Source organism: Petromyzon marinus, chromosome 18 (assembly GCF_048934315.1).
Source record: "Petromyzon marinus isolate PM22_M1 ecotype Great Lakes invasive population chromosome 18, UKy_Petmar_22M1.pri1.0, whole genome shotgun sequence".
In the NCBI taxonomy this organism is placed as follows: Eukaryota; Metazoa; Chordata; class Hyperoartia; order Petromyzontiformes; family Petromyzontidae; genus Petromyzon; species Petromyzon marinus.
Window position 1 is genome coordinate 9,209,821 of NC_133684.1, and position 235,180 is coordinate 9,445,000.

The 235,180-nt window shown below is 54.6% G+C and overlaps 8 protein-coding genes and 1 long non-coding RNA gene across 27 annotated transcripts in view; 3 read left to right on the forward strand and 6 right to left on the reverse strand.

Annotated features, from left to right (window-relative positions):
- The first annotated feature begins 1,622 nt into the window (after positions 1-1,622).
- TTC29 (tetratricopeptide repeat domain 29) lies at positions 1,623-24,198 on the forward strand. Its single transcript, XM_032956346.2, has 11 exons — positions 1,623-1,752; positions 2,275-2,444; positions 3,333-3,425; positions 5,326-5,549; positions 5,962-6,144; positions 7,524-7,736; positions 8,225-8,310; positions 10,306-10,397; positions 22,096-22,222; positions 22,667-22,976; positions 23,484-24,198. Exons 2-11 carry the CDS (start codon positions 2,275-2,277, stop codon positions 23,594-23,596), a joined length of 1,611 nt encoding a protein of 536 aa, XP_032812237.2. The 5' UTR covers positions 1,623-1,752; the 3' UTR covers positions 23,597-24,198.
- Positions 24,199-43,859: 19,661 nt separating this feature from the next.
- Positions 43,860-54,116, reverse strand: POU4F2 (POU class 4 homeobox 2). The gene is made up of 2 exons (XM_032956353.2): positions 53,951-54,116; positions 43,860-46,584 (listed from the first exon to the last, which is right to left on the reverse strand). The coding sequence occupies exons 1-2, from the start codon at positions 54,056-54,058 to the stop codon at positions 45,535-45,537; spliced, it is 1,158 nt and encodes a 385-aa protein (XP_032812244.2). The 5' UTR covers positions 54,059-54,116; the 3' UTR covers positions 43,860-45,534.
- Positions 54,117-56,010: 1,894 nt separating this feature from the next.
- OBI1 (ORC ubiquitin ligase 1) lies at positions 56,011-65,121 on the reverse strand. Of its 2 annotated transcripts, XR_012942189.1 has the most exons (7): positions 64,990-65,121; positions 63,723-63,858; positions 61,798-61,889; positions 60,200-60,427; positions 58,825-58,913; positions 56,379-58,168; positions 56,011-56,306 (listed from the first exon to the last, which is right to left on the reverse strand). XR_012942189.1 is itself a non-coding variant. In XM_032956252.2 (6 exons), exons 1-6 carry the CDS (start codon positions 65,119-65,121, stop codon positions 57,697-57,699), a joined length of 1,149 nt encoding a protein of 382 aa, XP_032812143.2. In that variant the 3' UTR covers positions 56,011-57,696. The 2 variants fall into 2 exon arrangements, 1 of the variants encoding a protein (XP_032812143.2); XM_032956252.2 differs by having other exon boundaries at positions 56,011-58,168.
- A 76-nt stretch (positions 65,122-65,197) lies between these two features.
- SLC10A7 (solute carrier family 10 member 7) lies at positions 65,198-102,652 on the forward strand. The gene is made up of 12 exons (XM_032956364.2): positions 65,198-66,126; positions 67,631-67,713; positions 68,084-68,220; positions 69,065-69,140; positions 70,494-70,532; positions 78,058-78,093; positions 80,414-80,497; positions 83,848-84,013; positions 86,067-86,118; positions 87,292-87,365; positions 88,649-88,794; positions 102,162-102,652. Exons 1-12 carry the CDS (start codon positions 66,027-66,029, stop codon positions 102,195-102,197), a joined length of 1,029 nt encoding a protein of 342 aa, XP_032812255.1. The 5' UTR covers positions 65,198-66,026; the 3' UTR covers positions 102,198-102,652.
- A 1,088-nt stretch (positions 102,653-103,740) lies between these two features.
- On the reverse strand, positions 103,741-127,254 carry RBM26 (RNA binding motif protein 26). Of its 6 annotated transcripts, none has more exons than XM_076067858.1 (22): positions 126,734-127,254; positions 125,419-125,537; positions 123,259-123,431; positions 122,751-122,854; positions 119,185-119,468; positions 116,355-116,624; positions 115,467-115,760; positions 114,869-115,012; positions 113,923-114,072; positions 113,436-113,568; positions 112,632-112,788; positions 111,895-112,095; positions 111,665-111,796; positions 111,125-111,202; positions 109,965-110,096; positions 109,349-109,423; positions 108,466-108,651; positions 107,697-107,795; positions 106,397-106,627; positions 105,845-105,931; positions 105,063-105,176; positions 103,741-104,705 (listed from the first exon to the last, which is right to left on the reverse strand). In XM_076067858.1, exons 1-22 carry the CDS (start codon positions 126,790-126,792, stop codon positions 104,622-104,624), a joined length of 3,306 nt encoding a protein of 1,101 aa, XP_075923973.1. In that variant the 5' UTR covers positions 126,793-127,254; the 3' UTR covers positions 103,741-104,621. The 6 variants fall into 6 exon arrangements, with proteins under 6 accessions (XP_075923973.1, XP_075923971.1, XP_075923972.1 ...); XM_076067856.1 differs by having other exon boundaries at positions 107,697-107,801; XM_076067857.1 differs by having other exon boundaries at positions 109,349-109,426; positions 126,734-127,253.
- On the reverse strand, positions 117,298-119,178 carry LOC142925087 (uncharacterized). Its single transcript, XR_012942190.1, has 2 exons — positions 118,179-119,178; positions 117,298-117,724 (listed from the first exon to the last, which is right to left on the reverse strand). It is a non-coding gene; the product is annotated as an uncharacterized LOC142925087 (long non-coding RNA).
- Positions 127,255-134,091: 6,837 nt separating the features above from the next.
- Positions 134,092-148,539, reverse strand: LOC116943503 (uncharacterized). Of its 5 annotated transcripts, none has more exons than XM_076067861.1 (3): positions 147,681-148,539; positions 138,632-138,782; positions 134,092-136,073 (listed from the first exon to the last, which is right to left on the reverse strand). In XM_076067861.1, exon 3 carries the CDS (start codon positions 136,042-136,044, stop codon positions 134,926-134,928), a length of 1,119 nt encoding a protein of 372 aa, XP_075923976.1. In that variant the 5' UTR covers positions 136,045-136,073; positions 138,632-138,782; positions 147,681-148,539; the 3' UTR covers positions 134,092-134,925. The 5 variants fall into 5 exon arrangements, with proteins under 5 accessions (XP_075923976.1, XP_075923975.1, XP_032812252.2 ...); XM_076067860.1 differs by having other exon boundaries at positions 138,632-138,789; XM_032956361.2 differs by lacking the exon at positions 138,632-138,782 and adding an exon at positions 139,013-139,089.
- A 28,307-nt stretch (positions 148,540-176,846) lies between these two features.
- Positions 176,847-235,180, reverse strand: part of LOC116943505 (uncharacterized protein C8orf48 homolog) — a 67,026-nt gene continuing 8,692 nt past the window's right edge. Inside the window, exons 1-5 of one of the 7 annotated variants that reach the window (XM_032956366.2) lie at positions 192,304-192,389; positions 189,015-189,071; positions 188,066-188,268; positions 187,492-187,644; positions 176,847-177,624 (exon numbers count right to left, since the gene is read on the reverse strand). In XM_032956366.2, the coding sequence (XP_032812257.2) occupies positions 177,448-177,624; positions 187,492-187,644; positions 188,066-188,268; positions 189,015-189,071; positions 192,304-192,349 (636 nt within the window). In that variant the 5' untranslated portion in view covers positions 192,350-192,389 and the 3' untranslated portion in view covers positions 176,847-177,447. The other 6 variants (XM_032956365.2, XR_004402980.2, XM_032956368.2 and 3 more) reach the window with 6 other exon arrangements.
- LOC116943494 (mast/stem cell growth factor receptor Kit-like) lies at positions 199,789-232,201 on the forward strand. 3 transcript variants are annotated; one of them, XM_076067863.1, is made up of 16 exons: positions 199,789-199,941; positions 200,135-200,289; positions 201,816-201,961; positions 202,680-202,851; positions 204,931-205,126; positions 205,902-206,020; positions 207,362-207,492; positions 211,248-211,383; positions 216,171-216,278; positions 221,680-221,790; positions 222,038-222,172; positions 222,499-222,587; positions 223,077-223,199; positions 225,724-225,835; positions 226,298-226,397; positions 227,206-232,201. In XM_076067863.1, exons 1-16 carry the CDS (start codon positions 199,859-199,861, stop codon positions 227,354-227,356), a joined length of 2,067 nt encoding a protein of 688 aa, XP_075923978.1. In that variant the 5' UTR covers positions 199,789-199,858; the 3' UTR covers positions 227,357-232,201. The 3 variants fall into 3 exon arrangements, with proteins under 3 accessions (XP_075923978.1, XP_032812236.2, XP_075923979.1); XM_032956345.2 differs by having other exon boundaries at positions 199,790-199,941; positions 202,677-202,851; XM_076067864.1 differs by having other exon boundaries at positions 199,790-199,941; positions 200,198-200,289; positions 202,677-202,851.

The window sequence follows — 235,180 nt, forward strand, 5'->3', positions numbered from 1 at the left end:
TGCCGTGTCACTGACCCTGCCCTTTGACCACTCGCCATGTCACTGACCCTGCCCTTTGACCACTCGCCATGTCACTGACCTTGCCCTTTAACCACTCACCATGTCACTGACCCTGCCCTTTGATCACTCGCCATGTCACTGACCCTGCCCTTTGATCACTCACCATGTCACTGACCTTGCCCTTTAACCACTCGCCATGTCACTGACCCTGCCCTTTAACCACTCGCCATGTCACTGACCCTGCCCTTTGATCACTCGCCATGTCACTGACCCTGCCCTTTGACCGCTCGCCATGTCACTGACCCTGCCCTTTGACCGCTCGCCATGTCACTGACCCTGCCCTTTGACCGCTCGCCGTGTCACTGACGCTGCCCTTTGACCGCTCGCCATGTCACTGACCCTGCCCTTTAACCACTCGCCATGTCACTGACCCTGCCCTTTGATCACTCGCCATGTCACTGACCCTGCCCGTTGACCACTCGCCATGTCACTGACCCTGCCCTTTGACCACTCGCCATGTCACTGACCCTGCCCTTTGACCACTCGCCATGTCACTGACCCTGCCCTTTGACCACTCGCCATGTCACTGACCCTGCCCTTTGACCACTCGCCATGTCACTGACCCTGCCCTTTGACCACTCGCCATGTCACTGACCCTGCCCTTTGACCACTCGCCATGTCACTGACCCTGCCCTTTGACCACTCGCCATGTCACTGACCCTGCCCTTTGACCACTCGCCATGTCACTGACCTTGCCCTTTGCGCGGTGCTCTGCTTTGAAGTCGTTTTTATTTCCCGCGCTCGTGACGTCACCGCCACGTGACTCGGCGTTGCCTGGAGACGCGAGGGACGCGAGGCAGCCGCCTTCCTGCTGCTGCCGCCGCTGTTGGAGACGCGGGGATAGAGGGGGACAGTGGGACAGGAGGACAGGGACCCCGAGGGGGACACGGGGACAGGGGGACAGGGGGACACGGACCCCGAGTGGGACAGGGGGACAGGGACCCCGAGAGGGACAGGGGAACAGGGACCCCGAGTTGGACAGGGGGACAGAGACCCCGAGTGGGACAGGGGGACAGGGACCCCGAGTGGGACAGGGGAACAGGGACCCCGAGTGGGACAGGGGGACAGGGGGACACGGACCCCGAGTGGGACAGGGGGACAGGGGACAGGGACCCCGAGTGGGACACGGGGACAGGGGGACAGGGGGACACGGACCCCGAGTGGGACAGGGGGACAGGGACCCCGAGAGAGACAGGGGGACAGGGACCCCGAGAGGGACAGGGGGACAGGGGACACGGACCCCGAGTGGGACAGGGGGACACGGGGACACGGGGACAGGGACCCCGAGTGGGACAGGGGGACAGGGGGACAGGGGGACAGGGACCCCGAGAGGGACAGGAGGACACGGGGACACGGACCCCGAGAGGGACAGGGGGACACGGGGACAGGGGGACAGGGACCCCGAGTGGGACAGGGGGACAGGGGGACAGGGACCCCGAGTGGGACAGGGACCCCGAGTGGGACAGGGGGACAGGGACCCCGAGAGGGACAGGGGGACAGAGACCCCGAGTGGGACAGGGGGACAGGGGGACAGGGACCCCGAGTGGGACAGGGGGACAGGGGGACAGGGACCCCGAGAGGGACAGGGGGACAGGGACCCCGAGAGGGACAGGGGGACACGGACCCCGAGTGGGACAGGGACCCCGAGAGTGACAGGGACCTCGAGAGGGACAGCGAACCGAAAGAGACAAGGTACACTCATCATCATCAGTAGCTACATCATCACCTGTGGGTACATCATCATCATTTCCCTTATCGCCATCATAATCACCATCATCATTTACCGTCATCATAATCATCATCATCATTATCGTCATCATTGCCATCATCATAATCATCATTATCGTCATCATAATCACCATCATCATCACCGTCATCATAATCATCATCATTATCGTCATCATTACCATCATCATAATCATCATTATCGTCATCATAATCACCATCATCATTACCGTCATCATAATCATCATTATCGTCATCGTAATCTTATTCATAATCATCATTATCGTCATCGTAATCATCATCATTTTCGTCATCATTACCATCATAATCATCATTATCGTCATCACAATCACCATCATCATTATCGTCATCATCATAATCACCATCATCATTATCGTCATCATAATAATCACCATCATAATCATTATTTACCGTCGTCATCAACAGAAACATCGACATCATCGTCGTCGTCTTTCTGATGCTCTTCAGATGCTGACCCTGCCGCCCATCGTCAAGGGCTCTGAGGCCCGATCGGGGGCCCAAGGTGGGAAGCCGCAGGGATCAGGGACGACCCCCACCAAGGGGACCTCCCAGCACAGGAGGGGTCCCGCGAGTCTGGGGGCCCGGGAGCCTGAGGCCGGGGGTCGCACCACTCACAGGTGAGAGGGGCTACAGGTGAAGGGGGTTAATGTAAAGGGGGGGGGGGTGCAGGTGAAGGGGCTTCAGGTGAGAGGGGCTACAGGTGAAGGGGGTTAATGTAAAGGGGCGGGGGTGGTGCAGGTGAAGGGGCTTCAGGTGAGAGGGGGTTCAGGTGAAGGGGGTTAATGTAAAGGGGGGGGGGGTGCAGGTGAAGGGGCTACAGGTGAGAGGCTGTTCAGGTGAAGGGGCTGCAGTTAAGGGGGTGCAGGTTAAGGGGGTGCAGGTTAAGGGGGTTCAGGTTAAGGGGGTGCAGGTTAAGGGAGTTCAGGTGAAGGGACTTAAGGTGAAGGGTGTTAATGTAAAGGGGCTTCAGGTGAGAGAGGGTTCAGGTGAGGGGGGTTCATGCGAGGAAGGGGGTTAATGTGGTGTATGTATGTATGTTGAGCGTCTTTCGCACCGTACGTAGCCAACCGTGCTAATCGGAAGTGCGCGGGAAGGACAAGGTTAAGGGGGTTCAGGTGAAGGGGCTTCAGATGAAAGAGGGTTCAGTTGCGAGGGGGTTCAGGTAAGGGGTGGGGGGTGGTTTAGTCAGGGGGTTCAGGTAAGGAGGGGTTCGTGTGAGAGAGGTTCAGGTGAGAGGAGTTCAGACGAGGAGGGGTTCAGGGGAGGGGAGTTCAGGTGAGAGCGGTTCAGGTGAGAGCGGTTCAGGTGAGAGCGGTTCAGGTGAGCAGCGGCCGTGTGAGGGGGGTTCAGGTAAGAAGAGGTTCAGGTGCGAGGGGGTTCAGCTTCGGGTGGGGGGGAGGGGGGGTTCAGGTGAGAGGGGTTCAGGCAAGGGGGTCTCGACCCCTCGCACAGTGGTTTCTCGTGTTCTCCAGGGCGCCCGTCACCCCTCTTCTCTGACCCCGCAGGGCGGCGCGGAGACAGAACGGGGGTCTGGCGCTGGATTCGCCCCCCGCTGAAGTTGAGAGCGAGCGGCGCCCCCCCCGCACGGAGACAGTGGCGTACGCACAAATTAGGGTTACACACACACACACACACCTGTACCGCACAAAGAACCCCCGTAATAGCCTTTAACAGGCTGTAGGAGCAAGTGCTGTTAGCGAGCACCTATGAAGGCCGGCTCGGCACACGAGGGGGTGGGTGGCCAGCACCACGCCCGGCCGCCTTTGTCCCCCCGGCCGCAATGTTTACTACACACCGCACCGGGTACTCATTTGAGGTTGAGACGACCTAGGGTAGGCCCAGGACCGGTTCAGATAATCGTCACCGGTGTTGTTCGTGAGCGCAGTGCGTTAACCGCTACACTCCTCAGCCAGCCGTGCTACAATCGGAGGTGCGCGCACACACCTGTACACCAACCACCAACAACCGCCGTGACGTCACCACGGCGCTTGTGCCAGGCTACGTGCACGTTGAGGTCACGTGAAGTGTCGAACGCCCGCCGGCAGGAGGGCACGTGCCTGTGCTGTGTGCCTTCCCGTGCCTGTGCTGGATCTCGACCCGTGCCTGTGCTGGATCTCGACCCGTGCCTGTGCTGTGTGTCTTCCCGTGCCTGTGCTGGATCTCGACCCGTGCCTGTGCTGGGTGTCGACCCGTGCCTGCGCTGTGTGTCGACCCATGCCTGTGCTGTGTGTCGACCCGTGCCTGTGCTGTGTCGACCCGTGCCTGTGCTGTGTGTCTTCCCGTGCCTGTGCTGGGTGTCGACCCGTGCCTGTGCTGTGTGTCGACCCGTGCCTGTGCTGTGTTGCGACCCGTGCCTGTGCTGTGTGTCGACCCGTTCCTGTGCTGTGTATCGACCCGTGCCTGTGCTGTGTGTCGACCCGTTCCTGTGCTGTGTATCGACCCGTGCCTGTGCTGTGTGTCGACCCGTGCCTGTGCTGTGTGTCGACCCGTGCCTGTGCTGGGTGTCGACCCGTGCCTGTGCTGTGTTGCGACCCGTGCCTGTGCTGTGTGTCGACCCGTTCCTGTGCTGGGTGTCGACCCGTGCCTGTGCTGTGTGTCGACCCGTTCCTGTGCTGTGTGGCGACCCGTGCCTGTGCTGGATGTCGACCCGTGCCTGTGCTGTGTGACGACCCGTGCCTGTGCTGGGTGTCGACCCGTGCCTGTGCTGTGTGTCGACCCGTGCCTGTGCTGTGTTGCGACCCGTGCCTGTGCTGTGTGTCGACCCGTTCCTGTGCTGTGTATCGACCCGTGCCTGTGCTGTGTGTCGACCCGTTCCTGTGCTGTGTATCGACCCGTGCCTGTGCTGTGTGTCGACCCGTGCCTGTGCTGTGTGTCGACCCGTGCCTGTGCTGGGTGTCGACCCGTGCCTGTGCTGTGTTGCGACCCGTGCCTGTGCTGTGTGTCGACCCGTTCCTGTGCTGGGTGTCGACCCGTGCCTGTGCTGTGTGTCGACCCGTTCCTGTGCTGTGTGCCGACCCGTGCCTGTGCTGGGTGTCGACCCGTGCCTGTGCTGTGTGACGACCCGTGCCTGTGCTGGGTGTCGACCCGTGCCTGTGCTGTGTGTCGACCCGTGCCTGTGCTGTGTTGCGACCCGTGCCTGTGCTGTGTGTCGACCCGTTCCTGTGCTGTGTATCGACCCGTGCCTGTGCTGTGTGTCGACCCGTTCCTGTGCTGTGTATCGACCCGTGCCTGTGCTGTGTGTCGACCCGTGCCTGTGCTGTGTGTCGACCCGTGCCTGTGCTGGGTGTCGACCCGTGCCTGTGCTGTGTTGCGACCCGTGCCTGTGCTGTGTGTCGACCCGTTCCTGTGCTGGGTGTCGACCCGTGCCTGTGCTGTGTGTCGACCCGTTCCTGTGCTGTGTGCCGACCCGTGCCTGTGCTGGGTGTCGACCCGTGCCTGTGCTGTGTGACGACCCGTGCCTGTGCTGTGTGCCGACCCGTGCCTGTGCTGTGTGCGCAGGCTGCGCGTGGACCCGCTGCGTGATGTGTGCACCTCCCTGCTCCGTGACGGCCACGTGGGCGCCTTCGCGGAGCTGTTCCGCGCTGTGCGGGAGCGGCGCGCCGCGCGCCTCGCCGCTGACCCCGGCTCCGCGCTCGCCCTGGAGCCGCCTCTGGAGCAGCAGCCGCGGGAGCTGTGCGACCTGGCGGCCCTGCTCAGCCGCGCGGAGGACGCGGCGAGGGCCGGTAGTGCACGCGGGGGCAATTGGGGGGGGGGGCACGGTAGCGTCGATTTGGTTGGGAGATGCGGGCACAATTCGTTTGGTAGTCCATGGGGGGCGCGGATGGGTTGGTGCTGAAAGGGGGGGGGCACAGCTGGGTTGGGTTGGTGGTGCAGGAAGGCGGGCGTAGCTGGTGAGGGTGGTGGTGGTGTTTGTTGTTGCCAATGCTGTTGTTGATGATGTCCATGTTAGTGGTGTTGACGGTCATGGTCGTGTTGAAGGTGATGGTAGCCTAGGTGGTGATATCAGTGGTGATGATTATCGTGGTATTGATATCGACTATGGTGATGGGTAGCTTTGATGGTTAATGATGATGATGGCAGTGTCGATGGTGGCGATGTTAAAGATGTGCGTGCGCACGCTGCCCGCGATGCCAGGAGACGCAGACGCACAGTGCCAGACGCTGCTCTCCATGGCCGAGCGCTTCAGGGGCAGTGACGTGGCCCCGTGGCTGGAGGGCCGCGCCCTGCGCCTGTGCCTGGAGGCGGCGCGCGAGGCAGGCGGGGGGCCACGCGAGGCCGAGGCCCTGGCACGGCTTGGGGAGGCGCGACACGGCCACGGTGAGTGCCCTCACCGACTCGGAGAACTTGCCAAGGGGCCGGTATGGGGAATTTGTCCAGGGCTTAAGACTCCAGAGGGGCCCACACGCTAAAACGACACGCACGTGGTTTTTATGAAGTGTATTCTCATTCAGCTTTTTATTGTGCGTGACATAAACGTGCACTTTATTCGCGTGGCAAAGTGGCTCGCGCAGTGCACCGTGGACCCAGCGAGCCGAGTGCGATTCCCGGTCACTGCTAATATCAGTGGTGAGTGACATCTGAACCGGTGCCGACACGGATTCCAAAATCAGCATCTGTATTTAGGCTAGAAGAATCCGATGAGCTATGAAGCTCGCTTTCACCGATGTCCGGTATCTTTCCTTGGCACGTCCGATTCGGCATCCCTGGAAGTAACTGTGACTCTGGCCGGTGATTGGCAGCTCGCGCGTGATTTCGAAAGTTCCTCTTCGGTGTGAATTCATTGGCAAAAAAAAAACAAATGGCTCTTTTTTGCATGCCCCGTCCGAGAGTGCAAATGCGTGCTACCCCTGCTGAAAACCCACTGGGAAAATCCCAAGACACCGAGAGGGAACACCAGGAAACTGAGGCACAGAAACATTGGTCTGTAGTGAACAAGGACTAACGCAGCGGGCAAGGAAGGGCGAGCCTACTCGTGCAGAAACGAAGATGGGGGTTACGACATGAGTATGCATTGTCGCAATGGACTGTCCACCACTTAGTAAACAACGCCTCCCCTCCCTTAGTAATTAAAATAATAATGCCCTGGGATAGTTGTGATTAGTTCCTAGTGTTTATCATAGAAAGACAAAACTTTTGGAGCTGACTCCTTCCATTAGACCTGAGCCATCGGCAGCATCAGTAGCTGCTGGAGAGAAACTACAGTGAATAGAGATGAATTATGTACAACATGGGAATCCAATGCATGGCCGTGAGACACTCAAAATCTCGTACGACTGTGATTCCCAGGGGTAACGACCCGCGAGACGTGATGCGTTTACTTTTGGCGTCTTCAAGTGTGACCCCCATCCCAAGACGCCGGAGAGAAACAGTGTGCATGTTTGTTTTATAGACAGAAGAGGCAGTCATAGGCAGAGGAGGAACAAACGAACTCTCGCTGAGCGACGCTTGACTGAGAGCTTCCACGGACAGCATTGTCTGCTGGGGCGGAGAGTGCATCGAGAGGGGAGCAGGGTGAGATGAGAGGGGTGAGATAGGAGAGTGTGCGGAGGGGAGTAGAGTGAGGTGACCTACGTGTGGTTTTGTGGGAGTAAGTCTGGGGGGGCATGAAATAATAGTGCCCTGGGATAGCTGTGATTAGTTCCCGGTGTTTATCACAGAAAGACAACACTTTTAGAGTTGACTCCTGTATCACGCAGGGGACCTGGAGGGGGCCCTGCCGATTCTGCGGGATTACCACGCGCTGGTGCGGGCCCAGGGTTGGCGGGACGCGTCGGGACGGGAGCACGAGGCGCGCTCCTCCACCCTGCTCAGCCGCCTCCTCACGGAGCTCGGCCGCCGGGCCCTGGATAGAGGAGAGGCCCATGAGTCGCTGGGGCCCCTGCAGGAGGCCCTGAGCCTCGCCTGTCACGGTGAGGGACCCTACGGCCGCGGAGGGGCGGCCCAGACAGTTCTTATCGAGCAGCCACGCACACCCCCTGGGCTTTTGAGTGTTCGGGCGGTGGGGGGGGCTGCGAAGAGCCCATCTCTTTAAAAGCTGAAGTCGCTGACACGAACCTCGGTCAGCCACTAGGCGTCGCTCGATAGACCGTCTGACGCCGTGGCCAGTGCCGCGGGACAAGTTACCGAGTTCACTCCGCAGAGTCAAAAAAAAGCGCCGATAGCGGAGCCGCAACGCAGGTGTGGGATCGCTCGTGAATCTGCACCGCCGCCCTAGTAGAGTCGCTAGGATGTTGTCGCTCGTCGCTTTGAACTTTCCCTTTCAAGTTGCGTCGGTCTCAGATGGGGAACTATGAAGCGTGGCTCAGACTCTCGAGACGGAATCTGAACGTTGACCCCCGGCCCCGCCCCTCCACCTCCCCCCTCCCGGGGGGGTCGTGAACTCTGCGTGGGGGCGCAGGGCAGGAGAGCCGCGCACAGCAGGAGGCCTCCTACTGGCTCGGCCTGGCGCTGCTGGACACGGGTGACACCGACTCGGCACTGCAGGTACCATCCTCGCCTACCCGGGGCCGCGGAGGATCGAGAAACTTCCCGGGGGGGGGGGGGGCACGGGCAGGTGGTGGGGAGGGCGATCCCGAAATGTTAAGGTTTTTTATAGGGCTCTAGGTGGGAGGAGGGGGGGTGGTGATTGCTCTCATCGTACCCCCCCCCCCCGATCCTCCACTGCCCCAGGGCCGATTTGTAAGGACACGCGAACTCTCCCCATTCTTGTTTCGTGTGGTGGCCAGGACTCGCTGAGTCCCGCTTCTGTGCCCACGTGGAGGTTGGTGAGTCAGAATCAGAATATTGATTTACACCGGAGGAGTCCGAGGAACTGTAAAGCGCTTTTTTTTGTCTCAGATGTCAGTAGACGGCTTTGGCAGCAGCCTCATGATGAACAGGTGGAACCATGCAGCTGCGCGAAAATGCGAAAATTGCGCAGTGACGTCTCCACGTGGTGCATGTTTTGAGATACAGACTCACGCGAGGCCCCCAACCCTGCTTAGCTTGTGAGGTGTGATGGGATGGGGCACTGCGCTCGGGGTGATTTATGGTGTTAATATATATATAGTTCCCTGTTTTGTGTCCAAGCGGTTTTGCTCCCGATGCGGAGACGTTGCATCAACGTTGCGGCGCGGTCATCGTGAGGGGCGGCGCGGGGGGAAGCGCCAGCCGGGACGGCGGGCGCGAGCCGTGCCCAGCGCCGCCGCGCCCCCCCCCCCGATCTGCCCGACCCGTTGCGTTCGCGTTATGCATTATTGATGTTTCGTTGCGTCGAATTAAGTCTGTGCCGTGTCTTCGGCCGCGTTTAATCTTTGTTGCGACGCGAGGTGCTAAGCGCGGCGCCCGGATTTCTGCGCGCCGCGTGCGTGGAAGCTCCGACGACGCAGACGCCGCTTTGTTCGTAAGCACAGCTGAGGGCCCAAATTCAGACTCAAATTGAAGGGAGACCTGGGCTCAACGAGCACAGGCATGAGAGATGAAAGTGAGATGACAGTTCCACGGTGCGTGAGACCTGGAGGTACACAACAGGGGCCTGGGCGAGAGACAAGAGACACCTCCGAACTCATTTGCCTGGACAGGCGCACGAGAATTGGACGGGTCTAAGTCGAACTCTGCGAACCATGGGGTTTTATGCCTTGGGATTGGTTCGTGGGAACTCGTGTCTGAGTTAGAGTCTGGATCTGAGTTAGAGACCGGCTCTGGGTTCATGGGGACGAGAGACTGGGTTAGGGTCTGGGTCCGGTGGGACAGCGGGAGCCACGCAGCGTCCACGAGTGAGAAGTTGCGTGCCTGAGTGCCCGTGTGGCCCCTACGGGCCGGCTGATAATGCCCCCATCTGAAACGGAATTAATCATTTATTCTGCGCATTCCATTACTTGAAGGCACAAGAAAAATGTGAGTTTAGTTTTAATCTTTAATCACGCTCGCTCCTACAGAAGCCGCTGCGCTACTGCTTACGGCGATCGCGCCTCTACATTAATCATGAGCCACGGTGTCGGCGTGCGGGGGGGGGGGCGATGAAGGGCGGGAATGAGGGGGGCTGAAAGGTGAGGAAGGTGAGGGGGACGGGTGTCTGCGCTGCAAGGCGCACAACTCTGAGAGACGCTCACCTGCGCTCACCTGTGTTGAGCTTCTTCTACTACCACCGACACGACCGCGCCTGTATTGAGAGGTTACCACCTGCGCTCACCTCCACCGGGAACCCCGAGTGTACCTATGCTGAGATGCTCTCCTGCACTACGGGACGCTCACCTGCGCTCACCTGCGCGGAGGCACGCGCGTGAAAGCGCCCGCGCCGAGACACTGACCCCAGCCGCTAATGGCGTGCCGCCTCCTCCTCCTCCTCCTGCATCCCCGCGTCTCCCCCCCCCCCCCGCCGCCGCCCTGCAATCCCCGTCCCCTCTTGCCCCGCTGCCCCTCTGCTCCCTGCCCCGGTGACCCGTGACCCCGCTGCCCGTGACCCCGCTGCCCACGACCCCTGCCCTGCGCGCCCCGCAGCGCCTGCTCGCCGCCGAGGAGTTGTCGGCGGCGCTGAAGGACGCGGCCGCGAGGGCCCGCGCCGCACGCTCCGTGGCGGAGGCGCTGCTCAGGTACCGGTGGGGGCCCCGGTGGCGAGGGTCGAGCTGGGAAAGGGGTCCGAGGGGGGTAGTGGTCGTGGGGGTGTGACCAGTGCCGGATTAAGCTCGTGCGGGGCCTGTAGCATATGCTATAAAGGGGGCCCTAAATAAATAAAAAACATTAAAACGCAAATTTTTACTTGCACAGTAAAGTAATTGTATTTTTTCATTTGCTCTACAGCCAGATAATACGACAAATCCCTAACCTTAAACACCCAGTCGTTCATAAAAGTTGAAGGCGGTATAGTACTATAGTGATAGAGCAAGTGTAGAATCACTTGAACCGGAATTGATAGCTTGAAATCGTTTAGCCCGGTGCCCTTGAAAGTACGGGGGCCGTAGCTACTACATGTGGTAGCTACTACATACTGTATGTGTAGTAGCTACTACATGTGTAGGAGATACTACATGTGTAGCAGCTACATATGTGTAGTAGCACATGTATTAGCTACTACACATGTAGTAGCTACTACATGTGAAGTAACTACTACATGTGTAGCAGCTACTACTACATGTGTAGTAGTAGCTGCTACACATGTAGTAGCTACTACTACACATGTAGTCGCTACTACAGATGTGTAGTAGCACATGTAGTAGCTACTACACATATGTAGTAGCTGCTACATGTGTAGTAGCTACTACATGTGAAGTAACTACTACATGTGTAGTAGCTGCTACATGTGAAGTAACTGCTACATGTAGTAGCTACTACATGTGTAGTAGCTGCTACATGTGAAGTAACTACTACATAAGTAGTAGCTGCTACATGTGTGTAGTAGCTGCTACATGTGTGTAGCAGCTACTACATGTGCGTAGCTACTACACACATGTAGTAGCTACTACATGTGTGTAGTAGCTGCTACATGATGATGATGTTGCTGCTGCTGATGATGATGATGTTGATGATGATGTTGCTGATTATGTTAATGATGATGATGTTGATGATGATGATGTTGATGATGATGTTGATGATGATGTCGATGATGATGTTGATGATGATGTTGATGATGATTTTGCTGATGATGTTTATGATGATGTTGATGATGATGTTGATAATGATGTTGATGTTGATGTCGCTGATGATGTTGATGATGACGTTGATGATGATGTTGCTGATGATGTTGATGATGATGTTGCTGATGATGTTGCTGATGATGTTGATGATGATGATGTTGATGTTGATGATGATGTTGATGATGTTGATGTTGATGATGATGTTGATGTTGCTGATGATGTCGCTGATGATGTTGATAATGATGTTGATGATGATTTTGCTGATGATGTTGATGATGATGTTGATGATGATGTCGCTGATGATGTTGATGGTGATGTTGATGATGATGATGTTGATGATGTTGACGATGATGTTGATGTTGCTGATGATGTCGCTGCTGATGTTGATAATGATGTTGATGATTTTGCTGATGATGTTGATGATGATGTTGATGATGATGTCGCTGATGATGTTGATGATGATGTTGATGATGATGTTGATGATGATGTTGATGATGAATGCTGCGAATGGTAATGATCCGGAGCATGGTGATGATGGTGATGATTGTGATGATTGCTGATAATGCTGCTCACGATGGTGATTCTGCTGCTGCTCTTGATATTTGTTCGTCTGCTACGGCTCATATTGCATATGCTTCGAGTATTTACGCTGCTGCTGATGATGAATCAGCTACTGTTGCTGATAATACTCATGGTACTACTGCTGATGTTCATGGTACTACTGCTGATGTTCATGGTACTACTGCTGATGTTCATGGTACTACTGCTGATGCTCATGGTGCTGCTACTGCTTCCGACTGGTAGAGGCCCCTGCTGGTTGTGGCGGTGGTGGTGGTTGTTGTTGTTTAGTGGGGGGTGGGGTTGGGGGTAGACGCCGTGTCAGGTCAGGAGGTGGCCCCCGTTGTTTAATCCCGCGGCCCTCGGACGTCTTTAGATCGCGGCGGCGATGCGATCGATGTGGAGGCGCATGGGCAAACAGGGCCACGATGTTATTGCTCTTAACCCCTCGGCCCGCGCCGCGACGCACGCGTTATTACTCGGCCGATCCTCGCCGTGCCCACGGGACGGGACGGAGCGCTCATATCTCAGCTGGCGCAGAGACGGGGGGGAGACGGCGTGATGGGGGTGCGTGGCGGGTTTGGGGGGGGTGGTCGTGTTTGTTTTCCCGGCTCAGGTAATAAGCGCTGCCGGTCCCACCTGGGCGATCACTGCCGGAACGGAACGCGCGTACCGTGTATGTGAGTGTTTGAGTATGTGAGTTGTGTTTGTTTGATTATGTGAGTGCGTGTGTGAGTGTTGGAGTATGTGAGTATATGTGAGTGTTTGAGTGAGTGTGTTTGTTTTATTATGTGAGTGCGTGTGTGAGTGTTGGAGTATGTGAGTGTGTGTGAGTGTTGGAGTATGTGAGTGAGTTTGTTTGATTATTACGTGGGTGTTTGAGTATGTGAGTGTGAGTGAGTGTTGGAGTATGTGAGTGTGCGTGAGTGTTGGAGTATGTGAGTGCGAGTGAGTGTTGGAGTATGTGAGTGTGAGTGAGTGTTGGAGTATCTAAGTGTGAGTGAGTGTTGGAGTATGTGAGTGTGTTTGTTTGATTATGTGAGTGCGTGTATGAGTGTTGGAGTATGTGAATGTGTGTGTGAGTGTTGGAGTATGCGAGTGTGAGTGAGTGTTGGGATATGTGAGTGTGTGTGAGTGTTGGAGTATGTGAGTGGTGAAGTATGTGAGTGTGTGTGTGAGTGTTGGAGTATGTGAGTGGTTGTGAGTGTTGGAGTATGTGAGTGTGTGTGTGAGTGGTGGAGTATGTGAGTGTGTGTGAGTGTTGTAGTATGTGAGTGTGAGTAAGTGTTGGAGTATGTAAGTGTGAGTGAGTGTTGGAGTATGCGAGTGTGTTTGAGTGTGAGAGTATGTGAGTGTGTTTGTTTGATTATGTGAGTGCGTGTGTGAGTGTTGGAGTATGTGAATGTGTGTGTGTGTTGGAGTATGTGAGTGAGTTTGTTTGATTATTACGTGAGTGTTTGAGTATGTGAGTGTGAGTGAGTGTTGGAGTATGTGAGTGTGTGTGAGTGTTGGAGTATGTGAGTGTGTGTGAGTGTTGGAGTATGTGAGTGTGCGTGAGTGTTGGAGTATTTGAGTGCGAGTGAGTGTTGGAGTATGTGAGTGTGAGTGAGTGTTGGAGTATGTAAGTGTGAGTGAGTGTTGGAGTATGTGAGTGTGTTTGTTTTATTATGTGAGTGCGTGTGTGAGTGTTGGAGTATGTGAATGTGTGTGTGAGTGTTGAAGTATGTGAGTGTGAGTGAGTGTTGGAGTATGTGAGTGTGTGTGAGTGTTGGAGTATGAGTGAGTGGTGGAGTATGTGAGTGTGTGTGTGAGTGTTGGAGTATGTGAGTGTTGGAGTATGTGAGTGTGTGTGTGAGTGGTGGAGTATGTGAGTGTGTGTGAGTGTTGTAGTATGTGAGTGTGAGTGAGTGTTGGAGTATGTAAGTGTGAGTGAGTGTTGGAGTATGTGAGTGTGTTTGAGTGTGAGAGTATGTGAGTGTGTTTGTTTGATTATGTGAGTGCGTGTGTGAGTGTTGGAGTATGTGAATGTGTGTGTGAGTGTTGGAGTATGTGAATGTGAGTGAGTGTTGGAGTATGTGAGTGTGTGTGAGTGTTGGAGTATGTGAGTGAGTGGTGGAGTATGTGAGTGTGTGTGTGAGTGTTGGAGTATGTGAGTGTGTGTGAGTGTTGGAGTATGTGAGTGTGTGTGAGTGTTGTAGTATGTGAGTGTGTGATGGAGTATGTGAGTGTGTGTGAGTGTTGGAGTATGTGAGTGTGTGTGTGAGTGTTGGAGGATGTGAGTGTGCGTGAGTGTTGGAGTATGTGAGTGTGTGTGAGTGTTGGAGTATGTGAGTGTGTGTGAGTGTTGGAGTATGTGAGTGTGTGTGAGTATTGGAGTATGTGAGTATGTGTGAGTGTTGGAGTATGTGAGTGTGTGTGAGTGTTGGAGTATGTGAGTGAGTGTTGGAGTATGTGAGTGAGTTTGTTTGATTATTACGTGAGTGTTTGAGTATGTGAGTGTGTTTTCTGAGTACGTGAGTGCGTGTGAGTGTTGGAGTATGTGAGTGTTTTTTTATTATGTGAGTGCGTGTGTGAGTGTTGGAGTATGTGAGTGTGTGTGAGTGTTGGAGTATGTGAGTGTGTGTTGGAGTATGTGAGTGTGTGTGGGTATTGGAGTATGTGAGTATGTGTGAGTGTTGGAGTATGTGAGTGTGTGTGAGTGTTGGAGTATGTGAGTGAGTGTTGGAGTATGTGAGTGAGTTTGTTTGATTATTACGTGAGTGTTTGAGTATGTGAGTGTGTTTTCTGAGTACGTGAGTGCGTGTGAGTGTTGGAGTATGTGCGTGTTTGTTTGATTATGTGAATGCGTGTGTGAGTGTTGGAGTATGTGAGTGTGTGTGAGTGTTGGAGTATGTGAGTGTGTGTGAGTGTTGGAGTATGTGAGTGCGTGAGTGTTGGAGTATGTGAGTGTGTGTTGGAGTATGTGAGTCTGCTACAGCAGAGGTGTAGGGAATTCCAACAAGACCTACATCTCTGCTTTATTGACCTGGTCAAGGCCTATGATACCATCAGTAGGCCTGGGCTCTGGGTTGTTCTTCGTGCTTTTGGAGTACCTGACCCTCTGCTCACGATCATTAAGGACCTTCATGATGGTGAGCGGGCCCGGGTAAAACTACGTGGCCGGGAGTCAGAGCCATTCCCTGTACACCTTGGGGTGCGACAGGAATGTCCTCTGGCTCCCACATTATTTAACATCTACTTTGACCACGTAGTTCGTGAAGCCTTCAATAGCTGTACCGGGGGAATCTCCATATTGTACAGATATAATGGGAGGCTGATCGATGCCCGGGTGCGGTCAAGGGATGGCTCCCTATTGCTCAACCACGTTATGTATGCCGATGATTTGGTAATAGCTGCTCATTCAGAGGAGGAGTTGGAGACGCTGCTGCTGAGACTGGAGCGTGCCACTAAGAGGTGGGGCCTTACCATCAGCCCCACCAAAACTAAGCACCTGCCTGGGTATTTTGTACCATCGAACACTCCACCTCCACAACTCCCAATCGGTGATGGAGCAGTTGTGGAGCGAGTGGAGAGTTTCCCATACCTGGGCAGTGTGCTTATGACCGGCTCCAGTTTAACAGCAGAGGTCTCACTCCGAATCAGTCGAGCGGTAATATATTTTCATCGGTTGCGTAACGCTGTGTGGAAGCTACCTGGTCTGTCGCTCTGCACTAAGCTTCAGGTCTTCTCGGCCACGGTCATTCCCTCCCTTCTCTAGGCTTGTGAAACGTGGACCCCCCTAATGGAACATCTTCGCCGGTTAAAAACATGTAGGCTGGCCTGCCTACGATCCATCTTGGGTTTAACCAGACTGGATTGTGTGAGGAGCTCACAAATCCTTGAAAGATCTGGGCAAGGTCCCATCGGTGAGCTCCTCCGGCGGGCAAGGCTGCGATGGCTTGGTCATGTAGCCCGCATGCCCAGTCACCGCATGCCAAAACAGCTTTTGTTCGGCCGGATCGAGGGGGCTAAACGGGCGTGGCACGGGCTAGAGAAGAGATGGAGTGATGTGGTGCAGGAGGACGTGGAGTTGAGTGGACTTGCCGATGACTGGACCAGCGGTGTCAAGATCGGCCTCTGTGGAGGAGGCTCGTGAAGGACGCTACTGGGCAGTTGGAGGTAGTCGCCCTCCAACAACAACGGAGGGCGGAGGAGCGACGCTCACAACAACGAGCGGAGCGCCGGGTGGCTAAAGCACAGCAGGTTGGCACACTAGGGGGCACAGGTGGTGCATCAGCCAGTCATCTCAGTCAGTCGACCCGTGGCACCTGGGTCTGCCCCGTGACCTCCTGCCAGCGGGCGTTCGACACTTCACGTGGCCTCAGGGTGCACATAGCCTGGCACAAGCGTCGTGGTGACGTCACCGCCACTTAGTGGTGAATGGCGGTTGTTGTTGTTGTGTTGGAGTATGTGAGTGTGTGTGAGTGTTGGAGTATGTGAGTGTCAGTGAGTGTTGGAGTATGTAAGTGTGTGTGAGTGTTGGAGTATGTGAGTGTTGGAGTATGTGAGTGTAAGTGTTGGAGTATGTGAGTGTGTTTGAGTATGTGAGTGTGTTTGTTGGTGAGCGGGCCCGGATAAAACTACGTGGCCGGGAGTCGATGCCATTCCCTGTGCACCTTGGGGTGCGACAGAGATGTCCTCTGGCTCCCACATTGTTTAACATCTATTTCGATCACGTAGTTCGTGAAGCCTTCAACAGCTGTACTGGAGGAATTTCCATCTGGAACAGATACAATGGGAGGCTGATCGATGCCCGGGTGCGGTCAAGGGGTGGCTCCCTATTGTTCAACCATGTTATGTATGCCGATGATCTGGTAATTGCTGCTCATGCAGAGGAGGAGTTGGAGGCGCTGCTGCTGAACCTGGAGCTTCTCACTAAGAGGTGGGAACTTCCATCAGTTCCACCAAAACTAAGCACCTGCCTGGGTATTTTGTACCATCGGACACTCCACCCCCACAACTCCCAATTGGTGATAGGGCAGTTGTGGAGAGAGTGGAGTGTTTCCCATACGTTGGCAGTGTGTTCATGACCGGCTCCGGTTTAACAGCAGAGGTCTCACTCCGAATGACTCGAGCGGCATTATCTTTTCATCGGTTGCGGAAGCTACCTGGTCTGTCGCTCCGCACGAAGCTTCAGGTCTTCTCCGCCACAGTCATTTCTTCCCTTCTCTACAGTTGCGAAACGTGGGCCCCCCTAATGGAATATCTTTGCCGGTTAGAAACATTTAGGCTGGCCTGCCTACGATCCATCCTGGGTTTAACCAGGCTGGATTGTGTGAGGAGCTCACAAATCCTTGAAAGATCTGGACAAAGTCCCATTGGTGAGCTCCTCCGGCAAACAAGGCTGCGTTGGTTGGGCCGTGTAGCCTGCATGCCCAATCACCGCATGCCTGAACAGCTTTTGTTCAGCCGAATCGATGGGGCGAAATGGGCGCGGCACGGGCTAGAGAAGAGATGGAGTGATGTGGTACAGGAGGACGTGGAGCTGAGTGGACTTGCCTATGACTGGTACCAGCGGTGTCAAGATCGGCCTCTGTGGAGGCGGCTCGTGAAGGACGCTGCTGGGCAGTTGGAGGCAATCGCTCTACAACAACAACGGAGGGCAGAGGAGCGATGCTCACAACAACGAGCGGAGCGCCGGGTGGCTAAAGCGTAGCAAGTTGGCGCAGGAGGGGGCACAGGTGGTGCATCAGCCACTCATCTCAGTCAGTCGACCCGTGGCACCTGGGTCTGCCCCGTGACCTGCCAGCGGGCGTTCAACACTTCACGTGGCCTCAAGGTGCACATAGCCTGGCACAAGCGTCGTGGTGATGTCACCGCCACTTAGTGGCGAATGGCGGTTGTTGTGTTTGTTTGAGTATGTGAGTGTATGTGTGTTTGTTTGAATATGTGAGTGTGTGAGTGAGTATTGGAGTATGTGAGTTTGCTTGTTTGATTGTGTGTGTGAGTGTTGGAGTATGTCAGTGTGTGTGTGAGTGTTGGAGTATGTGAGTGTGTTTGTTTGATTATGTGAGTGCGTGTGTGAGTGTTGGAGCATGTGAGTGTGTTGAGTATGTGAGTGTTGCAGTATGTGTGAGTGTGTGTGTGTGGTTAGCGCGCTGCGCTATGAACCCGGCGACAATAATTCGAATCCCACTCACGGCCACCATCAGTGACGATTATCTCTTCCGATTCTGGGCCTCCCCTAGGCTGACTCAGCCTCAAATGAGTACAGTACTTGTGCGGTGTGTAGTAAACATCGCCACTGAGGAGACAAAGGCGGTGGGACATGGTGCTGGGCACCTATCTCATCGTGTGCCGTCCCGGGCTTTATAGGTGCTCGCTAACAGCACTTGCCCCAACGGTCTGTTAATGCTATACGGGGGATCTTTGTCTTTATGTGCGTGAAAATCCCCGTCCAGTATTGAGGAATGACGCTTGGGGACACGGGGACACGGGGACACAGGGAACACGTGGGAAAGAGACACGGGGACACATGGGACAGAGACACGGGGACACAGGGACAGAGACACGGGGACACATGGGACAGAGACACGGGGACACAGGGACAGAGACACGGGGACACATGGGACAGAGACACGGGGACACAGGGACAGAGACACGGGGACACATGGGACAGAGACACGGGGACACATGGGACAGACACACGGGGACACAGGGACAGAGACACAAGGACAGAGACACGGGGACACATGGGACAGACACACGGGGACACAGGGACAGAGACACGGGGACACAGGGACAGAGACACGGGGACACAGGGACAGAGACACGGGGACATAGGGACAGAGACACAAGGACAGAGACACGGGGACACATGGGACAGAGACACGGGGACACAGGGACAGAGACACGGGGACACAGGGACAGAGACACGGGGACACAGGGACAGAGACACGGGGACACAGGGACAGAGACACGGGGACATAGGGGCAGAGACACAGGGACAGAGACACGGGGACAGAGACACAGTGACAGAGACACATGGTACAGACACACGGGGACACAGGGACAGAGGCACGGGGACACAGGGACAGAGACACGGGGACACATGGGACAGAGACACGGGGACACAGGGACAGAGGCACGGGGACACAGGGACAGAGACACGGGGACACAGGGAACACGTGGGACACAGAGAACACGTGGGACAGAGAGACACGGGGACACGTGGGACAGAGAGACACGGGAACACGTGGGACAGAGAGACACGGGGACACAGGAACACGTGGGACAGAGACACAAGGAACACATGGGACCGAGAGACACGGGGACAGTGGACACAGGTAACGCAATGACCACAAGGAGACACGTGGGGGGGGGGGGGGGGGCACGGGGTACGCCTTTCGCCCTGCATGCGTCCCTGCGGGCAGAGCCGCCTCCTGTCGAGAGGTCGGGCAGCCCGGACCACGCGTTCATCCCGCGGGGAGCCGCTCGAGACGGCATTGATCGCGACGAGGAAGCGCGGGCGAGGGGGGGAGGGGTAGCGGGAGGGGGGGCGATGGAAGCTCCACAGATGCTCTCAAGTCGGCGTGCGTGACTAGATGGCGTAAGAGTTGCTGTGAGGGTCGGGTGTGTGTGGGAGTGTGCGTGGGTGAGTTGCTGTGAGGGTCGGGGTGTGTGGGAGTGTGTGTGTGGGTGAGTTGCTGTGAGGGTCGGGGTGTGTGGGTGAGTTGCTGTGAGGGTCGGGGTGTGTGTGGGAGTGTGTGTGGGTGAGTTGCTGTGAGGGTCGGGGTGTGTGTGGGAGTGTGCGTGGGAGTGTGTGTGGGTGAGTTGCTGTGAGGGTCGGGGTGTGCGTGAGTGAGTTGCTGTGAGGGTCGGGCTGTGTGGGTGAGTTGCTGTGAGGGTCGGGGTGTGTGTGGGAGTGTGTGCGTGGGTGAGTTGCTGTGAGGGTCGGGGTGTGTGGGGGTGAGTTGCTGTGAGGGTCGGGGTGTGTGGGAGTGTGCGTGGGTGAGTTGCTGTGAGGGTCGGGGTGTGTGTGGGAGTGTGTGCGTGGGTGAGTTGCTGTGAGGGTCGGGGTGTGTGGGTGAGTTGCTGTGAGTGCAGGGTGTGCCACACGAGTTCGATTCCCTCTCACGGCCAACACCCGTGACGGTTACCTGAACCGGTTCGGGGCGTCCCCTAGGTCGACGCAGCCTCAAAATAGTACAGTACCTGGTGCGGTGTATAAACATCGCCACTGGAGACACAAAGGCGGCCGGGCGTGGTGGTGGCCACCCACCCCCTCGTGTACTGTTCCGGCCTTGATAGGTGTTCGCTAACAGCCTGTTAAGGCTATACGGGGAACTTTGTACGTATTTTAAACATATTTTGTACCGTACGTAGCCAACTGTGCTAATCGGAGGTGGGTGACTTGGTGCGAGGGTAGGGGCGTACCCAAACAGATTATGTTTGATCTTGATTTGAAGCTTTCGTGACTGCAGTAATCCATAATTTTTGGTTCTTTCGGTAAAGTCACGTAGGTATAAAATAAAATAAAGCACGACGTTTCGGGCGCAACACAAGCGTCCAGCAGACCATGCTTTCCCACCTGATAATGGACGCTTGTGTTGTGATTTATTTTATTTTATACCTACGTGACTTTACCGAAAGAACCAAATGTTATGTTTGGCCAGATAAAGGGTGATAAACGAGCGTGGTAGGGTGTGTGTGACAGAAGGTATGGACTCATGTTTATCTGGGAGGGTGATTGGATGAGTAGGGTGCATGGGCTAGAGGAGAGGTGGGCTGATGTAGTACAGGGGGGATGTGGAGCTGAGTGGACTTGCCGATGACCGGTACCAGCAGTGTCAAGATATGGCCTCTGTGCAGGAGGCTCGTGAAGGACGCTGCTGGGCAATTGGGAGGAAGTTTCCCTCCAACAACAACGGAGAGCAGAGCTTGCAGAGTGGGGAGCACAGGTGGTGCATCTGCCAATCATATCAGTCAGTCAACCAATGGCACCTGGGTCTGTCCCATGGCCTGCCAGCAAGCGTCCCACACTCTACGTAGCCTCAAGGTGCACCTAGCCTGGCACAAGTTCCGTGGTGACATCACCGACAGGTAGTGGCGGGTGGCGACTGTCCTTGTTGATGAGTGAGTGAGGGGTGTCTGAATGAGTGAGGTGAGCATGAGTGAGGGGTGTGTGCGTAATGAATGAGTGGCGTAGGAATGAGTGAGTGAGGGATGCATGAGTGAGTCAGGTGTCTGAGTGAGCGAGGTGTGTGTAGGAGTGAGTGAGGTGTGTGTACGAGTGAGTGAGGTGTGTACGAGTGAGTGAGATGTGTACGAGTGAGTGAGTGAGCGAGTGAGTGAGTGAGCGAGGTGTCTATGAGTGAGTGAGCGAGTGAGGTGTGTACGAGTGAGTGAGGTGTGTACGAGTGAATGAGTGAGTGAGCGAGTGAGCGAGTGAGTGAGGTGTGTACGAGTGAGTGAGTGAGGTGTGTACGAGTGAGTGAGCGAGCGAGCAAGTGAGTGAGGTGTGTACGAGTGAGTGAGTGAGTGAGCGAGTGAGTGAGAGAGCGAGCGAGTGAGGTGTGTACGAGTGAGTGAGTGAGGTGTGTACGAGTGAGTGAGTGAGGTGTGTACGAGTGAGTGAGGTGTGTACGAGTGAGTGAGTGAGGTGTGTACGAGTGAGTGAGTGAGTGAGGTGTGTACGAGTGAGTGAGTGAGTGAGCGAGGTGTGTATGAGTGAGTGAGTGAGGTGTGTATGAGTGAGTGAGTGAGGTGTGTACGAGTGAGTTAACGAGTGAGTGAGGTGTGTACGAGTGAGTGAGTGAGGTGTGTACGAGTGAGTGAGTGAGGTGTGTACGGGTGAGTGAGTGAGTGAGCGAGGTGTGTACGAGTGAGTCAGTGAGGTGTGTACGAGTGAGTTAACGAGTGAGTGAGGTGTGTACGAGTGAGTGAGTGAGGTGTGTACGAGTGAGTGAGTGAGGTGTGTACGGGTGAGTGAGTGAGTGAGCGAGGTGTGTATGAGTGAGTGAGTGAGGTGTGTACGAGTGAGTTAACGAGTGAGTGAGGTGTGTACGAGTGAGTGAGTGAGGTGTGTACGAGTGAGTTAACGAGTGCGTGCGCGCTCCAGGCTGGGCCGCGTCTCCGAGGCGCAGCGTTCCCTGGAGCGGCTGCTGGAGGCATCGCGGCAGTCGAGGGGGCAGGAGGCGGAGCTGCTGGACGCGAGCTGTCGCCTCGCGGACATTCACCTCGCCAAGGTGCGCCGCCCTCTGCCCCCCACCCCCCCGCCAAGCGGCCTCCAGTGAGCTCGCTTCCCCTCTCGCAGAGGAGCAGAGCTCACGGGGGACACTTCGACTGAGTTTGGGTCAGGGTCATGCGTATTGGTCGTGCCAGGGTATAGTTAGGGTCAGGTTTAGGAGTGTTAGGGGTACAGGACTGGGTCGTGTTAGGGGCAGTATTTAGGAGCAGTGCCGCTGCCATCGCGCGCGTGATGAATTATCCGCGCTGGTTACATCCTCCGCTGTATAATTAGAGACTCACGCGCTCTCGTTCATTACCGCACTTTATTAGCTCCTGTCACGCATCGCGCCTCGCGCGGGATCACATCCCAGGCTGGTGGTGGTGGGCGGGGGGGGGGGCAGTTAGTCACAAGCCCCGGCGTGGCGAGACCCCGCTCTGAGCGCGCGTCGCCTTTGCCGCAGGGGTCCGCGCGGACCGCGTGCCGCCTGCTGGACGCGGCGCTGGAGCGTGCCCGAGCGGGGGCCGCGGGGCCCGCCGAGGGGGCCTCGTCATCCTCGGCTCCCCGAGGGCCCTCCGAGTCGCTGCTGACGGAGGTCCGCGCGCGCTGCGGCGTGGCCCGCGCCGCGCTGCTCTTCCCGGCCCTCGCCGCCGACCTCGCCCTCCTCGGCCTGGCGCGGCCCGGCTCCGCCTCGGGCCCCGCTCGCGGTGCCCTCGAGCGCCTCCTCTCGTGGAAGGACTCGCGCCTCGGATACTCCCTGGAGGCCGAGCTGGGTGAGCGGGCGGCCGGTCACTAACATCTCACCCGCGGGGCGCGCGCCACTCGTGCGGCGGACGCATCGGACCGAGGTGCAGTTGCACCGGGGCCCGCACGCTCGATGGGCCCGGCGCCGTCGCGCGTGACTCGGGGCCCCGGTGGCCGGCGGCGCGTTACCTCTTCTGGGCCGCGCGGAATGAGAGGGGCCGCTGAGAGAAGGAGGGCGGCTGGGGAAGGGAGGGAGGGGGGGGCGGTGGGGTCAGCGCTTGCGTCGCCGTGCGAGGCGCGGTGGACGCAGCCGCGTGACGGTGAAAGGGCGAGGGGGCGACGCGGTGAGGGGCGGGGGGGGGGGGGCGCTGAGGCGTGAGACCGGCGCGGAGGGTTGTGGAGGGGCCACCCGACCAACCCGCCCCCCCCCTCCCTCCCCTCCGCTCGCCGGGACCCCCCCTCACTTGTTTCACTCCGAGGGTTGAGACACACGGAGCCCCCCCCCCCCCCCTTACCGCCCGCCCCGTGTTTTACAGGAGCCGAGGGGGACGAGGACAAGGAGGAGGAGAGCGATGACGGCTCCGAGACCCACCGGGGGGACGTGAGCCCGAGCGAAGCTGAGGGGGGAGGGGCCGTGACCTCGGCATGAGCGTGGTCAAGGGGCTCGTGGGACCCCTTTACGGGGGTCGCGTGGTGTTACTCGTTTATGTTTAGCCTCCTCGCTTGGTGCCTCGATTACAAAGCGTGGGGGACCTCTTTACTGAAGGCCACATCGGACTTTCAAATTCACAGGGCCCCCCCCCCCGCCCCACACACACGAACGCACGCACAGCTAAGCGAGACGCCTCCTTGCATTGGCACAAGTGGCCCGGGCGTTGCGCTAACATGAGACGCGTTTCGCTGTTGCCAAGACGAACGTACCCTCCCCCCCCCCCCCTAGTATCCGGTTAGTGCGGCTAAGACGCTTGCAGTGACGGACAGACGGGGCGGAGTAAATGAAGTTGGACCCGCGGGCCGTGGGGGATCCTCCACCTCTGCCGATTCGTGTGGCTCCTCTCCCGGCCGTTCCGTTGGTTCCGCTTCTCGCGGTCTCCGCGCTGTGCGGGTCCCGCGGAGGGCCCCTGGTTCCGTAACCTCCACGCGCCCTCCCGCCCACCCCCGCTCCCCCTGCCCCCTCCATCCCCCGCTCCCCCTCCCCTCCATCCCTCCCCTCCATCCCTCCCCACTAATAAAGCATCTCTTTAACGCTAATTTGCCGACGCCCATTAATTATTGACGTGGAGCCGCGCACCCCGAGGGGTAATGAGTTAGAGCACTCCCCCCCCCACTCCCTCACTCCCCGCTCCCTCTCTCCCCTCTCTCTCTCTCTCCCTCCCCGTCGCGGACCCGGCCTCCCCGTGGATCCGCTCCGTGAGAAGCTCGCGGGCGCATGCGCGGCCGCGGGCACAGCCTGAGGCGCAGCCCGAGCGGGGACCGGCGGGCACCCCCCCCCCTCCCCCACTGCTCCCCCACCCCCTGCTTCCGCCCCCCCCCCAATCCAACGCTCCTCTCCCTCATCCACTCCCCCGCAGCTCTCCCTTCTGCGAGGCTCCCTCACTCGGATGCACGGATGGGAGATCCGGTGGGGTGGGGTGGGGGGGTAACGGGTGGGGTGGAGGTGCAGGAGAATTGAAGCCCACGTGGGGGAGGCGATGTGGGGTAAATGTATTGGAGGCGGGAAGGGGTACAGGAACATCTCGGTGTGCTCACGAGGCCCTGGACCTCGCCGCACCTGCGTGGGCTCGGTCACGTGGCCCCGTGCGCGTGAGCCGCACCTGCTGGGCCACGCGCAGGATGGAGGGAGAGGCGGAATGGATCCGCGGTGTGCGCGGAGCGGGCTGGCGGGGGGCGGGACGCGCTCCCGATATGCGTCTCCGCTCGTGCGCATTTAGAGTGGGGAGCGGTAGTGTAGGGGTGAGCGCGCTGCGCTACGAATCCGGCGACCCAAGTTCGATGACCGCTCAAGGCCAACACCGGTGACAATTATCTCAACCGGTTCTGGGCCTCACCTAGGTCGACTCGTGGTGGTGGTCGTGGTGGTGATGATGATGATCGTGTTGGTGGTGATGATGATGGTGATCGTGGTGATGGTGATCGTGTTGGTGGTGATGATGATGGTGATCGTGTTGGTGGTGATGACGATGGTGATCGTGGTGGTGTTTGGGAGCAGTGCCGCATTGCGCTTTCAACCCGACGAGCTGATATCAATCCCGGGCCGCGGCCAACGTCTGAGGCGAGTGACATCTGCCACCCCCCCCCCCACGCTTCCGTTCACCAACCCGCACTGACCAGCGTGTGTGTGGCTGTGTGTGTGTGGCTGTGTGTGTGTATCTGTGTGTGTGGCTGTGTGTGTGTGTGTGGCTGTTACATATTTCAGTCGTAGTTTAGTGGTAATTAATTGAAGGTGGAGGGGTTACCAGCCCCTTGCACCCGTCCAGAGCCTCGTTTAGCCACTGTGGTGGACACAGACGCCATGAGGGGAGTAGCTAATCGGAATTGGCCCTCCCCCCATAGCACTGTCCATGACAGAGTTGCCCGTCCGGCACCGCGAGGAGGTAGGGGGTTTCGATTTAAAGCTTTCGTGACTGCAAGGATTCATCTTCTTTGGTTCTTTCGGTAAAGTCACGTAGAATGAGAATAAAATAATAAATTAATAAAATAAAATAACACAATAAAATTCTCACGACGTTTCGGCCACAACATTCTACGTGACTTTACCGAAAGAGCCAAAGAAGAGGTAGGGGGTTGTTTTGGGCAGTGTGCTTATGACCGGATCCAGTTTAACAGCAGAGGTCTCACTCCGAATCAGTCGAGCGGCAATACTTTCATCGGTTGCGTAACGCTGTGTAGAAGCTACCTGGTCTGTCGTTCAGCACTAAGCTTCAGGTCTTCTCGGCCACGGTCATTCCCTCCCTTCTCTATGCTTGCGAAACGTGGACCCCCCTAATGGAACATCTTCGCCGGTTAGAAACATTAGGCTAGCCTGCCTACGATCCATCTTGGGTTTAACCAGGCTGGATTGTGTGAGGCGCTCACAAATCCTTGAAAGACCTGGACAAGGTCCCATCGGTGAGCTCCTCCGGCAGGCAAGGCTGCGTTGGCTGGGTCATGTAGCCCGCATGCCCAGCCACCGCATGCCGAAACAGCTTTTGTTCGGCCGGATCGAGGGGGTTAAACGGGTGCGGCACGGGCTAGAGAAGAGATGGAGTGATGTGGTTACAGGAGGACGTGGAACTGAGTGGACTTGCCGATGACTGGTACCAGCGGTGTCAAGATCGGCCTCTGTGGAGGAGGCTCATGAAGGACGCTACTGGGCAGTTGGAGGCAGTCGCCCTCCAACAACAACGGAGGGCGGAGGAGCGACGCTCACAACAACGAGCGGAGCACCGGGTGGCTAAAGCACAGCAGGTTGGCACAGTAGGGGGCACAGGTGGTGCATCAGCCAGTCATCTCAGTCGACCCGTGGCACCTGAGTCAGCCCTGTGACCTCCTGCCAGCGGGCGTTCGACACTTCACGTGGCCTCAAGGTGCACATGGCCTGGCACAAGCGTCGTGGTGACGTTACCGCCACTTAGTGGCGAATGGCGGTTGTTGTTGTTGTTGTGTGGCTGTGTGTGTGTGTGGCTGTGTGTGTGTGGCAAAACAACCCCCTACCTCCTCGCGGTGCCGGACGGGCAACCCTGTTGTGGGGAGAGGGCCAATTCCGATTGGCCCCTCCCCTCATGGCGTCTGTGACCACCACAGTGGCTAAACGGGGGCTCTGGACGGGTGCGAGGGGCTGGTAACGCTTCCACCTTCATAAAATTACCATGAAACCACGATTTAAATATGTAACTAATAAACTTGTGCCGGAGGCCCCGGGGGGGAAAGGCGTCTATGACGTCTCCTGGCCAAACCCCAATTGGCGGAGCCAGCAGATTGAATCTCTACCCTCGGGGCTCCTCCAGAAACAACGAAAAGCCACTTTGTGTGGCCACATGGAATGTTCGAACGCTCACTGCGGAGGAGAGGCTGTCTCTCCTCTGTCGGGAGCTGGACCGGTACCACCTGGATCTCTGTGGCATTCAGGAGGTCCGGTGGACTGGTTCTGGCTCCTGCCACCATGAGGGGTGGACAGTCCTCTACTCGGGGCAGCAGACTGCCAAACAACAGGGTGTGGCTCTTCCTTTGAACAAAAGAATGAAGGGTGCGTGGAAGCGTGGCGGTGAGGTGTGGGAAGCTGTAAGCCCCAGGCTACTTTGGGCTCGCCTTCCCATCAACCGGAGGCGAGGAGTGGTGGTCGTGGTTATTTATGCCCCCACCGAAGACGAACATCCGTGGAGGGATGCAGGCAAAGCCGATGAGTCAGATGCCTTCTATGACCTCCTGTCACATGTACTGGCTAAAGTGGCCCCTCGGGATAGTCATCTTGTTGGGTGACTTCATTGCTCAAGTTGGTCAAGATGCTAGCACCTGGTCTGGAGTGATTGGAGGGCATGGGCCAGATCAGCTCAATAACAACGGTAGGAGGCTGCTAGATTTTTGTGTAGCCCATGGGCTTGTAATTACCAACACGCTGTTCCGGCATTGGCGCATCCACACAACATCATGGATGCATGCCGGGTCCAAGCAAGAACATCTGCTGGACTACATACAGTGAGGGGAAAAGTATTTGATCCCCTGCTGATTTTGTACGTTTGCCCACTGACAAAGAAATGATCAGTCTATAATTTTAATGGTCGGTTTATAAGAACAGTGAGAGACAGAATAACAACAACAAAATCCAGAAAAACTCATGTAAAAAATGTTATAAATTTATTTGCATTTTAATGAAGGAAATAAGTATTTGACCCTCTCTCAATCAGAAAGATTTCTGGCTCCCAGGTGTCTTTTATACAGCTTGTTTTCTGTATAAAAGACACCTGTCCACAAAAGCATTCAATCAATCAGATTCCAAACTCTCCACCATGGCCAAGACCAAAGAGCTCTCCAAGGATGTCCGGGACAAGATTGTAGACCTACACAAGGCTGGAATGGGCTACAAGACCATTGCCAAGCAGCTTGGTGAGAAGGTAACAACAGTTGGTGCGATTATTCGCAAATGGAAGAAACACAAAAGAACTGTCACTCTCCTTCGGCCTGGGGCTCCATGCAATATCTCACCTCGTGGAGTTGCAATGATCATGAGAACGGTGAGGAATCAGCCCAGAACTACACGGGAGGATCTTGTCAATGATCTCAAGGCAGCTGGGACCATAGTCACCAAGAAAACAATTGGTAACACACTACGCCGTGAAGGGCTGAAATCCTGCAGCGCCTGCAAGGTCCCCCTGCTCAAGAAAGCACATATACATGCCCGTCTGAAGTTTGCCAATGAACATCTGAATTATTCAGAGGACAACTGGGTGAAAGTGTTGTGGTCAGATGAGACCAAAATGGAGCTCTTGGGCATCAACTCAACTCGCCGTGTTTGGAGGAGGAGGAATGCTGCCTATGACTCCAAGAACACCATCCCCACCGTCAAACGTGGAGGTGGAAGCATTATGCTTTGTGGGTGTTTTTCTGCTAAGGGGACAGGACAACTTCACCGCATCAAAGGGACGATGGACGGGGCCATGTACCGTCAAATCTTGCGTGAGAACCTCCTTCCCTCAGCCAGGGCATTGAAAATGGGTCGTGGATGGTTATTCCAGCATGACAATGACCCAAAACACACGGCCAAGGCAACAAATGAGTGGCTCAAGAAGAAGCACATTAAGGTCCTGGAGTGGCCTAGCCAGTCTCCAGACCTTAATCCCACAGAAAATCTATGGAGGGAGCTGAAGGTTCGAGTTGCCAAACGTCAACCTCGAAACCTTAATGACTTGGAGAAGATCTGCAAAGAGGAGTGGGACAAAATCCCTCCTGAGATGTGTGCAAACCTGGTGGCCAACTACAAGAAACGTCTGACCTCTGTGATTGCCAACAAGGGTTTTGCCACCAAGTACTAAGTCATGTTTTGCAGAGGGGTCAAATACTTATTTACCTCATTAAAATGCAAATTAATTTATAACATTTTTGACATGCGTTTTTCCGGATTTTTTTGTTGTTATTCTGTCTCTCACTGTTCAAATAAACCTAACATTAAAATTATAGACTGATCATTTCTTTGTCAGTGGGCAAACGTACAAAATCAGCAGGGGATCAAATACTTTTTCCCTCACTGTAGTGACGGACCAGCGGATGCGAGCCCATGTCCTTGACACCAGGACCTACCGTGGAGCTGATCTGCCCTCTCACCATCCTTCCACTCCGGTGGTGGGTGTACACCCAGGACCCCATTCCAACCTAAAGTGGCCTGGTCTCAGTTATCTGATGAAAGTTGCAAGTGAGAATTTAATCATCGCGTGCAGCTGGGGTTGGCATCGTCCCCCACTCCTCCTGATGTCGAGGTTAAATGGGCGAGGTTTAGGACTGTGACTCATGCAGCTGCAATGGCTGCTTTGGGTACGCGGTCCAGACCTCCCCAGAGACCCTGGTTGACAGAGGATGTGTTTAGGATGGTTGAGAAAAAGCGACAGGCCCACTGTCATCGGCTACAGAATCCCACGTCAGAGAATGAGGAGGCTTAGCGCAGCCTTCGCTCGGAGGTTCGGAGAGCCGTGAGGCGCTGCAAGGATGGGTGGTGGTCGCGGGTTGCTGAGGAGATGGAGTCTGCCTCAGTGGCCCGCGATCAGAAATCTCTATTTATCTCCATCAAAAAAGTAACCAGCAGCGCCACACCTATTACCATCATTAGGGGAAAAAACGGTGATCCAATCTCCGACCCCCAGGAACAGGTTTGCAGATTTGCTGAGCATTTCTGTGAGGTCCTGGAGGAGAGGAAATCCTTCAGCCAGGAAAACATCGTGGCACAAAGTGGGAATGACCCTCCTGAGGCTGAAGTGCCTCAAATATTGGAAGAAGTCACCCCCTGTGAGTGGCTGGCTGAGGTGCCATCTGTTAAGGAAGTACTGAAGGCGATCCGGAGTCTGAGACCAGGAAAGGCGCCGGGCAGAGACGATCTCCCAAGCGAAATGCTGATGGAGGGTGGCGTTTGTGCACAGACTGCCCTATATGACATCATAACAGTCTGGACCACTGGACGGGTTCCGCAGGATTGCAAGGATTTCCTGGTGGTCCCCCTCTTTGAGAAGGGGGACCGCACAGACTGTAACAACTACAGGGGCATCTCACTCCTCAGTGTGCCGAGAAAGGTCCTGGCAAGGATTATTCAACATCGCCTTGCCAGGCACGCTGAGGAGAGGCTTGCGGAGCCCCAATGCGGTTTCAGAAAAGGGCGGTCCTGCACAGATGCCATATTTTCTGTCCGTCTGCTACAGCAGAGGTGTAGGAATTCTAACAAGACCTACAGTACATCTCTGCTTTATGGACCTGGTCAAGGCCTATGATACCATCAGTAGGCCTGGGCTCTGGGTTGTTCTTCGTGCTATTTGGAGGCCCTGACCCTCTGCTCACGATCATTAAGGACCTTCATGATGGTGAGCGGGCCCGGGTAAAACTACGTGGCCGGGAGTCAGAGCCATTCCCTGTACACCTTGGGGTGCGACAGGGATGTCCTCTGGGTCCCACATTATTTAACATCTATTTTGACCACATCGTTCATGAAGCTTTCAATAGCTGTACCGGGGGGAATCTCCATTTGGTACAGATATAATGGGAGGCTGATCGATGCCTGGGTGCAGTCAAGGTATGGCTCCCTATTGCTCAACCACGTTATGTATGTCGATGATTTGGTAATAGCTACTCATTCAGAGGAGGAGTTGGAGACGCTGCTGCTGAGACTGGAGCGTGCCACTAAGAGATGGGTCCTTACCATCAGCCCCACCAAAACTAAGTACCTGTCTGGGTATTTTGTACCATCGGACACTCCATCCCCACAACTCCCAATCGGTAATGGGGCAGTTGTGGAGAGAGTGGAGAGTTTCCCATACCTGGGCAGTGTGCTTATGACCGGCTCCAGTTTAACAGCAGAGGTCTCACTCCGAATCAGTCGAGCGGCAATATATTTTCATCGGTTGCGTAACGCTGTGTGGAAGCTACCTGGTCTGTCGCTCCGCACTAAGCTTCAGGTCTTCTCGGCCACGGTCATTCCCTCCCTTCTCGACGCTTGCGAAACGTGGACCCCCTAATGGAACATCTTCGCCGGTTAGAAACATTTAGACTAGCCTGCCTACGATCCATCCTGGGTTTAACCAGGCTGGATTGTGTGAGGAGCTCACAAATCTTTGAAAGATCTGGGCAAGGTCCCATCGGTGAGTTCCTCCGGCAGGCAAGGCTGCATTGGCTGGGCCATGTAGCCCGCATGCCCAGCCACCGCATGCCGAAACAGCTTTTGTTCGGCCGGATCGAGGGGGCTAAACGGGCGCGGCACGGGCTAGAGGAGAGATGGAGTGATGTGGTACAGGAGGACGTGGAGCTGAGTGGACTTGCCGATGACTGGTACGAGCGGTGTCAAGATCGGCCTCTGTGGAGGAGGCTCGTGAAGGACGCTACTGGGCAGTTGGAGGCAGTCGCCCTCCAACAACAACGGAGGGCGGAGGAGCGACGCTCACAGCAACGAGCGGAGCACCGGGTGGCTAAAGCACAGCAGGTTGGCACAGTAGGGGGCACAGGTGGTGCATCAGCCAGTCATCTTAGTCAATCGACCCGTGGCACCTGGGTCTGCCCCGTGACCTCCTGTCAGCGGGCGTTTGACACTTCACATGGCCTCAAGGTGCACATGGTCGGGCACAAGCGTCGTGGTGACGTCACCGCCACTTAGTGGCGAATGGCGGTTGTTGTTGTGTGTCTGTGTGTGTGTGGCTGTGTGTGTGTGTGGCTGTGTGTGTGGGGAGCGGTGGTGTAGCGGTTAGCGCTACGCTGCGCTATGATCCTGGCGACCCTTGTTCGATTCTCGCTCACGGACAACACCAGTGACGATTATCTGAACCGGTCATGGGCCCTCCCCTTAGTTCGACTCAGCCTCAAATGAGTACCTGGTGCGATGTTTAAACATCGCCACTGGGGAGACAAAGGCGGCCGGGCGTGGTGTTGGCCACCCACCCCCTCGTGTGCCGTGCCGGCCTTTATCGGTGCTCGCTAACAGCACTTGCCCGGCACGGCACACGAGGCCAGCACCACGCCCGGCCGCCTTTGTCTCCCCAGTGGCTATGTTTACACACCACACTTGGTACTCGTTTGAGGCTGAGTCGACCCAGGCGCGGCACAGTACCCAGCCGAGATGTTCGTAAATGATGTCGGACGCGAGTGGGAGTCACGTACCGAAGATTTAAAAAACGACACACTCAGTCGCACGTATACAACTAAGTGGCACCGACGTCACCACGGCGCCTGTGCCAGGCTAGGTGCATCTCGAGGCCATCACGTGAAGTGTCGACGGACGCGCTGACAGGTTACATGACAAACCCAGGTGCTGTGGGTCGATTGAGATGTGTGACAGATGCACCACCTCTAGTCCCCACTGTGACCAACTCGCTGCCTTTTAGCCGCCCGGCGCACCGCTCGTTGTTGTGAGCGTCGCTCATCTACCCTCCGTTGTTGTTGGAGGGTAACTGCCTCCCACACGTGCGCACAAACGAATACAAAGATCCCCCGGATAGCCTTAACAGACTGTTGGGGCAAGTGCTGTTATCGAGCACCTAATGAAGGCCGGCACGGCACACGAGGGGGTGGGTGGCCAGCACCACACGCGGGTTGGTGACGTGGGGGATGGAGGTTTGCGTATCACTCGCCGCCGACATCGGCCGTGGAATCGAACTCGGGGCAGCCCGGGTTGATGATAGTGCGGCGCACTGTTAACCACCACGCCACCATAACCTCGTTGACGGCGGGGAGATACAAAGACGGCCGGGTGGGGGGTGCGTAACGGTGCTCTGTTCCGTCCGATTGTTGGCGGAGAGGGACGTGGGTCGAGCGGAGGACGCTGAGCGCACGGGCCCCGCGCTCCGCGTGGAGAATGTTGAGCACGTGACGCGTTTGCGCGTCACAAAGCGAATCCGCCATGGGTCGCAGCGAAAACAACGTCACCGTTAACCCGTTTAGCGCTCGAACCATTGAGAGGCGTGTTGTGTACGTTGAGTTTCTTGTTGTGTACGTTGAGCTTCGTGTTGTGTACGTTGAGTTTCTTGTTGTGTACGTTGAGTTTCTTGTTGTGTACGTTGAGTTTCGTGTTGTGTACGTTGAGTTTCGTGTTGTGTGCGTTGAGTTTCTTGTTGTGTACGTTGAGTTTCTTGTTGTGTACGTTGAGTTTCGTGTTGTGTACGTTGAGTTTCGTGTTGTGTACGTTGAGTTTCTTGTTGTGTACGTTGAGTTTCGTGTTGTGTACGTTGAGTTTCTTGTTGTGTACGTTGAGCTTCGTGTTATGTACGTTGAGTTTCGTGTTGTGTACGTTGAGTTTCTTGTTGTGTACGTTGAGTTTCGTGTTGTGTACGTTGAGTTTCGTGTTGTGTGCGTTGAGTTTCTTGTTGTGTACGTTGAGTTTCCTGTTGTGTACGTTGAGTTTCGTGTTGTGTACGTTGAGTTTCTTGTTGTGTACGTTGAGTTTCTTGTTGTGTACGTTGAGTTTCTTGTTGTGTACGTTGAGTTTCGTGTTGTGTACTTTGAGTTTCTTGTTGTGTACGTTGAGTTTCTTGTTGTGTACGTTGAGTTTCTTGTTGTGTACGTTGAGTTTCTTGTTGTGTACGTTGAGTTTCGTGTTGTGTACGTTGAGTTTCGTGTTGTGTACGTTGAGTTTCGTGTTGTGTACGTTGAGTTTCGTGTTGTGTACGTTAAGTTTCTTGTTGTGTACGTTGAGTTTCGTGTTGTGTACGTTGAGTTTCTTGTTGTGTACGTTGAGTTTCTTATTGTGTACGTTGAGTTTCGTGTTGTGTACGTTAAGTTTCTTGTTGTGTACGTTGAGTTTCGTGTTGTGTACGTTGAGTTTCTTATTGTGTACGTTGAGTTTCGTGTTGTGTGCGTTGATTTTCTTGTTGTGTACGTTGAGTTTCGTGTTGTGTACGTTGAGTTTCCTGTTGTGTACGTTGAGTTTCGTGTTGTGTACGTTGAGTTTCTTGTTGTGTACGTTGAGTTTCGTGTTGTGTACGTTGAGTTTCTTATTGTGTACGTTGAGTTTCGTGTTGTGTGCGTTGATTTTCTTGTTGTGTACGTTGAGTTTCGTGTTGTGTACGTTGAGTTTCGTGTTGTTTACGTTGAGTTTTGTGTTGTGTACGTTGAGTTTCTTGTTGTGTACGTTGAGCTTCGTGTTGTGTACGTTGAGTTTCGTGTTGTGTACGTTGAGCTTCGTGTTGTGTACGTTGAGTTTCGTGTTGTGTACGTTGAGTTTCTTGTTGTGTACGTTGAGTTTCTTGTTGTGTACGTTGAGTTTCTTGTTGTGTACGTTGAGTTTCGTGTTGTGTACGTTGAGTTTCCTGTTGTGTACGTTGAGTTTCTTATTGTGTACGTTGAGTTTCGTGTTGTGTACGTTGAGTTTCGTGTTGTGTACGTTGAGTTTCTTGTTGTGTACGTTGAGTTTCTTATTGTGTACGTTGAGTTTCGTGTTGTGTACGTTGAGTTTCTTGTTGTGTGCGTTGAGTTTCATGTTGTGTACGTTGAGTTTCTTGTTGTGTGCGTTGAGTTTCTTGTTGTGTACGTTGAGTTTCTTATTGTGTACGTTGAGTTTCTTATTGTGTACGTTGAGTTTCTTGTTGTGTACGTTGAGTTTCGTGTTGTGTACGTTGAGTTTCGTGTTGTGTACGTTGAGTTTCTTGTTGTGTACGTTGAGTTTCTTGTTGTGTACGTTGAGCTTCGTGTTGTGTACGTTGAGTTTCGTGTTGTGTACGTTGAGTTTCTTGTTGTGTACGTTGAGTTTCGTGTTGTATGCGTTGAGTTTCTTGTTGTGTACGTTGAGTTTCTTGTTGTGTACGTTGAGTTTCTTGTTGTGTACGTTGAGTTTCGTGTTGTGTACGTTGAGTTTCTTGTTGTGTACGTTGAGTTTCGTGTTGTGTACGTTGAACTTACTTCGTGTTGTGTACGTTGAGTTTCTTGTTGTGTACGTTGAGTTTCGTGTTGTGTACGTTGAGTTTCTTATTGTGTACGTTGAGTTTCGTGTTGTGTGCGTTGATTTTCTTGTTGTGTACGTGAGTTTCGTGTTGTGTACGTTGAGTTTCGTGTTGTTTACGTTGAGTTTTGTGTTGTGTACGTTGAGTTTCTTGTTGTGTACGTTGAGCTTACTTCGTGTTGTGTACGTTGAGTTTCTTGTTGTGTACGTTGAGTTTCGTGTTGTGTACGTTGAGTTTCTTATTGTGTACGTTGAGTTTCGTGTTGTATGCGTTGAGTTTCTTGTTGTGTACGTTGAGTTTCTTGTTGTGTACGTTGAGTTTCTTGTTGTGTACGTTGAGTTTCGTGTTGTGTACGTTGAGTTTCTTGTTGTGTACGTTGAGTTTCGTGTTGTGTACGTTGAACTTACTTCGTGTTGTGTACGTTGAGTTTCTTGTTGTGTACGTTGAGTTTCGTGTTGTGTACGTTGAGTTTCTTATTGTGTACGTTGAGTTTCGTGTTGTGTGCGTTGATTTTCTTGTTGTGTACGTGAGTTTCGTGTTGTGTACGTTGAGTTTCGTGTTGTTTACGTTGAGTTTTGTGTTGTGTACGTTGAGTTTCTTGTTGTGTACGTTGAGCTTACTTCGTGTTGTGTACGTTGAGTTTCTTGTTGTGTACGTTGAGTTTCGTGTTGTGTACGTTGAGTTTCTTATTGTGTACGTTGAGTTTCGTGTTGTGTGCGTTGATTTTCTTGTTGTGTACGTTGAGTTTCGTGTTGTGTACGTTGAGTTTCGTGTTGTTTACGTTGAGTTTTGTGTTGTGTACGTTGAGTTTCTTGTTGTGTACGTTGAGCTTCGTGTTGTGTACGTTGAGTTTCGTGTTGTGTACGTTGAGCTTCGTGTTGTGTACGTTGAGTTTCGTGTTGTGTACGTTGAGTTTCTTGTTGTGTACGTTGAGTTTCTTGTTGTGTACGTTGAGTTTCGTGTTGTGTACGTTGAGTTTCTTGTTGTGTACGTTGAGTTTCCTGTTGTGTACGTTGAGTTTCTTATTGTGTACGTTGAGTTTCGTGTTGTGTACGTTGAGTTTCGTGTTGTGTACGTTGAGTTTCTTGTTGTGTACGTTGAGTTTCTTATTGTGTACGTTGAGTTTCGTGTTGTGTACGATGAGTTTCTTGTTGTGTGCGTTGAGTTTCATGTTGTGTACGTTGAGTTTCTTGTTGTGTGCGTTGAGTTTCTTGTTGTGTACGTTGAGTTTCTTATTGTGTACGTTGAGTTTCTTATTGTGTACGTTGAGTTTCTTGTTGTGTACGTTGAGTTTCGTGTTGTGTACGTTGAGTTTCGTGTTGTGTACGTTGAGTTTCTTGTTGTGTACGTTGAGTTTCTTGTTGTGTACGTTGAGCTTCGTGTTGTGTACGTTGAGTTTCGTGTTGTGTACGTTGAGTTTCTTGTTGTGTACGTTGAGTTTCATGTTGTGTGCGTTGAGTTTCTTGTTGTGTACGTTGAGTTTCTTGTTGTGTACGTTGAGTTTCTTGTTGTGTACGTTGAGTTTCGTGTTGTGTACGTTGAACTTACTTCGTGTTGTGTACGTTGAGTTTCTTGTTATGTACGTTGAGTTTCGTGTTGTGTGCGTTGAGTTTCTTGTTGTGTACGTTGAGTTTCTTGTTGTGTACGTTGAGTTTCTTGTTGTGTACGTTGAGTTTCGTGTTGTGTACGTTGAACTTACTTCGTGTTGTGTACGTTGAGTTTCTTGTTGTGTACGTTGAGTTTCGTGTTGTGTGCGTTGAGTTTCTTGTTGTGTACGTCAAACTTCTTGTTGTGTACGTTGAATTTCTTTCGCAAGTGTATGTAGCCAAACGTGATCATCCGAGGTGCATGCACTGCTTGAGGAAGCCATACTTCACCACGCCAGTCAGCGCGGGTGGGGTGAACGTGAGTCGAGCGGAGGAAAAGACAAAATTGGTTGGACAGGAGACACGAGGAAGACGACGGTGAATGTGGAGTTGGAATAACTGGTTCAGAAAACCACGATTTTGGTCAGGAACTGCACTCATTAGTTATGAACACGGCCTTGCATCAGAAACACACAGTGCTCAACTTACCAAACTGCTCACCAACATCGGCACTAAACTCGCCACACAGATCACCAATACCAGAGTTAAACTCACCACACAGCTCACCAATACCAGAACCAAACTCACCACAGAACTCACCAACACCGGCACTAAACTCGCCACACAGATTACTAATACCAGAATTAAACTTACCACACAGCTCACCAACACCGGAACTAAACTCACCACACAGCTCACCAACACCGGAACTAAACTCACCACACAGCTCACCAACGCCGTCACTAAACTCACCACACAGCTCACCAACACCTGAACTAAACTCACCACACAGCTCACCAACACCGGCACTAAACTCACCACACAGCTCACCAACGCCAGCACTAAACTCACCACACAGCTCACCAATACCAGAAATAAACTCACCACACAGCTCACCAACACCGGAGCTAAACTCACCACACAGCTCACGCACACCAGTACTAAACTCACCACACAGCTCACCAACACCGGCACTAAACTCACTACAGAGCTCACCAACACAGATAGTAAACTCACCACACAGCTCACCAATACCGGAACTAAACTCACCACACAACTCACCAACACAGATAGTAAACTCACCACACAGCTCACCAACACCGGAACTAAACTCACCACACAGCTCACCAACACTAAACTCACCACACAGCTCACCAACACCGGTACTAAACTCACCACACAGCTCACCAATACTGGAACCAAACTCACCGCAGCTCTCCAACACCGAAACTAAACTCACCACACAGCTCACCAACACTAAACTTACCACACAGCTCACCAACGCCGTCACTAAACTCACCACACAGCTCACCAAAACTAAGCTCACCACACAGCTCACCAACACCGGTACTAAACTCACCACAGCTCACATACACCGGTACTAAACTCACCACACAGCTCACCAAAACTAAACTCACCACACAGCTCACCAACACTAAACTCACCACAGCTCACCAACACTAAACTCACCACACAGCTCACCAACACCAGCACTAAACTCACCACACAGCTCACCAACACCGGCACTAAACTCACCACACAGCTCACCAACACGAAACTCACCAAACAGCTCACCAACACCGGCACTAAACTCACCACACAACTCACCAACACAGATAGTAAACTCACCACACAGCTCACCAACAGCGGAGCTAAACTCACCACACAGCTCACCAACACAGATAGTAAACTCACCACACAGCTCACCAACAGCGGAGCTAAACTCACCACAGCTCATCAACACTAAACTCACCACACAGCTAACCACCGGAACTAAACTCACCACACAGCTCACCAACACTAAACTCACCACACAGCTCACCAACACCGGTACTAAACTCACCACACAGCTCACCAATACCGGAACTAAACTCACCACAGCTCACCAACACCGAAACTAAACTCACCACACAGCTCACCAACGCCGTCACTAAACTCACCGCACAGCTCACCAAAACTAAACTCACCACACAGCTCACCAACACCGGTACTAAACTCACCACACAGCTCACCAAACTAAACTCACCACACAGCTCACCAACACCGGTACTAAACTCACCACACAGCTCACCAAAACTAAACTCACCACACAGCTCACCAACGCCGGCCCTAAACTCACCACACAACTCACCAACACCGGTACTAAACTCACCACACAGCTCACCAACACCGGCACTAAACTCACCACACAGCTCACCAACACCGGCACTAAACTCACCACACAGCTCACCAACACCGGCACTAAACTCACCACACAGCTCACCAACACCGGCACTAAACTCACCACACAGCTCACCAACACCGGAACTAAACTCACCACACAGCTCACCAAAACTAAACTCACCACACAGCTCACCAACACCGGTACTAAACTCACCACACAGCTCACCAACACCGGAACTAAACTCACCACACAGCTCACCAACACAGATAGTAAACTCACCACACAGCTCACCAATATGGAACTAACTTACCACACAGCTCACCAATACCGGAACTAAACTCACCAGACAGCTCACCAACACTAAACTCACCACACAGCTCACCAACACCGGCACTAAACTCACCACACAGCTCACCAACACTAAACTCACCACACAGCTCACCAACACTGAAATCACCACACAGCTCACCAATACCGGAACTAAACTCACCACACAGCTCACCAACACCGGCACTAAACTCACCACACAACTCACCAACACCGGTACTAAACTCACCGCACAGCTCACCAACACTGGCACTAAACTCACCATACAGCTCACCAATACCGGAACTAAACTCACCACACAACTCACCAACACCGTCACTAAACTCACCACACAGCTCACCAACACAGATAGTAAACTCACCACACAGCTCACCAACACCGGAACTAAACTCACCACACAGCTCACCAAAACTAAACTCACCACACAGCTCACCAACACCAGCACTAAACCCACCACACAGCTCACCAACACTGAACTCACCACACAGCTCACCAACATCGGAACTAAACTCACCACACAGCTCACCAACACCGACACTAAACTCACCACACAGCTCACCAACACTAAACTCACCACACAGCTCACCAACACCGGCACTAAACTCACCATACAGCTCACCAAAACTAAACTCACCACACAGCTCACCAACACTAAAGCCACCACAGAGCTCACCAGCACAACAAGTGTTCAGTTAACAGTGTGGGAAAGCTCACGCGTCAGCTGCTGGGAGCAGAGCGCGTTGGTAATTGTTGCTAATTCTACAAACCATATTGAGGAATCGGGTTCTACCCTTTCTGCCAATAAGAGATGCCTTTTGTAAGGAATCCTGTCTGCAGTGGCGAACATGATGAACACAAAACACATGCTCTGATAATTCACTATGTAGCACGGTTCTTGTTCCTGGGTAGTAAGTGTTATTTTATAATTGCTTATGGCTCAAAAGTATAGGAAATGGCAATTATTCCCCACACACTTCGCTTTTGTGACCAGCACTTGAAGGAATGACAACAAATGTACACGACGTTTTCTCAGTGAAAATAGGTAAATTTCCAAATATCACTGTCCTGGTCACAAAAGCCACGTTTGTGGGGAATAATAGCCATTTTCTGTACTTATAAGGCATCAGCAATTATAAAATAACACTTACTAGCCAGGAACATTTTTTTGTTACACAGTGATATAATGATGATGATACAGTATGTGCATTGTCCTTGAAACTGATTGATTCACGCTAGATCTTAACACCGGCCTCCCCGCCAGAAAGGGTAAAACGTATTTCTTACATAGCGTGAAAAGCGCCAAAGAAAGGTCCCACAATCTTGATTTGAAGCTTTCGTGACTGCAGGAATCCATACTCGTTTGGTTCTTTCGGTAAAGTCGCGTAGGTAGAAACATTAAAAATTAAAAAATCACGACGCTTCGATCGCAACACAAGCAATCGTCATCAGGTGGGACAACCACAGCAAGAACAAACTGCTGAAGTAGCAAATGAACCAAAGAGTCGAGGTCCCACGATTCGTCATCCCGCAAACCGTCGGCGTGGCTCAGCGCGCCCGGCGTCTCCCTTCTTCACCACCCACGATGCAGCGCCGCCTCGTCCCGCACGCCGACACCCCCCAGGGCCGCCTTCGACTCGTGAAGACCCCGTGGGGCCGCCTGTGAAGCGACGCGCTGCACGACAGAGGCGGCGACGTTGCCGGCAGCGGGCTCCCGATTCAGAGCACGCTGAAACTTTAAGGGGCATTGTCCGCACAAGGACTATTACCAGAAACGTCGCCTACTACATACTTGTCCTTTTTAAGGCCGCAACACAGCGGCGTTGTTGTTGTTGTCGTCGTCGTCGTCTTCGTCTATGATTGTGTACCGCTACGAGAGCAGCAGCAGCAGCACCGGGTACGATCTGTGTGACATCTCACTCGTTCCCTTCGTATCTGACCGCGCCCTGACAGACACGCACAGTCGGAAGGCCTCGCGGCCCCACGGCCTCGCGGCCCCGCGGCCCCACGGCCCCGCGGCCCCACGGCCCCGCGGCCCCACGGCACCTACGGCCAAGCTCCGGGTTTGGCCGCGCGTCCTGCGACGCCCCGCGCGGCCTCCTCGCACAGCTCCTTCGTTGGACGGGACGTTGAAGACACGAGCCACGGCGGTGCGATTGTGGCCGTGCGGCTTGAAACGACACTGACCGTGTCCGTCGAAGCCACAGAGACACACGGAGACTCGAAGCGATACGTAAGCCTATCACGAAAACTCAACCCTATAAACTGGACTTTACCACCGCGAGTTCTGGCCGCTTACCCTGCAGCTTCTGTTTATTCCTCGCTTTCCATACACGGCTCGTATTGGGATCTACGGATGAAATGCGCCTTACAAATGTAAGTTTTCATGATAAGACCTTTCGTTGAATGGGACATTGAAGACACAAGCCACGTCAGTGCCATTGTGGCCATGCAGCCCACACGAGTGGACGACGGTGAACCACGGTAGCCTGGGGCTCCTGCAACGGAGCAAGAGGAACGGAACAACGGCACGGGAACTCTCTCTCTCTCTCTGCTCAAGTTCCCTCTCGACGTCGTCGGCGTGGCCAGGAGACCTCGACATTGGCATCGAGCTCCTGAACGTATTGACGAATAGCATGGTCCAAGCTGAATTTAAACATGTACATCTAAATTTGCTCTCTGATAATAAAAAAGGCCATTGGCCTGAAACATCGCCTCCTATGCGCGTGCGGCGCTGTCTGTGTATTCATTTATGTGGGGAGCGGTGGTGCAGCGGTTAGCGCGCGCGCTATGAACCCGCGATCCGGGTTCGATTCCCGCTCAGGGTCAACACCAATAACGATTATCTGAACCGGTGCTGGGCCTCCTCTAGGTCGACTCAGCCTCAAACGAGTACCCGGTGCGGTGTGTAAACATCGCCACTGGGGAGACAAAGGCGGTCGGGCGTGGTGCTGGCCACCCACCCCCTCTTGTACCGTTCGGGCCTTCATAGGTGCTCGCTACCAGCACTTACTCCTACAGTCTGTTAAGGCATTGCGGGGGATCTTTGTTTTCTCTCTATTTATTTATATGGGGAGCGGTAGTGCAGCGGTTAGCGCGCTGCGCTGCGAACCCGAGTCCGATTCCCGCTTACGGCCAACCCCAGTGATGAATTATCTGGTACGGTCCTGGGGCTCCCCTAGGTCGACTCGGCCTCGAATGAGCACCTGGTGCGGTGTGCAAACCAACGTCGCCACTCGCGACACGAAAGCGGCCCACGAGCAGCAGCACTTTGCCCCTTACAGCCCGCTCTAGGCTGCGGCGGGCGATCTTTGTATAGATGCCCGTGGTGGTGGCGGAGTGGATCTTGTTCCGTATTGTGCATCACCCCGGCCGTATACTCATACCAGGTCGCTTGCTTCGGGCGCACGTGGTTAATGTGAGAAGTTAGGCACCAGTTCTAACGTTCACATCTCTCTCTCTCTGTTGTGTCACTCGTCACCCGCGGCGTGTTCACAAAGAATCACGGAGATAAAACAATAGTAACGCTATAATCATCTATACACGCGCACACACACACACACGCGCGCGCGTGTTTATATCAACATGTTTAGAATGAACGGGACGCGTACGGGAGGAGACGGAGCGATGGAATCGCTCCGCGTGCCGGTGGCTGGGTGGATTGTTACTATCGCGGGGTCGTGAAAGGCGGCACATTGGGTGAGGCATTCATCCAGCAGTTGATTGACCATGGCGATGATGATTTTATATTACGAAGTACTGTACACACGACCATACTGATAATTACAGGGACAGGGTTCAAATTCCGGGTTAAGCGATCGACTGCCCATCATCTCTCTCAGGTCGATAAATAGTACCGATAAATAGCACTCATAAATAGTACCGATTTGTGGGATGTCAACAGTGCGTGTTCCATGGATAGATTCGCCCTAACCATATGGAATGTGGAATTTCCACCACGCTTAGTTTGAAAGGGAGTTTTCGGAGTGTGATAGTGATGGCGATGATGGCGATGACGGTGGTAATGGTGGTGGTAATAACGGTGGTGATGGTGATAGTGGTGGTGAAGGTCGGTGCTGAGAGTGAACATTGACGGAGAGTGGTACACGACAATCTGTGTGTGTGTGTGTGGGGGGGTTAAGTGCACACTCTGCAGGTGAGTACACGTCACACAGGTGTGTGTGCACACGTATACAGGCGTGTGAACACGTGACTACAGGTGTGCACGCGTACACACACGTATACGTGTGAGCACTCGATCATACAAGGTGTTTCCATGGACACGTGGCCATATACAGGTGCGAGTACACGTGGCACAGGCGTGAGCGCACGTGACCACGTGCCTACGACCGTTCGCGTCTTCGCGCGCGGGGGTCGCGAACAGACGCGCCTAGGAGCCCTCCCCCCACTCCCACGTGCTCCAAGGGCCCCCCTCCCTCGTCTCGACCCCCCCCCTCGCCCGTGAGTCCCTTGGGCTCCCCCGTACCCCTCCTCGCTCTCTCCCTTTTCTCTCTGACCCCGAACCCTCGCTGCTGTCGCGACATTTCGTTCAGCGTTCGCGACGTGCCGAACGCTGCGCAGCCGCGTCGCGTTCCGTTCGCGACACCCCTCCCCCCACCCGCCCCCGCTATCATCGCATCTAACCATGCCCCCCCTCTCTCCACGGAGATGGAGCGAGGGGGGGGCACTAACCCCCCCCGTACCCCCTCTGCCCCCACCCACCACAGACTTGCCACACTCGTGTTCAATATAGATCTCGTATATTTAGAAAACGGCCGCGGTAAATTACAGGATTATTATTAGTCAGTGGGTTCCACTTATTGCACAAAACATCCGGACAGAGAACAGTGGAGCATGCAGAAAGGAGGGGGAAAGGGGGGGGGGGGTACGGGCCGGTTTGGGGGGCTTCGGGGGGCCCGGCATGCAGTGAGGGGGGGGGAGGAGGGAATGGGTGGGGGTTCGTTCACGGCCGCTACCATCAACTCCACCATCACCACGAACCTTATGAGCGAGTCTCACCGATAGCAACGTCAACCTCACCGAGTCGACTGCTTCCAGCGACCTCCGGTGCCATCCTCCTCGTCCTCCAGTGCCGTCAGCTGGCAAGGCCATTGCCACGTCAAGCCGTCAGCGTGGACCCCGTCAGCCTCATCGTCACCACCGCAAACATCGCAGTCACCACCGCCACGGCCACCAGCATCACCACCGCTGCTGTCATTTTCCCCCATCGTCACCTCTCATCGTCCACGTCGCCGCCGAGAACAGACACGACCATCAACGCAATCACCAGCATCGTGAACCTATTCACCGCCACCATCACCACCACCATCATCATCAGTAAGCCCAACGCACGAGAGACGGCATCAACTTGACAATTAACACCGCCGCCAACAGTGGCGGAGCCAGGATTTTCAGGTAGGGGGGGGGGGGGGGGTAACCCCCTCCAGCAATGAAAAATGATAGAGGAGTTGTTAGTAAGTAAGGAGTTGTTAGTAAGGACTTGCTAGTAAGTAAGGAGTTGTTAGTAAGTAAGGACTTGTCCCTTGCTTTTTATTTGACGCGTGTAAGGCGATGGCGCAGCCACCGATCGAGGGGTCGAATTCGAACCGCGTTGTGTGATCGGCAACGCGCTCGCTGAAGGTGTCGATGCCTTCAGGGAAGTCGTGTTCTGTGTACGCAACTGCGCACAATTCTGTGAGCCGCTTATAACCGCTTTGCCGTTACTCATCATCTCATAGAGTCCCTGGCACGTCATAATATGCTACACAGTGGCAGTGGGGGTTGCAAAATGCCGATTTATTACTAATAAACCCCAATGATCCGATCGAAATGAGGGATTTCGATCGGATCATTGGGGGGGCACGTGCCACCCCCCCCCCCCCACTAGCTCCGCCAGTGGCCGTCAACGTAACCGCAGTCATCACGATTGCTGTAAATTCAACCAAAACCAATAGCAATTACCAATCGCCAATCACAAACACCAATTATCACCGCAATTCCTGAACCGCCATCACCTTAACCACTACCTTAACCTCAATCATCATAGCCACCGTCAGCGGCTGACAGATCGCATCACCAGCAATATCAACGATGGAACCACCACCGCGGCTATGAACACCACCACCATCAATGTCATATCCTTGAACTGAATCACTCACCAATACCTCCACAATCCTCTTAACCGCAACCACCACCAACACGAACTCGGCAAATCACCATCACCACCATCATCCTAACCACGCTCACCACCTGCATCAACTTCACAGCGCCGCCCTTCTCACGCCGTCCCTCCAACCCCGCCGTGCGACGAAAGTCGTCGTGGGATCGCGGTGGAGGGAGTTGGGTTTGCCTTGTGCCATCATCACCAAATGTCAACGTGGGCGAGGCCCTCGGGGCCGCCGCCACCGCCACCCCCCACTCAGTGCGACGCGGCGAACTTCATGCGCTTCTGCTTCTGTCTCTGGTTGCAGAACCACACGCGCACGACGTTCTTCTTGAGGTCCAACTTCTCGGCGATGGCCGCGATCTTCTCGGACGATGGCCGCGGCTGTACGGCGAAGTAAGCCTCCAGGGAGCGGCGCTCGGGACCCGCGATGGCCGTGCGCTTGCGTCTCCGCTCGCCGCCGCCGCCGCCGCTGAACAGCTCGGGCTTGAGCTGACGGCTGCGCGCCGCCTTCTCAGCTTCCTCCAGCCACGCCTGCAGGATGGGCTTGAGCGCGATCATGTTGTTGTGCGACAGCGTGAGCGACTCGAAGCGGCAGATGGTGCTCTGGCTGAGCGAGCCCACGCCGGGAATCTTGAGGTTGCCCAGCGCCGAGCCCACGTCGGCCTGCGTGACGCCCAGCTTGATGCGCCGCTGCTTGAAGCGCTCCGCGAACGCCTCCAGCTCCCGCGGGTCTGTGTCGATGTCGGCCATGCCCCCCATGCCCCCATGGTGGGGGCCCATCCCGTGCGGGGCCCCCAGTCCCATGGCCGCCGGGTGCATGTGGCCCATCCCGGGGATGTGCGCTGCTGCTGCGGCCGCTGCGGCCGCCGCAGCTGCGGCGGCCGCGGCGGCAGCAGCGGCCGAGTCGACACCTCCGATGCCGCCCGAGAGAGAGGAGAGTCCGTGCGGGAGATGGTCCAGGAGCTCTCCGTCCAGGGCCTGGTGGCCGTGGTGGTGGTGATGGTGGTGGTGGTGGTGCGAGCCCAGCACGGAGCCGTGCGCGGAGGAGGAGGAGGAGGAGGCGGAGCACGGCACCGCGGTGTTCATCACGGCGGCGCTGAACGCGACGGCGGCTGCGGCGGAGTCGCTCTTGAAGGCGGGGAGCAGGTGGTGATGGTGCTGCTGATGATGCTGCTGCTGCTGATGGTGCTGATGGTGATGATGATGCGGGTGCTGCTGCTGCCTCTTGCCGGCGGTGGCTGCTGAGTCGGCGGCTGCGAGGAGCGCGCTGCCCTCCAGGCCCGCCAGGATCTCGCCCTGCAGCTGCAAATAAACAGCCGCGCTCGACTCTGCGGGGAATTGGGTGGAGTGGCGGCGCCCTGCTCGCTCCGCGCCACTCCGACACGCGGAGAGAAAGAGGCCTCCTCCGCCTCCTCCTCCTCCTCCTCTCCACCTCCTCCTCTCCTCTACTCCTCCACCTCCTCCTTCTCATGAAAATTGGAGCGAGGCCACGCGGGACTCGAACGCGCGCGTCCGCGACCGCCGCCAACACGGAAACAACATTAGCGCGCCTGCGTGCGCGCGTGCGTCTACACGAGTGTGTGTGTGTCTACAGGTGTGTGTGTGTGTGGGTGTGTCTACACGTGTGTGTGTGTGTCTATAGGTGTGTGTGTGTGCGCGTGCGTCTACACGAGTGTGTGTGTGCGCGTGCGTCTACAGGTGTGTGTGTCTACAGGTGTGTGTGTGTGTGCGTGTGTCTACTCTACACGTGTGTGTGCGCGTGTGTCTATAGGTGTGTGTGTGTGTGTGCGCGCGTGCGTCTACACGTGTGTGTGTCTACAGGTGTGTGTGTGTGCGCGCGTGCGTCTACACGTGTGTGTGTGTGCGTGCGTCTACAGGTGTGTGTGTGTCTACAGGTGTGTGTGTGTGCGTGTGTCTGTGTGTGTGTCTACAGGTGTGTGTGTGTTTCAGGAAAGGGAGGTCCTGCACAGATGCCATATTTTCTGTCCGTCTGCTACAGCAGAGGTGTAGGGAATTCCAACAAGACCTACATTTCTGCTTTATTGACCTGGTCAAGGCCTATGATACCATCAGTAGGCCTGGGCTCTGGGTTGTTCTTCGTGCTTTTGGAGTCCCTGACCCCCTGCTCACAATCATTAAGGACCTTCATGATGGTGAGCGGGCCCGGGTTAAACTACGTGGCCGGGAGTCAGAGCCATTCCCTGTACACCTTGGGGTGCGACAGGGATGTCCTGTGGCTCCCACATTATTTAACATCTATTTTGACCACGTAGTCTGTGAAGCCTTCAATAGCTGTACCGGGGGAATCTCCATTTGGTACAGATATAACGGGAGGCTGATCGATGCCCGGGTGTGGTCAAGGGATGGCTCCCTATTGCTCAACCACGTTATTTATGCCGATGATTTGGTAATAGCTGCTCATTCAGAGGAGGAGTTGGAGACGCCGCTGCTGAGACTGGAGCGTGCCGCTAAGAGATGGGGCCTTACCATCAGCCCCACCAAAACTAAGCACCTGCCTTGGTATTTTGTACCATCGGACACTCCATCCCCACAACTCCCAATCGGTGATGGGGCAGTTATGGAGAGACTGGAGAGTTTCCCATACCTGGGCAGTGTGCTTATGACCGGCTCCAGTTTAACAGCAGAGGTCTCACTCCGAATCAGTCGAGCGGCAATATATTTTCATTGGTTGCGTAACGCTGTGTGGTAGCTACCTGGTCTGTCGCTCCGCACTAAGCTTCAGGTCTTCTCGGCCACGGTCATTCCCTCCCTTCTCTACGCTTGCGAAACGTGGACCCCCCTAATGGAACATCGTCGCCGGTTAGAAACATTTAGACTAGCCTGCCTACGATCCATCCTGGGTTTAACCAGGCTGGATTGTGTGAGGAGCTCACAAATCTTTGAAAGATCGGGGCAAGGTCCCATCGGTGAGCTCCTCCGGCAGGCAAGGCTGCGTTGGCTGGGTCATGTAGCCCGCATGCCCAGCCACCGCATGCCGAAACAGCTTTTGTTCAGCCGGATCGAGGGGGCTAAACGGGCGCGGCACGGGCTAGAGAAGAGATGGAGCGATGTAGTACAGGAGGACGTGGAGCTGAGTGGACTTGCCGATGACTGGTACCAGCGGTGTCAAGATCGGTCTCTGTGGAGGAGGCTCGTGAAGGACGCTACTGGGCAGTTGGAGGCAGTCGCCCTCCAACAACAACGGAGGGCGGAGGAGCGACGCTCACAACAACGAGCGGAGCACCTGGTGGCTAAAGCACAGCAGGTAGGCACAGTAGGGGGCACAGGTGGTGCATCAGCCAGTCATCTCAGTCATCTTAGTCAGTCGACCCGTGGCATCTGGGTCTGCCCCGTGACCTCCTGCCAGCGGGCGTTCGACACTTCACGTGGCCTCAAGGTGCACATGTCCTGGCACAAGCGTCGTGGTGACGTCACCGCCGCTTAGTGGCGAATGGCGGTTGTTGTTGTTGTGTGTCTATAGGTGTGTGTGTGTCTACAGGTGTGTGTGTGTGTGCCGTGCCGGCCTTCATAGGTGCTCGCTCACGGCACTTGTCCCAACAGTCTGTTCAGGCTATACGGAGAATCTTCGTCTTTATTGAGTGTGTCCACACGTGTATGTGTGTGTCTACACGTGTGTGTGTCTACACGTGTATGTGTGTGTCTACACGTGTTTATGTACACGTGTGTGTGTATGTCTACACTGTGTGTGTGTCTACACTGTGTGTATGTCGACACGTGTGTGTGTCTACACTGTGTGTATGTCGACACATGTGTGTGTCTACACTGTGTGTATGTCGACACGTGTGTATCTACACGTGTGTGTGTATGTCTACACTGTGTGTGTGTCTACACTGTGTGTATGTCGACACGTGTGTATGTCGACACATGTGTGTGCCTACACTGTGTGTATGTCGACACGTGTGTGTGTCTACACTGTGTGTATGACGACACGTGTGTATCTACACGTGTGTGTGTGTGTATGTCTACACTGTGTGTGTGTCTACACGTGTGTGTGTCTACACTGTGTGTATGTCGACACATGTGTGTGTCTACACTGTGTGTATGTCGACACGTGTGTATCTACACGTGTGTGTATGTATGTCTACACTGTGTGTGTGTGTCTACACTGTGTGTATGTCGACACGTGTGTGTGTCTACACTGTGTGTATGTCGACACGTGTGTGTGTCTACACTGTGTGTATGTCGACACGTGTGTATCTACACGTGTGTGTGTATGTCTACATTGTGTCTGTATGTCTACATTGTGTGTGTGTCTACACGTGTGTGTGTCTACACTGTGTGTATGTCGACACGTGTGTGTGTCTACACTGTGTGTATGTCGGCACGTGTGTGTGTCTACACGTGTGTGTCTACACGTGTGTGTGTGTCTACACTGTGTGTACGTCGACACGTGTGTATCTACACGTGTGTGTGTGTATGTCGACACGTGTGTGTGTGTGTGTCTACACTGTGTGTATGTCGACACGTGTGTATCTACACGTGTGTGTGTATGTCGACACGTGTGTGTGTCTACACTGTGTGTATGTCGACACGTGTGTATCTACACGTGTGTGTCTACACGTGTGTGTGTGTATGTCGACACGTGTGTGTCTACACTGTGTGTATGTCGACACGTGTGTGTGTCTACACTGTGTGTATGTCGACACGTGTGTATCTACACGTGTGTGTGTATGTCTACACTGTGTGTGTGTCTACACGTGTGTGTGTCTACACTGTGTGTATGTCGACACGTGTGTGTGTCTACACTGTGTGTATGTCGACACGTGTGTGTGTCTACACTGTGTGTATGTCGACACGTGTGTATCTACACGTGTGTGTATGTCTACATTGTGTGTGTGTCTACACGTGTGTGTGTGTGTCTACACTGTGTGTATGTCGACACGTGTGTGTGTCTACACTGTGTGTATGTCGACACGTGTGTGTGTCTACACGTGTGTGTCTACACGTGTATGTGTGTATGTCGACACGTGTGTGTCTACACTGTGTGTATGTCGACACGTGTCGACATACACACTGTGTGTATGTCGACACGTGTGTGTGTCTACACTGTGTGTATGTCGACACGTGTGTATCTACACGTGTGTGTGTGTGTGTGTCTACATTGTGTGTGTGTGTCTACACGTGTGTGTGTGTGTCTACACTGTGTGTATGTCGACACGTGTGTGTGTCTACACTGTGTGTATGTCGACACGTGTGTATCTACACGTGTGTGTGTGTGTATGTCGACACCTGTGTGTGGGGAACGGTGGCGCAATGCACTCACTGCGCTACGATCACGGCGACTTGAGTTCGATTCTTGCTCACGACCAATAACAGTGGTGAGTATGTGAACCGTTCTTGGGTCTCCTCTAGGTCGGCTCGGCCTTAAAATGAGCACCAGCTGTTGTGCGTAAATATCAGCACTGGGGAGACAAAGGTGGCCGGGCCTGGTTCTGGTCAAAACCACATCCTTGTGCGCCGTTCTGGCCTTAATAGGTGCTCGCTAACACCCTAACACTTGCTCAGTCTTTAACAAAATATATATATGGGGGGGGGGGGGGGTCTCTTTGTCTCTATGTACTTGCGCTGCGCCTGTGTGGATGTTTGGGGAGCGGTAGTGGGGACGTGAGCGCACCGCGCTACGATCCCGGCGAGCCGAGTTCGATTTTCCGTTCACGGCCAACACCGGCGACGATTGTCTGGACCGGTCCCTGGGTCGACTCAACCTGGTGCGATGCCTTCACGTCGCCACTCGGGAGACAAAGGCGGCCGCGCGTGGTACAGCCCACCCGTGTGCCGTGCCGGCGTTTCAGAGGTGCTCGCTAACAGCGCTCGTCCCAACAGTCTGTTAAGGCTACACGAGGGCATCTTGGTGTACACACGTGTACTCACACACGTGTGAGTACACGTGTGTGAGAACACGTGTGAGTACATGTGTGAGTGTGAGTACGTGTGTGAGTACACGTGTGTGAGTACACGTGTGAGTGTGAGTACACGTGTGTGAGTGTGAGTACGTGCGTGAGTGTGAGTACACGTGTGTGGGTGTAAGTACACGTGTGAGTGTGAGTACGTGTGTGAGTACACGTGTGAGTGTGAGTACACGTGTGAGTACACGTGTGAGTGTGAGTACACGTGTGAGTGTGAATACGTGTGTGAGTACACGTGTGAGTGTGAGTACGTGTATGGGTGTGAGTACGTGTGTGAGTGTGAGTACACGTGTGAGTATGAGTATACGTGTGAGTACGTGTGTGAGTGTGAGTACGTGTATGAGTGTGAGTACGCGTGTGAGTGTGAGTACGTGTGTGAGTATGAGTACACGTGTGAGTGTGAGTACGTGTGTGAGTGTGAGTACGTGTATGAGTGTGAGTACGTGTGTGGGTGTAAGTACGCGTGTGAGTGTGAGTACGTGTGTAAGTACACGTGTGAGTATGAGTACACGTGTGAGTGTGAGTACATGTGTGAGTGTGAGTACGTGTATAAGTGTGAGTACACGTGTGAGTATGAGTACACGTGTGAGTGTGAGTACGTGTGTGAGTGTGAGTACGTGTGTGGGTGTAAGTACGTGTATGAGTGTGAGTACGTGTGTGGGTGTAAGTACGCGTGTGAGTACGTGTGTGAGTACACGTGTGAGTGTGAGTACGTGTGTGAGTACGTGTGTGAGTACACGTGTGAGTGTGAGTACACGTGTGAGCTTGAGTACGTCTGTGGGTGTAAGTACGTGTATGAGTGTGAGTACGCGTGTGAGTACGTGTGTGAGTAGACGTGTGAGTGTGAGTACGTGTGAGTGTGAGTACGTGTGTGAGTGTGAGTACACGTGTGAGTGTGAGTACGTGTGTGAGTACGCGTGTGAATGTGAGTACGTGTGTTAGTACGTGTGTGAGTGTACGTGTGTGAGTGTGAGTACACGTGTGAGTGTGAGTACACGTGTGAGTACGTGTGAGTACACGTGTGTGAGTGTGAGTACACGTGTGTGAGTACACGTGTGTGAGTGTGAGTACGTGTGAGTACACGTGTGTGAGTGTGAGTACACGTGTGTGAGTGTGAGTACACGTGTGAGTGCCCGTTTGCGTACTTTTCGAAGCGCCGTTGCGTTGCACGAGAGTGAACACCTGTGTGTGTGTGTGTACGTGTGTGTACGTGTGTGTACGTGTGTCGTGTGTGCGTGATTGCATACATCACTTTCGTATTTGGGGTTTCGAGTGCTTGTGTTCGCGTGAGTGTGAGTGAGTGTGCGTGTGAGTGAGTGTACACGTGAGTGAGTATACGCGTGAGTGTGAGTGTGCGTGAGTGTGTGAGTGAGTGTGTCTGTGCGTGCGTGTGAGTGTGTGAGTGAGTGTGCATGTGAGTGAGTGTGCGTGTGATTGTGTGTGCGTGTGATTGTGTGTGCGTGTGAGTGTGTGTGAGTGTGCGTGTGAGTGAGTGTGCGTGTGTGTGTCTGTGTGTGTGAGAGTCTGTGTGTGTGAGAGTCTGTGTGTGTGATAGTCTGTGTGTGTGATAGTCTGTGTGTGTGTGAGAACCTGTGTGTGTGAGAGAGTCTGTGTGTGTGATAGTCTGTGTGCGTGAGAGTCTGTGTGTTGGGAGCTGAGTGAGTGAGTGAGTCGGGAGTGAGTGGATGAGACGGGAGTGAGTGGGTGGGTGAGTCGGGAGTGAGTGAGTGAGTGAGACGGGAGTGAGTGAGTGGGTGGGTCAGTCGGGAGTGAGTGAGTGGGTGAGACGGGAGTGAGTGAGTCGGCAGTGACTGAGTGAGTGGGTGAGTCGGGAGTGAGTGAGTCGGGAGTGAGTGAGTGAGTGGGTCAGTCGGGAGTGAGTGAGTGGGTGAGACGGGAGTGAGTGAGTCGGCAGTGACTGAGTGAGTGGGTGAGTCGGGAGTGAGTGAGTCGGGAGTGAGTGAGTGAGTCGGGAGTGAGTGAGTGGGTGTGTCGGGAGTGAGTGAGTGGGTGATTCGGGAGTGAATGAGTGAGTCGGGAGTGAGTGGGTGAGTCGGGAGTGAGTGAGTCGGGAGTGAGTGAATGAGTTGGGAGTGAGTGGGTGGGTGAGACGGGAGTGAGTGAGTGGGTGAGTCGGGAGTGAGTGAGTGAGTCGGGAGTGAGTGAGTGGGTGAGTCGGGAGTGAGTGAGTGGGTGAGTCGGGAGTGAGTGAGTGAGTGAGTCGGGAGTGAGTGAGTGAGTGAGTCGGGAGTGAGTGAGTGAGTCGGGAGTGAGTGAGTGGGCGGGTGAGACGGGAGTGAGTGAGTGGGTGAGTCGGGAGTGAGTGAGTGAGTGAGTCGGGAGTGAGTGAGTGGGTGAGTCGGGAGTGAGTGAGTGGTTGAGTCGGGAGTGAGTGAGTGGGTGAGTCGGGAGTGAGTTAGTCGGGAGTGAGTGAGTCGGGAGTGAGTGAGTGAGTGGGTGAGTCGGGAGTGAGTGAGTGGGTGAGTCGGGAGTGAGTGAGTGAGTGAGACGGGAGTGAGTGGGTGAGTAGTGAGTGAGTGAGTAGGTGAGACGGGAGTGAGTGAGTGAGTCGGGAGTGAGTGGTGAGTGAGTGGTGAGTGAGTGGGTGAGTGGTGAGTGAGTGGTGAGTGGGTGAGTGGTGAGTGAGTGGGTGAGTGGTGAGTGAGTGGTGAGTGAGTGGTGAGTGAGTGGGTGAGTGGTGAGTGAGTGAGTGAGCGCGTGCATGCGACGGGCTCACGTACGGCGCTGTGAGCGATGCAAGCGCGGCGCAGGGCGTCGCTCCCCGCAGGCAGGGCGCCCTGCAGGCTGAAGCCCCCCTGCTTAGCGGACACCCCGCTCATGGACAGCATCGCGCAGAGTGGCGAGGAGGAGAGGCTCGCGGGCAGGGAGCGCTGAGCCAGCCCCTCCCCTGCATCCCCCCCACCCCCCACAAATCATCACCAACCCCCCCCCCCTCCAAATCTCACCTGACTGGGGTCAAGTCTCGCGAGACGGGGCAGGGAGCGCGGGGAGCAGAGGGAGGAGACGCAGAGCTGGGAACAGAAGCAGAGGAATGCAGGGATGGAGGAGCGAGCGGGACGGGTGGATTTGATGATGCAAGGACGGGGGACGAGGGATGAAAGGAGGGTGCAGAGACGGGAGGATTTGGGATTCGTGCTTATAGGATGCATCAGCGGTGGAGGAGGGGTGGGAGGATGGAGGGAATGGATGCGTTCAGGAGGAGAGATGGAGGCAGGGGGGGGGGGGGGTGATCTACGCGGCTGAGCATCGGGAAGGATTGCAGGAGGGGGATTGAGGCGAGAGGGAATGGAGCAGAGGACTCGCGAAGGGGTCGTGACAGAAGCCGGGTTGGGATCGCCGGGTTCCTGGAGTGAGAGTTTCTCACCGCCAGCGAGTTCGCGAGAGGGCCACGTGATGGTCTCAGCCTGCTCCCCAACGACTTACTCACAGACCGATAGACTCTCACAGAGACTCGCACAGAGGCGTCCATAGACCTAAACAGAGACTCACATAGAAGCCCATAGAATTAGACTCACACAGAGACCCATAGACATAAACAAACTCACATATAATCCCATAGACTTATACAGAGACTCACATAGAAGCCCATAGAATTATTCACATAGGGCCCCATAGACCTAAATAGAGACTCACATAGAAGCCCATAGAATTACTCACATAGGGCCCATAGACATAAACAGAGACTCACATAGAAGCCCATAGAATTAGACTCGCACAGAGACCCATAGACATAAACAGAGACTCACATATAATCCCATAGACGTATACAGAGACTCACATAGAAGCCCATATAATTACTCACATAGGGCCCCATAGACCTAAACAGAGACTCACATAGCAGCCCATAGAATTACTCAGAGGCGTCCATAGACCTAAACAGAGACTCACATAGAAGCTTATAGAATTACTCACAGAGGCCCCATAGACCTAAACAGAGACTCACATAGAAGCTTATAAAATTACTCACAGAGACCCCATAGACCTAAACAGAGATTCACATAGAAGCTTATAGAATTACTCAGAGGCGTCCATAGACCTAAACAGAGACTCACATAGAAGCCCATAGAATTACTCAGAGGCGTCCATAGACCTAAACAGAGACTCACATAGAAGCTTATAGAATTACTCAGAGGCCGCATAGACCTAAACAGAGACTCACATAGAAGCCCATAGAATTACTCAGAGGCGTCCATAGACCTAAACAGAGACTCACATAGAAGTTTATAGAATTACTCACAGAGGCGTCCATAGACCTAAACAGAGACTCACATAGCAGCCCATAGAATTACTCAGAGGCGTCCATAGACCTAAACAGAGACTCACATAGAAGCTTATAGAATTACTCAGAGGCGTCCATAGACCTAAACAGAGACTCACATAGCTTATAGAATTACTCAGAGGCGTCCATAGACCTAAACAGAGACTCACATAGAAGCCCATAGAATTACTCAGAGGCGTCCATAGACCTAAACAGAGACTCACATAGAAGCTTATAGAATTACTCACAGAGGCCGCATAGACCTAAACAGAGACTCACATAGAAGCCCATAGAATTACTCAGAGGCGTCCATAGACCTAAACAGAGACTCACATAGCTTATAGAATTACTCACAGAGGCGTCCATAGACCTAAACAGAGACTCACATAGAAGCCCATAGAATTAGACTCGCACAGAGACCCATAGACATAAACAAACTCACATATAATCCCATAGACTTATACAGAGACTCACATAGACCTACACAGACACGACCATAAACACCGACAGACTTGCAAAGAGTCTTGACCCAAAACCTTTATTGCGGTCGCGAAAGCCGACGTGTTAAACAGACGCACAGACTTACGGAGAAACACACTCTCATAGAGACCCACAGACTCGCACGGCCCGAGTTGCGAGGAAATTGGCTTCTCGAGTGCAGCGAGGCAATGATGGTGTTAGCTCGGTCACTAATGGCTCCTCACAGAAACCCCGGCACATTAGACTTGGTTCCTCATTTTATTTGGCAAAACTCCAGCTCTGATAACGCGGTTTCCATCGACGCGCCTCGCGCTCGCTCTCCGCCACGCGCTCTCCGCCTCGCTCTCTCCGCCATGCTCTCTCCGCCACGCTCTCTCCGCCTCGCTCTCTCTCCGCCACACTCTCTCCGCCTCGCTCTCTCCGCCACGCTCTCCTCCGCCACGCTCTCTCCGCCACACTCTCTCCGCCTCGCTCTCTCTCCGCCTCGCTCTCTCCACCACGCTCTCTCTCCACCACACTCTCTCCGCCTCGCTCTCTCCGCCACGCTCTCCTCCGCCACGCTCTCTCCGCCACACTCTCTCCGCCTCGCTCTCTCTCCGCCTCGCTCTCTCTCCACCACGCTCTCTCTCCGCCTCGCTCTCTCTCCACCACGCTCTCTCTCCACCACACTCTCTCCGCCTCGCTCTCTCCGCCACGCTCTCCTCCGCCACGCTCTCTCCGCCACACTCTCTCCACCACGCTCTCTCTCCGCCTCGCTCTCTCTCCACCACGCTCTCTCTCCACCACGCTCTCTCTCCGCCTCGCTCTCTCTGCCACGCTCTCTCTCCACCACGCTCTCTCTCCGCCTCGCTCTCTCTGCCACGCTCTCTCCGCCACGCTCTCTCCGCCTCGCTCTCTCCGCCTCGCTCTCTCTCCACCACACTCTCCTCCGCCACGCTCTCTCTCCGCCACGCTCTCTCTCCGCCACGCTCTCCTCCGCCACGCTCTCTCTCCGCCACGCTCTCTCCACCACGCTCTCCTCCGCCTCGCTCTCTCTCCGCCTCGCTCTCTCCGCCTCGCTCTCTCCGCCACGCTCTCTCTCCGCCACGCTCTCTCTCTCTGCCACTCGCTCTCCGCAGGCCATGACCTCTCTCCCCCGCGGCGGCTCCGCGACAAGGTGGTGCACTGCTGCCTGCTTGACCCCTCGGTCATGTGAGACAGCGCGGCGGCACCGACTCGCGAGAATGCGCGAAGGACGTTACCGGCCACGTGAGAGGACACTGGACCATCACCATGGCAACATCGCAACCAACATCCCGATAGCCAAATCGGCATGGCAAGATCAACGTAGCAACACCGCCACCAACATCACCATGACAACATCACCAAGGAAAAATTGCTACCAACATCACCACGGCAACATCACCGCCCACGTCGCCCCAGTAACATATCAACATCACCACTAAATTGAACCGTTATCCACAATACAGTATAGTGTGTGTGTGTGTACGTTAGAGTGTGTGTCGATGTCCTTCTCGAGGTGACCCAAGAGCGGTGGCGCAGTGGTTCGCGCAACGCACTACGAACCCGGAGAGTCGAGTTCGAGTCTCGGCCACGGTCAGCAAACGAGGAACCGGCGCGGAAACATCAGCACTGGGAAGACAAAGGCTGACGGGCTGGCGAGGGCCGCACCTCCCCGTGGCGCCGCCCCCCTTTGTCTCCGCGTGAACTCTCCCCGCGCCCTCTCCGTCAGTCCTCGGCCCTCGTTCGCTTCCGCGGCAGCGAGGATCCCGGCGCGCCCTCGCCACCCCCTTCTTCTCCGTCGCCCTGGAGGGGACCGTGACTCGGCTCAGGCGGGGGGGGGGGTACCCCCCCGGACGGGATCGGCCCCCCCGCACCCCCGCCACCTTCGCTCCCCCCCTGCAGCGCGCCGCTCCCCACCGGCGGTGGCGGCGAGGCAGCGGCGGCGACGTCGAACGCGAGCCTACGCACGGCGTCGCCGCCGGGCGCCCCCCGCCGCGGAGGGCCGGCGGCGGCGGCGGCGGCGGTTCCCTCGCGGCCCTCCCGGGGATCCCCCGCGGCCCCCGCGGCCCCCGCGAGCCGGGCCTCCAGCTCGTCGGTGTAGCGGTCGCTGCGCTCCAGGGCCTTGCCCAGGCGGCCGAGTTCGCGCCGCTGCTGCTCCAGCTTGGCCTGCAGCGCGGCGACGGTGGCGCGGCCGAACCTTGCGTGGGGACGGGGGGAGAGAGAGAGACCGAGTTAGAGAAGTTGCAGACAGAGAGCGAGAGAGAGACGGCGCACTGAGCATGGGCAGGCACCCCGGCGTGGCACGCGGCGAGGACTCCGTGCCGGGCGCAGAGCCGTCGCTCCGAAGATGGCCAATGGCACCGCCCGAGATGCCCTTGATTCGCAATCGACTTTTTGGTTCGGCCACCTAACGATCTGGGCCAAATTTTGCGTCGTCAAGACCCTCCACCGACCGACACGGCCGAGCACGTAAAATGTTGGCTCCGGGTGGTATCGGCCCGCGGCGAGATGAACGCCGTCTAACCAAGCGGCGTCTTCAGGTCTCAACCCAGGGAGTCAGAATGACCGCGTCGCCACCGGACTCACGGTCCACGACACCGGACTGCGGAATCCTGGGGGCCGTCTCCTGCGTACGGTGCGGCCCCTCATCAACATCATCACCCCAGGGCCCATGAAATGAGTGCCACTTTGTGGTCGAGCCAACAGCGGCCGTCCTCGGGAGAGACTCGCCGCCACCACCACCACCACCACCACAGGAACGTGGAATTTCCACCCCTGGGTTCGGCGGGACCCGATGAGCTCGTTTGGGCAGCAGGAGGCCGTTGTGGCTCGACGCGGCGCTGGGGTCGCGACCTGTGCGGGGAGCGGCTGTCGATCTCCATGCGCAGGCTCTGGTTCTCGCGCTGGAGGTCGACGTTCTCCTCCCGCAGCCGCGCGTGCACCTAGCACGGCACGGGGCACACGCACGCAGAGGCCGTCAGATTCGCGCGCGCGCGGGTGCCTGGAAACGCACGCACGTTCTCGCGCGGAGTGTGAGAGGTGAGGGAGCGACAGGTGAGGAAGCCGCAGGTGAGAGGATGTCAGTAGAGACGCGCGCGCAAAATCGACCGAGGACGCCGATGGAGGGCAGTGACGGCACTCCACCCCCCTCCTCTCCGCCCCCCTCCTCTCCACCCCCCTCCACTGCACCCCCCTCCTCACCCTCCACCCCCTCCCATCACAGATCAAGGTAATTTGTGAGTGCCTCTGATCCCCCGTGCCGCCCTCCGCCACGAAGCACCCCCGCCCCACCGCGGCGCAGTGAATTCCCACACTCGGCGCTCGCTTCGGGGCATCCGCCAGAGGGGGTGAGAGGGATTCATTAGCGGCGTCGTCCCCCTCTCCCAGAGCGCAGCGATGTGTCACCCGGGGTGGATCTGCGTGCGACGGGACGCAGTATCTTGATCTCCCGGAGCGTGGTGATGCGCAATGGCGGAGCCAGGATTTTCAGGTGGGGGGGGGGGGGCAACCCCTCCAGCAATGAAAGATGATAGAGTTGTTACTAAGTAAGGAGTTGTTAGTAAGTAAGGAGTTGTTAGTAAGTAAGGAGTTGTTAGTAAGTAAGGAGTTGTTAGTAAGTAAGGAGTTGTTAGTAAGGAGTTGTTAGTAAGGAGTTGTTGGTAAGCAAGGAGTTGTTAGTAAGGAGTTGTTCGTAAGTAAGGAGTTGTTAGTAAGGAGTTGTTAGTAAGGAGTTGTTAGTAATAAGTAAGAACTTGTCCCTTGATTTTTATTCGACGCGTGTGCGGCGATGGCGCAGCCACCGATCGAGGGTCGAACTCGAACCGCGTTGTGTGATCGGCATCGCGCTCGCTGAAGGTGTCGATGCCTTCAGGGAAGTCGTGTACTGTAGACGCAACTGCGCACAATTCTGTGAGTCACTTATAACCGCTTTGCCGTTACTTATTGCCAATGATGGACTCAGACATTTGTCCTATCATCTCATAGAGTCCCTGGCACGTAATAATATGCTACACAGTGGCAGTGGGGGTCGCAAAACGCCGATTTATTAATAATAAACCCTAATGATCCGATCGACATAAGGGATTTCGATCGAATCATTGGGGGGGCACGTGCCACCCCACCCCCCCCACCTGCTCCGCCAGTGGTGATGCATAACCCCCGAGCTTATCACCGCAGATGCCGAAGCGGACCGTCACATGACGGTAGCAGACCACTGAGTCGCTCTCACCTCGCGCTCCCTGCTCATCTCGTTTCTCGTCGCTCGGAGCTCATCGCGCGCCGCCTTCAGCTTCCCCGAGAGCGCGAGCAGTACCGCCGGGTCGACCTCCGACCCCGCGGGCCGGCCGTCGACCTCCGACCCCGCGGGCTCGCCCGGATTCGACCGCAGCTGGGCCCAGAGAGCGTTGTTCTCTCCCTGCAGCCGCTCCACCTCCACCGCCAGCGTCTCCGCCTCCTCCTGGGAGTGAGGGGGACACGGGGGTGAGGGCGAGGCAGCAACGTGACCTGGTGCGTCGGGCGCAGAGTGTCCATGACGGTGTGTCCGGGACGGTGTGTCTGTGACGGTGTGTCTGTGATGGTGTGTCCGTGATGGTGTGTCTGTGATGGTGCGTCGGGCGCAGAGTGTCCATGACGGTGTGTCCGTGACGGTGTGTCCGTGACGGTGTGTCTGTGATGGTGTGTCCGTGATGGTGTGTCTGTGATGGTGCGTCGGGCGCAGAGTGTCCATGACGGTGTGTCCGGAACGGTGTGTCCGTGACGGTGTGTCCGGGATGGTGTGTCTGTGATGGTGTGTCCGTGACGGTGTGTCCATGACGGTGTGTCCGTGACGGTGTGTCCGGGATGGTGTGTCTGTGATGGTGTGTCCGTGACGGTGTGTCAGTGACGTTGTGTCCATGACGGTGTGTCCATGACGGTGTGTCCGTGACAGTGTGTCCGTGACGGTGTGTCAGTGACGGTGTGTCAGTGACGGTGTGTCCGTGACGGTGTGTCAGTGACGGTGTGTCAGTGAAGGTGTGCCCGTGACGGTGTGTCCGTGACGTTGTGCCCGTGACGGTGTGTCTGTGATGGTGTGTCCGTGATGCTGTGTCTGTGATGGTGTGTCCGTGATGCTGTGTCTGTGATGGTGTATCCGTGACGGTGTGTCCGTGACGGTGTGTCCGTGACGGCGTGTCCGTGACGGTGTGTCCGTGACGGTGTGCCCGTGACGGTGTGTCTGTGACGGTGTGTCTGTGACGTCGTGTCCGTGACGTCGTGTCCGTGACGGCGTGTCCGTGACGGCGTGTCCGTGACGGTGTGTCCGTGACGTTGTGTCTGTGACGGCGTGTCCGTGACGGTGTGTCCGTGACGGTGTGCCCGTGACGGTGTGTCCGTGACGGTGTGTCAGTGACGGTGTGTCCGTGACGGTGTGTCAGTGACGATGTGTCAGTGACGGTGTGTCCGTGACGGTGTGCCCGTGACGGTGTGTTCGTGACGGTGTGCCCGTGACGGTGTGTCCGTGACGGTCTGTCAGTGGCGGTGTGTCCGTGACGATGTGTCAGTGACGGTGTGTCCGTGACGGTGTGCCCGTGACGGTGTGACGGTGTGTCCAGGACGGTGTGTCCAGGACGGTGTGTCCGTGACGTCGTGCCCGTGACAGTGTGATGTCGTGTCCGTGACGTCGTGTCCGTGACGGCACGTCTACACGACCGAGTGACGGAGCACACAGCAGGAGCACCGCTTCCGCTGCGATCGTTAAAGACATCTGACACGAGGCCACCGCTGAAGCCGTCCACCGGCTCGCTCCCCGGCCTCCACGCAGGAGCTCTCGGCCTCCGCATCTCAACGCACCTCGTACTCTTTCCGCAGCACCTCCAGCCGCGCTGACCTCAACCGCCTCCGCTGTGTGGGGCTCCCAGGAGGGTGCGGGACGTCGCCCCCACCTGGGCGGGGAGGGGGAGGGAGGCAGTGCAGGGTTAGGGGCTAGGGTTGAGATGGAGCAGGCTAGGGAATAGGGTTGAGGTGGAGCAGATTATGAGCTAGGGTTGAGGTGGAGCAGGTTGGGGGCTAGGGTTGACTTGGAGCAGGTTAGGGGCTAGGGTTGAGGTGGAGCAGGTTAGGGGCTAGGGTTGACTTGGAGCAGGTTAGGGGCTAGGGTTGAGGTGGAGCAGGTAAAGGGCGAGGGTTGAGGTGGAGCAGGTTAGGGGCTAGGGTTGACTTGGAGCAGGTTAGGGGCTAGGGTTGAGGTGGAGCAGGTTAATGGCTAGGGTTAAATGGAGCAGGTTTGGGGCTAGGGTTGAGGTGGAGCAGGTTAGGGGCTAGGGTTGAGGTGGAGCAGGTTAATGGCTAGAGTTCAGGTGGAGCAGGTTAGGGGCTAGGATTGAGGTGGAGCAGGTTAGGGGCTGGATTGAGATGGAAGTTAGGGCTAGGGTTGAGGTGGAGCAGGCTAGGGGTAGGGTTGAAGTGGAGCAGATTATGAGCTAGGGTTGAGGTGGAGCAGATTAGCGGCTAGGGTGAGATGGAGAAGGTGAGGGGCTAGGGTTGAGGTGGAGCAGGTTAGAGGCTAGGTTAACTTGGAGCAGGTTAGGGGCTAGGGTTGACTTGGAGCAGGTTAGGGGCTAGGGTTGAGGTGGAGCAGGTTAGGGGCTAGGGTTGAGGTGGAGCAGGTTTGGGGCTAGGGTTGAGGTGGAGCAGGTTAGGGGCTAGGGTTGAGGTGGAGCAGGTTAGGGGCTAGGGTTGAGGTGGAGAAAGACTAGGGGCTAGGGTTGAGGTGGAGCAGGTTAAGGGCGAGGGTTGACTTGGAGCAGGTTAGGGGCTAGGGTTGAGGTGGAGCAGGTTAGGGGCTAGGGTTGAGGTGGAGCAGGTTAGGGGTTAGGGTTGAGGTGGAGCAAGTTAGGGGCTAGCGTTGAGGTGGAGCAGGTTTGGGGCTAGGGTTGAGGTGGAGCAGGTTAGGGGCTAGGGTTGAGGTGGAGCAGATTAGGGGCTAGGGTTGAGGTGGAGCAGGCTAGGAGCTTGGGTTGACGTGGAGCAGGCTAGGGACTAGGGTTGAGGTGGAGCAGGTTAGGGGCTAGGGTTGAGGTGGAGCAGGTTAGGGGCTAGGGTTGAGGTGGAGCAGGCTAGGGACTAGGGTTGAGGTGGAGCAGGTTAGGGGCTAGGGTTGAGGTGGAGCAGGTTAGGGGCTAGGGTTGAGGTGAAGCAGGCTAGGAACTAGGGTTGAGGTGGAGCAGGTTAGGGGTTAGGGTTGAGGTGGAGCAGGTTAATGGCTAGGGTTAAATGGAGCAGGTTTGGGGCTAGGGTTGAGGTGGAGCAGGTTAGGGGCTAGGGTTGAGGTGAAGCAGGTTAATGGCTCGGGTTCAGGTGGAGCAGGTTAGGGGCTAGGGTTCAGGTGGAGCAGGCTCGGGGCTAGGGTTCAGGTGGATCAGGTTTAGGGCTAGGGTTCAGGTGGAGCAGGTTAGGGACTAGGATTGAGGTGGAGCAGGCTCGGGGCTAGGGTTCAGGTGGATCAGGCTCAGGGCTAGGGTTCAGGTGGATCAGGTTTAGGGCTAGGGTTCAGGTGGAGCAGGTTAGGGACTAGGATTGAGGTGGAGCAGGTTAGGGGCTAGGATTGAGATGGAAGTTAGGGATAGGGTTGAGGTGAAGCAGGCTAGGGGTAGGGTTGAAGTGGAGCTGTTTCGGGCAAGGGTCGAGGTGGAGTAGGGTTGAGGTGGAGCAGGGTTGAGGGTTGAGTCGTCGTCTTTTCCCACGCCGTGGGGTTGCCCACCGGCCGCAGCGCTCACCGATGAGGCGAGCGCAGGGCCTCTCGGCGGTCACCGGGCAGCGGCACACGGGGCAGTGGGGGCTCGTGCGCAGCCACAGCTCGATGCACGCGGTGCAGAACACGTGCAGGTTCGGGCAGCACATGGGCTCCTGAACCTGCAGAGTCGGGGAGAGGAGAGAGTCAGAAACACTGCCCGATTCGCGCGGCCAAGATGCTGGCAGGAGCGTGACAGATATCCAGGGAGACTTTCTCTCTCTCTGCACGGTCGGGGTGGGGAACGTTTGCCTTAATAAGGCAAAATCGAGACTTTCTCATCAGCGTCCCTCCACATAAAAAATAGATCCAAGTATAATTGTTCACATTCTATCAGCCACACGGCATTCTGGCAGTGCGTCATTTCAGCAGCATTGTTTCAACACGAGCACACTTTCTTGAACCAATTCTGGAGAATTGCCAGCATCTATTACCGCTGTTAATCGCACTGCTGCTCCTGCTAGGCCTTTGCGAGAGGTGAGGGTTTTGCTGTGGTTATCTCCGTTTGACTATACTTCACCACGCAGCCGCAGTGTGGATTGGTGAGTGGGGGCCAGGACCGGTTCAGATAATACTCGCCACTAAAGTTAACCGTGGCCGGGAATTAAGCTCAGTTTGTGGGGTTCAGAGCGCAGTGAATCTACCACTGCGAGCCACCGCTCCACCCCGTAGACCTTTGATGTTAGGTGAGTGTAGCTGGATGAGAGCAGAAGTTTAATTTGATGATTACTAGGAAGGAGTTCCACGATTGTGTGGAGACTGATGAGTGAGTGGAGTTTGACGAGCGGAAACGGATGGTTATGAATGAGTTTCGTTTGAAAAGATAATGATTATGATGAGTGGTGTATATGGATCAGCGATGGAGAATGAGTTATTGACAATCGTCGTGGAGTTTGACAAAGATAATGCGTGATGAAGAGGTTGTGGAGTTTAACGAGTGATGAGGATGATGGGTGAGGATGAGGACTGTACGGAGAGAATGGGGTTTGCCGTACGAGTAAGTAATTGCTGCGATTGATTCGGAGGACACAAGGGCACCAGGATGTGTGTTGGAGAGATCGCGGAGTGAGAATTCGTGCTCGGGGGATTGACGAGCGCTGGTGGCGAGGAGGTGATGCGGTGGCGACAAGCGGAGAGTGTCGTGAAGCAACGTGCAAGGCTGTTGATGAGTGAACGCTGGCGGGAGCCGGGAGTGGGCGGGTGGGATGAGTGGTGCGGCGTGGACCGCTCTCTCCGCCGCCTTCGGCGTTTACCCTGTTGAGGCAGACGTGACACGACACGGGCAGCGTGAACGAGAGCGATACGCCCCGTGCAGACGCGGTGCCAGAACCAGCGGCCGGCACCAGTAATCCACGTGTACCACCGCCGCCACTGGGCGCCGCCATGTCTGAAGCGACCACGTGTCCAGGGGGGGGGCCCCGCCCCCCGCTTGGTGATGTCACGCGGCCCCGCCCTTTGAACCGGCGCGAGACACCGGAAGCGGCCCAGGGACTCCGAGCGGTGGATGCTCGGGTTGGACTCCGATTGCAACAACAACAACCACCACCAACAACAACCACAACCACCACGAAACAACAACCACCACGAAACAACCATCAACAACAACCTACAACAGCCACCACCACCAAGAAACAACCACAACAACCACCACGAGAAAACCACCACCACCAACAACAACCTCCACCACCAATAACAACAACAACAACCACCGCGACAAGGAGGAGCGAGAGATGTCAGCAGCGTGATCACCACGCAGGAGGCGCGCCGAGGAGGAGGCGGAGGCGGCGGCGAGGTTGGAGGGCGCGCGGCGCGAGACGTTCCCCGCGACGTGGACGACTCTCGCGGTCGACTCGACTCGAGTTAAAGTCGCCCCCAAGTCGCCCCCAAGTCGCTCGCGGCGAGCGGCAAACGCCGCGCGGAACGCGGACCGAGTCGAGTTGGCCCAGCGACAGAGCGGAGAGAGCGGCGGCGTCTGGGAGGAGGGTGCCCCCGGCACCGAGGGGGTGATTCGCAAGGGGTAAAGGCGAACCCGCAGGGGACCCCAGGGCCACCGAACCCGCAGGGACCCCGGGGCCACCGAACCCGCAGGGTACCCCAGGGCCACCGAACCCGCAGGGGACCCCAGGGCCACCGAAACCGCAGGGACCCCGGGGCCACCGAACCCGCAGGGGACCCCAGGGCCACCGAACCCGCAGGGACCCCGGGGCCACCGAACCCGCGGGGGACCCCAGGGCCACCGAACCCGCAGGGACCCCGGGGCCCGCGGAGGGGAGGAGGGGGCGAGGCCGCCATGGGCTTGCTGGACAAGCTGCGCAAGGAATGGTTCCTCATCGGCATCGTCGCGGCCATCGGCCTGGCGCGGATGGAACCGAGCATCGGCGTCAAGGGCGGTGAGTGGTGGGGTCCGGCAGTGGGGGGGGGTCTGACGGGGGGGGGGGGGTCAGCGTCACCCCTTGGGAGCGGGGTCCGCTCCGGGGTCCGCTCCCAAGGGGTTCGCGCGGGTCCCTCAACAACAACAAAGTGTGGTGCCGCGGCGCGGGGTCGTGGGAAGACCGGGAGCAGAGTTCGGGGGGGGGGGTCCCGAGTGGCGTTCGGTGGGGGGGTCCCGAGCGGAGTTGGGTGGGGGGGGTTCCGAGTGTAGTTCGGTGGGGGGGGGGGTCCCGAGTGGAGTTCGGTGGGGGGGGTCCCGAGTGGAGTTGGGTGGGGGGAGGGTTACGGAGTGTAGCGCGACACGTGGCACCACTGACGCGGCCGGGGTCCGCCTCCACGTGTCGCGCCTCGCAGCCCCCACCCCACCCGACCCCCGCGTGTCACGACGCAGGTTTGCACAGACAGACAAGGAGGAACTTGGCAGGAAGGTCTCGGATTGATGGCTCGGGTGGTCGAGACTAACGACGGAGGGCGAAGCTCCATGGAGGGTGGAGGGGGGGGGAGAGAAGCGCGGATGGGCATCGCCGAGTGCCAGCGCCGTGAGAGATGGCGAGGGAGGATTTCATCCAGCAGTGGATAGATCGTGGCTGCTGTGATGGCCGGTATTTAACAAGCAAAAAACTATTGATGATAGTCCCCTACGGATACGGATCGTCCTTAAAACCACCGTTTTTGTCCCCCCCAACGGCCCGGTCCAGATGACATTGTTGTAAGCAGGCGGTAAACTCGGGGATGAGTCTCCTTCGCTCCACTGGCCGGGGGCGTTCGTCTGCCAGTAGGGAGAGGCGATGATTACCGCCTAGAATCCCAGTCCAGTGATTTGCGGGATTAATTTTAGCGGATTCGGACCCAGGCGCTGGCAAGCGATGATGGCCCACTCTTGATGATGTTCTACTCTTGATGATGTTCTACTCTTGATGATGGCCCACTCTTGATGATGTTCTACTCTTGATGATGTTCTACTCTTGATGATGTTCTACTCTTGATGATGTTCTACTCTTGATGATGGCCCACTCTTGATGATGTTCTACTCTTGATGATGTTCTAATCTTGCGGCTGGCGTCGCGGGATCTCTCGCTTCCACCGTGAAGCAGGCGACGCGTAGGGGATTTGTTTTTAGGGTCGATGCACACAGCGCAGTATTAACCGGGACGGCCGCTGGAATGGAACCGTGAACCTTTGCAACAAGCGGCGAAGGCACCACCCGCTGGGCTATCACCCGGGCCCTGGGATATGAAGCAGATGGAGGGCTCCCCGGGGGGGGGGGGGTCCACTATTTAATTATTTGCAACCGGGACTTTGCAACTCGCGCTTTGCTGCCCATGCCGCACACACCGCTCGTGCTACCCGTGTCGCTCTGCCCATGCCGCACACACCGCTCGTGCTACCCGTGTCGCTCTGCCCATGCCGCACACACACCGCTCGTGCCGCTGCCGTGACACTGGCACCCGTGCTCGTTCCCAGGGCCCCTGAAGCCGGAGGTGACCATCACCTACGTCGCCGTCTCGGCCATCTTCTTCAACAGCGGCCTCTCGCTCAAGACGGAGGTACGGGGAGGAGGGTGGTGAGGGGCTGGGGGCGTCTCCTTGCCGCGTCACCCCCCTGGGGCGCAGGCTCTCCCTGGCGACAGGGCCACCGGCTCTCACGCTGTGTGTGTGCGCGTGTGACGGTGCTGTGTGTGTGACGGTGCTGTGTGTGTGTGAAGGTGCTGGTAACGAGGCCATGTGTGTGTGTGTGTGACGGTACGTGTGTGATGGAACTGCATGTGTTTGACGGTACTGCGTGCGTATGACGGTACTGCGTGTGCGTGTGATGGTACTGCGTGTGTGTGACGATACTGCGTATGTGTGACGGTGCTGTGTGTGTGTGTGAGACGTTACCGGTAACGATGCTGTCTGTGTGTGGCGCCGGGCGCAGGAGCTGACGAGCGCCCTGCTGCACGTGCGGCTGCACATGTTGGTGCAGGGCTTCACGCTCGGCTTCTTCCCGCTCGCCGTGTGGCTGCTGCTGCGGCTGCTGGCGCTCACGGGACTCAACCCATGGCTGCTGCAAGGGTGCGCGAGAGACCAAACGCGCCTTACCCTGCACCGCGCCGGGGGCCGCACTCGCCGCACTCGTCCCCTAGCGGCAAGAAGCCCCGTGGGTTCGAATCCCGAGCCGGGTGCCTCTCCGTGTGGAGTTTGTGTGTTCTCTCCCCCTGTTGCGCGTGGGGTTCCCTCCGGGTTTTCTTATTTCCTCTCATAGCTCTGACACACACACACAGTGGTGGAACTGGTGTTGGCCACGCAACGTCCCAGCTGCTGAACAATTACCTGCAAGTGACTCGATTGAGATCGCACGCATTCGCGACATCGCCACTTGCTGCGAAAAATCGGCAGGGCCCTCCCGAATGTGAGTCTTGATACTCGGTGGGTAAACCAGGATAATAATCCATAATAAAGGTTTTTGGATTAGATCGCGTTATTTATAAATGTGTCGTAACCCTCCACCACCCGACACGGCCAATCAGCAAAATAAAGTGTCACGTTGACAAAAGACAAATAGTTCACTACTTTAGCCCACCGGTGTGTTGAAGAGTGAATCCACAACATTTACAGTTTGAGTATGACGTTTCGCTGGTAATTACATCCAGCATCATCGGGCAATTTGCCCGATGATGCTGGGCTTCCCAGAGTACCTGGCCTCAAATGAGTACCTGTTGTGGTGTGTAAACATCGCCACTGGGGAGACAAAGACAGCCGACCGTGGTGTTGGCCAGCCACCCCCTCGTGTGCCATGCCAGCCTTCATAGGTGCTCGCTAACAGCACTTGCTCCAACAGACTGGTAAGGCCATATGGGGGATCTTTGTATTTTTATCTTTGTATGTGTTAATGTGTGTGTGTGTGCGCGTGTGACAGGTTGCAGGTGGTGGCCTGCATGCCCCCGCCGGTCTCCTCCGCTGTCATCCTCACCAAGGCCGTGGGGGGCAACGAGGTGAGCGTGTGGCACGAGGCCCCACGTGTGAACGTTTTCCTCGCCCCACAAAACCATCATCGATTGTTCTGTCGTTATTTTGCACGCGATTTATCGCTCACGGGAGTAAACCGGAAGAATTAGAATTGATGACCTTGGTAATAACAAGCGGAACGACGCCAACGATCAAGAACCACCGCCACCCCCAACTCTTAAGAGGGGGGTCGAGTGTCTATGGAGCAGCAGGAACCGATGGGTCTTCATTGTTCGTGAAGCGCGGAGACCTGGGCCACCGGTCCTGCGCCGGGGGCCACGCTGGCGGTGCCCGGTTCTCTCCGCTCGCGGGAGCGAGACTCTGCCGGTGACGTTTCGCGGCTGCCCGGGGCCCGGTGCCGGGGAGCACCATCCATCAGTGTCAGGGGCCCGCGCGGGGCGGCACGCGCTTAATCCCCTCGCCCGCGACGCTCCCGCGCTCCGCTCCCCGCCGCGCTCACTTAACCCCTCGTGGCGGCGCGCGAGCAGTCCGCCCGGGGTCAGCCGGCGCCGCCGCTCTGAGCCGGCGCCGCGTGGCGCCCGCGAGCGGCTGGCGGAGGTGGCGGGGGAGCACGAAGCGAACGTTGGCGTGTCGCCACTTTCGCGATCGCCGGCGGAGAGAGGGTTAATGCGTTTGGGAGCGCGCGTCGCGCCCGCTCCCCGCTAATTGCCGCTGACGCCCTGCAAATTACGGCGCGCACAAACGGCCACCGGCACTCGGCCGCCCCGTGCAACGCGAGCGAGTGCGAAGGCGTCCGCACGTCGTTCACCTCTTCGCCCGCACTCGTGCCCGATCCCTTCACCCACCGCCGCCCACGACGATTGGCGGCCGCGAGCGATGGAACCGGCGGCCAGGGTGGTCCGCAACTCGAGGAGTTCGGTCCCAGTGTGTTGGAGTTTGTGTTGGAGTTTGTGTTGGAGTTTGTGTTGGAGTTTGTGTGCTGTCCCTCTCCCCCTGTCCTGCGTGCGCTTCCTCCGGGTTCTCGGGTTTCTTCCCATAGCTAAAAAAATAAAACCGTGCGGTGTAACCGGTATCCCAGTAGCAAAAAATCACCTGGCAATCACTGATTTGGGATCACGCAGCAGCAGCAGCAGCAACACCACCCCTCCAACTTGGCAGGGCCCTCCCGTAAAAGACTCAGACCGTGTGGGGCCCTGGTCTTGGTTTGGCCCTTAAGAGTACTCCCTGATGGCCCGGGCCGAGCTTGGTGCCACCGTCGAAGGTCAGAGGTTGCCGTGGGGGTGCGAGGTGCCCGCTAATGAGCGGTCACGACTCGTTGCGGCCGTGCGTGGTTGATGGCCTCGCTGCCCGTGCTCATTCCCCGCTCCTTCTCTCCGCAGGCTGCGGCGATTTTCAACTCGGCGTTCGGGAGTTTTCTGGTGAGAGAAGCGTGCGCACACATGGGCATTCATCCGTCATCGGCCACGCACTCTCTGCAAACACAAAGACGAAGATACCCCGTATAGCCTTAACAGACTCTTGGGGCAAGTGCTATTAGCGAGCACCTATGCAGGCTGGCATGGCACACGAGGGGGTGGGTGGCCAACACCACGTCCGGCCGCCTTTGTCTCCCCAGTGGCGGTGTTTACACACCGCACCAGGTACTCATTTGAGGCCGAATCAACCTCGGGGAGGCCGTGGACCGGTTCATATCATCGTCACTGGTGGTGGCCGTGATCGAGAATTGAATTCGGGTCACCGGGTTCATCGCGCAGCGCGCTAACCGCTACACACACAGGGACACACACACTCGGTTAGACTCCCACAGAATCGCACGAGCGTTACTTGCACCTCGCTCTCTGCCGCCCCCCCACGATAGTCGGGGGCGGGGGGGGGGGGGGGTCGTGAAACCCCTGCGAGGCCCAACAAGGGGGGCGCGGGTGGGAAGAGACCAACTCGGATCCCATTACCGCGCCCCCCCCCCAATCCCCGTGCCCCTTGCCCCCCCTCGGCGTGTAATTGCGTTAAGCTGCTTTTACCCACGGCGCCGCGCCAGGGTTCAGCCCCCGCTCGCCGCGGGCCCCCCGCGCCGCGCCGAGCTGCCGCATTAGTCACGAGCGTCTGTGGGGGCGAGCGCTCTGGCTGGCTGAGTCACTGCTTCCCGGTGAGATGGGGGGGCCTCCCCGGGGGGACGGGGGAGTGGCGGGGTGGGGGCACGTCGTGGGGGATTGGCGGCGTGTGGTAAGGATGGGGGGGGGGGGGGGCGCAGGAGAAAGAGAGCGAGAGAGAGGCACGCCAGCCCACGGCGAGCCAGCCCACGGCGAGCCGATATGAACGGCGATTCGAGAAAGATAGGTGATCCATCCGCAGACTCCAGCGAGCGGCTCTTACCTTGTAGCTACGCCCTCCTGGGCTCTGTGTGTCCTGGACTGTGCCACGGGAGCGTGGAGCTTCGTCCATGAGATTTGTTTACTTTGTGTAATTAACCGTCGATGGACGTAACGCATCTGAACCAAACCAATACGTGATTTGAAACGTGAACACCAACCATGTGGCTCCCAATCCCCCCAGTAGCAACGTGTGTGCGTTGTATTGAAAAACAAACATCCGAAGGTAAAGAGGTGGTGGCTTTGGGATGTTCTGAGAGGTGAATCCGCATCCAGCAGCGGATTCACCTTGGCCGACGATGATGATGATGATGAAGGTGGCCGATGATGACGATTATTAAAATGGCAGAAGAATAAGAAGAGGGGGACGGTGGATGTGAAGTCGACATGGATTAAATCTCTGAGCTACCGCCTGCGATCCACGCGGTCGGTCGTGCCGGGGGGGGGGGGGGTGAATCAATTATTCGCATATTATGCAAACGACGTGTGGATTATCGATGACCGTCAGGTTTAGGTGAACGGCGCGGACTGAGCTATGGTCGCGAGACGGGACGCAGAACGCGGGGCGGGCGGGCGGGCGGGCGGGCGGGCGGGAGGAGGGTGTGAAGTGAAGGTGAATGAGAATAGATTGCCGATTCTGCGCGATCGCAAAGGTGCGTGTGGAACCGCCGCGGGGCGGTGGTGCGATCGCTCCTCCTGCACGGCGTGTCGCGACGGCGTCCTCCTCCGGCCGTGATCTCACGCCTCGTCTCCCTCTTTACTCACCCTTGCATCCTAATGTTCTTGTTACGTTCAACTTGTGCCCATAAAAAAATTGGATAACGAGCGAATTAATTGATGGGAGTGAATTGTTACGAGCTGACTAGTCCGTGCGCCCAGAGATTGCCCAAGTGAGTTTATGGCTCCATGACTAAATAATAATATCTTAAATTCACGGTTCGGCCAAACAACCGTCGTGTGCGTCACGTCACGGACTCTCCGTGTCACGTGTGGGGGTGACGTCCCTGTGACATCAGGATGCCGTAACGACGCACTCGATTTACAAGTCGTTGTTCTGATTCGTGAAGCATTAGCCGAGGTTCAGCTTGGATGGTGCTTGCATGGGCGACCACCACTATTTCGTACATCGGGTGCTATAGGCTGCTGCTGCGGCGCAGCTATGCGGTGGGCACCAGAGGGCAGTGCGGCAAAACCCATCGCTTTACTTGCACCTCTGTGCTCCCCGCCTACACAAACCCACCATGACCGGCGTGGCCATGTACGGTCACTGTAACCTCCACGAGCTGGACGGCGTTCGGAGGCCCTCGCCCAACAATGGCTTGGCAGGAGGGCCGTACGTGCCACGTGCGGAGCCGCGCCGCGCGGCCGGAGGGGCCGCGGCCTCCGCTCGCGTGTCCACGAGGAGCGGCCGAATGCTCCGTGGGCCGCGGCTCTCCCCGCGAGCAATCGGCACGGAAACGCGGGAGGCGATGGGCAGAGAGTCGGCTCTGGCGTTGCGCTGTTGGAGCAGCTCCCAGCGGCCGGTGCCGCCCACTCAGCTGGGCTCGGGGGTAACGCGCAGGACAGCGCTTGGGCTGCGAAACAAATGATCTGGTGATGCTGCTGCTGCTGCGTTGGCAGTGGTACGCAAGCACAGCAAAGAACTCGACATGTTCCATGTGAAGAATAACAACACCACTGTGTGTGACCTGAAACATACGCGATAGGTGGCGTTTCGGATAATGGCCCTTTGTCATTGCACGTAAATAGAAAGCCAGAGAGATGGTACAATTGGTGAAGATTTGTGAGCTTATAACCAAAGCCTTCCACACACCTCCGTGTGTGTGTCGTTCTGTGTGTGAGTGTAGTTCTATGTGTCGTTCAGTTTGTGTGTGTGTGGTTCTGTATGTGGTGCTGACCACCCACCGCCTCGTGTGCCATGCTGGCCTTCAAGGTGCTCGCCAACAGAACTTGCCCCAACAGTCTGTTAAGACTATAGTGGAATCTTTGTCTTTATAGATCTACGTGTAGTTTGTGTGCTTGTAGTTTTACATAAGGTTCAGTTAATGTGTGTGTGTGGTTCTGTGTGTGTGTTTGTGCCTTTGTAGGTCTTTGTGTAGTTCTGTATGTGTGTGTGTGACTCGAGTTGTATGTATTGGGCTGTGTGTGTGCACATGGTCCAGGCTGTGTAAAGCTGCGTGGCCGGGTGTGAGAACCATTCCCGGTTCACCTTGCGACAGGGATGTCCTCTGGCTCCTACACTATTTAACATCTTCATTGAGCACGTAGTTCAAGCTTTTTATGGCTGTATCGGAGGAATTTCCATCCGGTGCAGATACAATAGAAGGTTGAGCGATGTCCAGGTACTGTCACGGCATGGCTACCTATTGGTCAAACGTTATGTCTGCTGATTATCTGGTAATTGCTGCCTAGCAACCACATGACCAAGGAGATTCTGTTTGGCCACCATGGGTTCGAGAAGAGATGGACTGATGTTGTACAGTAGGATGTGGAGCTGGGTGGACTTGCCGATGACTGGTACCAGCGGTGTTTAGATTGGCCCCTATGGAGGAGGCTCGTGAAGGACGCTACTGGGCAGTTGGAGGCAGTTACCCTCGGAGGGCAGAGGAGCGACGCTCACAACAGCGAGCGAAGCGCCTGGCGGCTGATATCCAGCAAGTTCGCACAGGTGGTGGCTCTGCCAGTATCTCTGTTAACCAATGGAACCTGGGTCTGTCCCATGACCTCCTGTCAGCAAACCTTCCACATTTCACATGGCCTCATAGTGCATCTAGCCTGGCACACAGGTGCTGCGTAGATGTGACCGACACTCAGTGGCGAATGGCAGCTGTTGTGCGTGTCTGTGTGGTTTAGGTTTGTACGTATTAGGTTGTGTGTGTGTGCACACGCGGTCATGTGTTGCGCATGCAGTCCGATGTGTGCGTGTGCATATTCTATAATATGTGGAAAGCGGAAGTGTAGTGGTCAGTGCACTGCGCTGCGAACCCAGCGGTCCGAGTTCGATTCCCGCTCGCAGCCAATATCGGTGACGAATACCTGCACCGGTCCTGAGCCCTCCCTTACGTCGACTCGCTCACGGCACTTGCCCCAACAGTCTATTAAAGGCTGCGGGGGGGTGCTGGGGGGGATCTTTTGTTGTCCGCGCCGAGCCGCGGGGTAGGGGAAGGTGGGGGGGGGTCCGTAGACGCGTCGGCTCGCGTCGCCCGGCGCGTCCGTCTCGCTCGCAATTAAAGGCGCTCCTGGGACTAACTCGATTGGGCCGCTCCGTGGCCGCGTTAACCGCGTTACGCGCACCCCGGGTAACCGCGTTACGCGCGCCCTAGATTAATGGCGCGGCCGCGGCAAACGATGTTTGTGCGGCGGCCCAGGCGAGCGCTGCGGCCTTCGTGCCGCCGCCGTAGTCGAGCAACGTCGCCGATTGTTACCCTCAAGCGGGGACGCTGCTGCTGCTGTTGTTGTTGTTTGTGTTTCGGTAACAAAGTGCGGCGTGATTGCGTTACGCGCGCGTGCGAGTGCTTGTGGCAGTGTGTGGCGGTGAGCGCGCTGCGCTGCGAACCCGGCGACCCGAGCTCGGTTCCCGCTCACGGCCAACAGCAGTGACGATTATCTGAACCGGTCGTGAGCCTCCCCCTAGGTAGACTCAGCCTCAAATGAGTACCTGGTGCGATGTCTAAACATCGCCACTGGGGAGACAAAGGTGGTCGGGCGTGGTGCTGGCCACCCCACCCCCTCCTGTACCGTTCCGGCCTTCATAGGTGCTCGCTAACAGCACTTGCCCCTAAAGTCTGTTACGGCTATATGGGTGATCTTTGTCGGTGTGTGAGTGCGTGTGTGTGTTTGGCAAGGATTATTCAACTCCAATGCGGTTCCATCCCTGTGTTTGACCAGCAGGCTGAATTGTGCGAGGAGCTCGAAGATCCTTGAAAGATCTGGACAGAATCCCATCGGTTTAATTCATCCGGAATGCAAAGCTGTGTTAGCTGAGTCATGTAGCCCGCATGCCCAGCCACCACATGTTCAAGCAGCTTCTGTTTGGCTGGATATAGGGTGGGCTAAACGGGCGCGGCATGGGCTCGAGAAGAGATGGACTGATGTGGTTCAGGAGGATGTGGAGCTGAGTGGACTTGCCGATGACTGGTACCAGCGGTGTCAAGATCAGCCTCTGTGGAGGAGGCTCGTGAAGGACGCTGCTACTGGGCAGTTGGAGGCAGTCGCCCTCCAACAAAAACGGAGGGCGGAGGAGCGACGCTCGCAACAACGAGCGGAGCGCCGGGTGGCTAAAGCACAGCAGGTTGGCACAGTAGGGGGCACAGGTGGTGCATCAACCAGTCATCTTAGGCAACTCATGGCACCTGCTGGGTCTGTCCCGTAACCTCCTGTCAGTGAGCCTTCAACACTTCACCTGGCCTCAAAGTGCACATAGGATGGCCCAAACACCATGGTGACGTTACCGCCAGTTAGCGGTGAACAGCGGTTGTTGTTGTTGTCTTATTTGGCATTCGTGAGTGATTGTGGTGCTGGCCCCACCACCCCTTTGTACAGCTACTCAACAGCAGCGTTTGCCACAAGAGCCTGTGCAGGCTACGTGTGGCATCTCTGTGTGAGCGAATACGTGTGAGAGTGTGTAAAGAGTGTTTGAGTATGTGTGCGAGATCGCTTCCGTGTGTGAGCATCTTTGAGTGTGTGTAGGTAAGTGTCCGAGTCTTTTAAGTGTGTGAGAGTCTTGTGTGTGTGAGCCCATATGAGAGTGTGTACGTGAATGTAAGCGTGTGTGTGTATGTGCATTATGCTGTGTCGGAGGCATTCGCCCTCCAGCAACAGTGGAGGGCACAGGAGTGACGCTCACAACAGCAAGCGCCGCGCCAGGTGCCTGAAAGGCAGAAATTTGGCAAAGTTGGGAGCAAAGGTGGTGCATCTGACGGTCATTTCAGTTAACCCATGGCACCTGGGTCTGTCCCGTGACCTTCCAGCAAGTCTTTGACACTTCACGTGGCCTCAAAGTCCACCTAGCCTGGCACAAGCGCAGTGGTGACTTTACCGCCACTTAGTGGCGAATGGCGAGTGTTGTTAGTGTTATATATGTGCCCTGTTGTCTGTATATGTGTCTGTATGTACGTCTCTGTATGTGTGTGTGCACGTGTGACTGTCTGGACGTGCGTCTCTGTGTGTCTCAGCGTGCGTGTGCCTGTGTGTCTGTGCCTACGTCTCTGTGTGTCTGTGCGTGCGTGTGCCTGTGTGTCTGTGCGTACGTCTCTGTGTGTCTGTGCGTGCGTGTGCCTGTGTGTCTCTGCGTACGTCTCTGTGTGTCTGTGCGTGCGTGTGCCTGTGTGTCTCTGCGTGTGGGTCCGGATCGCCTCGGCTCCCCCCGTGCTGCCCACGTCCATCCCGGTCCTCGCGGGGCTGGTAATGGAGACGGCTCGCGTTGGCACTGCCCAATTAAATATTAACGAGCTACAGATTGGAGCTTAGTCACACGCGCCGCCGCCAGGCACCACGGCGAGCGCCTGGGCGCCAGAGCACGGCCGGGCACGCCGAGCCGAATCGGCCACTGTGAGTCGGTGGAGTCACTCGCCCCAGGGCTTCTTCATTCACACATCTACCCACGGATTCCGCTCCTAACCGCCAAGCTCCGTGCATCACTCACAGGGGTCCTCTTCACACACACGGGTTCCTTCTTCGCCCCCGGGGGTCCCTCGCCCGCAGGTTTTCCCCGCGCAGCTGGGGGCCGCTCCCTCGCCTCTTTCCGCGAGCTGCCTTTTCACGGCGCGTCACCGCAAACCACGGAACCGGATTCGAACCCGAGCCACCTGACATTGCGGACGCCCGCGGTGCCCGGTGCTCGCCGTAGGCCGCACGCACCCCGTCTCGGCTCGCGAACCGATGAGCGTGTCCGGCAGTGCCGTTCGCGGAAACCACCGCAGCGCGGCCCCCCGCTCCTCGCTCGCTCCCACGTGCCCCACGCGCCCCACGTGCCCCACGTGCCCCACGTGCCCCACGTGCCCCACGTGCCCCACGTGCCCCACGTGCCCCACGTGCCCCACGTGCCCCCCCGCGCCCCGTGGCCGCTTGGCGCTCCGCGAGCCCGCGGCCCGACCCCTCGCCCTGGAGGCGAGAGGTCGCTCCCGAGCGAGGTGCTCACGGGAACCGTGAGGATGACGAGGAGCTAGCTGGATGGGATGGTGAGGAGCTCCCGGCGGGGTGGTGAGGAGTTCGCGGAACGGGAAGTGTGGAGCGGGGAGCTGGGGAGTTTTGGGCAGATTCAGCAGACGGCCCCCGGGCACGTGCGTAATTGAGTGTTAACATAGCCCCGAGCGTCGCTGGCGGCTGCCCCCCAGGTCACCCTCGCTTGCGCGATAGTTGGCCCAGCAGCAGCAGCAGCGGGGGCGGTGGTGTTTCCTGGGTAGAGTGGGAGCAGCAGGTGGGGTGAGTTCTGTTGGCGTGCATCCCTTTCCTCCGCATCCCCTCCCCGTGGCACTGCTTAGCCCCTGCCCCTGTTGCCGTCTCGCGATCTGATCCGTTGGGTGCGGGGCGGAAGGGTTGGGACCTTCGACTCATGGCGTGCGTTCTCTTCCTGCAGGGCATCGTGGTGACGCCCCTGCTGCTGCTGATGTTTGTGAGTAACGGCAACTCCCAGCGCGAGCATCGGCTTCGGCCACCAGAATCGCCACCTGCGCCACCAGCATAACCGCCATAATCACCACCTGCGCCACCAGCATAACCGCCATAATCACCACCTGCGCCACCAGCATAACCGCCATAATCACCACCTGCGCTACCAGCATAACCGCCATAATCACCACCTACGCCCCAGCGTAACCGCCGTAGTCATTACCTGCGCTACCAGCATAACCGCCATAATCACCACCTACGCCACCAGCATAACCGCCATAATCACCACCTACGCCACCAGCGTAACCGCCATAATCACCACCTGCGCCACCAGCATAACCGCCATAATCACCACCTGCGCCACCAGCATAACCGCCATAATCACCACCTGCGCTACCAGCATAACCGCCATAATCACCACCTACGCTACCAGCATAACCGCCATAATCACCACCTACGCTACCAGCATAACCGCCATAATCACCACCTGCGCTACCAGCATAACCGCCATAATCACCACCTACGCCACCAGCGTAACCGCCATAATCACCACCTACGCCACCAGCGTACCGCCATAATCACCACCTACGCCACCAGCATAACCGCCATAATCACCACCTACGCCACCAGCATAACCGCCATAATCACCACCTACGCCACCAGCGTAACCGCCATAATCACCACCTACGCCACCAGCATAACCGCCATAATCACCACCTGTGCCCCAGCATAACCGCCATAATCACCACCTGCGCCACCAGCGTAACCGCCATAATCACCACCTACGCCACCAGCGTAACCGCCATAATCACCACCTACGCTACCAGCATAACCGCCATAATCACCACCTACGCCACCAGCGTAACCGCCATAATCACCACCTACGCCACCAGCATAACCGCCATAATCACCACCTACGCCACCAGCGTAACCGCCATAATCACCACCTACGCCACCAGCGTAACCGCCGTAATCACCACCTACGCCACCAGCGTAACCGCCATAATCACCACCTACGCCACCAGCGTAACCGCCATAATCACCACCTACGCCACCAGCGTAACCGCCATAATCACCACCTACGCCACCAGCGTAACCGCCGTAATCACCACCTACGCCACCAGCGTAACCGCCATAATCACCACCTACGCCACCAGCGTAACCGCCATAATCACCACCTACGCCACCAGCGTAACCGCCATAATCACCACCTACGCCACCAGCGTAACCGCCGTAATCACCACCTACGCCACCAGCGTAACCGCCGTAATCGCCAGCATTGCCTGAACCAGGTCCACTGACAATGGCACCAACGGGGCCACGGACCGACTAACGCCACCACCGCCATCAGTACCGCCACAGCTATGAGCACAGCCAACACATAGCCATCGGCAGTAGTCCGCAACACGACCCCCATCGTGTGCATTGATGGAGGTGTTGTTGTATGCTGTGTTTGTGGTGCGCGGTCTGCTTTGTGCTTTTGTGGTGTGTGTGCGAGCGTTGTATGCTTGTTTGTGCGAGTCGTGTGTGTGGTTGTTTATATTCTCTGTGTGTATTTTATGTGCGGTGTCTACAAAATATGTGATGTGTGGTCACGTGTGTGTGTGTGTGTACATCTTTCGCGTGTTTTTGTATGTGATGTGTGTGTGTGGTATTCCCATGTTGTTGTGCGTGAGGTGTGTGTACGTGATATATATATACGTATGTATATGTGGTATTCCCATGTTGTGTGTATGTGATGTGTATGTGTGTACATATGTGCGTGTAAGTGGGAAAAACACAGCAAGTAGGCACAGTAGGGTGCACAGGTGATGTATCGGCCAGTCATCTCAGTCAGTCAACCCATGGCACCTGGGTCTGTCCCGAGACCTCCCGCCAGCGGGCGTTCGACTCTTCACGTGGCCTTAACGTGCACGTAGCCTGGCACAAGCGCCGTGGTGACGTCACCGCCACTTAGTGGCGAATGGCGGTTGTTATTGTTATACGTGGGAAGCGGTGGAGTAGCGGTTAGCGCACTGTGGTACGATCCCGATGATCTAAACTTGTGTGTAAACATGAACATTGGGGAGACAAAGGCGGCCGGGCGTGGTTCTGACCACCCACGCCATCGTGTGCCGTGCCGGCTTTCACAGGTGCTTGCTACCAGCACTTGTTCCTGTAGTCTGTTAAGGATGTACAGGGGAATCTTTGCGTTTATGATGTCTGTACGTGGCATGTATGTTAGTGTGTGTGTGTATATGACGTGTGCGTGCGCGCGTAAATCACGTGTGTGTGTGTACGTAACACGCGTGTGGTTGTGACGTGTGTCCCTGTGTGTGGTGCAGCTGGGCTCATCGTCCGCCGTTCCGTTCACCTCCATCTTCTTCCAGCTCTTCATGACCGTGGTGGTGCCACTCGTCATCGGCCAGGTGGGTCCCTCCTCCTCACCTCGCCTGCTCACGGTTCCCTCTGCTCCACTGCTCCCTCCACCCCTCTGGAATCATCATCCCCGCCTTGACCCCGCGTCACGGTTGACGCGTGGACGGTGAGAGAGGGCGAGGATCTTCGCCCCCTCGTTGCGTCGTCTCCCCATTGAGCCTCGGGTGAACTTCGGGTGTGGGATCGGCGGTGCGTGGGGGCAGGGTTGACGCCAGGGCCGGTGCTAGGGGGTGCTTGTGGGGGGGGGGGCGGGGGGGCGCCCTGCCCACCCGGTCCCGGACAAGCTGTACTTCTTCCCGGAACATTGCATGTTCCGTTTTTTTCCGTTGTATTATAATCATGATGATGATGATAATGATGATGATAATGTCGGTGATGCTCCACCCAAGACGACGCACATTCACGAAGCTCTGCCCTCTTCCGCCCCAGTGTCTGGAGAGCTTCTCTCCTTCCGCTTCCCCCGTGATGTCGCGCCGCTGTTTTTGCGCCCGCCTCCACGCAGTCTCACTCCCCGCCACACAGCCCTTGGCTCCCCAGGCCCGGCCCCCCCCGCCTTAGACCCCCTCGCACACCGGCGTGGCTCTTGAGTGACGAGTGGTTGGCTGGCGCTGGTGGCCGAGTGTTTTGCGTGGTCGCTCGATGAGGATGGAGCTCGACTGCATCGCGGCACCTCGCGTCTCCTCCGAGCCGTGCTCCCTCCCGGGGGCCTGGGGGGCCAAGGGGTGGTGGGGGGGGGGGGGTGCCGCGTCGACTCGCGTCGTTGGGATCACGGCCACCGCCGCCGCCGGTGAAGTGACAAACCCAGCAAGTCGGACAATTCCCCAGGACGTACCCGCTGCGGATGATTAATAATTTATTTTTGAGTTTATCCACGGAGTTATTATCTGGCTAAATCTGTGTCATTAGGAACTCTCCACCACCCGACACGGCTCAACTAATTAAATTACTACGAGTTGAAGAGTTAACGGCCAGTAATTATTATCATTGTATGAGCTCACCGTGGGGAAGCCGAAGAGCTATTCTCACAACGACGTTTAGCTCAATGAGGTACGCGACGTTCCTCTTGCAACGATGCCAAGCGTCACCAGGACAATATCTAGAAGATCAATGGTGACGTCGTCCGGAAGCAGCTGGATGGCTTCTATTCCTGCAAATCGCCCGATGATGCTGGATGTAATTACCAGCGAAACGTCGTACTCAAGTTGTAGATGTTGTTCCATGGTTCCATAGTTCCATTTATTTGGTATAGCCCTGTGAGCCATTCCGCTCTTGAATCGGGTGCAACCGCAGCAAACAAACAACAAAATCATGAACAAGAAAACATGTTAAAGTGACTATGTGACTGTGCCTTTGAGTTAGTGCATAGGGTGCTCATCTTGGTGTCTTCACGCTTGTGTTTGGATCTATGTTAGGAGGGGCATTTTTCTGCAGGTGTCTGTATGTGGGGGTGCATCTTCATGTAAGCGAGTTCTGCTGCCGTGCATCTTCATGTTGGTTTCTGCACGTTTGTGCTTGCGTGTTGTGCTGTGTATTGATGTCTTTATGCTTGTGTCTGTCTGTGTATTTGTTTGCCTGTGTGTAGGAGTGTATGTGTGCATGTCCTCCAGGGGTTTGTGGTTTTCTTCTTTGTGACTGCATGTTTGTGTACGCGCGATCGCTCGTGTGCCGGGGCGTGTATACGGGTATGTTTACTTGTGTGCGTGTGTGAGCTTGCGTCTTCATCTCATTATCCTCACGTTTGCGCGCGTGTTCACGTCCGTGTGTCCGTGCGTGCTGTTTGTGTCTTCATCTCGCCGCTCGCACGTTAGCGCGCGCTCGCTCGCTCCCGCCCGCTCGTGTGTGCGACCGCTCGTTTGCTCTCCCTCGCTCTCGCTCGCCCGCGCGCACGCACGCACACGCGCAGACGCACGCGCAGACACACCAGCGCGGAGGTGGGAAGGCACTTGTGCTCCCGTCGTAACCTGACCAACTAGCATAATGCATGCGGAATAATCCATAGCGCGGGGCGTTTAATACCCTGTGGTATTCCTCCTCCTCGCCTGCGCTGCCGTATTGTCAAAAACAGCGAGACGTTCAAAGGGCCACGGTGCCCAAAGCCTGATGAATTTTTCAGCGTGGACTCGGCAAGCCGAGCGTGTATCCGTGACGCGCGCGCACCGAGGAGGCGCGCGACTGTTCCGTCTCTTTAAAGTGGCGGGCGCGGGCGCGGGCGCGGGCGCGGGCGCGGGCTCTCTCGTTACGCGCGGGCCGTGCCGCCGAGGCTGCGGGGAGAGAAGCGGCCTTGTTGTCTCCTTATCAGGGCCGCATATTCATACATAATAATAAGCACCTTCGAACCCGATTAATATTTGATCAGCGCGGCGGCGCTGTTAGTTTCTGCACGGCCGGTTATCGTGTGATTATTCATTTTCCCACTGCAACGCTGATGGTTGCCCTGAATATTTAATGTCCGAGGCAAGGAGCCGGCTCTCAAATAAGACTTTAACATTTCATGATTATTGTCAGTAAAGCCTGCTCTGCCCGGTTCAAAAAGCGAAGCCAGTGGAGTATATTCTAATGAAAGCACATTTGGATTAAATATTGATGTCTGGCAGAGAAGTTGTGCGTTTCAAGCCGCCGTCAGGATACTGCAGCGTGTTTAATTGATTCCGTGGATTTTTATTTTTTTGGGGGGCGCCGGGTAGAGCGCGTTTGAAGTGCGCGAGGATGAACCCGCTAATAGAACAGAATTTGGCGCGGTCTTCTCGGCAATCTTGCCGAGGCCGCCCACAGCTGTCACGGACAATTTTTGGGGAATCGTCCGATAAACCTGGGCTCGTCGTGCCGCGCCACAAGCACCGCGTCAGTGCTCGCCAGGCGCTGGCTCCCACGCCCCACTCACTCACGAAACTTTATCCCACAGACGGGAAAAACTGTTGTAGGAAAAGTTCAGCCGTGAGAATGAAGTTTGTACTTGTGCATGCCGTGCCCGCCCGCGCAATCCCTCACCCCCTGCTCACCACTCGCCCGCCCCCCCCCCCCCCGTGCTCACCACTCGGTCACCCCAACCTAACCGCCTACTCACCCATTACTCACCCATTTCTCAGTCCCCTGACCAATCACTCGCCCATCTCTCTCTCTCATTGCGCCGCACAGGGACAGCTGCAGCTGGGGGGGGGGAGGGGGGGGGGGTGCCCTTTCGAGTGTTGGAACGAGATGCGTCATGCGGCAACTCTCTCTCGCGACGCGTTCTCTGAGGCGGTGGGGGGGCGGCTCCATCGTTGACAACGATAACTCCTTCTCACTCGCTCCCCTGCCGTGTGCCTCGCTCCCCCCACTCCGCCCCCCCCCCCCCCTCCAGGTGGTGCGTAGCCGCGTGCGTGAGTGGATGGAGCGGCGGCAGCCTCCGTTCGGTGCCGTGAGCAGCGTGGTGCTGCTGGCGATCATCTACAGCACGTTCTGCGACACATTCGCCCGGCCAGACACGGCGCTCGAGCCCGCCAGCCTGCTCGCCGTCGTCACGCTGGGTGAGGCCACGAGACTCGCCACCCACCCCCACGCACTACCTGCCTTCTACCCATTCACTGTACATCCACTCCTCGCCCACTCGCCCACTCGCCCACTCACCCACTCACCCACTCACCCCTTGCCCACTCGCCCACTCACCCACTCACCCACTCACCCCTCGCCCACTCGCCCACTCACCCCTTGCCCACTCGCCCACTCACCCCTCGCCCACTCGCCCACTCATCCACTCACCCCTCACCCACTCGCCCACTCGCTCACTCGCTCACTCACCCACTCGCTCACTCACCCACTCGCCCACTCGCCCACTCACCCACTCACCCACTCACCCCTTGCCCACTCGCCCACTCACCCACTCACCCCTCGCCCACTCGCCCACTCACCCCTTGCCCACTCGCCCACTCACCCCTCGCCCACTCGCCCACTCATCCACTCACCCCTCACCCACTCGCCCACTCGCTCACTCGCTCACTCACCCACTCGCTCACTCACCCACTCGCCCACTCGCTCACTCGCCCACTCGCCCACTCATCCCTCGCCCACTCGCCCACTCGCCCACTCAGGTGCGGTCAAGGGATGGCTCCCTATTGGTCAACCACGTTATGTATGCCGACGACCTGGTAATTGCGACTCACTCAGAGGAGGAGTTGGAGGCGATGCTGCTGAAACTGGAGTGTGCCACTAAGAGGTGGGGCCTTACCATCAGCCCCACCAAAACGAGGCACCTACCTGGGTATTTTGTACCATGGGCATTCCACCCCCACAACTTCCAATCGGTGATGGGACAGTTGTGGGGAGAGTGGAGAGTTTCCCACACCTGGGCAGTGTGCTCATTACCGGCTCCGGTTTAACAGCAGAGGTCTCACTGCGAATTAGTCGAGCGGCATTATCTTTCATCGGTTGCGTAACCGTTGTGTGGAAGCTACCTGGTCTGTCGCTCCGCACTAAGCTTCAGGTCTTCTCGGCCACGGTCATTCTCTCCCTTATCTACGCTTGCGAAACGTGGACCCCCCCTAATGGAACATCTCCGCCGGTTAGAAACATTTAGGCTAGTCTGCCTACGATCAGTCCTGGGTTTAACCAGGCTGGACTGTGTGAGGAGCTCACAAATCCTCGAAAGATCTGGACAAAGTCTCATCGGTGAGCTCCTCCGGCAGGCAAGGCTGCGTTGGCTGGGCCATGTAGCCTGCATGCCCAATCACCGCATGCCCAAGCAGCTTTTGTTCGGCCGGATCGAGGGGGCTAAACGGGCGTGGCACGGGCTAGAGAAGAGATGGAGTGATGTGGTACAGGAGAACGTGGAGCTGAGTGGACTTGCCGATGACTGGTACCAGCGGTGTCAAGATCGGTCTCTGTGGAGGAGGCTTGTGAAGGACGCTACTGGGCAGTTGGAGGCAGTCGCCCTCCAACAACAACGGAGGGCAGAGGAGCGACGCTCACAACAACGAGCGGAGCGCCGGGTGGCTAAAGCACAGCAGGTTGGCACAGTAGGGGGCACAGGTGGTGCATCAGCCAGTCATCTCAGTCATCTCAGTTGACCCGTGGCACCTGGGACTGCCCCGTGACCTCCTGCCAGCAGGCATTCGACACTTCACGTGGCCTCAAGGTGCACATAGCCTGGCACAAGCGTCGTGGTGACGTCACCGCCACTTAGTGGCGAATGGCGGTTGTTGTTGTGTGTGTGTATGCGTGTGTGTGTGTGCGCGCGTGCGTGTGTGTGTGTGGTTTAGCCATAGTGGTGTGAGTGCGCTGCTCTATGAGCATGGCGACCCGAGTTCGATTCCCGCTCACGGCCAACACCAGTAACAATCATCTGAACCGGTCCTGGGCCTCCCCTAGGCACGATGTGTCAACATGGGGAGACAAAGGCGGCGGGGCATGGTGCTGGGCACCCACCCCCTGCCTCGTGTGCCGTCCCTGCCTTCAAAGTTGCCCGTGAACAGCACTTGCACCAAAAGTTTGCTATGGCTATATGGGGCGTCTTTGTCTTTGTGTGTGAGCGTGTGCATGCGTCGCTTTTGCACTTTTGTGACCCTCGTCCCGTCTCTCCTGCAGTCCTCCTCATCCAGCTCAGCTTCATGTTGCTCACCTTCATGATCTCCACCAGGTGTGTCCACCCCTTCCCGTCACACACACACACAGATCTGTAGCCTTCAACAGACTGTGAGGGCAAGCGCTGTTAGCGAGCACCTCTGAAGGCGTGCCACCACCACGTACCAGACACGGCCAACACGCACACCACACGCGCCACGCGTCGCATAAGTACATGGACCGCACCGCACACCACGTATCACACACATACACACCACGTATCACACACACACCACACGCTACCGCACACCACGTATCACACACACACACCACACGCTACCGCACACCACGTATCACACACACACACCGCACACCACCTATCACACACACACACCACACGCTACCGCACACCACCTATCTCACACACACACACCACACGCTACCGCACACCACGTATCACACACACACACACCACACGCACCACACACCTCCTATCACACACACACACCACACACACCACACACACACCACACGCACATCACGCCACACCACAGCGTGTGCCCCTACACGGGACTTGTGAACGAACCACATGAACCCACTTCCCATGATTTGTGTTTCCCCGTCTCCCAGACCTCGGGGCTAGGGCGCGGTGTGGCCCAGGTGCGGTATGGTCCGGTGTGGTACGACTCGGTGCGGTATGGTGAGGCACGGTGTCGTGGTCTGCGTGGCGTGGTGACGTGACGAAGCGCGGTATGGCGGTACACGGGAGTGCTGTGTCTTGGCCTTGCAATGCATGGCTTGGCTTGGTGCAAGTCAGCTTGGTGCGGTGTGGTGTGATGTGGCATGCTTGACAATGTGGAGCAGGGTGGCATGGAGTGGGGTGGTGCACCCTGGTGCTTCGCTACCCCACGGAGACCGTGATGGGCAGGGCCACGTTGACCCCGCCCCTTCCCCTCCACTACCCCCCCCTCCCGACTACACTCCTCCCCCTCCCGACTACACTCCTCCCCCTCCCGACTACACTCCTCCCTCTCCCGACTACACTCCTCCCCCTCCCGACTACACTCCTCCCCCTCCCGACTACACTCCTCCCCCTCCCGACTACACTCCTCCCCCTCCTGACTACACTCCTCCCCCTCCTGACTACACTCCTCCCTCTCCCGACTACACTCCTCCCTCTCCCGACCACACTCCTCCCCCTCCCGACTACACTCCTCCCCCCCAACTCTAACCCTCGCCCCTCCCACAGGGACGGTTCGAGCTTCACTCCGGCCGACACGGTCGCCATCGTCTTCTGCTCGACCCACAAGTCGCTGACGCTCGGTACCTAGGGGGGTGGGTGGGGGGGGGAGGAGATGCCGGGGCCCGGGGCAGCTGGCGGAGGGAGTCCGGACGCACACCCAGAGACACGCAGACAGTCGCCGTTCCCCACTAAGTGGTGGTGACGTCACCACGGCGCTTGTGCCAGGATGCGTGCACCTTGAGGCCACTTGAATTGTGGAAGGCTCGCTGGCAAGGAGGTCACGGAACAGACCCAGGTGCCGCGGGTTGACTGACTGAAGTGACTGGCAGATGCACCAAATGTGCCTCCCACAGCAGTGCCGGATTATCCTAGGAGCAAAAGTAGCTACGTAAGCTACGGGCCCCGCACTTCAAGGGCCCCGCTCTAAACGCTTTCAAGCTATCAATTCCGATTTGGTGATTCTGCATTTGCTCTATTACTATAGTACTATACTGCCTTCAACTTTTATGAACGACTGGGTGTCTAAGTTTAGCGATTTGTCGAATTATCTGGCTGTGTAGCGATTGAAAAACAATGACTTTACTGTATTCTTGGTTCTTTCGGTAAAGTCACGTAGAAGGGAAACAATAAAATCATAAACATGAAACAATATTGTTTTATATTTTTATTTTATTGTTTCCCTTCTACGTGACTTTACCGAAAGAACCAAGAATATGAATACCTGCAGTCACGAAAGCTTTAAATCAAAAAATTACTTGACTGTGCAAGTAAAAAAGTGTTTTAATATTTACGTGTTTTTTATTTAGGGCTCCTTTATAACATTTGCTACAGGCCCCGCACTAGCTTCATCCGGCACTGCCCCACAATACCAACTCGCTGTGTGTAATCCACCGGCGTGACCCCGCGAGCGTGACCCTGCGAGCGTGACCCCGCGAGCGTGACCCCGTGAGCTTGACCCCACGAGCGTGACCGAGCGTGACCCCACTAGCGTGACCCCGCGAGCGTGACTCAGCGAGCGTGACCCCGCGAGCGTGACTCCGTGAGCGTGACCCCGCGAGCGTGACCCCGCGAGCGTGACCGAGCGTGACCCCGCGAGCGTGACCCCGCGAGCGTGACCCCGCGAGCGTGACCCCGCGAGCGTGACCGAGCGTGACCCCGCGAGCGTGACCCCGCGAGCGTGACCCCGCGAGCGTGACCGAGCGTGACCCCGCGAGCGTGACCCCGCGAGCGTGACCCCGCGAGCGTGACCCCCGCGAGCGTGACTCAGCGAGCGTGACTCAGCGAGCGTGACCCCGCGAGCGTGACCCCGCGAGCGTGACCGAGCGTGACCGAGCGTGCGCGTGCCCCCGCGCGTTGCCCCCAGGTGTGCCCATGCTGAAGATCGTGTTTGCGGGGATGCCGCAGCTGTCGCTCCTCACCGTGCCGCTGCTCGTCTACCACCCGACGCAGATCCTGCTGGGCGGCCTGCTCGTTGGCACCCTGCGCCCCTGGATGCTGTCACGGCAGCGGGTACGTGGGGTCGGGGGTCGCTGGGGTCGCTGCTGGGGGGCCGTGTGGGCTTCAGCAGAGGACGACGCGGCTTGTTGGCCCCCAGGGTGGCAGGGTGAGGGGGTGGATGAGGCTGGGGAGCGGTAGCGTAGCATGGCCAACACCAGTGACGATTATCTGAACTGGTCCTGGGCCTCCGCTAAGTCCACTCAGCCTCAAATTAGTATCTAGTGCGGTGTGTAAATATCGCCACTGGGGAGACAAAGGGGGCTGGGGGTGATGCTGGCCACCCATCCCTCCCTCGTGTGCCGTGCCGACCTTCATAGATGCTCGCTAACAGCACTTGCCTCAACAGTCTGTTCAGGCTATACACCCACACAGACCCTCACACCCACTCACACCCACACAGACTATCACACTCGATCACACACACACAGACACTCACACTCGCTCACACACACACAGACACTCACACTCGCTCACACACACACAGACCCTCACACTCGCTCACACACACACAGACACTCACACTCGCTCACACCCACACAGACTCTCACACTCTCACACACACACAGACACTCACACTCGCTCACACACACACAGACCCTCACACTCGCTCACACACACACAGACACTCACACTCGCTCACACCCACACAGACCCTCACACTCGCTCACACACACACAGACCCTCACACTCGCTCACACACACACAGACACTCACACTCGCTCACACACACACAGACCCTCACACTCGCTCACACCCACACAGACCCTCACACTCGCTCACACACACACAGACACTCACACTCGCTCACACACACACAGACCCTCACACTCGCTCACACACACACAGACACTCACACTCGCTCACACACACACAGACCCTCACACTCGCTCACACCCACACAGACCCTCACACTCGCTCACACACACACAGACACTCACACTCGCTCACACACACACGGACTATCACACTCGCTCACACACACACAGACACTCACACTCGCTCACACCCACAAAGACACTCACACTCGCTCACACCCACACAGACACTCACACTCGCTCACACCCACACAGATCCTCACACTCGCTCACACACACACAGACACTCACACTCGCTCACACCCACACAAACACTCACACTCGTTCACACACACACAGACTATCACACTCGCTCACACCCACACGGACTCTCACACTCGCTCACACCCACACAGACACTCACACTCGCTCACACACACACAGACCCTCACACTCGCTCACACCCACACAGACTCTCACACTTGCTCACACCCACACAGACACTCACACTCGCTCACACCCACAGACACTCACACTCGCTCACACACACACGGACTATCACACTCGCTCACACCCACACAGACCCTCACACTCTCTCACAACAACAACCGCCATTCGCCACTAAGTGGCGGTGACGTCACCACGACGCTTGTGCCAGGCTATGTGCACCCTGAGGCCACGTGAAGTGTCGAACACCCGCTGGCAGGAGGTCACGGGGCAGACCCAGATGCCACGGGTCGACTGACTGAGATGACTGGCTGATGCACCACCTGTGCCCCCTACTGTGCCAACCTGCTGTGCTTTAGCCACCCGGCGCTCCGCTCGTTGTTCTGAGCGTCGCTCCTCCGCCCTCCGTTGTTGTTGGAGGGCGACTACCTCCAACTGCCCAATAGCGTCCTTCACGAGCCTCCTCCACAGAGGCCGATCTTGACACCGCTGGTACCAGTCATCGGCAAGTCCACTAAGCTCCACGTCCTCCTGTACCACATCACTCCATCTCTTCTCTAGCCCGTGCCGAGCCTGCTTAGCCCCCTCAATCCGGCCGAACAAAAGCTGTTTCGGCATGCGGTGGCTGGGCATGCGGGCTACATGACCCAGCCATCGCAGCCTTCCCCGCCGGAGGAGCTCACCGATGAGACCTTGCCCAGATCTTTCAAGGATTTGTGAGCTCCTCACACAATCCAGTCTGGTTAAACCCAGGATGGATCATAGGCAGGCCAGCCTAAATGTTTCTAACCGGCGAAGATGTTCCATTAGGGGGGTCCACGTTTCGCAAGCGTAGAGAAGGGAGGGAATGACCGTGGCCGAGAAGACCTGAAGCTTAGTGCGGAGCGACAGACCAGGTAGCTTCCACACAGCGTTACGCAACCGATGAAAAGATATTGCCGCTCGACTGATTCGGAGTGAGACCTCTGCTGTTAAACTGGAGCCGGTCATAAGCACACTGCCCAGGTATGGGAAACTCTCCACTCTCTCAACAACTGCCCCATCACCGATTGGGAGTTGTGGGGGTGGAGTGTCCGATGGTACAAAATACCCAGGCAGGTGCTTAGTTTTGGTGGGGCTGATGGTAAACCACGAGTTAAACTCGCTCACACACAAACAGACTCTCACACTCGCTCACACCCACACAGACCCTCACACTCGCTCACACCCACACAGACTCTCACACTCGTTCACACACACACAGACCCTCACACTCGCTCACACACACACAGACACTCACACTCACTCACACCCACACAGACTCTCACACTCTCACACACACACAGACACTCACACTCGCTCACACACACACAGACCCTCACACTCGCTCACACACATACAGACACTCACACTCGCTCACACCCACACAGACTCTCACACTCGCTCACACACACACAGACACTCACACTCGCTCACACCCACACAGACCCTCACACTCGCTCACACACACACAGACACTCACACTCGCTCACACACACACAGACCCTCACACTCGCTCACACCCACACAGACCCTCACACTCGCTCACACACACACAGACACTCACACTCGCTCACACACACACGGACTATCACACTCGCTCACACACACACAGACACTCACACTTGCTCACACCCACACAGACACTTACACTCGTTCACACACACACAGACTCTCACACTCGCTCACACCCACACGGATTATCACACTCGCTCACACCCACACAGACACTCACACTCGCTCACACACACACAGACTCTCACACTCGCTCACATCCACACAAACACTCACACTCGTTCACACACACACAGACTATCACACTCGCTCACACCCACACGGACTCTCACACTCGCTCACACCCACACAGACACTCACACTCGCTCACACACACACAGACCCTCACACTCGCTCACACCCACACAGACTCTCACACTTGCTCACACCCACACAGACACTCACACTCGCTCACACCCACAGACACTCACACTCGCTCACACACACACGGACTATCACACTCGCTCACACCCACACAGACCCTCACACTCTCTCACAACAACAACCGCCATTCGCCACTAAGTGGCGGTGACGTCACCACGACGCTTGTGCCAGGCTATGTGCACCCTGAGGCCACGTGAAGTGTCGAACACCCGCTGGCAGGAGGTCACGGGGCAGACCCAGATGCCACGGGTCGACTGACTGAGATGACTGGCTGATGCACCACCTGTGCCCCCTACTGTGCCAACCTGCTGTGCTTTAGCCACCCGGCGCTCCGCTCGTTGTTCTGAGCGTCGCTCCTCCGCCCTCCGTTGTTGTTGGAGGGCGACTACCTCCAACTGCCCAATAGCGTCCTTCACGAGCCTCCTCCACAGAGGCCGATCTTGACACCGCTGGTACCAGTCATCGGCAAGTCCACTAAGCTCCACGTCCTCCTGTACCACATCACTCCATCTCTTCTCTAGCCCGTGCCGAGCCTGCTTAGCCCCCTCAATCCGGCCGAACAAAAGCTGTTTCGGCATGCGGTGGCTGGGCATGCGGGCTACATGACCCAGCCATCGCAGCCTTCCCCGCCGGAGGAGCTCACCGATGAGACCTTGCCCAGATCTTTCAAGGATTTGTGAGCTCCTCACACAATCCAGTCTGGTTAAACCCAGGATGGATCATAGGCAGGCCAGCCTAAATGTTTCTAACCGGCGAAGATGTTCCATTAGGGGGGTCCACGTTTCGCAAGCGTAGAGAAGGGAGGGAATGACCGTGGCCGAGAAGACCTGAAGCTTAGTGCGGAGCGACAGACCAGGTAGCTTCCACACAGCGTTACGCAACCGATGAAAAGATATTGCCGCTCGACTGATTCGGAGTGAGACCTCTGCTGTTAAACTGGAGCCGGTCATAAGCACACTGCCCAGGTATGGGAAACTCTCCACTCTCTCAACAACTGCCCCATCACCGATTGGGAGTTGTGGGGGTGGAGTGTCCGATGGTACAAAATACCCAGGCAGGTGCTTAGTTTTGGTGGGGCTGATGGTAAACCACGAGTTAAACTCGCTCACACACACACAGACTCTCACACTCGCTCACACCCACACAGACCCTCACACTCGCTCACACCCACACAGACTCTCACACTCGTTCACACACACACAGACCCTCACACTCGCTCACACCCACACAGACCCTCACACTCGCTCACACACACACAGACACTCACACTCGCTCACACACACACGGACTATCACACTCGCTCACACACACACAGACACTCACACTTGCTCACACCCACACAGACACTTACACTCGTTCACACACACACAGACTCTCACACTCGCTCACACCCACACGGATTATCACACTCGCTCACACCCACACAGACACTCACACTCGCTCACACACACACAGACTCTCACACTCGCTCACATCCACACAAACACTCACACTCGTTCACACACACACAGACTATCACACTCGCTCACACCCACACGGACTCTCACACTCGCTCACACCCACACAGACACTCACACTCGCTCACACACACACAGACCCTCACACTCGCTCACACCCACACAGACTCTCACACTTGCTCACACCCACACAGACACTCACACTCGCTCACACCCACAGACACTCACACTCGCTCACACACACACGGACTATCACACTCGCTCACACCCACACAGACCCTCACACTCTCTCACAACAACAACCGCCATTCGCCACTAAGTGGCGGTGACGTCACCACGACGCTTGTGCCAGGCTATGTGCACCCTGAGGCCACGTGAAGTGTCGAACACCCGCTGGCAGGAGGTCACGGGGCAGACCCAGATGCCACGGGTCGACTGACTGAGATGACTGGCTGATGCACCACCTGTGCCCCCTACTGTGCCAACCTGCTGTGCTTTAGCCACCCGGCGCTCCGCTCGTTGTTCTGAGCGTCGCTCCTCCGCCCTCCGTTGTTGTTGGAGGGCGACTACCTCCAACTGCCCAATAGCGTCCTTCACGAGCCTCCTCCACAGAGGCCGATCTTGACACCGCTGGTACCAGTCATCGGCAAGTCCACTAAGCTCTACGTCCTCCTGTACCACATCACTCCATCTCTTCTCTAGCCCGTGCCGAGCCTGCTTAGCCCCCTCAATCCGGCCGAACAAAAGCTGTTTCGGTATGCGGTGGCTGGGCATGCGGGCTACATGACCCAGCCATCGCAGCCTTCCCCGCCGGAGGAGCTCACCGATGAGACCTTGCCCAGATCTTTCAAGGATTTGTGAGCTCCTCACACAATCCAGTCTGGTTAAACCCAGGATGGATCATAGGCAGGCCAGCCTAAATGTTTCTAACCGGCGAAGATGTTCCATTAGGGGGGTCCACGTTTCGCAAGCGTAGAGAAGGGAGGGAATGACCGTGGCCGAGAAGACCTGAAGCTTAGTGCGGAGCGACAGACCAGGTAGCTTCCACACAGCGTTACGCAACCGATGAAAAGATATTGCCGCTCGACTGATTCGGAGTGAGACCTCTGCTGTTAAACTGGAGCCGGTCATAAGCACACTGCCCAGGTATGGGAAACTCTCCACTCTCTCAACAACTGCCCCATCACCGATTGGGAGTTGTGGGGGTGGAGTGTCCGATGGTACAAAATACCCAGGCAGGTGCTTAGTTTTGGTGGGGCTGATGGTAAACCACGAGTTAAACTCGCTCACACACACACAGACTCTCACACTCGCTCACACCCACACAGACCCTCACACTCGCTCACACCCACACAGACTCTCACACTCGTTCACACACACACAGACCCTCACACTCGCTCACACACACACAGACACTCACACTCACTCACACCCACACAGACTCTCACACTCTCACACACACACAGACACTCACACTCGCTCACACACACACAGACCCTCACACTCGCTCACACACATACAGACACTCACACTCGCTCACACCCACACAGACTCTCACACTCGCTCACACACACACAGACACTCACACTCGCTCACACCCACACAGACCCTCACACTCGCTCACACACACACAGACACTCACACTCGCTCACACACACACAGACCCTCACACTCGCTCACACCCACACAGACCCTCACACTCGCTCACACACACACAGACACTCACACTCGCTCACACACACACGGACTATCACACTCGCTCACACACACACAGACACTCACACTTGCTCACACCCACACAGACACTTACACTCGTTCACACACACACAGACTCTCACACTCGCTCACACCCACACGGATTATCACACTCGCTCACACACACACAGACTCTCACACTCGCTCACATCCACACAAACACTCACACTCGTTCACACACACACAGACTATCACACTCGCTCACACCCACACGGACTCTCACACTCGCTCACACCCACACAGACACTCACACTCGCTCACACACACACAGACCCTCACACTCGCTCACACCCACACAGACTCTCACACTTGCTCACACCCACACAGACACTCACACTCGCTCACACCCACAGACACTCACACTCGCTCACACACACACGGACTATCACACTCGCTCACACCCACACAGACCCTCACACTCTCTCACAACAACAACCGCCATTCGCCACTAAGTGGCGGTGACGTCACCACGACGCTTGTGCCAGGCTATGTGCACCCTGAGGCCACGTGAAGTGTCGAACACCCGCTGGCAGGAGGTCACGGGGCAGACCCAGGTGCCACGGGTCGACTGACTGAGATGACTGGCTGATGCACCACCTGTGCCCCCTACTGTGCCAACCTGCTGTGCTTTAGCCACCCGGCGCTCCGCTCGTTGTTCTAAGCGTCGCTCCTCCGCCCTCCGTTGTTGTTGGAGGGCGACTACCTCCAACTGCCCAATAGCGTCCTTCACGAGCCTCCTCCACAGAGGCCGATCTTGACACCGCTGGTACCAGTCATCGGCAAGTCCACTAAGCTCCACGTCCTCCTGTACCACATCACTCCATCTCTTCTCTAGCCCGTGCCGAGCCTGCTTAGCCCCCTCAATCCGGCCGAACAAAAGCTGTTTCGGCATGCGGTGGCTGGGCATGCGGGCTACATGATCCAGCCATCGCAGCCTTCCCCGCCAGAGGAGCTCACCGATGAGACCTTGCCCAGATCTTTCAAGGATTTGTGAGCTCCTCACACAATCCAGTCTGGTTAAACCCAGGATGGATCATAGGCAGGCCAGCCTAAATGTTTCTAACCGGCGAAGATGTTCCATTAGGGGGGTCCACGTTTCGCAAGCGTCGAGAAGGGAGGGAATGACCGTGGCCGAGAAGACCTGAAGCTTAGTGCGGAGCGACAGACCAGGTAGCTTCCACACAGCGTTACGCAACCGATGAAAAGATATTGCCGCTCGACTGATTCGGAGTGAAACCTCTGCTGTTAAACTGGAGCCGGTCATAAGCACACTGCCCAGGTATGGGAAACTCTCCACTCTCTCCACAACTGCCCCATCACCGATTGGGAGTTGTGGGGGTGGAGTGTCCGATGGTACAAAATACCCAGGCAGGTGCTTAGTTTTGGTGGGGCTGATGGTAAACCACGAGTTAAACTCGCTCACACACACACAGACTCTCACACTCGCTCACACCCACACAGACTCTCACACTCGTTCACACACACACAGACTCTCACACTCTCTCACACACACACAGACACTCACACTCGCTCACACCCACACAGACCCTCACACTCGCTCACACCCACAGACACTCACACTCGCTCACACACACACGGACTATCACACTCGCTCACACCCACACAGACCCTCACACTCTCTCACAACAACAACCGCCATTCGCCACTAAGTGGCGGTGACGTCACCACGACGCTTGTGCCAGGCTATGTGCACCCTGAGGCCACGTGAAGTGTCGAACACCCGCTGGCAGGAGGTCACGGGGCAGACCCAGGTGCCACGGGTCGACTGACTGAGATGACTGGCTGATGCACCACCTGTGCCCCCTACTGTGCCAACCTGCTGTGCTTTAGCCACCCGGCGCTCCGCTCGTTGTTCTAAGCGTCGCTCCTCCGCCCTCCGTTGTTGTTGGAGGGCGACTACCTCCAACTGCCCAATAGCGTCCTTCACGAGCCTCCTCCACAGAGGCCGATCTTGACACCGCTGGTACCAGTCATCGGCAAGTCCACTAAGCTCCACGTCCTCCTGTACCACATCACTCCATCTCTTCTCTAGCCCGTGCCGAGCCTGCTTAGCCCCCTCAATCCGGCCGAACAAAAGCTGTTTCGGCATGCGGTGGCTGGGCATGCGGGCTACATGACCCAGCCATCGCAGCCTTCCCCGCCAGAGGAGCTCACCGATGAGACCTTGCCCAGATCTTTCAAGGATTTGTGAGCTCCTCACACAATCCAGTCTGGTTAAACCCAGGATGGATCATAGGCAGGCCAGCCTAAATGTTTCTAACCGGCGAAGATGTTCCATTAGGGGGGTCCACGTTTCGCAAGCGTCGAGAAGGGAGGGAATGACCGTGGCCGAGAAGACCTGAAGCTTAGTGCGGAGCGACAGACCAGGTAGCTTCCACACAGCGTTACGCAACCGATGAAAAGATATTGCCGCTCGACTGATTCGGAGTGAAACCTCTGCTGTTAAACTGGAGCCGGTCATAAGCACACTGCCCAGGTATGGGAAACTCTCCACTCTCTCCACAACTGCCCCATCACCGATTGGGAGTTGTGGGGGTGGAGTGTCCGATGGTACAAAATACCCAGGCAGGTGCTTAGTTTTGGTGGGGCTGATGGTAAACCACGAGTTAAACTCGCTCACACACACACAGACTCTCACACTCGCTCACACCCACACAGACCCTCACACTCGCTCACACCCACACATACTCTCACACTCGTTCACACACACACAGACTCTCACACTTTCTCACACACACACAGACACTCACACTTGTTCACACACACACAGACACTCACACTCGTTCACACACACACAGACACTCACACTCGCTCACACCCACACAGACACTCACACTCGCTCACACACACACAGACACTCACACTCGCTCACACACACAGACACTCACACTCGCTCACACCCACTCAGACACTCACACTCGCTCACACACACAGACACTCACACTCGCTCACACCCACACAGACACTCACACTCGCTCACACACACAGACACTCACACTCGTTCACACCCACACAGACCCTCACACTCGCTCACACCCACACGGACTCTCACACTTGCTCACACACACACAGACACTCACACTCGCTCACACACACACGGACTCTCACACTTGCTCACACACACACAGACACTCACACTCGCTCACACACACACAATCACACTCGCTCACACACACACAGACTCTCACACTCGCTCCGCTCGCCCACGGCGGAGGAAACTGAATGGCCCTCCAGACGGTGTGGCAGCACGAGGGACGAGTCTCCGCGCGCTTGCTCGTCCCTCGCCGGTGAGCGCGGGCGGCGGTGCCCCTCGGCGCCCGATACAAATCAAGTTTCCCCACACTCACTCTTTCACTCTCTCATTCTCGCGAGCGCCGGGCGGGGGTGGGGGGTGGGGGTAGGCGGGGGTGGGGGGGGGTCACGGGCACTAACGCACGGGCCCCCCCCCCGCCGCCTCTGGCCGCGCTCCAGCCCCCCCCCCATGCATTAATGATGACGCCGGCAAATATATTAACGGCGTCTCAGCTAATTTGACATTCCGTTTGGAGTGCCCCGCGTCGGCGAGAGAGCACGTGCTGACCGGTTAAACGAGGGAGGCGGGGTGCGGCGGCACCCGCGCCTCCCCTGTAAGGGGGCAGGCTGCCCTCTCTCCTTCCCGGCTAGGGGTAGCTGCCCCTCCTGCCCCCCTTCCTTGGACTCGCTCGGGGCGGCCGGGCCGCGCCCGGGGACGCGGGGGGGCGGGCACCGCCGCCGCGTACGGACGGACGCGGGAACGCCGGCGTGGCGATAGCGCGTCCCCGCTCTCTGAAGTGGGGATCATTTACGGTCCCTTTTCGGCCCGACGGCCAACGGAATTCGTCGGCCGACGTTCCGGCTGGGTTTGTGCTCCCCCGCGCTCGTCGCACGCGCCGGGGCCGGTTGCGCTGTCGCCAGCCTTTCAAGGGGTTCAAGTCGGTTCTGCGCGACCAGGTGGGGACTCGAGAGAGAGGCCGCGAGCCTCACTCGCGAGAGCGACCTGTTGTCGCAGAGATGAGTGAAAGCAAAAAAAAAAGAATCATTACATTTGAGAGCAACGAAGCAAATAGAAATTGGAAACGAGAACAAGCCGTCGCTTGCGATGCCAAAAATAAGTGTGACCGACTTTCTGCGATAGCTGTGTGTAGGGCGCGAAAGAAGTTCAACACTCACACGTATGATAGCTTGTGCAATAGCTGTGTACAGTAGCTGTGAACGCGCACACGCTACTGCACATGCATACACGCGTGATTGTGTGTGTGTGCGTGGGGAGCGGTAGTGTAGATTTTAGTGCATGAACCCGACGAATATCTGACCAGTCAAGGGCCACCCCTAAGTCGAAACAAATGAGAAGCTAGTATGATGTGTAAACATCGCCACTGGGGAGACAAAGGCGGTCGGGCGTGGTGCTGGCCACACCCGCCCCCTCGTGTGCGGTGCCGGCCTTCATAGGTGCTCACTCGCGGCACTTTCCCGAACAGCGTTAAGGCTACACGGGTGACCTTTGGTGTGTCTGTGTGTGCTGCGGTGGATGTGTGCATGCGAGTGTATGCATGGTGTATGTGAGCGTGCGGTTGATGTGTGTGCGTGCACGCGTACGCGCTGCGGTGGATACGTGCGTGTGTGTGCGTGCGTCCTTGTTAGCGCGTGCCGCGGGACGGGTGGTGGGTGGGGGCGTCGCCGTCCCCCCACCCCCACCTCTCTTTCGCGGCGCTGGACAGGAGAAAGTTTACTTTCCCCGCTTCCTATGGGCGCGACCCGGGGAGCGCGTGCGGCACGGCGTGCGTGGGACGGAGCGGGACCACCCCCCCCCCCACCCCCGGGGAAATCCGAAAACCCACTTTAGACGACAGAAAATCTCCAGGCCGCGAAAGAGCGCGTGTTTGGCGGGGACTCGGGGCTGTGTTTGTAGAAGCAGCGCGATGTATAATTCAGCGTTTTCATTTGCTCCGCGTCGCGGCCGCGGTCTCCGCGTCTGGTCGCATCTCGTCACTTGCCATTCACGACCGATGCCTCGCGAGGCCTGAATCTTTTATAGACGCCGCCAAATTCCCACGGCCGAGCGGGGAGGAGGATGAGGAGGCGGGCCCGTGTGCGCACGCGGTCCCTGTCTGGTCCCCCCTTACCGCTCCCCCGCGCGGAAAGGGATCGCAGATGCAGAAAAGGGGTCGACGGGGGAATTCTAATCACGAATCCGAGAGCGGGGGGGTCACCTTGGGGCAGGGGTGAGGGGGGCGGCTTTGACAACGGCGCGCGCTGCGGCCTCCACAAAATCTTGGGACGGTCACGTGGGTCAGGTGGTCTTGGGTTTGGTAGTGAGGTCATGGGGGGGGGGGGGGGGAGCACCACGGTGGCGAGATGTTAACTACCTCGCCTCGTATGCAGGAGGTTCGTGGGTTCGATCCCAACCCCGACGCCTTATATTGTGTGGAGTTTGCGTGTTCTCCCTGTGGCCGCGTGGATTTTTCTCCGATTCCTCAGGTTTTTCCATCCGCATTTAGAGACGAGCATTTAGAGTATTTGGCTACTCTACATTTCCACGCGAGATTGGTTGAGCCATCATTTGTGGCCCAGGTCGCTTCTGAAAAAGAGTTACATAGCTCAGTGGGCCTTGGATGGTGCAACAATAAAAAAAAGTTTACTTTAATGTGAATGGTGGTGGGGTCGTGGCTTCGGTCGTGAGATCGCATGTCAGATACGGACGACACACGATTGTCACTGTTACGTTATCCGGTTGTTGTGTTGGTTTCGTCTTTTTTTTTTACAAAACTGTTCTCCACTTTCCGTTTATCACCACGAGTGCGTACATCGCCTCCTCGCTCATTAGCATAACGAGGCACTCTCCTGCGTACACAACGAGCAGCCCGCGCGGCCCTCTTGAGCGATGTGCAGTGGGACGACGACTCCACACTCGCCACTCAACCCACACCACACTCGTCACCGGCACACTCACCAACCACTCGCGCTACACTCCCAATCACCACCTCGCACCCTTCGCTCCGCACTCAACACTCGCCCACCACTCACCATTCACACCACACCGCACACTAACCACTCGCCCTACACCACTCGCCCTTCACACACTCGCCCACTTCCTGCCCGCAGTCTACCCCCTTCAATTCGTGCGCCACGCACTCTCCACGCGCCTCCTCACCCCACACTCGCCCGCACGCCTCAGCCGCCCCTCGCCCCGCAGCTGCCGCCGCTGCCCCGGGGGCCATGCGGCCGCGCGAGCGTCTCGTAGCCCGAGGCGGCCGCGTGCCTCCGCTTTGTGATTGTAATGAGGGCAGTGGCGGTGACGCTGCCGCCGTCGTCGCAACGGTCGTCTCGACCGAGCATCAAAGGCGGAGCCGTGTTTGTGTGTTGGTGTTGTTCTTGTCTCGGGTGAAGTTTCACGCCGGGAACACAGAATCGCGCGCATCAATATGCAGCAGCCGCCGCGCGACGGTGCCGGCTGTGGGTTGTTCTTCACGATGGATCCTCTGATCACAATCATTAAGGACCTTCATGATGGTGGGCAGGCCTGGGAAAAGCCACGGGGCCGGGAGTCGGAGCCATTTCCTATTCACCTCGGGGGTGTGCGCGACAGGGATGCCCTCTGGCCCATTTAACTTCACAGGCGCTCCGCAGGGAGCACCTCCACGAACAGTCGCTGTTGTGGCTTTATTATTTACTATGCTTGCTCACGCGAGAAGCCCCACCGAGTCTCATGAAACGTCTTCAGGAGGACCCTGTCAAGTTTAACCAAGCTGGGTTAGGGTGAGGAGCTCTCAGAACTTTGAAAGATCTGGACACGGTCCCATTGGGTGAGCTCCTCCGGCAGGCGAGGCTGCGTTGCCCGCGTGCCCAGTGTTTGCCCCCAACAGTCTGACTTGTCGACAGAGGGGGTCGTCGTTCTCGTGACCACCGCGTCTGTGTGCGCATGTTCCCACAGGGCCAGTCTCTGCGGCTACCCAGGCTGCTCCCGTGACGGTGCCACGGAGGCCCCGGTAGTGCCGGGGCGCGTTTTGGCCTGCGCCCGTTGCCACCTCCGCTTGCCGGGGGCGCAAACACACGAGAGGAACTCGTGGGTGCCGCGGCTGCTCCTCACCGCCCTCCAACGCGACTTTGGCACCAGCTCCGCTCTCCTGGCACGCGCCCACACACCTGCTGAGCGGGTGGCACGGAGTTTGGGGGGCGACGGCGCTCAACAGCCTCGGTCGGAGCCTGGGCCCGGTGACCCACGCCTCTCAAACACCGCACGCACGTGGGGGTGAGAGCAAGCCCGTGGGGTTGTGGTGAAGGTGGGGACGTTTGGTGGTGTTGGTGGTCTGGGTTTCGCAGCTGTATTGTGGCCGTTATTTGGAGGGTGTTTTACCCGTGGTCGTTATGCGGGGAGGTGGATGACTCGGAGACGAGAATGCGATTAAACCGACACGGAGAGGTTTCCTTTACCCTGCGAGTCACTCATTTCCGGGGTCTCGTCACCCGGGGTGGGCGGGGAAGGGAATCGATACGTGGTTAGAGCGTCTTTCCTGTCGAAGTGGGTTAGCAACAGAATGAGGTTAGCCTTCAGAGCCATCTCGCATCCCAAAAATCACTTCCCCCCACCCCACCAGCATCACCACCACTCCAACTGCACCACCACTCGCACCACTCCCCCAAACTGCACCACCACTCACACCACTCCCCCCGACTGCACCACCACTCACACCACTCCCCCCGACTGCACCACCACTCACACCACTCCCCCCGACTGCACCACCACTCACACCACTCCCCCCGACTGCACCACCACTCACACCACTCCCCCCGACTGCACCACAGCGGCGCTGCTCCAAGACGCGTCTCCCGTTACCGCCCTGAGAGCTGTAAATGTGGTAATGGGGGCGACGTCCGCTGCCCTGCACTCGCGAGGGGGGCCCCTGCGACCCCACAAATCGGGTTACTGTGGAGTAACCGCGTTACTCCCGGGCGCGACAACGGACACCACTCGCACCCTGCCCGTGTATTACACATTCAGAAGACCGTATAGCCTTAGCAGACTTGGGGCAAGTGCTGTTAGCGAGCACCGAGGCCGGAGGAAGAGTTGGGTGGTCATTACCGGGTACACGAAGTAGAGGCTCATGATAAATTCTGACAAACTCGGGTTTGTTTCGCCAACCACTACACCATCACCCCCCACTTTGTCTTAGCACAAATATCCCCTGTATAGCCATAACAGACTGAAGCAAGTGCTGTGGGCGAGCACCTTGGGAGGCCGGCATGGCACACGAGGTGGTGTGTGGGGCAGCCTTTTATCTCCCCAATGGCAATGTTTACACACCGCACCAGGTACTCATTTTAGGCCGAGTTAACCTAGGGGAGGCCAATGACCTATTCAGATGATCGTCACCTGTGTTGAGCGGGAAACGAACTCGGGTCGCCGGGATTGTCGCACGCACGCTTGTACACACACTCGTACACACACTCGTACACACACTCGTACAGACACTCGTACACAGAGCCCATGTGAAAAATGCCTTGACACTTGGTAAAAGTTCTTTTGGAAAAACTTGGGGGAGTTCAATCGGAATGGTTTCATTTGTTTTGTCCAATTTCATTTCCAATCAAGGTGTTTACATTTGAGTTTTTTTTTTATTCCAGCTCATTTAGGATTTCACTTGATATTCTTTTTTTCTTTTTCCCCCAAAACCATTCCACGTTTTATTTCCTTTCAATGCCAAAAACAAAATCAACGAGAGTAAAAATTCACAACGAAGACGCCGCCGCCGCCGCCACCACCGTGCGGACGCAGGGCGGCGAGCGAAGGCGGGCGGGGGGAATGGGGGAATCCGACTCGAGCCGGTCGACTTCACCGGCCGCCCACGGTACACGGGGAGGGCAGCCACGCCACCCGGATACGGGGGGGGGACAGGGGGAGGGGCAACGTCGCAGCGCGGGAATTTCGGCCGTGTCACGTGACGGCGCTGCTGGAGCTGCCCCCTCGTGGCGCTGCATCCGTCTCGCGTGTAAAGCAATTGAGACAATCAAAACGACACAAAAAAATATACGCCACCATGTCCTAGTCATAAAATACTAAGCATAAAAACTATGACCTGTCCAAATGCAAACCGTGACTATAACACAGCGCGCAAGATTCATATTTTTACAAACTAAGAGTTATATTACAAGTTGTTTAAATCCAATTTTAGAGATCTGTGTACAGCTCGTAACATCTTACCTAACCCGAGCGAACATCCCTCCGCTCTGCTCGCTGCCAAATTACCGTAAATATAGCGATATCAAAACAACAACGCAGCCTCCTGACAATCCCGATCGCTTCCAAGCCACGGGTCAAATTTAACGCAGGCAGACGGCCGTGGGCGGGGTGGGGATCCCCAGCCAGAGGGGGCGGGCCGTGGTGACGAGGTCGCTATCGCCTCCAGGAGCGCGACTCGTCCTCTTCCTCCTCCTCGTCATCGTCCTGCAGCAGCGTGTCATCTGCGGCCTCGCCCTCCTGGCGCACGCGCACGGTCACACGCGCGGTCAAGGTCACCGTCACACACACGGTCAAGGTCACCGTCACACACGCGGTCAGTCACACACGGTCAGTCACGGTCGCAAATACGGTTACGCGTATGCACAGGTACAAACGCGGGGTTACGCCCACACCATACACGATTACACACACGTCCATGCGTGCACATGCACGTACAGACGCTAAAGCAGACGGTTTCACACCCAATAGGCTCATGGCCCGTGGCGATGTGATAACAGTGCTTGTGCCGAGCCAGACGCCTAGCACAACAGCCCACGATGCGTCCCTAACCGCGTCGCTCGCTGCGTCACACGCTCTGGGACAACCGCCTCGTACCTCCTCCTCCTCCGCGTCCTCGTCCTCGGGTTCCGCCGACGTGGACGCCATCTTTGGCTTGTGCCAGGAGAGCACGAGGTCTCGGCCTTTAAAGCGCGCGCCCTGTGTCGCAGCCTGAGACGGCGCGGACGCCGGCAGACACGGACGGGGAGACACGGAGAGAAGGACACGGGGGGGGTCATCGACTCGCAGGGAATTTGCGGGTGGAAACGCGGACTCGACGATCGGTGCGAGACGTGATGTCACAGACTCGCTTCGGGAATGCCACGATGTAAGACTATCTAACATATTCATGATAAAGGTTTTGGGGTTAGATCGCGTTATTTATAAATGTGTCGTAACCCTCCACCACCCGACACGGCCAATCAGCAAATTAAAGTGTCACGTTGACAAAAGACAATTAGTTCACTACTTTAGCCCACCGGTGTGTTGAAGAGTGAATCCACAACATACTTTGCTCATGTTGCATCGAAGATAACGACAGGCAAAAGACAAACGAGACAAAAAAAACAAGAGGCGAGAAACAATTGATTGCTAGATTTAAACGTGACACCTGAATCGCGACACTTGGAATCGCCAAGTGAATCGATCCAGGCCTCGTACAACGCACGCACAGGCTGTCCCTCGCGTGGCCAACACAGGCCTTCCCGTTTACCGATGAAAACGGATACGCAGGCGAGCGACCGGCGCCGGCAGCACGGGGGAGGCGCCGGGGCCTTGCAGGCAATGCTGAAGTCTCGCGAGGGACGTGCGCGGCCGCGCGGGGAGAGGGCGACACTCACGTGCTCGGCCTCCAGGCGCGTCTTGAAGGTGACGACGGCCGACGAGGACCCCTCGTCGCTGCGGAAATCCTCCACCTCCCCTAGACTCTGCTCACGCCCACACGACCAAAGCACCATATCACTGTTGCTCTCGCACGCAGATTGCACACGCACGCACGCGCTAAAATCAATGACACACACGCATAAAAGGCGGTCGGGCGTGGTGCTGGCCATCCACCCCCTCGTGTGCCATGCCAGCCTTCATGAGTGCTCGCTAACACCACTTGCTCCTGGAGTCTTAAGGCTGTACACCTGGAATGCACCTGGTTTCATCAGATCTCGTGACCCAAACAGGTTTGAGCCTGGACAAAAGGCTGTGTAGTGGGTGGCAGAGGGCAGTGGAGCAAAATACAGTTGTACTCTACTTTGAGCTCCCACATCTATGCTCCCCACCGCCTTCATCAACCTGAAGGGTGGAGGGAGGCCCTCATTCAGCAGCAAAGGGGCTGTGCGTGAACACGCAGATGTACACACAAGCACGCATGCACAACACACCCATAAGTAAACGCGCACCTTGAAGTGCAGCAGGATGTCGTCCTTGTCCTCGGCGGCGAGGCCGCACACCTGCAGCGCACGTGGCCGGTAATCCAGCGCCGTGTGCGACATCAGGGGGTGACGGCCGCCCCGTGAGCCCCGGTAACCACCCCGGCCGCCCCGACCACGCGACCCCCGCCCCCTCCCGGAGGAGCCTGGACCCCCCCGCCCGCCGCGGCCTCCGGCTCCCAGGATGCCCAAGTGAGCGGCCTTCACACGCTCACGCGAACACAGGGGCGCGCGCTTAAGACGTCGGCGCTGAAACGTGCGATGACCGACGTTACACGGTGCTTGTGCCAGGCTAGGTGCACGCGCGCACACAGCCAAGCTGCGTAGCGTTGGACGCAAAATGCGGGAAAACAAACTGGGAAAATCGCGACACAGGAAAACGCGAGCGAAGGGCTGTAAACGGAGAAGAACCGCACGGCGACTCTCATGGAGCCGGCGTCCAGCACGTGGCTGCTCGCATTACGCAGCGTGACGAGCGGTGGTCATGTGAAGGCGGTGGTGGTGATGGGAAGGCGATGGTGGTCATGTGAAGGCGGTGGTGGTGATGGGAAGGCGGTGGTGGTGATGGGAAGGCGGTGGTGGTGATGGGAAGGCGGTGGTGGTGATGGGAAGGCGGTGGTGGTGATGGGAAGGCGGTGGTGGTGATGGGAAGGCGGTGGTGGTGATGTGAAGGCGATGGTGGTGATGTGAAGGCGGTGGTGGTGATGGGAAGGCGGTGGTGGTGATGTGAAGGCGGTGGTGGTGATGGGAAGGCGGTGGTGGTGATGTGAAGGCGGTGGTGGTGATGTGAAGGCGGTGGTGGTGATGTGAAGGCGGTGGTGGTGATGTGAAGGCGGTGGTGGTGATGTGAAGGCGGTGGTGGTGATGTGAAGGCGGTGGTGGTGATGTGAAGGCGATGGTGGTGATGTGAAGGCGGTGGTGGTGATGTGAAGGCGGTGGTGGTGATGGGAAGTCGGTGGTGGTGATGTGAAGGCGGTGGTGGTGATGTGAAGGCAGTGGTGGTGATGTGAAGGCGGTGGTGGTGATGTGAAGGCGGTGGTGGTGATGGGAAGGCGGTGGTGGTGATGGGAAGGCGGTGGTGGTGATGGGAAGACGATGGTGGTGATGGGAAGGCGGTGGTGGTAATGGGAAGGCGGTGGTGGTGATGGGAAGACGATGGTGGTGATGTGAAGGCGGTGATGTGAAGGCGGTGGTGGTTATGTGAAGGCGGTGGTAGTGATGGGAAGTCGGTGGTCAGGGGACGGCGGTTTGGGCAGGGTAGGGGCGGCACCTCAAACTGCAGCGTGTAGAGCCTCTTGCGCAGGTCGGACACGTCCTCGCCCGCCTGCATCTTGTTGTGCAGGTCCAGCTCCATGTCCAGCAGCTCCTTCTGGGCCTGGTAGCACAGAGAGCGGCCGCCTTAACCGACCCGTGAAACAAAGAGCTCCATGGACTTAAGAGGCAGGGGGAGGGCCCTCATCCAGCAGCGGAGAGACAAGTGCCGTCAATGTGAACACACTCAGCGACGACCTCCAAGCCGCAACATCGGGCGCAAAGGGCGGCGCAGTGTCCCTCCTCCTCTCAGCCATCCGTGCTGTAGGTTCCCTGCCAAGTCGAGGCTCAAGCCCTTCGTTTTTACTGATCGTGCGTCTGCCTCTGTAATATATAACTACACCAAACGGCTTCTTCCACACAGCATCTCGAGATGTGGTCACGTTTAGACACAATCTAATTCTGGATTGCCTTGCACAGACTTGGACAGAGATACAGATTGGCATAAATGCCCAAAGACTAAGAGACCCAGAGAGCCCCCTATGTATGTACTGTATGTTGAACTTCTTTCACTGTCCATAGCCAACCGTGCTAATCGGTTGACTACAACAGAACCATCTGCCTCACAGAGACACCCAAGGAATCTCTCTCTCTCTCTCCAAATATATTCCCGTTTCTTCTCAACAGCACCCACGAGACTCCGCCACACCTCCCGGACGCGAACCCACGATGCGTTGCGACCGCGTCGACGGCACGCAAGCCCGCAGCAGCGGCGCCGGTCTCCACACCTCGGACTTGGAGCGGCGGCGCGTGGCGACCGGCGCGGGGGCCCCGGCGGGGGTGGCCGGAGCGGCGGTCTTCAGCTCGTCCTGCAGGCGCGAGATGTTCTGCGACAGTTCCTTGAGCGTCCGCATGATCTCGGTATCCTCCTCCCCCTTGGAGGCCTTGCTCTTCTCCAGCTTGGAGATCAGCAACTGCGGGGGGCGCCGCCAATGGACACGAGCGTCACGAGCGGCGACGGAGGCACCAACATCCGCGCGTGCGTGGCCACGGCATCGGCAAAGCACAACCACGCCGGTGAAAATTGTTAGTTCGTGATTCTACCTATGCTCCGAGGAAATCCCCACCGAGTCTCAAGGCTGTTGCTCAGGAGGGCATTGGCAAGTTATTTGCAGTATGGGGCGACGGTGCTGCTGTGTGTGAGCCCAGTTGAGTAATTTGGGATGTTTGGCCAATACGGTGCGTGTGTTCTAGCTTTTGGAGGAAACCAGAGAAACCCAGAGGGAACCCGTGCAGAACAGGGGGAGAACACACCAACTCAACACAGAGGGGTTACCCAAGTCGGGAATCAAACCAAGCTCAGGTCTTCTAAGTGTTGACCGAACCCCCACCCTGGCTGAGAACAATAAATATATAAATCACCTGGATAATTTTTTGTGATGAAACTTCTCATTTGCATGGGTGCCAAGTGACACGAGTCAGGCTGTCTTTCCCAGGGTTTATTGCGATCTCGTTCAATTGGCCCCTAACGGACACCTCCAACCACTATGATGGCTTGGAGTTGGGAACAATGACCCCAATTGAATTGGGGGGGGGGGGGGGGTGTGGGGTCGAACGACGTATAGCATCCTGACCCCGGCGTCACAGTTCTACAGCAGCCCTGCACCGCACCTTCTGTGTCTCGATCTGCTTCTCCAGGATCTCTTGCTTCATCTTCCTCATGTCCTGCTGCATCTTTATCGCCTCCTGCTGCGAGACGCGACAAACGGCACAATCACTCCGGCTCGCCGCACCGCCGAGTCGGCGCGCGCCGCCGTGTTCCCCACGCCCGGCGCCGGCGAGCGCAGCGAAAACGCAATCGGGCGACGAGCAACGTCGGGCCGGGAGCGGCGTGACCTCTCGAGGTGCCCTCAGTCGACCCCGAGGCTCAGCCAGGAGCAACGGAGGACGACCCCAACGCCTTCCGACGAGCACTCAAATCGCTGACCGCGGTCGCCACTGAACGATGGCTCCGTGCCAAACCGCACCGGAGCATTGCACGGCAGACGAGGCCGTCTCCTCCGGGGGACCATTCGGAATCTCCACAGCGCGACTGCGGTCACCAAACCGCGGACCACACAGTAACACCGCTTTCCCACTTCCATTGTGCTCCGCCGGCGTTTCAGGTATCCACCGCGGGACTGCTCCCACAGCCGGCCTGCCGGCTCGCCCGCCAACGTCGGCATCAACAGATAAACGGGGCTCGTCGATTCCCCGGGTATTGGCGGCACCACGGGCGTGAGCGCACCTGCTTCTTGCGCATCGCCTCCTTGTTCTCCAGCGCCTTCTGAGCCGAGTGCGAGGAGGAGGAGCGCTGGGCGGCACGCAGGGCGGCCACGTTGTACACCGTCTTGGTGAGCCCCACCGTGGTGGAGAGGACCTGACACGGGGTGGGCGGGGGGAGACGGGAAGGACGGGCACACGGACCGTCAGGGCCACGACCGCCACGACTGTCACGACCGCCGTGACCGCTCGCCTCCAACTGCACGTGCGTCTACGCATGTCGGCTGCACGTTTAAGAATCAATGCGCTTTTATCAATGCCAAAGCAGAGCCCAGGGCCGACAGCTGTGGATCCTGGTTTTATGATTTGCCCACGGCACAGCTGCCACCGACACCGACCAGCGCGACCACCGACGAAAGGCGACGGGGCCCCAACTGATCACACAGGCTCCACGTTAACGCTGCACAAGGGAGGATCACTCCTCAGTCAATATCACCCAGGCCCCAGAGTGCTCCGATTCTCACGATTCGGGGTCACGAGTTTGTCTGGTTTGCACGAGTGCTATTGTCTTGTCCTTACGGGTGAGCTGTTACCCTGAGCAGAAGATTGGCGCCATCATTTGTTTAATTTTCACGAATAGTCAATAATCGATGCTCGCGTGCACAATTTGACGCGGGTGTCACGAGCATCAGAATGGATTTTATCGGCGAGTCGACAAATCGTCACGCCCGATCGACTGTCATTCGCACGAGTGCTCTCGGATGTAAGGCTATGGGCCAGAGCACACATCAGCACCACCAAAGGTAGCAAAACCGTGTAGCACCGATTTATGTATACGACCAACGAGAGTGGATTGCTTGGTAACCCCACTAATTTCATATGGCAATCACATAATTCACTGCTACTGGTCATACAAAGAAACTGAAAGCACTCAAGTGGCACCGCCTAAAGTGGAAGTGACGGGTTAAATATATGGTCCAGGCTCGCGTACGAGGCCGCAACTGATCACATTAGCAGCACCAGCACGAGCAGCACTGTGCTCCCAGCAAACACGGACTCCAACCCCTCCTCCACTTCCCCGTCACCTCAAACTATAGGAGCGTCAAGTCTAGGGAAGCAGGGGCGGAGGGGGGGGGTATCGCGGCGTGGAGGTGGAGGAGGAAGAGGAGGGAGCCGACCCCTTACCTTCCCGGCTGTGAGGGGCGGCTCATTCCGCGCGGTGGGAAATCCCAGCCGCTCCCGCACGGGAGGCTTAGCTCCAGCCTTGCGTGGCCACGACAGACGCACACACAGCGGAGAGCAGATTCACTACGTGGCCCGCGGCCTCCCAACGAGTCACCCACACAGTTGCCCAGTGACTCGCAGTCATTCACACGCAAGAGTTGCACTCACAGCGTCGCCTGGTCACCCCCATACTGTCACTTACCGAGTCGCTCACGCACAGTCGCTCACAAGTCCACGCTGAAGGCGCAGCGTTCACACGGCTGGCAGTGGCCGTGCCACGCCGGCGCCCCCCTCTGGCAGTGTGCGGGGAGGGATCGCAAACCCCACCACTAACTCCTGCTCACTCCACGAGGGACCTCAACGGCCGTGGAGGGACTGGAGCGCTCATCGCGAGAGCAGGTCACACGGGGTCACAGCGCCGCCCTCACCTTCTCGCAAACCCTGGCGGCCGCCCGCACTCAACGCGGAATCGGTACGCGGGCGCCGGTGCGCGGGCTGTACCTGCGCGCTGCCGTCGGGAGACTCGTTGGGCTGCGGCGGCGGTGGCGGCGGCTCCCCGCCCGCCACTGGGCCCAGCCGCTCCTTCACCGACGGCTTTCCCGGCACAAAGCCGCACGCCTGCCCCATCGGAACCTGCAGGGCAAGGGGGAAGTCGCGCTCGGGTCAGCAGCAACGTCCGAGGGACGGGAGGAACGCACGGCGGGGGGAAAAGAACTCGTGCGCGCGCTCACCTGTGTCGGGATTCCGCCGCCCATCGGCGGAAGTTGCGGTGGCGGGGCGCCGGGGCCCATCTGGCCGTTGGCATCGCGGTGCCAGTAGACGCGGATGAAGCGGTTGTTGAGCACGGCCTCGGTGCTGGAGATGGCGCGGCGCGCTTGGTCGTGGTTTGAGAACTGCACCAGCGCCCCCTCGGGGTCGCCGCCAAACGCCACCTGTGAGACGGCACGGACCAAAGCGTCAGGACCCTCGCGCCGGCCGCAAGCGGCGCCGTCTGGTGCAGCTCCGCCACAATATCGCACCACAACACCACACCGCCACTCCATGATGACAATGCCCGGTCGCAACCCAGTGGTTATCGCGTTCGCCGCTCGCATCATTCAAAACGACCGGTAGGCCACGGTGCGCTGGGGTCATCGTCCAAATTTTAAAAAAATGACACTGCAAATTACTCAATTGGAATTACACGCAGCAACATCACCCCTACCGCTGCGCGTCTACGAAACGAAACAGCGCCTCCCCCCGTAACAGCCGCCGACACTCCACTGACAGTGCGGACACCAAACGTACTCAATTGTCACTATCACTCCGGCGCAGGAGAATGTGTTCGGCAGACGTCGTCCCCATCTTCCCCCTCTCTCCAAAAACCCTTCCCTGTGCCAAACAAAAGCACGGGGAAATTGTACGAGCGTCGGCAAAGCCTTGGCAACAATCCCCACGCTGGCTGAAGCCCCCCCCCCCCCCTCCCCACCTGGATATTGACGATGGTCCCGAACTTGCAGAAGTGGTCGTTGAGTTTGGTGATGTTGTTGAGCTCCTTGGGCACCTTGCGGATCTCCAGCCGCGTGCTGTCGTACTGCTTACGAGCAAACGGCGGCTTGCCCTGGCTGTTGTACGGCGGCCTGTTACTGCGCGCACACAGACCCCCTCCCATGTAGCTTTAACAAGACTGTTGGGACAAGTGCTGTTCGCACAGCACACAAGGGGGATGGGTGGCCAACACCACGACCGGCCGCCTTTGTCTCCCAAGAGCGCAGATGTTTACACACCGCACTAGGAACTCATTTGAGGCCGAGTCAACCTAGGGGATAGGCCCAGGACCGGTTCATATAATTGTCACCGGTGTTGGCCATGAGCAGAAATGGAACAAACACATACACATCACACACGTACATCACACATATACAGACGCACGTGCACACTCACAAACACAATAGATGTGTACACCCAAGTAAACATATGCACACACACACACACAGATGCGTAAATACAAGTGCCAGTGTACAAATATAAGCACAAAGACACATGCATGAATGCAGACACGCAAGAGCAGGTGCATGTAAATCCATGTGCTCACGCACGCAAACACAACAGATGCATGCACAATCTCACACACGACCATGTAGACACACGCTCAAGACACACGGGGCGACATCAAGGTGCATCACCTCGAGTACTGCTGGACAGAGAGTCCAGCAGTAATCGAGAGAGGAACTCAAGGCAAGGACCACTGCAGCTGCCACTGCCTGGCGCTACCGGGGGGGCTTTTGCTCACTTTTCGAACCAGGGCTTCTTGGCGAGGGGCCCGTCCAGGAGGCCGCCCGGCCGCTTGCGGGGGTCCGGCTCCACCACGATGCGCGCAGCGCCAGGGCCCGGCCCGTCGCGCACACCCGGGGGTGGCGGCCCTCCTGCGCCGCACACACCACAAGGCTCCGGGGTCAGATCGTATGGTGGAGGCTATCAGCAGCAAGGATAGAATGGGCGGGCAAACACGCACCGCGAGCGCACCACACTCGCACAGGGCTGGGCGAGTGAGGCCAGCAGGGCTCAGGAGGCTCACGATTAAGGAGTTTGCCGAGCAACAGGGCACATGGGAGTCGGGTCTAACTTCTCACCGAATATTTTCTGGGTCACTGGTAAACTGGAGTAGCTGCCATTGCGGCTGGCAGTAGCCACAGCCAAATGCAAGATGTGTAACCGGGTGTGGTGTGCTGGGTGCAGATAAAGCGTGCCAGATGGCGGAGCGGGAAGATTGCGGGTACCTCTGGGGCCGCTGTGTGGCTCTCCGGACGTGAGGCCTATGAGGTTGGGCCGCAGGTTCTGGTGTCTCGGGGGGAACGGCCGGAAGGAGGAGCGAGCTGGGCCCGTGAGACTCGGAGACTCGGGGTTGTAGCCGTCCGGTTCATAGGGGTCTGCATGCCACACCGTCACGCACACAACCCACATGGTATACCCCACAAGCCACGACACACACTGTTATACAACACACGCAACACTCGCCATGCCCCACCATGTCACACGACATCACACACCATACACCGTCGCAACACACCGTACACCGTCAGACCACACCATACACCGCAAAACAAACCACCCTAGGTATGCAAAGACACCCCGTGATTCTATCACGGGGCGTGTGGGTGCTGTGTGTGCAGTACGCGCAGTAAGTGTTTTGTGTGCCGTGTGTGTCGTAAGTGGTGTGTGTGCTGTAGGTGTAGTAAGTGGTGTGTGTGCTGTATGTGCAGTAAGTGTCGTGTGTGCTGTCTGTGCAGTAAGTGTTGTGTGTGCTGTAGGTGTAGTAAGTGGTGTGTGCTGTCTGTGCAGTAGGTGTTGTGTGTGCTGTCTGTGCAGTAAGTGTTGTGTGTGCTGTCTGTGCAGTAAGTGTTGTGTGTGCTGTCTGTGTAGTAAGTGTTGTGTGTGCTGTCTGTGCAGTAAGTGTTGTGTGTGCTGTATGTGCAGTAAGTGTTGTGTGTGCTGTCTGTGCAGTAAGTGTTGTGTGTGCTGTATGTGCAGTAAGTGTTGTGTGTGCTGTAAGTGCAGTAAGTGTTGTGTGTGCTGTATGTGCAGTAAGTGTCGTGTGTGCTGTCTGTGCAGTAAGTGTTGTGTGTGCTGTCTGTGCAGTAAGTGTTGTGTGTGCTGTATGTGCAGTAGGTGCTGTGCGTGCTGCCCATGTTTCTGTGTGCGCTGCCCACATGCTGCCCTACGCACCCATGTTGTACTGTGATGCCTGGGGCAGCAGTGGAGGCGGAGGGATGTGGATGCCGGGTGGAGGAGGAGGGGGGATGGTGGGCACCGGTTTGGACACGGGCGGGGGAGGCCCGTCGATGCGCGACCCCGGTAGGGGCGGGGGTCCTGGGCACAGCAAAAGGACACAGCAAAGGGGCACACGGCAAGGTTGGTGGGGGGCGACACAATCGGGGACAACGCACTGCTGTCACGCTGCGCAAGGTGTGTTCGAGGTAACGGTGCGTATGGAGCAGAAGCTTGGTGGTTAGCGCACCACGCCACGGTTCCAGCGACTCAACTTCAATTCCTGCTCGCGGCCAACATTAGTGACAAATATCTGAACCAGTCCCGTCCCTTCTTTAGGTCAACTCGGCCTTACGCAACTACTCGGTGCGATGTGTATATATATCACCATCCGGGAAGACAAAGGCGACGTGGCGTGTTGCTAGCCACACCACCCCCTCGTGTGCCGTGTTGGCTTTCACAGATCCTCGCTAACAGCACTTGCCCCAAGAGCCTATAAGACTGCCAAGGGATCTTTGCCTTTAGTGTATGCGTTCGCGCGAGTAATAGAGCGTGCCTCTGTGCATGCACGTGCGTGCGTGCCCACCGGACACGGGTGGCAGAACAGGGGGCATCGAGCCCGGCCGTGGAGGAAGAGGAGGTGGAGGCCCTAAGAGCGATGGTGGGGGTCCGAGGAGGGAGGGTGGTGGGGGCAGGTTGGGAGGGGGCCCTCCCTGGGGTGGGGGGTCCAGCAATGGCGTAGGGGGCGGGGGAAAGGGGATGATCCCCGGCAGATTCACGTCCTCCACCACCAGCGGGTCGGCGCCGTGGTCAAAGGGACACATGTCCCCTCGCATGCAGAACCCCTTCTCTGCACCGCCCACACAGATACACACACACACTATTAACAAACCTACACAAAAACACACGCACCCATATACACACATTGTTATACGTGACCAACACCAACACAAGAACACAAAAACAAGACAAACCAACCGATACACGCTGCTGCTCACGCTATTGGTACAGCTCATGCTGCTTCTGCAACTCCGAATAGTACTGCTGTGGCTACAACTGCTGCTGTGACTATTGCTACTGTTACGACTGTTTCTGCCTCACGTGTGAGGGGGAAACACTACACCATACAGACAGAACAGGTCGGCTTAACATTTTTGCTGTTCCGTCTTCTCCTGGCGAGCTATGTCCCCTGCTCGATGCCCACGGGAAGGGAGTTTCACAACATTTGTGCGATGATCCACCAATCCTCGAATCGACTGCTGGACTACAGACATGGATAGCCATCTCCATCTGGCTACTAATGCTGTTAGCACTGCTGCTGTTATTATTACTGCTGCTACTACTTCTGCAGCTACTAATGCTTTTACTACTGCTGGTGCTACTAATGCTGCTGCTACTGCTACTACCACTGCTGCTGCTACAGCTGCACCGTCGAAGCACTCACCGTCGTAGTCCCGGCAGCGCGCCTTGTTCGGCACCACGGGAGGTCCGGGTGGTCCTTTACCAAAGGATGGCGGGGGCCCGGTGATGTGGTTGTTGCCACGGTAGCCAGGGCGCGTCTCCGTGGCGATGGTCGCAGGGAGACCCGGCACGGGGGCCGCCGGGGGGAACTGCGTGGAAGGAGCGGGCCCCCCCGGGACGACCGTGCTGGGCACGTACCCCTCCGCCGGCACGTCCCCTCGCTCCCCTTCAAACTTTTTGTCACGCTCGCGGTCTGGGGAGACACGGCGCTGCTCTCTCACCACGTTTGCTCTCCCTCATGGGACACGGAGACAGGAGACACGGCGCTTCTCTCTCGCACAACGCTCGCTCTCCCTCTCATGGGACACAGAGACAGGAGACACGTTGCTGCTCTCTCACCACGGTCAAATTACTGCCTGTTTGAAAGGCAAGATATACGCCACTTTAATGACTTGCCCATCAGGCCCACCCATCCATTAATCCGGTAAATAAAAACGGAGCGATCCACTTGTGAAAAACTGCATGAAGGTCCAGTAGAACCAAAATGAATGGAGCATTGGAAGTGCGCTGATCAATAAATCCTTGGTTACCCTTTAACCATGGCAGTTTTGGTGCTGTGATTGAATTTTTTTTTATTGTCAATATTATTCGTTTTCAGGAATCAATTAAGTTGCTTAAATACTACTTCAATCACTGTTCCCAGTCTGTATGGAATAACTCAGGTCTGAGCCACAGGCTGGGGAACTGTTCAACAAGTCTTCATTTTGTTTTGAGAGGAATTGAGAAATACTTCACTCTTCCAAGATGCCGCTGTAAGGTTAATAATCGGTGAAAATTAAGGATTACCCAATTAATCTATAGTTTTTAAAAAACACCCTGCAGTCATATGTATTTAACTCAATGAGATTGGAGAAGCACTTCTTGCCAATCTTATAGCCTCATTCCCCCGTAAGTGTTTTTTTTTTTATAATATCATAGGCGATATGTAATTCTGTAGCGCTCCATTAAGGCTCCATCTTACTAAAATCTCTTTTCATTTGCCAGAAAGAACTGTTAATCCAAGGAGAATTGCACTCATGTGCAGCTAATTCTCATCTTAACTGGGGTGACAGTACCAAGAGTTAGTCGTACAAAGACGGTAATCTGTCAACTCATCATAAGTACTGCAAAAAGAGTTGATGGAGCTAAGCGTATTATTTCAGAGAAGCTCTTTATAGTTGTAGGATGAATTGCACAACTTTTAAAAGAGTGCCCTACTCGTATTCGGCACAGGTTGTAAAGCTTTAAGTAACAAACAATAGAGATATTAGGATCCATTATGGACGAGATTTGAACTCGACTTCCAGAGATCATCTTCTTTGGTTCTTTCGGTAAAGTCACGTAGAATGAGAATAAAATAATAAATTGATAAAATAAAATAACACAATAATATTCTCACGACGTTTCGGCCACAACACAAGCGGCCTTCATCAGGTGAAGGGGGCGAGACTGTCTGGTAGGACAGCGCTGGAGTGAGAGAGCCACGTTCAGATCACGGCTTTTAAGCTGTGTGAGAGGAACACACAGCTTAAAAGCCGTGATCTGAACGTGGCTCTCTCACTCCAGCGCTGTCCTACCAGACAGTCTCGCCCCCTTCACCTGATGAAGGCCGCTTGTGTTGTGGCCGAAACGTCGTGAGAATATTATTGTGTTATTTTATTTTATCAATTTATTATTTTATTCTCATTCTACGTGACTTTACCGAAAGAACCAAAGAAGATGAATCATTGCAGTCACGAAAGCTTTAAATCGAAATTCCAGAGATCACTTGACCTAAAGCGTGCTCATGATTATGGGTGGGCCCTGAAACATGCCGAATAAATCAGAATATAAGAGCTCGAAAAAGTAACGAGCCTTCGAATCCACGTCATTATCATAACGTACATTAAGCAGATATTAATTACAAGAATCCTATCATAATAAGGTGATAAATAATACAGGTATTCAGCAAATTCTGAAAGGACAGACGAGGCTTAGGTGGGCGATAGAGGATTACAGTGAGAGCAGGTAGTTGGCTCGTGAGTATGAATGAGAAAGACTCAAAGGTAGGAAACTCCCCAGAATGTTTCTCTTTATGTTGTGATCATGACAACAAATACCGGCGAGCACACCCCCTCGCCCCTCTGTACCTGCTTCATAAACTAACGTATCATTTAAAGGCGAGGCTTAAATCAAGGAGGTATTATCATTTGCACTGAGCAAAGTCTCAGGTCAAAAATAGAAAATCAAAGTGTGTAACGCATTATATGATCCCTACGTGTTAAAATGCATTCTATGATCATTGCTTTAAAAGGTTATGTTCCATGATGAGTGAAAATTATGAAGGCGTGAGTTTACACTTAACTATGGGAGGTGTAAATGTGATAATGGGAACCTTAACAATAATCAATCCTTATTTTACGTTCCAATATCGCCGCAAATAAAGTAGGCATCAGTGCACATTACAAAAGAATGGGAACAGTACAGAGTGTATACAGCAACAAAAATAAAATAAGAAAACCGTCACGACCTCATCGGCTAATACAGATTACTAAAATTCTCAGGGTTCATGGGGAGACATGGGGACAATAAGATGAGGAAATGGTAGGCAAGAGGTAAAAGATGGCGGGAGAACACAGGGGTGAGAGACCGAGACTGGAGACACGGGGAGGGAAACGCGGAGGTAGGGACACGGGGGACAGGAGACACGGCAATGGAAGACACGGGGACAAGAGACACAGGGACAAGAAGCACGGGGACGAGAGACGGAGTGACGCGGAGACGGGAGAGCTCACCCTTGCTGTGACTACGCGGGGGGTGAGCGTCGCGCGACCGCTCCCAGCTGCGGCTTCGGCTGCGGCTGTGTCCCCTCCTGCGCTCACGCTCGTAGCGCTCGCGGTACGAATCGCGCCCGCCTCGCCCGTCCCTGCCCTCACGCACGTCGGCCCCTCTCCCGTCCCGCGCGTCCCGCCCGTCGCGCGCCTCCCTCCCGTCGCGCCCGTCGCGTCCGTCGCGGGACGAGAAGCGCTCGTACTCGCGCCGGCGGGGCCGCTCGTCCCTCCGCTTGTCATCACGGTTCCTGCGATGGCAAAACAAAAAAACGGAGCCGTGAGCGCCGGCCGCTCCCAACTCGCCGAGCCTTTCTCCGTCGCTTACAATGTCGTCGCATGGACTAGGGAGGGTGTGTGCGCCGTTAGCCAGCGTGTGTGTGGTATTAAATATTTGGGAACGCGCCACAGTGGTTAGTGCGCTGCGCGACAAACCTGGTGACCCGAGTTCGAGTTCCTGCTCATTCCGATTATCTGAACCGGTCCTGGGCCTCCTCTGGGTCGACTCAGTCCCAAATGAGTACCTAGTGCGGTGTGTGTACATCACCACTAGGGAGAAAAAAAGGCAGCCAGGCGTGGTGCTGGCCACCCATCCCCTCGTGCCGTGCCGGCCTTAATAGGTGCTCGCTAACCGCACTTACCCCAAAAGTCTGTTACGGCTATATGGGGGATCTTTGGTATTAAAAATGTGTGGGTTGTACAGTGAGTGAATTGTATGAAGCTTATGTCACATACAGCATGTAAGCTATATACTGTAAACAAGTGTACGTTATAGGCAATGTGTGTGCGCTGTCGACAGCATGTACATTCTACATAGCACTAGCTGTACTACCCGGCTTCGCCCGGGACTTGGATTCAACACGGGCGGCCGCCTTTGTCTCCACAGTGGCGATGTTCACACACACCACACCAGTTACTCGTTTGAGGCTGAGTCGACCTAGGGGAGGCCCAGGACCGGTTCAAATAATCACCGGTGGTGGCCGTGAGTGGGAATCGAACTAGGGTCGCCGGGTTCGTAGCACGGCGCGCTAACCACTACACTACAATGTGTTACGCTTCCACATGCGAGGGTCACATGACAGATTTGACGTCACAGCTCACTTGCCGTGCAAATAAAAGATGCATTATTGAGCTCCTGCCCCCCCCCCCCCAAAAAAAAAGTATTTGTATAATTTGTCTATGATGTACAGTCTAGAAAGTAGCCACATGGCAAATTTCGAGTTTGTTGCATGTCGGGAAGGATGCTAAACATTTTGAACAGACACACATTCACAACTTTGCCTTATATATATGGAGATGTATATTAATAGACTGGTTTATCCATGAAAGCCTCAGTAAGTCTAACGACTCTTTTTCAGGAGGGTCATGATGAGTTTTCACAGTTTGGGGTGATGGTCGCTACGTACAATTTGTTGTGTTATTTTTCAAATTAAGAAAATTTGGACCATGAGGCCGGCACATAATGGAATATTCTTCCGAATGTCGTCAAAATATCTTTAACGAGCTTCTTTGCCCGTCCTCGGACGGAAGCTGTAATTTTGACTTAAAGCTTTCGTGACTACAGGAAATTCATTCTCTTTGGGTCTTTCGGTAAAGTAACGTAGATAGAAAATAAAATAAAAAAATCACGACATTTCAATCGCAACATAAGCAGTCGTCTTCAGGTGAAAAAATACAGCAGGCGAACTGCTGAGGCAGGAGAAATACAGCGAGAGAACTGCTGCAGCAAGAGGTTATATAGGTTTGAGATGGATACAACCCAAGGGTAAGTGGGCAGGGCTAGAGATGGAATATACAAGTAATATACCTCGGCCATTGTATTGCTAGAGATTAGCATGTCAATCTGTTAATGTAACCCCACCACTACGGTTCTGAAGAAGCCATTGTATTGCTAGAGATTAGCATGTCAATCTGTTAATGTAACCCCACCACTACGGTGCTGAAGAAGCCATTGTATTGCTAGAGATTAGAGATTAGCGCGTCAATGTGAGACGGGCTGCCGCAGCAGTGACTGTGTTGATGAGACACATTCAGCTTATTAAACAACGAGAGCCACCGCCACATCGAGGAAAAGGGAAGCAGCGGCTATGTTAGTGAGACATTTAGCCTGTTAATGTAAAGACATTTAACAAGGTAATGTAACTCAGAGAGTCGGAAATAACTGTTAACATCGGCAGGTAGGATGGAAGCATCACAGCCAGTTATGACTTTGCCTGGTTAATAACATGCTTCCAATGATTGCTCGGTTTTTACCCATCTTCTCGGTTGAAATTGTGTCTGTGTTTATATATCTGGATGGCTTCATGAACAAATCTTTGTTGATAGCCAGTTGGTTTGCATAGTACCTTCGTCATGGAGAAATGAATTTCATATGTGCCCACAGCGTTAAAACAATGATCAGCCACGGCAGAGGTATTAGTCCTACCGTGTTTCAGATCTGCCTTGTGTTCACAAACCCGGTCCGAGACATGTTGCTTAGTTTCCCCAATGTAACTACTGCCGCAGGCACAACTTAGTTTGTAGACACCGGGGTATTGCATGTCAGGGATCACATCCTTCACAGATGGGATCAGATCGCGAATTTTATGTACTGTGTTGAATCAAACCTGGATCTTGTGTTTGCTCATGATTTTGGAAATATTTTTGGTGACCCCTGATATGTATGGCAAGGTGATGGCTTTGATTGGGTCCTCAGGTGGTTCTCTCCCAACGGTTGGGGTGACAGCTTTACGGATCGTGCAATCCGAATATCCATTCCTCTTGAGGGCTTGGTGTACGTGCTCCAGTTCACTGGCGAGGTGGTGATGGTCGGAAATGCAAGTGAATCTTGCTCAAAAGTATGTCATAAAACACTTCACTGCAGTTCACTGAAGCACTGCATTAATGGCAGTGATTATTGCACAAAACTACATCATAAAATACCTCACTTCATGTCACTGTAGCAAAGAATATATAACTGTTCAAATTCACTGCTCTGATACTTTATTCTCTTCTGCTTTCGGGAGCTGGGGTTGAAATAAATTTGAAATCGAAACAATATTTGGAAAATCACTGAGGAATGTCTATTTTACCATAATGTAGAAGCATAAATTAGACTTACCTTTTGTCTCAAGTGCTGAAGGAATAAATATATAATTATTTATTGGATTCACTTTCAATAAAGAAACGCCAAACTTAAGTGAATTTGTGAAAAAAAAATTCCGCTCGACCTTCTGCGTGAGTGTAAAAATCCACCCGCTCATGAATATTAATGAGGGGGGTGCGGCATGTGGAGTGGCGTCACGCGCATTACACTCAAGACATTCTTGGCTCATTATAGTAGTAATGCCCACTGTGAAGCAGAGAGCGCATATGATTAATATGGTTAATACACCGCCAGTGTTAATCATGGAGGCCATTGCAATCGAACCATAAACCTTTACAACAAGCAGCAAACGTTCTTAACCGCTGGGTCACGTCACCACCTGTGTGTTGCGCGTGTTGTCGTGCGTGTGTTGTCGTGTGCGTGCTGTAGCATGCATCCTGCCACTTGCCTGTTGTCCCTAGACCCAGCGCTCAGCTGCTTGGGGCTGTGACTTTTCCTCCGCCCCGGCTTGCGGCTGTCGCGATCCTCCTCAGCAGAAGGAGGCGGCGCGTGCTAATCACATGCACGTGCAACACGGGGTCACGCACAACAACGGCCGCCATTCACCACTGAGTGTAGGTGACATCACCACAACACGTGTGTCAGGCAAGGTGCACTTTGAGGCTATGATATTAAGTTTGGAAGACTTGCTGACAGGTGGTCCTGGGACAAACTCAGGTGTTATGGGTTGACTTCTTGAGATGACCGAAAAGATGCACCACCCATCCCCTCCACCATGCCATTTTTCTGCGTTTAACCTCCCGGCTGCTCTGCTTGTCGTTGCGAGCGCACTCCACCACTCTCCAACTGCCCTGTAGCATCCTTCACGAACCTCCCCCACAGGTTATCCACGATCATGCACACACATGCGGCCCGCACCACAATGAGGTGAAACACAACAGTCCAGGAAATCTCACCTCGTCCTTACGCTCGGCGCGCTCCTGCCAGCCGGACTCGGGCTTGGCCGGCTCGCCCTTGGGGGCCTCGGCAGGCCCTCCAGCCGTGGGCGTTATAGAGGCCGGCGCGTGTGTGGGGAGGTACGACTTGTTGTTGAGGACCTCGAAGAGCTTGTCGACGAAACCGGCCGTATCTGCGACACGCGATTAAGAAAGGTTGGCGGATCGTGGAGAGATTTGTGAAACTTCCAATCCCACCGGGCTGCACGGTGACCGGGAGGTGGTGGTGGTATAAGCAAGCAGACTCCTTTACAAACCCATCTGTGTTCGCCACTTGATACACGTGGGATTTCCTCCAGGGGAACTCCAATTTAAATCCCACAACTAACAAAATTATATTTTTTTAAAAATGCCTAAAATGTTTATCCATTTTGAACCCGACCGTGCTATCAGCGTCACAGCAGGAGACAAATAATCCATCACGAAGCTTTCAGAGAGCAGTGCGACCCTTTGCCCTTGAGAATAGTCCATGGAGATGGACATCACGAAACTTTCTGAAACCGTTTAAAGTGACCTGGACCACACAGTAAAGGCAGTACCCGCTATGCCATATGAAAGTAATGTTCATTGCATTACAGTCAAAGCAAAATTTTCAACTATCAAGGATGGCATTTATCCAAATTAAGTGCAAAAACAAATGTAATTTGATGGGTTTGCGTTTGTGCAGGCATTGGTGACTGGGCTGATGCGCTATCTCACTGCATGTATTTACACTGAACAATCCGAATTAAGGCAGCTGCCTGGCCTCGAACCCGGTGTCTCAGCTCTATCAGGTCCCAAATACACAAGCTACTGATATGCACCACCAACGCTGCTGCTGCTGCAAGGAAAGTTGTATAGTGAAGCTGCGACACTTATTCTCTGGCGTACGGAGAAATCACAACTGACAGGAGCACAGTCCCTGCCCCTGTAGCCTCACCTGCCCCCCCCCCACACCAGTCTGGCGAATGTTCCAGAGGCTAATGCATCTCCTGTCCTCTAGACCTGTCAAGAGTCCCCTACACCAATCAATGACATTTCTCCCACCGCATTCACTCTTATCATCCACACCATTCACTCACCTGTCTTGCATACCATTCACTCACCTTTCTCCCACTAAATTAACTCGCCTATCGTCCACACAATTCATTCACCTGTCTCCCTCACCATTCACTCAATTTTCTCCAAAACCCATTCACTCACCCATCTCCTTAACCATTCACTTACCTGTCTCACATACACTCACTTGTCCACTAGACCTGTCATTTACCTGTCAACTGGACTGGTCACTCACATTGTCCCCTGAACCCATCCCTCATCTTTCCCCTAACACCAGTCCCTCGGCTGTCCCCCTGACGAGCCAACTAAATCACCTGTCGACTGGAGTCCTTCACCCTACTCCCCAGGGAACCCCTTTACCTGTCCCAGTCCTGCCATCCAACTGCTCCGCACACCGAGGGTTGCCACCCGTACAAAATAGGTATGGATAGTACGCATTTTAATTGGGTTTCCTCAAAACAGTTTTGACTCTTTAATTAGCTAGTTTCACACCATTACCCCAAATCGCATTTACAGGATATATGATGGCTATAAAGTACAAGAAGATTTCATGTAATGCATGTTCATGCTTGAAGTTCAAATGTTACTCAAACACATGCCAGTTCAACACATAGCCCCAAAACCAGTCCCTTGCATGGCATACAGACCAGTTCCTTCACTGTCCATGCACTGGTAAATCAGCTGTACCAAAGACCAAAAAATCAACCGTCACCCAGACTAGTCCCTCAAATATCGAGCAAGTGAGCCACTTTCCATTCTACAGTCCTGTCATGGACCTGTCATCTGGACTGTCCCATCACCTGTCACTAAGAATGCCCCATTCACCTGCAAACTAGACCGGTCTCTCACCTGCCCCACATATCACTTCCTCACCTCTCTTTGAGACTAGTGTCTCAATTATCTTCCAGGCAGATCCCTCACATATCCCAGTTCATCCATGCACCTGTCAGCTCCAACAAATCATTCACCCGTCAAATAAGACTGGTCTCCCACCTGTTCCCACGGTTACCCGTCCCACCAACCACAGCCAGTTTGTTTGGTGTCTCCAAGTCTAGGTCCTCGCCCATCTCGCCCCCCGCCCACCTTTCTGCAGGAAGACATCGAGCTGGTCCACGCACAGCGCCTTGAGCTCCTTGTCGGGTTTGTCCTTCTTCACCAGCGCAATCACGTACTTGGCCAGGGCCGACGGGTCCGCATCGCAACTGCAGGAGGGACACCCATGTGGGGGGGGGGGGGGGTACTTAGTAGGGCCGGGGACCAAAGGACATCTCCGGGGGACATCAATCCCCTATGAGTCCCGTTTCACCCCTCTAGGTGCTCACCGCATTGTCTCTTGGCCTCCCCACTAATATGAGCATCTTCCGACCGCCTGAGAGGAACTCGCACCCACGACATCGCCTCACTCCGTCAGCCATTTGTCTATGCACTGCTGGATGAAGGCCTCCCCAAACCATCGCTGTCCTAGTGCTGCTGCCATTTAACATATCACTGCTGACACAATGACGGGTGTAAGTTCAATTCGGTTTAATGTTCAGTTCGGTTTATTTTGGTATAGCCCTGTGAGCCATTCGGCTCTTGAATCGGGTGGTCGTTCTCTTGGGCTGTCCTTTCCGTCACCATTCTCGCTGCGTCGGCCCCACACACCTCGTCCCGCGAGGATGCATCCTTGCACATCTCCACGGCTCAAAAAGGGATCTCTCCGGGCCCCAAGTGACGAATTGCAGGCCTCATTAAGCGCATCTGTTATGTCGTTTAGGCAACAACAAAAAGGGCTCGCCGAATCTCACGACTCTTTTCCAGGCAACAAGTTTTTTTTTTGCAGTAGGGGCGGGCGATGTCGCTGCTGTGTGTAATGCCAATGGACTAATTGTCGGGTGATTTTTCCGCACTGGTGGATACTTTTTTTGCCAAAACCACGCACTTTGTATATTTTTTTTTAATGGAAGGAAAGCGAAAAACCTGGATTAAAAAAAACCACACGCAGAACAGAAAATATAAACTCCACACGGGAAACGGGCCCCCCCCCAATGAGGGATCGAACCAGGGTTATATTTTTTGTTGTTGTTGTTGCTGCGAGACACGAGTGCCACCCACAGACCTGTTTACCTCTCTTAAGCCACTAACAGACCCCTCCCGGGGCCTTGAGGCATTTATCTCAGGCCTACACAGGCCTCAACAGACCCTCCGGCTCATCCCCCAGACCTCTCTCAAGGCCCCACGGAGCAACTCAGGCCCCCTCTAGGCCCAAACAGGCCTCACTAGACCCCTGTGGGCGACACGACACCGAGCGCAGGCTCCTAATGGGCCCGTCTCGCACACCAAGACGACCACTCTCTCTCTCTCTCTGCAGCCTTCCCCGGGGTCGCCCTCGCGTGGCGCGGCGGTGCGGGGGCCTCACATGGGGTCGAGCGTCTTGGTGAGCCAGGCCTTGAGCGACTCCAGGTTCTCTATGAGCATCCTGCACGCAGGGCTCCGCGTCCCGCGCCGCGGGGCACGGGGGCTGGAGCGGTGGCTGGAGGAGCGAACGAGAAGGCGGGCGGCGGCGGCGGCGGCGACAGGCACTGCAGACTCGAGTTGGATATCCCCCGGGGTTATGTGGCTCTCGATTTCAGCTACTGTACAGCACTGTATCAGGATGCTCCTGCGTCGGAGGCTGGGCCCGCTTATCAGCTTCTTGCGCCGGTGTCGCTGGACGAGCAGCCGCTGCAAGGTGTGTCGGCTGCTGGATCCACTGCTGGATGAGTGAGGTGGAGGGAGACGGGAGGAGGAGGAGGAGGAAGGGTGGCGGGTGTCAAGATTCACGCGGCGCGGAGCTCAGGGCCTCTCGGGTCGCATGGCTCCAGCGACAACATGGCGGCCGCGATCTCGCGAGAGCCGGCGAGTGTGGAGCCCCCCCCCGCCTCCACACTCCCCGCCCCCCGCGAGATCTCAGCCACGAGGAGTGGACGTGGGGGGAGGAGGGGCTGGGGAGGAGTTTATGGGGGGGGAGGAGGGGCTACGGGAGAAGCGGATTGGGGGGAGGTGCTATGGGGGGCTAAGATGCGGAGGGGGTATGGGGGGCTAATAGAGGGGCTATGGGGGGGGGCTATGGGGGGCTAAGAGGGGGAGGGGGTATGGGGGGCTAATAGAGGGGCTAAGGGGGGGCTCTATTGGGGGGAGGGGCTATGGGGGGGCTAAGGGGGGGAGGGGCTATGGGGGTCTAAGAGGGGGTATGGGGGGCTAATTGAGGGGCTAAGGGGGGGCTATTGGGGGGAGGGGCTATGGAGGGCTAAGGGGGGGGAGGGGCAGGGGGGAGGGGCTAAGAAGGGGGTATGGGGGTTAATAGAGGGGCTATGGGGGGGCTAAGGGGGGGCTATAGGGGGGCTAAGGGGGGAAGGGGCTATGGGGGGGAGGGGCTATGGGGGGGCTAAGAGAGGGAGGGGGTATAGGGGGGGGGTAATAAAGGGGCTATGAGGGGGCTAAGGGGGGGAGGGTCTATGGGGGGCTAAGCGAGGGGCTATGGGGGGGCTAAGGGGGGGCTATGGGGGGGGAGGGTCTATGGGGGGGGGGGCTAAGCGTGGTGACGCAAGAGTCACCATTCTGGCAAATCGCCTTATGAAGCTGGTTGTTGTTGTACCAGCGAAACGTCGTACTCAAATTGTAAATGCAGTGGGTTTACTCTCCAGCGCACCGGTGTGCTGAAGTCGTTTACTAATTGACACGTGTTGTTTACGCGACAAACCCGATTAATTGGCTCCGTCTGGTGGCGGTGGTGGTGGGTAAACTAGAGAAGAGTCGTCTTTACAGGGGGCCTCTCCCGGGGAGCCCAGCTGGGGGCGACCTCGCCTCGCCTGACCCCGATTACTGAGGCAGCGAGAGGGGCTTCAGGTGTGTGCGCATGGTGGAGTGAAAGGAGTGAGACGGGGGTGAGTGAGACGGGGGTGAGTGGGGGGAGGGGTGCGAGGGGGGTAAGTGTGATGGGGATGAGTGGTCTGGGGTGAGAGAGGGGGGGGGGTGACGGTGTTTGACGTCGCCCTCCTCATCACCCTTTTATCGCTACGACCACGGTCACTGTTCACGTGAACTTCACTCATGGATTCCTCCCCCGTAGTTAGGACTTGGTCCACCAGACAATGTGTGTTCAACCGCGGCACTGCAGGTCAACAACAACAAGGCACTCTCACACCCACTCATCCACTCATCCACCAAATGAACCTTATGGCGGTCACCCAGGGTACCAAACAATACAAATTGCCCGAGGCAATTAAAAATGATATTTCCGGGACACTTTTTTCCAGGGGTGTAACTTAACTCCGTGACTGGGGTAACCAATCAATCCGAGTTCGGTGCCACACTCCGCGATGTCGAAACTCAGCGAGGACGACAATTGCGCCGAAACCTTGAACGCTCGCGGTACGCACCGTGGTGGTGGTGCATCGTGTACAGCTCGTCGGGATGAGCCCATTGCCGCATCGCCGACCATCAACAGACTAACACCGCCATAAGGTTAAAATCATCCACTCGCTAACACCCCCCACACACTCACCGCACCGCTGCTCACAACTCTGTTCCTTTTCCGCCTCTCCCCCTTGCACCGCTCCCGCTTTGGATTCCCCTCCTCCCGTCATCGTCGTCTCCTCTTCCCGAGCTCCTGCTCGTTTCAAGAAATGTGTCAAATAAATAGCTGTTGTTTATTACAACTTAAATGGTGCTGTTTGTTGCTGGCCGCTTTTAGTTGTGGGCCTCTGCTCATTAAATGTGATTTTAAAATATATATCCACATTATTTGGTCATCAATGACAGAAATGATCAAATTATCAAAATCATTCATCATTGATCATCCCAATTGAGTTGATAAAGTATCACTTCGTGGAAAGTCATCGGTGGTTTTAGTTTTATGAAGGCCTTGCCGTGGCAATGTTTGGAGGTTGGCAGTGGTCGACATTAGGGCTGAGCGATTTGGGGAAAATATCTAATTGCAATTTTTCTGACAGATATTGCGATTTGATTTGCGATCAAATGTGTTAAGTCAAGCTTCAGTTCAATATTCAATGTGTAATAGATTTAAAACACGTGATGGAGCATTACCACGTGATACCATCAAAATATAAACTGCTCTATATATTCCAATGCAGGGATGACAACTTTAAAGATATTAATTGCTTCCAACATGTATTTATTTAAATGGTTTAATTGAAATAGAACAATAAAACATATAACAATTGTTAAGTTAAATAAATAAAGTTATAATAACAAAAAATAAACAATCCAATCATAAAGTAATAGGACTTTTCAAATCGCTAAAAATCGCAGCCTTTGTGATTTGCTAATCGCATTGTTTCAAATTGCGATTTCGATTTGAAATCGATTAATCGTTCAGCCCTCGTCGACATCCCGATGGCCGGGAGTCGGTACACCCCTGGGTCACTGCAGGTCGCCGCCCACGTGGTGGCGCCACAGCGCTTGGGATGCATCTTAGGGGGCTCGCTCGAGTCACGTGGTGCTGCCCGCAAACCCCTCCGCCTCACAAACAGGGCAAACATTATCGCGCCCTGCTCTAAGTGGCGAGCCAAAACCTTACGATGCTAACATTTGATGGAACTTAAAACAACTTTAAGCTCGTTAATTTAAATGCGATTAATCGTTTAAAATAGTTACGAATGGACGACTGAAGCTTGCACCCCGTGATGTGTTGTGTGTACACCGCGATTCCGGGGATGTTTTTGGATCCGCTGCACAATTCTTAGGCGGGGGGTCCCAAATCTGTGCAAGGGGTTTATGTCCGGTTTAACTTCCGTCTGTGTGTATACATTGTGATCTCTTGGTTATGGTTTTAGAATATGCATGGAGTCCTTTCCCGATGTTGGAGACTACAGGATTTGAAAACGCGACTATGGGATGTGTTTAACCCATCTGGGACCTTCGTGAGACCATTTTGTGTCAAAAATAAAGGGGATCTTTAAAAAAAAAACCTGTGAAATCTGTAGCTCATATAATTTCGAGACCTTTTAATATTTACAAAATCGATGCGAACATTCTAGAAAGATTGAATGGTTGTATCATCCCTGCATGTGATAGTAGCAGCAGTGTGTGTTCGTTCCGGAGCTCGCCTGCCGGAAGAGCTCACCGATAGATTTAAAAAAAAAATGTGCCCCAGATCTTTAAAGGATACGTGAGCTCCCCACACAATCCAGTCTGGTTCAACCCAGGATGGATCGTAGGCAGGCCAACCTAAATGTCTCAAGCCGGCTCGAGCGTTCCTGTTAAGGACTCCACGTATCGCAAACACAGAGCAGTTGTTGTATCTGATAATTTATTTTTTGGTATAGCCCTGTGAGCCATCCGGCTCTTGAAAATAAGACCCGGAGCTTCGTGTGGAGCGACAAGGCAGTCAGCTTCTACACAACGTTACTCACGTAGTTGATGATGAAAATATAACTCAGCTCGACTGATTCGCTGCCAAACTGGAGCTGGTCGTGACACACTTCCCAAGTATGGGCACTTTTCCAACTTCTTCACACCCGTCCTCTACTCAGAGAGAGAGAGTTGAAGGGGTGGAATGTTCAGGTGCTTGGTTTTCGTGGAGCTGATAGCTCTTTGTAGCACGCTTCAGATTCAGCCTCCCATTGTATCTACAACAAACCGAAGTTTCCTTGGTGCAGCAATTGAAAGTTCCTGAAATTACGTGGCCAAAGAAGATATTAAATGGTGTAGTGGGGTCAGAGGAAATCCCTGTCGCACGCCAAGGTGAACAGGGATGGCTCGGACTCCTGCCCACCCTCGTGAATGTGTGAGCATTGCTGAGATTGTCTACCCAGGAAAGTCACACCGGGTTTCAAGAGCAATTGTCAGATACTATTTCAGCATTTGGCCAATACCAGTGACACTGTATGTGTGTTTAGCGACGTCGTTAATGAAGGATACTTAAAGATCGTAAACTACTTGCCAGTGACACCAAAAGCCAAAGCTTTCGGTCCTTAATAGTGTAGTCGGTCATGACTAGGCCAATAATACATCGGGGTTAGGCCCTGTTGACATTTCCTACACACGCGCGCCTGTGCAAGTGATGTTAGCGAGTAGCACTACAACAGGCGGAACGCGATGTTTGTACACCGTACTACGTGCTCATTCGAGGCCGAGTCGACCTAGGCGGGACCCAGGATGGGCTCATATAATTGAAACCGATGTTGGCCGCAAACAGGAATCGAGAATCTAAGGCGCAGGGTTCATAAGCGCAGCGCGCGAACCGCTACACGACCACGACGCGCACCTGCAGGCACGGCACCTGCAGGCACGCGCACCTGCAGGCAATGCATGCAATGATTAGCGAGGAAAACACGCGGTGGCAGAGGGAGACGGCTGGGAGGGAGGAAGGCGCTCGGGATGGATCGACGTAAATGGCGGGACGGGGGTGATTGAAAGCACGTCGCTAGCGTCTGTGGAACGAATTTCCACGGGACCCAGAATTCGAGTTAAAGGGTTCATTTCTGGGTTGGTTCAAATGAGGAAGTGGCGTTTCCACGACGTGCCGAGTGACTCGGTATTCCAGGTGAGCCGAGCCCCTCTCTCCCAGGAGTCCTTCCGAGTGAGACTTCTCCAGGAACACTTGCCGAAGGTCAGGACCCTAATGTGGACAGTAAATGTAAAAATTGTGTTTGAGAGCCACGGCCCTTTTGATTAGAAGCTTGGATAATTCCTCTTGTTAGTACCTTTGGGGGCACGAGTGGTCCCTTCACCAACATCTCCACCTCTCTGTCTGTCTGTCGCTTCGTCTATCATCGAAGGCGGCTTTCAAATCCGTTCAGCGTTTGATGTTAGACATCCACTCAGATCCAGATATCCCCCTTCTTGGACATCCACTCAGATCCAGATCTCCCTCTTCTTCGAGCACTTTCCAGCGTTCCCTCCGTGGCCGTCTTTTGCAGCCGGTCACCATTCACTCTGGCCACGTGTCAGAATGACTGCAGTGTCCCGTTGTCCATCCGCCGCACGTTTGATGCTGTGTAACAAAAAAAGTAAAACAAAATAGTTCCTGGGTAGTGTTATTTCCTAATTGCTTATGCCTCAAAAGTACAGAAAATGGCTACTATTCCCCACAAACTTTACTTTTGTGACCAGCAGTGACGTTTTGAAATGTACCTATTTTCAATAAGAAAACGTGGTGTGCATTTGTGTCATTCCTTCACATAAAGTCCTGGTCACAAAAGCAAAGTTTGTGGGGAATAATAGCCATTTTCTGTACTTTTGTGGCACAAGCAATACAAATATAACACTACCCAGGAACAAAAATTGCGTTACAAAGTGAATTGGCACGGTCGGCTACATACAGTGCGAAATAAGTTCAACACACTGCACCTGACCTGGCCGAGAAGAAGCGAGTCTCCCGTCTGTGTCCCCCAGGGTTCCCTTGCTCGTCTCACGCTCTTTGTAAGAAATGTCAGGATTCTCTGGCAGGCTGTCATTTCGAAGGCAGCAATTCTCCTCTCCACGCGGTCAGAGTTCCTACCCAGGGAATCGAGGATAGAGAATTTGGGGGGGGAGGGGGGGCTGCGTCACGAATTCTCCGCCAACAAGACGGGACCCCCAAATCCGCGTTGCGGAGAGTGAAACACTCGGAGGTTCAACTCCCCCGAGGTTTTGGCGGCTCTCGGAAAACTGGGGAAACGGAGGGGGTGGCGGGGAGGCGGGTGGGGCGACAGACGACATGAAAAGTCAGGGAGACGGGGAGGGAGGGAGGTAGAGAGGGAGAAGACGGGGAGGGAGGGAGACACGTGCCGTGGAGCGGGGATGGGTTGCGGTGGCCGGAAGGGGCAGCTTCCTCCCTGTGGGAACGGAGCCGCGGGTCGGGGGAGGGGGGCGGTGTCGAGGAGGGGGCGGCGGGCGGGGACTCCGGCCCAGATTCAGCCATCGAATGTGCCATCGAATGTTGATGCCATAGCCATGCTCCATACCCTCCTCTTTGTGCAATGACCCCCGTCCCGTAACACTGCCCTCGGCTCAACAACCATGCTCTTTGTTCCCTGCCCTCCTGCTCAATGCCCCATGACCTCTCCTCCGGCTCGCGTGCTACCCGAGTCCCTTTCCTCGCCCACGGCAGCAGCAGCAGCAGCGCCGCACGTTGTCCACCAGGTCACACAGGTGACCTTACGCTGGGGGCGGAGGGCGGGGGGGGGTGTGGAAGTTTGACCTCACGTGGAGGAACGTGCGAGGAATAGGAGAGGTGTGGGAGTGGCGAGACGCAGGACACGGAAATGCAGGGAGATTGAGGGAGATGACGGAGACGCGAGCACCGAGTGGAGATGAGCAAGCCAGATGAGACAGCCTCGGGGACACGAGGGAGACGCAGAGACCCAGGGGAACATGGTGACTGAGTGGGGGGGGGGGATGAGAGAGACAAAGACTCCTGGAGAGGAAGAAGAGGAACATGGCACTTGAGGGAGTGCAGATGAGGGCGACACGGAGGAGAATGACCGAGGGAGACAGGGACACGACAGGTAAACCTAGAGAGACAGACTCACGCGGGAGATGAGGACATTGGAAGACGCTAGGAGAGACTCCAGGACATCTTAAGGAAAACATTCGCAAGGGAGAGGATGGAGAGACAACCTGGAGGGAACATCAGCGAAAAACTAAGACGGTCCGGAGACGCTACCAGAGATACAAAGACTTTGGAAACAGGGGACAGAGAGAGAGAGAGACAAAGACTCTGAGCGTCGCGGAAACAGGAGACCCCTAGACGCCGGGAGAGACGCACGCAGGAAGACTCGGGGACGCGGATTGCACGGGTATAATCATTTATTTATTTATTTCTATAGGAAGCAACCCCCCGCCCGGGGCCCCTCCCTCCTCAAGCACAGAGCGCAGGGCCCCCGGGGAGGGGGGGGGGGGTCTGCCTCTCGCATACATCTGTAAAATAAATATTATAAAACTTTGGAATAAATATTTCTCTTTACACAGGAAAACGACGACGAGAGGGGGGGCCCGCCCGGGACCCACGGCAGGGCCTCTACCCGGGGGGCCCAAGACCCTGGATAGCGCGGCCGAGGGCCCTGTACCCTGAATAGTGGGGGCCCACCAAGGTGGCGGAGGCTCCTCTAGTGGTAGGGGGGGCCGCACCGCATCCAGTGGAGCCGTGTGGGGGGCTACACAGGGAGGTGTGTGTGGGGGGCACCCTGTAGTGGTCGAGGCGGGGGCGGTGGGGGTCCCTGCGGTGGGGGTTGCTACGGGGCTCGTCGATCCCCGTCGAGGTGTGGGGGGATGTGGGGGCTCTAGAGGTAAGGGGTCCCCCCTCTGGAGGACCCCTGCAGTGGTCGGGTGAGCTCTGTCGCGGGGGTGAAGGAGGGGACACGAGTCATGTGCCGCCAATATATACTGTGTATACTGTAATATAGACTGTATATGGCACCGACTGCAGCGTTGTGCGTGCGCACAACGCGTGGTCACGGGCGTCGCCAGCGCCCACGCCGCGCGGCGCCTCTCGTCACAGTTTGCGAGCACCCCATTCCTCGTCCGCCCGTCGAGCTCCCCGGCTCGTCGCCGCGCCCTCCCCTCCCTCGGGGTCCCCGCGTCTCTCGGCGGGCCCCGTAGGCCGGCGGGGGCCGGGGCGGTCGCTCAAGCGGGCTTCTCGGCGGCGGGAGACTGCGCCGGCGCGGCCCGATCGGAATCGGCGTCGTTTCGCCGGCGCCGACATCGGCAGCCAGGCCTCTGCAGGCGGTCGTACGCGGCGCGCGCCAGCTTGAGCGCGGCGCGGCCCGGTGGGTAGCACAGCAGACAGGGCAGCGCCAGCGAGAGGGCGCCCAGGCAGGCCCAGCGCGGCACGCAACCCGCGCGCCGGCACGAGCACGGGTTGTCGGCCCACGAGTCCCCCGAGTCGCCCACGTCGGTCTGCGGGGAGCAGTGGTAGAAGAGCGCCTTGACGCAGCACAGGCACGTGCACGACTCGAGCAGCGCGCCCGCCGAGCACAGGCAGCGCTTCTCGCACAGCCAGCACGCGGGCAGCGCCCGCCTCGTGGAGCCGCACTCGCCGCACGCGCACTTCCCGCACCGCTCGCACGCCGCGTGGCCCCGCGCGCCGCCCTCGCCGCCTTCGCCGTTCGTCGGAGACCCCGGCTTCTCGGCCGGCGCCGCGCCGCTCTCTCCCGCGCCGTCGTCGTCGCCGCCGTCGCCGTCGTCGTCGTCGCCGGCGCCTCCTCCGCCGCCTCCGCCGCCCCCCTCGCCGCCCTGTGGCTGCCGCTTCACCACGGGCGCCGCCGGCGCCGCATCCGGTGCAGCTGGCGGGCCCGTCGGGGCGCCGGTGGGGGACGGCGCAGGGCCCAGGTGTGGAGGCGATGGCGGTGCAGGGGGCAGCAGGCGCTGCTCGGAGCACGTGCTGCCGGTACTCGTGCGAGCGCTGCTGCTCTTGGAGCACGTGCTGCCGGTGCTGGTGGACCGTGCCACGCGCCCCGCCGGCGCGACCGGTTTGTGCGGCGGGGAGCCGGCGCGGTGCTGGTGTTGCTGCTGCTGCTGGTGGAGGGGCAGCGGGCCCCGTGGAGCGCCCGCCCTGGCCGCCGCAGGCCCCGCGGCGGGCCCCGCGGCGGGCCCCGCCGTTGTCCCCGGGGGCCCGTCCGTGTAGTCGTTGCTCGCATTCGCGGGTCTAATCTGGCCGAGGGAGAGCACGGGGGCCGGGGCGCCATCGGTGGTGGTGCCATCCAGCAGCGGCGAAGCCTCTCCTCGCTGACTCCTGGGATCCATGGCGGCCCCGGATCATTGGCGCTGCGCTCCTGCAGCCACACGTCGGCAGCTGTTAGCGAGCGCCTATCACGGCCAGCGGATCGCGCGACAGAGTGGTGTGGCACAATGGTTAGCGCTCTGCACTATGAACCCAGCGACCCGAGTTTGAATCCCGCTCACGGTCAACACCGGCAACGATTATCTGAACTGGTCGTGGGCCTCCCCTAGGTCGACTCGAACGAGTACACGGTGCGGTGTGTAAACATTGCCATTCGGCAGACAAAGGCGGCCCCTCGTGTGCTGCGGTGGCCTTCATGGGTGCTCGCAAACAGCACTTGCCCCAACAATCTGTTAAGACTGTATGTGGGAGCCAGTACCACATTGTCTTCCAAACGCATGGGGAAGAAAATCAGGTTGAGATGCCACATTCCACTCACTTCGTCTCCAATTACATTTGTTGCTCATATAAATGCAAAACAACAAATTCCAGTATTCTCAATTCACAGCTGGATGAAGGCCTTCCCACACTGTGCCGGGGATCACGTGAGTTTTTTTAGCATACCTCACCGCGCTGGTTCTTGCTGGTTGGTATAGGCGGTGGGGGGGGGAAGGGAGAGGTCAGGACCAGTTCTGATATCACTTCGCCATTGATGTTTGCCGTGAGCGGGAATTGAACTCTGATCGCTCGGTTCACGGCACCGTGCGCTCACCACCGGCCCCCACCCGTCTATCCAAGTCGACATGATTTTGACAAAACCTGAGCAACACAAAAACAGCATTGTTGTACGGCTCAGTCTCCATAGGACGCGGCCACAACAACAGGCAAGTTATATAAAACAGCCAGCCCCGCAGAGATGCCACGCAACAGTGGCCACGTTAGATCCCGTTTTCTCCAACTTCATAGCCGCACGATTCGGGACCAGCATCGACGGGCCGGGTCTGGAGAACCACGTGCGTGCGCTGTCGCACTATCCCACACGCACATTGTGCAAGCATTTAACGAGCGGAGCGCGGGAACGCGCAGGGCAGCCGTCGGGGGGCCAAACGCCTTCGGATATTTGACGTTAGCCTTGGTCGGGAATCGAACTCGGGTCGCCGTGTTCACAGTGCAGTGCGCGAACGACTGCCTCGCCACACCGTCCCTCTGTCCCAGATAATGATTGCACCGTACGTGTATGTGAACGATGTACTTGTCAGACCAGAAAGTTTCCAAACGCACAGCCTCCGCTATGTTCATCATATCTGTGGTTACATTCAGGGCTGTGCGCATTTGCAGGGCCACTCTGGTATCCGTGCGAGTTGTGGTCATTCTCATGGACGATCTCTCCACCCTAGGGTCCTTTCTACTCTTAATTCGTATGAAACGTTATCCCTCCATTCATGTTATTCGGATTTAGTTTGTGCCCATGTGACATTTCTTAAGAGCAGTGTTTTTCTGCCGAAGGGCCCCCCTAACGGCACGGGTGTTACTACTGCGCCACCCTGCCAGGGTCGAGAGCCTGGACTCGCCTATCGGGAGGCAATCGGCTCTTCCCACATCTCAGCTATGCAAGGCCCACATCCCTCCATCTGCACAACATCTCCCACATCTGATATTCCCTACCACAGCTGTCGCCAAGACCCCATCCACGCCTTCATCATATCCCGACTCGACCGTCGCAGCTCTCTCCGCTATGCCCCCCACATCCCTCAACTCCCCACGTTCCCTCGCCTCGCCCCTCACCCCATCCCTCGCCGCTAAACCTCAAATGACTCACAATGCCACCGCCAGGCGTCTGAGCCCATTCTACAAATCCCTCGATTGGCTTGCCAATCCTGTCCTTCACCGATTACAAAAAAAGCAATGACAGTCTTCAGCTGAAACCCTCAATGTCCACTCAAAGAGAGGGAGAGGTCGCTCCTCCTCTTCTGCTGCTCCTGCAATCCCCAATGTGCCACCGAGTGTCTGTCTGTGCACGTTCGGGTCATCTTCTTCTGGCCATCCACGGCTCCGGTCGCCTCCCGACTCGCGAGTCGAGGCTCTAGACCAGGGCTGGGGAACGTCCGGCCCGCGAAATCATTTGGTCTCTGGCCCTGCCAAGGCAACCGCAGGCGGGACTCGAAATTCAATAAATCTAGGAGCAAACCTGGAAAAGCAGTTGCGAGTAGCAACATCATCATCAATACCAGCTAACATCATCAATACCAGCTAACATCATCAATACCAGCGAACATCATCACACGCCTCGCCAAAGAGAAGCAGTTCCAGCCATCGCATTAGGGGCGAGTTAATTAAATGTTTGACCAAATATAACAGGCTAATTTTTAAGTTGATAATTTTGTATGGCCCGCGAATGTTATATAAATATCCAAATGGTCCTCGGCAGAAAAAAGGTTCCCCACCCCTGCTCTGGACACTGGCAGAGTGCTGGCGCTACACTGGCAATGCTAGCCCTACTGCGGCAAGAACGTGCCCGGGTTCGATTCCTGTCTCGGGCGCCTTTCTGTGTATACGGGCACAGGTTCCTCTGGGTTCTCCGGTTTCATCTCATAGCTAAAAAAAAAAATCCAAATAGACAATAATCGCCCTGCTCTTCCCTCCTACCTCCGACAACCAGGACGCCCTTACCGAGCGTCATCGCAGACATCTCACGGAGCTTGACCTCTGCCTGGCTCGCCGCGGCCTTCAAAGCCCCTCGACGCCTCCTCTGGCGAAATCTCCCCCGAGATGCAGGCGCACGTAGCCGACGTGCAACGGTTAACCCCCCCGGCCACAACGCCTTCTCACTCGGATCGCAGACCCAGGGTTACCCCACACACGCGCACGGACACACACCACACACAAAGACAGAGATTCCCCGTATGGCCTTAACAGGCTATGGGGCAAAGTGCTGATGGCAAGGACCTATTAAGGCCGACACAGCACACACAAGGGAGTGGTGGGGGTGTGGCCAGCACCACGCTCTCCGGCCGTATTCGTTTCCCGAGTGGCGATGTTCACGCAACGCACCAGGTACTCATTTGACGCCGAGTCGACGGAAGAGAGGCGTAGGACCGGTTCAGATATTCGCGTCACCGGCGTTGGGTCTTGAGCGAGAATCGAACTCGGGTCGCCGAACACGGTGCGCACACAGAGTTGCAGCATTGGGTATGAAGAAGACGCACGGGGGGGGGGGGGGGGGCACGGGAGACAGGGAGACGAGTTAGAGAGAGAGGCACGGGGAACCCGTGGCGATGATAGAGCCCCCACCCTCTGCGTGTGCACGCGTGAGTGAGTTTGCACGTGTGTGTGTGTACTGAGTGTGTACACGTGCGAGTGCATGTGTCTTCGTGGCGAGCAGTGGCGCAGCAATTAGCGCGCTGCGCATCGAACCTCGATTCCCACTCACGGTCAACACCAGTGACGTTAATCTGAACCGGTACTGGGCCTCACTATGTTGACTTAGCCTAAAATGAGTACCTGGTGCAGTGCGTCAACATCGCATACTGGGGAGACAAAGGCGGCCGGGCGTGGTGCTGGCCACCGACCCCATCGTGTATCGTAATTGTATTCATAGGTGCTCGTTAAAAGCACTTATCCCAAATCTGTCAAATAGACTTGCCTTTATTTTGTGTGTGCGTATAGGGTGTGTGGATGCTATGGCATCTGTGCGAGTGTACATTATGTGGCTATGCATGTGTGTACCTTACATGTGTGTGTGTGGTGTGTGTGTGTCTATGTACGTGTCTGTGCAGGAGCATGCCTGTTTGGGGTCCGTATGTGGGTATACGTGCGATGGAGGGGACTTGGGGAGGCCTCCATCCAGCAGTGGATTAACCCCCACACTCGAGAATAATGATCGTGTGTGTGTATAAAGTGAGGTGGGTCTTTCTGTGTATGTGTAAGGGTGTATTCATGTGTGTGTGTGTACGTGCGCGGAGTGGGTGATTACGTGTGTACGTGTCTGTTGTGTATTTGTGGGTGTGCATATTAATGAGATGTGTGGGTGTAGTTGTGAGTGTACGTGACGGGTATGCTGATGTGTGTCTGTGCGCGCACGTTTGTGGGTGCTCGTGTTTCGTGTGCGTTGTCTTTAGGTCTTAAATTATGCTAGTGCGCTCTGTAAACATCAGCGTTGGTGAGACAAAGGCGGCCGGGCGTGGGGCTGGCCACATAACTACTGCGTATGGTTTTGTGTGTGTCCGTGGGGGGCGGTAGTGTCGCGATTAGTGCACTGCGGCTGTGAACCTGACGATTATCCGAACCAGCCAAGGGCCACCCCCAAGCCGAATCAGCCTCAAACGAGTACCTAGTCCTAGTATGATGCGTAACCATCGCCGCTAGGGAGACAAAGGCGGCCGGGTGTGGTGCTGGCCACACAGCCCCCTCGTGTACCGTGCCGTACCGACCTTAACAGGTGGTCGCTAACAGCGCCTGCCCCAAGTCTAGGGGGGGTTTGTGCGCCTAGGAATATGTGTGTGTGTCGGCCTATGTATATGACGCCTGTGTGTGTGACAGCGTTTCCGAGAATCTCGCCAAAAGCACTTGGGCCCCCCCCCCCTAACAGACTACTGCATGTCTTATTACACGGGGGAGCTATGCCTGTGTGCTTATGCGCAGTTTATTTATGAATTGATGCAAATGCGTTAATGTAGGCATGCTATATACGCGCGCGCGTGTGTACACGTGTTCGCGTGTGTACACGTGTTCGCGTGTCTATGTCCGTACTACTTTGCACGTAGGCATACTCGAATTGTGTTCACTGCGGGCGTGTACACACACTGCACGTGGCTACGCACGTGTACACAATGCGTGTGCGCATAGTAGAAGGTGTAATAACGTGAGAGCACTTGCTCCCAACAGTCTGCCAAGGCTATACGGGAGATCGTTGTATTTGGTGTGTATGTGGGTATAGGGGAGTACTGCTATAAGGGCAATCTTGTTATGTCGTATATATGGGCACTGTGTGTATATGGGCACTGTGTGTGTGTATATGGGCACTGTGTGTATATGGGCACTGTGTGTGTATATGGGCACTGTGTGTGTATATGGACAGTGTATATGGGCACTGTGTGTATATGGGCACTGTGTGTGTGTATATGGACACTGTGGGCACTGCGTGTGCGTATATGGACTCTGTGTATATGGGCACGGTGTATATGGACACTGTGAGCACTGTGTGTATATATGGGCAATGCGTGTGTATATGGACACTCTGTGGGCACTGCGTGTGTATATGGGCACTGCGTGTGTATATGGGCACTGCGTGTGTATATGGGCACTGCGTGTGTATATGGGCACTGCGTGTGTGTATATGGGCACTGCGTGTGTGTATATGGGCACTGTGTGTGTGTATATGGGCACTGTGTGTGTGTATATGGGCACTGTGTGTGTATATGGGCACTGTGTGTGTATATGGGCACTGTGTGTGTATATGGACAGTGTATATGGGCACTGTGTGTGTATATGGGAACTGTGTGTGTGTATATGGGAACTGTGTGTGTGTATATGGGAACTGTGTGTGTGTATATGGGAACTGTGTGTGTGTATATGGGAACTGTGTGTGTATATGGGAACTCTGTGTGTGTATATGGGCACTCTGTGTGTGTATATGGGCACTCTGTGTGTGTATATGGGCACTCTGTGTGTGTATATGGGCACTCTGTGTGTGTATATGGGCACTCTGTGTGTGTATATGGGCACTCTGTGTGTGTATATGGGCACTCTGTGTGTGTATATGGGCACTCTGTGTGTGTATATGGGCACTCTGTGTGTGTATATGGGCACTCTGTGTGTGTATATGGGCACTCTGTGTGTGTATATGGGCACTCTGTGTGTGTATATGGGCACTCTGTGTGTGTATATGGGCACTCTGTGTGTGTATATGGGCACTCTGTGTGTGTATATGGGCACTCTGTGTGTGTATATGGGCACTCTGTGTGTGTATATGGGCACTCTGTGTGTGTATATGGGCACTCTGTGTGTGTATATGGGCACTCTGTGTGTGTATATGGGCACTCTGTGTGTGTATATGGGCACTCTGTGTGTGTATATGGGCACTCTGTGTGTGTATATGGGCACTCTGTGTGTGTATATGGGCACTCTGTGTGTATATGGGCACTCTGTGTGTATATGGGCACTCTGTGTGTATATGGGCACTCTGTGTGTATATGGGCACTCTGTGTGTATATGGGCACTCTGTGTGTATATATGGGCACTCTGTGTGTGTATATATGGGCACTGTGTGTGTGTATATATGGGCACTCTGTGTGTGTGTATATATGGGCACTCTGTGTGTGTGTATATGGGAACTGTGTGTGTGTATATGGGAACTGTGTGTGTGTATATGGGAACTCTGTGTGTGTATATGGGCACTCTGTGTGTGTATATGGGCACTCTGTGTGTGTATATGGGCACTCTGTGTGTGTATATGGGCACTCTGTGTGTGTATATGGGCACTCTGTGTGTGTATATGGGCACTCTGTGTGTGTATATGGGCACTCTGTGTGTGTATATGGGCACTCTGTGTGTGTATATGGGCACTCTGTGTGTGTATATGGGCACTCTGTGTGTGTATATGGGCACTCTGTGTGTGTATATGGGCACTCTGTGTGTGTATATGGGCACTCTGTGTGTGTATATGGGCACTCTGTGTGTGTATATGGGCACTCTGTGTGTGTATATGGGCACTCTGTGTGTATATGGGCACTCTGTGTGTATATGGGCACTCTGTGTGTATATGGGCACTCTGTGTGTATATGGGCACTCTGTGTGTATATGGGCACTCTGTGTGTATATATGGGCACTCTGTGTGTATATATGGGCACTCTGTGTGTATATATGGGCACTCTGTGTGTATATATGGGCACTCTGTGTGTGTGTATATATGGGCACTCTGTGTGTGTGTATATGGGCACTCTGTGTGTGTGTATATGGGCACTCTGTGTGTGTGTATATGGGCACTCTGTGTGTGTGTATATGGGCACTCTGTGTGTGTATATATGGGCACTCTGTGTGTGTATATATGGGCACTGTGTGTGTATATATGGGCACTCTGTGTGTGTATATATGGGCACTCTGTGTGTGTATATATGGGCACTCTGTGTGTGTATATATGGGCACTCTGTGTGTGTATATATGGGCACTCTGTGTGTGTATATATGGGCACTCTGTGTGTGTATATATGGGCACTCTGTGTGTGTATATATGGGCACTCTGTGTGTGTATATATGGGCACTCTGTGTGTGTATATATGGGCACTCTGTGTGTGTATATATGGGCACTCTGTGTGTGTATATATGGGCACTCTGTGTGTGTATATATGGGCACTCTGTGTGTGCATATATGGGCACTCTGTGTGTGCATATATGGGCACTCTGTGTGTGCATATATGGGCACTCTGTGTGTGCATATATGGGCACTCTGTGTGTGCATATATGGGCACTCTGTGTGTGCATATATGGGCACTCTGTGTGTGCATATATGGGCACTCTGTGTGTGCATATATGGGCACTCTGTGTGTGCATATATGGGCACTCTGTGTGTGCATATATGGGCACTCTGTGTGTGCATATATGGGCACTCTGTGTGTGTATATGGGCACTCTGTGTGTATATGGGCACTGTGTGTGTATATGGGCACTGTGTGTGTATATGGGCACTGTGTGTGTATATGGGCACTCTGTGTGTATATGGGCACTCTGTGTGTATATGGGCACTCTGTGTGTATATGGGCACTCTGTGTGTATATGGGCACTCTGTGTGTATATGGGCACTGTGTGTGTATATGGGAACTGTGTGTGTATATGGGCACTCTGTGTGTGTATATGGGCACTCTGTGTGTGTATATGGACACTGTGTGTGTATATGGGCACTGTGTGTGTATATGGGCACTGTGTGTGTATATGGGCACTCTGTGTGTGTATATATGGGCACTCTGTGTGTGTATATATGGGCACTCTGTGTGTGTATATATGGGCACTCTGTGTGTGTATATATGGGCACTCTGTGTGTGTATATATGGGCACTCTGTGTATATATGGGCACTCTGTGTGTATATGGGCACTCTGTGTGTGTATATGGGCACTCTGTGTGTGTGTATATGGGCACTCTGTGTGTGTGTATATGGGCACTCTGTGTGTGTATATGGGCACTCTGTGTGTGTATATGGGCACTCTGTGTGTATATATGGGCACTCTGTGTGTGTGTATATATGGGCACTCTGTGTGTGTGTATATATGGGCACTCTGTGTGTGTGTATATATGGGCACTCTGTGTGTGTATATATGGGCACTCTGTGTGTATATATGGGCACTCTGTGTGTATATGGGCACTCTGTGTGTATATGGACACTGTGTGTGTATATGGGCACTCTGTGTGTGTATATGGGCACTCTGTGTGTGTATATATGGGCACTCTGTGTATATATGGGCACTCTGTGTGTGTATATGGGCACTCTGTGTGTGTATATGGGCACTCTGTGTGTGTATATGGGCACTCTGTGTATATATGGGCACTCTGTGTATATATGGGCACTCTGTGTATATATGGGCACTCTGTGTATATATGGGCACTCTGTGTATATATGGGCACTCTGTGTATATATGGGCACTCTGTGTATATATGGGCACTCTGTGTATATATGGGCACTCTGTGTATATATGGGCACTCTGTGTGTGTATATATGGGCACTGTGTGTGTATATATGGGCACTCTGTGTGTGTATATATGGGCACTCTGTGTGTGTATATATGGGCACTCTGTGTGTGTATATATGGGCACTCTGTGTGTGTATATATGGGCACTCTGTGTGTGTATATATGGGCACTCTGTGTGTGTATATATGGGCACTCTGTGTGTGTATATGGGCACTCTGTGTGTGTATATGGGAACTGTGTGTGTATATGGGCACTGTGTGTGTATATGGGCACTGTGTGTGTATATGGGCACTGTGTGTGTGTATATGGGCACTCTGTGTGTGTATATGGGCACTCTGTGTGTGTATATGGGCACTCTGTGTGTGTATATGGGCACTCTGCGTGTGTATATGGACACTCTGCGTGTGTATATGGGCACTCTGTGTGTATATGGGCACTCTGTGTGTGTATATGGGCACTCTGTGTGTGTATATGGGCACTCTGTGTGTGTATGGGCACTCTGTGTGTGTATATGGGCACTCTGTGTGTGTATATGGGCACTCTGTGTGTGTATATGGGCACTCTGTGTGTGTATATGGGCACTCTGTGTGTGTATATGGGCACTCTGTGTGTGTATATGGGAACTGTGTGTGTATATGGGCACTCTGTGTGTATATGGGCACTCTGTGTGTATATGGGAACTGTGTGTGTGTATATGGGCACTCTGTGTGTGTATATAGGCACTCTGTGTGTGTATATGGGCACTCTGTGTGTGTATATGGGCACTCTGTGTGTGTATATGGGAACTGTGTGTGTATATGGGCACTCTGTGTGTGTATATGGGCACTCTGTGTGTGTATATGGGCACTCTGTGTGTGTATATGGACACTGTGTGTGTATATGGACACTCTGTGTGTGTATATGGGCACTCTGTGGGCACAGTGTGTGTGTATATGTGCACTCTGTGTGTATATGGACACTGTGTGTGTATATGGACACTCTGTGTGTGTATATGGGTACTCTGTGGGCAGTGTGTGTATGTATATGGGCACGGTGTGTGTGTGTACACGGGCAAGTGTCTGAACCGGTCCCCTGAACCTCCCCACCGTGTGGCCTCGACTCGACCTCAAATTGGTGGCCGGTGCGGTGTGTAAACGTCGCCAGAAAGGGAGACAAAGACGGCCCCGGGTGTGGCCCTGGTCACCCACGCCCTGCCGTGCCGTGCCGGCCTTCATAGGGTGGCTCGCGAACAGCACTTGCCCCAAATAGTGTGTAAAGGGCCGTTTGACTGACATGGGCACTGTTAGTGATTTGGTAAAAGGGGTGATCCTGTTGTTGTTGTGTGTGTGTGTTGGTGTATACGGGCACAGTGTAATAATACATGGGCAGTGTGTGTGTGTACGCGTATGATCACGTCCCATTATATCACCACGCACTGCACGTGTACACTTGTCAACAAGGGTACACAACACGTGGGGTAGGGGGGCACACTTGTCAACAAGAGTACACAACACGTGGGGGGAGGGGGGCACACTTGTCAACAAGGGTACACAACACGTGGGGTAGGGGGGCACACTTGTCAACAAGAGTACACAACACGTGGAGGGAGGGGGGCACACTTGTCAACAAGAGTACACAACACGTGGGGGGCAGGGGCACACTTGTCAACAAGAGTACACAACACGTGGGGTAGGGGGCACACTTGTCAACAAGAGCACACAACACGTGGGGGGAGGGGGGCACACTTGTCAACAAGGGTACACAACACGAGGGGGGAGGGGGGCACACGTGTCAACAAGAATACACAACACGTGGGGGGTACACTTGTCAACAAGGGTACACAACACGTGGGGGGTGGGGGGCACACTTGTCAACAAGGGTACACAACACGTGGGGGGAGGGGGGTACACGTGTCAACAAGAGTACACAACACGTGGGGGGAGGGGGGCACACTTGTCAACAAGAGTACACAACACGTGGAGGGCAGGGGGTACACGTGTCAACAAGAGTACACAACACGTGGGGTAGGGGGCACACTTGTCAACAAGGGTACACAACACGTGGGGGGAGGGGGGCACACTTGTCAACAAGAGTACACAACACGTGGGGGTAGGGGGCACACTTGTCAACAAGGGTACACAACACGTGGGGGGAGGGGGGCACACTTGTCAACAAGAGTACACAACACGTGGGGGTAGGGGGCACACTTGTCAGCAAGAGTACACAACACGTGGGGGGAGGGGGGCACACTTGTCAACAAGGGTACACAACACGTGGGGGGAGGGGGGCACACTTGTCAACAAGGGTACACAACACGTGGGGTAGGGGGGCACACTTGTCAACAAGAGTACACAACACGTGGGGGGAGGGGGGCACACTTGTCAACAAGGGTACACAACACGAGGGGGTAGGGGGGTACACGTGTCAACAAGGGTACACAACACGAGGGGGGCACACTTGTCAACAAGAGTAAACAACACGTGGGGGGAGGGGGGCACACTTGTCAACAAGGGTACACAACACGTGGGGGGAGGGGGGTACACGTGTCAACAAGGGTACACAACACGCCGCGTGCACTCGTGTGACAAGCGCGCACAGCCTTGCGAAGCACATTGAGACAGGTGCCCCTCGAAATGGAGACACGGGGCGACAGGGGGGCTCGCGATCGCCATCCCAGCTCCCCCAGACCCCCCACAAACCCCCGAGCAGAAGCTCCCGCAAATGAGACCCCTTCGTCGCTCTGAACCCCCGAATCTCTCCCAAGCCCGGCCACAAACCCCTTCGTGATGACACTCAACCCCGACGTTACCCCCCTGAACGCACAACGCGGACCACCCCGTGCCCCGAACCCACGAGACGGACCCCCCCCCCCCAGCCCCCCTGTGCCAGCCCCCGAGCGCTATCCCCTCGCCGCCCGGGGTCCCCGGAGGGAGAAGATCCCCTCGCATCTCCCTGCAATGGCCGCGACCCCCGAGATGGCGGGAGAGCGGCGCCTCCCTCCTCCTCGTCGCCACCTCATTATCATCATCGTCACCTCCTCACTCCCCTCCTCCTCGGCTTCACCTGAGGCCGCCTCGGCGCGGACGTGCGGAGCTGCTCAGGAGGGCCCCATGGCGGAGTCGAAGCGCCCGTGGAGCCCGGGACGGTGAGGAGGAGGAGGAGCGGGCAGGAGAGAGAGACGGGATGAAGGGGTCGAGAAGGGGAGTCGGGGAAGAGGTGGGAAGGAGAGCGGGGAAGAGGTGGGAAAGGAGAGCGGGGACGAGTGGGAAGAAGAAGAGCAGAGCGGGGTGGAGCTGAAGACGGGGGGGGGGGTAGAGAAGCAAGGGAAAGGGATGAGAGACGAGGGGAGGTGGAAGGACACAGTCGTGGAGGGTGTCAGGGAGTGAGGAGCGCCGAGAGGAGCCCCGCAATCGGTGGAGACAGGGAGGGAGTCAGGGAGACAGGGAGTCAGTGAGGGAGACAGGGAGGGAGACAGGGAGAGAGACAGGGAGTCAGGGAGAGAGACAGGGAGGGAGACAGAGAGAGAGACAGAGAGTCAGGGAGAGTCAGGGAGGGAGACAGGGAGGGAGTCAGGGAGGGAGCGTCGAGGGGCCGAGGAGCCCAGGCGCTCAGCGCGGGCCGCGCCGCATCGCCGCGCCCGGCCCGGGGACAATGAGGGCGAGGAGAGCGCGGGGAGAGTGAAAGGGACGAGGAGGAGAGGTAAGGGAGAGGGGAAGGCGAGAGAGCGTGCTTTGGTGGTGGTTGGGGGGGGGAGAGCGTCGGCGGGGAGAGTGGGGGAACTGCAGGGGGAGGAGGAGCGGTGGAGCGTGTGGGGGGAGAGCGCGCGGGGGGGGGCGTGTGGGGGGAGAACGCCGCGCAGAGTGGCCGCTAAGAGCCGCCTTGTGCCGCTAATGGGCGCTTTCCGGAGCGAGCGCCCACGGAACTCGATCCGCGTGACCCCTCCCTTCACCCCAGCCCCGCCCCTCCAGCAGCCCCTCCCCTCTCCCCCGCAAACCCACCCCCTCCTCCTCCCCCCCCCGTGGGCACGCGCTTCCGTCGGGCCGCGCGCGACGTCATCGCATCCGGTGCGTGCTGATTGGTAGAGACGAGCCCCTCCTCCTGCCCCTCCCCCCAGCCCCCCAGCTCCAACTCTCCCCCTTCGCCCTGCCCCCAAGTCCCCCGCTCCCCAGCCCCCGCGCCCCGGCGCGCGCTCTATTGTCATTCCTGAGCGCGCGAGACAATGCATCCGGTGGGCGCTGATTGGTCCGCGCCGCTAGCCCCGCCCCCTCACTCACGCACCGCAAGGCCCCCCCACCCCCAACATTCAGTCACGACTCGAATGGACTCGCACAGAACGCACCACGAAGCGAGGGCCAATCCACTGCTGGATGAAGGCACCAACCACCCACCCTCCCAAACCGTCACCTCTCGCGATCCAGCGAAGTAAAATAATAAACCACACACACAGCAACTCGCATATCAACCGATTTCATTGCTCCATCGTTTTTTTTTCTGCACTCTCGGACGCGTTCCATTCCAACCCTGGGACCGAGTCCAAAGAATGGGTACGCACACGTGTACACAATGCGCATTCTTGGAAGAGGAACGCGTGGATTAGAGAACATCCGCAGGTTACTGACATCATCCAAACCGTCAAGTGGGCTTGGGAAGGGCTCGTCCCCAAGATGAGGACGATGGGGGAAAATGATAACGGAGTGGCAACCAAAAGGATGGAACGCGTTCCAGCGAGTTTACGTCCACCGAGGAGATGGAGCGATGAAATCAGCTCGTGTGCAGGTGCTGGGTCGATTGTGACATCGCAGAATCGTGTACACACACGTATACAATGCCACACCTTGCACGCGTACACAAAGACAACGATACCCCCCCCCCCAACGTGTAGCCTTTAAACAGACTGTTGGGGCAACTGTTGTGAGCGAGCACCTATGAAGGCGGGCACGGCACGCGTGGAGGTGGGTGGCCAGCACCACGCCCGGCCGCCTTTGTCTCCCTCATGGCGATGTTTGCAAGCTGATGGAGGGGGGGAGTGGATTGGGGGGGGGCAGGACCGGTTTAAATAATCCTCATTGGTGCTTGATTGATGGCCGTGTTTGTCATGCAGCGCGCTATCCCCCGTATAGCATACATATACTGTAGGGGCAAGTGCTGTTAGCGAGCACCTATGAAGGCCGGCACGGCACACGAAGGGGTGGGTGGCCAACACCACGCTCGACCGCCTTTGTCTCCCGAGTGGCGATGTTTACACACCGCACCAGATACTCATTTGAGGCTGAGTCAACCTAGGGGAGGCCCAGAACCGATTCAAATAATCGTCACTGGTGTTGACCGTGAGCGGGAATCTAACTCGGCTGCGCCGGGTTCATAGCGCAGTGCGATAACCACTACACTACCGCTCCCTACACACGTGCACACACACACACATTGCACACACACACACATTGCACACACACACACATTGCACACACACACACTGCACACACACACTGCACACACACACACATTGCACACACACACACATTGCACACACACACACTGCACACACACATTGCACACACACACCCATTGCACACACACACACATTGCGCACACACACTGCACACACATTGCACACACACACTGCACACACACACATTGCACACACACACACTGCACACACTGCACACACACTGCACACACACACACTGCACACACACACTGCACACACACACACACTGCACACACACACACACTGCACACACACACACACTGCACACACACACACACTGCACACACACACACACTGCACACACACACACACTGCACACGCACACACACTGCACACACACACACACTGCACACACACACTGCACACACACACTGCACACACACACACTGCACACACACACACACTGCACACACACACTGCACACACACACTGCACACACACACACTGCACACACACACACTGCACACACACACTGCACACACACACACACTGCACACACACACACACTGCACACACACACACACTGCACACACACACACATTGCACACACACACACTGCACACACACACACACATTGCACACACACACACTGCACACACACACACACACTGCACACACACACTGCACACACACACACTGCACACACACACACTGCACACACACACACATTGCACACACACACACTGCACACACACACACATTGCACACACACACACATTGCACACACACACACACACTGCACACACACACACTGCACACACACACTGCACACACATTGCACACACACACACTGCACACACACACTGCACACACACACACATTGCACACACACACACATTGCACACACACACACTGCACACACACATTGCACACACACACCCATTGCACACACACACACATTGCGCACACACACTGCACACACATTGCACACACACACTGCACACACACACATTGCACACACACACACTGCACACACTGCACACACACTGCACACACACACACTGCACACACACACTGCACACACACACACACTGCACACACACACACACTGCACACACACACACACTGCACACACACACACACTGCACACACGCACACTGCACACACACACACACTGCACACACACACACACTGCACACGCACACACACTGCACACACACACACACTGCACACACACACTGCACACACACACTGCACACACACACACTGCACACACACACACACTGCACACACACACTGCACACACACTGCACACACACACACTGCACACACACACACTGCACACACACACTGCACACACACACACTGCACACACACACACTGCACACACACACACACTGCACACACACACACATTGCACACACACACACTGCACACACACACACACTGCACACACACACACACTGCACACACACACACTGCACACACACACTGCACACACTGCACACACACACACTGCACACACACACACTGCACACACACACACTGCACACACACACACATTGCACACACACACACTGCACACACACACACACTGCACACACACCACACAATCACGCACGCAAGCGTGGGCGCACGCGTGCCCCCGCCACCCAACACCGCCCCCTCCATCCCCCTCGCCCCTCCCTCTCCTCCTCATTGTGCTCGGCCCAAGTCGCCATTGGCTGCGGTGGCGCTCGCTCATTCATGAGAACGAGGAGAGCGGGGGAGGTGGCGGGAGGGGGGGAGGAGAGGGAGGGTGGGTGGGAGGGGGTGGGAGGGCAGCCGAGCGGAATCGATGGGACATTTCCGCTCGCTCCGGGGAGCAGCGGCGGGGGGCGGGGGAGTGCGGGGGGAGTGTGGGGAAGAGGGGAGGGGAGTGCCGGGGGGGAGGGGAGTGCTGGGGGGGAGGGGAGTGTGGGGAAGAGGGGAGGGGAGTGTGGGGGGGAGGGGAGTGTGGGGGGGAGGGGAGTGTGGGGGGGAGGGGAGTGCTGGGGGGGAGGGGAGTGTGGGGAAGAGGGGAGGGGAGTGTGGGGGGAGGGGAGTGTGGGGGGGAGGGGAGTGTGGGGGGGAGGGGAGTGTGGGGGGGAGGGGAGTGTGGGGGGGAGAGGAGGGGAGTGCCGGGGGGGAGTGCCGGGGGGGGGGAGAGTGCCGGGGGGGAGTGCTTGGGGGGAGTGCTGGGGGGAGGGGAGTGCCGGGGAGGAGGGGAGTGCCGGGGGGGGGGGAGTGCCGGGGGGGGGGGGAGTGCCGGGTTGGGGGGGAAGAGTGCCGGGGGGCGGGGAGTGCCGGGGGGGGGGGAGTGCCGGGGGGGGGGGGAGTGCCGGGGGGGGGGAGTGCCGGGGGGGGGGGAGTGCCAGGAGGAGTGGAGTTCCGGGGGGGGGGGTGCGGGGGGAAGGGGAGGTAAGAGGCGAGAGAGACTCTGGGAGAGTGGTGAACGAGATCGGAGTGCGATGAGATCCGCAATGAGGGAGACAGCAGGTGGAGATAGGAGAGGGGGCATCGGGGAGTGAGAGGCGAGGTTTGTAAGGGACAGAGGGGAGATACATGAGAGTGGTAGGCGCGGAGAGAGAGGGAGATGCAAGGGCGATGGAAGAGAGCGGGGAGAGCGAGCACACAGCCGCGCCCTGAGCCGCCTGATGCTCCCCCGCATCTCTCCGTTCCTCGCCCCTCACTCGACCCCCTCACTGGACCCCCTCACTCGACCCCCTCAGTAGACCCCCTCACTCGACCCCCCTCACTCGACCCCCTCAGTAGATCCCCCTCACTCGACCCCCTCACTTGACCCCCCTCAGTAGAACCCCCTTCAGTAGACCCCCTCACTCAACCCCCCCTCACTCGACCCCCTCACTGGACCCCCCTCAGTAGACCCCCTCACTCGACCCCCTCACTCGACCCCCTCAGTAGACCCCTTCAGTAGACCCCCCTCAGTAGACCCCCCTCAGTAGACCCCCTCACTCGACCCCCTCAGTAGACCCCCCTCACTCGACAACCCTCACTCGACTCACCTCAGTAGACCCCCCTCAGTAGACCCCCCTCACTCGACCCCCTCAGTAGACCCCCCTCACTCGACCCCCTCAGTAGACCCCCTCAGTAGACCCCCCTCAGTAGACCCCCCTCACTCGACCCCCTCAGTAGACCCCCTCAGTAGACCCCCCTCAGTAGACCCCCCTCACTCGACCCCCTCAGTAGACCCCCCTCACTCGACCCCCTCAGTAGACCCCCTCAGTAGACCCCCCTCAGTATACCCCCCTCAGTAGACCCCCTCAGTAGACCCCCCTCACTCGACCCCCTTAGTAGACCCCCTCAGTAGACCCCCCTCACTCGCCCCCTTAGTAGACCCCCTCAGTAGACCCCCTCACTCGACCCCCTCAGTAGACCCCCTCAGTAAACCCCACCCCCTCGCTCAGCTGATATTTATGTTGCTAATGACGTCGCCATGGTAACGCAGCAGCTGTAATTTTTGTCTCCGCGTGAGCGCAGATGTCGCGCATTCCCCGTTACCATGGCAACGGCAGGCAGCTGCGAGTGTGCAGCTCGACCATACTTCACCACGCTGGTGCGGTGCGGGGCTGGAGCTCAGATATCACTTCCCCCGCCACTGATGTTCGCCGTGGTCGAGAATCGAACCAAGGGTCACTGGATTCATGTCCCCGCGTCTTCAGTGTGCAACACGTCGGAGGTGTACCTAGCCTGGCACGTGCGCTGTGGTGACGTCGCCGTCATTCCGTGGCAGACGGCGGCTGGTTACTGTTGCCGCGTGGTCGAGGGCGCAGGAGGTTGGGAACGACGCTGCGCCCTGAACCTGGCGCACCCTGAGTTCGATCCCGGGCACGACTACAATCAGTGACATCTGAGCCGGTCCTGTGCACTGCGTGCCGTGTGTCTGTGCTGTGTAGTGCGTGCCGTGTGTCTGTGCTGTGTAGTGCGTGCCGTGTGTCTGTGCTGTACACTGCGTGCCGTGTGTCTGTGCTGTGTACTGCGTGCCGTGTGTCTGTGCTGTGTACTGCGTGCCGTGTGTCTGTGCTGTACACTGCGTGCCGTGTGTCTGTGCTGTACACTGCGTGCCGTGTGTCTGTGCTGTGTACTGCGTGCCGTGTGTCTGTGCTGTGTACTGCGTGCTGTGTACTGCGTGCCGTGTGTTTGTGCTGTACACTGCGTGCCGTGTGTCTGTACTGTACACTGCGTGCCGTGTGTCTGTGCTGTGTAGTGCGTGCCGTGTGTCTGTGCTGTACACTACGTGCCGTGTGTCTGTGCTGTGCACTGCGTGCCGTGTGTCTGTGCTGTGCACTGCGTGCCGTGTGTCTGTGCTGTGCACTGCGTGCCGTGTGTCTGTGCTGTGTGCTGCGTGCCGTGTGTCTGTGCTGTACACTGCGTGCCGTGTGTCTGTGCTGTGCACTGCGTGCCGTGTGTCTGTGCTGTGCACTGCGTGCCGTGTGTCTGTGCTGTGTGCTGCGTGCCGTGTGTCTGTGCTGTGCACTGCGTGCCGTGTGTCTGTGCTGTGCACTGCGTGCCGTATGTCTGTGCTGTGTACTGCGTGCCGTGTGTCTGTGCTGTGTACTGCGTGCCGTGTGTCTGTGCTGTGTACTGCGTGCCGTGTGTCTGTGCTGTGTACTGCGTGCCGTGTGTCTGTGCTGTGCACTGCGTGCCGTGTGTCTGTGCTGTGCACTGCGTGCCGTGTGTCTGTGCTGTGTACTGCGTGCCCTGTGTCTGTGCTATGTAGTGCGTGCTGTGTGTCTGTACTGTGTAGTGCGTGTCGTGTGTCTGTGCTGTGCACTGCGTGCCGTGTGTCTGTGCTGTGTACTGCGTGCCGTGTCTCTGTGCTGTGTACTGCGTGCCGTGTGTCTGTGCTGTGTAGTGCGTGCCGTGTGTCTGTGCTGTACACTGCGTGCCGTGTGTCTGTGCTGTACACTGCGTGCCGTGTGTCTGTGCTGTACACTGCGTGTGTAATGTGCACTGTGTGTACTGTGTAGGTACTGTTCACCCTCTCTGTACTGTACGCATACTATGTTTTAGTATATGTGCTATCTCTTTACCCTGTGTACTGTATGAAGACACTGCTTATTATTCGTGCTGTGGTGTGATGTATGTGTGCTGGATGTGATCTGTGTGCTGCCTGCGTGCTGTCTGCGTGCTGTAGGTATAGTGTGTGCCATAGTTGTGTGTGCTGTCTGTGTACTGTACGTGCTATGTGTGCTGTTTGCGTGCTGTCGGTACTCTGTGCCGTGTATGCTGTAGGTGCTGTGTGTTCAATCTGCGTGCTGTGTGTGCTGTAGGTGCTGTGTGTGCCGTGTGTGCTGTAGGTGCTGTGTGTTCAATCTGCGTGCTGTAGGTGCTGTGTTCAATCTGTGTGCCGTGTGTGCTGTAGGTGCTGTGTGTGCCGTGTGTGCTGTAGGTGCTGTGTGTTCAATCTGTGTGCCGTGTGTGCTGTAGGTGCTGTGTGTTCAATCTGTGTGCTGTGTGTGCTGTAGGTGCTGTGTGTGCTGTAGGTGCTGTGTGTTCAATCTGTGTGCTGTGTGTGCTGTAGGTGCTGTGTGTGCTGTAGGTGCTGTGTGTTCAATCTGTGTGCTGTAGGTGATGTGTGTTAAATCTGCGTGCCGTGTGTGCTGCAGGTGCTGTGTGTTCAATATGTGTGCTGTGTGTGCTGTAGGTGCTGTGTGTGCTGTAGGTGCTGTGTGTGCTGTAGGTGCTGTGTGTGCTGTGTGTGCCGTGTGTGCTGTAGGTGCTGTGTGTGCTGTGTGTGCTGTAGGTGCTGTGTGTTCAATCTGTTTGCTGTGTGTGCTGTAGGTGCTGTGTGTGCTGTAGGTGCTGTGTGTGCTGTAGGTGCTGTGTGTTCAATCTGTGTGCTGTGTGTGCTGTAGGTGCTGTGTGTTCCATCTGTGTGCCGTGTTTGCTGTAGGTGCTGTGTGTGCTGTAGGTGCTGTAGGTGCTGTGTGTGCTGTAGGTGCTGTGTATGCTGTAGGTGCTGTGTGTGCTGTGTGTGCTGTAGGTGCTGTGTGTGCTGTAGGTGCTGTGTGTTCAATCTGTGTGGCGTGTGTGCTGTAGGTGCTGTGTGTGCTGTAAGTGCAGTGTGTTCAATCTGTGTGCTGTGTGTGCTGTAGGTGCAGTGTGTGCTGTAGATGCAGTGTGTGCTGTAGGTGCTGTGTGTGCTGTGTGCTGTAGGTGCTGTGTGTGCTGTGTGCTGTAGGTGCTGTGTGTGCTGTGTGTGCTGCAGGTGCTGTGTGTGCTGCAGGTGCTGTGTGCTGTGTGTGCTGTAGGTGCTGTGTGTGCTGTAGGTGCTGTGTGTGCTGTGTGTGCTGTAGGTGCTGTGTGTGCTGTAGGTGCTGTGTGTTTAATCTGTGTGTCGTGTGTGCTGTAGGTGCAGTGTGTGCTGTAGGTGCAGTGTGTGCTGTAGGTGCTGTGTGTGCTGTGTGCTGCAGGTGCTGTGTGTGCTGTGTGTGCTGTAGGTGCTGTGTGTGCTGTAGGTGCTGTGTGTGCTGTGTGTGCTGCAGGTGCTGTGTGTGCTGCAGGTGCTGTGTGTGCTGCAGGTGCTGTGTGTGCTGTGTGTGCTGTGTGTGCTGTAGGTGCTGTGTGTGCTGTAGGTGCTGTGTGTGCTGTGTGTGCTGTAGGTGCTGTGTGTGCTGTAGGTGCTGTAGGTGCTGTGTGTGCTGTAGGTGCTGTAGGTGCTGTGTGTGCTGTGTGTGCTGTAGGTGCTGTAGGTGCTGTGTGTGCTGTAGGTGCTGTAGGTGCTGTAGGTGCTGTGTGTGCTGTAGGTGCTGTGTGTTCCATCTGTGTGCCGTGTTTGCTGTAGGTGCTGTGTGTGCTGTAGGTGCTGTAGGTGCTGTGTGTGCTGTAGGTGCTGTGTATGCTGTAGGTGCTGTGTGTGCTGTGTGTGCTGTAGGTGCTGTGTGTGCTGTAGGTGCTGTGTGTTCAATCTGTGTGCCGTGTGTGCTGTAGGTGCTGTGTGTGCTGTAAGTGCAGTGTGTTCAATCTGTGTGCTGTGTGTGCTGTAGGTGCAGTGTGTGCTGTAGATGCAGTGTGTGCTGTAGGTGCTGTGTGTGCTGTGTGCTGTAGGTGCTGTGTGTGCTGTGTGCTGTAGGTGCTGTGTGTGCTGTGTGTGCTGCAGGTGCTGTGTGTGCTGCAGGTGCTGTGTGTGCTGTGTGTGCTGTGTGTGCTGTAGGTGCTGTGTGTGCTGTAGGTGCTGTGTGTGCTGTGTGTGCTGTAGGTGCTGTGTGTGCTGTAGGTGCTGTGTGTTTAATCTGTGTGTCGTGTGTGCTGTAGGTGCAGTGTGTGCTGTAGGTGCAGTGTGTGCTGTAGGTGCTGTGTGTGCTGTGTGCTGCAGGTGCTGTGTGTGCTGTGTGTGCTGTAGGTGCTGTGTGTGCTGTAGGTGCTGTGTGTGCTGTGTGTGCTGCAGGTGCTGTGTGTGCTGCAGGTGCTGTGTGTGCTGTGTGTGCTGTGTGTGCTGTAGGTGCTGTGTGTGCTGTAGGTGCTGTGTGTGCTGTGTGTGCTGTAGGTGCTGTGTGTGCTGTAGGTGCTGTGTGTGCTGTAGGTGCTGTAGGTGCTGTGTGTGCTGTAGGTGCTGTAGGTGCTGTGTGTGCTGTAGGTGCTGTAGGTGCTGTGTGTGCTGTAGGTGCTGTAGGTGCTCTGTGTGCTGTAGGTGCTGTAGGTGATGTGTGTGCTGTAGGTGCTGTAGGTGCTGTGTGTGCTGTAGGTGCTGTGTGTGCTGTAGGTGCTGTGTGTGCTGTAGGTGCTGTAGGTGCTGTGTGTGCTGTGTGTGCTGTAGGTGCTGTAGGTGCTGTGTGTGCTGTAGGTGCCACCCACACACAACACGTGTGCCCCCCCTGCCCCCGCCCCCTCCCCCCTGCCCCCCCGCCCCCCCCCCCGCCCCCGCCCCCCCCGCCCCCTCGCCCTGGGAAAGGCACTCGTGGTGACGGGGATCAAGGCCAGAGCCCCGCGCGTCCAATTCATTACCACGCGCGTACAAAGACAACACTCCCATCACCAACACTGACCCTCACTCCCATACCTACACTGACCCTCACTCCCATCACCAACACTGACCCTCACTCCCATCACCAACACTGACCCTCACTCCCATACCAACACTGACCCTCACTCCCATACCAACACTGACCCTCCCATCACCAACACTGACCCTCACTCCCATCACCAACACTGACCCTCACTCCCATCACCAACACTGACCCTCACTCCCATACCAATACTGACCCTCACTCCCATACCAACACTGACCCTCACTCCCATACCAATACTGACCCTCACTCCCATACCAACACTGACCCTCACTCCCATCACCAACACTGACCCTCACTCCCATCACCAACACTGACCCTCACTCCCATCACCAACACTGACCCTCACTCCCATACCAACACTGACCCTCACTCCCATACCAGCACTGACCCTCACTCCCATCACCAACACTGACCCTCACTCCCATACCAACACTGACCCTCACTCCCATACCAACACTGACCCTCACTCCCTTACCAACACTGACCCTCACTCCCATACCAACACTGACCCTCACTCCCATACCAACACTGACCCTCACTCCCATCACCAACACTGACCCTCACTCCCATACCAACACTGACCCTCACTCCCATACCAACACTGACCCTCACTCCCATCACCAGCACTGACCCTCACTCCCATACCAACACTGACCCTCACTCCCATCACCAACACTGACCCTCACTCCCATACCAACACTGACCCTCACTCCCATACCAACACTGACCCTCACTCCCATCATCAACACTGACCCTCACTCCCTTACCAACACTGACCCTCACTCCCTTACCAACACTGACCCTCACTCCCCTATCAACACTGACCCTCACTCCCATCACCAACACTGACCCTCACTCCCATACGAATACTGACCCTCACTCCCATACCAACACTGACCCTCACTCCCATCACCAACACTGACCCTCACTCCCATCACCAACACTGACCCTCACTCCCTTACCAACACTGACCCTCACTCCCTTACCAACACTGACCCTCACTCCCATACCAACACTGACCCTCACTCCCATACCAACACTGACCCTCACTCCCATCACCAACACTGACCCTCACTCCCATCACCAACACTGACCCTCACTCCCATCACCAACACTGACCCTCACTCCCATCACCAACACTGACCCTCCCATCACCAACACTGACCCTCACTCCCATCACCAACACTGACCCTCACTCCCATACCTACACTGACCCTCCCATCACCAACACTGACCCTCACTCCCATCACCAACACTGACCCTCACTCCCATCACCAACACTGACCCTCCAACACTGATCCTCACTCCCATCACCAACACTGACCCTCCCATCACCAACACTGACCCTCACTCCCATCACCAACACTGACCCTCACTCCCATACCTACACTGACCCTCCCATCACCAACACTGACCCTCCCATCACCAACACTGACCCTCACTCCCATCACCAACACTGACCCTCACTCCCATACCTACACTGACCCTCCCATCACCAACACTGACCCTCACTCCCATCACCAACACTGACCCTCACTCCCATCACCAACACTGACCCTCCAACACTGACCCTCACTCTCATCACCAACACTGACCCTCACTCCCATACCAACACTAACCCTCCCATACCTACACTGACCCTCACTCCCATACCTACACTGACCCTCACTCCCATACCAACACTGACCCTCACTCCTATACCAACACTGACCCTCACTCCCATACCTACACTGACCCTCATTCCCATACCAACACTGACCCTCCCATACCAACCCATAACCCATCGCCCATGGGACAGTGTCTTCATCTCAACAGGCGGAACCTCCTCCTCCTCCCTAGCCTCTTCAACCTCCTCATCCTCAGCCTCCTCATCTTCCTCCTCCTCGTCGTCAAAAGAACAACCCTCGTCATCAAAACTTAGATTATCATCTTTCTCCTCCTCCTAGGGGCCCCTTGGCTCCTCCCGGGGGGTGAGGGGGGGTTAGGAGGGGAGGGGGGTGAGGAGGGGCGGGACGAGGGAGCTGAGCGGCGCGCGCTGCTAAGCAGATTAGTTCAGCCACGGGGGAGGGAGACACAGGAAGCGGCAGAGAGAGAATGCGAGGAGGAGGTCGCTACTGAGGGAATGCAGAAAGAGCGCAAGGAGGAGAGGGGGAGGCGTGGGACACAGACGAGGGGGGAGATTACGGCAGGAAGCAGAACGGGGGTGAGAAAGAGACAGGGAGGAGAGGGACTGAGAGATGAGACACGGTGGGGGGAGATATCTGTGACACGAGGAGAGATGAGATAGGGAGAGAGAGATGGGACACAGGGAGAGATGAGAAAGGGAGAGAGATGAGACACAAGGTGAGAGATGAGACAGGGAGAGATGAGACACAGGGAGAGAGATGAGAACGGGAGAGAGAGGTGAGACACAGGGACAGAGATGAGACACAGGGAGAGAGATGAGAACGGGAGAGAGAGAGGTGAGACACAGGGACAGAGATGAGACACAGAGAGAGAGATGAGAAAGGGAGAGGGAGAGAGATGAGACACAGGGAGAGAGATGAGACACAGGGAGAGAGATGAGAAAGGGAGAGGGAGAGATATGAGACACAGGGAGAGAGATGAGAACGGGAGAGAGAGAGAGGTGAGACACAGGGACAGAGATGAGACACAGAGAGAGAGATGAGAAAGGAAGAGAGATGAGACACAGGGAGAGAGATGAGACACAGGGAGAGAGATGAGAAAGGGAGAGAGAGAGGTGAGACACAGGGGGAGAGATGAGACACAGGGACAGAGATGAGACACAGGGAGAGAGATGAGAACGGGAGAGAGAGAGGTGAGACACAGGGACAGAGATGAGACACAGAGAGAGATGAGAAAGGGAGAGGGAGAGAGATGAGACACAGGGAGAGAGATGAGACACAGGGAGAGAGATGAGACACAGAGAGAGATGAGAAAGGGAGAGGGAGAGAGATGAGACACTGGGAGAGAGATGAGACACAGGGAGAGAGATGAGAAAGGGAGAGAGAGAGAGATGAGACACTGGGAGAGAGATGAGACACAGGGAGAGAGATGAGAAAGGGAGAGAGGGAGAGAGCTGAGACACAGGGGGAGAGCGAGGATGGTAGCAAGGAAGAGTGCACGGGTGGAGGAGGCTTTGCTGGGGAGGCAGGGGGAGGGGTGGCCGGGCGCCAGCAGCCGTCTCCGATCGGAAGCGGCTCAAGCAACACGAGCCAGGAGCCTCGGCTCCCTCGCCCCCACCACACTACCCCGGCGTGCTTCCCTCCCACCCCCGCCTCAGACTTCCATACATCACCTCCCCCCTCCCCCGCCTCCAATCCTCGCGGAACCCGACTCTGAAAATCCACATAAAACCGGGTCCCTGTCTGCTTGACCCCTCCGAGTGACCTCAAGTCTGCGTGACCCCAGTTCGCGTGACCCCAGTTCGCGTGACCCCAGTTCGCGTGATCCCAGTTTGAGTGACACAAATGCTCACCCACACACATACAGGTGCACAGAGAGACGTGCAAACATGAAGATCCCCCGTATATCCTCGAACACACGGACACACACAAACTAAGATGCTCGCCGTGAGCGGGGAGCGAACTGGGGCCGCCGGGCTCGTAGCGCAGCGCGCTAACCGCTAAACAACAAACAGAAAAACCACTCACACACACTCGCAAAGACAAAGATCTCCCTGTATCCTCGTTAAGGCAAGTGCTGTTAGCGAGCAAACACACAGACTCACGGAGAAACTGACACGCACAGACACACAGACACACACACAGACACACACAGACACACACACAGACACACACACAGACACACACACAGACACACAGACAACAACAACAACAACAACCGCCATTCGCCACTAAGTGGCGGTGACGTCACCACGACGCTTGTGCCAGGCTATGTGCACCCTGAGGCCACGTGAAGTGTCGAACGCCCGCTGGCAGGAGGTCACGGGGCAGACCCAGGTGCCACGGGTCGACTGACTGAGATGACTGGCTGATGCACCACCTGTGCCCCCTACTGTGCCAACCTGCTGTGCTTTAGCCACCCGGCGCTCCGCTCGCTGTTGTGAGCGTCGCTCCTCCGCCCTCCGTTGTTGTTGGAGGGCGACTGCCTCCAACTGCCCAGTAGCATCCTTCACGAGCCTCCTCCACAGAGGCCGATCTTGACACCGCTGGTACCAGTCATCGGCAAGTCCACTCAGCTCCACGTCCTCCTGTACCACATCACTCCATCTCTTCTCTAGCCCGTGCCGCGCCCGCTTAGCCCCCTCAATCCGGCCAAACAAAAGCTGTTTCGGCATGCGGTGGCTGGGCATGCGGGCTACATGACCCAGCCATCGCAGCCTTGCCTGCCGGAGGAGCTCACCGATGGGACCCTGCCCAGATCTTTCAAGGATTTGTGAGCTCCTCACACAATCCAGTCTGGTTAAACCCAGGATGGATCGTAGGCAGGTCAGCCTAAATGTTTCTAACCGGCGAAGATGTTCCATTAGGGGGGTCCACGTTTCGCAAGCGTAGAGAAGGGAGGGAATGACCGTGGCCGAGAAGACCTGAAGCTTAGTGCGGAGCGATAGACCAGGTAGCTTCCACACAGCGTTACGCAACCGATGAAAAGATATTGCCGCTCGACTGATTCGGAGTGAGACCTCTGCTGTTGAACTGGAGCCAGTCATAAGCACACTGCCCAGGTATGGGAAACTCTCCACTCTCTCCACAACTGCCCCATCACCGATTGGGAGTTGTGGGGGTGGAGTGTCCGATGGTACAAAATACCCAGGCAGGTGCTTAGTTTTGGTGGGGCTGATGGTAAGGCCCCACCTCTTAGTGGCACGCTCCAGTCTCAGCAGCAGCGTCTCCAACTCCTCCTCTGACTGAGCAGCTATTACCAAGTCATCAGCATACATAACGTGGTTGAGCAATAGGGAGCCATCCCTTGACCGCACCCGGGCATCGATTAGCCTCCCATTATATCTGTACCATATGGAGATTCCCCCGGTACAGCTATTGAAGGCTTCACGAACTACGTGGTCAAAATAGATGTTAAATAATGTGGGAGCCAGAGGACATCCCTGTCGCACCCCAAGGTGTACAGGGAATGGCTCTGACTCCCGGCCACGTAGTTTTACCCGGGCCCGCTCACCATCATGAAGGTCCTTAATGATCGTGAGCAGAGGGTCAGGTACTCCAAAAGCACGAAGAACGACCCAGAGCCCAGGCCTACTGATGGTATCATAGGCCTTGACCAGGTCAATAAAGCAGAGATGTAGGTCTTGTTGGAATTCCCTACACCTCTGCTGTAGCAGACGGACAGAAAATATGGCATCTGTGCAGGACCGCCCTTTCCTGAAACCGCATTGGGGCTCCGCAAGCCTCTCCTCAGCGTGCCTGGCAAGGCGATGCTGAATAATCCTTGCCAGGACCTTTCCCGGCACACTGAGGAGTGAGATGCCCCTGTAGTTGTTACAGTCTGTGCGGTCCCCCTTCTTAAAAAGGGGGACCACCAGGGCATCCTTCCAATCCTGCGGAACCCGTCCAGTGGTCCAGACTGTTGTTATGATGTCATATAGGGCAGTCTGTGCACAAACGCCACCCTCCCTCAGCATTTCGCTTGGGAGATCATCTCTGCCCGCTGCCTTTCCTGGTCTCAGACTCCGGATCGCCTTCAATACTTCCTCAGCAGATGGCACCTCAGCCAGCCACTCACAGGGGGTGACTTCATCCAATATTTGAGGCACCGCAGCCTCAGCAGGGTCATCCTCACTTTGTGCCACGATGTTTTCCTGGCTGTGGGATTTTCCCTCCCCCAGGACCTCACAGAAATGCTCAGCAAATCTGCGAACCTGTTCCTGGGGGTCGGAAATTGGATCACCGTTTTTTCCCCTAATGATGGTAATAGGTGCGGCGCTGCAGGTTACTTTTTTGATGGAGTTAAATAGCGATTTGTGATCACGGGCCACTGAGGCAGACTCCATCTCCTCAGCAACCCGCGACCACCACCCATCCTTGCAGCGCCTCACGGCTCTCCGAACCTCCGAGCGAAGGCTGCGGTAAGCCTCCTCATTCTCTGACGTGGGATTCTGTAGCCGATGACAGTGGGCCTGTCGCTTTTTCTCAACCATCCTGAACAACTCCTCTGTCATCCAGGGTGTCTGGGGAGGTCTGGACCGCGTACCCAAAGCAGCCATTGCAGCTGCATGAGTCACAGTCCTAAACCTCGCCCATTTACCCTCGACATCAGGAGGAGTCGGGGACGATGCCAATCCCAGCCGCAAGCGATGATGAAATTCTCGCTTGCAACTTTCATCAGATAACTGAGACCAGGCCACTTTAGGTTGGAATGGGGTCCTGGGTGTACACCCACCACCGGAGTGGAAGAATGGCAGGCGCATCTTACAGATGACTAGTCGATGGTCAGAGGGCAGATCAGCTCCACGGTAGGTCCTGGTGTCAAGGACATGGGCTCGCATTCGCTGGTCCGTCACTATGTAGTCCAGCAGATGTTCTTGCTTGGACCCGGCATGCATCCATGATGTTGTGTGGATGCGCCGATGCCGGAACAGCGTGTTGGTAATTACAAGCCCATGGGCTGCACAAAAATCTAGCAGCCTCCTACCATTGTTATTGAGCTGATCTGGCCCATGCCCTCCAATCACTCCAGACCAGGTGCCAGTATCATGACCAACTCGGGCATTGAAGTCACCCAACATGATGACTCTATCCCGAGGGGCCACTTTAGCCAGCACCTGTGACAGGAGGTCATAGAAGGCATCTGACTCATCGGCTTTGCCTGCATCCCTCCACGGATGTTCATCTTCGGTGGGGGCATAAGTAACCACGACCACCATTCCTCGCCTCCGGTTGATGGGAAGGCGAGCCCAAAGTAGCCTGGGGCTTACAGCTTCCCACACCTCACCGCCACGCTCCCACGCCCCCTTCATTCTTTTGTTCAAAAGAAGACCCACACCCTGTTGTTTGGCAGTCTGCTGCCCCGAGTAGAGGACTGTCCACCCCTCATGGTGGCAGGAGCCAGAGCCGGTCCACCGGACCTCCTGAATGCCGCATAGATCCAGGCGGTACCGGTCCAGCTCCCGACAGAGGAGTGGCAGCCTCTCCTCTGCAGTGAGCGTTCGAACATTCCACGTGGCCACCCGTAGTGGCTTTTCGTTGTTTCTGGAGTAGCCCCGAGGGTAGGTATTCAATCTCCTGGCTCCGCCAATTGGGGTTTGGCCAGGAGACGTCATAGACGCCTGGCCCCCCGGGGCCTCCGGCACAAGCTTAGTTGTTACATATTTCACTTTAATTCGTGGTTTTGTGGTAATTAATTGAAGGTGGAGGGGTTACCAGCCCCTCGCACCCGTCCAGAGCCCCCGTTTAGCCCCTGTGGTGGACACATATGCCATGAGGGGAGGAGCCAATCAAAATTGGAACTCCCCCCACAGCACTGTCCACGACAGAGTTGCCCGTCCGGCACCGCGAGGAGGTAGGGGGTTGTTTTGCCGGACTGACACAGACACACAGACAGACACACACAGACACACACACAGACACACACAGACACACACACAGACACACACACAAACACACACACACAGACACACACAGACACACACACAGACACTAACACACAGACACTAACACACACACAGACACTAACACACACACAGACACTAACACACACACAGACACTAACACACACACAGACACACACACAGACACAACCAGACACACACACACAGACACACACACACAGACACACACACAGACACACAGAGACACACATAGACACACACACAGACACACACACAGACACACACACAGACACACACACAGACACACATACACAGACACACAGACACACAGACACTAACACACACACAGACACTAACACACACACAGACACTAACACACACACAGACACTAACACACACACAGACACACAGACACACACACAGACAGACACACACACAGACACACACACAGACACTAACACACACACAGACACACACACATACACACACAGACACACAGACACACACACAGACACACACACACAGACACACACACAGACACACACACAAACACACACATACACAGACACACACACAGACACACACAGACACACACACAGACACTAACACACACACAGACACACAGACACACACACAGACACACACACACAGACACACACACAGACACACACACAGACATACAGAGACACACACAGACACACACACACAGACACACACACAGACACACACAGACACACACAGACACACACACAGACACACACACAGAAACACAGAGACACACACACAGACACACACAGACACACACAGACACACACACAGACACACAGACACACAGCTCTGGAGGCTGCCCCCTGATTACTGCCCAGGCGCTCTCGGGATGGAGGTGGGAGGAGAGAGAAGGCGGGGGGGGGGGAAACGACGCGGGGATTTTCAGTAAAACCCGGGAGGAGTTCGTCATCTGAAACCAATCATCCCGGCAGTTCTCCCAGCGATCCAACACACACACACATGTACACAGACAAAGATCCCCCGATATAGCTTTCAACAGAATGTTGGGGCAAGTGCGGTTAGCGGGTAACACCGATGAAGGCTGGCACGGCACACGAGGGGATGGGTGGATAGCATCACGTCCTTGCCGCCTTTGTCTTCCCAGTGATGTTTACGCACCGCGCCAGGTACTCGTTTGAGGCCCATGACCGGCTGGAATGTTCGTCACGGGTGTTGGGGTTGTACGCAGGAAACCACAAAAAAGTCCGCACGTGTACCGTAGACAGAGACCGAGAACAACAACAACTTGACTCCATGTGTAGTGTCGAAGGCTCGCCGCCAGGTCACGGAACAGACTCAGGTGTCATGGGTTGGCCGAGGTGGCTTGCAGACGCACCACCTGTGCCAGCTCTCTGCGTTCTTAGCCGCCCGGCGCTCTGCTCGTTGTTGTGAGCGTCTCTCCTCTCGTCCCCGTTGTTGCTGGTGGGCGACTGCCCTTCAACTGCCCAGTAGCAGCAGCGTCCTTCACGAGCCTCCTCCACAGAGGCCGGTCTTGACACTCAGCTCAACATCCTCCTGTGCCACATCAGCCCCCCCCCCCCCCGTTTACCCCCCCTCTATCTGACCAAACAGAAGCTGCTTGGGGCATTGGCTGAGAATGCGGGCTACATGACCCAGCCAAAACAGCCTCGTCTGCCCGAGGAGCTCACTAATGGGACTGTGTTCAGATCCTTCAAGGACCTGTGAAGCCCTCACGTAATCCACGCTGTAGTTAAACCCAGAAGGGATCGTAGGTAGCCCAGCCTGAATATTTCTAACTGACGCAGATGTTCCCTTAAACGGGTCCACTTTTCGATAAACATAAATAAGCGAGGGCTTAACTGTGGCCTAGAAGACCCGGAGCTTCGAATGGATTGACAGGCCCGGTGATTAGCACCATGCCCGACCGCCTTTGCCTCCCGAGTGGCGATGTGCACACACCGCACCGGGTACTCATTTGAGGCTGGGTCGACCTAGGGGAGGCCCAGGACAAATTCAGATAATCGCCACCGGTGTTGGTGGCCGTGAGCGGGAATCGAACTCGGGCCACTTGGTTGGCAGTGGAGCGCGCTAACCGTTGCACCACCGCTCCCCATGAACCACTCTCTCACTCACACACACACTACGCCCCACTGTGTACACACCGCCCTCAGGTTACCTGAATCCGCCAGGCAACACAATACCTGGCGACAGGAGAGCAGCTTTGAGCAGCGATCCCCCCCCCACCACTTTAATCCACTAGCCCCTCCCCCTTAGTCCCCCCCTCAGCCCCTCCCCTCTCACCTTGCCCCTCCCTCCTCCGTCGCCAATGTTCACCGCCATTCACAATTTCGCATTTTCCTCAGTTCATTCATAAATACAGCCCCATTCACTCGCTTCGTGCTCTGCAAGCACTCTCACACTGCCACTCAGCCACTACGCACACTGCGACTCAGTCACTACACATACAGCGACTCAGCCACTACGCACGCAGCGACTCAGTCACTACACACACAGCGACTCAGTCATTACACACACAGCGACCCAATCACTACACACACAGCGACTCAGCCACTACACACACAGCGATTCAGTCACCACACACAGCGACTCAGCCACTACACACACAGCGACTCAGCCACTACACACGCAGCGACTCAGTCACTACACACGCAGCGACTCAGCCACTACACACACAGCGACTCAGTCACTACACACACTGCCACTCAGTCACTACACACGCAGCGACTCAGCCACTACACACACTGCCACTCAGTCACTAACACACAGCGACTCAGCCACTACACACGCAGCGACTCAGTCACTACACACACAGCGACTCAGCCACTACACACACAGCGACTCAGTCACTACACACACAGCGACTCAGCCACTACACACACAGCGACTCAGTCACTACACACACAGCGACTCAGCCACTACACACACAGCGACTCAGTCACTACACACACAGCGACTCAGCCACTACACACACAGCGACTCCAGTCACTACACACACAGCGACTCAGTCACTACACACACAGCGACTCAGTCACTACACACACAGCGACTCAGTCACTACACACACAGCGACTCAGCCACTACACACGCAGCGACTCAGTCACTACACACACAGCGACTCAGCCACTACACACACAGCGACTCAGCCACTACACACACAGCGACTCAGTCACTACACACACAGCGACTCAGCCACTACACACACAGCGACTCAGTCACTACACACACAGCGACTCAGCCACTACACACACAGCGACTCCAGTCACTACACACACAGCGACTCAGTCACTACACACACAGCGACTCAGTCACTACACACACAGCGACTCAGTCACTACACACACAGCGACTCAGCCACTACACACACAGCGACTCAGCCACTACGCACGCAGCGACTCAGTCACTACACACACAGCGACTCAGTCACTACACACACAGCGACCCAGTCACTACACACACAGCGACTCAGCCACTACACACACAGCGACTCAGTCACTACACACACTGCCACTCAGTCACTACACACGCAGCGACTCAGCCACTACACACACTGCCACTCAGTCACTAACACACAGCGACTCAGCCACTACACACGCAGCGACTCAGTCACTACACACACAGCGACTCAGCCACTACACACACAGCGACTCAGTCACTACACACACAGCGACTCAGCCACTACACACACAGCGACTCAGTCACTACACACACAGCGACTCAGCCACTACACACACAGCGACTCAGTCACTACACACACAGCGACTCAGCCACTACACACACAGCGACTCCAGTCACTACACACACAGCGACTCAGTCACTACACACACAGCGACTCAGTCACTACACACACAGCGACTCAGTCACTACACACACAGCGACTCAGCCACTACACACGCAGCGACTCAGTCACTACACACACAGCGACTCAGCCACTACACACACAGCGACTCAGCCACTACACACACAGCGACTCAGTCACTACACACACAGCGACTCAGCCACTACACACACAGCGACTCAGTCACTACACACACAGCGACTCAGCCACTACACACACAGCGACTCCAGTCACTACACACACAGCGACTCAGTCACTACACACACAGCGACTCAGTCACTACACACACAGCGACTCAGTCACTACACACACAGCGACTCAGCCACTACACACACAGCGACTCAGCCACTACGCACGCAGCGACTCAGTCACTACACACACAGCGACTCAGTCACTACACACACAGCGACCCAGTCACTACACACACAGCGACTCAGCCACTACACACACAGCGACTCAGTCACTACACACACAGCGACTCAGTCACTACACACACAGCGACTCAGTCACTACACACACTGCCACTCAGTCACTACACACACAGCGACTCAGTCACTACACACGCAGCGACTCAGTCACTACACACACAGCGACTCAGTCACTACACACACAGCGACTCAGCCACTACGCACGCAGCGACTCAGTCACTACACACACAGCGACTCAGTCACTACACACACAGCGACTCAGCCACTACACACACAGCGACTCCAGTCACTACACACACAGCGACTCAGTCACTACACACACAGCGACTCAGTCACTACACACACAGCGACTCAGTCACTACACACACAGCGACTCAGTCACTACACACACAGCGACTCAGTCACTACACACACAGCGACTCAGTCACTACACACACTGCCACTCAGTCACTACACACACAGCGACTCAGTCACTACACACACAGCGACTCAGCCACTACACACACAGCGACTCAGTCACTACACACACAGCGATTCAGTCACCACACACACAGTGACTCAGTCACTACACACAGCGACTCAAGTCACTACACACACAGCGACTCAGTCACTACACACACAGCGACTCAGTCACTACACACACAGCGACTCAGCCACTACACACACAGCGACTCAGCCACTACGCACGCAGCGACTCAGTCACTACACACGCAGCGACTCAGTCACTACACACACAGCGACTCAGTAACTACACACACAGCGACTCAGTCACTACACACACAGCGACTCACTCACTACACACACAGCGACTCAGTCACTACACACACAGCGACTCAGTCACTACACACACAGCGACTCAGTCACTACACACACAGCGACTCAGCCACTACACACACAGCGACTCAGTCACTACACACACAGCGATTCAGTCACCACACACACAGTGACTCAGTCACTACACACAGCGACTCAAGTCACTACACACACAGCGACTCAGTCACTACACACACAGCGACTCAGTCACTACACACACAGCGACTCAGTCAGTACACACACCTCACCATTCTCATCTCACTCCATCCTCCCCTCGTGTCACGGGGCTCCCTACCACACGCTCTCTCTTCCAACCGGTACAGCGGCTCTGTCCAAGGTCGCTCATTCTCCTCTGCTGCCCCAAGGTCTGGGAACTCATTTCCCTCGGCAGCCCGTGCCGTCAACTCCTTGCCCATTCAAGTCCAGGCTCAAGCCCTTCTCCCGTGCCTCTGAATGCCCCTGAACTCAGGGCCATTCCCCCACCGCGCCTGCACCCCGCGTCTTGCCACGCGGCCGCATTTCGACGCCGCATGCATGCGCGGAGCATTGCGAGGATGGAGAGGTGATGGGGATTGTGGTGATGGGGATTGTGGTGATGGGGATTGTGGTGATGGAGGGATGAGACAGGTGGAGGGATAGGTGATGGGGATTGCGGTGATGGAGGGAGATGGGGGAAGTGGTGATGGAAGGAAGAGACGGAGGGAGGGACAGGTGATGGGGATTGTGGTGATGGGGATAGTGGTGATGGAGGGAGGGAGATGGAGGAAGTGGTTATGGAGGGAGGAGAGGGAGTGAGAGATGATGGGGATAGTGGTGATTGAGGGAGGGAGATGGGGATTGTGGTGATGGAGGGAGGAGACGGAGGGAGGGAGAGGTGATGAGGATAGTTGTGATGGAAGTAGGGAGATAAATGGGGGGAAATAGAGAGATGGAGGGAGGGGTGATGGAGTTAGGGAGATGGAAGTGGTGGTGGTGGAGGGAGAAAGACGGAGGGAGAATCGAGATGGGGGGAGGAGATGGAGGGAGGAGGGAGATGGGGGGAGGAGATGGAGGGAGGAGGGAGATGGGGGGAGGAGATGGAGGGAGGAGGGAGATGGGGGAAGGAGATGGAGGGAGAAGCGAGATGGGGGGAGGAGATGAAGGGAGGAGGGAGATGGGGGGAGGAGATGGAGGGAGATGGGGGGAGGAGATGGGGGGAGGAGATGGAGGGAGGAGGGAGATGGGGGGAGGAGATGGAGGGAGGAGGGAGATGGGGGGAGGAGATGGAGGGAGATGGGGTAGGGGCTGAAGGACGGAGCCGCCCGTGTTTGGTGCTTCGCCTCCTCCCCACGTCCTCAAACAAAAACAAACGCTTGGAGATTTCCGAATTTTACCGTCACCACCCGACCCCTCCCGCACGCACGCACACACGTACACACAGAATAGCACACAGAACAGCATACAGAACCACACACACACACACGCGTACACACAGAACCACACACACACGCGTACACACACAGAACAGCACACATAACCACATACACACGTGTACACACACAGAACAGCACACAGAACCACACACACGCGTACACACAGAACAGCACACAGAACCACATACACACGCGTACACACAGAACCGCAAACACACGCGAACACACAGAACAGCACACACACACAGAACCACATACACACGTGTACACACAACCGCAAACACACACACGCGAACACACAGAACCACACACACAAGACACAAATCCCCAGTTTTGCCTCAACAGACTGTTGGGGCAAGTGCTGTTAGCGAGCACCTATGAAAGCCGGCACGGCACACAAGGGGGTGGGTGGCCAGCACCACGCCCGGCCGCCTTTGTCTCCCTAGTGGCGATGTTTATATACCACGCTGGTACTCATTTGAGACTGAGTCGACCTAGGGGAGGCCCATGACCGGTTCAGATAATCGTCACTGGTGTTGGCCGTGAGTGGGAATCGAACCCGGGCCGCCAGGTTCGTGGTGCAGTGCGCTAACCGCTACCGCACACACACACAACCACATATACACACGTACACACACAACCGCACACGCGCGCACACACGGGTACACACAGGCATGCACGTAACCGTGCCCTCTTCTTCTCTTTGCTTGCAAAATGTGGACCCCTTTTATGGATTTAAACATTCAGACTGGGTTTAACCAGACTTGATTACAGTGTGAGGAGCTCAGAGATCCTTGAAAGATCTGCACGCCGTCCAATCGGCGAGCTCCTCCGGCAGGTGAGGCCGCGTTGGAGGGATCATGTCGCCCGCATGCCCAATCAAATTGTTGTTGACCCGGATAGAGGGGATTATAATCAGGCGTGGCACGGGCTAGAGAAGACGTGGACTGATGTGTGAGTGGATGGGTGAGTGAGTGGTACGGGCTAGAGATGAGATGGACTGATGCGTGAGTAGGTGAGTGGCACGGGCTGGAGAAGAGGTGGACTGATGTGTGAGTGGGTGGGTGGCACGGGCTGGAGAAGAGGTGGATTAATGTGTGAGTGGGTGGGTGAGTGAGTGGCACGGGCTGGAGAAGAGGTCGACTGATGTGTGAGTAGGTGAGTGGCACGGGCTGGAGAAGAGGTCGACTGATGTGTGAGTGGCAAGGGCTGAAGAAGAGGTGGACTGATGTGTGAGTGGGTGAGTGGCACGGGCTAGAGAAGATGTGGGATGATGTGGTATAGAAGGATGTGGAGCTGAATTGGAATTGCCGAAGACTGGTCCCAGCGGTGTCAAGTTTGGCCTCGATGTTGGAGACTCGTGAAGGACGCTGCTGCTGAGCAGTTGAAGGCAGTCGCCCCCCAGCAACAACGGAGACGAGAGGAGCGACGCTCACAACAACGGGCAGAGTGCCGGGTAGCTAAAACGCAGAGAGTTTGCACGGAGGGGAAGCACAGGTGGTGCATCTGACAGCCATCTCAGTTAAGCCATAGCACCCGAGTTTGTCCCGTGACCGGTCAGCGAGCCTTCGACACTTCACGTGGGCTCAAGGTGCACCTAGCCTGGCACAAGCGCTGTGGTACCGTCACAGCCACGAGTGGCGAACGGGGGTTGTTGTTGTTGTTCTCGGTCTCTGCGCAGGGTATACGTGTGGACTTTGTGTGCTTTTCTGCTCACAGCGGCGATGAATAATAGAACCGGTCCTGGGTCTCAAACAAGTACCTGGTGCGGTGCGTAAGCGATAGCGGAGGGCAGAGGAGCCACGCTCACAACAACGAGCGGAGCGCGCCGGGCGTCTAAACGTAGCAAATTGGCACAGAGGGGGAGCACAGGTGGTGGTGCATCTGCCAGTCACCTCGGTAATTGAAACCCACAGCACCTGGGGTCTGTCCCGTGATGTCCTTGCCAGCGAACCTCCCAAGCGATTGCCTCAAAGTGCACCTAGCCCGAAACAATCACTGTGGTGACACCACCATCACTCTGCTGTGGCGGATGGTGGTGGTTGTTGTGTCTGTGTTTGTGCACAGGCGGTGTGTGTGCCGTAGTGGTTAACATGCGGCTGTTATTGGCGTATATGCGCGGGGAGCGGTGGTGTAGCGGTCAGCGCGCTGCTCTACGAATCCGGCGGCCCGAGTTCGATTCCCGCTCACGGCCACCACCGGTGACGGTTATCTGAGCCGGTCCTGGGCCTCCCCTAGGTCGGCTCAGCCTCAAATGAGTACCTGGTGCGGTGTGTAAACATCGCCAGTGGGGAGACAAAGGCGGTCGGGCGTGGTACTGGCCACCCACCCCCTCGTGCGCCGCCCTTCGTAGGTGCTCGCCAACAGCACTTGACCCAAACGTCTGTTAAGGCTACACGGGGGATCTTTGTCTTTTGCACGTGTGAAATACTGCATCGCTGCGATTTTCCGAGTCTTGCGACACGGGGGTAGTCTCTGCCTCTCCCCTCCCTCTCGTCCAGGCCGCCGCATTCCTTCCCAGAGATCATTGAGCCCAGAGCAGCCAGCAGCTCCGCTTAATGATGCTGTGTAACACAGACTTAACAAACACACACATAGATATATACATAGACACACAGAGATATATACATAGACACACACACAGACAATATAGACGAACACACACATATACACAGGCCCCCCGTATAGCCTGTAACAAACTGTTGGGGCAAGTGCTGTTAGCGAGCAGCACCTATGAAGGGTGGCACGGCACACGAGGAGGGGGGTGGCCAGCACCACGCGATATCTTTACACAACACCGCACCAGCTACTCAAATATTCACCACTTAAACGTTGCCCGTGAGCAGGAATCGCCCCCGGGGGGTGCTAGAACCGAGCTTTGGTCACGCGGGCTGGGGGTGAGGGGCATGCCCCCCCCCTCACCCCCGCATCAGAGACATTAACCAATTACCTCGGGTAATTAACTAATTACCCCCCTCTCTGAGGCGGGTGGAGGAGGCTAAGGGGTCAGGGGAGGGGGCCCCTCCCGCCCACGGGGGCCCCGGGGCACTGGGAGCGAGGAAATGAGGGGGAAGGAAACGGAGGAGGGGGGGGGGGGAGAAAGATCCCGAGCCAAGCATCCACGCGCACACACGGGGATTGTTAGGCGATAACCGGTAACCGTTTAGCCGGTTCTCCCCACGCGGTTACTGGTAATGAAGCAAAAACACGTTAACTCCAAATAGACATTCAGCTCCCGCACGCACACACACAGAGGCAAAGATCCCTCGTAGAAGAAGAATCATAATAATACAGCCTTCGTAGAATGCGGCTGAGAGAGTCGACGCTTTGAGTCAACAACACTGGCCAGAAAAGGCCAGCAGGAGGTGGGAGAGAAAGACCGACGACGTTCCGGGCAGTTCCCCTGCCGTGAGCTCATCGCAGAGGAGTTCAATCTGGATCAACCCACACCGGGGGGGAGGGTACCCCCATTACGCCGAGTAGACTTGCCCCCATGTCAAGCAAGGGGGGCTCTGTGCTACTGTGCAGCAGCAGCAGCAGCAGGCAACAGCGTAGCAGTAACCCTGCACTGTTATTGGCACCCCCCCCAACCGCCACAGCGAACCAGCATCGTATAGGCTGTTGGACTTCTTCTGCGCCGTATGAAGTACTGCATGGTCAAATATCCCCCACCCGCCCACAGGGGTGGTGAGGCCCCTTCCATCTAGCAGCACCACAACGGGGTCGTGATCCCTCAAAAGGGGGCTGGCTTAAAACTGAAGTTAAAACCGAGAGGAGACATCGTCACTGAAGTCGCTGTGAAAATGCACGTGTTGTTGTTACAATCGATGAGAAACTGTGCACTGTAAGTTGATCCCTCTTGTCCCAACGCAGCGATGTAAGCGAAACGTCCACTCTGTCGCCCTGCAACTTCAAAAGGGACTGGGGAAACTCGGAGGGAAATGTTCAATTATTTTATTCCCTCGGTCCAGAGGCGGCGGCGGCAGCGGCTCGCAGCCATCGGAAGGTCGCGAGTTCAAATCTCTGGTGCGGGGGTAGGGTAGGGTGGGGGTCACTCAACCCATCATCTCTCTGGGGGTCGATGAAAACGGGTACCACTTTGTAGGGGAATTCCACTGCGGTTTAACGCACGTGTAGACACCGCCACCCGCCATGGCGAAATGCCGAATTTCCACCACCGGCTCAGGGATTTGAAAGGGATGAGCGCCACCTCAAGGCCCAACGCGAGCTTGCAGGACGTGCGCGGCCACTCCAATAATTATTCGGGCCCCGCTCGTCTCGTGGATGGGAAAAGCGACCCCTGCTGTTCACAAAGGGGGTCACAGCTCTATACCTGGTGGGGGGTGGGGGGCTTCTAGGGTCACAGCACCCCCCCCAACCCCCACCGTGGCCGGGCTCCCCCGTTACAAGCCCCCCCCCCCCACATACCCCCAAATCTCGGGAGTCCCACGACGAGAGAGCCCCTAAAGTGGCCACGTGACCACGACACCGCGAGGGCGCTGCTGCCAATCACAGCGGGCGGGCGGGCAGGCCGGCAGCATTTGTTCCAACGAGCCCGACACTGCTGATGAGACCCCCAGAAGGTTGAGAAGCCGGTCCAGAGGTCCCTCGCGTTGAACCGATGCTGCTGAAAAAAAATTGAAACTCGCAAAAAAGAAAAGGCCGCGTGGCTGAGTGGATGCGTACAAAAAAAACAACACTGCTATGTGGAGGAAGGCACCTTCTTTATTGTGACAACATTGGTGTGGAAAGCCAGTGATGAATTACGGTGCTCGTTTACATGGAGACAGAAGGGAGTTCTGCAAATATTTGCATTTGGCCACAGAGAGACAGTTTATTCAGGACTGGCGAAGTCTAAACGATGTCATCTATTTCTCCAGGTAGGCATAAGGAGGGTCCCCTGCCACGTGAGGGATGAGTTTGGTCGATCCAAATCGAGCAATCTTTGATTCATTTGCGCGTGCGAGGGAAGTGCGGAGAGTGGAGGACACTCACCACTGACGCACGAGGAAACAGCACTTTCAGGACCGCACACAGACAGGTTTGCGAACCCACTTGTTGTACTCCCACCGCGATGGCGCCGTGCAGCCTGGCAGAGTCGGGAGTTGCCCTGATCCACCAATCCTTGCCTCCAAAACGCTGGATCGTTCAGTGGTGTCACCGCACAGACTGGTTCCGTGCCCGAGGTTAGGGATCGGGACCTCCGTGACCCCCTTCACACAGGGGTCAAGGGCGTCGCAACTGTGACCGGGCGACCACGGGGGGCTGCTGTTAATCAGCTGGGCTCTCGGGGGTCCTCCTTGGGGGTCTATATCTGGGGTCTATCTCTGTGGGTCTCTCCTCTCTCTGGGGGTCTCTCTATCAGGGTCACCTTCAGGTCTCTCCGTGAGGATTCTCTGCTCTTCAGCTGACCCCAGATGACCTCCGGGGGTGCAGAGGGGAGGGGCAATCCCTCGTGAATGTCCCCAATGAGAGACAGCGAGTCCTGGCACGCACACAAAGACAAAGATTCACCGTATAAGCTTAACAGACTGTAGGGGCAGGTGCTGTTAGCGAGCGCCTACGAAGGCCGATATGGCGCACGAGGGGGTGAGTGGCCAGCACCACGCCCGGCCGCCTTTGTCTCCCCAGTGGTGATGTCTGCACACCTCACCAGGTACTCATTTGAATCTGAGTCGACCTAGGGGAGGCCCAGGACCGGGTCAGATAACAGCCACCGTTGTTGCCTTGAGTGGCCATCGAACTGCGCTGACAGCTTGGCAGCGCAGCGCCCTAACCGCTGGACTACCGCTCTGCGCACACACGCACACACACGCGCACACACGCACACACACGCGCACACACACATGCACACGCGCGCACACACACGCGCGCACACGCGCGCACACGCGCGCACACATGCACACGCGCGCACACACACACGCACACACACACATGCACAAGCGCGCACATACACACGCGCGCGCGCGTGAATGTAAACCCGAGTCACCGCGACACGGCTTCCTGCTCGCTCCGGGACCACATGCCCGCACAGCGCCCTCGCGCCCCCACCGTGGCGAGGCCCCCGGAGCGGCCCTGGCCACCGCGGCGTGGCTCCGGAACACGCCGCCATCCACGCCGTGGCCCCGTTTCCCCGCGCCGGTGGAAGCGCCGACCCCCTCCGCGCTGCTCCTTTGCACCTCGCATCGAGTCACTCGTCGTCACCTTAAATCAACTCCAACGGCCACGGTGCCGGAGGTGGCACACCGCTTTGGCACTCGTGGCAAAAGGGTGCCTTGGCATTTTGTTTACGTGGAGTTTGTGCCTCTCCCCCTGTTCTACTGCACCGTGTTAGTGAGTGTACAGTGAGGGAAACAAGTATTTGATCCCCTGCTGATTTTGTACGTTTGCCCACTGACAAAGAAATGATCAGTCTTTAATTTTAATGGTAGGTTTATTTGAACAGTGAGAGACAGAATAACAACAAAATACGGAAAAACGCATGTCAAAAATGTTATGAATTGATTTGCATTTTAATGAGGGAAAAAAGTATTTGACCCCTCTGCAAAACATGACTTAGTACTTGGTGGCAAAACCTTTGTTGGCAATCACAGAGGTCAGAGGTTTCTTGTAGTTGGCCACCAGGTTTGGACACATCTCAGGAGGGATTTTGTCCCACTCCTCTTTGCAGATCTTCTCCAAGTCATTAAAGTTTCGAGGCTAACGCTTGGCAACTCGAACCTTCAGCTCCCTCCACAGATTTTCTATGGGATTAAGGTCTGGAGAATGGCTAGGCCACTCCAGGACCTTAATGTGCTTCTTCTTGAGCCACTCCTTTGTTGCCTTGGCCGTGTGTTTTGGGTCATTGTCATGCTGGAATACCCATCCACGACCCATTTTCAATGCCCTGGCTGAGGGAAGGAGGTTCTCATCCAAGATTTGACGGTACATGGCCCCGTCCATCGTCCCTTTGATGCGGTGAAGTTGTCCTGTCCCCTTAGCAGAAAAACACCCCCAATGCATAATGTTTCCACCTCCATGTTTGACGGTGGGGATGGTGTTCTTGAAATCATAGGCAGCATTCCTCCTCCTCCAAACACGGAGAGTTGAGTTGATGCCAAAGAGCTCCATTTTGGTCTCATCTGACCACAACACTTTCACCCAGTTGTCCTCTGAATCATTCAGATGTTCATTGGCAAACTTCAGACAGGCATGTATATGTGCTTTCTTGAGTAGGGGGACCTTGCGGGCGCTGCAGGATTTCAGTCCTTCACGGCATAGTGTTACCAATTGTTTTCTTGGTGACTATGGTCCCAACTGCCTTGAGATCATTGACAAGATCCTCCCGTGTAGTTCTGGGCTGATTCCTCACCGTTCTCATGATCATTGCAACTCCACGAGGTGAGATCTTGCATGGAGCCCTAGGCCGAGGGAGATTGACAGTTTTTTTTGTGTTTCTTCCATTTGCGAATAATCGCACCAACTGTTGTCACCTTCTCACCAAGCTGCTTGCCAATGGTCTTGTAGCCCATTCCAGCCTTGTGTAGGTCTACAATCTTGTCCCTGACATCCTTGGAGAGCTCTTTGGTCTTGGCCATGGTACAGAGTTTGGAATCTGATTGATTGCTTCTGTGGACAGGTGTCTTTTATAAAGGTAACAAGCTGAGATTAGGAGCACTCCCTTTAAGAGTGTGCTCCTAATCTCAGCTCGTTATCTGTATAAAAGATACCTGGGAGCCAGAAATATTTCTGATTGAGAGGGGGTCAAATACTTATTTCCCTCATTAAAATGCAAATCAATTTATAACATTTTTGACATGCGTTTTTCTGGATTGTTTTGTTGCTATTCCGTCTCTCACTGTTCAAATAAACCTACCATTAAAATTATAGACTGATCATTTCTTTGTCAGTGGGCAAACGTACAAAATCAGCAGGGGATCAAATACTTTTTCCCTCACTGTAAGAGAGTGTATAGAGTTTGTGTGTTCTCCCTTGTTCTACTGCACCTAGTTAGTGAGTGTAAGAGAGTGTAAGGAGTTTGTGTGTTCTCCCCCTGTTCTACTGCACCGTGTTAGTGAGTGTGAGAGAGTGTATGGAGTTTGTGTGTTCTCCCCCTGTTCTACTGCACCGTGTTAGTGAGTGTAAGTGAGTGTAAGGAGTTTGTGTGTTCTCCCCTGTTCTACTGCACCGTGTTAGTGAGTGTAAGAGAGTGTATGGAGTTTGTGTGTTCTCCCCCTGTTCTACTGCACTGTGTTAGTAAGTGTGAGTGAGTGTAAGGAGTTTGTGTGTTCTCCCCTGTTCTACTGCCCTGTGTTAGTGAGTGTAAGAGAGTGTATGGAGTTTGTGTGTTCTCCCCCTGTTCTACTGCACCGTGTTAGTGAGTGTAAGAGAGTGTATGGCGTTTGTGTGATCTCCCCCTGTTCTACTGCACTGTGTTAGTGAGTGTAAGAGAATGTATGGAGTTTGTGTGTTCTCCCCTGTTCTACTGCACCGTGTTAGTGAGTGTAAGAGAGTGTATGGAGTTTGTGTGTTCTCTCCCTGTTCTACTGCACTGTGTTAGTGAGTGTGAGTGAGTGTATGGAGTTTGTATGTTCTCCTGTTCTACTGCACTGTGTTAGTGAGTGTAAGAGAGTGTATGGAGTTTGTGTGTTCTCTTCCTGTTCTACTGCACCGTGTTAGTGAGTGTAAGAGAGTGTATGGAGTTTGTGTGTTCTCTCCCTGTTCTACTGCACCGTGTTAGTGAGTGTAAGAGAGTGTATGGAGTTTGTGTGTTCTCTCCCTGTTCTACTGCACCGTGTTAGTGAGTGTAAGAGAGTGTAAGGAGTTTGTGTGTTCTACTCCCGTTATACTGCACCGTGTTAGTGAGTGTAAGAGAGTGTATGGAGTTTGTGTGTTCTCCCCCTGTTCTACTGCACCGTGTTAGTGAGTGTAAGAGAGTGTAAGGAGTTTGTGTGTTCTACTCCCGTTATACTGCACCGTGTTAGTGATTGTGAGTGAGTGTATGGAGTTTGTGTGTTCTCTCCCTGTTCTACTGCACCGTGTTAGTGAGTGTAAGAGAGTGTATGGAGTTTGTGTGTTCTCTCCCTGTTCTACTGCACCGTGTTAGTGAGTGTAAGAGAGTGTATGGAGTTTGTATCTTCTACCCGTGTTCTGCACGAGTTCTTTTTTTCAGGTTCTCCGGTTTCCTCTCGTACTTAAACACACAAACCGGGTATCGAAAAAAAAATCACAATTATGAAAAAAATGCACTGCAAATCACTCAACTGGGTCCACACAGCAGCGGTCACTTGAAGAACTGGGCTCCAAGTGACTGTGCGTAAGGATAGCACGGGACCTAAGTGGTCGTAAATAATAATTGAGACAGGGACAGACAGGCCCAGATGAGGAGGTGAGAGAGTGTTCGGGAAAAGGGGCGTGGCCGGGTCGAGGGGGTGGATAAAAGCCGGCGTGGAACAGGGCTCTGGGCTGCTGCTGTGGAGGAACCAAGGAGCTGTCACCGCCATGGTCATCTTGGAGCGGGTCGTCTTCATCGTCTTGGATCGGGCACCTTGCAGTCTTGGAAGGCTAGGGTCACATATTGTCTCCGTGACTACTACGCGTCCCGCTCCCTGCGTAGCCAGCCAGCTACATGGGGAGCGACGCGTAGAGTCTCAGAAGTTACCCAGCTGTCTATAGTCAACTCGCGGTTACTCGTTACGTTACCAGCGAGTCGGCGGACTTTACTCACGACAAATATACTGATAACTGAACGAGACGGTGTCTCCGAGAGCTACGTTACACATCCACCACACACTCACACACCCCACACACAGAGCGCACGTGCCACATGCACACCAAAGCGCGCGCACGCACACAGCCACGCTGGTACGCGGCAAACCGCACACGTTGCATGCACAGAAACATGTGCGTACACACCACGCACGCGCACGCACGCGAGCCAAATAATTCGCGCACACGAACAACACTGCACTCTCGCACCAAAAAAAAACCACATACAGCACACGCAGAGACGTACACACTCACACACCGCATAAACTCACCCACCACAAAGACTTTTCCACATACACAGACCTCGTGTACCACAATGGCAAAATCCCCCGTGTAACCTTCAACAGACCACTGGGGGCAAGTGCTGTTGGTAATCGAGAGGAGCAGTGGAAGGGAAAGAAACATGTTGAATTTCTTTTGCACCATACTTAACCACCACACCTGCAGTGCGGTGGTTAAGGTAGTGGTGGGTGGGTGGGTGCGTTGTTGTGACCTGCAGTGCGGTGGTCAAGTGAGTGGTGGGTGGGTGGGCGCGTTGTTGTGACCTGCAGTACTGTGGTTAAAGGAGTGGTGGGTGGGTGCGTTGTTGTGACCTGCAGTGCTGTGGTTAAAGGAGTGGTGGGTGGTTGGCTGCGTTGTTATGATCTGCAGTGCGGTGGTTAAGTGAGTAGTGGGTGGGTGGTAGCGTTGTTGTGACCTGTAGTGTGGTGGTCAAGTGAGTGGTGGGTATGTGCGTTGTTGTGACCTGCAGTGTAGTGGTTAAAGGAGTGGTGGGTGGATGGCTGCGTTGTTGTGACCTGCAGTGTAGTGGTTAAGTGAGTGGTGGGTGGGTGGCTGCGTTGTTGTGACCTGCAGTGCGGTGGTCAAGTGAGTGGTGGGTGCGTTGTTGTGACCTGCAGTGCTGTGGTTAAAGGAGTGGTGGGTGGGTGGCTGCGTTGTTGTGACCTGCAGTGCGGTGGTCAAGTGAGTGGTGGGTGCGTTGTTGTGACCTGCAGTGTGGTGGTCAAGTGAGTGGGTGTGTCCGTTGTTATAGGGAGCGGTAGCGCAGTGGTTAGCACACTACGCTCCAAACCCAACAACCCAAATAAATTTTCCGATCATGACCATGTATGTATGTATGCATGTTGAACTTCTTTCACACCGTACGTAGCTAACCATGCTAATCGGAGGTTACACAAGGACAACAAATTAAACACAAAAAGCAGTTCCAATATTAACGTCGAATATATGAACCTGTCCTGGTCCTCCCCTAGGTAGGCTCAGCCTTAAATGAGCACCTGGTGTGTAAACATCAGCACTGGGGAGACAAAGGCGGCCAGGCTTGGTGTTGGCCACCTACCACCTCGTGTGCCACTGACGGCCTTCATAGGTGCTACTCGCGAAACAGCACTCGCCCCAGCAGTATTTAAAGGCTACAGTGAGGGAAAAAAGTATTTGATCCTCTGCTGATTTTGTACGTTTGCCCACTGACAAAGAAATGATCAGTCTATAATTTTAATGGTAGGTTTATTTGAACAGTGAGAGACAGAATAACAACAACAAAAATCCAGAAAAACGCATGTCAAAAATGTTATAAATTGATTTGCATTTTAATGAGGGAAATAAGTATTTGACCCCTCTGCAAAACATGACTTAGTACTTGGTGGCAAAATCCTTGTTGGCAATCACAGAGGTCAGACGTTTCTTGTAGTTGGCCACCAGGTTTGCACACATCTCAGGAGGGATTTTGTCCCACTCCTCTTTGCAGATCTTCTCCAAGTCATTAAGGTTTCGAGGCTGACGTTTGGCAACTCGAACCTTCAGCTCCCTCCACAGATTTTCTATGGGATTAAGGTCTGGAGACTGGCTTGGCCACTCCAGGACCTTAATGTGCTTCTTCTTGAGCCACTCCTTTGTTGCCTTGGCCGTGTGTTTTGGGTCATTGTCATGCTGAAATACCCATCCACGACCCATTTTCAATGCCCTGGCTGAGGGAAGGAGGTTCTCATCCAAGATTTGAAGGTACATGGCCCCGTCTATCGTTCCTTTGATGCGGTGAAGTTGTCCTGTCCCCTTAGCAGAAAAACACCCCCAAAGCATGTTTCCACCTCCATGTTTGACGGTGGGGATGGTGTTCTTGGGGTCATAGGCGGCATTCCTCCTCCTCCAAATACGGCGAGTTGAGTTGATGCCAAAGAGCTCCATTTTGGTCTCATCTGACCACAACACTTTCACCCAGTTGTCCTCTGAATCATTCATATGTTCATTGGCAAACTTCAGACGGGCATGTATATGTGCTTTCTTGAGCAGGGGGACCTTGCGGGCACTGCAGAATTTCAGTCCTTCACGGCGTAGTGTGTTACCAATTGTTTTCTTGGTGACTATGGTCCCAGCTGCCTTGAGATCATTGACAAGATCCTCCCGTGTAGTTCTGGGCTGATTCCTCACCGTTCTCATGATCATTACAACTCCACAAGGTGAAATCTTGCATGGAGCCCCAGGCCGAGGGAGATTGACAGTTCTTTTGTGTTTCTTCCATTTGCGAATAATCGCACCAACTGTTGTCACCTTCTCACCAAGCTGCTTGGCAATGGTCTTGTAGCCCATTCCAGCCTTGTGTAGGTCTACAATCTTGTCCCGGGCATCCTTGGAGAGCTCTTTGGTCTTGGCCATGGTGGAGAGTTTGGAATCTGATTGATCGATTGCTTCTGTGGACAGGTGTCTTTTATACAGGTAACAAGCTGAGATTAGGAGCACTCCCTTTAAGAGTGTGCTCCTAATCTCAGCTCGTTACCTGTATAAAAGACACCTGGGAGCCAGAAATCTTTCTGATTGAGAGGGGGTCAAATACTTATTTCCCTCGTTAAAATGCCAATCAACTTATAACATTTTTGACATGCGTTATTCTGGATTTTTTAAATTGTTATTCTGTCTCTCACTTTTCAAATAAACCTACCATTAAAATTATAGACTGATCATTTCTTTGTCAGTGGGCAAACGTACAAAATCAGCAGGGGATCAAATACCTTTTTCCCTCACTATACGTGGGAGACCTTTGTGTTGTGAGCCGCCTTAAGGTTGAGACGAACGCTTGCGTGCCACACGGGAGCGGGGCGCGCACAGACTTATGGAGTGAAACAACTTCTTAGCGGAAACGCAGAATGGTCCACATACTAATTCATTAACAGATCAATACATGGACCAAAAGGTACAAAGAACCCGGACTGTGCTTTGTTGATCGGGGCCGGTGCCCTTTGAAGGTTTACGTCGTGTTTGTGCCGTGCGATCGGGGAGCAGAACCACGCCGATATTTTCCACGTGCGGCACGAATCGTTTCCCAGAACACGGTGGTCGGGCCGCTTATCAGGCCCGGCATCTGCTCAGACCTCCGGCCACTACAACCACTCCGACCACACCAGAGCAACCGCACCACCAGACCAGCTCCGCGATACCGGCCGTGCAGGCCTGCCTCAGCGGACGGGTACCGCCGGTTCGATAAGCCGGAGAAACCACCGCACCGGACAGGTCCCGTGGCCACATCTAGCCCACGTAAAGTGTCCGAGTAAAGAAGCCTTCACGGCCAATTCTGTTGATATCACCACATCTCACCACCACCCAAATGCCGGATGTCGAAACCCGATGCCCAGGACGGTGTCGACAGCGTCACAATCACCACCACCGCCCCCCCCCCGGTTGCCGACCTCTGGGTGCCTCTCCGATGCGTGTCCCGACAACGTGCCCTCCTCTTCCTCCACCACGCATGCACACGCGTCCCACCCATCGCAGCCTCCTCTTCCCGATCGCATCGTTTCCCTGCCACGTGCACCTTGCCCGCCGTGCGTTTTGGTGTACAGGGTTGCGTGCGAACGCGCGCCGGGTCCGAGCAAGAACATTTGCTGGACTAGCTAGTGACGGGGAAAGCGTATGCGGGCCAATGTCCTTGACACCGGGACCTACCGTGGAGCTGATGTGTCCACCGATCATCAGCTTACCATCTGTAAGATGCGCCTGCCATTCTTCCACTGGGGTGATGGGCGTCCGCCTGGGACCCCGTTCAAACCCATAGTGACCGTGGTCTCAGCTCGCTGCCGATGTAGATTGCAAGCGAGAATGTCATCGTCAATTGCAGCTGGGGTTGGCCTGGCCCCCCAACCCTCTCCTCCTCCTAATGCCGAGGGGAAATTGAGAGGTTCATGCAGCTGCAACGGCTGCATTTAGGGTAGAACTCCCCAGTGGCTCTGGCTAGCGGAGGCCGTAGGCCCCGCTCCCACCGCCTGACGACGTCCGACGACATCCGAGAAGTTTCATCGTAGCCCTTCGCTCAGCGGTTTGGAGAAGCGTGCGGCGCTGCGAGAATGAGCGGCGGTCGCGGCGTCCGCTGAAGAAATGGAAACTGACTCGGAAGCCTGCGATGACAAATCACTCTTTGACTTCGTCAAAAAAGCGACTTGCAGCGACACACCTCTCACTATCCTTAAGCGAAATAGATCTCCGACCCCGCCCCCCCCCCCACCCCGAGAACAATTTCACAGCCGGTCTGCCGAGGATAAGAGGGCGAGGTGGGGTTGACCCTGCTGGTGCTGGCGAGGCTACAAATGCTGGAGGAAGTAGCCACTCCCTGTGAGTGGTTTGGCTGGTGTGCCATCTCTTTAGGAAGTGCGAAAGGCAATCCGGATCTTGATACCAGATAAAGCGTCGGGTAGAGATGACCTCTCAAGCAAATTGCTGAGGGAGGGGTAGCATCTGTGTGCAAACTTCCCCATGTGATATTATTACAATGGTCTGGTCCGCAGGATAGGTTCCATATAATTGGAAGGATACCCTGTGCGGTCCCCCTCTTTAAGGAGGGGGACCGCACAGATTACAACAACTTCCGATGCATCTCCCTCCTCAGTATGCCGGGGAAGGTCATGGCAAGGGTTATTCAACATCACCTTGCCAGACACGATGAGGAGAGTGTTGTGACACCCTAACGTGGTTTCAAGCCAGAGGGGTCTTGGCGGACACCATTTTCTCTGTGTGCTACAGCAGAAATGTAGAGAATTTCAATAGGACCTACATCTCTGCTCTATTGACCTGGTCAAGGCCGATTATACCATGAATAGGCCAGGGCTTTGGGTTGTTCTTCGTGCTTTCGGAGTCTCAAACGACTCTGCTCACAATCATTAAGGACCTTTGTGATGGTGGGTAGGCCCAGGTAAAGCTGCGTGATCTCACGTCAAAGCCATTCCCCATTCACCCTGCGGTGCGACAGGGATGTCCTCTGGCCCAATACACAACTTAACATCTTTGACCGCATCGTTTGCGACACTTTCCACAGCTGTACCGGTGGAATATCGATCTGGTGCAGATGCAATGGGAGGCTGATCGATGCCGTGGCGCGGTCAAGGGATGGATTCCTACTGTTCGACCATGCTATGCATGGTGATGATCTGGTGATTGATGCCCACTCTGACAAGAAGTGGGAGACACTACTGCTGAACCTGCAGCATGCGACTATGAGACGGGTCCTTACCATCAACCCCGCGGACAGCTCTTGCCCCAACAGTTTGTTAAACGATATATACAAGGGATCTTTGTCTTTGTGCGCAGATGTGTGTGTTTGTGTGTGTGTTTAGAGGAGCACCTTTGTGTAGAGGTGTCCGTCTATCTCCCGCTGGAGTCTGCCCTCCTGGAGCTGTGATCGTTTCCGTCGTACAAAAGCTTCCCGGGCGAGGGCGGCGGTAGCGTCGCGGCACGCGGAGCAGCGCGCTGGAACGTGCAGCCGCAGCGTGCTCGCCTGGACAGCAACACCACACAGTCACGCGCAGTCACTCAACACCACGCAGTCATGCGCAGTCACTCACAGTCACTCAACACCACGCAGTCACGCACCGTCACGCAGTCACGTGCAGTCACGCCCAGTCACGTGCAGTCACGCCCAGTCACGTGCAGTCACTCACCACCATGCAGTCACTCACAGTCACTCAACACCACGCAGTCACGCGCAGTCACTCAACACCACGCAGCCACGTGCAGTCATTCAACACCACGCAGTCACTCACAGTCACTCAACACCATGCAGACACTCAACAGTCACTCAACACCACGCAGTCACTCACAGTCACTCAACACCACGCAGTCACTCACAGTCACTCACCACCACACAGTCACTCAACACCCATGGGCCTGCACACCTGCTCTGCACACCCCGTCCTCACCTGCCGCACATCGTCCACAATCGCGGCGAGACGCAATCTCTGCAGCAGCGCCTCGGGGACAGGGGTCTCATCGGGATCACCCCTGGGGGTCCACGTGACCCCTCTGGGGGTCTCTTTGCCCCTGGGACCCTGGCTCTCGCGCCGCACCCTCTCCACGCTCCTCCGGCAGAACGCGGAGAGGGCAGCGTCAGACCCCGTGTTCGCTGTGGGGACAAGGGGACACGGCGGGAGACACGGGGGCATAGCTGGGGACACAGCCGAAGACGCGGGGACACAGCCGGAGACAAGGGGATACAACCGGAGACGCGGGGACACAGCCGAAGACGCGGGGACACAGCCGGAGACGCGGGGACACAGCCGGAGACGCGGTGACACAGCCGGAGACGCGGGGACACAGCCGGAGACAAGGGGACACAGCCGGAGACGCGGGGACACAGCCGGAGACGCGGTGAAACAGCCGGAGACGCGGGGACACAGCCGGAGACAAGGGGACACAGCTGGAGACGCGGGGACACAGCCGGAGACGCGGGGACACAGCCGGAGACGCGGGGACACAGCCGGAGACGCGGGGACACAGCCGGAGACGCGGGGACACAGCCGGAGACGCGGGGACACAGCCGGAGACGCGGGGACACAGCCGGAGACGCGGGGACACAGCCGGAGACGCGGGGACACAGCCGGAGACGCGGGGACACAGCCGGAGACACGGGGACACAGCGGGAGATACCGGGAAGCAACTAGAGGACACGGGGACATGGGGATACAACTGGAGACACGGGGTCGGGGACACGAGTGCATGATGGCAGGGATACGGGGGACATGGGGCCAGTCGGGATGGGTGGCCATAGGGTTGGGGGGGTCTGCGTGGTGGAGAGTGCAGCAAAATAAATTGTAAAGTACAGTACTTCTATGCTCCCACGGCCTTTGCTCTCCTCCTTCACGAACCCACCGTGTGGGAGGATGGATGCCGGTCTCTTCCTGTCCCGGGTCTGAGCTCCGGAAAATACTTCGCCAAGATTCGACGAGAGGCGACCAACAATAACAACAATAACAACACAACAGTGCCGGATTATCGCAGTAGCACAATTAGCTACATGTGTAGTAGCTACTTGATGTGTAGTAGCTACTTGATGTGTAGTAGCTACTACACACGTGTAGTAGCTACTACACACATGTGTAGCTACGGACCCCGCACTTTCAAGGGCCCCGCGCTAAATGCTTTCAAGCTATCAATTCCGGTTCAGTGATTCTGCACTTGCTCTATTACTATAGTACTGTACCGCCTTCAACTTTTTTACGAACGACTGGGTGTCTAAGCTTAGCGATTTGTCGTATTATTCGGCTGTATAGCAAATGAAAGTACAATGACTTTACTGTGCAAGTTAAACATTTATGTATTTTAATATTTACGTGTTTTTAGGGCCCCTTCATAACATTTGCTACAGGCCCCGCACGAGCTTCATCCAACAGCCGACATTCAGCCGCTCAGCGGCGTTAACACGGCGCCTGTGCCAGGCTAGGTGCCAGGCCTGTGCCAGGCTAGGTGCCAGGCTAGGTACTAGGCTAGGTGCCAGGCTAGGTGCCAGGCCTGTGACAGGCCTGTGCCAGGCTAGGTGCCAGGCTAGGTGCCAGGCCTGTGCCAGGCTAGGTGCCAGGCCTGTGCCAGGCTAGGTGCCAAGCTAGGTGCCAGGCCTGTGCCAGGCTAGGTGCCAGGCTAGGTGCCAGGCCTGTGCCAGGCTAGGTGCGAGGCCTGTGCCAGGCTAGGTGCGAGGCCTGTGCCAGGCCTGTGCCAGGCTAGGTGCCAGGCCTGTGCCAGGCTAGGTGCGAGGCCTGTGCCAGGCCTGTGCCAGGCCTGTGCCAGGCTAGGTGCCAGGCTAGGTGCCAGGCCTGTGCCAGGCAAGGTGCCAGGCTAGGTACTAGGCTAGGTGCCAGGCCTGTGACAGGCTAGGTGCCAGGCTAGGTACTAGGCTAGGTGCCAGGCCTGTGCCAGGCTAGGTGCCAGGCTAGGTGCCAGGCCTGTGCCAGGCTAGGTGCCAGGCTAGGTGCCAGGCCTGTGCCAGGCTAGGTACCATGCTAGGTGCCAGGCCTGTGCCAGGCTAGGTGCCAGGCCTGTGCCAGGCTAGGTGCCAGGCTAGGTGCCAGGCCTGTGCCAGGCTAGGTGCGAGGCCTGTGCCAGGCTAGGTGCCAGGCCTGTGCCAGGCAAGGTGCCAGGCTAGGTGCCAGGCCTGTGCCAGGCTAGGTGCCAGGCCTGTGCCAGGCTAGGTGCCAGGCTAGGTGCTAGGCAAGGTGCCAGGCCTGTGCCAGGCTAGATGCCAGGCTAGGTGCCAGGCCTGTGCCAAGCTAGGTGCCAGGCTAGGTGCCAGGCTAGGTGCCAGGCCTGTGCCAGGCTAGATGCCAGGCTAGGTGCCAGGCCTGTGCCAGGCTAGGTACCAGGCTAGGTGCCAGGCTAGGTGCCAGGCTAGGTACCAGGCCTGTGCCAGGCTAGGTGCCAGGCTAGGTGTCAGGCTAGGTACCAGGCCTGTAACAGGCTTGTGCCAGACTAGGTACCAGGCCTGTGCCAGGCTAGGTACCAGGCCTGTGTCAGGCTAGGTGCCAGGCTAGGTGCCAGGCTAGGTACCAGGCTAGATACCAGGCCTGTGCCAGGCTAGGTGCCAGGCGTGTGACAGGCTTGTGCCAGGCTAGGTACCAGGCCTGTGCCAGGCTAGGTGTCAGGCTAGGTACCAGGCCTGTGCCAGGCTAGGTGCCAGGCCTGTGCCAGGCTAGGTGCCAGGCCTGTGCCAGGCTAGGTGCCAGGCCTGTGCCAGGCTAGGTGCCAGGCTAGGTACCAGGCCTGTGCCAGGCTAGGTGCCAGGCTAGGTGCCAGGCCTGTGCCAGGCTAGGTACCAGGCCTGTGACAGGCTTGTGCCAGGCTAGGTGCCAGGCTAGGTGCCAGGCCTGTGCCAGGCTAGGTGCCAAGCTAGGTGCCAGGCCTGTGCCAGGCTAGGTGCCAGGCCTGTGCCAGGCTAGGTGCCAGGCTAGGTGCCAGGCCTGTGCCACGCTAGGTACCAGGCTAGGTGCCAGGCTAGGTACCAGGCCTGTGCCAGGCTAGGTGCCAGGCTAGGTGCTCTTTGCGGCCACGTTTAAAGGCGTTCTCGGGCTGGCTTTGGCGGACTGTCGGGGCAAGTTTCCGTGAGCGAGCGTCTCTGTGAAGGCCGGCACGGCGCACGAGGTGGGGGGGGGGGGGGTCAGCACCACGCCCGGCCGCCTTTGTCTCCCTGGTGGCGATGTTTACACACAGCACCAGCTACTCGCTAGAAGCCGAATGTACCTCGGGAGGCTCAGAAACGGTTCAGATGCTCACTCATCACTTGCTCACTCACCAGTTATCCACCACTCACTCATCACTCACTGATCACTAGCTCACTCACCACTTACTCACCACTCACTCACTCACCACTCACCCACCACTCACTCATCACTTACTCACCCACCACTCACTCACCACTCACTCACCCACCACTCACCCACCACTCACTCATCACTTACTCACCCACCACTCACTCACCACTCACTCATCACTTGCTCACTCACCACTTACTCAACACTTACCCACCACTCACTCAACCACCACTCACTCACTCACCACTCACGCTACCACCACTTACTCACCCACCACTTACTCACTCACTGACCACCTCACTCACTCACTCACCACTTACACACCACTCATTAACCCACTACGCACTCACCACTTACTCACCACTCAACCACCGCTCACTCATCACTCACGCACCACTCACCCACCACTCACCGCTCACTCACCACTCACCGCTCACCCACCGCTCATCCACCACTCACCGCTCACTCACTCATTGACTCAGCACTCACTCACCACTTACGCACCACTCTGACTCACCACTCACTCACCACTCACCCATCACTCACCACTCACTCACCACTCACCCATCACCCACCACTCACCCATCACTCACCACTCACCCACTACTCACCACTCACCTACCACTCACCCATCACCCACCACTCACCCACTACTCACCACTCACCCACACCTCACCCACACCTCACCCACTACTCACCACTCACCCACTACTCACCACTCACCCACCACTCACTCACCCACCACTCACTCACCCACCACTCACTCACCCACCACTCACTCACCCACCACTCACTCACCACTCACTCACCACTCACTCACCACTCACCCACCACTCACTCACCACTCACTCACCACTCACCCATCTCCACGCTGTTCCGGGTCGCGCTCCCTGCGCGTGACGTCATCACGAGCCGTGCCACGCCAGCTGATTGGGCACCCGGAGGCCTCGGAGAATCAACCAATCACCTCGCTCCCCCCCGTGTGCCCCTCCCCCCCGTGTGCCCCTCCCCCCCGTGTGCCCCTCCCCCCCCCGTGTGCCCCTCCCCCCCCCGTGTGCCCCTCCCCCCCCCCGTGTGCCCCTCCCCCCCCCCGTGTGCCCCTCCCCCCCCCCGTGTGCCCCTCCCCCCCCGTGTGCCCTCCACACTGCACACAACACCGCAGTGGTTCGTGACATTCACTGCAGCCTCGCAACCCCATTGGGTCTCAATCTTAAAAAAATATGTTTTAATAAATACGTCGAGTTTGATGAAACAAAGAAAGTTGTACTTAGGGCTTCTTATTTTTCCATGCGTTTGTCCCACTCATATGGGGTTGTTCCACCGCTGTCCTACCAGACAGTCTCGCCCCTTCACCTGATGAAGGCCGCTTGTGTTGTGGCCGAAACGTTGTGAGAATATTATTGTGTTATTTTATTTTATCAATTTATTATTTTATTCTCATTCTACGTGACTTTACCGAAAGAACCAAAGAAGATGAATCATTGCAGTCACGAAAGCTTTAAATCGAAATTTAACCGCCTCTACGGGGAGGGATTCCACACATCCTTAAGATCATTCAACAGACTTCGGGATAAGAAGGCTCAACTAATCGAGTCTCTCACCTTTCTGAAGAGATGCCGCGACTCTAAGGCGCTTTGTTCCTCTCACACAGCTTAAAGGCCGTGATCTGAACGTGGCTCTTTCACTCCAGCGCTGTCCTACCAGACAGTCTCGCCCCTTCACCTGATGAAGGCCGCTTGTGTTGTGGCCGAAACGTCGTGAGAATATTATTGTGTTATTTTATTTTATCAATTTATTATTTTATTCTCATTCTACGTGACTTTACCGAAAGAACCAAAGAAGATGAATCATTGCAGTCACGAAAGCTTTAAATCGAAATTTAAATCTTGCCAAACTATTAACAAATACATAAAGTTTGATTAAACGAAGGAAGTTGTGCTTAGGTCTACTTATTCTTCTACCACGCGTTTGTCCCACTCGTGTCGTCGGGGTGCTCCACTGCTCTCGCCAAACTTCTCAACGCTGCGCCGCCCTGGGCCATCTCTCTTTCCTCTCCTCGTGCCACCGCCTCCTACCGCACCACATCGCCTCTCCCCCCCCACCCACCTCTTCTTCTGCCTTCCTCTTCATCTCTTTCCTTACCACTTACATCATTAGCACCGTCTGACCCGCATCATTTTTACCGCTGTCTCTCCCGCATGACCGAACCACACCCACAGCCATTTCTCTCTCGTCTTCTCTGTGCTTTCTACCACCTCAAGTCTTCCTCTCAATGACGTGCCCATGTGTAACTTGTGTTTTCCATTATTTACCTTAAAAAAAAAATCTGGCCATGTCTCGCACCCCCCCCCCCCCCAGAAAGGGCATCTCGCACCCCCAGGGGGTGGCGTGCACCCCAGGTTAAGAAGAACCACTGCAGTACCGTCTACTGGAGAGGCGACTCATTAATTGATTACCCCCACCAAACATGGGGAGGGGGGCCACCCATAGCCACTGCTGAGTGTGAGACGCGTGCGTGGCCACAGTAGAGAGATGCCAAGCGGCTTGGGGAGGGTCTTGCTGGTAACCAGGAGAGCATTCATTGATCGTGGCTGATTATACAAAACAAAAAAATTGTTCCTGCGGCTCAAATAAGCAACCGAGGCAGTCCTCGTCTTCATGTACAGCCCGTGGTGGAAATAGTCGATTGAATAAATACATTAATTACGCTTAGAAGCGTATTCCATGCGCATTGATCGTCTCGTGGCCTCGGTAATAATTGAACTGTTGGGGGCAACATTGGCCCAACGCTTACAGCAGTGGGGGGCGCGGTGTTCATTAAATGCACGTTTAAAGCTGTCGCATGCAACAATAAAAAAAGCCTCGCCATGTCCCTGGGGTTATCCCGGCTCCTGCAACAAACAACAGGACCACCACCACCACGAGCACCACAACTTCCCCGACAGAGCAGTGCTCTATTCTATCCACCCCGGAGGGATGATGGGTTGAATCAACCCCTAACCCAGATTTGAGTTAGGGCTGCCACCGGACCGGATTGGATCCTGGAATCGGGGTCTGTGGTTGGGTGGCGGTAGGAATTGATTTGTACCCAGGTCTGATGCCGCTATTGCCGTGTTGCGCTCCATAACAATAACCTACACAGCAAGGCCGTAGCCATGGGTTCAACATTGGGGGGGACCAAATCTTCCAGGGGGTCTGGGGGTCCCAACCCAGAAAATTATCTAAATTTGAAAACTCATTTCCTGCCTAAAATATGTTTTTAAAATGTCTAATAGTGCATTGTATTACATTGATCTGTTTTTACTTTTTTACCATTTCTTGTTTCCTTGTATGTAATGTTTGAGATTAGGGATTAATAAAATACAACCCTAACCACAATCATATAAACATAAATCTATGCATTGATTTATGTGAAGACAAGTCCAAATATTGTGGCCAAGGTTTCGCAAATTGTTGTTTTTATTTACATAGCATAGCAATTATGATTATTTTTTTAAATATTTTATAGCAATATGTTGAATATTGGGGGGGACACATCCCCCCCAATATTCAAATATGCTCAAAATGTCCCCCCCAATATATTATAAATTACAGCCGTGCTACACAGGTTCCATGGACCTCACGCTGACCGGGGAATGTGTCCGGGTTCTGTGGAAACGGCGATTCTACTGTGGGCCTAAATAAATTCCATCTGCACCCCCTACCCCCACCACCTTTTCAATAAATACAATCTCAGTAAGACGACGCAAGAGAGATAGACAATAGCTAGATAAGTAGTGAGATGATACAAGAGATCTTGAGGTGTAATCAGATAAGACAGCGACGAGACAGATTAATTGTACGTTTCTGCTCATTATTCCCGTGTAGCCCCCAGGCTATGGAATATTCTTCCACGAGATATCAGGATCTATGAGTCTGTGGACAATTTAAAAACGCGCCTTAAAAACTATGTATACGCTTCCGCTTAGTAAAGTTTAGTTCATTTAGAAAATGTATTCTTAAAATGTATGCATAATATAATTATTTATATGCTGAGTGTCTGTTGCTGCTTTCCCGCACAGCGCTTTGAGATCCTTGATGAAAAGCGCTGTATACATGGAATTAATATTATATATTATTACTAGCTTTCACCACGCCCGGCCGCCTTTGTCTCCCCAGTGGCGATGTTCACACCACGCAGCGCGCAAATTGCTACGCAGTGATAGAAGCTTCTGGAGAGGGGGGCTTGGGAGGTATAAAAGGAGAAAAGCACAAGGAGAGGGGACTGTTCGAGAGGAGATGGAGCTCAAGCCTCAAGACCCATCCCTGGGCATCGTTCGTGCTGTGTCTGAATAAAGGCTCTTAAAAGTCATAACGTGTGTCGGCATCACTACACCTGTGTAATGACCACTGAACACACTTCTCTTGAGATGGCACTTTATTGAAGACACGTTCACTTGACATCAGGCAGAGACCCCCACCGCAACAGCCCTGAGTCTCCCCCGCATCTCCCCCTTATATACCAACCGAGGCCACGCCCCCTTTCCCGAACCTTCTCGCCCCCCTTCCCGAACCTTCTCGCTCTACCAGCAGACTCCGCCGTCCTCTTCCGCCACCTGACCATGCTCCCTTCTCGATCATTCCCTTGGCCACCAGTCCCTTCGCACTCACAACTGACTCCCCTGTAATTACCTCCCGTGGCCACTAGTGCATTCGCACTGAAGGCTGACTCCCCTGTAATTACCTCCCGTGGCCACTAGTACACTCACACTGCATGCAGACTCTATTGTCATTACACCTATATAAACAGCGGTTCAGATAGGCAGAACGCGTGATTCTATTTTGCTGTACATTTATACTGTAATAAGATAATACAGATGCTTAGACACATACAGTGAGGGAAAAAAGTATTTGATCCCCTGCTGATTTTGTACGTTTGCCCACTGACAAAGAAATGATCAATCTATAATTTTAATGGTAGGGTTATTTGAACAGTGAGAGACAGAATAACAACAAGAAAATCCAGAAAAACGCATGTCAAAAATGTTATAAATTGATTTGCATTTTATTGAGGGAAATAAGTATTTGACCCCCTCTCAATCAGAAAGATTTCTGGCTCCCAGGTGTCTTTTATACAGGTAACGAGCTGAGATTAGGAATACACTCTTAAAGGGAGTGCTCCTAATCTCAGCTTGTTACCTGTATAAAAGACACCTGTCCACAGAAGCAATCAGATTCCAAACTCTCCACCATGGCCAAGACCAAAGAGCTCTCCAAGGATGTCAAGGACAAGATTGTAGACCTACACAAGGCTGGAATGGGCTACAAGACCATTGCCAAGCAGCTTGGTGAGAAGGTGACAACAGTTGGTGCGATTATTCACAAATGTAAGAAACACAAAAGAACTGCCAATCTCCCTCGGCCTGGGCTCCATGCAAGATCTCACCTCGTGGAGTTGCAATGATCATGAGAACGGTGAGGAATCAGCCCAGAACTACACGGGAGGATCTTGTCAATGATCTCAAGGCAGCTGGGACCATAGTCACCAAGAAAACAATTGGTAGCACACTACGCCGTGAAGGACTGAAATCCTGCAGCGTCAGCAAGGTCCCCCTGCTCAAGATAGCACATTTACATGCCCGTCTGAAGTTTGCCAATGAACATCTGAATGGTTCAGAGGACAACTGGGTGAAAGTGTTGTGGTCAGATGAGACCAAAATGGAGCTCTTTGGTATCAACTCAATTCGCCGTGTTTGGAGGAGGAGGAATGCTGCCTATGACCCCAAGAACACCATCCCCACCGTCAAATATGGAGGTGGAAACATGCTTTGGGGGTGTTTTTCTGCTAAGGGGACAGGACAATTTCACCGCATCAAACGGACGATAGAAGGGGCCATGTACCGTCAAATCTTGGGTTAGAACCTCCTTCCCTCAGCCAGGGCATTGAAATGGGTCGTGGATGGGTATTCCAGCATGACAATGACCCAAAACACACGGCCAAGGCAACAAAGGAGTGGCTCAAGAAGAAGCACATTAAGGTCATGGAGTAGCCTAGTCAGTCTCCAGACCTTAATCACATAGAAAATCTGTGGAGGGAGCTGAAGGTTCGAGTTGCCAAACGTCAGCCTCGAAACTTTAATGACTTGGAGAAGATCTGCAAAGAGGAGTGGGACAAAATCCCTCCAGAGATGTGTGGAAACCTGGTGGCCAACTACAAGAAACGTCTGACCTCTGTGATTGCCAACAAGAGTTTTGCCACCAAGTACTAAGTCATGTTTTGCAGAGGGGTCAAATACTTATTTCCTTCATTAAAATGCAAATCAATTTATAACATTTTTGACATGCGTTTTTTCTGGATGTTTTTGTTGCTATTCTGTGTCTCACTGTTCAAATGAACCTACCATTAAAATTATAGACTGATCATTTATTTGTCAGTGGGCAAAGGTACAAAATCAGCAGGGGATAAAATACTTTTTTCCCTCACTGTACGTGCCTGTGCTTGATTTGTGTTTCCGATGTCTAAAAAAATCTGGCATGTCTTGCCATTTCAGAAGGGGCATCTTACACTCCCAGGGGGTGCGTGCACCCCCTGGGTGCGTGCATCCCCAGGTTAAGAACCACCGTTGTGGAGAGATGTCCTTTGCTGTATTTCGCTTTGTTGATAAAGTAAATTCTGTACTGACAACTTACCATCTTTTTTGGTCTCCAATCTGTCACCAATATAAAAATAAGCTACTCTGTTTCACGAGATTCTCACAGCGAAAATGACTTCCTCGTACGCGACAGGGCCCATGCATACCACCGTTTATTTTCATCTGCGTATAACATCCAGCAAAAACGGCTCGACCCGGCTTCGTCACCCGCACCTCGGTTCACCCTGGGAGTTCCGTCTTTATGCTGAACAAGCCGCCGCACAACGCGACGGGGGCCCACGGAAGGGTGGGTGGGGGGGGGGGGCTCAGTGTCACGAGAAGGCGGGGGGGGGGGTGAGGACAGGATTGTCCAGGAAGGGACTCCAGATGGCCTGCAACTCTTTTTATGGTCTTCCCGGTCAGCTTATACCCTAGGGCCTAGGTGCTCCACAGGGGCCGGCCGTTAGAGGGTGCTGTACCAGTATGATGTAGATGGGGATCCCATGCTCCTTCCACGTGCTCAGAATGGCGTCCCTTGCCGCAATACAAAAGATTTTGAAAAGGGTGCTCTGGGTTCCCTGTTATTCCGTCCGGGGTCACGCCCATCAGAGACATCTGAAACCGTGGCGAAGAGCGTCGTGCCATTCTGTTGAATTTGAGACACGATGGTGGAAAGGGGTCTTTGTTCATCCGGGCAGGACTGGAACGCGGTGCTCGCAGGTTTCACAAGCACCCGGGGGGGGGGGGGGGGCATCGAGGGCCATCTGGTGAAGTGCCATTGACATACTTTGCCCACCTCTGGTTCACGAGGTGTGCTCCAGTGAGCCTCCAAACGAGACGGGCGATCCTTCACCCCTTTCCCAGAGAATTGATGCACCGGCAAGGTTCGAGCGAACGGCGTTTCCGTCCCATGTGTGCCGTCTCCTATGCACGACTTCTCGTTTTACGTCTGGCTTGTGCAATTGGTTTTCGCTCCGTTGCTCTAAAATACGACATCGATGCATTTGCGGACGCATCGGCGAAGGAGCTCGAGCAAATCCGAGCAGGTTTCGAGATGTCAAGAGATAGCTGGGAGACAATGTGTGAATGGGTCGACGGGGGTCGCGTGACATCGGAGCAGTCAAAACCGAAACAGGGGGACAGCAAGCCAGGAGGAGTGGGGATGTGCAATCGGGAGATGTTCAACCAGCGGCAGAAATGGAATTTGCAACGGAGGCCTCGTGGGTGCCGACGGAGGGGCACCGGGACGGGAGGAACACGAGGGACCGCGGCGAAGGGTCGATCACGACGAGAAGCAGAGATGAGTGCGATGTGGAAGCAGAGTTTACTGCAGCAGCTCTTAAACGAAGATACCTCGAGAGGTCTACCTGAGGAGGTTAGAAAAAGCCTCCCATAGCCACAATATCACGCAATGCAGCGGGTTGTTGGCCAACGATCCCAATGCTATCAGATGGCCCGCAAATCACTCAATTGGGATCACACAGCCACATCAAACCTGTAAGAAACAAGAATAGGGTGTTACCCTCTCTGGCATTAAACAGGTGTGTAATCCTGACTGCAAATAAGCAACGCACATGGCAGGACCCTCCTGAAAAAAATAGTTTTTCCTGGGTAAACTGGGTAAACAAGCCCGGGGTCTTTGGTTCCGTTTGAGTGAAAAAAAACAGGAACTTCTGAGGGATGGAACCAGAGCCACAGTTAAAAGCCGCAGTGGGCACCACAGTACCACAAGAGCACATGGTCAGCAAAAGTGGAGTTACGCCCCACAGAATGGCTCTGCGCCAAGGGCGAGTGTTAAAGGGTGATGACCGGTGGTTCCTCATCCCCGTCACTCGCAGGAGGATCGCTCCGAGTGCCTAAGGGACGCCGGAGTGGCGACAACGAGTGGTAATCTCTCCGCGTCATTCTGTCCAAATTTTGCCGAAGATGACTCCACTGCACCATCACTACCCCACCTGAATCCTACAACCACCACCTCCAAAACATTCACACCACCACTTCTGCCTACGCGAAATCGCCTCCACCGCCACCTCCTCCTCTTCCTGCTCCGCTCTGCCCTTTTTCCTCACCTCTCCGGTAGTGGCCCCGGGTCGTTGCGGCGGGAGGAGCTCAGCTATAAAAGTGCCACCGTGCATCCCCGTAGGCAGCCAAACGCCATGGAGCCCAGGGATCGGAGCCTCCACCTCTTCCATCTCCTCATCCTCTGCAACTGCGGCACGGCGGAGGTGCTTGCAGGCGAGTCCCTTTGTGCAGTTCCACCCGGATTCACCTCATCGCTACAAGACGAACAGCGACGACGCTCGTCTTCCGTGAGGATGTTGTGGGGAATGCCCATGAGGAGGTCTGGAGCCTTCCCTCGTACGTGTGGGGGTTTCTCCAGTGCACACATCCAACCCAGCACCGTGCTAAAACGAGTGTTGTATCTCAGCGAGGCCCTTCTGGGTTCATCGCTGTCAGCATTGTCACAGATGACAGGAAGGGTAGTGAAACGATCGTGTTTTACTTTTACTCTGTGTACAGAAGACAAGTGGTTTTTTTTCCATTCGGATTTTTTTTTTATTTCGACATTTGAATGTTAGCCATTGCGAAATTTTGGTGACGATTATGATGGTGTGTAGATGCGCTAACGGTCCTGGACCTCAAGGCCAGTTCCATGACGTTCTCTCAGCTCTAGTCCTTCACCTCGCAGGTTCTGGCCTCCGATGTCCTCGATCCTATAATTTTCAAGGACTCACGGTAAATTCCCTCATCGTTCTTCCCGAGTCACTCACTGGATCCCACATGTCCACGATGATCGCTGGAAGAGCGACCACTTGTTCACGTAGACACTGTCAAACGGTCCCATATCCCCCTGTCGGTGCCGTGGCACTCACCCTCGCGTGAAGTCTAAGGTCAAGCTTGCCATCATCAACGTTTTGCATGCCCTCTCATTTCTACCGACACCGCTTCCCGAGTCATTCGCTCGTCTGGTCTAGAGCTACTCGTTACACCCCATACAACATGGATTATAGCTGCACCGACAATCGATCAACTTACAAGACTGGGCCTTGACCGAGAGATGTCAAATATTTAGTGATGCCAGTTGTCCGTATACGGCGCATGAAAAGTGGATTACTTGATAACCTTACTAATCAGATAATATCATTTTGAGAATTCACTGTTATTGTCGTCTCAGAGGTACAATGGCGCAACCACCATCGCAGGAGGTTTCACCATCTGGGCCGATGGCCGTGACACCGGCCTAGATATAAAGTCTCCCGGCCTTGGCTGAGATTATGGCTCCTGGCGAGGGTTGCCACCTGTCTGTGTTTGACCCAGGACAGCCGGGGAATTGGCGTCCGTGCTCGGGTGCCAGCAGTTGATTTGTACGCAGATCTTGGTGGAGGAGAACTTCACAGTTTTTGTGACAGACCTGGTCAGAATCATAAATATGTAACTTTTCGGTATACAGTGTTAAAGGTGGCAACCATCCTCCTGGCCTTGAATCCAAGACAGGGTGCTTATGATGGTGATAATTCAATGACGATCGTGATTTATAGATTATTGGCAATGATGACATACCGATATTGTGATGATCAGTAATCTGTAATAATTACGAGTGATGACATACTGTATTCATAATTAGATCACTACTCATTAATACGGCCGATGATTATATTATATTGATCACTGACAATCAATAAGGATGACGATGATGGTGGTGGTGGTGTTGGTGATGATGTTGAGTGATCATGTTTAAGTGATGGTGGCCACGGTTGTAGGAGCCGTGGCCCCGCGAGTCAAAGTGGAGCCGCCTTTCGCGGTGGTCCGCATGGGCGACCCACTCCATTTCCGCTGCTCCGTGCAGTTCGAGGTCAAAAACATTGAGCTCCGATGGACCCATCTCGCCCCTACAGAGTCGTCGTGGGTGAGTGCAGTGCCGGATTAAGCTCGTGCGGGACCTTGAAGCATATGTTATAAACCGGGCCCTAAATAAAAAAAAAATATTAAAACACTAATTTTTTTACTTGCACAGGAAAGTAATTGTATTTTTTCATTTGCTATACAGCCAGAAAATGAGACAAATCGCTAAGCTTAAACACCAAGTCGTTCATAAAAGATGAAGGCGGTATAGTACTATAGTAATAGAGCAAGTGCATAATCACTGAACCAGAATCGATAGCTTGAAAGCATTTAGTGCGGGGCCCTTGAAAGTGCGGGGCCCGTAGCTACTACATATGTATCTGCTACATGTGTATCTGCTACATGTGTATCTGCTACATGTGTATCTGCTACATGTGTATCTGCTACATGTGTATCTGCTACATGTGTATCTGCTACATGTGTATCTGCTACATGTGTATCTGCTACATGTGTATCTGCTACATGTGTATCTGCCACATATGCAGCTGCTACACATATGTAGCTACTACATGTGTATCTGCTACATATGTAGCTGCTTCACATATGTAGCTACTACATGTGTAGCAGCTACTTGTGCTACGAGGATAATCGGGTACTGGGTGCCTCTTCACCTCCACCCGGCATTTCGATCTCCGAACGAGAGGCCCCAGGGAGCTCGGATCGACTCGGTGACACTCGGTGACCCTCGGCCGTGTCTGACCGCCCCCTACCCCCCGCAGCAGGTGAAACGCCCAAATGAGTACCACATCATATCGCCATCTCTTCACGAGCTCAAAGGTGCCGTGAGCCTTGATCGAGCAGCGCGTGAGAACGCGGGGATGGTGCGATGCCAGGGGAAAGACCTCAGGGAAGGAGGCCTCTCCGTCAACGTCACGGCCAATGTCACCGTGCTGGGTGCGCGCCCCCTGCACACACACCCTGCACATGCACACACACACACACACCCTGCACATGCACACACACACACACCCTGCACATGCACACACACACACACACTGCACATGCACACACACACACCCTGCACACGCACACACACCCTGCACATGCACACACACACACACACACCCTGCACATGCACACACACACACACCCTGCACACACACACACACCCTGCACATGCACACACACACACACCCTGCACATGCACACACACACACACACCCTGCACACACACACACACACCCTGCACATGCACACACACACACCCTGCACACACATACACACACACCCTGCACACACACACACACCCTGCACACGGGCCCTGCAAACACACACCCTGTACACACACACTCTGCACGCGCACACACACACCCTGCACACACACCCTGCACATGCACACACACACCCTGCACATGCACACACACACACCCTGCACATGCACACACACACACCCTGCACATGCACACACACACCCTGCACATGCACACACACACACACACCCTGCACACACACACACACCCTGCACACGCACACACACACACACCCTGCACACACACACACACACACCCTGCACATGCACACACACCCTGCACACGCACACACACACACCCTGCACACGCACATACACACACACCCTGCACATGCACACACACACACCCTGCACACACACACACACCCTGCACACATACACACACACCCTGCACATGCACACACACTCTGCACATGCACACGCACACACACACCCTGCACACGGGCCCTGCAAACACACACACACCCTGCACATGCACACACACACCCTGCACATGCACCACACACACCCTGCACATGCACACACACACCCTGCACATGCACACACACACACCCTGCACACGCACACACACACACCCTGCACACGCACATACACACACACCCTGCACATGCACACACACACACCCTGCACACACACACACCCTGCACACGGGCCCTGCAAACACACACCCTGTACACACACACCCTGCACATGCACACACACACACCCTGCACACACACACACACACACCCTGCACACGGGCCCTGCAAACACACACACACCCTGCACATGCACACACACACACACCCTGCACATGCACACACACACACACCCTGCACACGCACACACACACACCCTGCACACGCACATACACACACACCCTGCAAATGCACACACACACACCCTGCACACGCACACACACACACCCTGCACACGGGCCCTGCAAACACACACCCTGTACACACATACCCTGCACACGCACACACACATGCACACACGCACACACACACACACCCTGCAAACACACACCCTGTACACACACACCCTGCACACGCACACACACACGCACACACACACGCACACACACACACACCCTGCAAACACACACCCTGTACACATACACCTTGAACACGCACACCGTGCACTCACGCACACCCTACCCGCACCCCCGATTAGCAAGGTTGGCTACGTACGGTGCGAAGGAAGTTTAACGTACATACGCGCACACACGCCCTGCACACAAAATGCCCAGCACCGATAAGAGCCATGCACACTGATAACCTGCCTCAAGAAGTCATGTACACAAACACTTATCACACATGTCACTCACTCCCACACAACCTACACGCTTTCAACACACACACTATATATACACACACAGACTATATATACAGTACACACAAACCCTATATCAGACAAATATAAAGATGCCCCGTATAGCTTTCCCAGACTCTAGGGGCAAGTGGTGTTTAGCGAGCACCTATGAAGACCGGCATGGCATACAGGGGGGGTTGGGTGACCAGTACCATGCTCGGCCGCATTTGTTTCCCTCGTGGCGATGTTTACACACACCCACCAGGTACTCATTTGAGGCCGAGTCGATCTACGGGTAGCCCAGGACCGGTTCAGGTAATCGTCACTGGGTGTTGGCCGTGAGCGGGAAGTCGCAAGCGCGGCGAGACGCGGGTGCAGTTGAAATGTGGGCTTCGATAATCCTCTCAATACCGGCCTGACTGCCTGTACAGACCGCGGAGTGCTGGAGCTGTCCCTGCTGAATCCGCCTGGACCCAGCACCTTGGTGGCGCGCGGCGACTCCCTGGAGCTGAACGTGGGAGTGCTCTCGGTTCCTCCACTCAGCAACTGCACCTGGCTGCACCACGGCGTCCCGGTCATCAACGCGTCGCCCTCACAGGACTGCGAGGACACTGCCCGCGGACACTGGTGAGATGCAGGCTCCGCATGTCTGCGTGTCTCTGTGTCGTCTGTCCACGCGGTTTTTTTTTGTGTTTGTCCTCGGCCACGGGGTATGTGCTCCCTTCTTCTCTACGCTTGCCGCAACGCGGGGCGCTTTAGGGGAACACCCTGCACCGGTTTGAAACATTCAGGGACGGCCTACCTACGATCCATCGTGGGGCTTACCAGACTGGATTACAGTGCGAAGAGCTCACAGATCCCTAAACGATATGGGGACACAGTCCCATCGGTGAGATCCTTCGGCAGGCGAGGTTGCGTTGGCTGGGTCACGTAGCCCGCATGCCCAGCCAACGCATGCCCAGGCAGCTTCTGTTTGGCCAAATAGAGGGGGCTAAACGGGCGCGGTTTATGGGCTAGAGAAGAGATGGAGCTGATGCGGTGCAATAGGACGTGGAGCTGAGTGGACTTACCGACGACTTATACCAACGGTGTCGAGATCCGCCTCTGTGGAGGAGGCTCGTGGACGACGCCGCTACTGGGCACTTTCAAGGTAATTGCCCTCCAACAACAGCGGAGGGCAGAGGAACGACGCTCACAACAATGAGCGGAGTGCCGGGCGGATAAAATTCAGCAAGTTGGCAACGCAGGGAGCACACTCAACCCATGGCACCTGGGTCTGTTCCGTGACCTCCTGCAAACGAGCCTTCAACACTTCACGCTGCCTCACAGTGCATTGCTCCTGGCACAAGCGTCGTGGTGATGCCACCGCCGCTTAGTGTCTCTGTACGTGCACGCGTGCTAGGTGTAAGTGCACGCTGTCGCTGCGTCGCATTGTCCCCGTGGAGAGTGGCACCTACTCCTTGGCGGCGCACAACGGGGACGCGCACGCGGTCATCAGCGTCAACGTGAGCATGGCGAGCGGTGAGATGCGCCTGCCCTGCTCACCGCGTGTAACAACGCCATCCTCCCACACATAACGCATTGCGCGCAATCAACAAACGCATCGTCGATATCGTCATCAAACACACCTAATCGCTATGCCCGGCTTCACAGCACTGGTTTAGGAAAAGTGGGCTCAAGCGGACCTATTCGTGCAGATTAACTCCACTTGACTTGTTCCCATCACAATACCCCGACTCCTGATATAATTCAGCGTAAAGCAGCAGTCAGGGTGACTGATGATCCAGCACTCACTGATTCACCCCAGTCACTCGATCTCTTTCCACTTCTTGCCATGCACTGCGCCACTCGAGAATCCCCTCCCATCGTCTCTTAGAGGTAGGCGGTGGTGGCTACGCACGTGGCCTATAGTCCAGAACTGTGGAGGTAGCGAGGGTTTGTGAATCAAACAAATGTCGGGAATTTCCCTTCCCGTGGGCGTCAAAGGGGAGCCATATCCTTGTTCTCGCCAGGAGTAGGTGGTACAGCAAATGTGGACTCCACCTGTTCCGTCTCTACGGGATAGAGTGTTTCCCCCTCGCACGCGTGGGTTATCTCAGGGTGCTCCGGTTTCCTCCTACATGTACATATACGCTCTCATTAATTGGATGATAACACCTTAATATATGGAGATGAGTGCCGGATTAAGCTAGTGCGGGGCCTGTAGCAAGTGTTAAGGGGCCCTACGTAAAAAAAACACGTAAATATTAAAACACATTCATTTTTAACTTGCACAGTAAGGTAATTGTATTTCTCCATTTGCTTTACAGCCAGATAATACGACAAATAGCTAACCTTAAACACCCAGTCGTTCATAAAAGTTGAAGGCGGTATAGTACTATAGTAATAGAGCAAGTGCATAATCACTGAAAGCATTTAGTGCGGGGCCCTTGAAAGTGCAGGGCCCGTAGCATATTTGGCTACTTTTGCTCCGAGGATAATGCGACCCTGATGGAGATACCGCAGCGCTTGTAAATGATGCTGCTGCCTTCTCGCTCGTCCGCGGTTCCTCCTCACACCTCTGAGTCGCCCCCCCTCTCTCTCTCTCTCTGTAGGACAGCGAGGAGCGAATACCGCGTGGTGGCGGTACAGCGCTACCAATTGATATTCGTGTCTTTCTTCTCAAGCTCTTACAAACCACGCTCAAGACACGTGTTCACCCTTGTCTAGTTTTAACAGTGCTGTTTGTTGCTGCCCGCTTAACTTTTTGGGGCCTTTTGGCCTGTGCTCAGCAACTTTGTAAAAAAAAAAACAGCTTCCACCCGCCTCCCCTTCAAGAAATCCCGAACGCGAAAGACGACCGCGTGTTCCTTCTGCCCCTAGAGTCACCCAGAGTCGCTCACCAGGCCCAGAGGAGCGGTGCCCGACAAATGAACCACGTGGTGCCGGCGCTGGGCGCTGCCACTCTGGCCATGACGTTCATCGCGGGCTACCTGTTCTACAGGTACAAGCAGGTGAGGTCACGGCCACCGCGGGCTCTCGCGCACAGGACTCGGCCGCTTCTCTTCTCCTGCTTGCCACAATCGGCCAATCCGGCGGGACCCTTGGGGCGCGCGCTTCTGCTCGTTTGTCCGTCAAAGGGCTCGAGATGTCACCGTGGCCCAAAGCTCCGTCCTGTGCCTTTCCTTCGCCCCCGATGTCTCCACGCCACCGCGCTCCGCCCTGTGATGTCGCTCGTCTCGGCACGCTGTAGCGCGGTTCTCGTCTCGTCCTCTTCGGCTCTCCGCCTCCGTCCGTCCAGCAAGTCAAGGGGCCGTCGTGCCCGCGCGCCATCGCCAACGCGTCGGTGATATCGGAGATGTTGTCCCCGTGGGTGCTGCTGCGAGTCGGCATTCGGCATCGATATTCGTGCCGGCCAGAACCACCGTTGTTTGTGACATGGTCTTTGTACGATATCCCCCAAAATTCAGGTAGACTGGCTTAGGTAGACTCTCCCATATAGGTAAATACAACACTGTTATCGGGTACTGGGCAAACATCCCAATGCGAAAAACTAAAAAAAATGAAAATCACTCAATGGGATCACACAACAGCAGCAACATCGTCCCCTACTGCGAAACACTTGGCAGGATCCTCCTGAAGAAAAGTATTGAGGCTCGGTGAGGCTTTCCTGGGGATTCATAATAACGGTAATAAAATTATGACAATGTAAACTGCCCAAGGTTAGGGCAGTGTTGAGTGCTGGCTTAAAGTGTTATGGTTAGTGCAAGTGCTTAGTGTCCTGTGAGTGCTGAGTGACGTGTGAGTGAGTGACCTGTGAGTGAGTGCTGTGTGAGTGAGTGCTGAGTGACGTGTGAGTGAGTGACCTGTGAGTGAGTGCTGTGTGAGTGAGTGCTGTGTGAGTGCTGTGTGAGTGAGTGACCTGTGAGTGAGTGATGTGAGAGTGAGTGACCTGTGAGAGTGAGTGCTGAGTGAGTGAGTGTTGTGAGAGTGAGTGTTGTGAGAGTGAGTGCTGTGTGAGTGAGTGTTGTGAGAGTGAGTGTTGTGTGAGTGAGTGTTGTGAGTGTGAGTGTTGTGAGAGTGAGTGAGTGTTGTGAGTGTTGTGAGAGTGAGTGTTGTGAGAGTGAGTGTTGTGAGAGTGAGTGCTGAGTGAGTGAGTGTTGTGAGAGTGAGTGTTGTGAGAGTGAGTGTTGTGAGAGTGAGTGTTGTGAGAGTGCTGTGTGAGTGAGTGACCTGTGAGAGTGAGTGCTGAGTGAGTGAGTGACCTGTGTGAGTGAGTGTTGTGAGAGTGAGTGCTGTGTGAGTGAGTGTTGTGAGAGTGAGTGTTGTGAGAGTGAGTGCTGTGTGAGTGAGTGTTGTGAGAGTGAGTGCTGAGTGAGTGAGTGTTGTGAGAGTGAGTGTTGTGAGAGTGAGTGTTGTGAGAGTGAGTGTTGTGAGAGTGAGTGTTGTGAGAGTGAGTGTTGTGAGAGTGAGTGCTGAGTGAGTGTTGTGAGAGTGAGTGTTGTGAGAGTGAGTGCTGAGTGAGTGAGTGTTGTGTGAGTGAGTGTTGTGAGAGTGAGTGTTGTGAGAGTGAGTGTTGTGAGAGTGAGTGCTGTGTGAGTGAGTGTTGTGAGAGTGAGTGCTGTGTGAGTGAGTGTTGTGAGGGTGAGTGCTGAGTGAGTGAGTGTTGTGAGAGTGAGTGTTGTGAGAGTGAGTGTTGTGAGAGTGAGTGTTGTGAGAGTGAGTGTTGTGAGAGTGAGTGCTGTGTGAGTGAGTGTTGTGAGAGTGAGTGTTGTGAGAGTGAGTGCTGAGTGAGTGTTGTGAGAGTGAGTGTTGTGAGAGTGAGTGCTGAGTGAGTGAGTGTTGTGTGAGTGAGTGTTGTGAGAGTGAGTGTTGTGAGAGTGAGTGTTGTGAGAGTGAGTGCTGTGTGAGTGAGTGTTGTGAGAGTGAGTGCTGTGTGAGTGAGTGTTGTGAGAGTGAGTGCTGTGTGAGTGAGTGTTGTGAGAGTGAGTGCCGTGTGAGTGAGTGCTGTGTGAGTGAGTGCTGTGTGAGTGAGTGCTGTGTGAGTGAGTGACCTGTGAGTGAGTGTTGTGAGAGTGAGTGTTGTGAGAGTGAGTGTTGTGAGAGTGAGTGCTGTGTGAGTGAGTGTTGTGAGAGTGAGTGTTGTGAGAGTGAATGTTGTGAGAGTGAGTGTTGTGAGAGTGAGTGCTGAGTGAGTGAGTGTTGTGTGAGTGAGTGTTGTGAGAGTGAGTGTTGTGAGAGTGAGTGCTGTGTGAGTGAGTGTTGTGTGAGTGAGTGTTGTGAGAGTGAGTGTTGTGAGAGTGAGTGCTGTGTGAGTGAGTGTTGTGTGAGTGAGTGTTGTGAGAGTGAGTGTTGTGAGAGTGAGTGTTGTGAGAGTGAGTGTTGTGAGAGTGAGTGCTGTGTGAGTGAGTGTTGTGTGAGTGAGTGTTGTGAGAGTGAGTGTTGTGAGAGTGAGTGTTGTGAGAGTGAGTGCTGAGTGAGTGTTGTGAGAGTGAGTGACCTTGTGTGAGTGAGTGTTGTGAGAGTGAGTGCTGAGTGAGTGAGTGTTGTGAGAGTGAGTGTTGTGAGAGTGAGTGCTGAGTAAGTGAGTGTTGTGAGAGTGAGTGTTGTGAGAGTGAGTGTTGTGAGAGTGAGTGTTGTGAGAGTGAGTGCTGTGTGAGTGAGTGTTGTGAGAGTGAGTGTTGTGAGAGTGAGTGCTGAGTGAGTGTTGTGAGAGTGAGTGACCTGTGTGAGTGAGTGTTGTGAGAGTGAGTGCTGAGTGAGTGAGTGTTGTGAGAGTGAGTGTTGTGAGAGTGAGTGCTGAGTGAGTGAGTGTTGTGAGAGTGAGTGTTGTGTGAGTGAGTGTTGTGTGAGTGAGTGTTGTGAGAGTGAGTGCTGAGTGAGTGTTGTGAGAGTGAGTGCTGTGTGAGTGTTGTGAGAGTGAGTGTTGTGAGAGTGAGTGCTGAGTGAGTGAGTGTTGTGAGAGTGAGTGTTGTGAGAGTGAGTGCTGAGTGAGTGAGTGTTGTGTGAGTGAGTGTTGTGAGAGTGAGTGCTGAGTGAGTGAGTGTTGTGAGAGTGAGTGTTGTGTGAGTGAGTGTTGTGAGAGTGAGTGTTGTGAGAGTGAGTGCTGTGTGAGTGAGTGTTGTGAGAGTGAGTGCTGAGTGAGTGAGTGTTGTGTGAGTGAGTGTTGTGAGAGTGAGTGCTGAGTGAGTGAGTGTTGTGAGAGTGAGTGTTGTGTGAGTGAGTGTTGTGTGAGTGAGTGTTGTGAGAGTGAGTGCTGAGTGAGTGTTGTGAGAGTGAGTGCTGTGTGAGTGTTGTGAGAGTGAGTGTTGTGAGAGTGAGTGCTGTGTGAGTGTTGTGTGAGTGAGTGTTATGTGAGTGAGTGTTGTGAGAGTGAGTGTTGTGAGAGTGAGTGTTGTGAGAGTGAGTGCTGAGTGAGTGAGTGCTGTGTGAGTGAGTGTTGTGTGAGTGAGTGTTGTGAGAGTGAGTGCTGTGAGAGTGAGTGCTGAGTGACCTGTGAGTGAGTGACCTGTGAGTGAGTGCTGTGTGAGTGAGTGTTGTGAGAGTGAGTGCTGTGTGAGTGAGTGACCTGTGAGTGAGTGACCTGTGAGTGAGTGCTGAGTGCTGTGTGAGTGAGTGCTGTGAGTGAGTGACCTGTGAGAGTGAGTGCTGAGTGACCTGTGAGTGAGTGACCTGTGAGTGAGTGAGTGCTGAGTGAGTGCTGTGAGAGTGAGTGACCTGTAAGTGAGTGACCTGTGAGTGAGTGCTGAGTGCCGGTACCGCTCTACAGAAGCCGCACTACGAGGTTCAGTGGAAAATCATCGACTCCTTGGACCACGACACGAACGAGTACATCTACATCGACCCTGGCAAGCTGGCCTACGACCCCCGCCGCTGGGAGGTGGACAGAGCCACACTCGACCTGGGTAAGCCTAAGGTTGACTATATGGGTGACTATATGGTGAGTATAGGAGCGAATACATTTTGGCTAGAAGGGTGACTAAGAGTGATGATTTGCAGGAGTTAATATTGTACAGGGTGAGTATAGGGGTGACGATAGGATTACAGGGAGCATATAGGGGTGAATAAATGGTGACTAGAGGGGTGACTTTGTTTGTGAATATAGGGTGAGTATTGTGGTGACTCGGAGTAAAAATAATGAAAATAAGAGTGAATACAGGGTGACTAGGGGAGTGACTACAGGAGTGAATGCAGTGTCACTATAGGAGTGAATACAGGGTGACTATAGGAGTGACTATAGGAGTGAATGCAGGGTGACTATAGGAGTGACTATGGAGTGAATGCAGGGTGACTATAGGAGTGACTATAGGAGTGAATACAGGGTGACTAGGAGTGAATACAGGAGTGACTATAGGAGTGACTATAGGAGTGAATGCAGGGTGACTATAGGAGTGACTATAGGAGTGAATGCAGGGTGACTATAGCAGTGAATGCAGGGTGACTATAGGAGTGACTATAGGAGTGAATACAGGAGTGAATGTAGAGTGACTATATGAGTGAATACAGGGTGGCTATAGGAGTGACTATAGGAGTGAATACAGAGTGACTAGAGGAGTGACTACAGGAGTGAATACAGGGTGACTATAGGAGTGACTATAACGGTGACTGTAGGAGTGACTATAAGGGTAGCTATAAGAGTGACTATAGGGGTGGCTATAGGAGTGACTATAAGGGTGGCTATAGGAGTTACGGTGACTATAGGAGTGACTACAAGGGTGGCTATAGGAGTGACTGTAAGGGTGGCTATAGGAGTGACTATAAGGGTGACTATAAGAGTGACTAGAGGGTGGCTATAAGAGTGACTAGAGGGTGGCTATAGGAGTGACTATAAGGGTGACTATTGGAGTGACTATAAGGGTGGCTATAGGAGTGACTATAAAGGTGACTATAGGAGTGACTATAAGGGTGGCTATAGGAGTGACTAGAGGGTGGCTATAGGAGTGACTATAAGGGTGACTATAGGAGTGACTATAAGGGTGGCTATAGGAGTGACTATAAGGGTGGCTATAGGAGTGACTAGAGGGTGACTATAGGAGTGACTATAACGGTGACTGTCGGAGTGACTATAGGAATGAATGCAGGGTGACTAGAAGAGTGACTACAGGAGTGACTATAAGGGTGACTATAGGAGTGACTATAAGGGTGACTATAGGAGTGACTAGGGGTGGCTATAGGAGTGACTATAAGGGTGGCTATAGGAGTGACTATAAGGGTGACTATAGGAGTGACTAGGGGTGGCTATAGGAGTGATTATAAGGGTGGCTATAGGAGTGACTAGAGGGTGGCTATAGGAGTGACTAGAGGGTGACTATAGGAGTGACTATAAGGGTGACTATAGGAGTGACTATAAGGGTGACTATAGGAGTGACTAGAGGGTGACTATAGGAGTGACTATAAGGGTGACTATAGGAGTGACTATAAGGGTGGCTATAGGAGTGACTATAAGGGTGACTATAGGAGTGACTATAAGGGTGGCTATAGGAGTGACTATAAGGGTGGCTATAGGAGTGACTATAAGGGTGGGTATGGGAGTGACTATAAGGGTGACTATAGGAGTGACTATAAGGGTGACTATAGGAGTGACTATAAGGGTGGCTATAGGAGTGACTGGAGGGTGACTATAGGATTGACTAGAGGGTGACTATAGGAGTGACTATAAGGGTGACTATAGGAGAGACTATAAGGGTGACTATAGGAGTGACTATAAGGGTGGCTATAGGAGTGACTAGAGGGTGGCTATAGGAGTGACTAGAGGGTGACTATAGGAGTGACTATAAGGGTGACTATAGGAGAGACTATAAGGGTGGCTATAGGAGTGACTATAAGCAGGGGCGGAGCCAGGGGGGGGGGGGTGACAGGGGGGGTGACATTCTGCTTGTAAGTGTACGACACTCGGTCTGGCGGACTCCGTGCAACTGCATTGTCAAAGTGTGTCGCCAACCGATGGCGTCTGGTTCAACGGCCTGACTCTCTAATCATTCTTGATATTAACATTTGTTGAATGTCACCCCGGCCTGAAATCCTGGCTCCGCCCCTGACTATAAGGGTGACTATAGGAGTGACTATAAGGGTGGCTATAGGAGTGACTATAAGGGTGACTATAGGAGTGACTAGGGGTGGCTATAGGAGTGATTATAAGGGTGGCTATAGGAGTGACTAGAGGGTGGCTATAGGAGTGACTAGAGGGTGACTATAGGAGTGACTAGAGGGTGACTATAGGAGTGACTATAAGGGTGACTATAGGAGTGACTAGAGGGTGACTATAGGAGCGACTATAAGGGTGACTATAGGAGTGACTATAAGGGTGGCTATAGGAGTGACTATAAGGGTGACTATAGGAGTGACTATAAGGGTGGCTATAGGAGTGACTATAAGGGTGGCTATAGGAGTGACTATAAGGGTGGGTATGGGAGTGACTATAAGGGTGACTATAGGAGTGACTATAAGGGTGACTATAGGAGTGACTATAAGGGTGACTATAGGAGTGACTATAAGGGTGGCTATAGGAGTGACTGGAGGGTGACTATAGGATTGACTAGAGGGTGACTATAGGAGTGACTATAAGGGTGACTATAGGAGAGACTATAAGGGTGACTATTGGAGTGACTATAAGGGTGGCTATAGGAGTGACTATAAGGGTGACTATAGGAGTGACTATAAGGGTGGCTATAGGAGTGACTAGAGGGTGGCTATAGGAGTGACTATAAGGGTGACTATAGGAGTGACTATAAGGGTGGCTATAGGAGTGACTATAAGGGTGGCTATAGGAGTGACTAGAGGGTGACTATAGGAGTGACTATAACGGTGACTGTCGGAGTGACTATAGGAATGAATGCAGGGTGACTAGAGGAGTGACTACAGGAGTGACTATAAGGGTGACTATAGGAGTGACTATAAGGGTGACTATAGGAGTGACTAGGGGTGGCTATAGGAGTGACTATAAGGGTGGCTATAGGAGTGACTATAAGGGTGACTATAGGAGTGACTAGGGGTGGCTATAGGAGTGATTATAAGGGTGGCTATAGGAGTGACTAGAGGGTGGCTATAGGAGTGACTAGAGGGTGACTATAGGAGTGACTAGAGGGTGACTATAGGAGTGACTATAAGGGTGACTATAGGAGTGACTAGAGGGTGACTATAGGAGTGACTATAAGGGTGACTATAGGAGTGACTATAAGGGTGGCTATAGGAGTGACTATAAGGGTGACTATAGGAGTGACTATAAGGGTGGCTATAGGAGTGACTATAAGGGTGGCTATAGGAGTGACTATAAGGGTGGGTATGGGAGTGACTATAAGGGTGACTATAGGAGTGACTATAAGGGTGACTATAGGAGTGACTATAAGGGTGGCTATAGGAGTGACTGGAGGGTGACTATAGGATTGACTAAAGGGTGACTATAGGAGTGACTATAAGGGTGACTATAGGAGAGACTATAAGGGTGACTATAGGAGTGACTATAAGGGTGGCTATAGGAGTGACTAGAGGGTGGCTATAGGAGTGACTAGAGGGTGACTATAGGAGTTACTATAAGGGTGACTATAGGAGAGACTATAAGGGTGGCTATAGGAGTGACTATAAGCAGGGGCGGAGCCAGGGGGGGGGGGGGGGGGGTGACAGGGGGGGTGACATTCTGCGTGTAAGTGTACGACACTCGGTCTGGCGGACTCCGTGCAACTGCATTGTCAAAGTGTGTCGCCAACCGATGGCGTCTGGTTCAACGGCCTGACTCTCTAATCATTCTTGATATTAACATTTGTTGAATGTCACCCCGGCCTGAAATCCTGGCTCCGCCCCTGACTATAAGGGTGACTATAGGAGTGACTATAAGGGTGGCTATAGGAGTGACTATAAGGGTGACTATAGGAGTGACTAGGGGTGGCTATAGGAGTGATTATAAGGGTGGCTATAGGAGTGACTAGAGGGTGGCTATAGGAGTGACTAGAGGGTGACTATAGGAGTGACTAGAGGGTGACTATAGGAGTGACTATAAGGGTGACTATAGGAGTGACTAGAGGGTGACTATAGGAGTGACTATAAGGGTGACTATAGGAGTGACTATAAGGGTGGCTATAGGAGTGACTATAAGGGTGACTATAGGAGTGACTATAAGGGTGGCTATAGGAGTGACTATAAGGGTGGCTATAGGAGTGACTATAAGGGTGACTATAGGAGTGACTACAAGGGTGGCTATATGAGTGACTAGAGGGTGGCTATAGGAGTGACTATAAGGGTGGCTATAGGAGTCACTACAAGGGTGGCTATAGGAGTGACTATAAGGGTGACTATATGAGTGACTATAAGGGTGACTATTTGAGTGACTAGAGGGTGACTATAGGAGTGACTATAAGGATGGCTATATGAGTGACTATAAGGGTGACTATATGAGTGACTATAAGGGTGACTGTAGGAGTGACTATAAGGGTGGCTATATGAGTGACTAGAGGGTGACTATAGGAGTGACTACAAGGGTGGCTATAGGAGTGACTACAAGGGTGGCTATAGGAGTGACTATAAGGGTGACTATAGGAGTGACTACAAGGGTGGCTATAGGAGTGACTAGAGGGCGAGTGGAGGGCTAAGGAGGCCTGGAACCCCCCAGCACGTTTCCCTCCTCTCCGCACGTCACGTCCCCGTCATCCCTCCCTCCCCCGCCGCCCTGTCTCGCCGCCTCTCCCCCGGGTGCCCGCAGGGGAGACGCTGGGCACGGGAGCCTTCGGGGAGGTGGTGGTGGCCGCGGCGCACGGCCTGCACGGGCAGGAGGGCTGCTCCACGCGCGTCGCCGTCAAGCGGCTCAAGAGTGAGGGAAGGGGTGGGGGTTGTGGGGTGCAAGCAATGGGGGTGGTGGTGGGGGGGTCAATCCAACTGAGGAGGAGCAGGGATAAGGGGGCATGGGGGACAGCCGAGATTAATATTTTTGTAAATGAATAAGCAGACAATTTCGATTTAAAGCTTTCGTGACTGCAATGATTCATCTTCTTTGGTTCTTTCGGTAAAGTCACGTAGAATGAGAATAAAATAATAAATTGATAAAATAAAATAACACAATAATATTCTCACGACGTTTCGGCCACAACACAAGCGGCCTTCATCAGGTGAAGGGAGCGAGACTGTCTGGTAGGACAGCGCTGGAGTGAGAGAGCCACGTTCAGATCACGGCTTTTAAGCTGTGTGAGAGGAACAAAGAGCCTTGACGAAGGAATTAGCATAAAATTTAGCATTGAAAAGGCTGAATGATTAGCTTGTGACTGGTCACAGAAATAGCTATGTTAAAAGTTAAAGCATACACCTCCGCAGAGGCACCCATTGTTAAAAGGAATTAGCATAGAATTTAGCATTGAAATAGCTAAATTAAGGCATTCGCTTGTAACTGCTACAGAAATAGTTACGTTGAAGTCAGAGCATACACATTCACCGAGGCACTTAGTACAAATCAAAACAGGAGAATTTAGCATTGAAATAACTAGGCGAATTTAGCATTGAGCTATTCACAGTACTATATAGTGAACCAATAAAAACTAAAATATAAATTACCTTCATGTTATCAATAAACTCTATATTCTCCAATCAGCTAAGCTACCAACCATAAGTCGTTATATATCACAATGCTATATGGCGAAAAAATGGGTGGATTCTTACCCTCAAATTTCCGTACCACGGATAGCTACGGGCCCCGTTCAGACGGACGAGTTCGTCCATGGTCGGAACAGAGGAGGGGGAGAGAGACAGCTGCGAAGCCCTAGTATACTCCATGTTGTAAACCATACCATTAACCGTGGTGTGAGAGGTATTAAGAGGCAATGCTGGCGAAAGAGCTGCGGTCTGAAGGTCATCGTAAAATTACAATTAATTAAGAACAGAAATGATTTAACACATCTTTCCAGTGGTTACTAAGCCTGAATCCATCTTCTCGGTTGAAATTGTCTCTGTGCTTGTATATGTGAATGGCCTCATGAACGAATTTCTCATGGTAGCCAGTTGGTTTGCAAAGAACCTCCGTCTTGGAGAAGTCAATGTCATGTGAGCCCACTGAATTGTAACAGTGATCTGCCACGGCAGAGGAGTTCGTCTTACCGTGTTTCAAGTCTGCTTTATGTTCGCGGATGCGGTCCGAGATATGTCTTTTGGTTTCTCCAATGTAGCTACTACCACAGAGGCACTTTAGTTTGTAAACGCCCGGGTACTGTATGTCTGGAAGAGCATCTTTTACAGATGGAACTAAATCACGGATTTTGTGTACTGTGTTGAATCGGACCTGGATCTTGTGTTTATTCAGGATTTTGGAGATCTTTTTAGTGACCCCTGCAATGTAGGGTAAGGTGATGGTTTTGAGTGGCTCCACAAGAGGATCCTTCTTCATGACTGGAGTGATGGCTTTGCGGATTGTGTAGTCGGAGTAGCCATTAGCCCTGAGAGCCTGGTGTACGTGCTTGAGTTCACTGGTAATGTGTTCCTGGTCGGAAATGCATTGGGCTCTATGGTATAGAGTCTTGATGAGGCAGTTCTTCTGGGATGGATGGTGGTGGGAATCCGGTTTCAAGTAAGCATCTGTATGGGTAGCTTTCCTGTAGACAGAGTGGCTCATTGAACCATCATGTCTCCTTTTAATGAAGACATCCAGAAAGGGTAGTTTGCCATCTTTTTCGACCTCCATGGTAAATCTGATGGCTGGGTGTATGGAATTGATGTGGTCGCGGAATTGGTCTAGAGCAGGCTGGCCATGTGGCCAGATGACAAAGGTGTCATCAACGTACCTCTTCCATAAGGTCGGGCGTAGAGTGGCAGTCTGGATGGCGTCAGTTTCAAATTTTTCCATGAATACGTTGGCTACAACCGGAGATAGGGGGGAGCCCATTGGGGTGCCCTCAGTTTGTTTGTAGAAAGTTCCATTCCAGGTGAAGTATGTGTTGGTTAAGCAATGTCTCACCAGGGGGGGTACATCAGTATGCAGTCCTTGATGAACCAGGTCTTCAATGATAGACCTGGTTCATCAAGGACTGCATACTGATGTACCCCCCCTGGTGAGACATTGCTTAACCAACACATACTTCACCTGGAATGGAACTTTCTACAAACAAACTGAGGGCACCCCAATGGGCTCCCCCCTATCTCCGGTTGTAGCCAACGTATTCATGGAAAAATTTGAAACTGACGCCATCCAGACTGCCACTCTACGCCCGACCTTATGGAAGAGGTACGTTGATGACACCTTTGTCATCTGGCCACATGGCCAGCCTGCTCTAGACCAATTCCGCGACCACATCAATTCCATACACCCAGCCATCAGATTTACCATGGAGGTCGAAAAAGATGGCAAACTACCCTTTCTGGATGTCTTCATTAAAAGGAGACATGATGGTTCAATGAGCCACTCTGTCTACAGGAAAGCTACCCATACAGATGCTTACTTGAAACCGGATTCCCACCACCATCCATCCCAGAAGAACTGCCTCATCAAGACTCTATACCATAGAGCCCAATGCATTTCCGACCAGGAACACATTACCAGTGAACTCAAGCACGTACACCAGGCTCTCAGGGCTAATGGCTACTCCGACTACACAATCCGCAAAGCCATCACTCCAGTCATGAAGAAGGATCCTCTTGTGGAGCCACTCAAAACCATCACCTTACCCTACATTGCAGGGGTCACTAAAAAGATCTCCAAAATCCTGAATAAACACAAGATCCAGGTCCGATTCAACACAGTACACAAAATCCGTGATTTAGTTCCATCTGTAAAAGATGCTCTTCCAGACATACAGTACCCGGGCGTTTACAAACTAAAGTGCCTCTGTGGTAGTAGCTACATTGGAGAAACCAAAAGACATATCTCGGACCGCATCCGCGAACATAAAGCAGACTTGAAACACGGTAAGACGAACTCCTCTGCCGTGGCAGATCACTGTTACAATTCAGTGGGCTCACATGACATTGACTTCTCCAAGACGGAGGTTCTTTGCAAACCAACTGGCTACCATGAGAGATTCGTTCATGAGGCCATTCACATATACAAGCACAGAGACAATTTCAACCGAGAAGATGGATTCAGGCTTAGTAACCACTGGAAAGATGTGTTAAATCATTTCTGTTCTTAATTAATTGTAATTTTACGATGACCTTCAGACCGCAGCTCTTTCGCCAGCATTGCCTCTTAATACCTCTCACACCACGGTTAATGGTATGGTTTACAACATGGAGTATACTAGGGCTTCGCAGCTGTCTCTCTCCCCCTCCTCTGTTCCGACCATGGACGAACTCGTCCGTCTGAACGGGGCCCGTAGCTATCCGTGGTACGGAAATTTGAGGGTAAGAATCCACCCATTTTTTCGCCATATAGCATTGTGATATATAACGACTTATGGTTGGTAGCTTAGCTGATTGGAGAATATAGAGTTTATTGATAACATGAAGGTAATTTATATTTTAGTTTTTATTGGTTCACTATATAGTACTGTGAATAGCTCAATGCTAAATTCGCCTAGTTATTTCAATGCTAAATTCTCCTGTTTTGATTTGTACTAAGTGCCTCGGTGAATGTGTATGCTCTGACTTCAACGTAACTATTTCTGTAGCAGTTACAAGCGAATGCCTTAATTTAGCTATTTCAATGCTAAATTCTATGCTAATTCCTTTTAACAATGGGTGCCTCTGCGGAGGTGTATGCTTTAACTTTTAACATAGCTATTTCTGTGACCAGTCACAAGCTAATCATTCAGCCTTTTCAATGCTAAATTTTATGCTAATTCCTTCGTCAAGGCTCTTTGTTCCTCTCACACAGCTTAAAAGCCGTGATCTGAACGTGGCTCTCTCACTCCAGCGCTGTCCTACCAGACAGTCTCGCTCCCTTCACCTGATGAAGGCCGCTTGTGTTGTGGCCGAAACGTCGTGAGAATATTATTGTGTTATTTTATTTTATCAATTTATTATTTTATTCTCATTCTACGTGACTTTACCGAAAGAACCAAAGAAGAAGCAGACAATTCTTAAATTTGTATTTGAAGCTTTCGTGACTGCAGTGATTAATATTCTTGGTTCTTTCGGTAAAGTCACGTTGAAGGGAAACAATAAAATAATAAAACAATACAATTCTCACGACGTTTCGACTGCAACACAAGCAGTCATCATCAGCCTTATGATATATACACAGAATTCTTCATGGCGTGCAGCCATCTCTTCGTGTAAAAAAAAAGTATTTTTTTCCCCTACACATCCCATCGGCCCCACAGCCTTCTGGGAGTGCACAACCGCAGCATCCGTTTTGACATTCAGTGTCTCATCAGCAGAATCAGTCGTGCATGACCAATGATGACGAACTGCCCGACGCTGACAGGCAACGGCCCTATTAGATATGGGTCCTCCGTGCACTGTGGGCCCTGAGTTTGATGCAAAAACGAAATCACAAGTATGTATCATCAAAAAGTATACACAGTACGTATTATGTATGTACAAGGTGGCATGTGACGAGATGCCAGAGCCGTAGCAGGAGGTGCAATACTGGATGTGGTGTACTGGGTGCGGAAATAATTCCGCGCTCGTTGGCCCAGACTCGTGCTGGGGACGGCTCCAGGGTGAGGAGAGGCTGGGAGGGGTGACGAGGTCCACACCTAAGCAATCAGGCGCAACTGCTCGATTTCACGCAAATGATTTGCTTAAATGTGGACATCTCTGCAACCAGTTGCGAGCTACTGCTCAACCGAATGCTTCAAGCGGAGGCGTAATCCACTTCCCACCGCTGTGCTGGGCGTAGTGTTAGCGAGGTATTGTCAAGCAGCACATTGCGTCGTGCAAAAAAAAATCACGAAGTAAAACAGCGACAAGAGACCCCCAATCGGCAGTTCCCCGAAGAACTGCATCGTTATCCGCTATTGCTTCAGGTCACCGTCACAATAAACTTCAGCAAAAAATGTGCGATCTTGTGACCGGCTGTCATGTTGGCTGTTGGAGGGGTGTGAGGCTAACCAGAATCGAGGCGAGGCTGTGGTGTAAAGGACGTGCCCCCAGACACTGAAGCCACCCACATTTTTAATGCCTAGTAGGCTTCGGCGACCAATATTATCCATCGTATTACGAGCCACGTTTTTGTTGCTCGCTCGCACGTGGTACAAAGCAGTCGGAGAGAGGTTTGGTTGTGCAACTGATTGCTCAGGTGTGGACCCAGCTTGACCTTCCGCCTTACCCCCCACCACCCACCCACACAGAGAGTGCCCGTGTCGTAGAGCGCGAGGCTCTGCGCATGGAGCTCAAGGTTCTGTGTCACGTGGGGCAGCACCCGAACATCGTGAACCTGCTGGGAGCCTGCACCGAGCGCGGTGAGGGCCCTGATCCCCACTGGTCCCCCTTGATCCCCTCCTACACGACCCCCCTACTCACCCTCCCCCGCCCGCCGCCTCGATTCTACCGCAACCCCCCCCCCTCCTTTCTGATTCCTTCCGTGGTTCCTCCTTGATCGATCCCCCCCCCCCTTGGTGGGTCCCTATGATCCCCCCCCTCTCCCTCCTTCTCCCCCTGCTCTCCCCGCGCGAGACCCGGTGGGAGTCGCTGAGTCTGTGCCTCTAGAACCCGTGCTGCTCATCACCGAGTACTGCTGCCACGGCGACCTCCTGACCTTCCTCAGGGCCCACAGCCCCAAGGGGGCCCCCAAGCCGGGCCTCGCACCCCAACACTCCGTCTACGGGAACCTGGTGGAACCAGGTGGGAGCACGGGGCGGGTGGGGGGAGGGGAGGAGAAACACCGCAGGGAGGTGTAGGGAGTCGCGCTTCAAAAGCGAACGCGTGTGCCCCATCCGCACGCCGTGCGTCTTGCAATGCACGCGCTCTGTACAGTGCGTGTGTATTGCACAATGCACGCTAATTGGTGATGCTGATGCTGCTCGTGATGGTGATGATGATGGTTGTGTTGATTATGACTGTTGTGTCGATGAGGACGACGAGGCCGCTCATGGTGATAGTGCTACCGTTGTGGATGACGATGGTGGTGTTGATGTCGATAATGATGGTGAAGCCCCGTTGTCCTGCAGGAGGCTCGGAGGAGATCCTGAAGCACAGGGAGCTGCTTTCCCTGTGCCTCCAGGTTGCGGGCGGCATGGCCTTCCTTGAGTCCAAAAAGGTGACCTCAGCGTGACCTGGCACGACCTCAGACCTCATTGTCTTGTGCCCTGATTCTACCGTGACCTCATCGATACCCCGCCGTGAGCTCATGTCATACTCCGACCTCACCGGGACCCCATTGTTACCTGTCCTTGACCTCTCCTTCACCTCGTTGTGACCTGTGACCCCATTACTCAATGTAGCGCCTATATGATAACTCCATAATTTACCGGTGACCTGCGACCTTGCTGTACACCACGGTCCGAATTACCTATCAGTAGTGAGCCAGAGATAGGAAAATTACATTCAAATTACTATCTACTGGGGGAAATGTTATTTATATAGAAATTACTAATTAATTTGAGGTGTGTAATTTAGATACCAAATATACATTCCGAGAGGAATTAATTTACGCATTACATGTAATTTAGCCGTGGCCTCTCATTGACCTGTCTGTGACCTGTTGGTGACCTCACCATGACCTGTCCGTGACCTCACCATGACCAAGTGCCTGCACCGCGACGTGGCGGCTCGCAACGTGCTGCTGGCTCAGGGCTTCCTCGCCAAGATCTGCGACTTTGGGCTGGCACGAGACGTGACGCGAGACCCCAACTACATCCAGCGTGGCAACGTGAGTCTGGGGCGCCGGGAAGGGGGAGGGGCGTCACGCGGCGGTCAACCCCACCTGGATGTGGGGGGGGGGGGATGGGGTGAGGGTCAGGGGTCGAGGCTGGATCGCACATGGTCGCACGTGGGGGTGGGACACGAGCGGGGTTCAAGGACTCTGTGACCCTTGCGGCTGGGGTCACCTTGAACCCCGATAGAGGTATACAAAATGGTCGGTTCCACAAAGGGCTTAATGTCAGCGGGTCAGTGACCTGGTTGATATTTCTGCAAACGGCACACCACGTCCAGTATACCTCGCGCTATGGCGGCTGCTAGTTACGGGCCACCGTCCCCAGCCGGCGAGCCGTGAACTAGATTGGAAGCTTTCGTGACTGCGAGGATTCATACTCGTTGGATGTATTCGGTAAAGTCACGTAGATGAAATAAAACAAAATATATTAAAATAATAAAATCACGACGTTTCGGAGGCAACACAAGCTTCCATCTTCAGGTGGAAAAGTCAACGCAGATATGTGTTGCCCCCGAAACGTCGTGATTGAATTATTTTATTTTATTTTGTTTTATTTTATCTACGTGACTTTACCGAATAAAACTAAAGAGTATGAGCCGTGAACTATTCAGTGAGAAGCGAATCCCTTGCTCCAGACCACGACAGTCCCCATGAGCCTGCTGAAGTGGTACAGTGACCTGGGGGAACATGACCCCCAGTGAGGGGATATAATGATGGGATTCTGGACCCCCGAGGGTGCCTGTGATTTCATTCAGGGGATACCGTGGTGGTCTTCTTGCTACCATGACCACAGTTGAGTGGTGATAATAAAAACAATAGAAAGCACAACTTAATGCACGCATATTTCACGAATCAGACGCAACGTTCCAACTCGGAGGCATGGAGCCACATTCTCTCATGCGCCACCCTGAACAGGTGACACCCTGGATGGGTGAGAGCCTGAACAGGTGAGACCCTGGATGGGTGAGAGCCTGAACAGGTGACACCCTGGGTGGGTGAGAGCTTGAACAGGTGAGACCCTGGATAGGTAAGAGCTTGAACAGGTGAGACCCTGGATGGGTGAGAGCCTGAACAGGTGAGACCCTGGATGGGTGAGAGCCTGAACAGGTGAGACCCTGGATGGGTGAGAGCTTGAACAGGTGACACCCTGGTTGGGTGAGAGTTTGAACAGGTGAGACCCTGGATGGGTGATAGCTTGAACAGGTGAGACCCTGGATGGGTGAGAGCTTGAACAGGTGACACCCTGGTTGGGTGAGAGTTTGAACAGGTGAGACCCTGGATGGGTGATAGCTTGAACAGGTGAGACCCTGGATGGGTGAGAGCTTGAACAGGTGAGACCCTGGATGGGTGAGAGCTTGAACAGGTGAGACCCTTGATGGGTGAGAGCCTTCAGCTGCTGCTTTAAAGTGCATGGCTGCTGCTGCTGTGTCTGTGCAGTGGATGTCTCCATGGCCCCGAGTGGTAATGCTGTCAAAATAATAGAACAGAAGTCAAACGTCAAAGTGATTCGTGCACAAATGAGCACTGAGGCCATCATATCCCGATTACAGCCCGAAGCCAGTGGTGTAAACTCCACATTCGTATGTCAGGGGCGAGTCTATCCATAGGACAACCAGCGTTGACTTCCGACAAAGCGGTGATCCTTGACCCACGAGGGATGATGGATCTACCCCTGACCGGGGGCCTGTCGCTCAACCACTTAACCAACCTGACGGGTTGAATACGACACTAATCATACCCTTGTGATTATACTGCGCCCACGACATTATCAAAATTGTCTGAAATTGCAGTGTTTTAGCCTCGGGGACCCCCTAGTGGCAGCCAGTCCCCTATGGGGAACAATGTTTGTGTTTTATCCTTGAGTGTATCCGCGACCCCTATGAAAGAGTTCCAGAGATGGGGTTTAATCCCCCTGACTCCAGTGCCGGATGAAGCTAGTGCAGGGCCTGTAAGCAAATGTTATAAAGGGGACCTAAATAAATAAAAACACGCACAAATATTAAAACATAAATGTGTAACTTGCATAATAAAGTCATTAAATTTATTCATCTGCTATACAGCCAGATAATACGACAAATCGCTAACCTTAAACACCCAGTCGTTGATAAAAGTTGAAGGCGGTACAGTACTATAGTAATAGAGCAAGTGTAGAATCACTGAACCGGAATTGATATGTTGAAAGCGTTTAGCGCGGGGCCCTTGAAAGTGCGGGGCCCGTAGCTACTACATATGGTGTAGCTACTACATGTGTAGTAGTAGCTACTACACATGTGGTAGCTACTACATATGTAGTAGCTACTACACTACTACACGTGTGTAGTAGTAGTTACATATGTAGTAGCTGCTACACATATGTAGCAGCTACTACACATGTAGTAGCTGCTACACGTGTAGTAGCTACTACACGTGTAGCAGCTACACGTGTAGTAGCTGCTACACGTGTTCTAGCTACTTTTGCTACGGGGATAATCCGACACTGCCTGACCCCCTTCTCCCTCAACTGCCGATGCGCCCCCAGGCCCGGCTTCCCGTGAAGTGGATGGCTCCAGAGAGCGTGTTCGACTGCGTGTTCTCCCTGAAGAGCGACGTGTGGTCCTATGGGGTCCTCGTCTGGGAGATCTACTCCTACGGTACGGCGCCGCCCCCCCACATCATCATCAGTCGCTTGCCCCAAGCTGGAGCGTAGCAGTCCCCACGAGACACCGCCAGGATCCCCCCACCCCGCTCCACACACAGGGGCATCCCCCACAAACGGGTCCCCCACGCACAGAACCCCCATAACTTCCAGCACCTCCGATTAGCACGGTTGGCCACGTACGGTGCGAAAGACGTTCAACATACGTGCAGTGTTGTCCTGCACACTGGTGTTCCCGCACGGGGGTCCTCCACACAACCCTCCAACATCCCCCCCACACACAAACAAAGGGGTCCCCCGCACACACAGAACCTGCACACAAAGGTGTTCTGAATGCTGGTGTCCCACACACAGGGAGCCCCCACATAGCCCTCCACCCCCCCCCCCCACCACTCAGCTGCCGCACACAGGAGTTGTGTGCGGAATGCTCAGGTGAACGGCTCACGTGTGTGTGCAGGTGAGAGCCCCTACCCTCACCTGGAAGTGGACGACACGTTCTTCCGTCTCCTCCAGGATGGGTATCGCATGGAGGTGCCCAAGGGCTGCCCCCCAGCCATGTGGGTCAACCACTCAACAACTCCACCACTCACTCAGTCAACCACTTACTCAGTTAACCACTCACTCAATTGAACATTCACCAACTCAAGCGGTCAACCACTCACTCAGTCAACCACTCACTCACTCACTCAAACGTTAACCCTCTCAAGCAGTCAACCACTCACTCAGTAAACCACTCACTCACTCAAACGTTCACCCTCTCAAGCAGTCAACCACTCACTCAGTCAACCACTCACTCACTCAAACATTTACCCTCTCAAGCAGTCAACCACTCACTCACTCACTCAAACATTCACCCACTCAAGCAGTCAACCACTCACTCAGTCAACCACTCACTCAAACATTCACCCACGCAAGCAGTCAACCACTCACTCAGTCAACCACTCACTCAAACATTCACCCTCTCAAGCAGTCAACCACTCACTCAGTCAACCACTCACTCACTTAAACATTCACCCACGCAAGCAGTCAACCACTCACTCAAACATTCACCCATGCAAGCAGTCAACCACTCACTCAGTCAACCACTCACTCAAACATTCACCCTCTCAAGCAGTCAACCACTCACTCAGTCAACCACTCACTCAGTCAACCACTCACTCACTCAAACATTCACCCACTCAAGCAGTCAAACACTCACTCAGTCAACCACTAACTCAGTCAACCACTAACTCAGTCAACCACTCACTCAAACATTCACCAACTCAAGCAGTCATCCACTCAGTCACTCGCTCAAACATTCAGTCAACTCACAAACTAATTCACTATACCACTTCCCCAACTCCCTGTCCTCTGCCCGTGCCCCAGGTATGAGCTCATGCTCCTGTGTTGGGACACGACCCCCGCCGTCCGCCCGGCGTTCCGTGACATCGAGGCTCTGCTTGCTCACATGATGCCGCGTAGCGAGGAAAAGGGTTCCATGGGTCTCGAGACGGTAGAGAATCTGTTTAACACGTAGGAGGCTTTCGCGACCAATATTATTCATGATAGAGGTTTTTGGGTTAGATCGCGTTATTTATAAATGTGTCGTAACCCTCCACCACTTTGCTATTCTCAATTATTTTTGCAACCTCGTGTCTAGTCATCTCTGCCTCATTATGTGGAAGGAGTCTTACTGCTGATTCTGTCTCAGCAATGATCTCATCCACTGGAATTGTGCGTGGGGTAACGGCAAAGTTAAGACCTTTAGAAAGGACAGAGATCATGTCACTGGTTAAAACAGTGTTAGTCAAGTTCATTAATTGATTTTGATAACGTTGAAGTGTTGTGTAAAACTAATTATTACTGGCAAAGATTAATTAGAGAATCCATTGAAATTGAGAGAAATAGAAACATCTTTAATCGCTCTGACAGCTACAGGCTTAGTGTCGCCTGGAAGCATATTATTAAATAATACATATTACAATTCCTTATAGGGGAAGCACATACTAATTAACTGATTACTAACGTAGCATATAATTACAATAACACACATTATAACGAATTACTAATCTACAACTCATTACTAATCATAACCATTAACTGATTACCAATCTATTATCTAATTACAATACCCCCCTCCGCCTCAAATCACTGCACCTGAATGAGTTAAATGATGACGTCACCTTGCTTCTCTATTTAAGACCGGGAGCAAGTGAGGGCTTCACCATTCTGGCGGATTGCCCGATTACCCTGTATGTAATTACCAGCGAAACGTCGTACTCAAAAACTGTAAATGTTGTGGATTCACTCTTCAACACACCGGTGGGCTAAAGTAGTGAACTATTTTGTCTTTTGTCAACGTGACAATTTTTTTTCTGATTGGCCGTGTCGGGTGGTGGAGGGTTACGACACATTTATAAATAACGCGATCTAACCCCAAAAACGTTTATTATGAACGGTAGAGGATCTGATTGACTACGGGCTACCAGGCAGAGTAGAAAGTTCATATGCCCAGTTGGTGCGTAGGGAGTCCCTTTGTCGGCGTTGAACGGGTTTAATGCAGAGGAGCATTCGCCCGTCATTAAACCCATCATTAATGCTTTAATGCTCGCCACTGATGATGTGTTACTATTCATGACGAATCCGTAATTACAAGGGATTAATTTAATCGACTCGGAAAAATGCAGTGATTCGGAAAATGTTTTCGCATCCGGCACACCGCATCGAGTATATCTCCGGCTACGGCTGTGGCCAATGGCCATGGCCGAACCAAGCCTCGTGGAATATAATTGAGTTACTACTGATTAGTCACGAATAGTCTTATTACGCATTTAATAAAAAAATAATCATGCTTAGAATGTACAGGCTTTGTCAGTCCACTGTTGAACGAAACCTCCCCATGCAGTTTCAGTAATGGGGGGCGGGGGGGGTGGTTTAACCATACTTCACCACACTGGTCAATGTGGGTTGGTAAAGAGAGCACCCAGGACCGGTTCAGATGTCGCTCACCACTGTTAGTCGTGATTGGGAACTTAACTGAGGTCACTGGGTTCGTAGTGCGGTGCACTAATTGCCAGACCACCACCCCACTCCATGACACCACCACCGAATTTACAAAGATGGCCACTAGCATCGCGCGCTTTCAGATGTTCTTTTGCGGCCGTCTGGAACGCTCTCCCTTCTGATATTAGGAAGCAAACTTGAGCTATGCACTTTTAAATAATCTAGATTGAAAACTCATTTGTTTAAAACGGATGTTTTTTTTTAAATTTAGTTTGATGTCCTTCCCCCACACTGCCGATGAGCATGTTTGGCTACGTACGGTGCGAAAGAAGTTCAACATACATACACGATTCGCGCAACGAGACAGAAACGATGAGCGGACTCCGGCAAGGAGATACGCTCCCACTAAACGGGCATTTGCAGACATCTGCTGAAAATGTAATGGGAGATATAAAGGCATAAACGTAACTGTAGAGCGCATTAACCATCTCGGATTTGTTGATGATATAGTCACCACGACAACAAACAATTACCCATAACTACAGCAAATAAATGAAGACTTTTAAGGAAGAAGAAAATAAAGACGTAGCCTGGCGTGCTTTTGGAGAAGCGCATTTGATGATGAAAAGCAGCACCGCAAACGCACCTAAGGCAGGACGTTTTCAATCATCGCAGACAGCCCGCTATGAGGTGCGTGCGACGAAACATAGACCCTGGCAAAGAAAAATAGAACGAGGAGTCGAAAAATTTGCCCAAGAGACACGGAGAGACGCACGCCTAGAATCACACTGAGAGCCAGGAGGAGGAACACATGGATGAGCGAACGACCACAAATTCGACTGTTTGGGAAAGTGAGATTGTGGTCAGTCCACATCCCGAGAAGAGATGATGGCTGGTGAATGAGAACGGTGATGTAACGGTAGCCATAGGTGGGCACGCGTAAGAGAGGTTTGCCCATTATGGAGATGGAGCAATAAGATCAGCATGTGTGCAGGACTGGGATGGATTGTGGGATGGAGACGGCATGAGGAGGCGTATGGCTGCTGCAGATTAATGAATACGAAGGAATAATCATTACTAAGCATGCCGATTATCGTAACGAGCTCGTTACCTGCTCTGTTGGACGTCTTCATGTTCGTGACAACCTCCTGCAGCGACGCGAGTCGGGATGATCCTTAGTTGACTTTCTGTCTCTCGTTAATTTCCTTCAACCGAGGGCAGCCGTGTCTTGTTCACGGTAGACCTGGGCCTGGCCAAATACAGAAAAGGTTCTGTGGCACACAAGAAACAAAGTGACACTTGACACACACTCAGCAACGCAAAACTTCATTCCGGAAAACTCGGGTTTCTAGGGCATAAATTGAATATTGGAGTGCACATAAATTCCAGCAAACATAATATCTGGAAAACAAATGGCAGCGAGAACTAAGCCTTGAGGAATGCCCTGGGTCGATCGGAGTAAAGTCCCAAGAATTGTTTTTGCCAGTTCCTGCAAACTGGGCTCTCTGCCCTCTCCACCAAAACCCGCGGTCCACAGACCACCGGCGCTCCAGAAGACCGTGGGGAGTCGCCCTTGGAACTGTTGTCGATGCCACGACTTAGATGTCGTGATATTGGGGGTTGACAGTGGCCTGCGGGTCCTGAAAGCCGGGATCACCACTCGCCGATGATGCGACGACGTGCCGATGATGAGCGCAAGGTGTGGTGGGGCATAGTGCAGTGTCAGCGGTGCAGCTGCCAATACAGTACTTATACTCTTGGGTTCTTTCGGTACACCCACGTAGGTATACAATAAAATAAAATATTTTAGATCTACGTGACTTTATCGAAAGAACCAAAGAGTATGGATTCCTGCAGTCACGAAAGCTTCAAATCAATACAGTACTTACAGAAGCCTCGTGTTAATCGTTGCGTCGCATGCTTTTTAATGTAACAAAAATGGCTTTGTTAAGATTTGATAATCGATTTATGAAGCAATTCTAATCATAATCGTGTTTTAAGCTGCTAAGTTGAATCATAGGTTTTATATATATACAACCAGACTGATCTCTGCCCCTACGTAATAATAATAATAATAATCAGTGTTAATCCATCAGGCTCTTGGATTTCCAGACCAATGCGATACAGCAGCATTTGATTAAATAAGCTCTCGACCGGTTGCAACCTTTTTAGCCTCATCAGCCATTCTTGTTATGAAAATGCTGCTGGATTGCCAGATGTTCTTGGCAAAAGCACTCCATCTAAACGATGGTTGCTTGCTGATTGAAGTAAGTAATATTAAAAAAAAACTTTTTTTGAAAAACACGCTTTAATGAAATGTACCGTACTAGTTAATGGAAGAACTCCACGACCACAGCAAGTTGAACCGAAAAGTTTGCCAAAACGTAAGGGGCCCGTGGTCAATTACAGCCAACGTGAGTTGAGCGTGGACAAATTAGACCCAAGCCGAAATATAACATATAAAAAATAATGTTTAAAAATATGTTTTTTTATGCTAGAATATAGTATTGTCATCAGTATGACATAAGTATAACAAGTTTGCAGTCGATACCACATTGGGAAGTGGGTACAAATTGAGTTACAAGATTTGAGGATACAACAACAACAACAGTGAGTTAAATAAAAGCGTGTAATAAACAAAAACAGCGATATTCGAACCCGTTAAGCATTCTTGTGGAGCAATATAGTATACCTGTCAAACCCTTATCAGTGCCTACCTAATTACAGACTAATTCAGACCTTATTGCCCTAATAAATCTCAATGTTCATCCTACAAAGTCCCATCACAAAGGGAGAAACACAAACACATAGACAAAAAAAGTGTTTTTTGCCCGCATTGAAACGGCTGTACGCCGTATGGTTTACATGCTAATTTCTCACATTAACATCACTAGAACCAGCCACATCTTAATGACCCTTGGGCTACACCCATTTCAAACCTTTTAAAACAGTCTGCATCAGCATGCTTTCCCACCTGATGACGGACGCTTGTGTTGCGCCCGAAACGTCGTGATTTAATTTAGTTATTTTCATTTTATTCTTTTCATTATTATTTTGTATTTTTCATCCACGTGACTAATCGAAATAACCAAAGAGTATGGATCCTTGCAGTCACGAAAACTTCAAATCTAGAAGAAATACGGGGTAAACCATATGGGGTTGACAGCTGTGATATCGGTAAATACAGGCAGACGATGACCATATCAAGCCCCCTTCTTGATCCACACATCCTGCCTGCAGGAGTAAGCTGATGGACAAACTCGTTAATAATTTTAGCTTCACATTTCTTTTTACGATTTCGATTTGTCCACGTGTATGTAGAGCTTCGTCAGGCGCGGTCGCATATATTCTAAACGCCAAATAAAACAGCATTGCTTTACTGAGTTGACGAGTGTTATAGTTAACGAGTATTATAACGAACGAGTGTTATAACTAAAACGAGTGTTATAGTTAACGAGTGTTACAGCTAACGAGTATTATAGCTAACGAGTGTTATAACTGACGAGTGTTATAGCTAACGAGTGTTATAGCTAACGAGTGTTATAGTTAACGAGTGTTATAGCTAACGAGTGTTATAGTTAACGAGTTTTATAGTTAACGAGTGTTATAACTAACGAGTGTTATAACTAACGAGTGTTATAGTTAACGAGTGTTATAGTTAACGAGTGTTATAGCTAACAAGTGTTATAGTTAACGAGTATTACAGTTGACGAGTGTTATAGTTAACGAGTGTTATAGCTAACGAGTGTTATAGTTAACGAGTGTTATAGCTAACGAGTGTTATAGCTAACGAGTGTTATAGCTAGCGAGTGTTATAGTTAACGATTGTTATAACTAACGAGTGTTATAACTAACGAGTGTTATAGTTAACGAGTGTTATAGCTAACGAGTGTTATAGTTAACGAGTGTTATAACTGACGAGTGTTATAGCTAACGAGTGTTATAGTTAACGAGTGTTATAACTAACGAGTGTTATAACTAACGAGTATTATAGTTAACGAGTGTTATAACTAACGAGTATTATAGCTAACGAGTGTTATAACTGACGAGTGTTATAGCTAACGAGTGTTATAGCTAACGAGTGTTATAGTTAACGAGTGTTATAGCTAACGAGTGTTATAGTTAACGAGTGTTATAGTTAACGAGTGTTATAACTAACGAGTGTTATAACTAACGAGTGTTATAGTTAACGAGTGTTATAACTGACAAGTGTTATAGCTAACGAGTGTTATAACTAACAAGTGTTATAGTTAACAAGTGTTATAACTAACGAGTGTTATAGCTAACAAGTGGTATAGTTAACGAGTGTTATAACTAACGAGTGTTATAACTAACGAGTGTTATAACTAACGAGTGTTATAGTTAACGAGTTTTTTTATCTAAGCCCGTGTCTGCAACGCTGTTCTCCACCACGTTGTGGCGCTCTAGAGAGCTCACTGGGCCGTGCCTTCTAAAACGAAGGGAAATTTTTAATATTTATTTTATATATATTTTAATAGACTGTACGTGCCTCGTTGTAGCGGAATTAAAGACTCGGGAGATTCCCACAAAGGAGATTTCCACGTGTTGTGGTCCTCACTCACAGTGAGGACCACAACACCCCCTGGAATCTGACCGTACAATTGACGCGAGTTGAGTTGGAATCCACCTGATTGAAAGATAATATTTGTCTCATGAAAGGTCACATTTACCTCACTGAAGGTAAGATTCACCTCGGACAAGGTAAAATTCACCTATGACTTCGCGATTTTGCACTGGATGCCCCGTAGCCTCTACAGATCCAAACAGGTCAACCGGTCAGGTGTGAGGGTAAGGAGGATGTCAGCTGGTGAGGTCAAGAGAATGGTGGTTTCGGGGGGCCCCCCTTCATCATTACCTCCCCCCCCCCCCCCCCCCACATGTCGGCGTGCAGGCGGCACGCGGCGTGGTAATGAAAGCGATTATGTTGGAGTGGGGGGGGGGGGTGTTGAGAGTTAAACAGAGAAGCATTCTTGAGCTACGGGGGGATTAGTGGCTCACGGGATCCCGAGGGCCCCAGGATTAGCGGGGACCCCAGCCCCCTGGCACAATCCACCTCTCACGGCGTTCCGTGTGCCAGGCTAGGTTCGTTTTGAAGCCGTCACGTCAAGTGCCCGAGGCTCTCTGCTGGCAGGAGGCCACGGGATAGACCCAGGTGCTATGGGTGTCCACACGGACACAAATACACCCTCCACCCCCGTTAACACTACGCAGACGTTTGGGGGGCAAGTGCCGTTAGTTCAGTTTCATTTATTAGGCATAGCCCTGTGAGACATTTGGCTCGGGTGCAACCGCAACAAACAAAAACACGAACAAGGAACATCTTAAAGTGACTACGCGCGACAGAAAAATCCAGGAAAAAGCGGCAAAGTCTTCCAGAATAAGCACCGCATTTCAACGCTGTGTGCAAGACTACCTGTGGGATGAAAGTCAAACAATAGCAATCATGAGACAATTTAGATTAAAGTTATCAGTCTAACTCTGTACAACAACAAACAAACATGGCCAAACCAAAAACGTTTTCGAAATCACCAAAATAAAGCTATAAAAACAACGTAACAGTGGTCATAGGAACTGCGATTCAAATTTAACAAAACACGATACACGTAACATAGTACGACCAGACTTTGCGGCCATAGCCTGAAGCATGAGCGGTCACACGTCGGTCAACACGCTCGTTTATCACTCTCGCCACTGATGTTAGCCGTGGCCGGGAATCTAACTCAGCTGTCTCACACGCGGAGATCCCTCGGTTTATCGCACAGGTGAGATGGGAGCTCCTCCACTGCCGTGGCAACGGCGTCGCCCAGGTGAATGAGTGGGGGGTGGTGGTGGTGGTGGTGCTGCTAGGATAGGGCTCGTGCATGGCGGCATGGCAGCAAAAATAACAAGAGACAAACAAAAATGTTTCTTAGAATTCGTTGAAAGACAAAACTCGATGTTGCTCAGAGCCGCAATGCAATGCGACTACGATACGGTGGCTCCTTAATGAAATTAAAAAAAAACGACACGAAAGCATCGCTTTAAATGTCTGCATTGTGCTAACGTCTCCCGGTGCTGCAGGTTGCCGACCCCTGGGCTCATGGTAGAATGGGGAGGGGGGGTCGGGTTAGGGCGAGCTGATGGGGCAGCGTATGGCTAGGCTCGGGTTAGGGCTGAGAACAACGTTAGGACGTGATTAAGGTTCAGGCTAATGGCAGTGTTAGGGCGAGGGGTTTAGGGCACGTGCAAGTGTGTGGTGATAGCGGTTAGCGATGGGCGTCAGGGTTAGGGGACTGGGGCGAGTGCTGCGGATAGAGAGATAGGGGTACATTTGGGTGGCGAGGGGTTGTTATTGTGT

Coding starts and splice junctions, on each gene's coding strand:
- TTC29 (XM_032956346.2), top strand. CDS start 2,275: ATGCTGACCCTGCCGCCCATCGTCAAGGGCTCTGAGGCCCGATCGGGG. Junction 2,445..3,332: donor GGGGGTCGCACCACTCACAG/GTGAGAGGGGCT, acceptor CTGACCCCGCAG/GGCGGCGCGGAGACAGAACG. Junction 10,398..22,095: donor GTGGCGGAGGCGCTGCTCAG/GTACCGGTGGGG, acceptor TGCGCGCTCCAG/GCTGGGCCGCGTCTCCGAGG.
- POU4F2 (XM_032956353.2), bottom strand. CDS start 54,058: ATGCTGTCCATGAGCGGGGTGTCCGCTAAGCAGGGGGGCTTCAGCCTG. Junction 46,585..53,950: donor CTTGCATCGCTCACAGCGCC/GTACGTGAGCCC, acceptor GTTTATTTGCAG/CTGCAGGGCGAGATCCTGGC.
- OBI1 (XM_032956252.2), bottom strand. CDS start 65,121: ATGGCGGCGCCCAGTGGCGGCGGTGGTACACGTGGATTACTGGTGCCG. Junction 58,914..60,199: donor AGATGAGCAGGGAGCGCGAG/GTGAGAGCGACT, acceptor GTGCCGTGCTAG/GTGCACGCGCGGCTGCGGGA. Junction 58,169..58,824: donor GACAGCCGCTCCCCGCACAG/GTCGCGACCCCA, acceptor TCCCCACGCAAG/GTTCGGCCGCGCCACCGTCG.
- SLC10A7 (XM_032956364.2), top strand. CDS start 66,027: ATGGGCTTGCTGGACAAGCTGCGCAAGGAATGGTTCCTCATCGGCATC. Junction 67,714..68,083: donor GCCTCTCGCTCAAGACGGAG/GTACGGGGAGGA, acceptor CGCCGGGCGCAG/GAGCTGACGAGCGCCCTGCT. Junction 69,141..70,493: donor AGGCCGTGGGGGGCAACGAG/GTGAGCGTGTGG, acceptor TTCTCTCCGCAG/GCTGCGGCGATTTTCAACTC.
- RBM26 (XM_076067855.1), bottom strand. CDS start 126,792: ATGCTCATAGAGAACCTGGAGTCGCTCAAGGCCTGGCTCACCAAGACG. Junction 115,761..116,354: donor GCGCTGCCGGGACTACGACG/GTGAGTGCTTCG, acceptor TGGGCGGTGCAG/AGAAGGGGTTCTGCATGCGA. Junction 106,628..107,696: donor TCTACACGCTGCAGTTTGAG/GTGCCGCCCCTA, acceptor GAGCGTGTGAAG/GCCGCTCACTTGGGCATCCT.
- LOC116943503 (XM_076067861.1), bottom strand. CDS start 136,044: ATGGATCCCAGGAGTCAGCGAGGAGAGGCTTCGCCGCTGCTGGATGGC.
- LOC116943494 (XM_032956345.2), top strand. CDS start 199,859: ATGACCGGTGGTTCCTCATCCCCGTCACTCGCAGGAGGATCGCTCCGA. Junction 221,791..222,037: donor GGGAGCCTGCACCGAGCGCG/GTGAGGGCCCTG, acceptor CTGTGCCTCTAG/AACCCGTGCTGCTCATCACC. Junction 223,200..225,723: donor ACTACATCCAGCGTGGCAAC/GTGAGTCTGGGG, acceptor ATGCGCCCCCAG/GCCCGGCTTCCCGTGAAGTG.